Genomic DNA, 255026 nt, shown 5'->3' with positions numbered 1-255026 from the left:
GCCTCATTACTGCCTTGATAGATTTCTGAATTAGGAAACTGTCTTAATGGCAATTAATATTAGAAAATCCACCTTTCTCATCAAGCTAAAAACCATTTTCACGGCTTCCAAGCAATTCCTTAAAACGAAAGCCTTCTCTTCAAAAGTTAAAATGTGTCAAGAAAGAAGAAAGAAAGAAAGAAAGAAAGAAAGAAGAAAGAAAGAAAGAAAGAAAGAAAGAAAGAAAGAAAGAAAGAAAGAGAAAGAAAGAAAGAAAGAAAGAAAGAAAGAAAGAAAGAAAGAAAGAAAGAAAGGAAGGAAGGAAGGAAGGAAGGAAGGTTTTAATTTTTTAAAAGTTGTTCCAAATATAATAGAATTTGATTGATTTATAACAGCTACTATTTTTTAATGATTCTCAGTACATCCACATGTCTTTCACCAATCAAGTGAAATTTGTAAAACTAATTTAAATAAATAATGTGCTTGCTACTGATTGGTTGAGAGCCTGTGTCCAGAGTGGGTTTTTTTTTTTTTAAGTAAAAGAAACCAGAGAAAGTTTTTATGAATGTCATCTTAATTTATTTGTGTTACATATGATAGGGCATCCAGTGGCTAAAGTGGCTTGCAGCAGTGTAGTGTAAATAAAATGCACAGGCACGTTAACAAAAGAAAATGCCAAGACGCCCAAAACACAATATTTAATTCATAGCATTGAAACTATTGCCTAAATGGAATAGTCCAAACAAACAAACAAAAAAAGGTTTAAAAGCTACTACAAGCATCAAAACATCTGTCAGAACATGATAATAGAATGGTATAGAATAGAATTTTTTATTGGCCAAGTGTGATTGGACACACAAGGAATTTGTCTTGGTGCGTACGTTCTCAGTGTACATAAAAGAAAAGATTTGGACTGTCTTTACAGAAGATCAGAAAACTTGGGTCAAGTAAACCTCACTCCATAGGTTGTTCACACTATTGAGGTCCCTAGTGAAAAAACTGCCTCTGTCCCAACTGCCCCCTTCAACTGGGAGTTGAAGTCTACAAGTCTTAAAGTTGCCAAGGTTGGAGACCCCGGTCTAAATGATTGTCACACAAAGAGGGAGGGTAATTAGATTGTATTGGCTGAAGCAGCTGGGCCTAGAACAAGGGGGTTGAAACTCCAAGAAAAGAGATTCAGCAGGATCCAATCTGGGTCGGTCACCAGGACCAGAGGTACAGAGAAGTTCCCTAAAGATAGGCTCCAGCACGAGTCTGGCAACTCAGAAGAGAAAACCTCGGTTCCCAGTGACCGACCCAGATTGCAACTTCATCCTGGGACACGTATATTCGCCTTCATTTGAAGAAGATTCAGATTACTTCTAAAAAGGGGTCTTCCTGGCTGTATGAGCAGGCAGCCAGTAGAACAATGAAATGGTGCCACATGAAGTGGTGAGTTCTCCGCCACTGGAGATCTTCAGACAAGATAGTCATCTCAGACATGCTGTAGTAGATCCTGCAGTAAACAGATTTAAACTAGATGGCCTCTAAGGTTCTTTGTTCTGACATCTGCCCAGAGTTATTTTAAAAAATGATGGTCCTTCAAAGAGACATGTTGGGTCATTGTTTTCAACACCTTATATTCTGAGGAAGCCCCAGAACAAGATGCTAAGCCAGTGTGAGCCTTTCCAGGGAACCATAGGGCAGGGGTGTGTGCAGGTCATTCTGGGTGATGGGCTGGGCAAAGGTGGGCTGGGGGCTTTGCTAGTTACAATCTGACAGCCCATTATTGCTTACCAATTGAATCAACTTGGTGCTCATCGTGATCTATTAATCCCAATGAATGGGCAGACCCAGGGGTGCTATTCAGCAGGTTCTGACAGGTTCTGGAGAACCGGTAGCGGAAATTTTGAGTAGTTCGGAGAACCGGCAAATACCACCTCTGGCTGGCCCCAGAGTGGGGTGAGAATGGAGATTTTGCAATATCCTTCCCCCAGGAGTGGGGTGGGAATGGGGATTTTGCAATATCCTTCCTCCAGGAGTGGGGAGGGAATGGGGATTTTGCAGTATCCTTCCCCCAGGAGTGGGGTGGGAATGGGGATTTTGCAATATCCTTCCTCCAGGAGTGGGGAGGGAATGGGGATTTTGCAGTATCCTTCCTCCAGGAGTGGGGAGGGAATGGGGATTTTGCAATATCCTTCCCCCAGGAGTGGGGAGGGAATGGGGATTTTGCAGTATCCTTCCCCTGGAGTTGGGGGGGAATGGAGATTTTGCAATATCCTTCCCCCAGGAGTGGGGAGGGAATGGGGATTTTGCAGTATCCTTCCCTGGAGTGGGGTGGGAATGGAGATCTTGTAATATCCTTCCCCCAGGAGTGGGGAGGGAATGGGGATTTTGCATTATTATTCCCCTGCCATGCCCACCAAGCCCACCAAACCATGCCCACAGAACCGGTAGTAAAAAAAATTGAATTCCACCACTGGCCATTCTAAAATAAACCTCACCTCCACTAGAGAATAGCTCCGTGGTGCCTTTTGGGTATTATTTATTTTATCCAACTTGAGGACTGCAAGATGGATTTACAGATGATGTTATCCAAGATTGTCCTACTTCTTGCTTACTTACTGCTTATCTCCACCTCAAATTTGTTAGCTGCACACTGAAAACCTTGAAAGCATGGAACGTATTCTCATTCTCGGAACAGGACTGTTGCTTGTGTGTAAGAGAGAGAGACAAGACACCAGTTGCAATGTGCTTTGCAAGCATTGCAGAAACAGACAAAAATGCAGTTTTGATAGACATGGTTAGCTTTAATTATCCCATTATTCTCCCATTATTCTTGGTCTATTACGGATTTGTATTTGGGCACGAGGATAGAAATTCAATGAGCTGCATTGCTGAGCTTAGCAGATGAGTCTCGGCTGGCTGCAAAGCTTCAATTGCAATTACAACAGCTTGCAAGCTCTTGATCGTGCATCAGTCCATCATTTGCTTCTATTCACATCCAGGTGGGTTGGTTGTCCTCTTTTAATCGGCAGGTTGGTTCACCATCTGCTTTAGCACCGAACGCAGCTGGAGAACTTCCATTGATGTCCACAGGCCAAACTCTAGGCCGCCTTCCTCTATGACAGGTCTTCAAACTTGGCAGCTTTAAGACTTGTGGACTTCAACTCCCAGAATTCTCCAGCCAGCATAGCATAGCTGGCTGGAGAATTCTGGGAGTTGAAGTCCACAAGTCTTAAAGCTACCAAGTTTGAAGACCTCTGTTCTATGATCCTGATTCAACCTCAATTTTGGTTGAACGTAGGAAATGGTTAAAAAAAAAAAGTCATGACAGTGTGATCAAAGTCAAAAGAGATCATGATAGATAGAGTGATCAGTTGTCTTCATTTTTATGTAAATTGTGTGTTTACAGAAAAATAGGTGGAATGGTAGCCTATTTATATAGTAGGTGGAACGGTAAGGTAAAGGTTCTCCTCGCACATATGTGCTAGCCGTTCCCGACTCTAGGAGGTGGTGCTCATCTCCGTTTCAAAGCTGAAGAGCCAGCGCTGTCCGAAGACGTCTCCGTGGTCATGTGATCGGCATGACTGAACGCCAAAAGCGCACGGAACGCTGTTACCTTCCCACCAAAGGTGGCCCCTATTTTTCTACTTGCATTTTTTACGTGCTTTCGAATTGCTAGGTTGGCAGAAGCTGGGAAAAAGTAACGGGAGCTCACCCATTTCACAGCACTAGGGATTCGAACCGCTGAACTGCCGACCTTTCGAACCTTTTTTTCACTTCGTCAACCCTACCCTGCAGACGCCTCTGTTGAATGGTTCTCATGTCTTCCTAAACCATTCTTTCTCAACCTTAGCCATTTTAAGATATGTGGGCTTCAGTTGCCAGAATACGAATGCTGGCTGAGGAATTCTGGGATTTGAAGTCCACACATCTTAGAATGGCTAAAGTTTGGGAACACTGTTTTAAACCAAATCTCATTTTGGGGTTTAAGTTCCTGGGCCCAACCAACCCAGAAAGGAAAAGCAAACATCTGTTATGTTGTGACTAGAAATATTTGCCCTTCTGTATAAAATAGTTATTTTATATTATAAATTTATTTTATAAAATAGCAATAAAACATTGTGCACACGAAGTGACTGGCATTTAAGATACTGCTAAAAAATAACATTTATTTACATCATTCATGTAAATAAAAATGAGCAAAATGGTGACAGTTGGGGGCATAAATACCAACTAATAAAACACTTCCGCTGACCAATCTCCAATTCCACCATTAATACTCTACCTTCCTGATCTGCGAATACTTTCTTGGCCACCAAATGATGCTGCACATAAATCACCACTCTTCATTTTGCTTTTTTTTTTTAAATACACATTTCACCCCACTCCTGTGATTGTCTCTGAAGAAATGATGCCACATAATAGTAAGAATTAAAGTAAATAATTGGCTATTTGATGGGTAAAGCATATGGAACTGTATCATTCCAGGGTGAATATTAATTTAGCTTATTGGTTTGATCCCTATAGCTGCCCATCTAGCAACTCTGGGTAGCTAACAAAATATAAAAATAAATCGAAATACAGGTAATCCTCAATTTACAACCATTTGTGAAGCGATCGTTCAAAGTTACAACAGCACTGAAAAAGTGACTTGAACCAGTCACAACTGTGTTGCTAAAATTGAGAAGCAGTGCTCTAAAACCATCGATCCAACATGTCGTGGGGATTTACAACATTCTGGAAAACAAATATGCAGATTCAATGAAATGAACCATTGGACTGAAGCTACATCCCAACCACGAATTGATTCCTGGTTCCCCAAAATGTTTTAGTGATAGAGTCTCACATCCTGGGCAAAGTTTGGACTAGTTGTTCTCTAAAGTCCTTTCAATTTCTTATACTCTATGATTCCACAGAAATCGCATCTCACCATCAATGTTTGACTTTAAGGCAATCTTGAAAGAGTTTTTCTAGTGCTCTGACAAGCTAATGTTTGCCAATCCTCTCTGAGTAGCACAGGAATAAGAAATGGATCTCAGCATTGTTCCAAAAAAAGATGAAGAAAAAAGTCAAGTAATTTACGGCTCTATTTGTGCTTGGCAAACCCTTTTTCAACTTGCAAAGCATCCCTGGCCTGCTCTCGAGTTGCCATAGGCAAGGGGGATGGGAAACCGATGAAGCAACATGGCAGCTAAAGACAGGAGTGCATTCCAGACATATCTTTCTTAAGGCTGTCTCCCAGGGTTATCCACAGCGGCCAGAGGAGAATGATCTCTACAACCCGTGAAAATGCTCCGTTGGTGAATGTGATTGATGACACACCCTGGGGGACGGGGGAAACAGGGTCATGATTAGGGCCATACATTACGTGAGGTCAGAGTTGGCTTCATTTGGGAACGTGCCGACATGGAGCTCCTAATAAATGACTGGATTTCTTTTGAAGCTTGGCTCGAGGCTCATGATTTAATTAGGGCATCCGTTGAAACCCTGACACCCATAGCAGTGGTACATCTGCCTAGCTTATTTCGGCACTGAAGCTAAGCAGACAAGCCTGCCCATAGTAATTGAATGGAAGACCATCAAGAAAGCCAAATGTTATAGATCAGATTGGGAAACACTGAGGATGACAATAGCAAATTCCATTCATTCTTGTCCAAGAATGGATGGCCCAGAAGTCACCCAGAGTTGAAATGGACTCGGTTACTTTCCCCTTGTGCAATCGATCAAGCCACAAATTGTCAACCAGGTTTGAGAAGAGAAAGTTGGATATACAGGTAGTCCTTGATTTACATCCGTTCCTTTAACGACCGTTGAAAGTTACAACAGCACTGAAAAGTGGGACTTATGACTCATTTTTCACTCTTTTTTTATTATTATTATGAAATATAGTAATACAATTCAACGTTTTTCGGTTCCGTGGTGTTAATATATAAGTACATGTTATTTACATATTATTTACATAGTATTGCATGTTTGCTTAGCTCTAATTTAAAAGATATTACGAATAGTAGTGCACAATTCTTTATGATCATATAAACATATTATTTACTTGTTGCTTACTTAAATTGCATCCTTACTTAATTGCAATATAATAATGCAAGTAATAATACTCAACTCTTTATGATCATTATTAGTTAACCTTTATACTTCTCAAACTTCACTTTTTGTTTCTTTTCTCTATCCACTCATACCACAACTCCCACACATAATATTCCGTGTTCTCTCTTTCGTTAAGTTCTAATGTTAGCTTATTCATTTCAGCGCACTCTAGTATTTTCCTGATTACTTGTTCTTCGGGTGGTAGTTTTTTCTCTTTCCAATACCGATCATACGTTATTCTTGCCGCTGTCGTTATATGTATAATTAGATACTTCTTCTTTTTTTTTTTCGTATTCTGTTTTCAGGATTCCCAGGAGAAAGGTTTTTGGTTCAAAATCGATATTGTCTTCTATTATTTCTGTAATCCATTTCCAAATCATTTTCCAAAATTTTTTCACTTGGGGGCAGGTCCATCAACAATGGTAGAAGATGCCTTAGTGGTGGCCACATTTCCAACAATTGGGACTCATGTTGGGATAGATTTTGGCAATCCTGGCAGGGGCTAAGAGCCACCTATAAAGCATCTTATATTGATTTTCCTTATAAGCTACCGCCCTGGACCCATTTTTCACTCTTATGACCATTGCAACATCTCCATGGTCACATGATCAAAAATTAAGATGCTTGGCAACTGGTTCCTATTGATGACGGTTGCAGTTATCCTAGGGTGATGCGATCCTGCTTTGCGACCTTCTGATAAGCAAAGTCAATGGAGAATCCAGATTCACTTAACAACTTTGGCAAGAAAGGTCATAAAATGGGGCAAAACTCACTGAACAAAATAAAATTTGGGCTCAGTTATGGTCGTAAATCGAGGACTGCCTGTATTACGAATCCAGGTCATCAGATTAAGGATCCAGCGTGCATGTAGGCCGAGAAAATCCAGTTGTATATGCCACAGGTAAATTAATCATGGATGGGAAGCATACCTGCAAAAGGCAGCCTGTGTATTGTTAGTCCTATTGCTCAATCACCCCAATGCCTAAGTTCCACCCTCCAGAACATCCCCCAAGTTTCTTTCCTCCTCCTCCTCCCACCCCCCAAAACATAGGGACTGTTGTGCAAACAACTACCCCATTAAGACATTCTCAAGTCCAGGCAGTGGCAACTGTGTGATGTGTCCCAAAGTTTTAATCACATTATGGCTCCCCTGATCACATCAACATCTCCTGGTGGCTTCTCTGGGCCCCAAATGATACCAATCTTGTCCCAGAGTAGTTTTTGGGTTGGCCAATGTAGCCTACCAGACATTGGTACAAATTTCGGGTCTTAGCATTCTACTCCCCCCCTCTCCCCCCCCCCACACACACAGTGCTCAAATCATTATGTAAAGAATCTATTCAGGATACTACGAAAAAGAAACAACATATTTAATTATACATATGATAACAGCAGCACGAATACTATACGCGCAACACTGGAAGAGTAGTGATATACCAACATCAGATAAAGTAATCAATAAAATTATGGAATGTGCGGAATTAGATAGACTCACAAAGGAATTACAAAATAGGGAAGAACATGACTTTTACTTAGTATGGGAAAAGTGGTATAGTTGGTTGAAAGATAGGAAAGAGATGAAGCAATAGGAAGTAAACAAAATGACCAAATATAATATGATGGAAACAAAGAACAGACATAGGTCAACAAAGATCAATAGTAGATAGACAAAAGGGAATGACCAAATAAGGAAGAGTCAAAATACAAAGAGAAATGTATATTACAGTTGCGACAAACTGGACATGTATTGAAATGGGTGTTTATATGTTTTTATGTTTTGTACGTTTCATTGTTCTGTTTAGTTTGTACTTATAAATAAAAATTGGGGGGAAAAAAAGAATCTATTCATCCACTTCTGAATGTAAATTTAGACATGTCACCGAGAATTGCATTACTGTTGCTGGTGGGAAAACGGGATATAAATGAAACAAACAAAAAAAAAGGAATCGATTGTAAATTTGATCATGGCAGCTCGATTAGTGATGGCTAAATATTGGGGACGAAATTGGGATATTCAAAGAAGTGAGTGGTATAATGAGATTTGGAGTATGGCAACAAATGATAAATGAACAGCAGAAATTAAATTTTAAAAAGGGATGATCAAAGCAAACAATTATAATGAAATATGGTGGTTTTTTTTTTATAAAATCAGTGTTGGCGGAAGGCAAAGGGAATAAACCTATTCAAGAATATATGTTGTTTTGGAGGGGATAAGGGCACAATTGAAATATATTGTATATCTTTTAGTTGTTATAGAAGAAGAAATATAAGCGGGAAAAAGTGGTCTCTGGGGGTGGGGGTGCATGTAATATTTGTATTTTTTCCTCTCTCTCTCTCTCTCTCTCTCTCTCTCTCTCTCTCTTTGTATTTACATGTATATATACTATGTTTGTATTATTTGTATTTAAAATAAAAGAATATTTTTTAAAAAAGAATCTATTCATTCTATGGACAATCTCTTCTAAGAAATACAGGGGGAAAAATGACTCCCTTCCTCTATTCTACCTGCATATATAAACACCTCTCGCTCTTGAAAAAAAAAAAAAATAGTGCAACCCACAGTACTTAAAGACAGCCCCAGCAGGATAATGGACAAGCTGCTCTTGAAATATATATTCTATACCAAGGGTCTCCAACCTTGGGAACTTTTAAGACTTATGGACTTCAACTCCCAGAATTCCTCAGCCAGCAAAGCTGGCAAAGCTGGCTGAGGAATTCTGGGAGTTGAAGTCCACAAGTCTTAAAAGTTCCCAAGGTTGGAGACCCTTGGTATAGATTCTATACTATAGAATGTATACCTATTATTTCCACCTGGTGCAGAAGAAAACAAGTAGGTAAAAGGGAAGCCTCCAGATTTGGCCCAGATTTATATCCACAACTCCAGACAACCCCACAAGGGTTTCCTTGTGGTCCCCCATTCCTCTCCCAGCCTGAGGGGTTCCTTGTGGTCTACCATTCCTCTCCCAGCCTGAGGGTTTCCTTGTGGTCTCCCATTCCGCTCCCAGCCTGAGGGTTTCCTTGTGGTCTCCCATTGCTCTCCCAGTCTGAGGGTTTCCTTGTTGTCTCCCATTCCTCTCCCAGCCTGAGGGTTTCCTTGTTGTCTCCCATTCCTCTCCCAGTCTGAGGGTTTCCTTGTTGTCTCCCATTCCTCTCCCAGTCTGAGGGGTTCCTTGTGGTCTCCCATTCCTCTCCCAGCCTGAGGGTTTCCTTGTGGTCTCCCATTCCGCTCCCAGTCTGAGGGTTTCCTTGTGGTCTCCCATTGCTCTCCCAGTCTGAGGGTTTCCTTGTGGTCTCCCATTCCTCTCCCAGCCTGAGGGTTTCCTTGTTGTCTCCCATTCCTCTCCCAGCCTGAGGGTTTCCTTGTTGTCTCCCATTCCTCTCCCAGTCTGAGGGTTTCCTTGTTGTCTCCCATTCCTCTCCCAGTCTGAGGGGTTCCTTGTGGTCTCCCATTCCTCTCCCAGCCTGAGGGTTTCCTTGTGGTCTCCCATTCCGCTCCCAGTCTGAGGGTTTCCTTGTGGTCTCCCATTGCTCTCCCAGTCTGAGGGTTTCCTTGTTGTCTCCCATTCCTCTCCCAGCCTGAGGGTTTCCTTGTTGTCTCCCATTCCTCTCCCAGTCTGAGGGGTTCCTTGTGGTCTCCCATTCCGCTCCCAGCCTGAGGGTTTCCTTGTGGTCTCCCATTCCGCTCCCAGTCTGAGGGTTTCCTTGTGGTCTCCCATTGCTCTCCCAGTCTGAGGGTTTCCTTGTTGTCTCCCATTCCTCTCCCAGCCTGAGGGTTTCCTTGTGGTCTCCCATTCCTCTCCCAGCCTGAGGGTTTCCTTGTGGTCTCCCATCCCAGCCCTGATTGGGCTTTGATCCTGCTAAGCTTGCTTGAGCTAGGTGCTGTCACCTGAGCGGGAAGCTCAAGCTCACCTTTGGACCTCAGAGGAAGCTTTCCTTGGCAACCAAGCCCAGGAAGGCTGGTTGGTAATCCAGAGCAGCGTCTACCTACCGGGGCAAGGTGGGATCTCCAGGTGAAACAGGTGACCCTCACCTGGCCTGCCCTCAGCCTGTCCCGCCTCTCCCTCCACGCCAGCAGGGACTTCCCGCCACGCTCACCTGGCCAGGGTCCCTGCTTCCTCCTCCCACCCGGATGAACAGGTAAGACAGCGGACGGACGCGGCGCCTCACCTGGCCGGGGCGGCTTACCTGGTCTTGGGCGACGGGCAGATAAGGGAGGCTCGGCTTCGGGAAAGCGGCGGGGATCTGCGGGGGGAGCGCGGACAATGCCGGGGAGGGGCTTTCACGGCCTTTCTTGGGCTTTTGGGAAATGGGGAGGGGCTCCGTGCAAGATGGCGGGGGGGGTCGTTAAAGCCCCCCCTTCCCTGCCTAGGAAGGTGACTGGGCGGCGCAACCAAGAATGAAACCGAAGCGGAATCCGCAGGGCGCGGAGGGAGAAAGAAACTCGGGAGCGGCCAAGCTTTTGAGTCTCTCTGAGGCGATTGGGAATCTGCTGTGGTTAGCCTAAGAGTTCCTCTACGGGTAGTCCTCGACCTATAACTTTTTTCGTTTAGTGACCAAAGTTACAAGGGGCCTGAAGAAAAAAAAAAGTGACTTCTGGGTTGTTTTTTTTCCACAGCCGCTACACTTTTGCAGCATCCCCAAGGTGAGTTGATCAGGGTTTCAGAGGCAGTAAACAGATTAACAGAGTTTGAAGAGACCATGGTCATCTAGTCCAACCCCCTGCCCAAACAGGAGACCCTATACCTAGGATTGAATTCACAAACTCCTGGTTGTGAGGCAAGAGCTCCACCTCTAGGCCACCGGGTTCTTGGCAACTGACTCAGACTTATGACTGAGTTTGCTGTGTCCCGAGGTTAGGCGATCCACTTTTTGCGACCTTCTGACGAGCCAAGGCCGTGGGAAAGCCTGATTCGCTTAACAACCAGGTTGCCAACTTATCGACGATTCAACTCAACCGTTGTGGCAAGAAAGGTCGCGACATGGGGCAAACGTCTCGCTTAACAACAGAAATGTTGGGGCTCAATTGTAGCCGTATGTCGGGGTAGCGCATCTTTCCTGACCTAGCCTACTTTGCAAGGGTTACATTGTCCTCCAGATGTCCACATAAGCTACACACACACACACACACACACACACTTATACGTGATTGCCTGGCGATTTGCTAAGTCCTTTCCTTCTCTGTAGCCACTGTACTACAGAACCTGTAGTACAAAGGGCTGTGAAAATATTTACAGACCCCTCGCATCCTGGACATAAACTGTTTCAACTCCTACCCTCAAAACGACGCTATAGAGCACTGCACACCAGAACAACTAGACACAAGGACAGTTTTTCCCCCGAACGCCATCACTCTGCTAAACAAATAATTCCCTCAACACTGTCAAACTATTTACTAAGTCTTCATTACTATTACTATTAGTTTTCTCATCGTTCCTATCACCATCTCCTCCCACTTATAACTTTGTTGCTTGGATCCTTACGATTTATACTGATATTGTTTCCTGATTGCTTATTTGTACCCTATGACTATCATTCAGTGTTGTATCTTACGATTCTTGGCAAATATATTTTTTTTCTTTATGTACACTGAGAACATAGGAACTTTACCACCGGTTTGCAACGGGATTGTGCACGCTCGCTCGCTTCGCACGTGCCTTGCTTCTGTGCATGCGCAAATCACTGATGACGACATCCAGGGCAGTGGGCAGGGCCTCCTGCCAGTTTTACTACCAGTTCGTGCGAACCGGTATGAACCGGGGGCAACCCACCACTGATATGCACCAAGACAAATTCCTTGTGTGTCCAATCACACTTGGCCAATAAAGAATTCTATTCTATTCTATTCTATTCTATTCTATTCTATTCTATTCTATTCTATTCTATTCTATTCTATTCTATTCTATTCTATTCTATTCTATTCTATTCTACTACAGAACCTCTGTAGTTGGTTCTTCTCTGGTTTTGCAACTGATAGGGAAACATTCCCCCTCCCTTAAGGGGATTGTGGATCACGTGCTGGTTTCCCTATCCTTCTTCCCCCCACCCCGGGGTCAGAAAAGTCAAGATAATAGCCCCCCTTTTTATTTATGGAAATGCATACAAAACAGAACCCAGGATCTTCACATATTTTGGGATATTGTGGGGGGTTGCAAGTTGAGGTTTGAAAATATCTGAAGGCCCTCCAGTTAGTTGAAGGTTAAATTACACGTTTCTCCAGATTGGTTTGTAATTATTCTTTCTTTTTTTTAAAGGTACATTTTTTTTTGAAATTGTTTTAAAAACAATTTCAAACAAGAGTAAGGGTAAACAGTTAAAAACAAGAGTAAGAATTAACTCAAAGAGAATAAGAAGGAAAAGAAGAAGAAAGAAAGAAAAGAAAAGAGAAGGGGAAGTGTAAAAAGAAATGTATCCAATCTTGTTTACAGCAGTTATAGGAACAATTATAAATTTACCCCTTTCTCTAAAGTTACATTGTGACTCTATAATCGATCTTGTCTAATCATCAAAGCAATCAATTATAAATGCATTGATTTCCGTCTCATGCAAAAAGTCCATACAAAGAGTCCGTAAAGGTTTCCAATCCGCAATCAATGTCTGATTGTAGTTTGAACTACTGGCACACTCCCAAATCATGACATCGCATAAAAATTGGCTGCACTTAGGTCATGTGAAACCTAAAGACGTATTAAAAAAACATCAAAATGCAAACTCAGAGTCGGAATTCACATCAAGAAGCTGAATTGGAAAGCCAGCATTTATTATAAGAGCAAGCATGGGTTTATTCCACGTGCACAAGGATTCTTATCTGCTCTGAATGTACTTGCAAAAAGAGATTTTATCAGAATTATTACTAAGAAGAATGTACTGTTCTTTTAGGTTTTTTTTTTCTTATCTGGACTTAGTAACCCCTGAAGGGCACCAAAGAAGTACACAGGGTTTGGTGTGTTTTTTTTAAATGTTTTTCCTGCTTTCACTTTGAAGGACCATCTTGACTGTGTTTGTTTTATAATTTAAAATTAAATCTTGCAAAGGAATTCCTTTCACATAACTTACTGGGCAAAGATGAAGTTTGTGATGGAATCTAGGATTAAAAAACAGGCGTTTGTAAAAAAAAATAAAATAAAGCAGGGCAAGGAGTTAAGTCTACAAGTCTTAAAGTTGCCAAGGTTGGGAAACCCTGAAATAAAGAATAGAATAGAATAGAATAGAATAGAATAGAATAGAATAGAATAGAATAGAATAGAATAGAATAGAATAGAATAGAATAGAATAGAATAGAATAACAGAGTTGGAAGGGACCTTGGAGGTCTTCTAGTCCAACCTCCTGCTTAGGCAGGAAACACTACACCACTTCAGACAAATGGTTATGCAACATCTTCTTAAAAATGTCCAGTGTTGGAACATTCACAACTTCTGGAGGCAAGTTGTTCCACTGATTAATTGTTCTCACTGTCAGGAAATTTCTCCTTAGTTCTAGGTTGCTTCTCTCCTTGGTTAGTTTCCACCCATTGCTTCTTGTCCTGCCCTCAGGTGCTTTGGAGAATAGCTTGACTCTTTGTGGCAGCCCCTGAGATATTGGAAGACTGCTATCATGTCTCCCCTAGTCCTCTTCATTAAACTAGACATACTCAGTTCCTGCAACCGGTCTTCATATGTTTTAGCCTCCGGTCCCCTCATCATCTTTGTTGCTCTTCTCTGCACGCTTTCTAGAGTCTCCACATCTTTTTTTACATTGCGGCGACGATGTAAATAAAATAATAAAAATACCCCCCTCCTGATCAAGACACAGTTATCAAGAGGATCCTACTAAGGTTGTACAGGTAGTCCTCAATTTACAACAGTTCATTCAGTGACCGTTCAAAGTTAGAACAGTATTGAAAAAAGTGACTTACGACCGTTTTTCACACAATCGTTGTAGTATCCCCATGGTCAAATGATCAAAATTGATATGCTTGGGCAGTTGACTCATATTTATGACGGTGGCAGTGTCCCGGGGTCATGTGATCCCCTTTTGCGACTTTCTGACACACAAAGTTAATGGGGAAGCCAGATTCACTTAACAATCATGTGACTCAATTAACAACTGATGGAATGGGTCACTTAAAAGCTGTGGCAAGCAAGATAAAATGGAGCAAAAGTCACTTAAGAAATGTCTCACTTAATAACAGAGGTGGGTTTCACATAATTTTACCACTGGTTTGCCACGCACTGAAAATGTGCGTGCGTGCCATCTGTGCATGCGCCCGACCTTCCACGCATGCGCTTTGCTAGCAGGCGTGGTTTGCACGCATGCATGTGGCTTAGAAAACGTGGCTAAATAGGATGGCATAGCGCTGGGGCGGGTGGGCGAGTCGCCACTACTGGTTCAACCAAATCGGTCCGAACCGGCTGAATACCACCATTAGCAAAAGAAATTTTGGGCTCAATTTTGGTCATAACTCGAGGACTACCTGTATTGTAAGTACAATTAGCCTCCTCCTTGGATCCCATTGTAGCAGGGGTGAAATGCTACCAGTTCGGACCAGTTCGGCCGAACCGGTATTGATGGCAGCGGGTAGTTCGGAGAACTGGTAGCAACGGTAGCATGAGGCTCCGCCCACCCGCCCAGTCATCATTACTTCCTGGTTTTAACCAGGAAGTAACCTGTTTTTTACCCTCTGCACATGCGCAGAACGGTTTGCGCATGCGAAGAGAGTCTGCGCGTGCATGTGATGCATGTGTGCGCAAGCGGAGTGAGTGTGCGCATGCAGCGCATACACTTCTGAACCAGTAGGGAAGGTGAGTAGATTTCACCCCTGCACTGTAGGGATAAAGTTTGATTCGTGTGTTCTCCAGTCTTGGTTGATTGTTCCAATGTGGACAGGACGTTAAGATCTGATTGCACTAAACAATTTGCGTGTTTAGATTAGTGTTTTTCAAACTTGGCAACTTTAAAGTAAGTGGACTTCAACTCCCAGCATTCCCTAGATGAGCATACTCAGGGAACTGAAGTCAATACATCTTAAAGTTGCTAAGTTTGAAAAGCACTGATTTAGACAGATCCTTTATGGTGGTTAGATTTGATCTTATTTGTCATCCCTCTCAAAAATAAACTCCATCAGCATAGTTTACAATTAGATACATGGCACATATTAACCTAATTTCTTTCCACAAGGAACTGCTTAACTTATGATTTGTAACATTGAGTTTGGCTGACAACCAGAATTAATTTTGTCAAGTAAATCTGCTGTCAGATCTTTTGCAATGAATGAAAGTTAAGTATATCTAATTGTGGGAATAATTAAATCCGCAATTGTGCTGTCAGGTCTGTCTACCTTGTTATATCTTCCTGATGTGTTGCACATATACAGACACATAGCTCTAAATATTTCGTGTACTGTTCGCTAGAGCAATATTTCTCAACCTCGACAACTTTAAGACATACGGTAGACTTCTCCAGCAGGGGAATTCTGAGAACTGAAGTTCATTCATCTTAAAGTTACTGAAGGTGAGAAGGCTACACTAGAACTCCAGAAATGTGGAAAGTTGATGGAGTTTTGATTGGGGGGTGTTGTAGCTATACCTCCATCTCTCTCTTTCCATAGTTAATGTGAAATATATCAAGTTTCCTTCTCCACATATATCTACACCCATCTGCTGGATTCTTGCCATTTACAAGATCTCAAAACATAAAATTTTAAGGCTTGTTACGCTACAATTTCTTTCTGCCATATAGATAAAACATTCCCATCATAATGCAATTGTGAAAAATATCAACCAGTTCACCATGAAATATTGAGATGCATAATGTTAGTCTTTCATCTCCATGATACCTGTATTTTAGTAATCTTCTGGAGGTCTACCACTCATCTTCGGTTGTTTCTGCTGTTTTCTTTAGCTGTCCTTCCAAACCAGCTGTCAGTTGGCAATACAACCTAAAAGTTTTGAGGACAATCTTGACGTAGACACTGCTCGCTCTAAATTGTTTTTTCTTTTCCTTCTGGATAAACACACCATAATTTTTCCATGTCAGGGTGGCAATTAATCCCATTCTGCTTTTGGGTAATTGCACCTTGATTTAGAGAATGGATCGTGACCTTCCCTTGAAGTATACTTTAAGAAAATAAACCCGAAGATATATTTTCTAAGAAAAATTCATTTATTTGTTATAAAGAAAATAAAACATCTTACTGATCTAATTAGTTACATCTTGGCAAAGCTTTCCCGGCCACCTCTCCTGGCTGGAGAACAAAGGAAGATAGAAGAAAGTGATAGAATGTGGACATGCGCAGTTAGCTTAGAGATAAGAACTTGGCAAGCTACGATAAGTCTGAAAGTCCAAAAATAAGAGCTCCTCTGGTAAATACAAAAACGCAGTGACATTCCATCCCCTGTGTTTATCTTGAGGATAGCCAGCAATACACCTCAGGAGGAACCTGCTGCCCTTGGTGTCGCCCCTCTTCAAATTTGCCCCTTGAACTAAGCATCACACCATCTTTATCAGCTGAATTTGACCCTCACTGCTCTGTGGCCTCTGACTTTACGGATGCAAAAGTGAAGGTTTTATGGTTCCATACAAACCACTTCTGGATAGTGGACGTACCTGCATACGTAATGTTCTGTGAATTAACTTGCTTGTCAGGCCTGGAAGCCATCTTTTATGTTGGGCCTTCAAGCCTGCCACATTTTTCTACTGTGGGAAAATGGGAAGGAGGATTGTATGGAGTATGGGAGATATATACCTTGTTTCCCCCCAAATAAGACATTCCCTGATAATAAGCCCAATCGGGCTTTTGAGCGCATGGCAATAAGGCCAAGTGCTTATTTCAGGATTCAAAAAAATATAAGACAGGGTCTTATTTTCGGGGAAACACGGTAGTCATAATAACATTCCTTTCTCAAAGAGTCAAGGACATCTTGCCCTGGCACCTGGAGTTGGATGACTAGGAGGTGTTTCTAGTTTGGACGGTGGATGATTGGACCATGTGATGGACTTGTGGGTGCTGGGCAGGAACTTGAACTTTCACTTTGGTGGGGAAAACCTGGAAACATTCAGATTTGGGTTTTCCCAGATGTGCCAATATGATATCTCTAATAAAATGTAACTTTGAGAAACTCAAGCCTTGGAGTTTTCTTTCGTTAGGGTTGGGGTTAGGGTTAGGGTTAGGGTTAGGGGTGTTACTTGGAACCCTGACATCGCTAGTGAAACTGGAAAGATGCTTTATTCACAGATCATAGAATATTAGCAGCCACCAAGGTGCCACTTCTTTCTGTTCCTTTAAGCTGGATTTCTGAAAAACCAGAATTCCACAAGGAATCTCTTAGCACAACTGGAAAAGGAAAAAGCAGGGCATGATTCAAATAATGGCAAGAGACATTCTGAAATTTAGATACTCACTTTTGTCTGTATTTAGGTCTGATCGAGCATTATAGGAGCATCAGTCAAATACTAACCTGATAAACGGATTTTGTTCACCCGAAGGATGTCTGCAAGTGATTTTGAAAAGTTAGCAGAAATAGGTAAATATAGCAATATATCTATATATTTGGGGCCATCGAGTGGCAACTTCTGGGTGATTTGGAACATCAAAAAAAATAGTTTGATGGGATTGTGTATTATATTTGAATTAACAAACTCGGCAGTGACCATATTATCAAAAGCTATTTGGGCTGAAATTTAGTTTGATGGGCAGAGTGTATATGAAATATTGGTATGCACGTCCTGTGAATTTGTAGGAAATAATATTGCTCTCATCCTAAATTGTGGTGCAAATGGAATAATTACTTTAAACAGGAACTCCAGCAAGCTGGAGATGCCACCTTCTCAATTACTTTGGATGGCATTAGGGTGAATTTAGCATGCTGAATGGCCCATTATTTTGAAAAATTGCTGTTAGTGTGTAATGATGCAGACTTTTGACTTCTAAAAAAAGCGTTACTGAAAATTTAAAAAGACATGCATGAAAAAATGAGTGAAGGTGAATTCCAATGGTTTAATGGGAAAAACAATTGCTTGTGGTACCCCAAAACTATTGGTATCTTTGATCCAGATTTTATCCAACAAAATCCTGTTCATGTTCTTAACATATGAGTAATTCAGCCAAATAATTAAGAAGGGATTTTATATTTTCCTTCATAAATGATGGCCAAACCAGTCTTAAAACAAATTGAAGTAGATTTTCTTCAACCTTAGCTTTTCCATTAAAACTTTACTCAGCAGTTATAAAACGTATTCCGACTTCAATAAGAATTTAATCTTTCTCATTATTAAAAATATGCCATTCTGAATCTTTAAGCAGGGTATCATACCTTTAAGCTTTCCATACATTATATTTCTTATTTCTATTCAGGGGCATCTGGGAAGAGACTGTAAAAAAAAAAAAAAGGCAAAATGGATGCTCTGACTGTATGATTGAAGCCACCATATTGACTTTTTTGACCCTCCTGCAGAATCCCCTGTAGCTGCAATGTGATGTGTAACAAGGGAGATAGTTAAATAGCCCTGGAGCCAGAAAATAGTCTTTTTAATGTTTTCAGTACCCAAAATACTGTACTGGGGACCAAACCACATGAGATAGCTACCATATTTCACTTTTCTTGTCTGAGGGGGAAGGCCTGCTTTGGAGAACAAAAAAAGAGCAGGGCCTACAGGGGTGAAATACTACCGGTTCGGACCGGTTCGGGCAAACCGTAGTAAAAAATGCTACCGGTTCGGACAAACTGGTATTTCTGATGATCAGCTGGGTGACGATCAGCTGTGACATGTGATTTATATTAGATTTCCTGCTTTCCAGCTAATCTAAATCGCGTGGCACAGCGGATTTCCCCCTCCTCGCTGTTCTATTTACCTTTGCAGACTCGAAAGGCTTCAAAATGTTTTTAGCGCTGCGCGGGCGTGCCTCAGACAAAGCGCGCGCTCAGTAGCAGACTCACAAAACTGGTAGCAGACTTCAGAGGATTTCACCCCTGAGGGGCTAAAAAAACTAACAGTTTGGTCTGCAAGATGAGAAGCAAAATAAAAGAAAGCAACAGTCAAGAAAACTAAAAGAATCTACTGTGATGTCATCACGAGTCAAGGGAGTACAGGTAGTCCTCGATTTATGACCACCATTGAGCCCAAAATTTACGTTGCAAAGCAAGACATTTGTTAACTGGGTTTTGCCCTGTTTTACGACCTTTCTTGCCACAGCTGTTAAGTGAATCAATGCCGTTGTTAAGCTAGTAACATGGTTGTTAAAGGAATCTGGTTTCGCTCTTGGCTTTGCTTGTCAGAAAGTCACAAAAGGGGGGTCACGAGACCTGCCACCGTCATAAATATGAACCAGGTGCCAAGCATTTTAATTCTGATCCACTGACCATGGGGAGGCTGCAACATTCATAAAGTGTGAAACATGGTCATAAGTCGCTTTTTCAGTGCCGCTGTAACTTTGAACGGTCACTAAATGAACTGTCGTAAGTCGAGGACTACCTGTGTTGAGGGACTCTTCAGTGTTTGATGTGCGTCCTCTTTCCTATCTGAAAACGAGTCTTGTGTGGAGAGAAGAAAGAAGTTGAAAGGAAGCCTGGAATCCATCATGGATTGCTGACTTTTGCTTTTGGGAAAACTGATGTCCTGTCAGCCCTTTTAGGAAGGGGAATAGAGGTGGTATTCAGCCTGTTTGGACCGATTCAGACAAACCGGTAGCTCTGATGATCAGTTGGCCCCGCCCCCACCCCCCCGCTCTATCCTATCCTTTATTTCCTGCTTTGTAGTTCATTTCAATCACGCGGCACAGCTGATTCCCCCCCCCTCGCTGTTCTATTTACCATTGCTGACTTGGAAGGTAAGCAGCTGAGCTTCTAAATACTCCATTTTCAGCGCTGCGCACAAGCAGCTTAGGTGCGCTCACCGAACCAGTTGTTAAACCGGCAGCATCCCACCACTGAATGGGAGGATGTAATAATCCAGTCTGGCCATTTCTCGTTTGACCTCAAGGTGGTGCTGTAACAGTAAACCAGATATTATATATATTTATATTTTTTTCAAATTTTAACAGGAGAGGGAGTTGAAATTGTGATTATTTTCTCACTGGAAAAGACAGTGGAGTAATCTCATAATCTAAGCTAGTCAACAGCTATAAAGAAGTAGACAAGTATGCTAAAATATTTTACTTAATGGACAGCTGCAGATTATTGGATTAACAGTCATTTTTGTCTTGTTTCCCCCCAAAAAATGAGTTTCAATTTTGGTTTGTTTCAGAACTGCAGAAAGATGAAACTGAAAATACAGCAATGGGAGAAATCAGGAGCTTTTCTGCAGCGCAGTCAAGCCGAGAATTTGGAATAAGCCTCACTCATCCATACTACGATGTGGCTCGGCACGGCATTATTCATTCTGCAGGTACATTCGTTGCAAACATCACTGACTTTCTTGTAGGTTTTTATATCCCTTTCTTACACCTTATTTTTCCAGCTCAGTGAGGAATGGGAGGCAGGAATCAAATCGGCAACATGGCAGGTGTGGTACCACGATTGAAGCCATGCCCTTGGCATGGACCGACTATTTATTGTTGATTCGATTTAATATATTTGCATAATGCTTCCAATGCTGAAGCATCTTGATATGCTTTGTCATAAAAACAACTGTAAAATAAAACCCATTCTTTAAAAAGATGAGAGGATATTAGGGTGGGGGTGGGAAACCTGTTTTTCTAATATTCATACCAGGAAAGTTCAGGATGAATATGTGAGTTTTAACACGTACCCAAGAGATGTTACAATATTTGTTTCCTGAATTTCAATGAGAAGAAATTTGAAGACTTGTGGTTGCCAACTCACACATGTAGGAAGACTTCTTGGATCACCTCGGGTGACCAACCAGTTCAATCAAATGCCTGAGTTTTCATTTTAGTTTTAGAACTGGGCAGATCACATTTACCTGCCTAGCATCTAAAACCAAAATGAAAATTCAGGTCCTTGGCTGAAATCTGAAGAGAACTCAGTTACATATACCATGGGTCACCAACCTTTCGGACCTCAGGGACCACTAAATTCATAATTTTAAATCCCATGGACCACTAATATGATTTGCCTAATGACTGGTTGGGTGGGTGTGACTAGATGGTCATGTGACTGGGTGGGTGTGGTCAATTCAATGTCAGTCACGTTGAGGGACGCTTTGCCGGCCTCTACTTGCCCCTCCTCTCCCAGCCACTCCTCCCCTCCCCACCCAGGCTCCTTAGGGCCCCAACAGGAAGCAGTTGTTGGAGCTAAGCAGCCACCATGAGAAAGAGTTGGCGAAACAGCTCAGTTCAAATTGGATCTGGCCGAGAAGAAGGCTCAGCAGAAGCACCTCACTGAGGACTACGAGCATAGGCTTTCCAAGCAGAGGGAAGACCTGCGGGAGTGCAAGGTCAGGTACCGGTGCTTGGAGGCTCAGCGGGCTGAGATGGTCAGTCAGTTCCAGGCCATGATGCAGTCCCACTGGAATGAGGCCATGTGGCTCTTTGCCACCAGCAGCACTTCCTCCAGCCTTCACCCAAAGCCCCACAACAGGAGGCTGAAGCAGACCCCAAGTCGGAATTTCTGCCCCCCTCTGACCCATACAAGAAGACCCCAAAGTGGGAGACTCTCTGCAGCAACACCAACATTCATTGCACATATCCGGCCCAGAGGCCGTAGTTTGAGGATGCCTGATTTAGTGCAATATAAAAAATGCAAATAATTTTTCTGCGGACTACCAAAATTTTCTCGCTGACCACCAGTTGGTGACTGCTGACATATACCATAGTCGGCATGATCTTTGCAGTTGCATCCTTCATTTGAGGAATAAGGAACAAAGAACAGAACTAAATCGGCAGAAAATAAATGTCACATTCAAATCAATAGCACGGACTACCCTCCATAAAACAATTTTTCTCTTTAATTATATTTTATTGTGATAAAAGTTCAGAGTTTGAAGACCTGCAAATGTTTCCATATCTGCAGGTATCCAGACATCTCTTGGTTAAGGACTATTCAATGACACCTCCTGGCCATTGGTATAAAGATCTTTGTAACATGTTTTGATCGAAAGTTGACTGTGACACTTCCAGAACCATCAATATCCCCATTTTGTGTTGTGTTCAGTTGCCTGAACTGAGAAACAATTAGGGCTGCTTAGAGAAGTTGACTGAAGCCCATACATTCTCAAATTGCTTTGCTCCCAAAATGTGGAATCGAATAGTTGGTCACAATATTTTAGGGTCCAAAATATCAAGACTAGTGGCTGCAACGGCATAATCAAATCCCACCCTTTTTAATATTTTATCAAATAAAGGTAGTCCTTGACTTACGACTCGTCGCTTAGCCGCAATTGAAGCTCCGCCCGTTTATTATCTGTGTTTAGGTGGAACTTGCCTGCTTGCGACCATCGTCTTGACTTTTTTGGACCCCATACGCAAACATCCCTGCTAATAGCAAGCACTACGTTAATAACTACCAGGAGCCTTGGTAGTACAGTGGTTTAATGCACCCTGTTATTAACACAGCTGCCTGCAATTTCTGCAGGTTCGAATCTTACCAGGCTCAAGGTTGACTCAGCCTTCCATCCTTTCTAAGGTAGGTTAAATGAGGACCCAGTTTGTGGGGGCAATAAGCTGACTTTGTATAAATATACAAAAAGTATGAAGGCTATTGCTTAACGCATTGTAAGCCACCCTGAGTCTCTGGAGAAGGGCGGCATATAAATCAAATTAAAATAAATAAAAATAAATAAATAAGGTGTAAAGTTGACTTTGTGGGCTCTCTGTTTTGAACTCTGCAAAACTGAGGCTTTAAACCAACTTTTTTAATTTTGGCAACTTGAAGGTGGCTGGCTGGGGAATTCTGGGAGTTGTAGTCCACCCATCTTCAAAAAAGAGCCTTGGTAGTACAGTGGTCTAAGGCACCCTGTTATTAAGCTGGTTATTAAGACCAGCTGCCTGCAATTACTGCAGGTTCGAATCTCGCCAAGCCTCAAGGTTGACTCAGCCTTCCATCTTTTCTAAGGTAGGTAAATTGAGGACCCAGTTGTGGGGCAATAAGCTGACTTTGTATAAATATACAAAAGTATGAAGGCTATTGCTTAACGCATTGTAAGCCGCCCTGAGTCTCCGGAGAAGGGCAGCATATAAATCAAATAAAAATAAATAAATAAATAAAAAAAGTTGCTAAGGTTAAAAAACACTGCTGTAGACTTAAGACTCAGCCTTCCTGAGCAGAAAACTTGAACTTCTGATCACAATTTCACCCGATTTCACCTAACCCTTGTTGACTCTGCAGGTGATGATTCTTTGGGGAGAAAAGTGATCGCCTTCAGTTCATGCCGCCTGCCTCCTTCGCACCAGATCAACCACCGCCAGTTATTGGAGTAGGTCCATTTATTCTTTGCTTTCTGGTCCTCTCTACTTTTTTCTTGCTGCACAACTCCAGTGTGCAGTTGGGTTTCCTAAGGTGACTTCTCTCTTTTATTTTTATCTATGTGTCGGTATCAGCTTCAAGTCAGCCAGAAATCACAGTAACATAAGGATGTACAGAACACGTCCCATCTGCTTTGTTGTCTGCAAATTTTTATATTTTTGAAAATAATGGTAACCTCCCCTCCAATTCCTTCATTTTTTGTTTATAGATACTGTATTTTTTGGAGTATAAGATGCACCTTTCTCCCCCAAAAAAGAGGGTGAAAATCTAGGTGCATCTTATACTCCGAATGAAGCCCCAGCCAACTTCTCAAATGGAGGTTTCAGAGGCTGAAAAAAGCATCAGAAATGAAGCTTCAGAAAAGAAGCCCCCAAACAGAGCTTCAGAAAAAAAGCCCCCAAACAGCTTCAGAAAAGAAGCCTCCAAACAGAGCTTCAGGGGCTTTTTTTTTTTTTTTTTTGAAGCTCTGTTTAGGAGGCAGAAAAAAAAAAAAAAAGCAAGGCACAGCACTCACAACCAAGGAACCTGTTGCTAAAATTCACCTCTGGGAATAATTGATTGGGAGTATTCCGGAGGCTGATCCACCTGCCAATCAGCTTTTTTCTTATTTTCCTCCCCAAAAACTAAGGTGTGTCTTATACTCCGAAAAATACGGTAGTTTTCTGTATTGGACGGAATTTTGCACCATGTAACTGAATGGATGTGTTAATGTCAGTTCCCACAAAAGCCATTTTTAATGCCAGTTTCTTTGACGTTGTTCTTTGTTATATTTGCGTTTCAAGCACCAATGCCAATGATGTATGTTTTCTCTGAAAAGTTTCTCATGTACAGGTAGTCCTCGAGTTACGACCACAACTGAGCCCAAAATTTAATGTTGCGAAACTGTGAAACATTTATTAAGCGAGTTTGCCCCCATTTTACAACTTTTTTTGCCACAGTCGTTAAGTGAACCATTGCATTTGTTAAGTTAGTAACATGGTTGTTAAGTGAATCTGGATTCCCATTGACTTTGCTTGTCAATGGGTCGCCAAAGGGGGTCACATGACCTGAGACACTGCCGCCGTCATAAATATGAGTCGGTTGCCAAGCATCTGAATTTTGATCACGTGACCGCGGGGATGCTGCAACGGTCATACGTGTGAGAATCGGTCGTAAGTCATTTTTTTCAGCGCCGTTGTAACTTCGAACGCTTACGAAATGAACTGTTGGAAGTCGAGGACTACCTGTACATATTTTGTGGAGATTTTAGTCTGGAAGAAGAGAAATAGGAATAATCCAAATTATTGTAGGAGAAATTGTAAGAATTTGAGGGGTATCTCCCAACACTGGTTTTCCATTCTTACCACTGGTTTGTCCCCCACGTGCCTCCCGCGCATTCGCCCGGCCTTCCGTGCATGCACTTTGCTTGCTCGCGCACCTTCTGGGCATGCGCCCGGTCTCGAAAACGTACCTAAATAGGATGGCATAGAGACAGGGAGGGTGGACTGGCCCACTCACAATCTCCGCTACCGGTTCGCCAGAACTGGTACGAACCGGCTGAATACCACTTCTGGTATCTCCTAAGGAAAGTCAACATCTGCAAGAAGGGTCTTAGATGTGGTGTCGTAATAAAAGGCCCATTTGAACATGCACCCCATCTCCTCTCACACAGAGGTCTCTGAATTGAGTGTTCTCATATTCTCAAGAATGCCTTAAACTCTCCTCTGCTAAGAAGGTATCCAAGGCATTTGGCATTTACTAAAATTCACCTGTGGGAAAATGGTAAATATTCAGGATACTGATCAAGTCTCTTCCTTTCCTTTCTTAGATAAATTGTTTTTCTCCCATTATAAACCCAGAGTGCATCTATTAATGCTACATGTTGTTTTCTCCTCTTCCAAAATCCTCTTTTCTAGATATTTGAAGTACACGCTTGAACAGTATGTGGAAAGCGATTACACACTTGTCTACTTTCACTATGGATTAAACAGTCAAAACAAGCCATCTCTGAGCTGGTTGCAAAGTGCCTACAAAGAATTTGACCGGAAGTATGTTTTTTATTTTTTTGCAAATGGGGTGCCTTAATTGTAAAAGCACAGTTCAGCCAAACTGAAATATTTTAATTTTTACTGAGTATTGAACTTTATCCTTGCTGCCCTCCACATTGCTTAAGTCCAGGGGTGGGCTGCTGGGGATGCGCAGGAATTCAGGAGAACCTCTAGCTAAGATTCCGTACAGTTCGGAGAATCCCCAAATCCCATTCCTGGCTGCCATGCCAACTGGGGAATTCTGGGAATTGAACTCCACATATCTTCAAGTTGCTAAAGATTGAGAAACGTTGACGTAAGGCAGAGGTGGGTTTCAGCAGGTTCTGACCAGTTCTGGAGAACCGGTAGTAAAAATTTTGACTGGCCCCGCCCCCATCTAATCTCTGCCTCCCAAGTCCCAGCTGATCGGGAGGAAATGGGGATTTTGCAGTAACCTTCCCCTGCCATGCCTACCAAGCCACGCCCACCATGCCCTGCCCTGCCACGCCCACCAAGCCACACCAACAGAACCGGTAGTAAACACTTTTGAAACCCACCACTGATGTAAGGATATGATATAATAACTGCAGTAATATAAGTCATTATTTTAAACAAAGAGGCAAATTTCTTAACTAGCTTTAAGGTCTCGCCAATTGCTATCAAGCCGCAGAGCAGGATTTGTCTAGACTCTAGAACCATGATGGCGAACTATGGCATGCGTGCCGGAAGTGGCACCCAGAGCCATCTCTCCGTCGTCACCCGTTGCTCTTCCTGGTTTGTCTTCATGCATGCGGGAGCACCAGAAACTGAAAGAGCAGCTCCCTGGCGCGCATGCATGTGCCGGGAAGCTGAGGCTCCGGTTTCCGGTGCGTGCATGAGTGCCATCCAGCTGGTCTTCACATGTGCAAGCACGCCAGAAACCAGAAGACCAGGTGACCGGCATACATGTGCTTGCAGAAAACTGCAAGCTCAGCTTCCTGGCGCGCGCATGTGTGCTGGGGAACTGCTTCCAGTTTCTGGCGCTCCCGCATGCGCATGCCAGGGAGCTGCTCTTTCGGTTTCCGGTGCTCCCCCGTATGCGCACGCTCCTGTTTCGGCACTCGGTGCTGAAAAGTTTTGCCAACGCTGCTCTAGAACAATCTCCTTCCCCAAGCCAAAATGAACATGCACTTTGCAAAGCTCAGGCAAGATGGAGTTATAGGGTGGAACCTGCTGTCCCATAATTCAGCACACTTCAGCAACCAGACTAAACTTTTAAAAAATTGATGAGGATTCTATGCCAAGTCATTGTTGACTCTTAGTGACCATATAGATCAGGGGTCTCCAAATTTGGCAACTTTAAGACTTGTGGACTTCAACTCCCTGGGAGTTGAAGTCCACAAGTCTTAAAGTTGCCAAGTTTGGAGACCCCTGATATAGATAGATTTTCTTCAAAGTATCTATCCCTAACTGACCCTTCAGCTCTTTCAACAGTCACCACTGTAACTGTACCCATCCATCTTGTTCCTCTTCTTTTCTTTCCTTCCATCTTTTTTTTTTTTTAATTTGATTTATATGCCACCCTTCTCCGGAGACTCAGGGTGGCTTACAATGCGTTAAGCAATAGCCTTCATACTTTTGTATATTTATACAAAGTCAGCTTATTGCCCCCACAAACTGGGTCCTCCATTTACCTACCTTAGAAAGGATGGCTGAGTCAACCTGGAGCCTGGTGAGATTCGAACTTACAGTAATTGCAGACAGCTGGTGTTAATCACAATGCTATCAGTCTGCTGAGCCACCAGGTGCCATCTTCTGCCCACTAGGGCCTTCTCCAGATAAAAAGAGGAGGCAGCATTCACAGCAGGCTAGAAAAGGCAAAGTAGCAGATGTGCTTATCTCTATAGTGCAATGAGTAAAGGTTGAACCACATTCTGTTAAATTCCTCTCGGCTTCCAATACGGCGGTGGAGTTCAAATTCACCTTGAAGGCAGTAGAGCGATCGTGTTCATTCAGCACAGCTGAAGATACTGAATCCTCGGACCTGCCCAATGGGGACACCTAAAACAAGTAAAGTTTTTGAAGTTGCAGGTTTGGCCTTTGAGCCATCCCAAAGCATCCTGCTTTCTGCAAATAAGTGCAGGCCCCCCCAAAACCACATGGGGTTTTGGGGGACCTGCAGCCCAAAGATATGGGGTGAGTCTTCCAAGCAGATTTCTTTATTGTTCTACACCTATGGACAAAATGTTGCTGAACTGAAGCATCCTACTATCTACAAGAAGCATGTCCTCTGGGGACTATTAAGGAGGACAGTCTTCACCCTCTTTCTTCCACATAAACCAGAGAATGATGGCTGACTCAGGAATTCTGGGAGTTGAAGTCCACAAGTCATAAAAGGGCCATTGTTCCCCACCCCAGACATACACTGTTGAACTGAGATGCTTCATGCTCTTCAGGAATTCCCTCCCTCCCTCCCTTCCTTCCTTCCTTCTGGGAATCCAGACTACCTTCCATCACAATGAGAGGGGACGAAACAGCAACTGGAAGTCAAAATTCTAACTTCAATGCCATTACAGCTACACTGTGAAGTAATTCCCAGTTACTCATCAGACTTTGGTAGTGCCAGCCACCAGCAAGAACACAGCAAGTCATTTACCTGCAAGGATCCTGACTGGACTTGTCTACAAACACAGATACTGGAAAAAATAGAAATGTCATAGAAAAAACTGTTATACTTTGTTACTGCTGAACTGGCAATACAAACTTCTCATTGGTTTGTTGTTGATGTTAGTTGCAAAGTCATGTCCAACCCATCGCGACCCCATGGACAACGTTCCTCCAGGCCTTCCTGTCCTCTACCATCCTCTGGAGTCCATTTAAGCTCATGCCAACTGCTTCAGTGACTCCATCCAGCCACCTCGTTCTCTGCCGTCCTCTTCTTCTTTTGCCCTTAATCTTTCCCAGCATTAGGCTCTTCTCCAGTGAGTTCTTCCTTCTCATTAGGTGGCCAAAGTATTTGAGTTTCATCTTCAGGATCTGGCCTTCTAAAGAGCAGTCAGGGTTGATCTCCTCTAGGATTGACCGGTTTGATCGCCTTGCAGTCCAAGGGACTTGCAGGAGTCTTCTCCAGCACCATCGTTCAAAGGCCTCAGTTCTTTGGTGCTCAGCCTTTCTTACGGTCCAACTTTCACAGCAAGACATTGGTTTACAAGGACGTATTTTTGGGACATGGGGGAGGGAGTTGATATCTGCATACCACATTGCCAGCTGTCTTGCAGATTTTGAGTCACCTTTCAGAAGCAAGAATGCTTGGAGATCGATTAATTTGTGTCAAGATGGTTAGTTTTCTCTTCCAGGTCTCTTTAGGAATTCAAAGCAGAAACACATCTGAAACATAAACATTACATCAAATGGTGTGTATGATTGTATGTGTGTGATTTTGTGTGTGTGTGTGTGAGCTGCATTTATAAAGATCTTTTCTGCTCTTACTTTTTTTTCTCTTTCTCCATTTCAGGCCCTTTGCTCGTATCATTTGGAGAGATTTATTTTTCCCTCTGCCTTCATTATTCGCCCCAAACAATTTAGGTAGTGGTTTGTAATGTAATAGCTGTATAATTTTCACCGACTTGAATTCCACCTAAAACTGACCATTTCCTCTCTTTATTTCGCATTCAATTCCCTTTAAATTAGATGTACTTGGAAGGCAAATGCATAATATCCCAGTAATGAAAACGTTTGCTTTCATTTGCTTGCAGCTGCTTTTGGAAGCCCTCTAACCATTTAATTTTCTTTTCTGCAGATACAAGAAAAACCTGAAAGCGCTCTACATTGTACATCCCACCAACTTCATCAGGATAATTTGGAACGTTTTCAAACCTCTGATGAGGTACCGTCTGGATTCTTTTTAAAGCAGAAGGAAAGCTAAGTTCTTTCTCTTCCAACATTCTTCGGGGGAAACATCTGCATGATAGAAAACGAAGATTGAAATAGTTGGGGGCGTCAGTAATCTTTAAATGAGAGAGATGTGGTTTCCCTTCCAAGTTTCCAACTAAACCTGTTCACATTAGATTTTTTTCCCCCGTTTGGATGGCCTGAGCCTCGATAGATCACATCAATTTCATTTGCTCTTTACTTCCTGCAGGGGTGGGCTTCAAAAATTTTAGCAAGGGGATCTTTGCCTGGTTGCTGGGTGGGCATGGCCATGGTGGGCATGGCCTAGTTGGCCTCCTGCACCACGGTGTGTGTGTGTTTTTTCCCTCCCCAGGCTCCGGAGGCTTTCCTCGAGCCTCCAAGAGGGCGAAAACGGTCTCCCCAGGCTTTGGAGGCCCTCTGGAGGCCGGAAACAGGCTCGTTTCCGGCCTTCACAAACTTCCGCCCTCGCCGAGCTTCCATGCATGTCCTGCACTTACCTGCATTCAAAATGGGCCACATGGGGATTTCTGGGAGGGGAGACGCAGGGTGGGTGGGTGAGGCCAGCTAGGAGTGGGATTTGGGGTTCTCCGAACTGCACAGAGTCTTAGCTAGAGGTTCTCCTGAACCCCTGTGAACCCCCTGCAGCCACCCCTAGTTTCCTGGCAATCACTAATGGGATTATCCAACCAGAGCAGCCAGTTCTGGGTTTGTTTTTTTCAGTATGGTGGCTCTGAGGTTCTGTAGTGGCTACTGAGCTTCACCTGAAAAAAAAGTGTTGCAATTATGGAGGAAAAGAATACTAGCAAATGGGTTTAGGGCATTTGTGTTGCCACTATGAGGGCCACAAAGGGCATTGTTACGGCTGTTCTTCTGTAGCTTTTACATCAAGGGTTAAAATAAGGTGTTAGCCCTCAAGAATTCCCTTGGCTGGTTGTCCCACCAGGCATCTTTTACCTCCAATTCAGAAGAGTAGGAATGGCAGAAGAACCTCAAACATCTCAGATTCCTCCTATAATCGAAGCCACAATTTATGGTTGATGTCTGCAGAGCAATAGGACTAGAGGTCAAATCTTTGGTCGCCACGATTTTAAAAAGATGTGGAGTCTCTAGAAAGAGTGCAGAGAAGAGCAACCAAGATGATTAGGGGAGGACTGGAGGCTAAAACATATGAAGAACAGTTGCAGGAACTGGGTATGTCCAATGAAAAGAAGGACTAGGGGAGACATGATAGCAGTGTTCCAATATCTCAGGAGCTGCCACAAAGAAGAGGGAGTCAAGCTATTCTCCAAAGCCCCTGCGGGTAGGACAAGAAGCAATGGGTGGAAAGTAATCAAGGAGAGAAGCAACCTAGAACTAAGGAGAAATTTCTTGGCAGTTAGAACAATTAATCAGTGGAACAACTTGCCTCCAGAAGTTGCGAATGCTCCAACACTGGAAGTTTTTAAGAAGATGTTGGATAACCATTTGTCTGAAGTGGTGTAGGGTTTCCTGCCTGAGCAGGATGTTGGACTAGAAGACCTCCAAGGTCCCTTCGAACTCAACTATTCTATTCTAATCAGGCTTCTTTCTCCTTACTTTTGAGTAAATCCATGGGCATGAACTACTCACATCCAGGGACGCTGAAAAAGTCAATATTAACCATATTCAAGTCTCTATGTCATTTTTTAATTATCCTGTGAACCTTGTCCAACTTGTCCATCCTTAACTGGATATGCGTGTGAGATTTCTTAGGCATTAATGTATGGCAGAACCTAAAAGCACTTCCAAGATGAATAACAAATTATCTGCATCGAATTTGGTTGATTGGAGAGACATTTGTCTGGAATGATTTAGGGCCTCTTGATTGTGCAAGGGGTTGGACTAAAAGACCTTCAACGTCCCTTCCAACTCTGTTACTCTGATTAATGACACTTAGTAAGATCTCTAAGGATCAATTTGTTGGTAGAGAGAGCTAGTTGGTTAGAAATATGTACTGGATGGCCTACATAGAATTAAAAACATTGAAAATCAAGAATATGAATTCTACAAAGATGCTTCTTTCTAGCATAAACCTTCACTTTGGGTCAATTAATTCCCCCTCAAGAAAGAATGAATTTTATTTATTTCATGCTACCTACCAGTAGAGGGAGCTTGAATATACCAATTTTCTGCTCTACTCTTAAGTAATTATGAAATGCTTTTCTTCTTGATAAGCTTTTTGCAGAATCATTTCCAGAAAAGTCAAAAATGCTTAAAATCCATTTTAATTCCAGTGTATGGCTTTTCTGATATGCCTGATATTGTAGGGCAAAATCTGGCTGTGGTTTGTTTTAAATCAATTTTTTAAAGGTTACTTTGACTAGTAAAGTTAATGAGATTGTTCTGAAAACGGGCATGTTAACTTGAAACAAGTAGAAGCTTTGTTTGCACATTCCTGACCAAATATTTGGGCATAGCTACTTATTCCCTCGATTTTATTTCTGGAACTCATAACAGTACTTTTTAAGGAGGAAAGAAGACACATTTTCAAAGGACTTTAGTCTGAACACTATATATGGGCTTTCTAAGCAAAGTGTTCTATGCTTCCAATATTGCTTTTTTTCTCAGTCCTATTTCTCGTTTCCTTTTTCCCCTCATAGATTTATGAGGGGAAAATTAATGCATCCAAGCACTTTGATCTTCAGAGAGTTTTGATGATGAGCTGTATTACAACAGTTCCTTTAATAACTGTTCAAAGTTACAACAGCACTGAAAATAGTAACAGATATAACAGATTAACAGAGTTAGAAGGGATCTTATAGGTCATCTAGTCCAACCCCTCGCTCAAGCAGGAGATCCACCATTTCTGACAAATGGCAGTTCAATCTCTTCTTGAAAGTATCAAGTGGTGAAGCTCCCACAACTTCCTAAGGCAACTTCTGTTCCATTGGTTGATTGTTCTCACTGTCAGAAAGTTCCTCCTCATTTCTAGGTTGAATCTCTCCATGGTCAGTTTCCATCCATTATTCCTTGTCTGGCCTTCAGGTGCTTTGGAAAACAGCTTGACCCTCTTCCTCTCTGTGGCAGCCCCTCAAATATTGAAACACTACTATCATGCCTTCCCTGGTCCTTCTCTTCACTAGACTAGCCATGCCCAATTCATGTAACCGTTCTTCATAGGTTTTAGTCTCCAGTCCCCTAATCATCTTGGTTGCTCTTCTCTGCACTCTTTCTAGTATCTCAACATCTTTTTTATAGTGTGGTGACCAAAACTGGATGCAGTACTCCAGGTGTGGTCTTACTAGGGCTTTATAGAGTGGTATTAGTACCTCACTTGATCTTGATTGTATCCCTCTGTAGTGACTTACAACCGTTTTTCACAACTACAACCTTTGAATCATCCCCGTGATCATGTGATCAAACTTCAGATGCTTGGTAACTGGTTCATACTTATGACCGTTGCTGTGTCCCAAGGTCATGCGATCCCTTTTTACAACCTTCTGACAAGCAAAGTCAATGGGGAAGCCAGATTCACTTAACAACCGGGTTACTAACTTATCATTGCAGTGATTCACTTAACAACTGTGGCAAAAAAGGTCATTAAATTGGCAAAGCTCACTTAACAGATGTCTCACTTAGCAACAAAAATTTGGGGCTCAGTTGTGATTGTAAGTCAAGGGCTACCTGTATTAATAAGGAAAGGGAGAGAAAATTTAACATTTTCTCAAAGAAAGGGAAGTGTCAGGTATGCCTCATTTCAGTACTCAAGAAAGAAAAACCCCGACTCCATTTTCATAGAGAAAGGTACTTCTACTGAGTATGAACTGAATGCAATCAAAGAAAAGCAAGTCTTTTTACTTTTCCATATTTACTAGCCATTTCTTTAACAGGAAACTAATCTAAAACCCAAAATCAAAATTTCACTTTTTTTTCTGTTTCAAGCATAAAATCCAGTAGCAGTGTACAAGTAGAAATAAAACTAGATCTATTCTTTTAATTAAAGAGTTAATTTTGCCATCTTTGCTATCTTCATCATTTTTACCATCCATTCTAGGAATTGTTCTATCTTTCCATTTGTGTGTGTGTATAAAAGTGTTACTGCAGTCGACATATATAATAACAGGCACAGTTTTGAGTTTTTGACACGGCTATTTCTTCCCCATGGAAACCCCTGGCCCCAGCCGGGCTATCTAGTTGGGGCATCACTGCAGGGGTGAAATCCAGCAGGTTCTAATAGGTTCTGGAGAACCGGTAGCGGAAATTTTGAGTAGTTCGGAGAACTGGCAAATGCCACCTCTGACTCGCCCCAGAGTGGGGTGGGAATGGAGATTTTGCAATATCCTTCCCCCAGGAGTGGGCAGGGAATGGGGATTTTGCAGTATCCTTCCCCTGGAGTGTGGTGGGAATGGAGATTTTGCAATATAGAGCCTTGGTAGTACAGTGGTCTAAAGCACCCTGTTATTAAAAACAGCTGCCTGCAATTACTGCAGGTTCGAATCTCGCCAAGGCTCAAGGTTGACTCAGCCTTCCATCCTTTCTAAGGTAGGTAAATTGAGGACCCAGTTTGTGGGGGCAATAAGCTGACTTTGTATAAATATACAAAAGTATGAAGGCTATTGCTTAGCGCATTGTAAGCCGCCCTGAGTCTCCGGAGAAGGGTGGCATATAAATCAAATTAAAAATTAAAAATAAAAAATATCCTTCCCTTGCCATGAACACCAAGCCACGCCCACAGAGCCGGTAGGGAAAGAATTTGGATTTCACCCCTGCATTACTGTCAACCAAAAATCTTCTAACAGCACATGCATTTTCCCTACATTATTAAGATGAAGTTTTTGTCGAGTTCTTGAAAGAATATTTTCCAATCCATGCACTAGAAGACAATTCTGAAAGACAATTATTCTTATCAGACCTATCACAAGTATAGTGTGCATACATCTGATCATATGAAAATGGCTACGTTTGCCGCTTTACTTCTGGTTCTGTCTAATAATTAAATTGAGGTGTTCCTCCTGTTCCAGATTTTGATATTGATAGAAGTTCTTCTGTGTTTTCAGTCACAAATTTGGAAAAAAGGTGATCTATTTGAATTACTTAAGTGACTTGAGAGACCACCTGAAATACGAACACCTGAATATCCCTGAAGAAGTGATTCGGTAGGTGATTTTTCTTTTTACTTTAATATTTACAGATATTTTTATTTTCCTCAGATGCCTGCACAGATTTTGATACAACTGATTTAGATTAGCCCTAGCCAGTGGTGGGATTCAACCGGTGTAACAACCGGTTCGCGCCAAGCACATGCGTGCCAAACGCGCACTCCACACACACGCAGTGCGTTTCCAAATTGGTCTAAAACTGCAGCCCCAGTGAGTAAAACAGCTGAGGCGTGGCAATCCACTCTGCCGTGCCTCAGCTGGGCTTCAAAAAGAAAAAAGAAAGAAAAGAAAGGTCAGTATAGCAGGCCCACATGATAGTTGGAGCGAACCAGTTCGCTCTCAGTTAATCGTCGGAGCAACCAGCTCGCCCGAACCAATCTGAATAGGCTGAATCCCACCCCTGGCCCTTACCCTAACCCTCCTCCTTCTCTTCCTCTCTGCCTCCTCCTCTCCTCCTCCTCCTCCTCCTCTCTGCCTCCTCTTCCTTCTCTCTGCCTCCTCCTCCTCTCTGCCTCTGCCTCCTCCTCTCTGCCTCCTCTTCCTTCTCTCTGCCTCCTTCTCCTCTTCCTCTACCTCCTCCTCCTCTCTGCCTCCTCCTCCTCCTCTCTGCCTCCTCTTCCTTCTCTCTGCCTCCTCCTCCTCTTCCTCTCTACCTCCTCCTCCTCTCTGCCTCCTTCTCCTCTTCCTCTCTACCTCCTCCTCCTCTCTGCCTCCTCCTCCTCCTCTCTTCCTCCTCTTCCTTCTCTCTGCCCCCTCCTCCTCTTCCTCTCTACCTCCTCCTCCTTTCTGCCTCCTCCTCCTTCTCTCTGCCTCCTCCTCTTCCTCTCTACCTCCTCCTCCTCTCTGCCTCTGCCTCCTCCTCTCTGCCTCCTCCTCCTTCTCTCTGCCCCCTCCTCTCCTCCTCCTCTTCCTCTCTGCCTCCTACTCCTCTCTGCCTCTGCCTCCTCCTCCTTCTCTCTGCCTCCTCCTCCTCTTCCTCTCTACCTCCTCCTCCTCTCTGCCTCCTTCTCCTCTTCCTCTACCTCCTCCTCCTCTCTGCCTCCTCCTCCTCCTCTCTGCCTCCTCTTCCTTCTCTCTGCCTCCTCCTCCTCTTCCTCTCTACCTCCTCCTCCTCTCTGCCTCCTTCTCCTCTTCCTCTCTACCTCCTCCTCCTCTCTGCCTCCTCCTCCTCCTCTCTTCCTCCTCTTCCTTCTCTCTGCCTCCTCCTCCTCTTCCTCTCTACCTCCTCCTCCTTTCTGCCTCCTCCTCCTTCTCTGCCTCCTCTTCCTCTCTACCTCCTCCTCCTCTCTGCCTCTGCCTCCTCCTCTCTGCCTCCTCCTCCTTCTCTCTGCCCCCTCCTCTCCTCCTCCTCTTCCTCTCTGCCTCCTACTCCTCTCTGCCTCTGCCTCCTCCTCCTTCTCTCTGCCTCCTCCTCCTCTTCCTCTCTACCTCCTCCTCCTCTCTGCCTCCTTCTCCTCTTCCTCTACCTCCTCCTCCTCTCTGCCTCCTCCTCCTCCTCTCTGCCTCCTCTTCCTTCTCTCTGCCTCCTCCTCCTCTTCCTCTCTACCTCCTCCTCCTTTCTGCCTCCTCCTCCTTCTCTCTGCCTCCTCCTCTTCCTCTCTACCTCCTCCTCCTCTCTGCCTCTGCCTCCTCCTCTCTGCCTCCTCCTCCTTCTCTCTGCCCCCTCCTCTCCTCCTCCTCCTCCTCTCTGCCTCCTCCTTCTCCTCTCTTCACCATTTTCTCCTCCACCAAGAGTTTGGTTTGAATGATATAAGTGAACCAAACATTTTATCTCTTGAATATTGAGATTGTGTTTCCCCACCAGACACGATGAAAATCTTCGGATGAAACAGAAGAGCAAATCCCTTCCTCCAGCAAAACTTCCTCCACCACGGCCTCCTCTTCCAACGCAGCAGTTTGGAGTCAGCCTTCAGTAGTAAGCCCCCTGCTTTATTTGATCATGTCGCTGAATGGAACCTGACCCCTTCCAAAGTTTAACTGGTCCTCCTTGGTGGCATCTCAGGCAGGCTACGTGTCTTGCTGCCAGGACCGTCAGCTCCCCATCTGGGCTTGTAAAGGAATGCACATTGGGGATAAGGTCGGAGTGAACAAACTATTGGGGAGACTTGCAAATAATATTAGATAATCCTGGGGGGAAAGGGACTCCTGCAAAGGAGCTCACACTAACCCCATCTTGATTTTGCTTGGGATAAAATGGAGTACTGTAGAGAGAAGCTCTGCCGAGTTTTCTCTTCTTCTACCCAGCAATGATAGAAACATTCCAGCAATAGAATAGAATAGAATAGAATAGAATAGAATAGAATAGAATAGAATAGAATAGAATAGAATAGAATAGAACAGAACAGAACAGAACAGAACAGAACAGAACAGAACAGAACAGAACAGAACAGAACAGAATAGAATTCTTTATTGGCCAAGTGTGATTGGACACACAAGGAATTTGTCTTTGGTGTAAATGCTCTCAGTGTACCTAAGGAGAATAAAATACATTCATCAAGAATAAAAAGATACAACACTTAGTGATAGTCAAGGCTACTAATAAGCTATCAAATCATACTAGGAAAAAAATAAAAACAATATAAATTGAAAGATACATGCAACATGGTTATAGTAATAAGAGGGAAGAGATAGATACTAGTAAGGAAGATTAATAGTAGTGCAGACTTAGTAAATAGTTTGACAGTGTTGTGGGAATTATTTGTTTAGCAGAGTGATGGTGTTTAGGGAAAAAACTGTTCTTGTGTCTAGTTGTTCTGGTGTGCAGTGCTCTATAGTGTCGTTTTGAGGGTAGGAGTTGAAACAATTTATGTCCAGGATGTGAGGGGTCTGTAGATATTTTCACAGCCCTCTTTTTGACTCGTGCAATATACAGGTCCTCAATGGAAGGCAGGTTGGTAGCCATTGTTTTTTCTGCACTTCTAATTATCCTCTGAAGTCTGTGTCTGTCTTGTTGGGTTGCAGAGCCAAACCAGTCAGTTATGGAGGTGCAGATGACAGACTCAATCCCTGTTGTTGACCTGCCCTACTTCACAGGACAGGACACTGAAAAATCATGAGCTTGCCTTTTTTTTTTTTTCCCCCTGCCATTCCTTTATTTTAAAAAATCTGGGACTGAAAGAAAGAGAATCCAAAGAATGCATGAAGGGATTCCTTGTCACACTTAGAGAGCGGACCAGAGAGGCTTCTTTCTTGCACACCAGCAAGAAAGTGTGCAAGATTTACTAATACAAGCTGACACTTTCTGCCTGTCCAAGTTATTAATAGCTACCGATGGTGTCATTCCTCCTTCGCTTAAGACAAATGCAATGAGCCATAATGGTGAAAGAATGATCAGAGAAGGATTAAAGTCCCGTGTTTTCTATCTGAAGCCAATTCAAAAGCTTTCCTTATATTGGAGCTTCTAAGTATGATGTGAGAGTTCAACCACAGGGGTCATGGAACTAATCTTCAGTGGCCAGATTCATATTTCAGCCAAACTCAATTATGTCTCCCCGATATCACTTCATATCTGTTTAGATAGATTTTTAACTTGTTTTAACAAATAGCGGGATTCCCTCACCTCATTTTAACCTGATAATAACCTTGAGGATTTGATTTGGCTGGGAGAAAGAGAATGGCCCAAAGTCAGCCAGAGGCCTTCTGTCCTTCAAGATCAACAAAAATCCTATGAGTTGATGTTCAAGATGTTTTCTTGGCAGGAATATCATCATTATTTTTCTTGGGTTCATTTTAGATCCCAGCTTAGGTTAGGAAAGAGGGGACACGGTGGCTCAGTGGCTAAGACGCTGAGCTTGTCGATCGAAAGGTCGGCAGTTCAGAGGTTCGAATCCCTACTGCCGCGTAACAGGGTGAGCTTCCGTTACTTGTCCCAGCTTCTGCCAACCTAGCAGTTTGAAAGCACGTAAAAAATGCAAGTAGAAAAATAGGGACCACTTTGGTGGGAAGGTAACAGCATTCCGTGTTTAAAAGTAAAAAAAAAAAAAAAAAAGCCTCTGATGATCGCATGGCTCAGGTGGGCATGTGGGGGGCATGGATTTTTGCTACCGAACTACCCGCCACCATCACTACCAGATCGGGTGATCCGGTCCAAACCGGGAACATTTCACCTCTGGTTTAGTCATGCTGGCCACATGACCATGGAGACATCTTCGGACAGCGTTTGGCTTTGAAACAGAGATGAGCACCGCCCCCTAGAGTCAGGAATGACTAGCACATATGTGCAAGGGGAACCTTTACCTTTACTTTAGGTTAGGAAATTGGGATTTGGGGATAGTGTCCCTTGCACCATAGAGATTGCACGCTTCCTGATACTCTTTGGACTGTAGAAATCTTGTTAATAAAGAAATCCAAGAAGTCTAATCTGCTTGAATCTGCTTAGCCCAAGTTGTCCAAGTGCTGAGATAACCTTAAAGGAGATGAGTCATCAAGTGTGACATCTTCTGGATAAAAGCTGGATGGTCCCTTGGTCAGAAAGCCTTGAAAAGTGCTCACTGTCCTTCTGAAAGTCTATTGGTGCTCATGCTGACCACACCACTCCTGCTACTGTTAGTGGGACTTTCTGTGGACTTCTAAAGTACCAAAACCAAAGCCTTCTCAAATAACAGAATTTTCCGATTATGGACATGGAATTCTTTAAGACTGGTTAATTATCCTTTGTCATCTCACAGAACTCTCCTGGGTGAATTAAACTGGGCATTTAATTTTCAGAAAGTGAGGGAGACCTGTGGCTGTAACACACAACTTTCCACCTTTGAGTCTTCAGATAATCAATACCAGGAATGATGTTGGCTAGATGTGTATTCATGGTGACCCTTTCCCAGAACCTTGGCCTATGATAGTATGAACCCGGGCATGCCACGGTATTCCACAGCTGCACGAAGGAGGGAGGGAGGGAGGGAAGGGAAGGGAAGGGAAGGGAAGAGAAGGAAGAAGGAAGGGAAGGGAAGGGAAGGGAAGGGAAGGGAAGGGAAGGGAAGGAAGGAAGGAAGGAAGGAAGGAAGGAAGGAAGGAAGGAAGGAAGGAAGGAAGACAAAATTACCTAAGGAATCACCTTTTTCCAAGAATCTCTATCCATCCAATTTGATCCATCAGATTGGGCATGCTGCAGATCCCGTCATCCAAAGAGTATCCAATGGTGGGGGACCAGAAGATGGGCCTTTTCTGCAGTGGCCCCTAATTTGTGGAATATTCTCCTCTTGGAAATTAGAATGGCCCCCAACCCGGTTGGCTTAAAAAACTTGGCTGCATCCCTGGGCCTGGAGCTCTGAATATGTTAAGGACCCTGTTTCTTGGCTTTACTATTAATTGGTTAATTATCTCAGCTGCTGTATATATCATATTTTGGATACTTTTATTGTTTTAATTTTCTTTAATGTTTAATTGCTTTTATATTTTTAGAACTGTAAGCTGCCCAGAATCACTGGCTGAGACGGGTGGCTATAGAAATGGATGGATGGATGGATGGATGGATGGATGGATGGATGGATGGAACAAACAAACAAACAAACAAACAAATCATATTTCCTTGAACGAAGGTTCAAAAACTCTTTCTGTGAAGATACACATTTCATTTTTGCCCTGTTAAGGAATTCTTCTGAAGTTATGCTGAATGAGCTCCACAACTGATTTTCTTTTCACACTCGATGTTCCAAGTAACAACTTGCTATCAAATAATTTGTTTTTCTCTTTATGGGGGTATGTGTCAAAATCTACGAGATGGTAGGCACAGCATCAAAATCAATGCATTGTCTCCATTTTTTTTTTGAGACTCTTCTATTTTCTTTTCTTTTTAAATGAAAGTCAGGTTAACAGATTAGAAGCAAGGTAGCTTTGCCAATGCTGGGATTTTTGTTCAGGTCATGTTTCAACCTGTTTTCTTTTCTCCAACAGCCTCAGTGCTAAAAACAAAGGGGAATTAATACCACCTGTAATGAATCAAACAGTGGCTTACTTGAAAAAAAGAGGTAAGGATTCATTTCATAACTCCCTGTGGTTCCACACCTTAATGGAAGAGACAGATTCCTACAGACATACCATATTTTTCGGAGTATAAGACACTTTTTCCCCCCTAAAATAGGGTGAAAATTTGGGTGCGTCTTATACACTGAATGTAGCCCCGTCCACCCGCCGTCCACCCCGGAAAATGGGGCGCGCAGAGGCGGCAATAGGCTATGGCAATCCCTGCAGCCTGAAACAGTTGATCTTTGGGAGCTGCTTGTACTAATCAGGCTGTGCTGAAGCTGAAATGGGCTGTTTGCTGCAAGGAGGCAAATTGCTGGGAGGCAGAGCCAGATTTTTTTTTTCTTGTGCTAATCAGGCTGTGCTGAAAATGAAACAGGCTGTTTACTGTTGGCTGCAAGGAGGCAAATTGCTGGGAGGCAGAGGCAGATTTTTTTGCTCTTGTTTTCCTCCCCAAAAAAGGTAGGTGCGTCTTACAGTCCGGAGCGTCTTATATTCCGAAAAATTCACAGAAATGAATAATTTTCAAGAGACTATCCAAAATTAAGCAACTCGTTGAACGTTTGAGATAAATATAGGAAAATAATAAATCTAAACGTCTCCCCGCTTGCTTCCTCACTAAATGTATACTTTTATGATGAAGAAAACAGTAGGAAATTTAATCAGTGGAGAAAATTATTTTTTGGATTACAAGACTTTATTATGAAGGGGATAAAATTAAGGTCTCTTGAGACTTTTGTTACACCATGCTCTTCCACACTCAGTTGGTTCCCATATTCTCAGATAAGTAACACGTCAACAAAAGAATTTAAGAAACAAGGGAGGACAATGAAAAATCTTGTAATTTAGAATACTGAACATTTGCAGTATAACATGTACTCTATTAGTGAAATACAGTTCAAAACCTGAACAGATTTTTTTAAAAAAATTGAATGATTTATGAATGGATGCAAAATTTGAAGACAGTTATAGAAGTGAAATGTGGCAATTTGAACGGAAAAAGGATAATTAAGAGCCGTGGTGGCTTAGTGGTTAGAATGAAGTACTGCAGGCTACTTCAGCTGACTGCCTGTAGTTGGCAGTTTAATTTAACAAATTTAACAAATAAATTGAAGGTGTATTGAGTTCATCTCCCTGGAATTCCACACATCTTCAAGCTGCCAAGGTTGAGGAATTTTACACTAACCCATAAAGTGGTGACCAATATTTTTCTCACTCTTTGAAACCGACTACCAAATGTTTTTGTGAGCCCTTGGCTTCTTCCATGCACCCAGCATCACATACAACCAGGCCAGTGGTGAAATCCAATTTTTTTTTATGACCGGTTCTGTGGGTGTGGCTTGGTAGGCGTGGTGTGGCTTGGTGGGCGTGGCTTGGTGAACATGGCAGGGGAAGGTTACTGCAGAATCTCCATTCCCATCCCACTCCAGGAGAAGGATACTGCAAAATCTCCATTCCCACCCCACTCTGGGGCCAGGCAGAGATGGTATTTGCCGGTTCTCTGAACTATTCAAAATTTCCGCTACTGGTTCTCCAGAACCTGTCAGAACCTGCTGGATTTCACCCCTGAACCAGGCAAAGCAATAGACTCATTTTTCAGTTCTTTCCAGCTCATAAAACAGGAGATGCAAATTGGAGCTTAGATGTCTACTCATGCCTACTTTGCTTGAGTAAATGTCTCTGCATAAATGCTTTTGTTATGCAAGAAAAGTGGCCTGAGATGATCACACTTTGCCTGCAGAGACTTTATAAAACACTTGTTGTGGTCCACCAGCAGCCTGCGGACAGTGCTGCCGACTCTGGCAGCAGAGTCGGACAGTGAGGAGGCTGAGGAAGAACATGGGCCAGTCCTGGAGGCTGGGGAAGGCCCGGATGAGGGCTCTGCGTCGGAGGCAGAGATGGGGCCAGGGCCATCGGGGAGTGATGTGTGGACTCCGGAGCCTCCAGAGGCTGACAGCAGAGAGGCAGAGGAACAGGAGGACCCTGTTCCTAGTGCACACATGAGAAGAGCTGCCAGAAGACAAGAGTAGCTAAAGCAAAAAGGACGACTCGGGAGTAAGGCCAAGAGATGATTGGCCCCTCCCATAAGGCTTAAAAGACAAACAACGGCTCTTGGGCTCTTTGTCAGAAAACACTGTTGATAGATTTGTTTCTTGTCTTGCTGCATTTATTTCTTGTCAGCGTCTTCTGCTTCTGAACTTTTGCCAAGAAAAGCCTTTGGCAGGTTGCCTAATTAGACCAAGGTTGGTGATAAGGCTGAAGAATTGTGTTATGAAGAATTTGTTTTGAATTAGTTTGGATTACGCTGAGAATGAGTTAATTCTCAGCTGTTCTAATAAAGTCTGTTTGTTTTCGAACTGATTGCGTCTGATAATACCTACTTGGGCCTGGGTCACAACAACACTATATAATCACAACAATGCAGCGGAAATGGAGAAAAATTTACTTTTAGCTGATTTTTGATGGGAAAAAAATGAAACAATTTGCTAATTGGAACCAGTATTGGAAAAATGACACTTATATTCACAAGCATGCTGAGTATTTAATCTGGAAGGTCAAATGAACAATAGTGGCAAAAAGTAACTGATTTAATCCTTCCCTCTTCAAAGGGCTGAAAACGGAAGGGCTGTTTCGAAGATCAGCGGGCATCAAAAGTATTCAAGAGATTCAAAAACTTTACAATCAAGGTAAGTGGCCCTTTTATTAGCAAGAAGTAAAACCAAAAAACCAAAAAAAAAAAAAAAGCACCTGGCATGCAAACATAAGATTCATTTTCATTAGTTGTTTGATTAATCCTTTAAAAAGTGAAATGCCATATTAGATAAGTGAGGAATAAGGGCCAGTGGTGGGTTGCCCCTGGTTCGGACCGGTTCGCAAGAACCGGTAGTAAAACCAGCAGGAGGCTCCGCCCACTGACCCGGACGTCACCATAGGTGATCTGCGCATGCGCAGAAGCAGGCGTGATACAAACCGGTAGTAAAGGTAAGTAGAACCCACCCCTGGTAAGGGCATCTGTAAGTGGGTGGGAAGATGGTCAAACATTCAAAGTGAAAAATTTGTGCACACCTGAGCAGGTGCAGCTATTAGAGGCAACTCGCTCCGGCCAACTCACCATGGCCAATTTGCCACAGGACAACTCTCCACAGAACAATTCAACAATTCAATTTAATTATTTAAAATAGTTTTTAAAATTATTTTAATTTTTGTCACTCACATATCAATTTGTCCTTCCATTGGCATCCTTTCTTTAATGATTATATTCCACCACTTCTTCGATATTAGTGTTATTCTTATTCTGTGGCAAATTGTCCCACAGTGGGTTGGCTGTGGCGAGTTGGCCATGGTGAGTTGGGCACAGCGAGTTGACTGTGATGAGTTAGGCTCCGGCGAGCTGTCCCAGAGGAGGGGTTATAAAGTCAAGATGACATCTGCAAAGCATAAGGAAAAATGTTTCACCTTCTGAAAACTTATCCAGAGCATCAAAAATGCAATCAAGGCTCCCAATTTGGGCTTGTGAATATTTGGGGCTGGATTCAAACAAATAGGCTGAGACTGATTCCGGGCTTTATTATTTACTACTAATTAATTATTTGGATTAAATTATGATTTTATTGTACTTGTTTCTTAACTTGTGTTCGCTGCCCTGAGTCCTTTGGGAGAATGGTGGCATATAAATACATGTAATTAATAAATAAATAATAAATTACAAAGGGAAGACTGGCTGTATTTTTTGGAGTATAAGACACACTTCCCCCCCCCCTAAAAGAGGGTGAAAATTTGGGTGCGTCTTATACACCGAATGTAGCCATGCCCACAAGGCCAAAAATGTGAAGATGGTCTGTGGCAATCCCTGCAGCCTGAACAGCTGATTGAGGGTATTCCGGGAGGCCGATCCACCCACCAATCAGCTGCTCGGGCTGAATCAGGCTGCAATAATGTGCTGAAGCTGACCTGGCTGTTCGCTATTTGCTGCAAGGACGTGTCAGAGTTTGCAGCAGCAATCACATCCAGAAAGCACACACAAGTAACTGATTCAGCAGGATTCAATAACTTCTCTTTATATATAATATAACACATGAAGTAAATATACAATACCAAAAGCAGGTTTTCCGATGTAGTAGTAAATACAAGCAAAACACAAGCAGAGGAGAGGAGTTTCATTTTCAATTTTAGTTTCAGAGATCAGCATAGCACGCAGCTTTAGAACAGTTGAGCTAAACCACGCCCAGGCTTCTTGCTGTCTCCTTCCTTGTTGCTCACACAGCAAATACCGTTTCAGTTTCCAAACAGCCCTCAACTCTCTCACACACTGACAGGACGTTAGCCAGATGAATACCGATGGATGCTGGTAGGCAGAGGCAGATTTTTTTTTATTTTCCTCCCCAAAAACTAAGGTGCATCTTATACTCCAGAGTATCTTATACTCCGAAAAATATACGTAAATGCCACCTCAAGAACACAATTTCTGCCCTCTTGATTGAAACAGTCTCCCCTCCTTGATTTATTTACATTAGTCACTGATGAACACGGGTCTTTCGATCTCTCTTGTGCATGTTACTGGTCTCTCATAATAAAATAAAATATTAGATATATGATTTATTAAACCAGGGGTCTCCAAACTTGGCAACTTTAAGACTTGTGGACTTGAACTCCCAGAATTCCTCAGCTAGCAAAGCAATTCTGGGAGTTGAAGTCCACAAGTCTTAAAGTTGCCGAGTTTGAAGACCCCTGTATTAAACAAATGCCACCTTTTATTTTTATGAGGAAAAGATATCCTGAATGATTCCCCCCCCCCCCGTTAATTAATATATGAATAATGCAGTTCCCAAAAATATATACTAGCAAGATACTTTTCTTTTTAATTTAACCAGTTCAAATTGGTCCCCACTCCATGCTAAGCCTTTAATGGATTGGAGAGATGCCATCTTAACCTTAAATCAAGAAGGAAGGAGCTAGGACCAGCATTTAAAACAGTTTGAACAAATGAGTCGTGACCAGCTTATATTGATGGTTTCATAACAGCTAAGAAATGACAAATTGTGAATCCTGCATAGCTTGATTTTCTCTAAACAGCAATATCACCTCCTCTGCTTTTTGCTTTGTTTTTTTACTGCTTTTTTCCTGTAGATACGATGTCAAAAGAAATCATTTGTGAAAAGCACTGGAGTCATTTTATGAAATGTTTTTATAGTGCAAATATCTTGCTGCTAGATAATAACATTCCATTGTTACCACAAAAAGGGAAAAAAGAATATGCAGGATAAGATTACTCTATCTCTTATCTGATATAAAATCGAATTACTTTGAAAAAAAAATAAATACAGCTTTTTATAAACTTCACAAACTCTCTTATGAGGAAAAGATCTGCATTTGAGCCAGTTTAGAGCCAATGAAAATATGGAAATAATGTTCAAATTATAGCTGCAGCAAGAAGGGTCTTGAAGTTATGAAGTAGGTGGGTAGTTGGATAGGTAAGGAAAATGGAGTGCTGACCATCTCATTGCAGGGTGACTGTGGGAGACTTATAACATCAAAATAAGTAAGGTAGGTAGGTAGAAAGACAGACAGACAGACGATGATGGATAGATAGAAGATAGCTAGATGGATGGATGGATGGATGGATGGATGGATGATGGATAGATGGATAGATAGATAATGGATGGATAGATTAAATAGATGGATAGAAAGATAGATGATGGATAGATAGTGGATGGATGATAGATAGATGATGGATGGATGGATGGATGGATAGATTAGATAGATAGATGGATAGATAGGTAGATGATGGATAGATAGATAGTGGATGGATGATAGATAGATGATGGATGGATGGATGGATGGATGGATGGATGGATGGATAGATAGATAGATAGATAGATAGATAGGGATGGATGCATAGATGATAGATAGATAGATAGATAGATAGATAGATAGATAGATAGATAGATAGATAGATATGGATGGATGGATGGATGGATGGATGGATGGATGGATGGATGGATAGATAGATAGATAGATAGATAGATAGATAGATAGATAGATAATAGATTTATTTTGATGTTGACGGCTATATGTATATGTATGTTTATATGTATGAATGTATATGTATGTATGTTTGGGTGTATATATACACATGCACACACAAATGTGTAAAATCACAATAAAATCATAATAAAATACAAATTATAACTAAGATTAAAAGATGGAGAGGAAAAAACAGGGTGGGAGCTGCTGTTAGCTGACCTCCAGTGTAGTACTCCCCCGTTGGAACCCCAAACTAACTGGCAGAACCAAATCTTCAAGCTTTTGCAGAAGGTGGTCAGGAGAGTGGGAGCCAATCTCACCTCAGGGAGCAAGATATTCCAAAGGCCATGCTGAAATCCCTTGGTTGACAGAATCTGCAGCATGATTTCTCTATCGGTACTAGTGGGGTGGGCCTGTCCCATAGGGGGAAGACAAGTTTCTCAACCCGGATCCATGCCATGCAGGGCTTCATAAGTAATAAACAACACCTGGAATTGCATTCAGGAGCAAACCAGCAATGAATGCAACTCATGGAAGAGTGATGTAACATGGGCCACTCTAGAGATCCCAAAGATTGTCTGTGTTGCCGCACTCCGCGTCAGTTGAAGCTTCCAAAGGCTCTTCAAGGGTAGCCCCATGTTAAGTGCATTGCACTAGTCCAGTGATGGCTAATCTTTTCCAGACCAAGTGCCCAACGCGCATGCAGGCATGCGCCAAACCCCCAAAATGCAATAAACACGAGCCCCATGCATGCACCCCATGCATGCATGCATGCCCCGTACACACTCCACGCATGCATGCTCCCCTCCCCCTGTGCATGTGTGCGTGCCCCCCCACATGTGCCCCCCTCCCCATGCATGCACGGCAGAGACACGAAGACCATCTGGCCAGCAGGAGGCATGTTTGCATGCATGGCAGAACTGAACTGGGGAAACAGCTCGTGTACCCATAGAGAGGGTGCCATAGATTCACCCTCACAGCACTAGTGAGATGACCAGGGCTTGAATGACTGAGTGCAGGGACTCCTGACCCAGGAAAGGGTATGAAGGGTGTTTGAATTAAATCCTCTTATTTGCGTTTTCTTATATGTATTCTTTGGCATTTTCTGTTGCAGGAAAAACTGTTGATTTTGATGACTATGGAGATATTCACATCCCTGGAGTCATCCTGAAGGCTTTTCTCCGAGAACTTCCTGAACCTTTACTGACCTTCCCAATGTATGATCAGATCATTCAAATCACTGGTGAGTCACTTCCCACAAATATATGGCTTTGACTCATCTGTACTTTCTAGTGGTAACCACATATTTTCTGAATAGCAAAACATGGTGAAGCTAGACAGTTCTGAGATGTAGATCCCTGCAAAGGAGATGAATGTGTCGTGATGCACCTTCTCTAACTGTGTGGGCTGGAAACTTGCTTTCACCTAAATATCAGATTTTTCAGGGTATTTATTGCAAGCTTACATGTATTCCTCTGAGCCCCGCTGGACCTGTGCGAAGCCTACAAGATTTGATTGGCCAAGACACAGAGACATCTTTGGTCCTGCTTCTCTCTCACATCTTCTGGAATTTAAAAAAGGAAAGTCTGAAATTGGGTTGGTTCAAGGGTGGGCTGCTAGGGGTTCGCCCGAGTTCGAGAGAACCCGTAGCTAACGTTATGGCCGGTTCAAAGAATCTCCAAATCCCACCCCTGGCTGTTATGCAGCACTAGGGATTTGAACTTCTGAACTGCCGACCTTTCGATCAACAAGCTCAGCATCTTAGCCACTGAGCCACCGTGTCCCTTATCCTCATCTTCCCTACTGTTTCACCAAATATTACTGTGTTTCCCCGAAAATAAGACCCTGTCTTATATTTTTTTGAACCCTGAAATAAACGCTTCACCTTATTACTATGCGCTCAAAAGCCCAATTGGGCTTATTATTAGGGGATGTTTTATTTTGGGGGAAACAGGGTACATGGACATATTGTGGATGAATCAAACTCAACACAAGGGAGCATTTAGTTTTACTTCATTGAATTAGGAAGCAGGTTTCATCCAAACAGGCCACTTCAGGAGGAAGATTCAGCTAGAATGAAATGGTTGATCCCTTGTCTTTTCTCACAGGTGTGGAAAGTAGCTTGCGAGTGACCAGATGCAAAGAAATTGTACACCGACTTCCTGAGCACAATTATGTCGTGCTGAAGTTTCTGATGTGTTTTCTCCACATGGTTGGTACAAATTACTAAATCCCCAACTTTGTTGCTGGTTTTGAAGCTCTCTCTTAATTGATTCTTCTGGTACCAGATCCAAAGTGTGCCTGCAGGGTATGGTCGAAAAAGTCAAAATGGCTGACGCAATGGGGTAATTGACACTGCCTGGTTTTTTATGTTTATGATGAGGATCCCATCCTAGCAGCCATCAGGACTATTATTATTTTTTTTAACCATTACCTGCAGAAAATCTGGTACCCATAATGGTATGTAGGAATGACCTTTGGAAATAGGAAGAATAGCCACAGCCTAGACCAGGGCTGTCAAACTCGCAGCCTGCAGGCCAGATGCGTCATGCGCTGGCCACCCCCCCACCTGGGTTAGCAAAGAGGGGAAAACGGAGGTGGTATTCAGCAGGTTCTGACCAGTTCTGGAGAACCGGTAGCGGAAATTTTGAATAGCAAATACCACCTCTGACTGGCCCCGCCCCCATCTATTCTCTGCCTCCCGCGTCCCAGCTGATCTGCTGGATCTTCTTTTGTTGCCCTGCACAGGAGAACAAAGTTGGAAAGGAGGTTAGTTGGGTGGGGAGGGAATGGGGATTTTGCAGTATCCTTCCCCTGCCACGCCCACCAAGGCACGCCCACCAAGCCATGTCCACAGAACTGGTAGTAAAAATATTGAATCCCGCTACTATTCTCGATACCTCATGTGATGCCGCCATGATGACGTGAGTTTGATGCCCCTGGCCTAGAAAATAATCCAATAAACAAAATCTGAGTCCAAAGGAGGTGCAGAAAGAGGGTCTCAGAAGGGTCTCTCTCTAGTTTTGGGGAGAGGAAGGGAGGAAAATAAGGAAGGGGCAAGTTAAGATTCAGTTACTGAAAATTGGCCATAAAGCTTGGTGCTTCTTTGAATTACCTCAAAGGGCTGACAGTTCCAGATGAAACTTTTATTCTAAGTTGATCAATACTTTTGCCAATCCTTCCCAAAAACTAAGGTGCGTTTTATACTCCGGTGCGTTTTATAATCCGAAAAATACGGTATATATATTTTAACATTCAAAAAAGGGCTTAGATTTAAAAGAAGAGATCAACTTCACTCGTGCAATTATGGGCGTTATTTTGATTTTTTTTTTTTAATACTTTCTGCCCAGCACTTGTACCTTGCTAGATGTGTTGTATATGTTCTGAATTCTACGTCTTCCTTTCTCCAGGTGTCGCAGGAAACCATTTTCAACAAAATGACCAGTTCTAATCTTGCTTGTGTCTTTGGCTTGAATTTAATCTGGCCACCCAACAGCGCGCCATCCTTCAGCGCATTGGTGCCTATAAATCTTTTTGCTGAGTTGTTGATCGATTTCTATCCCATCATCTTCAGTTCACGAAAAGTGCCTGGTGAACGCTTGCCTTGAAAATCAAAAGACTGGGGACTGTAAGGAAACCCATCCTTTCCACGCTTTTCTATGCAAGGCAGCAGGACAAGAATTCCCATGTTACAAAGCAAGTGTCGGAGGAGGAAGAGAGCTGTGTGTTTATGGGAGCAAAAAAAGAAAATAAAAATCAGGAGTCTAGCAGCCCCTTTTCCAATTCATGCATTCTTATTAAACTGTAGCCACTTTCATGAATTCTGGGATTTTTTTTTGATTTTTTTTGCACTATCTACCACCCCATCGTTTGCTTAGCTCAGCATCAGTGCTCAAACAATTCTCTTCCTTGGGACCATCTTCCTTTGTAAGCCCTTTAAAAATGCATGAAATCACCAAGCCGTCTGTTTTTCAGGGACATTAATGCCTGAGCTGTGAGTAGTGATTGAATGATAAACCCAGAATCCTTGGGAATAAGATGGGGATTTGAAATGTGCATCTGTTATGTGTCTCTTACCCCCACACCCCGAGTGTTAGTGGCTGGTTGGACTGATTCTAGGCACGACGAACAGACAGTATTACAAAAGTTTTGAATTGCATTCAAAGAACATTCAGAAATGTAGTTTCTTGTGTTGCCCCTTTTGCTTCCAGACGGCTACACCTTAAGAGAATTCTGTTTTCTATGCAGCGCATGCCAGGAATTAAATGTGCTGTTAAATCAAGCCTCATGAATTATTCAGGAGAGTTTATAAGAAAATTTCTGGTGTGAGAAATATGTGTTTCAGATTTCCCCAACTCTTTTAACAGAAGTCCTGGAGATGTCTCCCGCAGTGACTTTGATAACAGTTTCTCTTTACAAATGATAATTGCACAATTCCAGCTTTTGTGAGGCAGGGGCCCCGGCGAACTCATCCCTGATTATCGAAGAGCAATTTTCAGGCCATTTCCATTGCAGAAAAGAAGGTGATTACCAAGGGGTAATCTGCAGAAACACACATACTGCAGTTGGACGCAGGACAATTAAAAAGAAGAAGAAGGGAATTGTAGCATGCAAAAATCAAAACTTTGCCTTTGAAAGCTGGTGACTGACAGCGCATAAATGGAAGTAAATATTGCAGTTAAGTTAAACCACGGGGGCTTTAAAAGGGTTGCAAGATTTGTCTGATTTTTTTTAGAAGCTTCCAGAAAGAATCGGCGGAATTGAATACTTTTACTGTGCCAGACTTGACAAGGAAAACGACAGAGTAGCTTTTTAAAACAGGTCCCTGCTGTTACAAAAAAAAAAAAAAAATAGAAATGAAGAATGGTCTTTCTTAAGACATTTATGTCCTATGAGCAATTTGGGTAGATAGTGGGCTATATTTTCATAAATTACTTAGTCCCTTTGTAAACAAAGATGTGTTGTTTACTGATTTTTTTTTCTCTCTGATACAAGAGTATTGTTGATTTTCTTGTGTGAGTTTTGAAGAGAAAACTAGAATCCGGGCTTATTGTGGTCAGGCTGGTGATTATCCACATTGTAAGAAGGGAGAAGGGGCCAAGTAAAAGCCCAAATCAAGGTCTGGATTTACGCGAGATTTGTAGGTGCTCCTTGGACAGAATGTTTATGTAGACCAGTGATGAAATCCTACCGGTTCGCACCAATTCAGGCGAACCGGTAGTGATAAAAGCTACCGATTCCTCCGAACCGGTATTTCCGATGATCAGCTGTGCCGCGCGATTTAAAATCGCTAGAAAGCAGGAAATCCTGCTTTCTAGTGAATCTAAATTACGCAGCACAGCTGTTCCCTCCTTCGCTGTTCTACTTACCTTCCCAAGCCTCCTTTTTCCATGCGCAGCGCACGTTTGGCCCATACTGTGCATGTGCACGCAGCGTGCATTTGGCACGCACTGTGCATGCGTTTGGCGAGCACTGCACACACAATGTGCATTTGGCATGCACAGTGCATGCGCCAGCAGCGAACCGGAGGCAAACCAGGAAAGATTTCACCACTGTAGACTAAGGAGATATACCAAATATATATTATAACTAAGAATATATACCAAAGCAGTGGTGGAATTCAATTTTTTTTACTACCGGTTCTGTGGGCATGGCTTGGTGGGCATGGTGTGGCTTGGTGGGTGTGGCAGGGGAAGAATACCGCAAAATCCCCATTCCCACCCCACTCCAGGGGGAAGGATATTGCAAAATCTCCATTCCCACCCCACTCTGGGGCCAGCCAGAGGTGGTATTTGCCAGTTCTCCATACTACTCAAAATTTCCACTACCGGTTCTCCAGAACCTGCTAAATAGCACACCTGCACCAAAGACAAATTCCTTGTGTGTCCAATCACACTTGGCCAATAAAGAATTCTATTCTATTCTATTCTAAAATGGGTTCTCCCAACAACAAATGATCCCGGACATGCAAACAAGTCTAATGAAAAGGGATGAAGAAGAGCAAACCATAGTTTTGGAATGGCTGTGTTACAGTCAAGACCTAAACCTGGTTGAAATGTTGAAGCAAGATCAGAAAGGAGCAGTTCAGGCTTCAAAACAGCCATTTGTCAGGGATGGGCAAAAGGTCGGATTAGAAGACCTCCAAGGTCACTTCAAGCTCTAGGATTCTATGAAATATTGCTGAGTCAAAGTAAATCTTCATTCCTCTGATGTGATTTATGTGTTACAGGAAGTAGCTGGTAGCTATAATTGCGACTAAAGTTGTTGCAACCAATAATCTAATAATAATTTAATGTGGCAGTGCTTTCCCTTTCTGGCACATTGCATGTTTGATGACTTTGAAAGGCATGTTGGATGTTGACAGGTGTTTATGGCAGCTTTAATAACATTTGGTCACAAAGATACACACACACAAAATCCAAGAATCTGAAAAGGCGTAAAGTACTTTTCACAAAACATCATCATGATGACATGGAATGAATCCAGACCTTCAAGCAAAACATGTGGTATCCATACAACCCTGGGAATATGTGAAGTAGAACAGTGCCAGTCAGGAGTATAAGAAATGGTTATTTTTTATACTCCTATTAAGATTATAGTATTTTAAGAAGGCATATGAGATAAAATGTTTAAAGTTGTAAAATGCTTAATTTTATGAAGGATTAAAGAGGATAAATGCCTAATTTAGAACTTTTATTAGGGAGCAATGTGGATTGAGGAAGGACTGGAAAAAATATAGAAATGGTTAATTAAAAATTTAAGGGATAGTTTCCTGAAGGTTTTGAAATTTATATTTTGAGGAATGAACTAAGAAGATCTTATTGATGTATTAAGAGGTTTTTTAAAATGTTTAATATAAGATTATATTATTTTAAAAGGTATAGGTGATAAAATGTTTAAAGTTTTAAAATGTTTAATTTAGAATTTTTAATGTTGAATAGTTAGAAATTGATAATTGGTTTATGAAGGAATAAAGAGGATAAATATTTAATTTAGAATCTTATTAGGGAGCAATGTTGAAGAAGAAAGGTGTTTGAGGGAGGAAAATGAAATTTATCAATGTTTGTTAATGCTTGTAATATTGTTAAAGTTATTGGATTACATACCAAGAAAAAGACTCTTATATTCAGGAAGAAAGAATTTAATCTAACTGATTTTGAGAATTTACAAAAGGGAGGGTGATGAATTTGCAAAAGAGGAGTTAAAGAGAGTGAGGGAGTTTTAAACTTTGTAGTAGGTTAGTATATTTTAGCTTTTGCTTGTTAAATGTTATACCCTGTTTTTGCTCTGGGAAGTCAGGGTGGGGTGGGTGGGGAGGGTTGGGTTGGGATAAAATTGTTGATAAATATGGGGAAAATGTTACAACAAATGAAATGATAATATCAGGAAAAAAGATGTATTCAGATGATACACTGATTGATTGATTATATATGTATATATATAATATATACATATATATGTATGCGTGTTTATAAAATAAAAACTTTTTAATAAAAAAAATGGTTGTCCTAGCTCAAATGAAAATCTGTAGTATTATTATTATTATTTTGGAAAAATCAAGGTGGCTTTGTCTGAACCAAAACCAGGAAGCAGATTTACTTTCCTGGCATAGTCTGTGATGAATAGGAGCAAGGAGGTAAGGTTCTTATTTTAGAACAAATATATTGACAGAGATAAAGATGCTAAATGAGGGGATAATAAACAAAACGTTTGAATCAATGGCATCTATTAAGCAGGATAATTTTAGCTTGGAGAGTTCAATTAATGTCAGCATTCAACAAATGCCATTGGAAAGATAGGGCTGATAATAATTAGACTACGGAAAACAGCCACTGCATTTCAGCTAAATCATTGTGGTTTAAGAATGTGAACAAACGAAGGCATGTATAAGGAATGGTTTTTCAATAATCTGATATGTTTAATTGTAATGACTAGGTCAACTATTTTTAAGTCAACACAAAATCAGTAGTTACCGTATTTTTCAGAGTATAAGATGCAACTTAGTTTTTCGGGAGGAAAATAAGAAAGAAGCTGATTGGCAGGTGGATCAGCCTCCCGGAATACCCCCAATCAGCTGTTCGCAGAGGTGAATTTTAGCAACAGGTTCCTTGATTGTGAGCTCTGTGCCTTGCTTTTTTTTTTTTTTTTTTTTGCTTTTTTTTCTGCCTCTGAAACTTCTGAAACTCCGTTTCAGAAAAAACTTTTTTTCCTGCCTCTGAAAGCCTCCGAAACAGAGCTTCAGAAAAAAAAGCCTCTGAAGCTCTGTTTGGGGGCTTCTTTTCTGAAACTCTGTTTGGAGGCTTCTTTTCTGAAGCTTCATTTCCGATGCTTTTTTCAGCCTCTGAAATCTCTGTTTGAGAAGCTGGGTGGCGCTACATTCAGAGAATAAGACGCACCCAGATTTTCACCCTCTTTTTTGGGAGAAAAAGGTACATCTTATACTCCGAAAAATATGGTAAGGTATTAAACTCTTAAGCAAAGAATAAAAGAGCATCTCTTTTGTAAACAATTTTAGCAATACTGAAATTTTAACAGATAAAAGGAGATTCGGTCTTTACCAAATCCATAGCTAACTCCAGTGGTGGAATTCAACCAGTGTAACAACCGGTTCGCTGAGCGCGTGCTGTGCGCGCACAAAGAGTCCATAAGAAAAGACCATTACAAGCAGTGTTAAAAGCACTAAAAACAGCTGAGGCACGGCAATCTGCTCTGCCGCCCCAATTAGCTGGGTTTCGAACAAACAAAATAAAGGTTGGTATAGCCCGGGGGAGGGGCAGGTGGGCCCAGCTGACGGTCAGAGTGAAACGGTTCGCTCTCAGCTGCTCGTCGGAGCAACCGACTTGCCCAAACTGTACCAAATAGGCTGAATCCCACCCCTGGCTATCTCTGGTGGTTTAGGTCCAGAAAAAAAAGAGGAAAATTGCCTCAACTGGCTGATTCCATGGGGGACTTTCTACTTGGCAACTAGCTCACCTTTATGGCCAGTTGGAGCATTCTGCAGTCATGTGACTGCAATTTACAACGTTTTAAGCTGGTTGCCAGCCTTTTCGGACAGTTTCTGGCAAAAAGCACCCATATAAATGCATGGCAATGACCGCAGAGTTCATTTAACAACTGTGATGTTTGCTTAACAACATTGCAGAAAGAGTTATAACATAAGGTCTGGTTGTGTGAGCATCTTGATTTACAACTGTCATGACTTACACCAGAAATTAAGACTACCTGTAGGCCTAATTAACAGTAGGGAAGATTGAGTGGGGAATTCTGGGAGTTGATGTCCAACATCTTAAAGTTGCCAAGGTTGAGGAACATTAACTTAGAAGATCAATGGGTTCTGATAGGAAGTAATTTAGTTGTTTACATTCTTGTAAAACTTTTAATCTTTGATAAAACTTTTTCAGATGACCCTGTAGTTTCTGGCAATCCAGTCCACTCTTGCTAGTCAATTGACCCCCAGAGCATAAGATCTGGCTTCAAGCAGACCCAGTTCTGTAAGGTTAAATTACTTTAGTCTCTAAACACACCCTGTGCAAAATGAACTTCTTACCAGAATGCGTCTATTCCTTCTAACTGTTCTAGAGACGCCCTGAAAAACAGGACTTCTCTAGACACTTCATCTCTATGGATTTATTTGACCATACCCATCAATGGCATAGAACCAGGGGTGGTCTGCTGGGGGTTTGGGAGAACTTCTAAGATTCTGTGCAGTTTGGAGAACCCCCAAATCCCACTCCTGGCTGGCCCCGCCCCCTCCCAGAAATCCCTATGCGGCCAGTTTTGGATGCAGGCAAGTGCAGGGCATGCGCGGAGGCTCATGGAGGGCAAAAAACAGGCATACTGGAAGTTTCGGAAGGCCTCCAGACGGCCTCCAGAGGCCATTTTCACCCTCCCGGAGGCTCAAGAAAAGCCTCCAGAGCCCGGGGAGCGCAAAAACACCCCCCCACACCATGGTGCAGGAGGCTGACTAGGCCACGCCCACCATGGCCACACCCACCCAGCAACCAGGCAGAGTTGCTAAAATTTTTGAAGCCCACCCCTGCATAAAACTAGCAAAAAGGGACGATCAATGATCCCTGATTGCAAGTTCTCTGCCAGGAGTGAGATTGTGAAAGTGGTAGGAAGGAGTGAGTAAAAAATGACAGCCTCTCTGCTTTGTAATGACTCGGAGAACTGAAAAAAATATATGTTGGAACCTGCAACACGTTCTATAAATTTTAGAGTCAAAAGGCTTGCAAAAATATTGGAATAATCCTGTTTTTCCTCAAAATGCTAACCTATCAAAATAGCTTTCTGGAGGTAAATCGTTGGGGGCAGGAGGTGATCTAATCCTATTACCTTCCAGGAGGCTCCAGAGAAAAATTGCGGTTCACTAGATAGTTCTGTCCCTAAAACAGGATGTTTTGTATATATCTCCTGAATAATAAACCAGGTTAATCAAAGTTATAATGAAATAAATCAAGATCATCTACTAAACAATTAACTAAAACACTGCCTTGCACGTTCTTATAACAGCTTATTTCCTACATTTAAAAAATACTTCATTGCATCTTTAAAAAAAAATAAACTCAAAGAGCACATTTTCCTCAATGATAACTTGAACATTATGTGACACATATTAAACCTCAGAATATATTATCTGTGATTTAGCAGAACTTGGATGTGCAAAAGTATAGGTCTATTTTGTCCAATATCAGCTTTGATGTTCTCCAATTCTGAGTAAAAATCTAAGTGAAAATCTGCAGAGATTAAAGTTTCCTTAAATAATACTGCAAGATAAAATGGCAAAAGAGATGAAGACAAAGATTGTAACTTCTTTATGATGGCATCGAAGCCTTCCTAAATTTTCACCGTGGTTGAGAAAATAGCCTGTTCTCAAAAAAAAAGTGTAAATAAACTAATTTGAATCATTTACACCAGAATTTCCCAGTACCTTCAAAGTCTTGGAGACTCCTTGATGCCCGCGTTGATGTAATCTTTAATCATCTTTATTTGGTTAAAAGTGGATTGCAGGAACAGTGAAATGGCATCTCTTCGAGTCTCTCTACAAACAGAGACTTCATTTTATAATCAGGATGATAAAGGAAGCTGATGAAAAGAAATAGCCCTCTTTCTGATGGGTTGCAGCTTCATTCAGAATAATGCCTTTCTTTGTCGCAGAGTTTGTTGCTTTTTCATTTTAGTTTGTTTTTCTCTGTAAAATTACTCACCTTTTCTGGCTTCAGCTCCTCACATAATGCTGTTCCTATTGGGGTTTTGGGGGGCAGGTTGTCCTGTTGGGTGGGGTAGAAGAGGACATCTAAAGTCAAATTTAGCAGAAGATCTCAGCCCCAGGTTTGCAATTCAAATAAATGCGATTTTATACAAGAGCAGGAGTCCACCATTCTTGGATGCTTCAATTTGTACAAATGGACTTGGGTAAATCATGCTAGGAATAAACCATAATATTTTTATGCGGGATTCGGTTATTTTCTTTTGCAAATCCTTTGTATGCATTAACTATATGTTAATAAATAGGAAGCATTTTAAGGTACATCACTCTCAATGCAACATATCAACATAACCAAAGTGTAATTTGACTCCTACCTCAAGGTCCTGACAGTTTAAGAAAAAAGAAAGGAAAATTTTGTGAACTAGAATTCTTCTGTGAATTTTTTTTAAATAGAAAAAAAATGACTTGTTTTAAATACAGATAAGCAAAAAGCTAACAAAATGGACAGCAATGGTCTTGAATGAAATAAAATAAGAAAAAACACGAACATCAGGAATGCTTTTCTCTTAGCATAATGTCCAAATTCTCCATAAATTTCAGAATGTTAGAATTCTCAACACCTTTTTGTGCGAGTTCACTTGACTTGTAAACAAGTTATTGGCCAACAAAGTGCAGAACAGATTGTAATCACTTTAACTTACTCTCATCTGATCCTTTTTATGCACCTCCAGCTTCTCACTTGGATGATTAGAGAAAATGCTGAAATGGGTGTCAACAACTGAAATTATTTCCAGTCAGGGCCTTTTCTTGAATGGGCACCACACTTTGACTATAAATTTCTTTAGGAGGGTTTTGGGGTTGGGTAAAAAGAGGGACAAGTGGCTCAGTGGCTAAGAGTCTGAGCTTGTCAATCGAAAGGTTGGCAGTTCAGTGGTTCGAATCCCTAGTGCTGCGTAACGGGGTGAGCTCCCGTTACTTGTCCAGGCTTTCTGCCAACCTAGCAGTTTGAAAGCACATAAAAAATGCAAGTAGAAAAATAGGAACCACCTTTGGTGGGAAGGTAATAGCGTTCCGTGTGCCTTTGGCATTTAGTCATGCCGGCCACATGACCACGGAGACGTCTTCAGACAACGCTGGCTCTTCGGCTTTGAAACGGAGATGAGCACCGCCCCCTAGAGTCGGGAACAACTAGCACATATGTGCGAGGGGAATCTTTACCTTTTAAAAGAAAACCCACTAAACAGGTTAACTCAGCCATGCTCACAATCCTGTGCAATCTAAATATGGCAGAAAATTCAGTATTTCGCCCACTGGGAACCTGGTGTTTAAGCATTTTGAAAAGTTTCAGTTCATCTGAGATTTATTGGAACATCTCAGAAAAAACTGTTTTTAATCTTCCTAATGTACAGCCCACTATATTTTTAAAACAAATTTTCCACATCATATCATAATGTTCGTGATGTTTTTTAATCACTTATTTAAAGAACCATTTTAACCATTTTGGAAATGTCCCAGGCTTGAGATATGTTTTTCTTTTAAGCCTGGAATATTTCTAAAAGTGTTGGAATAATGTCCAAATATTTCCAATAAAGTTGGAAAAGTGTTTGACCTAAAAATAGAGCATTTTGAATTTAAAAGATTTGATTTATGACAGAAAAAAACACATATATTTTTAATGTGCCAAAATCTTAACAAAGTCTAATTTTACTTTGCAATATTGAAGATTAAAGACATGTTATTTTTAAGACATATAGAGAGAACAGCAAAAATCAAATATTAAAGACAACTAAAAGGCATGATAGATTTTGTTTATTACATTTTTAAGTGCCTGGTTTATAAAGTTCATTTTTGAATGAATGGTAGTTCATCTGTTGTCACTTCCACTACCTGCAAATGTAGGAGAGTGCAAAGCAAAGTTCATTTAAGGACTGTTGGAGAGAAGATATTTTTGTCTTAAAGGCCTAAGGAGAAAAAGGAAGAGAACAGTGTAACAGAAACAATGACAAAATAATTCTTATTTAAATTATAAGAGAACACATGCAAGGTTGGAAAAATACAAGTACACCTCAGTGACCACACCAGTTTTAAATCTGTCAGTCAAGTTTAATTCATCTTAAAGAAGTAAACTACATTGGTATATTTAAGACAAACATTTTTTTTTCTATGCACACTATCCACGGGACAGTCCCTTTTCCAAAATAACTACTTTTTAAGAGTCCCAGAAAAGCACTTTTTCAGAAAGTTTTCCCAATTTAAAAAAAAAAAAAAACTTTCTATGCTTCCCCCCACCCTTTATTTTTCTTAAATTCATCTGAGAAGGAAAAAAAAAACATAAAATCCCCAAAACATTTACATTGCAAGCTATGTTCAAATGCATAAATTGATATATACCTAACCAATGTATCGCAACTGTGTTTTTTTTTTACTTAGTTCACTTTTTGTTCATCAATAAAAGAATATAAAAATCTTGTTCAACAGAGTGTTAAGTGTATTAAAATAGATTTGTATAGTACTGCACAGTTTCTCCCGGAGTTGTGAAAATGGATAAAAGGGCTTTGTGTGCTGCCTCCTGGGGGGTAGCAGCTTCCAATCCATCAAAAAAAAAACAAAATAGCTTTTTTTCGGCACCGTATGAGAGGCGAAGGTGAGAAGCCTCACCTGTGGCACGCAAAGACAGAGCCTGGTTTTTGACAGAGCTGAATTCAGGGCGCCATTGAGGAGGGGCAAGAACCATCTTTCTCACTGTCCTCAGCACTTATATTTTTGGCCATGTCTACGAGTCCATAGGCTGCCTTAAAAAAAAATTTAAACAGCCCCAATTCCTCTTGATAAAAAAAAGTAACCTTAACCAATGCTATTAAAATACTCTGCTACTTTCAATTTAATCTTTATTATATCCCTCAGAAAAAACTTTAAATTTCCCCTTCAACCCTTGAATTCTGAAATGGTGATCCTTTGGAAGCAAAGGAGAAACAGAGCTATAAAATGGAAAAAGCCACACTGACAAGAAACTCATTTGCCCATCAACAACTTCAGAGGTTAAGCCTCAAGGCGCTAGCATAGGCTATCTGACGACCTATACTGGGCCCAGTCTCAGCTTGGTTGCTTCAGGAAGACTAGCTAGTGAAAAGTCAAATGAAATATAGGCAATTTTCTAGCATCTTCTCGAGCTAAAGCTAATGTTTTACACGTGCTCAAATTTAACAAAATTATAAAAAGAACATTTTAAAAAAAAGTTTTCACAATCAGATACCCCCCCCCCCAAACTCCTGATATATCCAATAAAAGAAATGACCACTTGAGGCAGTTTATTTCCTGTCTTGTAAATTTTAGCAGATAGTTCTGCAAGTAAGGGGAGGTAAAAACAAAAAACCAACATTTTTCCACATTTCCTATTTTACAATAAAAATGCAGTACAAAAGAGTTAAGTTTTTTGGCATATCATTTGTACTGTTTGGATAAAATAAAAAGCAGCAATAATAAATATTATTTGCTTTCTTCTTTCAAAAAAAAAAAAAGGAGGGGTTCAAAATCAGCCATGTCTGTTGCAGGATGAGGTAAAAAAATTAAATCAAAATGGCAGCTATGAAGTGCAATCAATACGAAACAGATGAGCTCTGACTGCATCATCCTAGCTGCCATCTTGACTTTTTTGACCTTATCTATGGACAGTCCTGAAAGGAAACCCCCCCAAACTAAAAAGATCCAACTGATTAAAATATTTCTCACTAATATCATTGTTAAACCTTGAACAACAGCAGAATCCCCCCCAAAAAAACATCCCCAATGAGAAAAATACATCAATAGCAAAATAAGTTAAGAGGACCCGCTAAAATGAAGGGTTTTTACAGGCATTAATCTTTCAATACTTCAGAAACGCATATACAGAAGCCTCAGCATGAAAATACTTCAATATTTCACTAAAAATGGTAAATTTCATACATTTTTATTTAAATATCTGCAATTATAATACTGAAAAGAAAAAGATTTGATTTTGAAGGCTCTGAAAGTGTCCACAAATGTAACTCTTCTCTATAGCCCTGAATGAAAACGACACTTGATCCTTTTTAAAAAAAAAATCAGGAATCTATGCTAGTTTTTTTTTTTTTTTTTAAAGAAAAAGTCACCATTTCCCATTCTCGGTGCCTGTTTCTATCTATCTATCTGCGCTAGCACACTAATGGTTCACCTTTCATCCTATTTTTTTTTTCTTCCCAAAGGGCAGCTTCTTTGCACCTCTGCAAAGGAGGTGCAGCCCCCCAAAAAAGAGGCAGGCCCCTTCCGCCTCTCCAGGTCGCCCGTCTTCCATTGACCAGAGACGCGGCATCCTTTTCTGCATTAATTACATTAAGGCCAAATCAACCAAACGAAGAAGGGAAAGGGAGGATTGTAAGCACTGAGATTCCCAGCAATGAAAAAAAAAGGAGGAGGAAAAAATAATGACATCGAGCTGCCAAGGGTGGGGGGGGGGAACTCAATGGTGGGATAATTATTACTATTTTTTTCCCCCAGCACAACTTTTAGGACATGGAAGAAGACCAATGTCATTTTCTTGTTATCCCAGGGTTTTTATTTTTCTGGATGCATCTTTTCTCTCCTTATGCCTGCATGCTCTTAAAGCGTTCTTGTTGGCTGGATTGGTTCTCTTCTGAAGAAAAAAGTGTGTCTGTGTGGGGGGAAACCCACCAATCGGGGGCGGGGGGGAAGGGCGAGGGGAGCCCCTGTCAGTTGTTGCCCTGTGTCGACTGCAAGGGTTGGGGAGCAGCGGCAGCCGAGGCAGATGATGGTTTGGTCCAGGGGACAGTCAGCAGGGAGGAGGAGGAGGTGGTTGTTGTTGTCATGGTAACCTGAAGCATCTGCTCATTCTGTATCAGTCTAATGAGAGTTTTGAGGTGTTCCAGCGATGATTGAACCCCTTTCTGCTGGGCCAACAGGCTGTTTTTGAGCTCTAGGCATTTCTGTCAAATTAGAAATGGACAGAGTAAGAAACCATCCACAAGAAACAATCAAAATATCCCTCAGCAAAGAATAGAATAGAATAGAATAGAATAGAATAGAATAGAATAGAATAGAATAGAATAGAATAGAATAGAATAGAATAGAATAGAATAGAATAGAATAGAATAGAATTCTTTATTGGCCAAGTGTGATTGGGCACACAAGGAATTTGTCTTTGGTGTATATGCTCTCAGTGTACATAAGGAGAATAAAATACATTCATCGAGAATAAAAAATACAACACTTAATGATAGTCAAGGTTACTAATAAGCTATCAAATCGTACTAGGAAACAAATAAAAACAGTATAAATTGAAAGATACAAGCAACATGGTTATAGTAATAAGTGGGAAGAGATAGATACTAGGAAGGAAGAGAAGAATAATAGTAATGCAGTCTTAGTAAATTATTTGACAGTATTGTGGGAATTAGTTGTTAAGCAGAGTGATAGCATTCGGGAAAAAACTGTCGGGAAAAAATGGACGTCATGGAGGGCCTGCGACCAAGTTAGTTGCCCTGCGACATCCTTATGGCCAGAATATCAGTCAGGGCACTTAAAAACAGATTTCCCTTCCCTTTCCTATTTCTTCTTGGTGGCATACCTACATAACTTAATACAGAGATTGTTTTCCAAACCAGTTTCAATCTGAAGTAACGTACAGTTTATTAAGGTCACCTTTATCTAACCGTGACTGATTTCCTCATGAAAGAAAAAACAGGATAGAAATTCCACAAATAAATAAATGAGCACAGCCCACTCTGGTTATTGTTTGAATGGGAGAACTGGCGGGATTCTAAAAAGGGAAAGTAAAAAAAAAAAATCATGTATATTATTTTTATTTTTATTAAAGACATTCCTATTGCACTTGGAGGCTCACGGGGAATATACACAAAAGAAATCAGAAGGTCCATGATGACATATTAAAATACAAACCCAAACTAACATGTAACAAAGAAACCTGCACAAAAATAAAGCAATAAAATGGAAAAAGAAAAGTTTGTGCTACATGTAAATTCAGAGGACACCTCCTGGGAAATTTCAACCATTTCAGCCATTTCAGGAGGTCAGCAGGGAAGGGGCCAACTTGTCTCTACCAGAAATAGTTCCACAGCGCTGGCACAGAAAAGCAGCACCTTCTCACTTCAGCCACCACCAGCCTCAACGTCTCAAAAATGTGGGATTTGCAGCAGTTTTCTCCTGGTTAGTCTAGTACTGGTTGGAGTAGATGGTTCTGCAGGTATCTGGGTGCCAGTCTATAAAAAGCGTTATAGGTCAAAAACAGCACTTTAAATTATACCTGGAAACTGATCTGCAGCCAGTGTGGAGTCTACAAAACCAGTATTATATGCTTCCAGTGCCAGTAACTGAAAAGCACATGGATTTTGCACAAATGAAGTTTTTGAGTGGTCTTTAAAGGCAGCCTGAAGCAGTGCATGGTACCATTGTCTAACCAGGTGATAATGAGGGCATGGACGATTATAGTCAGATCCTACCGCCAGAGGTGGGTTTCAGCAGGTTCTGACCAGTTCTGGAGAACCGGTAGTAAAAATTCTGACTGGCCCCACCCCCATCTATTCTCTGCCTCCCAAGTCCCAGCTGATCGGGAGGAAATGGGGATTTTACAGTAACCTTTCCCTGGATTGGGGTGGGAATGGAGATTTTACAGTATCCTTTCCCTGGAATGGGGTGGGAATGGAGATTTTACGGTATCCTTCCCCTGCCATGCCCACCAAGCCATGCCACACCCACAGAACCGGTAGTAAAAAAAATTTGAAACCCACCACTGCCTACCACGTGTGCTCACATTTTCAATTCCGGGTGAACTGGATTTTACAAAGGCAACAGCCCACTCCTGCCCCTAGTCCTTCTTTTCGTTAAACTAGACATACCCAACTCCAGAACTGTTCTTTGTATATTTTAGCCTCCAGTTTCTTAATCATCTTTCTTGCTCTTCTCTGCACTCTTTCTAGACTCTCAAGATCTTTTTTACATTGTGGCGATCAAAATGCAGAAGGGCAGCTGCAACGGGACTCAACAGAGAATGCCATAAACTGCTCTTCGTGATTTAAAGGAACAGATACTTTTCCTTTAAGTACTTTTGTCTTGCAAAGTCTTGTTTTCTTAAAATTGCTCTTGAAGGAGCAATGTCTTTGGCTACCATCTTCTAGCTTGCCTGAAATTCGGAGGAACCTTCCCATTTGTCTCCCGCAAGCCTTGAGATAAGAAACAAGCTAGGAATTATACCTTCATTGCATTATTAAGAAAGCATTCTTTTTCCTCCAGCTGTCTGTGTTCTCCTCTTAATTCATTGCTCCTCTTTAATAGCTTCCTCTTCTCTTCTTCTTTGACTGAAAAAGACATAAACAGAAGCAATGAAGATAATGACACTTTCTACCAAACAGAGCAGTTAAGCAAATGCATCTCGAAAGAATTGGACAGATCCTTGGGGGCAACAACTATGGGTGATGCAGAAGAGGCAATGGCCTTCTCTACTTCAACATGATTTTTCTTGACTTGAGTCAAGCCCATTTCGCATGGCTGCCAGCTTTTCCTACCTGACATTAGCCAAAGACTACACGACTTCGCAACTAACAACAACAAAAAATCTCCAATGGGCCAGCCAGCCAAGATAGGAGTAGCCCCATCCTCCAAAATTGTCCCAGAGAAGGATGAGTGTTATTCTGGAGAAGGGATGAGGCTGGAGTTCTCTCAAATGAGAAATGGTTCTATTACCACAGGTAAAGAAGCTTAGCTAATTACTATATGGTGTCAATCAGCTCAGCTTTTCAATATGACTGGAAGCTAATTACTATTTAAGGCATGTCAAATTTTTGAACTTTCAATTTCCAAGCATGAGGGGTGCTCAAATATTGTGACCTGCCTTGGGGATTGTAAAGATATTTTGGTTACTTTAATATAATCTAGATGCGCTTGGTAAGTAACTGCATAAATATCATAACTTTTTTAACATTTTATTTGTGTCAATTTGCTCAGCTTTTCAATATGGCTGGAAGCCCAACAATAGGATAGGAACAAGAAAAATGTCAGATCTCAATCCAGTGCCCCCTTTGCATGCAGAAATGATCCAGACAATATATTCCCGATATATAAGAGTCTATATAAACAAGACTCTTAGATCCTTCAATGAACCCACATTTTTTCTCATACAATTCAGTGGCTGCAATGAGATCAACAAGAGAATGCAAGTTAGTCCTCACTTACCAGCTGCAATTGGGGCTGTCGGTAAGTGGCATGGTCATTAAATGAATCATCATAGTACCAAGCCGAAATCACAACTTTAGTTTTGCCGAGATTGTTAAATCACAAATCACCCACAGGCATTAAGTGCAGCATCACTTTTCTTATCAGAAGCCAGTTGTGAAGCTTGCAAATGATGATCACGTGATTTTGGGATGCTGCAACCATCAGAAACGCGTTTGCCATTTGCCAAGACCCTGAATCACAATCATGTGACTGCAGGGAAGCTGCAACAGTCCCATGTCCAAAGGCGGATTGTCAATCAACTTTTCAGCGTCATCCTAATTTTGAATGGTCAATAAATGGAGCAGTTGTGAAGCGAGGACTACATGCATAATGATCCATTCCATAGTCGGCAAAGAGATTTCCCAATTTCAGGCCACTGACCGATTGATCTATATACATGTATATGCTGTCACTTTTTAGGATTCCTACTACCGGGAAGGAGATATAGAAGTATAGCCAGCCGCACAAACAGGCTGAAGAACAGTTTTTATCCGTGGGCTGTCAGAGTCCTGAATGAGAAATAACATCATAACTACATAGTATGATGGACTGCAGAGCCGGCGCAATGTGTAACATGTTCACACTGGTGCAATAGGGCTGGATGTTTTGTTAAGATGATTTATTGGGTTTGGGATTTTCTGTCTTCACTGTGAGTTGTATTGTGTTGGGCACTGAGGGAGCTCAACCAATCTCATTGTACATATGTTGTGCACTGACAATAAAGATTTGATTTGAATTGAATTGAAGGACAACATCTAAAAAAGTCTAGAAAGTGCAAAAGACGTGAGAATTAAGGTAAAAATGAGCAAAAAAATGTTTCCAAATAAATAAGTTAGGAAGACATCTGAATTCATCCACTGTCTCGTCTGTCTCTCTCCAAATAGTTTTGTCTCCAGCGTAAATTGTGTTAAGAACAGCTGCTGGATAAAACTTCTAGTCTGACAATTCCTGTTACATTTAGATGGACACATGCCTTCGGAGAAGCTTGCAATCCACCCCTGGGGTGACTCCAATTTTCAAGCTGCTGACATTTGAGAAACACTATCTAATAATCAATCACTTCAGCACATACCTGTTTTATGAGTAACGTACGATTGCACCACAGCCAGAGTTCCGGACCAGGGGATATTGTCATCTTTCTTTAACACCTACAGGTTTCAGATAATAACAGCTTTCAGCAATTCAAGGACACTATATTTGTGAGCACCTCATCATCTCCTCCCCCTGAGTTTTCTTAATCAAAAGTTGATCATATAAGAAATACCCAACAGTTACACAAAACTGGCTCCAGTGGCTTGCAAAATAAGAATTAATGGGAGATCATATAGAAAAAAAATGTAAACACTCCCTTTTCCTCTTTTACTATGGAGAATAGGAAATTATCCTCTGTTTTATCCATCTAGCAAATATCTCCCCGAGCTACTGAAACTGGTTGCCAGCCACCATATATGCAGGGCTCAAACTGCATAAAGACACTGAGCGTGTCTGTGTTGACAATGAAATACTTTGTCGTTGTCATAACCACTAAAGGTATATTTTGCCTTGTCTCAAAAGAGAAAATTTGCTTCAAAAAATCTAGGAATGATAACCTCTCCTCAGATATCCCTGTGAGAAGCAGAGAGCATAAAAAAAAAAAGCTGGAATCTCTCCTGCAAATTTTATTTCCTACAGAGGTAGCCCCCGAGTTATGTCATGTGACCAACCCAATTTTACGACCTTTTGTGGCAGTTGTTAAAGCGAACAGCACAGTTGTTAGGAGAACCAATCGTTTACTATGGATGTGTTTTTGTCCCAAAATGGAAGCAATGCTGGTTTTTGGCAAAACTGTCATAAAACATAATCATATGATGTTGCAGGATGTTGCAAATAGCGATAAATGCAGCTCAGTTGCCGAATGCCCGAAGTGTGGTCATGTGACTATAGAGCGGGAAACTGCTGGAACTTCAAATCTGGATCATAAGAACCCCTGAAGTAGGGTCATTGGAACTTTGAATGGTCACTAAGCGATCGGTCGTAAGTGGAGGAGTACCTGAATTCTCCATGGGGAAAACTTAAATTTCTATAATTCAAGAAAGGTGTAAGAGAATATTTATTATTTATTTATTTGGTAAATTTATGCGGCCACTCACTTCATATATTTGTATATTGAATATAGTACAATATATATAATACTACTACACTTGGAGATATCCCGTGTCTTAAAATTGGTGAGGGATTCACAATTATATCTTTTAAGTTCCTGTTAAAGGTATTTAAGATCTAAGATTTCTCTGCAGGAATGCTGTGTTTTTATTATTTTTTTTCCATTTTTAAACTCAAATATATAATTTTCGAGTTTTGCTCTACCCTTTAAAATAATCTACCAATATATTAAATAAGCAAATGAATGAGGGAGATTATTTTTTTTTTCACTGCTTTGATTGTGGCAAATATTTTGCAGGTCTGTCTTGATTTATTTATTCTATTTAGGAACTGCCCATCTCTTGACAGAGTGTGAGATTATTATTTAATAATCATATCTGAAATGGCCATGGGAAGATTTGTCCAAAAAATCAAGACAGTGGATATAATGATGCAATTGAAGCGCCTTTTGATATGCATTTGAAAAGGATTCTGGTAAATACCAGGCTATGCAAATTGATATAATACGGATGTTTTCTTATAGAAGAGCAATCTAGAATTTTTTGGAAGAAGAGATATTTATCAGTTTTTCTATCACACACTACTTGTTTTTTACATGACAATAATTCTAGAGTAAATAAATCCTAAAAATAGGATTAAAAATAAAAATAGGATTTATTTCGTTAAAGAAAGAGCAGGCATCCTTCAGAAACAAATGTTTACGCCCATCCGTAGAAAGTGGAATAACGATTATTTATTTTACACAATATTGACAGAATGAACAAGATATGGAAAATATTTTTGCAAATTATAGCATGCAAAACATTTTAAATCTTCGTTGGTTCCAAGTGCAAACTTCCCGTTTTTGAGGCTGACTTTGTTGTTTTGAGCAAGTAGCAGCTGCCTTTTGCATTTTGGAATAGGATTTTCTGATCATATTGGCAGTCTGGTGGCTAAACAGCTCTGTTTTCCACTCCAAATACTCTGTTTCAACTCCAAATATTCTGTTTCAACTGGAGATATGAAACATCGGTTACTTCTTCACCAGCTGATTAAAGGTCAAGGTTCCCCTCGCACATATGTGCTAGTCGTTCCCGACTCTAGGGGGCGGTGCTCATCTCCGTTTCAAAGCCGAAGAGCCAGCGCTGTCCAAAGACGTCTCCGTGGTCATGTGGCCGGCATGACTAAACACCAAAGGCGCACGGAACGCTGTTACCTTCCTACCAAAGTGATCCTTATTTTTCTACTTGCCTTTTTTACGTGCTTTTGAACTGCTAGGTTGGCAGAAGCTGGGACAAGTAACGGGAGCTCACCCCGTTAAGCGGCACTAGGGATTTGAACTGCTGAACTGCCGACCTTTCAATCGACAAGCTCAGCGTCTTAAGTCACTGAGCCACCGCGTCCCCAGCTGATTAGGAATCTTATAAAGGGAGCATGGCTATTGAGGTCATAGTTTACCTTCAAATGAGAAAGTAAGTTTTTGTGGCAAAGATGAATCTATCATACAAGTCTATCTTATCAAAATTAAACAGAGTTCACCTCTCAGAGATCCTTTGTTTAGTACCTGCAGGGGCCAAATAGCTCACCTTTTCTTGGCACTTGGGACAGACCCATACTCCTTTCGGAACGGTCTTCAAGGGAGGATCCAAGCAGCTGAGGTGATAGGCCCTGGAGCATGTTCCACAAGGTTGTAAGTTGGCACCATGCTTGCACGCTGTACAGTATTCCTCATGGCTGACCTCATTCTGAAAGATGGCAAGGGTAAAGTTGAAGCAGTTCCTCAGAAGCAGAAATAAGCATCAGTAGACCGTCATATCCCTCAACATTTCACTAGCACACTTGTTTATTCATGAGGGGTCCTTGGTGCTCTCTGAGCTGGGTTGTTTTCTTGCAGATGTTTCTGCTAGCATTCATGATGTTACCTAGTTTGGGTAATGAAACATCTGGAAGAAAACAAACCAGCTCAGAGAGCACCAAGGACAGTGGTGAAATGCAGCCGGTTCTATCCGGTTCGAGCGAATTGGTAGCGCCGGTGGCGGGAGGCTCCGCCCACCCGCCCGGACGTCATCACGTCCATTTTTGACCCTCTACGCATGCGCAAAAGGCTCTGCGCAAGCATGGAGGAGGCACGCACGCTCACATTTGCGAACCGGTAGCGAAGGTAAGTGGGTTTCACCCCTGACCAAGGACCCCTCATGTCAACCCTGAGCTACAAATACTCTCTTTTATTAGTGCGTATTTATTCACAAGCTTTCCTCCTAGGATTACATCAAAGATCACTACCTAATTACCACTATGCTTTGCAACTAAATATGAATGTCTTGAGGCAGTGTTCATCATTCTGAGGAACAGGGAGTGAAAGCCACTGCAGGTAGTCCTCAACATACACCAGTTCGTTTAGCGACTGTTCGAAGTTACAACGGCACTGAAAAAAGTGACTTACGACCGTTTTTCACAGGTACGACCATTGCAGCATCCCCACGGTCATGTGATCAAAATTCAAAAGCTTGGCAACTGGTTCATATTTATGACCTTTGCAGTGTCCCAAGGTCACGTGATCGCCTTTTGCAACCTTTTGACCAACAAAGTCAATGGGGAAGCCAGATTCACTTAATGACTGTGGCAAGAAAGTTAGTAAAATGGGGCAAAACTCACTTAACGACAGAAATTTTTTTGGGGAGGTGTCAATTGTGGTCATAAGTCGAGGACTACCTGTATATTGAAGGTTCCCAGTAACATGGCTGCTTTAATGTTTCAAAGAAGTGTGCTTTGTCCATATCAACATACTCTGCAAATGCCTATGTCCCTCAGATGTTTTAATCAAGGAAGAAATCTGGTGGCCCTGATTGACAATGCAATGAAAATGCCAATTTAGCACACACACAACAGCTGTGAAAGATGGAAATTACACACTTGGAATTGTGATGAAAATTAATCAAACTAGAATTGCTTCTGTTGCATTGTCCTAATACGTATAGAATGCAATATTAATCTCAAAATGAGAACTTTAAAGGATTTTCTTTCTTCTTTCTTTTTTTAAAGATAATCATCTATCTTTGCTTCTCAGAATGATAAAGGAACTGAAAAACCATTTCAGAATGGAAAGTCTGCAGCATTACAGTTTGATTAAATTATTTATTATTATTGATTGATTGATTGATTGATTGATTGATTGATTGATTGATTGGATTTTTCAAGGTTGCCGGATTCTGAAAAGACACTGGGCAATTGCAGTATTTTAAATATATAATTTAAAAATACGGTTAAAAACCCACGTGCCCAAATCAAGCAGGAGAAGATACAAAAGTCTGCAAGCAACATCAAATTATTCAGAGTCTTGTATGAGCATAAAGATAATGGACAGTGTTGATCTTTCTTTTTCTTCTAATAGTCGTCCTGGGAAAAGGACTGAAGCTTCAAGGCCAACCAAACTGAATTAAACTCCTATTTCATAGATACACTTACAACAAAATATCAGAAGAAAAGTGTAATTGTAAGGCCGGGAATAGCAAATGCCTTCTTATTTATCTTTGCAAGCCACTAAAGGACCTTTTTGGAGATTGAAGCCTGAAATATAACTGCTGAAAAAATAACCCCAGTATCTCAAAATAGTGTGTCAAATTAAATTGTTTTGCTAATCTACTGGCAATGTTAATTACTACTAGGAGAATTAAAAGTGTATTCACTTTTGAATTCATATATTTTGCAGTTCAAAATAAATGTGGCTTACTAATTTGGCTTTTGGCTTTTATAGAAAGATAAACATAACCAGGGTGGGTTCTAAATTTTTTTTACTACCAATTCTGTAGGCGTGGCTTATTTTGTGGGTGTGGCTTGGAGGTCATGTGACTAGGTGGGCGTGGCTAGCTGGTCAGAGTCATTTCTGGAAGGTCCTCGCACTTACGACCAGTCCTCACACTTACGACCCGACTTATTTGTTTGCTTTTAACACTGATCAGCTGTAGGATGGCCCTTTGAAGCCCCGCGGCAAGAGTTTAAACAGTTTTTTCCCTCTAGTCATCAGCTGGGACTCAGGAGGCAGCAATAGATTGGGGGTGGGACCAAATAAAAGGTAAGAATAACGTGGGTGGGTGTTGGGGGGGGAGGGCGGGGGGGAGAACCGGTTCGGTGACATCATATCGTCACCGCTACTGGATCGGCCGAACCGGGCCGAACCGGGAAGAACCCACCACTGAACATAACGTTTTTATTACAGAAACGATTTCATGAATTTACTGTTTTGTTTTAGATTTAGGCAAATTGTGATTCATACTAAACCATCAGTTACATGGAATAGCCAAGTGAGACTGAATAAACCACCTCTGTCTTCCTGAAACGGTAAAACAACCTCTCACTATCCAGCTTCAGATGTTGTCCTTAACCATCTATGCTGGAGTAGTGACTAGATTCTGGCAAATCCAATATCTATGTGTTTCTCTATTTTGGCAACTTTAAGAAGCGTGAACTTCAACTCCCAGAATTCCCCAGAGGAGGAAGAGGAGGAATCCAATTTAATGTAGCCTCGGGTCCTGTCCATTTTATGAAGCTTTTCCCAGCTTATGATGCTGCGAAAAGCCCAGGTGCCTCTTGAGTCAATGGAAGGTGTGGATCATGGCAGTAAGGAAAGTATTTTGCAGGGCTCACATATAAATTACTCTTCGCAGGGAAACATGCTATGATTGAAACAGTCTGTAGTAATGGACAAAAACGTACCTTCCAACATGGATCCTCATTGGCTGGCATTGTGAGGAAGGGCAAACACAGGTTAGTAGAAGTGAGGTTAGATTTGCAGCTTAGTGGGTGGCAGCTAATCAACTCAACCTGCATTTTCTTCGATTTACATTTTTCCAACCATAACAGTGTTTTTATCCAATTTAGCAACTTTAAGATGTCTGGACTTCAACTTCCAGAATTCCTGAGTCGCCGTGAAAAAAACTGATATACAATCTCAATATATTCCCCATTTTTGTACGATTCCTGTTTTGGAACCATGGAAATTATACTCAGTGAACATCCATAAAAGTAACAGGTATAGGTTGATCAGCTAGGATTATGAAAGATAGCAATAGCACTTAGACTTATATACCGCTTCACAGTGCTTTACAGCCCTCTCTAAGCAGTTTACAAAGTCAGCCTATTGCCCCCAACAATCTGGGTCCTCATTTTACCCACCTTGGAAGGATGGAAAGCTGAGTCAACCTTGAACCAGTCAGAATCGAACTGCTGGCAGTAGGCAGAATTAGCCTACAATACTGCATTCTAACCACTGCACCACCAAGCTCACCACCAATTTTCTCAAAAAAATTAGTAGAAGAAATGAGAAATGTGGCAATATATAAAATAAGATATACATAATCCCCTGAACTACCACACGAAAAAGCACCCCATCCTGGAAGCATTTGTCCATGTTAGGCATAAGATTAGTTCCACTTGAATAACACCAAAGTTCCAAAACTGAAGGTAACAACAAAGAATTGAAGATTTGATGGTAATAAAAACAACAACTGTGCGTTTTATCTGTGATACAGTCTTGAGTGCAGAGTTTAGCAACTGCCTCATTTAGCAACAGTTCGAAGTTAGGATAGTGATGGAAAAAATAAATTTTGTGACCAATCCTCACATTTATTACTTTCACAGGTAAGCAAAGTTAAAGGGAAATTGTAAGCACAGTTTTTGGTTCACTTAATGACCACTTTGCTTAATAACCAAGTTGATCATCCCAATTGTGGTCACTAAGCAAGGATTACCTGTGCTAGGGTTCTGTTTTCTTTCTAAATTTTGAGAGTTTGTCCTTTTTTTCTCTTGCTAAAAAATTTCATAACTTTCTACTAGAAGCAAAAATTACAATTTCTAGTACAATTGCCGTACAGCTAGGTATTACTAATGGTATGATGATGTCTACAATACAAACATCCTAACAAGAAATTACAATACTTATTCAAACAATGTTATTAGAATAAAACAAAAACTACCAGTTTTTCCAAAAACATTTGTAAGATCACTAACTTTTGCTATAATTTTACACATTTAGGGATCAAGTTTCAGATATACAGCAACGCAGCTATATTCCCGAGTAAAATTTTTTAAAAGCACTTCAAATCTATTTTCTCTTGTTCCAAGTTTGAAATTTCTGCCAGATTTCAATCTCTCTGAAATCTAATGGCACATGGGTTACAAGCAGAAGAGACTAGAATGTACAAGAACTATTTTATTCATGTGTTTGAAGTGCTGATCTTCCATTCAGTAACTTGAAGAGCTTACCTCTTGTGGAGAGGAAAAAAGGATTGTTCAAATAATTTGATGCAAGGCGTTTCCGCTGAAAAAGAAACAAAAGTCCACATATTTATATGAACGACAGCTCTTGCATCTATTTCTGAAAAATCCAAGTAGAGTTTTCTTCTAAAAGAAGTTAACCCAAAACTTAAATGCATAGTACGTTAGTATGTGTACGTTTGTGAAAAAAACATGAATGTTTGCAGTTTTATTGTATTCTTTTTAGATTTAGTCAATTAGTTTGAATCAATGTGTGAGCAATATTCCTCTGTTGTGGTTGTGCAGTGACAGTAAATGGGTCAAATTTCTTTTGGGAATGACTCATGGCCCCCCAGGGGATTTATTCTCGATAAGGAAATGCTGTAGGACAGGGGTGTCAAAGTGGCGGTCTGTGGGCTGGATGCGTCGGGTGCAGGCCACCCCCACTCCAGCTCCACAAAGGGAAAAACATCACAATACATCACGTGATGGCAACGTGAGGTGGTGTGTTTGACACCTGTGCTGTAGGACCTTCAGTTGAGAATATCAATATCCACAGGATGTGTTGTGGCCCGTCAGCGGCCTGTGAAGATTGTAGCGGATTCTGACAGCAAGGAGGCTGGTGTGGTGCTGCACCAGCAGCCTGTGCAGCTGGCACTCGAGTCAGACAATGAGGAGGCTGGAGAAGATATGGTGCCAGAGGCAGGGATTCAGTCAGGGCCTTCAGAACCTCCAGAAGCTCCTTTAAGTGAAGAGGACGAAGAGGAGGAGCCTCTTCTTGATGCATGGGCGCGCAGAGTGGCCAAAAGGCAAGAGTGGCTCCTCAGGAGGAGGTCTCCTCGAGAGTAAAGCTTGGGGCTAATTGGCCACTCCCTTAGCCTATTTAAGGAGGAACGCCGACTGAAGCAATTTGTAGGGAACAACTTTAATTCACTCTACTTCGCGTTTGGATTCTCTGAAAATTGCTTCTGGGCTTTCTGCCAACCTTAGTAAGATTGTGATTACTTTATCTTTGGTTTCTTGTAAGCTGTTAAGAAAGTTTATTAACAGCCTTTGTTTTGAAAAAGACTGAGTTATTTTAGTAAATTAAGTTTTGTACCAACTTTGTGTGTGCTGTGTTCTTTGGGGTCCGTAGCTGGGGCAGAACAGGATGGAAACCGGTGAAGAGACAAAATAGTCCATACACAAAAGGGGTGGGACTAGTACCATGACATTATGTTTGCCATCTTGCCCATTCTGGCACTTCCCCAGAGATACTTTGATAGAAAACGTCTCCAAATTTCATTCTCTCAAGAGTCAGGGTCCCAGATTTTGGACACATTCTTTAAGTTAGCCCTTTGAGGCACCTTGGTTCAAAAACTGTTGCCCTATAAGTGGATCATTTCGCCCAGCTAAAGATCATGGCAATGAGTTTTAGTAGTATATAGATTCCTGTAATTGTTTTTATCCTAATCAAGAACATTGCTTCCCTTTCAATAAAATGTTGTACTTTTTTTTTAAAAAAAATCTTTTTTGTTCTATTAGTTGACAAATTTAGCCTGACTTTAAATTTATTCATGGCCTAATTGCTTGTGTTTTAATTGCAGGAACTGAAATGAAATCTGATGAATCTAAAACCATAAGTTTATTTTAATTGGTTTCCTGTTTTAGGAATGACCCCATTGTATAAATCTTTTAAATAATGTAGTCCTTTCATTTTCCTAATAGTGGGTACTGTCTAATTTTACCTTCATTATAAAAGGGATGATGAAATAAAAGAGCTAAAGGACGATGGAGGTGGAGTTGATATAGAAGCCCATTTTTTTCAAATGTTGAAATTTTGAAGAAATAGACTTTGAACGTGTTACAGGTCTTTATGAATGTTTTTGCCCTCATTTTTGCTACTGGCATACTTCTAGATTCTTTGCTTAACCAAAGTATTAACTCTTTTGACTTTATCAAGCCAAAATATTTTTAATCGTAGCCAGAGAGTTAATGTTTTCAATTTCAAGGTCTCCTTCAATAGTGTTTTTATAGAGAATCTTTTAATTTATTCTTGCTTTTTTTCTATTCATTTATTACTTATTTTACAAATTTTTGATGCCCATCTTATGGTCCAGAGACTCTTCCTAATCATTTCTTGACATTATTTTTCAGATGTATTTACTCAGTGTTTGTTTGGAAGAGATATAGGAACAAAAGAAGTAGAGACACTTTTACTTCTTTCATTTACTTAATTGAGGAATTAATTAATGCTTTATGTTCAGTTGAAATAATTTGCCATTTCGCGCAGGTCTCTCTGAATGGGTGTTGGATCACTGATATTAACAGTCTGGTCCAGTAACTTTTTCCAATTATAGAGCAAGAACAGGGAAAAAAGCAATTTCAAATTAAGCAATTAGCTATTAAGAATTGCCTTCGAGATCAAATTGTAAGTTAAATGGCCACAAAATGCCTGGAATGTCAGTATTTCTTTATCAGTATTGCTCATAAAGAAATAAATCAAAGATACTAACTGAGTAAATGCTAAAGAGCTGACTCGAGTTTTATTTAAAGCCACTTCTGAAAGCCAAAAGCATTTCCTCATGAGGAGTTTTGTAGATCTCTCTCCTGGGGGGTTAGTGAGGGGGACATTTATGTCCCGTTTCTTTCCTTCTTTGCCTTAAATTAGTCAAAAAGATAGGGCCAGCTTTATTCTTCTGTTTATTCGTCTGTTTATTAAACACACATAAATTGTTGATTCAGTTTGAAAAGAACTGAAGACGTTTCTTGAATGAGAAGGGAAATGTCTTCAAGGAAAAACAGACCAGTTGACTTTTGAAAAAGCACCTTTGGGAAACCCAGTCATTGTTTTCAGACGCTTGCTCCTGGGGAAGAAAAGTATGGCAAATCTAGACAGCATACTAAAAAGCAGAGACATCACCCTGCCAACAAAAGTGCTTATAGTCAAGGCTATGGTTTTCCCAGTTCAATGTACGGCTGTGAAAGTTGGACCATAAGAAAGGCTGAGCGCCAAAGAATGGAGGCCTTTGAACTATGGTGCTGGAGAAGTCTCCTGCGAGTCCCTTGGACTGCAAGGCGATCCAACCGGTCAGTCCTAGTGGAGATCAACCCTGACTGCTCTTTAGAAGGCCAGATCCTGAAGAGGAAACTCAAATACTTTGGCCACCTAATGAGAAGGAAGGACACCCTGGAGAAGAACCTAATGCTGGGAAAGATTGAGGGCAAAAGAAGAACGGGACGGCAGAGAACAAGGTGGCTAGATGGAGTCACTGAAGCAGTCGGCGTGAGCTTAAATGGACTCTGGGGGATGGTAAAGGACAGAAAGGCCTGGAGGAACTTTGTCCATGGGGTCACGATGGGTCGGACATGACTTCATAACTAACAACAACAATGATACGATTTAGAAGCCAGTGATAGAATGATACACAAAGCAAAGCTTCTTAGCAAAGGAAGTTTAATAAATAAATCTAACCCTGAAAATTGTCCGCAATTTTAGACATAATACATTCAGAGAAAAAGAACAATTCAAAACAACTTTCTTCCTACTTCTTATCACTTTTCCTTTGTGTCAAATTTGCTACTACTGTACTGAGATAAGTTTCCTGAACTGGAAGTGTTTTAAGTTAAAGAACGGAATTGCGAGGGCCAGCATAGCTGGCAATAGAGTTGGACAGTGAGGAGTTGGGGAGGAACTTGGACCAGTCCTGGGGGCTGGGGAAAGCTCGGGCGAGGGGTCTGCATCAGAGGCAGAAATAGGGCCAAGGCCATCTGTTAGTTATGTGCAGCCTCTGGAGTCTGACATCAGCGAGGCAGAGGTACATCGGGAGCCTGTTCCCAGTGTGCGCATGCGCAGAGCTGCCAGACGGCAAGAACAATTAAGAAAACAGCGTCGACTTGGGAGTAAGGCTTGGAGATGATTGGCCCCTCCCATAAGTCATAAAAGAAGAGTGAACGGGACATGAGCTTTTGTAGGAAGCAATTAGTTCATCAGGCCGATTCAAGATTTGCAAGTGACTCTGTGCCAAGTTTGGCCTTGCCCTGCATCTGGAAATTAGCTCTCTGGCAGCGTTCCACCTGAAAAAGGTGGGTGTTGCTAACCTTCCTCTGAAAGACTGTTTATCAAGCCTTGCAGACTGTAAATGAAAATAATTTACAGTCGTATAAATAAAAGAGGTTTTGTGGGACTAAATTTGTGCTGTTTAATTTCTAAGGAAGCCTAGGTCAGAACAGGAATAAGCAAATAAGTTTGTTTCCACATTTAAATATCATCAATTCTTTCTCCAACATTGTACCAGACCTGTGAGCAGAGAATATGCAAATGATGCATTTCCAAATCTCTACTTTTTTTTGAAAAACAAAACCATCCCCGTTTCCACATACCTAAGCAAGCAGGTAAGTATCACCTATCATAAAGGCGATACCTTCACCTCTCATGAAGACCAGCTGGTGTTAAACTCAGATCTCGACCAGCAGTATAAAAGCAAAACCAAAACATAAACTTGGTGATGCTTGGCCATGCTTTTGGTTCAAATTCGAAAAACAAAAGTCAAAAAACAAATTCGGACCATCAGTCAGAAATATTCAGGTCCAGTCCATAAACCAGATTTAAGATTCATTGAATTCTTTTTGGTCTGGAAAATGCCCAGTCTTAAAGGAAGCTGGACCAGGGAAGAAAAAAGATCCTTCAAAGCTACAATCCTGACTAGAGTCAACATTTTGAGTCAGAAATTACCAAGGAAAATAAAACCTCCTTCAGCATGTTCAGCAGTCTCCAGTGGGATTAGAGCTCTGGGAGACGAGGGAATAGTCATCTCGCTCAAACTGTGGTTGGCACCTTTGAAAGGAGACTAAGCTCACATAATTCTTTTACTAATTACTTTGGGAAATTGCTTGTTAACTGCTTTTTAGCTATTAGGAATCTTTGGATTGACAAGTGTGAAAACACAAGGACAGTTTCCTTCAATCCTTCACGAAAATAAGCTTTTAAATACAGGTTTAAAGACTTTTTCTTATGGAATAAACACCAACAGGATGATTAAAACTTTGTGTTTATAAAATTATAACTGGACTAAGGGTCCAGGTAAATTTGAAATAAGATTTTGGAATTAAACATAAGAATTCTTCTCATAACCACCTTCCTATGTTGGATTTACAAAAGAAGTTTTTAAAAAAAAAAAGAAAAAAGCTTTGAAGCTTTTTGTCAGTAGGAAAAATGGGGAAAAAATGAAAAGAAATAAAGTTTTAGAATATTATTTTAAGGCACTAAATATCAATATTGTTAAAAGTAAAAGGATTAGGGTTAAAGCTGGTTTATTTGAACAGGTCTAAAATAAATAATGTTGTTATCTCTAACAATCCTTAATGGACTTTTGCTAATGAGGACTGAAAAGACAAGGTTCTTAAGAATTTATAAATATGAGGTGATGCTACTAAAATTGTTTATACTTGCTGTGATGAAATAGGAAATACACACATACACACACACACATTCATTATATGTATACTATAGAATTAATCACATATCATCGTTAATATAGCCTTCTTTTCTTTTTTTCTTTTTCTTTTCTATGCCTTCTATATTTTCTTTTTAAATTTTTTTGTTTGTATCAGTTGTTTTTTTATTGTAGCGATAAACCTTGTGTCTGATTGGCCATAATACCACTGCTTCGGATTAGTTAGTATTTTTTAAAAATCCTTACTACATTCTTATTGATTTCATTAATAATATTTATCATCTTTTTGTCATTTTTTTCAATTGGTATTAGTGTTAGTTCTTGAAGCATTAACCCGTTATATGATTTTCTTTGCATTTGTTTCCATTCTTATTGATTTCAGTAACCCTGGTGGTTAGTAAGGCTCAACAGAGACTTCATTTCCTCGGTCCACAATAGAAAGTATCCTTACTTACTGTATAATAGTACGGTATGCTGGTTCAACAGCCACGGATAGAAAGGCACTATAGAGAGTGATTAATTCGGCACAAAAAATCATTGGTTGCCATCTAACACCACTGGATGACATCATCAGTTCTCGCTGTTTCAGCAGAGTATAGAAGATACTTAGGGACGATTCACATCCTGGTCAGTGTCTTTTCTCACTTTTATCATCGGGCAGAAGACACAGAAGTATAGCCAAACAGGTTTAAACAGGTTTAAAAACAGCTTTTATCCATGGGCTGTCAGACTCCTACATACAACTACAATCACTCCATGCATACATGGAAACATATGACTGGTTTCTCCCTAATTACTTGTATAAGGACCATTTTCTATATTATTCATGTTGTTTTGTATTTTGTTATGGATTGTGCCAGTAGAGGCTAAATCAATTTCGTTGTATATAGGTACAATGACAAGAAAGGTTGTTGTTATTATTATTATTATATACTTTATTCATTAAACATGAAACTCAGTCAACTGAACATTCAAAAATGCATCACAAATACCATTGACTAGTGCTAATGGTTGATATGGGTTGTATTATTATTATTATTATTATTACCATTATTATTACCATTATTATTACCATTATTATTACCATTAGTTAATCTTTAGTGAGATTCACAGCCTTTGAGGCTGGTTAATAGCTCAGCAGCTCGAGTCCTAACCAAGGACCTAGGAACTGTTAAGGTATCGTCGGAGGATGTAAGCTGTTCCGAGTAAAGTGGTTTTTTGTAGAGTCAAAATGTTCAAGTCCGGTAAATTGAGAATTTCTAAATAGCGGGGTAGCCCTTTGGGTATTGCTCCAAGGGCTCCAATTACAATAGGGACAACGCACGATTTCTTTTTCCACAGTCGCTCAACTTCAATTTGCAAGTCCCGGTACTTTGTGATTTTTTTCTTGCTGTTTATCTTCAATCCGTGCATCACCAGGTATTGCAATGTCAATGAACCACACTTTTTTCTTTTCAACTATTGTTATGTCAGGTGTATTGTGGATCAAGTGCCTGTCAGTCTGAATCCTGAAGTCCCACAAGATCTTGAGTTTCTCATTCTCTAAAACTTTCTCAACCTGATGTTCCCGGGGGTATTATTATTATTATTATTATTATTATTATTATTATTATTATTATTATTATTATTATTATTATTATTTACTTTATTCATTAAACATGAAACTCAATCAACTGAACATTCAAAAATGCATCACAAATACCATTGACTGGTGCTAATGGTTGATATGGGTTGCATCATCATCATCATCATCATCATCATCATCATTATATTATTATTATTATTATTATTATTATTATTGTTGTTGTTATTATTATTATTATTGAAAGAATAATGTATTCTTTACCCTTTTTTAAAGATTATGTAATTGTATATTTTGTAAAAATCATAAAATTGAGTACAAAGCATTTAACAACCGCCTTGCTTAGCAATTGATGTGTTTCCCGAAAAATAAGACCGGGTCTTATATTAATTATTTGGATTAAATTATGATTTTATTGTACTTGTTTCTTAACTTGTGTTCGCTGCCCTGAGTCCTTCGGGAGAATGGCGGTATATAAATACATGTAATAAATAAATAAATAAATAAATAAATAAATAAATAAATAAATAAATAAATAAATAAATAAATAAATAAATAAATAACTTTTGCTCCAAAAGACGCATTAGGGCTTATTTTCTGGTTAGGTCTTATTTTGGGGAAAATACGGTACTAAATGCATCCATCTGGCTGACAATCTTAACTGGGGCTTATTTTGGGGGTAGGACTTATATTACAAGCATCCTGAAAAATCATACTAGGACTTATTTTCCGGTTGGGTTTTATTTTTGGGGAAACAGGGTATTTTGCTCCCAACTGTGGTCATAAATCAAGGATATTGAAAAAATAACACTCATGTGATCCCAGGTACAATCTTGACTTTCTCACTTTCCTTTGACTTATAATACCTTTAAACTTGTATAAGCCAGAAATCAAAGCAAAAGTGAAAATGTTTAAATATTGGGTTACCTCAGTTTCCAAGAGTCCACTGTAAGCTGGATTGGCGGTACTTCTTCTTTTTCTTTCCTGACGTTTGCTCTGGATTTCTATAATCAATTTCAAAAGGGTTATTTTCCTGCACGTAAACTAAAATATTTAGATGAAACCTATTTGATCAGATGATTTTTCTTACTTAGCTGACCTTCTGATTAGACCTTATCTTCTATTACTCACATCTGGTTGACTGAATCATTCTGATTACCTTGGCCTTTGGATTTCTGAAGTCGGGGCTGATCCCAGCAATGTGAAATTTATTTTCCTAGCAACACAAAAGCTTCGAAACCCACAATATTTGGGTCATACTAATCTGATATTGCAAGCCTTGCAATGTATTTTGCTCACAATCTAGGGCCAATTTCTCCAAAGGTATGTCCATTGCAGAAAGAAGGAAGGAAATGTCATGAACAGAAAAAACTAGAACTCAATACATTTAATTCATTTCTAACCTTATTTAGAAAAAGAGGGAAAATCCAGATAGCGATCTTGAATTTTTAATCCTAATAAGCTTTTTAATTATGCATGGCAGAGTCGTTACCTTTAACATGTTTGCATAGCCTATTTCTAAAGATGCAAAAAGAAATCTGATTTCATTATAAAATGTTGGTTATTTGTGGTAATGACTTGCATAATCAGTTTACTCATCTTATAATGACTCAGTAGGGTTCATGTTTTAAGAGCTGCTAACAGGAGCTGTGCTGCATTTTTCAAGTTCTTTCCCTTGAGACCTAACTCCAATAATACAATAAAACACTTCAGATTAAGGTTTCCAACCTCCTTTTATAAAATAATCTTGTTATTATATTGAAATACATTGCTTTTAAAAACACAATAATTTTTTTTCTAGCACGATAAGCCTTCTTACCTTCCAAGTATTCAGTCGTAACCAGGCCTAACGCTACCATAAAGGCAATTTTCTAGAGAAGAAATAAAGCAATTAAAAAAGTTATTTCTGTATCTTTTGATACTTATTTCTAATAACTGAAAGTAAAAGTTGAAATTGTTGTTGTGTATAAAGTGGATACTAATGGAACATGAGCTACAGATTCAATGTCTTTGCCTATGTGAGATATCACACAGAGATTTTCTATTGCCCCAGAGCAGGAGTCAGCAACCTTTAATTTTAGTTCACACAAAGAACAGGGAGTTGGACTCTATGGTCCAAAATGTCCCTTCCAACTCTGTGACTACTCTTAGAATTTCTCTAATTCTCTCAAATTTGGAATTAGTGAGGAAAAAGAAAGGTTGAAAAGATTAAAGCTCCATGACATCCATGTTAGTGAGACAAAAATAGGATTCAGAAATATCCAATGTACTCCACTATTGTAAATGTAAAATGCAGCTCTAAGGGGACAATGCAAATTAAATAAGTAAACACTTATTTGTTTCTTTTTTTTCAACCATTGTATCATGTTGCAAAGTATAGTGGATTATTTGCTCTTCTATGGTATTATTCAGTTGGAGTTATGCAGAACCTACCGCATTTTATCTACTTTTTAACTTTTCTTTTAAAAGACCAGCATAAATATGGAAGGGTTTTTTGTTTCATGATGTAGTAAAAATATCAATAAATGCCTTAAGAAATCAGCAGCGTATCTCTCTTTGAATAATTTGGTAAGGGTGATACACACACACACACATGTATACATATATATATATCTAAAAATCATGTTTAATTATATGTTCTCATCGTTAATATGCGTTTATACTAATTATACAGTTAGGTCCAATTACACTAATTGCATAAATGCATGTTAATCAACTAAAGCTTATTCAAGGAACAAAATAAATTAACCCAAAGCTTATTTATCAATGCCAAGACAATAATATATAACTGTTTCTTTAGCACACCCATAAAAATTGAGAAGCAAGAAGCAAACCTCAACTTTATATCCCAGGTATCAACATGCGAAAACTAAAACGAGGACTCCTGCTAAATCAACAAATCCATAAACAGAAAGCAAGTAAAACTGGGTTTTGGTGTCCTATTTTTTAACATTAGGATTAGGCTACAGCACCCCACATTAGTGTGAGGTCAGAGACTCCTTACATTTACGATAAGTGAGTGATAGAGTGATGAAATTTGACAAAGAATACAATGTTGGAGGTCAGATAGTTTAATGTGAGTGAAGAAATGGAAGAAAGAGAGATTGGAAATACAAGGAAATTGCTTAATTATGCTACAAATCCAGAGAATGTTTTAACCTGAGCCCTGTGTCATTAATTTAGCCTGGCTATATTTGTTTGTTTTCTTTATTGATTTTCTATCAAATACATTTCTTAGTGCTTATTGAACATTGGATTGTCTGGGTATTTAATTTGCTTAATCATAAAAATTTACATTCTTAAACTCTACCCCTTTTTTCCAACCATTGATAAAATAGATTCCATGTTTGATAGTATTCTACATCTTCTTTCTGTTTAATTTTCAATGTCAATCTATCCAGTGGTGGGATTCAAATAATTTAACAACCAGCTGGGTAGGCGTGGCTTGATGGTCATGTGACCATATGGGTGTAGCCAACTCAACGTCACTCACGTCGATGGGCGCTTTGCCTTAGCTGTTACAATGTAATAAGGATTAACCAGAGAGGCAGTTTCTCTAAGCAGGGCAATAAAGATTAGGCTAGAAACAACACCAGAATGTTTCCTTCCTGCCTTCCTTACAGGATTAGCCCTATAAAGTGGAAAAAAACAAAATAAGTTTTCTTCCAACAACCGGTTCTCCAAACTGCTTAGAAAGTTAACAACCGGTTCTCCTGAATAGGTGCAAACTGGCTGAATCCCACCACTGAATCTCTCCATTTCTGCACAATCTAGTATCTTCCTGATTCTCTCTTCATCTCACGGTATATCTTCATTTTTCCAGTACTGTGTGAATATAATCCTCGCTGCTGTTAAGACATGGCTATATTTGTTTAAAGTCTTATATAGTATGACTCAATATTGGGCAATCAACAGAGATAGTCTGCAACTTATGACTGGCTACAAACAAAGTTACGATGGGACCACACAAAAGCTACTTACGACCCATTTTTGAAATTATGACACCTACACCCCCTGCAGTCACATGATCCTATTTTGGCCATTTGGCAACTAGCTCACATTTGCAGTATCCCACAGTCATGTAACCATGATTTATGACTTTTTGCCAATTTCCAGCATTTATAACTGTTTGCAGCATTCCATATTCACAAGTCCACAATTTACAACTTTTGTGCTAGAAACCGGGGCTTACTTCCAGTTTCCACTAAAAATGCCCATTGCAGGCAACGGGTTTGCTTAATGACAATAGCATTCACTTAACAACCACTGCAAAAAATCAGCCAAAATGTTGGAGATGTGATTGTTTAGATGCTACATATTATCATGTTCGGTGGACTTGTAGGAAAGTTAAGGCTTTTTGGATAAAAATTTGGTGGGTCATGCAGAATGTTTTGAAGAAAAAAATTCAATTTTCTCCACAATTGTTTTTATTGGGTATAGTTAAGGGTTTTACATTGGGTGAAACAAAATTGATATTGTATATGATAACAGCAGCGAGATTGTTGATAGGTAAATACTGGAAGAATGAAGCTTTGCCCACTATCGAAGAATGGATTTTGAAGATGGCCAGTTTTGCAGAGATGGAGAAGATTTCAGCATATTTAAAAGACTGTTCACAAGAGACTTATGAATGGGAATGGAAAAAGTGGATAGATTATGTTCAGAACAAATATCAAACTAGGAAGTATCAAATAGCTTTTATTTGAAAATGTTATATTAAGATAGAAATATTTTAATGTAATGAAGATGAAAAATTATAAGGGGGAGGGAGGGGTTCAAGTTTTATACAAGTTTTATACAAAGGAGGGTTTTTTTTTTTTTTTACCTGATATGAGTATATTGTGCGGAAGTCCGGGGGGAGGGGAGGGTTAGGGTGGGTTAGGGAGGTTGGGAAGTTTGGGGTGGGTTGAGGGGGGGGAAAAAGGGGTGAAAATGTAATTGTAAAACTTTTGCAATAAAAAAAAAAAAAAAAAACAACCACTGCAAAAAATGTCATAAAATCAGGCACAATTGCACGATGATCCACATAACAAATGGCACAATTTGCAACCATAATTCTGGGTTCAATTATGTTTATATGTTAAGGACAATCTGTATATGGATGTGAACAGAGTACAGGCAGGAGACTTCGGTACCTCCAGGAGGATATTAAATGAAGTCAATTAACATGGGTCTTGCCATGGGGTAGGATTTTCCTGTTTGTTGTAAATAAGCTCTTCCCAAGTCAGCATTTCTAGCTCAGGGCTGTCAAACTCCCGGCCCGCGGGCCGGATGCATCACATGCTGGCTACGCCCATGCCCGGTTTAGCAAAGGGGGGGAAAGTCCCGATATGTCATGTGACGATGTGAGTTTGACACCCCTGATCTAGCTAGTTGGCCTAGCAACACTTTATTTGAGATACCACACTTGCTTAAGATTCTTTCTTTCTTTCTTTCTTTCTTTCTTTCTTTCTTTCTTTCTTTCTTTCTTTCTTTCTTTCTTTCTTTCTCTTTCTTTTGTTCTTTCTTTCCTTCTTTCTCTCTCTCTCTCTCTCCCTCCCTTCCCCCCCCTCTCTCTCCCTGTTACCCATAGCAATTATATTATATGGCTTTTCTCGGTGTTCTTTTGAGGCTTCTACTGTCAAAATTAATTGTGGAAACCTGATTTATCTAGAGCAGACTCCTTGAAAAATTGGTTCAATTCCTTATACCTTACAGGGGCTTGTTTTTATGGCTATGAAAAATCTGGAAAATTATTAAAATTACAAAATCAGCAAACTCATCATATAACAAGAGCATGTAAAGTATTGAAAATCAGTTTAGCTATTACAATAGAAATCATTTCAAATCTGTCTATTTCCATAATATGTATACATGTTGTATTTATGGCACAGCATACATATTGTATTGTTTCAAATTATGCATTTGAAGTGACCCCAATAACAAAATAATTAATAGCAATAATAGTAATGGGTGCATAGGTTACTAATGGTAATAGGTTAGTATCAGTGTGTTGGCTCAAAGAGTATAATTTGTAAGAGGGGAGATCCTTCATTAAAATCTGACTTCTGCTATAAACCTACCAGGGAACCTGATAAATTACAGTTTCTGAATCTTCTCTTCTGTAATACACAGATAACACTAACCTTTCTCTCAATACCACTCTAAGAAATCCTGGGTAAAAATAAATGAATTTCCACAAAGTTCAGTGTGAATGTTAAGTGGCATTATTAATAAAATAATGCCAAAAACTGTGTAATGCTTCGTGCACTGCACATCTTTTTTATTTTCAAATAGGAAATAAGGTGAAGCTGTTGATTTGATAGATGGATAGATGAATAGATGGACAGATATAGATTATTGATTGATTAGTCTTACAATCATATCAAAAATTAAAAACAAAGGTTAAAATACAAGGCCTGTTTCCAAGATAAAATAGGTAAATGAAAATGCAATAATAAAATACACATGTGCTTAACACAAATAGTCAATATTCAGATAAATATATCACTTTTATTTGATAGCCCATTCAATATAATGGATTCTTAGCCAAACTGCCTTGTCTTTAAATTTAGCAGTTCTGCTAAATTTGTATACATTAGAGTCCTGTAGAAAACAGGAGAGTTGCAGTTCACTTTTTCAGTGGGCTGTTCTTTCAAGTAGAGACTTTAGATATCTAAACAACCAGTCATGATATTTTAACAAAAGGGTCTGTGAAGGTTCCAACAGATGCCCATATTTGGCCATGAAATCCAATAACTCAAATCCTATTCTAGAATAAGTAAAGGTAAAGGTTCCCCTCGCACATATGTGCTAGTCATTCCTGACTCTAGGGGGGCAGTGCTCATCTCTGTTTCAAAGCCGAAGAGCCAGCGCTGTCCGAAGACGTCTCTGTGGTCATTTGGCCAGCATGACTAAATGCCAAAGGTTCACGGAACGCTGTTACCTTCCCACCAAAGGTGGTCCCTATTTTTCTACTTGCATTTTTTACGTGCTTTCGAACTGCTAGGAAGCTGGGACAAGTAACGGGAGCTCACCCCATTACGCAGCACTAGGGATTCGAACCACTGAACTGCCGACCTTTCGATTGACAAGCATACCGTCTTAACCACTGAGCCACTGCATCCCTCTTATTCTAGAATAGGCCTCTCTTAAGAATGGTATCAAACTCACCAAGGTATTTCTCCACTTGGAAAGTGGTTGTGTTCTTAGACAACCAGTTTAAAGATCTATTTTGCCAATAACTTCATATCTATTTGAACGCTGGTATCTAGGACTTTCTGTTTAAACATTTCCTTTGCCTAGAAATGGCTGGGCATGGAATGGATGTCTGTTTTTGCTCTGATCATGGGACTGATGAGTTCTTGTCAGCTCCCAGGATCATTCTTAAAAAACGGGTTTGAACTTGGTCACAGGAAGTAGAACAGATTTAATAGAATAGAAGCAAAGCTAAAAATATTCTATGTGGAAAAATCTTACAGTGAAAAAAAAAATGCCTAAGCCAAATACTTTTTCAAAAGCAGCGATTAAACTCAAGCAGCTACATTGTGCCAAAAAGGAGGAAAGAATATAGGATTTTGTATAATCAAGATCAGAATGTATTAATAAGGAAGATCATGGTAGCAGAGAGAAGCTACTTTGAAAAGCTGAAAAAATAGTTCTCAGCTAATGACAGGGTGAATTTGATTTAAATCGTGTTGATTTAAATCATGATTGAAATCACTAGTAAAAAGGCTTGATTTAAATCAACTCGATTTAAATCATAATTTTTAAAGAGCAATAGTCATCTCTGTCCTGCAGCAACTCCTTCTCTGACCCACTGTTGACTCACCAACAGTCCCAATGTTGCAGAATATACAGCCTCATGTTACATAACTAAGCTCCATTTCATGCTGAATAAACTAAATGATTAACATATCTTAAGTAGAAAACTATCTTTAGATATATTTTTTACTCCAGAAGCATTTTATTAAAATAAATTTGATTTAAAAAAATCTGATTAAAATTTTTTAAAATCTTTTTTATTATTATTATTATTTTTAAAAAATCATCGATTTTATCCACCCTGGCTAATGAACTAGCAAATGTGTGGAGAAGCCTGAAGAATATCATTGGCTGCAACAGACCTCCCTCCCTTACTGAAGAGAATCGGCAACTGGTAGATGACCTGAATATGTTCTACTGTAGGTTTGAGAGGAGAACACTGCAATTCATCGCTATCTTCCCCACCTCACATGGACCAGCAGTAGCCAAATCTCCTACACCTATCTCCAACTCTCCAGGCCCCCCAGCTCTGGTGATCTTAGAATAAAGTGTGTGAGGTTTATTTCATAGACAAAAGATCACAGAAGCACCAGGCCCAGACAGAGTAACTCCTGCCTGCTTAAAAGCCTGTGTTGACCATCTTCACCCGCATTTTAAATAAATCATTTGAGACGTATTATGTCACTTCTTGCTCCAAATGCTCTACTATCATCCCAGTTCCCAAGAAACCCTCCATCAAGGAGCTGAATGACTACAGACCAGTTGCTCTGACATCCGTAGTTATAAAAACTGTCAAAAGGATAGTGCTGGCCCACCAGAAAATCATCATGGATCTGCTATTAGACCCCTAGACTAATCTATTTGCCTACCAAGCAAATAGATTGGCAGATGACGCTGCCAATATGGCATTACACTATATCAATGGCAACCACCTTGCCTTCCATAGAAGACCTGTATATTACGCAACTCAGAAGGAAGGTTGAGAAAATATCTACAGACCCCTCACATCCTGGACATAAACTGTTTCAACTCCTACCCTCAGGACAATGTTATAGGGCACTGCATGCCAAAACAGCTAGACACAGAGACAGTTTTTTTCCTCATGCCATTACACTGCTGAACACCTCACAGTACTGAATTATGACTGCATATATTTGCCAATGTTGTATGACGGTAGCAGTATTATTATCCTTCCCATCTTCTTTAATACCCCATCCTATTGGTATCATCATTATGATTATTATTATTCTGTTGCTTTGTATGTACACTGAGAGTTTTTGCTCTCACACAAATTCCTTGTGTGTCAAATCACACTTGACCAAATAAACTATTCTATGCTATGCTATGCTATGCTATGCTATGCTATGCTATGCTATGCTATGCTATGCTATGCTATGCTATGCTATGCTATGCTATGCCATGCTATGCCATGCCATCCCAGAGTAATGATGGTAGGGGGGGGGGAATTTGTGCTATTTCCTATACTTTTTTAGAATTTTTAGAATTAGTATCATTTTACAATTCACATGTAACCCATCTTCATAAAAAAATGAATATTTCTAAGAACTAGGGGTATAATTTTAAGATTATCTCTCAAATATTGTCACTCTAGGAATTTTGAGACACTTGGCGGGTGAAAGTGAATGAATGAACAACTGTGTCTCTTAGTTAGATGAATTTTAGATAATGCTCTGGTTAAAATGCAGCTCTGTGGAACATCTTGAAAAATCACCTACGTAGCTCAACCCAGCATGCTATAGTCTAATTTTAAAACCAAATATAAGTTCCATTCAGCTATATTAGGAATGTAAACATTAGCTTTGCACATGGAATAAAAAAGGCATTTATTCAAAATTAAGTTCTGCTATCCTCAGATCTCTGATCAAAATTATTCTAGCAGATATGAGGAAAGTAGTTTATATAGAAGTTTAATTCTTAAGACAACCTTCCTTTATATTATCCATTTCAACTTTGTGCAGAATACAAGCGAACATCAATTTTCAACAGATTCTACCTGAAAAAATGGGAAAGGAGCTGTGTTATTTATCACAGCGCTACGTTTTCACAATAACCATTCTGTGTAGAGCTGAAGCAAGCAGATGTTGGCCTATTTAACTTGTTATGGTGTGAATGCTTCCTGATGAATTCTTCCTGGCACAATTATTTATTGGACTTTGGAGAAGCAAGAACAAATTGACACCCTCGTTGTTTCATTAAGAGACTAGCATAGTACAGAAACAACGTAAACTGGATGGAAGGTTAAAGGAGAAGAGTTTTTCTCAGAAGATGAAAAAAAAGGTGGGGAAAATAGTGGAGAACATTAAAAAAAAGTAATACCCAACTTTATGGCTAGACAAGAGGCAGACTACATTTGCCTTGACTATATTTTGTGGTTATATTCTCCAGCAAACTGTCACTAGCAAAAGTTGTAAATAAAACAGAACTATCTGATTATATCTATTTCAATCTTTGATCTATTTTATATTTGGATTATTAAGAGTCTTTATGTGAAAATAATAATAACTTTATTGTCATTGTACATGTATGCACAGTATACCCGTACAACAAAATTCACTTAACACTCAAAGACCAGGCCCAACACACATAACAATCCCCAAACACACTCCCACCCACCACAAATTCCCCACCTCTGAACTACCCAAACATCCACACAACAGACCAAGTAATGCTGTCCAACAGCTCACTGATGGTGGCCCTTTAGTTCATTGTTGAGTGCAATTATAGCTCTGGGATAAAAACTATTTAGGAAACGTGTGGTCCGAGTTTTAATTGTTCTGTATCTTCTTCCAGAAGGCAACAGTCCAAATAGATTGTAAGCAGGATGGGAAGACTCTCTGAGAAAGTTATGCAACTTCCTCAAACAGCGAGATTCGAAGATGTTGTCCAGGGCTGGTAGCGGGAACCCGATGATATTCTGGGCAGTTTTAATGTTCTCTGTAGAGCATTTTTGTCCGCTACAGAGCTGCTCCCATACCATGCAAGAATGCTGTATGTCAGGACACTCTCAATGGTGCTGCGATAGTAGGACAGAAGTAGATGCTGAGATAGATTTATCTTCCTGAGCATTCTCAGGAAGTACAGCCTCTTCTGTGCCTTCTTCGCAAGCATGTTAACATTCATAGTCCATGAGAAGTCCTTCGAGATATAAATGCCCAGAAATTTAAAACTACCAACTCTCTCCACCTCCTCACCATTTATGTACAATGGTAAATGTACATCTCTCTTCCTCCTGAAGTCAATTATAAGTTCTTTAGTTTTTTTTGGTGTTAAGTGTACGATTATTTTCTTTATACCACAATGTCAGCCCTTGTACTTCCTTTCTATAAGCAGACTCATTGTTCTTATTAATGAGCCCCACCACTGTTGTGTCATCTGCAAATTTAATAATTGCATTGGTGTTATAATAATAAATAAAATAACTGAAATTGAAATGGGCTGGTCACACAGCAAAAAGGATTAATGGCAGGTGAACCAAGGCAGTGGTAGAATGGATCCCACTTGATCAAAAGCATCCACGAAGGAGACTTAAAACAAGATGGATCAACGACATCAGCAAGTATTGTGGGCCCAATTGTCAAAAGAAAGCTCAGGACCATATAGGTTGGAAACATGCAGAAGAGGCCTTCATCCTGCAGTGGATAAGACAATGGCTGAAATGATGATGATGATGATGATGATGATGATGATGATGATGATGATGATGATGATGATGATGTACACAACAAGCATATATTATGTTTTTCAAAATAATAAAGTGGTCTTTTTACCTCTGGATTTTCATCTTTTTTCTTTTTGGTAGCAGGTCCCTGAGTTGACTCTTCAGCAGGTTTCTTTATCTCCACTTTATTTTCTGTCTGAGTTTGAACTTTAGGTTGAATGATGATGACCTGAAAAATCAAGAGACAGGTGAAAATAAGACGTGAACATAATCATTATGCGCATAGCTAAAGGAAAGGAAGGTATTTCCCAATGTTGACAATTTCCAGATGTGAAACCTTCAACTCACAGAATTCCCTAGCCAGAATTAAAGTTATTAATTCTTGGCTAGGGGAACTGCAAAGCCTTTAAGCCAAGGCCTATTCTGTCAATACAACATGTAAAAACTCGTAAGTTGTAATAAGATTTTAATGTCAGGTCAGCATCCTATAAAAGTATCCCTTGAGTTGAGCTGACAATTTCATTTATGTAGGCTTTGTTTGCTTTTTGACAACAACAGGAAAGTGGCTTCCCACTGACTTCTCTGAAGATATTTTTGGGCTTTCCAATCTAGCCTGCAATTCTGGGATTGCCCGGTTATCACCTAAGTATTGCCAAGGGTTGAATTGTTGAGCTTTTCAAGGTCAGAGATGGGCTACAGCAGGGGTCCTCAAACTTTTTAAACAAGGGGCCAATTCACGGTAACTCAGACTGTTGGGGGGCCTGGACCTGCTGGGTGGTCATGTGACTGGGTGGATGTGGCTAGGTGGTCATGTGACTAGGTGGGTGTGGACAATTTAGCAGTCCATTAAACAATACACACAAATTAAACTTCAATTTGTTATGCTCCTGGGGATGGAAAGGAGGTTAGTGAAGGGATGTAGCTGCCTTGGGGGGGGGGAGGTGAGAGACGTGTGTGTGTGTGTGTGTGTGTGTGTGTGTGTCCCTCTCTCTCTCTCTGGAGGCTAAAAATAGCCCTGTTTTTGGCCTCCCAGGGCCTCCACGCATCCTGTTTTTGGCCTCCTCGGCAGGGGTGAAATCCAGCAGGTTCTGGAGAACCGGTAGGGAAAATTTTGAGTAGTTTGGAGAACCGGCAAATACCACCTCTGCCTGGCCCCAGAGTGGAGTGGGAATGGAGATTTTGCAATATCCTTCCCCCAACAGTGGGGAGGGAATGGGGATTTTGCAGTATCCTTTCCCCTGGAGTAGGGTGGGAATGGAGATTTTGCAGTATACTTCCCCTGCCACGCCCACCAAACCCCACCAGGCCCACCAAGCCACACCCACATAACCGGTAGTAAAAAAATTTGGATTTCACCACTGCTCCTCGGCCTCCAGAAGGCAGGTGGTGCCTGCCTTCTCGCCTGCCCCATCCGCCACCCCCAAATTGCCTCCCTAAAGGGGGCAGGTGGCTAAGCAAGGGGCAGGAGCCCTGCCATGTCCAGCGAGGGGGAGGGAGAAGAGACGGCAAGGGGAGCCACGTCTCGCTCCACGTGTTTTACTTCTCCCCCGCCCCACCTGCCACCCCTCTCAATAAAGAGACGGCGTGGAAGGGAAGCAGCCAGGCTGCTGTTGCCATTGGGGTGGGATGTGTTGGGCCACTAGGCCGGCATGAAGAACAGGAAGGGGAGGGCATGTCCCTCCCTTCCCCCCCTCCAGCCTCGCCTCCTCAACTCATTTTGGTTGCGTGGCAAGCAACCAGAGGAAATGGCGGGACCAGCTGCGCACGCATGTAAGTAGTTGGTGGTGGGGGCTTTATTTTGTGGGGGTGGCTTATATTATCGCATGCACTGAAAAGCCTGATTGGGCTTATTATCTGGACATGTCTTATTTTCGGGGAAACACGGTATCAGGAATCAATAAAGGACTAGATGAGAGTGAACTACAAAAGAAATTGAGGAAAGAGCTGCTCTAAGAGCATCTAAGAGATGAACTAAGAGACCATCCAAGGAGCCCTGGATATGATGGAGATATCTCTTCTGTTGGGAGTCACATTCCCCATTGAAAATAATAATAATAATAATAATAATAATAATAATAATAATAATAATAATAATAACAACAACAACAACAAAAACAATAACAATAACAATAACAATAATTTTATTTGTATACCGCCCTTCTCCCGGAGGACTCAGGGCGGTGTACAGCCTATTAATAGCACAAAGACAAACATCAATTAAAAATAATTAAAATTATTAAATAGTTTCGGCTCAAATTTAAAACCCCCCAAATTTAAAACACCAAATTTAAAATCATTATTTATTATTTATTTATTTTTATTTTTTAATTTATATGCCGCCCTTCTCCGGAGACTCAGGGCGGCTTACAATGCGTTAAGCAATAGCCTTCATACTTTTGTATATTTATACAAAGTCAGCTTATTGCCCCCACAAACTGGGTCCTCAATTTACCTACCTTAGAAAGGATGGAAGGCTGAGTCAACCTTGAGCCTTGGCAAGATTCGAACCTGCAGTAATTGCAGGCATCTGGTCTTAATAACCAGCTTAATAACAGGGTGCCTTAAACCACTGCACTACCAAGGCTCTTACATTGATAGCCCGGCCTGGTGGAACAGCAGGGTCTTGAGGGCACAGCGAAATACACGGAGGTATTGACATTCCCTTTGGATTCTTAACAGTTACATCAGCTCTGTTCTTTGCATCTGTTTCCTGTTAATTTTAAGGGCCAATTTTGCTTTGATAGCATCTTGATCTGATTACCATTATGGCCTCTTAACTGGTTTGCAATGAAAGACGTTCCTGGACACTCGGCCCCCATCTGAATACCACACCTGAAAGCCAATAATGAGTATGCCAATTCTGCGAAAGCTCTCTTGCTTAGCTTGCAAGCCAGTTTACCCTTAACCTCTCATGCGGTCCCGGTTCTGGGATATATGAATGAATCCTTTCACGGCTGCCAAGTGAGGTCAAGTGATAAGATTTGGTTATGAATCCCATTTACAAGATTCTCACTTTATTCATCAGGGCAATCACTGTACTAAGGAGAAAACTCAGATCGGACGCCCTGATATTGTCTTAACTTTGTAAGCCATTTGCAATGTCTGCAGTTCCCTAATGAAACGTACCTTGCTGTCAGCACTGATGAGAAGTGGTTGTACTTTAATGCTGTCATTAACCACCGAGACAGCAGCGCTGGTGTTGATGGGCATTGCATTATTGGGAGATGTTGAGATAATGGCATATGCTACCCCAGCACTATTCAGGGATGAGGAGATGGCTGCCGTCTCTGTGACACTTTGTGATTGGTTGCTGGACGTCTGTACATGGCTAACAGTATTATTGGCAGTGGGGAGGGCAGGAGTTGGGTTCTTGATGCTGACCACCGTTGCCTTCTGAAACGTTGGAGGTTGCTTGGAAGGTTGATCTCTGCATGGAGAAATTGGGAGGCTGTCTGGGATCAGAGTCTTTGGCCTAACCTGCAGGAAAGAAGGAGGGGAAAAAAAAAAAACCTTTTCTACATAACTCCGGAGGAAACCATTTCAATCATCCTCTTTTAACGACTCCATAATCCCTTGCGGGGTGGAGTCTGGGCAACTGAATGGAGCTGAGTGTTTATTGGCCGGATGCCCTTCCTGTTGCCAATGCAGAGGTTTTTTTTTTCAGCAGATATATTCTCAGTGTGTCCAGACAGAGAAATATCAGCCTCTACCTAGGATCGAACTCACAGCCTCCTGATTATGAGGCGAGAGCTCCATCTCTAAGTCACCGCACCACAGGAGGAAGCCATTTCAATGCCATTTAACAAAAAAGTAGACCTGGGGCTTTTTTTTGAAATCATTTTTTTTCAACAGTTTGCTGAAATGCAGATTTCCAACCTTATTCTCAGTTCTGCTGGCGTGAAAGCAGCATCTCACAAAGGCAAAGCGGGATAGAGTTTAGGAAGCCTTTTCTCTTAGACCAGGTGTCCCCAAACCCCAGTCCATCGACTGGCATTGGTCCAGGGTCTGCCAAGAACCGGTCCTCGCAAGCAAGCGAAGCGCCACCTGTGCACATGCGGAACCACGAAACCCCGCCCCCACCCGGTCTGCAGAAAAACTGCTCTCTACAGAACGGGTACGTGGCACCAGGGGTGAAATGCTCCCGGTTTGGACCAGATCGCCCAATCCGGTAGCGATAGCGGCAGGTGGTTCGGAGAACCGGTAGCAAAAATCCCTACGCCCCCCATCCCACCATGCCCAGCTGAGCCACACGATCATCAGAGGCTTTTTTTTTTTTTTTACTTTTAAAAGCATTTTTTCTACAACCTCTTCCAACAAAGAAATGCTTTTAAAAGAAATTTAAAAAAAAAGCCTCTGATGATCGCGCGGCTCAGCTGGGATCCTCAGAGGCTTTTCAAAGCATTTTTTTCTGCAACCTCTTGGCCGAAGAGGTGGTTAAAAAAATGCTTTGAAAAGTCTCTGACGATCCCAGCTGAGTTGCCTGATCGGCAGAGGCTTTTCAAAGCATTTTTTAAAAAGCCTCTCTGATGATCCCAGCTGAGTTGCCTGATTGGCAGAGGCTTTTCAAAGCATTAGAAAAAATGCTTTGAAAAGTTAAAAAAAAAAGTTGGCCACGCCCACCCAGTCACATTACCCCACCACCACCAGTAACAAATTTTACATTTCACCTCTGCGTGGCACCCAAAAGGTTTGGGTTCGTTGTCTTAGACTCTGTTCTGACCTAGGCTCCCTTAACAAGCAGGAGGCAGGAATTATTGGCAAAACCTCTTTTATTTACACAACTGAATTACGTTCATTCACAGTCAGCAAGGTTTGTCCAAAGTTTTTCAAAGGAATATTTCTCAACACACCTTATCTCGTTTGGCAAGGTGCCACGTAACTTGTTTCCAACTGCAGTGCAAGGCAAAACTTGGAACAGTCTCTCTCAGAGTCACGGAACGAATGAATTGTTTCCTGCAAAAGTCCCCTCCCTGTTCGCTCCTCTTTTATTTCCTATGGGAGAGGCCAATAACCTCCAAGGTGTAGCTTTACTCCCAAGTCGTTTTCTGAGTTGTTCTCGTCTTCTGGCAGCTCTGTACATGCGCACACTGGAAACGGGCTCCAGCTGTTCCTCTGCCTCACTGCTGTCTATCTCCCTCTCTGCCTCCGACGCAGAGCCCTCGTCCGAGCTTTCCCCAGCCCCCAGGACTGGCCCACGTTCCTCCCCAACCTCCTCACTGTCCGACGCTGCTGCCAGCTCTGCTGGCCACAATAGACTTTTTCTCTACTGTAAGTTCTACATCAAACCCTGAAACAACAAGCTCTACAGGAAAGAGGAGGTTGCTATAGATAGCATCATGGTTTAAAGGTTCTAGATTTGCTCATTCAACTCAAAAAGTCCAAGATGCAAGTGAAATTCCTCCGTGTGTGTGTGTGTGTGTGTGTGTGTGTGTGTGTGTGTGTGTGTATGTGCATGTCTGTGTGTGCATCACATATAACACATGGGCAGAATTTTGGTCACAACCTCCTGGCAGTCATCTTGACCTTTTTTTAAACCATATTACTCTGTAGATATCTCTGCCCGCAGCTACGCAATCATGAATCTACAACAGCGGAGAAGCACTATCCGGAGTACATAAATGAATTAACACATCAGTCCTTCCCACCTTCCACCTGCTGCTTTCCACCTCAACTAACATTAAAACGAATGAGCAAAAACCCAAGACCTCTTCCAAATTGTCCGTGTGAAAAGCTTAGTCAACATCTGACTCACTCACAAAATGCTAAAGCCGCACCCACTTTTTGGAGTTCTGACCCACAAGCATTTTCTTTTCATTTCAAAACGTGTGAAGTTATAACTTTGGTGTAAATGTTAAAAGTAAAAAAACTGGCTTCTGCTGATTTCATGAATAAAGATGCGTAGTTTCTTGGCAGTGTCATGGGTTATGACACTGCCAAGCACTTAGCACTTAGAGTTATATACCGCTTGGTAGTGCTTTTACGGCCCTCTCTAAGCGGTTTACAGAGTCAGCATATTGCCTCCAACAATCTGGGTCCTCATTTTACCCACTTCAGAAGGATGGAAGGCCGAGTCAACCTTGAGCTGGTGAGATTCTATCTGCTGAACTGCAGCTAGCAGTCAGCTGAAGTAGCCTGCAATACTGCACTCTAACCACTGCGCCACCACCTTAACGTCATAGATTATATATTACAAACAGGCAAAAAAAGGGGATCAGTTACTTGATTAGCTGATGCCACTCATTATCTGCTGCTGCACTCCACACACCGGCACATTTTGATGCCTTTTAGCTGGGAACAAGTTACTTATCCCTAAGAAAATATTGGGAAGAAATTATTCTGGATAGCCTGGAAAGTTTACTTAAAAGACAATAAGGTTATCGCACTGATCCTTATAAAAACCTGTATATAGCAGAGCGTGCCCAACTCTTTCACCTATCTCTGAGTTAGAAGGGCAGCTGCATTCCTCAAAGGAGCCTATTAAATTTGCCTTTCAGCAAAGCAGTGAGCCTGAATGCAATGATTAGGCAGCTGAGGGCTCACAGTTCAAAAAGCACCCAAGGTTGTAGGCCATGAATAGCAAAAACTATTGTGAAAAGCGTTCATCAGTAGGAACATCTTCTAGGTGCAAATGAAATTTATTGAAGGAGCCAGTCCCACCAGGGGACAGAAGTTAGTTTAATCTATGAAGCATCTGGGGTGCAATTCCTGTTCTAACTGCAGATGAACTAGACGTGCTAGAGCAGCGATCATCAACTAGTGGTCCATGGTGGTCTACGAGAAAATTTTGGTGGTCTGCAGAAAAACTATTTGCATTTTTTATATTGCACTAAATCAGGGGTCCTCAAACTACGGCCCCTGGGCCAGATACATGCAATGAACGTTTGTATTGCTGCAGAGAGTCTCCCCCTTCGGGGTCTTTTCGTGTGGGTCAGAGGGGGACAGAAATTCCGACTTGGGGTCTGCTTCAGCCTCCTGGTATGGGGCTTTGGGTGAAGGCTGGAGGGAAGTGCTGCTGGTGGCAAAGAGCCGGAGGGCCTTGTTCCAGTGGGACTGCTTCATGGCCTGGCACTGGCTGACCATCTCAACCCGCTGAGCCTCCAGGCACCAGTACCTGGCCTTGCATTCCCGCAGATCTTCCCTCTGCTTGGAAAGCCTATGCTTGTAGTCCCAGTGAGGTCCTTCTCGGCCAAATCCAATTTGAACTGAGCCAGCTGTTTTGCCAACTCTTTCTCGTGGTGGCTGCTTAGCTCCAACAAATCCTTCTTGTTGGGGCCCTAAGGAGCTGGGCGGGGAGGCAAGGAGTGGCTGGGAGGGGAGGGGCGAGGAGAGGAGAGGCCGACGAGGTGCCCCTTGACGCGAGTGACATTGAGTTGGCCATGCCCACCCAGTCACATGCCCACCTAGTCACGCCCACCCAGCCTGTCATTATGCAGATCATATTAGTGGTCTGCGGGATTTAAAATTATGAATTTAGTGGTCCCTGAGGTCCAGAAGGTTGGTGACCCCTGTGCTAGAGAAGTCACAGAGCCACTTCTAATGGTAGTGAAAATGGGATACAACACAAAATGCCTTCTGGAAGATTCACTATTTTTATCAACACATAAATGGCAGATGGTGGATCTGCCATTCACAAGCTGGCAAGAGGCAAGTGTGGTGCCCTATTAGATTGGGACCAGATACACCTGAATTTAAATCCACCCTCAGCCGGAAACTCACTGTATTTTCTACAACGTTGTAGGAAACATTGGAGGAAGGAGCGCTAAGTACACCATCTTGAATTCCTTACTCAAGTAGGATATACTGTAAATCAAATTAATTAATCATCTTCCTAGGTAATAACAAGGATTCAACATCTAATCTCCCATATGTTGATAAAAATAGTGAATCTATCAACAAACAAGATAGACATATGAGAGACAATTAAAAGTTTTGTCTGAAAGTCTTCCTCCGTGATGAAGAAATATCCTGAACGTGAAGGTGAAGATGATTTTTTAAAAAAATTTCTGCGCCTACAATTATTGTATGGAAAGCTTGGTTCCAAGTTGAGGCCAAGAACAAAATGGATGTTATCATTCTGATCTTTTGCACCTAATTCATAGCGTAGTCAGTCTTTGTGCTAACTAATCTCCTCCTCTAATAGGAAGAAATTGTAGGAAGTCATCAATAGAATGCCAAGTGTGTCACTTGAAAAATGTCAAGCCAAACCATCACCTTTGTTTGTTCCATATTTGACAAGCATGTTTGCTGTAGGAAATATTATTTAGCCTAGCTACCCTTAGACTATATAGAACAAGGTGAAGATTTTATGAATGGTGATGAGATTCATCAACCGAAGTCAAGTTTTCCACTTCATTTCTTTAAAGCAGCTAACAGACAAGAAGACGATCCAAAAGAGAGAGAGAAAAATGGTTTTGTAAAGAAAAATAATCATCTAAGAATGCTCCAAAGAGCCTTCTGTCACATTCAAGAAGAGATTTTCCAACTAAGACGGTCTGCAGGTAACTACAATGCTTACTGTGGATGTAATTAAGTCAACAATACGCTGTATACTCAAGATCCTACACAAATGATTTATTGTGCCACACAGTTAAATTCAGTTTCTTCCAATCCACTTCGTCTCAGCACTGTTTGTTTCCCAATAATTGGATACTGAAAATAACTGTCTATGCTGTTGCCTTCCAGGATGCAAAAGTAGATTTTAGCTACTGCAGCTTGAAGAAAAGAGGCAAAGTCAAGCAAAAGGGTTGCCCCGTTCGCACACACATCAGTACAGATTCCGGCAGTTCTAGCTGCAGGGTATGACAATGTGACACAGCTCATATGGCAATACTTGTGTCTTGATTTCTTAATAGAGAGGAAGAATACTACAGAAAGGATGTCTCTGTCCAGCTGTTGAAACAATTGGAATTGGCTCCAGTCAGCTCAGCCAATGGTGAATCATCTAGAACCCTGTTTTCCTGAAAATAAGATTTATCCCAAAAATAAGCCCTAGCATGTTTTATGTGTGGCCTAATATAAGCCCTACCCCCTAAAATAAGCCCTACTAAAGAGTCTGCACAACCGTCCGCCCGTCTGCCCATTTCATCTGGTTGCTCGCGGTGCCACAGCCATGAGGTAAGGCGGGGTGGTGGTGGAACTGCCCCATGCGCCCTGCACTGGCTTACTTCAGGGCCATCCTCGCCCCGACACCTGTCTTGTGGCAACAGCACCAACAGCCATGTGTAGCAGGAACCCACATGGCCACCAGCCCACTTCTTCTACTTGCTCACAGCTGCAACAGAGCAGGAAGCCAAGTGATGTGTTGGTGCCGCAGCCACGGGGCGAGGCAGGTGTCGGGGTGTGGGTGGCCTGTCTGCGGGGACCCTGAAGTAAGCCGATGCAGGGCACGTAGGGCAGTTTCCCTGCCTCACGGTGGCGGCGCTGGTGAGCCACATGGCCTCCTGCCCCGCCTCCCATGAGCAAGCAGAAGAAGTGGGCCTCCCATACATGGAAAAAAATAAGACCTCCACCCAAAAAAATAAGCTCTAGTGTTTATTTTGGGGCCCCAAAAGAAAATAAGCCAGGTCTTATTTTCGGGAAAACACGGGTAGTCAGTATTATTTGGAGGAATTCATGCCCTTATGACCAAATCTGTACCTGCCTATCCTGCAAATCAGTTTTCCTAATGAAGCTCATTTCTCTTGCAATCTCTTTCCTCCTTAGGCCTCAACACCACCCCACGCCTTGTCACTTCCCCCAGGTCTCATTTTAATGCTTGTGAAGCTTTGGGGCTCACGCCTCACAGCAGTGTTTCTCAACCTTGCTGGCTGGGGAATTCTGGGAGTTGAAGTCCACACATCTGAAAATTGCCAGAGTTCAAAAACACTTCATTAGCGTATGTACACAGCAAAGGTGGTATAGTATAATAGTTCAGATGTTGGACAAGGAATGGGGAGACACAGGATCTAGGCCCTTTTAGCATCTAGGCCAGCTGCTTTCTCTCACCTGACCTATCTCTTAAGACTGTGGAACAAGAAGATGGGGGAGCATTATCTATGCTACCTTCAGTTCAGATGCAAAAGTCAGAATATACACATAAGTAAAAGAACAAAGCCCTCATCCCTTAACTATCTTCCCTACTGTCCAAAAGTGGACTGAAACTTCTCTGGAAGCCAAGCCTGCTTTATTTCCTGTTTGATTGTAAAATTTGTTCTCTAAAGCATCATTTATACATTGCAGTTCTCTGCAGTAATAATCTGAGATCAAAATACTGAGGGCTGAACTAAAACCCAGTACTTTTATAATCTAGCACTACAAGAAATGCAAAAAACATTCAAAGGTAGTCATTCATCCATTGCTTTCTTTCCTCTGAATTCAAAATCCCATTACAGGAAGTCCTTGACAACAGAGCCCAAAATTTCTGTTGTTAAGTGAGCGGTTTGTTAAGTGAAATTGGCCCCATTTTATGACCTTTCTTGCCAGAGTTGTTAAGTGAATCCCTACAGTTGTTAAATTAGTGGTACAGTTGTTAAGAGAATGTAGCTTCCCCATTGACTTTGATTGACAGAAGCTTGCAAAAGGGGATATGACCCCGGCACACTGCAACTGTCATAAATGTGAGTCAGTTGCTAATTGTCTGAATTTTTGACCATGGGGATGCTGCAATGGTCGTAAGCATGAAAAATGGTTATAAGTCATTTTTTCAGTGCCGTTTTAACTTTGGTCACTAAATGAAACTGTTGTATTTCGAGGATTACCTTTACTAATGATAAAATAATTCAATTTACATTAATGTATGTTATTAGCAAAACAGAATGAATGCTATAATTAGGCTAATTTAAATACATTTGACATTGTTGCATTAATGTATATATGCAGATAAAATTTCACACTGCGTTGTACAAAAATCTTATAATAGTAATTCTATTGCATATGTAAACTGGTAGCTGAGGTTAACCCTGGGTCTTTGCTGCCCCCTTGTGAAAATTCAGCTCGGCTGCACATTCTACCTACATCTTAAGTTTCCACCTGTTTTCAAACCATTTCAAAATAATTTATTTTTACATATAACAAATAAAGTGTCACTGTGTGCACAATGTAAGTTTTTTTTAAAAAAATCAAATAGTTGCCCTACCCCAGAGGCCAAGAAAAATTAGCATAAGGAGCTGTTTTCGTACTGAACTGTTTTAATCCTCACATTTCTGACATTGTGTCAATTAACTTTAACTAACAGTGTTAAAATATACAATTAAAGGATTAGAGATTTTATTTAAAAGGACCCCAACAATATATTCTGCAAACATATATTAAATGATGATAAAAGTATAAAGAGGAGGTTATGCACTCAATTCTAAAATAGAACCAAGTAGTACCAATAAAAGGAACGCTCGGTGGCTCAGTGGCTAAGATGCTGAGCTTGTCGATCAGAAGGTCGGCAGTTCAGCAGTTCGAATCCCTAGTGCCGCGTAACGGGGTCAGCTCCCGTTACTTGTCCCAGCTTCTGCCAACCTAGCAGTTCGAAAGCACGTAAAAAATGTAAGTAGAAAAGTAGGGACCACCTTTGGTGGGAAGGTAACAACGTTCCGTGCACCTTTGGCGTTGAGTCATGCTGGCCACACGACCACGGAGATGTCTTCAGACAGCACTGGCTCTTCGGCTTTGAAACGGAGATGAGCACCACCCCCTAGAGTTGGGAACGACTAGCACATATGTGCGGGGGGAACCTTTACCTTTACCAAAGAATCATGTAGACGTGATGAAATTTATGCCCTCTGCTTCTTGAATACTTATGCACAGGAAATTTAATCAGATGGCTGTCTGAAATACAGAATATTATGAGAAAAGAAAGCTGATACTCTTATCAACATTTCATTTCCAGAAATGATTTTATCATAGTCCCCAATGGAAATCTTTTGAGGTTCCACTGTGTGAAAATTTGGAAGCGTTCATTTAAAAAGTGCATAAGGAAAACAGTAAATCTCAGCCACTCTCTTTTAATAAATTGTACGTTCAGTGGTGATGCAAAGTTACAGTCTTGCTCCTTCATTCTTGTCCTTGAAAACATTCTTCTTCATTTAAAAAAAAGCATAAAATCCACAACTGGATTGTGATTTCCACTTACTATCTGAACAAACAGCTGCTCGATAAGTTTGAATAAGTCTTCTGCAAAATTATGGTTGCTGCAGAGGATAGACAAACCCAAGAGACTGTGGGAAGAGACAGTCAAAGTTCATAAGCCATCTTATTCACATAACTACAGTTTAGTATTCCATGCAGTAAAATCCTTTAGAGTTCTAACTTCTTCGGCACTCATTCTTCCTACTCATCCGAACTTTGCATTGTCATTTTTAACAAAATGACTATTTCAAAAGCGCATTCACCCTGCAGGTCTGCCATATTTTCCATGCTCATTTTTTAACATACTTCTTCCTATCACTCTTCATTGCCCGTCACTGTACACTTATCTTAACCGTCTGGTTGAATAACACAGAATTTTGATTTGTAAAGTCTATCATTAATGATAAAGGAATGTCCTCTTCTACACAGCTACCCAAAAAAATGCATAATCATTTCTTTCTCGACCCCACGGTCCAGAGGTGAGTTTCAGCAGGTTCTGACCAGTTCTGAAGAACTGGTAGCGGAAATTTTGAGTAGTTCGGAGAACCAGTAAATACCGCCTCTGACTGACCCCGCCCCCCATCTATTCTCTGTCTCCTGAGTCCCAGCTGATCGGGAGGAAATGGGGATTTTGCAGTAACCTTCCCCTGGAGTAGGGAGGGAATGGGAATTTTGTAGTATCCTTCCCCTGCCATGCCCACCAAGCCACACCACGCCTACCAAGCCACACCCACAGAACCGGTAGTAAAAAACTTTGAATCCCACCACTGCCACAGTCACATGATTAAAATTTGGGTGCTTGACCAACCGGGATGTATTTACAACAATTGCAGTATCCCTGGATCGTATCATCACCATTTGAAACGTTCCTGGCTACTTCCGATAAGCCAAGTCAATGGGGGAAGATGGGTTTGCTTAATAACGGCAGGATTCACTTAACAAATGTGGCAAAAAATGTCATAAAATCGGACACAACTCACTTAACAGCCACCCTGCTTAGAAACAGAAGTTCTGGTTCCAACTGTAGTTCTAACTTGAGGACTCCTGCATTTCTAAATGTGAAACACCTCCCCTTCCCCCGATTCTCTTTCTTCATGGACACCCTGAATAATTGACAAAAATCTCTACTGCAAAGATAGATCAACTGAAATGGAAAGTCGTTTACTTACACAACTTCATTCATATGGCAATTTTAGCACACCGTAATTTAGCAAAAGACATTGCCCATTTACTGTATGTTAGTCTAAGGCAGTGCTGAAATGTAAAATTTGTTACTACTGGTTCTGTGGGCGTGGCTTGGTGTTGGTGGGGGTAATGTGACTGGGTGGGCATGGCCAACTTTTTTTTTTTTTAACTTTTCAAAGCATTTTTTTCTACAACCTCTTCAGGTAAGAGGTTGTAAAAAAATGCTTTGAAAAGCCTCTGACGATCAGGCAACTCAGCTGGGATCGTCAGAGGCTTTTCAAAACATTTTTTTTACCACCTCTTCGCCGAAGAGGTTGCAGAAAAAAATGCTTTGAAAAGCCTCTGACGATCCCAGCTGAGCCGCGTGATCATCAGAGGCTTTTTTTTTTTTACTTTTAAAAGTATTTTTTTGGCCGAAGAGGTTGTAGAAAAAATGCTTTTAAAAGTTAAAAAAAAAGCCTCTGATGATTGCACAGTTCAGCTGGGCATGGGGGGGGGGGCACAGGAATTTTTGCTACCGGTTCTCCGAACCACCCGCCACCATCGCTACCGGATTGGGCGATCCGGTCCGAACTGGGAGCATTTCACCCCTGGTTTAAGGTGGGAAAAAATCTCAAACTGCTTGAAGGAATTGTTGTATTTGATCACCCAAAGGTGGAGAATCAGGGTAAACGCAATGTAATAATGATCACATAAGCCAAATTATACGAACTGCAATTAACTCCTTTCCAAACTCCATGCTCTAATTGAAAGGATTTCTTTCTGTCCTTCAAATTCCAGACAAGGAATAATGGATGGAAACTGAACAAGGAGAGATTCAACCTGGAAATAAGGAGAAATCTTCTGACAGTGAGAACAATCAACTGATGGAACAGAAGCTGCTTTCAGAAGTTGTGGGAGCTTCATCGCTGGAAGCTTTTAAGAAGAGACTGGACTGTCATCTGTCAGAAATTTATTTATTTATTTATTTATTTATTTATTTATTTATTTATTTATTTATTTATTTATTTATTTATTTATTAAATTTATATACCACCCTATTCCTGAGGGACTCAGGGCGGTGAACAGCGAACGATAAAAATACATGTAATACAAACGTTAAAAAAAAAAAACCAATTAAAATATACTAAACACTCTGGTCCTAGCTAATTCAAGACACCCCAGTTTAAAATAAAATCAAAAGCAATATAAAGGGAAAGTTAGGCCAGGCCGGCCTGCTGAAACAGGAATGTTTTGAGGGCATGGCGGAAAGTGCGCAGATCCGGGATCTTCTGTATCTCTGGGGGGAGCTCGTTCCAGATGGTGGGTGCCCTCACAGAAAAGGCTCTCCCCCTGGGGGCTGCCAGTCGACACTGTTTGGCTGACAGCACCCTGAGAAGCCCCTCTCTATGGGAGCGTACTGGGCGGTGAGAGGCTATTGGAATAGAAATGGCGTAGGATCTCCTGCTTGGGCAGAGGATTGGACTAGAAGACTGGTTAGATTAGAAGGTCACTTCCAACTCTGTTAATCTGTTAAATGCAATAACCTTTGACCTGTAGCTCTTTTCACATCAAGGAAGAAGACTAATCTCAAAAATATTCAGTCCCAGACAGTGCTTCAACAGATAGCTTGGCTAGTCCAATAACAGAGAGGGGAAAGTTTTCCAGAGTGGTACTGCATTACCGTATTTTTCTATATGGACTATAAGATGCACCGGACTATAAAACGCACCAAGATTTTGAAGAGGAAAACAAGAAAACAAAGTTTTTGCCCTCCCCAGGAGCATTCTGCAGGCTTCCCAAACCCTCTGCGAGTTCCATTTTTGTGAAAAACGGCCAAAAATGTGACCCGTGGGGGAGGGGGGGGGGTTGGGAGGCTAAAAATAGCTGTATTCGGTGTATAAGACGCACCAACATTTTCACCCTCTTTTAGGGGGGAAAAAGTGTGTCTTATACTCTGAAAAATACGGTACATCATAACAACATTTACAAGGAAGGAAGGGAAGAGAAACAGAAGCTTCCTTGAAAGAGATTTAATATTAGAGGTGATCAGAGCCTTTTTTAAAAAATGTAGTATTTATAACTAGCAATTCAGATAGTCCTTGATTACAGCTTATCTTTTTTGTATATTTTTTTGAAAGCCAATAAAATCAAAGTAATTAACTTTCCTACCTGAGGTAGCACTGCTGGTCTTTGTCCTGCCAACCTCAGCAAGGAACTGACCTGAGGAACTTTAATCGGCACTGAAGTAATGGCGCCCAAAGCCTGCCAGGAAAATTAAAAGGAAAAAAAAGTATTTATTATTCAATTTATCAACATCATTGGTTCAGGGCTCAAGACTTTGCATAACCCAGAGAGAAACATAAAAACCGGGCCACGATAAGACAAGTTGTCACCTGTAAAACCCCTATCCAACACGTTAATCCTTTCAGGGTCCAATCCAGAGGTGAAATCCAGCAGGTTCTGACAGGTTCTGGAGAACCGGTAGCGGAAATTTTGAGTATTTCGGAGAACCGGCAAACGCCATCTCTGGCTGGGCCCAGAGTGGGGTGGTAATGGAGATTTTGCAATATCCTTCCCCCAGGAGTGGGGAGGGAATGGGGATTTTGCAGTATCCTTCCCCTGCCACGCTCACCAAGCCACACCACGCCCACCAAGCCACGCCCACAGAACCGGTATTTTTAAAAAATTGAATTTCACCACTGATCCAATCAGATAAACAACCAATATTGAGAAGCTAAAATCAGAGTGAAGAAATATTTCCAAAAAAAACCCACCACCATTTCCTTCTCAATCGCCTTTCCTTCTTAGTCCCACTTTTCTTTCCCCTAATAAACCTAGTTTATTTCATCAGCTAATGAGTTCTGGAGAACAGAAAAATACTTAAGAAAAACAAAAAGTGCCAAGAATTTTTAAAAATAAAAAGAGAAAAAGAACAACTCAGCCAAACAGTTTCTTTGTGTAGCTAAATTCATTTCTCTTGGTACCCGAGGTGCAGGAAAGGATGTTTTCCAATGAAGTTATCATTAGTTCTGTCACCTACATCCTCAGAAAATGCCATCAATTTATTTCCCTTAAGAAGTCTGCTATTACCTCTGAGGAGAATGGAGACAAATTATGGTATTCTTCACTTATTAAATTTTAGTGCTAAACAATATGTACTTAAAGTTTACCAGCCTCTTAATATTAAAACTTGGCTGTTTAATATTCAACAAGGGAGGGTATTAAAAAAATACCCTCAGATCATCTCTGATGTTTATTTCTATTATTTTCTGTATGCCTTTCTAATACGTGACTTCTATCTGGATTTTGCTGATGAGCTGTCCAGCGGATTCTGCACACAGCCATCTTAAAATTGTACGTGTTGATTATTATTTTTTTTTAAAAAAATGTTTATTTTATTTATCAGTCCGCTGAGGATGGTAGAAAAAACCCAGGTGAGTAATAACCAGGAGATAACATAATAATATGAAAAAACCCAATGTATATTGCTCATTTATTTATGATTTCCATCCAGCCAAACATTTTAAATACTATTGATTTCAGCTGGAATGAGTTAAGCATATGCAGATGATATCAACGCAGCTCACAAGGGCAAAAAAACTGGCTATTTACGATGTAGCTCTCAGCATGACTAAAAAGGGGAATAAAAGCACTCTTCAGACCCTCCTCATCATGGGAATTGCTACCATTTCAGGTGGAGGGCGAGAAAGATAGTGCTCCATTTAGAGAAATTTAATGTAGAGAAAAGTAAGATTTTACACTTAGACAAGAAAAACCAAATGTGCAAGTACAGATTAGGTGGTACCTGGCTCAATATAGCAGTAACGGTGAGAGGGATCTTGGGAGTCCTAGTGGAAAATCACTTACTTATTTACTTATTTAACTTTATTTATAAAATTTATTGGCTGCCCATTTTACCATAAGGTAGCTCTGGGCAGCTTACAGTCAAAGTATATGTATACATTAAAACATAAATAAATGAAAATCTAGAATTAAAAACCAAGGACATGTAGGGAAGGTAGGGGTAGAATGAGGGAGGTAGGATCTGTTGTTACTTGGTCAACCCCCTCCATTGTATCATTCCTCCCATTGGAAGGAATATGACCCAGAAGTGTGCAGCCGCCACCAAAAAAACCAATGCAATCCTTGTTCCATAAACAGAAGGATAGAATCAAGAAGTACCACCTTCTATAACCTTTGTAAGACCATACCTGGAATACTATATCGAGTTTTGGTCACCACATAATAAAAGAAGAGGTTGAGACTTTGGAAAGAGTGTAGAGAAGAGCGACAAAGATGATTAAGAACCTGGAGACTAAAACCTCCAGGTTCAACTGGAGCCAGAACAATTGCAGGAATTGAGAATGGCTTGTCTGGTGAAAAGGACTAGGGATGACACGATAGTGTGGTTCCAATATTTGAGGGGGAAAGGGGGAGTGATTGGCCCAAAGTCACCTGGCTGGCCTTCATAGGTAAGGTGGCACTTCAACTTTAAGACTCATGTGAGATAAAGCGAAGCATATATGGAGTTGTGCACAACTGTAACACCCATCCTACGTTTTAAAATCTCAATGTGAAGGCTAGTTCTATTTTTCATCACCAGATTTTACATACTGTGTAGGTCCATTTAATCTACAATCAACAATCTATAATTGGCAGCCATTTCTATTTACTATCCTGGAAATTTACCTCTGCTGTTAGATCTTGTTTTATCATGTTATTCATGCTATCGTATTTTTATTATTAGCTGAATAAAAAAAATACAATAGTATGAATAGCTTTTCTGCCTGGAAAAGCAATTTACTATTAAACAATGGGGTGTAAATTTAGAAATAAAAAGTTTAATGGAGTATGAAGAATAAGTAATAAATCTTTGCCAGTAGTATCTGGTAGAAGACATAGGAAAATTGTTATAGTAAAGAACTGTGGAAGGAAAGAAGAGAAGGGGGGAAAAATGCATCTTGAGCCTCTGTCAAATGCCCACCCTGGCCACGCCCACTCTGGCCACGCCCATTCCAGCCACTACCACCACCTGGCTCTCCGAGGCCAAACACAACCCTGATGCGGCCCTCAATGAAATCGAGTTTGACACCCTTACTCTAATGCATTATGCACAGGGCTAATCTTGAATGTATTCCAAGTGTCTCAAGTAGTACAGATTTTGGATACAGGAATTCCGTCTGCCTTATCCAGGTGAAGGATAAACTGTGTGTAACCAGTTCAAAATACTACTTTTCTATGCAATGGACAATGAGGACTAGCTCTGCTATTAAAAATTTCCCTTCGGGCATGGTTTCTGCCTTATCAAACTAAGTTCAGCCCAACATCTTGCTAGAATCAAGATAAGCCCTTCCAATTTTTCTATTCCTTGTAGCATTGTGATTATTTTTGGAAAGCTTCACACAGAAATTTGGCTACCGCTAATTCTACCAATAAAAACTCTCAAATATATTTGTCTTAACAACTAAATGAAGAGCAAAAAAGCAAGTTTCTAGCTTACATATTAGCAAGAATTTAAGGAGCTTTATGTCATATCTGCTCAGTTGGAAGTTGACAAGGACAGAAGATAGAGCACTGAAGGACACAGGGGCTTAGACCATCAAAGCTATGGTAAAACTGAATTTCTTTGTGAATTCCCAGCTCAGTCTAAGCAGAATGGCCTAGTATCTGTCCTTTTTTTGTATTTTTATGAGAACAGGCTCATAAATAAACTGGGAGTAACACTCATTCACTATACAGGTAGTTCTTGAATTACAACAACAATTGAGCCTAGAATTAAGGTCATGAGTCATGCCGGTCATTAAGCAGATTATCACATGACCGTGACCGATTTACAACCCATTTCGCGGTTGTTGTGTAAGTGGCAGTCATAAATGCCACGGTGGTTAAGCAATCGCTGTGGCTCTTAAGCGAACCCATCATCTGCACGTGAGCGTCTTTTGCCGGACACAAAAAGTAAACACCCTTTCTGACAAAAAAAAATGTCATAAATCATGTTCATGTGATCACAAGACGCTGAAAATAGTCATAAATGCTGGCCAATTGTTGAGCACTCAAGATCCAAGCACATGATCACAGTGTATTTGTGTGTGTGTGTGTGTGTGTGTGTGTGCGCGCGCGCGCGCGTAGATCAGACCTTCAAATCCAGGTCTGAAGCAGGAGTGGGTTCTACTTACCTTTACTACTGGTTCACAACGGGAGCGCGCATGCGCGCTTGCTTTGCTCACACTTCTGCTTAGATCACCAAATATGACGTCAGGGCGGGTGGGCGGAGCCTCCTGCCACTTTTACTACCGGTTCTCAAGAACCGGACACAACCAGGAGCAACCCACCACTGGTTTGAAGTATCTTTTGGGGGCGTAAACTAAGTAACTCTGAACTGTTGCTAAGTGGCCGGTCATAACTTGAGGATTACTTGCATTTCTATAAGCACCTGTCTAAGCTTTCACCCAGCCAGATTTGAATGATGCAGGTTATTTCTCCATCCAACTGCATTGGCATTCTTTTCCTGGTTTCCTGTTCTGACTTTGCCTTCTATTTCTGGGAATAAGACATCTTTTTTCCTGCTCTTTTCCTTTTGTTAAGAGAGAGTAAACCCAGTGCTTGTTCTTATGAACCTTTAATTAACAATCGAAAAAGACATTTTTTCTGACAATGCCTGACCTTTAAGTGCTTTGCATGAATTTATGGATACCAGCAGAAACAATAATTTTAAAAGGTTATTTTATAACTGCAGAATAGTTTATAGTAGCACTTTTGTCGAGATAAATTAGTTTCTTATTACTACATTTATGATGTTAAGCTTTTTAATAAAAAAAAAAGGACTGTAAGAGTCAAACTTACTTCGTAAGAGCCTTGATAGTACAGTGGTCTAAGCACCCTGTTATTAACACAGCTGCCTGCAATTACTGCTGGTTCGAATCTCTCCAAGGCTCAAGGTTGACTCAGCCTTCCATCCTTTCTAAGGTAGGTAAATTGAGGACCCAGTTTGTGGGGGCAATAAGCTGACTTTGTATAAATATACAAAAGTATGAAGGCTATTGCTTAACGCATTGTAAGCCGCCCTGAGTCTCCGGAGAAGGGCGGCATATAAATCAAATTAAAAAAACAAAACAAAAACGCTAAACTCAAATCTGTTGTATGGCTGCAGACTCCATGCAGTGCCCCCCCACACACACCCCCGGCACACCCCTACAATACCGTTCTGTACTTCGGAGGAAAATGCTGGTATATGATTATGTCACTCTTCTATCTGTATGCTCACAACAGCCTCAGATGAGAGTTTGTATAAAGAAAAAAGAAAACAACCAGAATGGACACCAAAACTATTTTATAAAATAATAATGACAATCGGAAGTGAAAAAGAACAGCATTAATCCCCACTCATCCAAAACTGGCAATATCACTTATTCAACAGCCTAATAACCAGGGGTGGGCTTCAAAAACTTTAGCAAGGGGTTCCCTGCCCGGTTGCTGGGTGGGCGTGGCCTAGTTGGCCTCCTGCACCATGGCAGGAGGAGGGCATTTTTGCCCTCCCCAGGCTCCAAAGGCTTTCTTTGAGCCTCAGGGAGGGCCAAAAACGGCCTTCGCAGGCTCCGGAGGCCAGAAACGGGCCTGTTTCTGGCCCTCCTGAACTTCCGGTAGGCCCGTTTTTCACCCTCCCCAAGCCTCCGTGCGCACCCTGCACTTACCTGCATCCAAAACAGGCCGCAAGGGGACTCCTGGGAGGGGCAAGGAAGGTTGGGCGGGGCCAGCCAGGAGTGGGATTTGGCGGTTCTCCGAACTGCACAGAATCTTAGCTAGAGATTCTCCCAAATCCCTGTGAACCCCCAGCAATCCACCCCTGCTGATAACATAATAATTCAATAATGACAACTTTTACAGACTGAAGCTCTACAATAGCAAATGCCACTAAATTGAAGAAGGTCTGTACATTTTTAAAGAGAAATTATTTGCGGAATACTGTAATTCCACACACACACTATGAGCCTTTCAACAAAATAATACTTAACCAAGATAAACAGAGAAAGATATCAGTTAAATATATATTATTGCTACAACCTGATATATGAAAAGCAGGTTCCCAGAGCAAGACAAAATTATCTTAAGACTTCCGAATAGTTCAATCAAAATTTGAGAAATCAGCGTTAAATGCAGAGTTTACAATAGGAAAAAAATTATCCATTGCATCTCTAAATAAATACATTTCCTTCCTTCTCAAAATTAAGCAAAAGCTAGCTAAAAAACCTTCAGGCCCCTGAATAAAGTTACATAAGTTACATAAGACAGGACTTGCCTCTTTCACTCCTAAAATGTAGCCGCCCTGAGTCTTCGGAGAGGAGCGGCATATAAATTTAATTAATTAAAATTAAAATTAAATTAAATTAAAATGTTACTTGACCCATTAATTCCTAATTTCGTAAAGTTACATGAAATATATTTGCAAAACTTTCCTCTGAGTTGGTTTATTAAACATTTTTTTTTGTCTGTAGTATTTTTAGACAACCTTTTTTTGCAGTAAAAGTTTGCTGTTATTGCAGACACCCACCTCTCCTAACATAAAAGCCAGCTCTGTTTTCTGTTGCATATAAGACGCTAAAGCTATTTTAAAGAATTTTTCCCCCCCTGTTCCACGCTCAATATTGGCAACTGAATGGATTTTTAATGTAGTAGAAAGAGGAGAACAGATTGCTATAGCAACTGCGAAGATGAAAATTCTTAACTTGAATGGACATTCAGAAAAGTAATTGCAGGGTGCCGTGTGTGTGTGTGAGTGCATTTATTTACAAAGGATGTTGCAAGGCAACCTTGAATTTGCTCTTAAAAACTTAAGGAACATGAACTCAAAGCTTTCTTCTCGATAAACATTGTACCCGCTATTTTTGTATACATGGTGGAAAAGCTGAGAAAAGAAAGGAAGAAAAACCATCTTTTATGTAGAAACCCACATTTCCAGTACACGTTTTTTTTTTTTTTTTTTGCAAAACACTCGATGAATATTACATTCTACTCTAAAACACCTTTGAGGTAAGCTCAGTCAATTGTGGATTTTATTTCGTTTGCTTGCCTTAAAGAAGGTGTTACTTGACCCTATTCCAAAAACAAATCCGACAGACATGTTCTTAAAAACAAGTTAAGGGGTTTTAAAATAATTTGCCACATCTGCCAGTGATGATCGAACTTCTATTTAAAAAGAAACAAACAAAACAAATACAATGTGCTATTTAAATCTCTTCAGGCATAATATAAATTTTCTGTGCTGTTCATTAAAAACCTTGATCCAAAACCTTGATCCAAAGCTTTTCATGAAAGACAACTGAAATATTGCTTACAGTGCTAGAATCAAACGCAGTTTTTAGATTAAAAAAAAAAATAGAAATAGCAGCTATTGCTTAATTTTGGCAGAGTTCCCCATAAACTCTAATTGCTTATTTATTTATTTTTGGGGCTCAGTTTGAATATTTGTAAGGCAAAACTATTAACTACCTTTCTAGTGTCCTTCTGCAAGGCTCTAAAAAATGTACTCTTTCCTTGGTCAGGTGCGTTCATTCCTTCAATTGTGGCTATTATTATTGTTCCTCTGTTGATCTCATGTTCCAAAGTTGTTACATAAATCGCCCAGGGTAATCTTATGCACCGATCAGTCAGCAAACAAATGAACGAACGAACGAACGAATGAATGAATGAATGAATGAATGAATGAATGAATAAATAAATAAATGAGATGATCCTCACAGACAACATAATTTTCTCCCATTCATGACTGTTTTGTATACATTAAAAGTCATGCATACCTCATCAAGCCTCACACTCATGTGAAATGTTCTCCTTTCGTCAGCAGAATTATGACTTCTATAAGCATCCTGATAGACGTGGAATTAAACACCAAGTTTTTTTATCTAGAAACCCTAGTACAAAAAAAAGAAAAGTATGGCACAGTGCCTAGAATAGCAGACTGAAAAAGCAAACCTGAGCATTTTAATGGAATTTATTTAATTTATTTGATTTATGCACTGCCCAGTTCTGAAATAACTGTATTGCATGCAGTAGAAAATAAGCAGGAATAAAATGCTTATGCTGTGTATACCAAACATATTCTATTTCAGACATTTCTAGCACGATGTACTACCTGGAGATGAGGATCAGGCTAGGAGATATTTTTGGGGATAACACTATAGACCTCATAAACTATATAAAGATCCTTAAGAATGTTCTCTATGCTCTCAGTGAACATGATTTTTTCCAAGAATTTAGTTTGGAGCGAAGGGAGGGGAGGGGAGAGACAGAGAGAGGGAGAGAAAAGGAGAGGGGAGGAGAAGAGGAAGAGGAAGGAGAGGGAGAGGGGAAGAGAGGAGAGGAAGAGGGGAGAGGGAAGAAAGTGAGGAGAGGGGGGAGAAGAGAGGAGAGGCGGGCAAGGGGAGGGGAGGGGAGGAAGAGAGGAGAGGGGAGGAGAGGAGAGGAGAGGAAGAGAGGATAGGAGGAGAGGGGAGGGGAGGAAGTGAGGAGAGGAGAGGAGAGGAAGAGAGGAGAGGAGAGAGGAGAGGAGAGGAGGAGAGGGGAGGAGAGGAGAGGAGAGGAGAGGAAGAGAGGATAGGAGGAGAGGGGAGGGGAGGAAGTGAGGAGAGGAGAGGAGAGGAAGAGAGGAGAGGAGAGAGGAGAGGAGAGGAGAGGAGAGGAGAGGAACACTCCAAACTAATATAATGAACAAACCTCTTTCTAATCCAGTCTTTCTCAACCAGGGTTTTGCTGAACCTAGGTTTACACCAGCAGTCACCTGGATTTCTGCGAGAGATTGTGACTGAAAAATAAACTAATTAACATTATTTTCCATGCTGTGTGCGGTGCTAGCTGTAGATGTAATAATTTTTACTCAGGGATTCCCCGAAACCTCAAAATTATTTCAAGGGTCTCTCTAGGATAGAAAGGTTGAGAAATGCTGCAAACAACCAAATTATCTTTACCAGATTAAGGAGTCCATCTATTCTGTCAGGCATGCGGCTGGAGCAACAGGAGTGTGTGCAAAGTATTTAGAACGAGAACGAATTTAAAATCAGTTGTTTCGATCTGCCCAGTGTTTTCAAGGTTGCTGTGGCCTTTTGGAAAGGTTTCAAAGCCAAACACCTCTGTTTCAATTCAGCTGTGATGTTACCAAAGCAAACTCCCGCCCTGGTGTAGGTTTTTCTTAGCAACCGTGGAATCTGGACTCTGCCTCCTTAGCAACTCTATTAAGTGGAATGCTGGCTTGATGTAGCGGGGTTGAGATTGACAAGTGCTTACTTTTTACTTTAATACAGGGATTTATGATACAGAATCAACAACGGTGTACGGCTACCTATTAAGCAGATTAAATTCCTTAACTCTGCCAACTACTTTCCTTTGTTTGTTCTTACGGAATGAGTTGTGTGATCTTTCCATTTCAACAGCCATATTATTTCCATTCCATTATTTTAAATCTCTCCCTCTGCTTGGAGAGTTTTGCTCTTGGAATATTAAAATGTGGATGTCTGGGACAAACTAAACAGTACAACAACGTATTGACACTGGCCAGATTGAAGTATTTTGAATTTCCTATAACTTTGTTTGCACAAACCAACTGACACAACTGTGCTTAAAGAAAAAAAATAACTAAAACTTCAGAGCTGTTCAATATTGAACAATTCATTTCGGAAGCATTTTTCTGAGAAAACCCATCTGTTTGTTTGGAGGATTGTCCGTGCATTTCCAGAAGTGAGCAGCTATGTAGGAATCATCTCTAGAATTCTTGGATTATTTTCACAAGTATATATTTCTTTCAATTAGAAGAGAGTTTATTATGCGCTGTTGAAATAGCTTCTCATCCGGAATGTGCATCAGGAATAACTAGTTAACCGGATAGAACCTGGCAGGCCTTGTAAACTGACACTCATTTTGGAATATTACAAGGAAACTCTTAATTTCTTACTTGCGATTTTTAAACTGATAGGAAATCCAAGAATTCACATCTGAGAGTGAAAAGATGAAGGCTTTGGGCCTTCCTTCCCCTTCTGCCATTTCTGAATCCAATTCAAAGAGTGAAACCATGAGAAAGGATGACGTAAGGAATTAAAACATGGGAGACGGGTGAACCATTTCTTCTGCAGTTTTTCACCCTATTCTCATTTCATTTCATAGGATTTTTGTTTTTTAAAAAAAGAATTCCCATCAAATTTGGGGAAAATTGTTAAAACACTATGAAATACTCAGGTGGGAAATGAGGGGTTCATGAACTGATTTTTTTAAAAGGCATCTTTAATTACCATCTTTTCTTCTGAACTGTGTGGCCTCTCTAACTTCTCCATTTCAACTGATCCTTTTAGAAGATTTTTTTTTTTAATTTGATTTATATGCCGCCCTTCTCCGGAGACTCAGGGCGGCTTACAATGATTTGTACAAGATTTCACCAATTATCAATCTGACACCTTATTATTCCTTATAATAAATACTTTGTTCCTAGGAATCCAAAGGATCTGCAATTGCAACGATCCAGCCAAGATTCTGAAGCATTTGTGAAAGATGAAAATGAAATCCCAGACCGGAAAATTAATGTTTCTTTCCAAGAATATCCCTTGTGGTGAGTTGCTTTAAACATTGCAGTTTTTAAAACAGCGTTTCTCAATCTTGATAACATTAAGATGAGTGGACTTCAACTCCCAGAATTCCCCAGACAACATTTCTAGCTTTAAAATCTTTGAAGGTACACTGGAGTTAATAAGGGGCAACTGTAGGTGTAGAGGTATCCTCAGGGGTGAAATGCTACCGGTTCACACTGGTTTGGGCGAACCGGTAGCGGCGACGGCGCATGGTTTGGAGAACCGGTAGCGGCGGCAGTGTAAGGTTCCGCCCACCCATCCGGATGTTATTACTTCCTAGTTTTAACCAGGAAGTAATCTGTTTTTGACCCTCTGCGCATGCGCAGAAGGCTTTGCGCATGCACAGAGGGTCCAAAATTGCATGTGATGCATGCACGTAGAACGTGCATTTCCAAACCGGTAGGGAAGGTAAGTAGATTTCACCCCTGAGTATCCTCATGTTATGGTCACAACAGTTAAGATGGTGGCTGCAATGCTGCAACTGAGCTCTGCCTGGTTTTGGAATATACAAATCAATATAATGGATTTCAACATAAATCTATATAAACATAAATCAATGTGAATCAAACCTCGCTCGTTTTTGCATGTGAGTACTACTCTCGACAATGCACTTGTTCTAATATCCTCTGATCTGAAAATCTGCTCTTATTCCCAAGCTTTTGAATTTCATTAGGGAGTTTATTTATTATTATTTTATTTATTTATTTTATTATTCATATTTCTATGCCGCTCACTCTCCGAGGACTCTGGGCGGCTTACACCAAAGACAGTATACTAAATAGCATATTGCCCCCAACAATCTGGGTCCTCATTTTACCCACCTCGGAAGGATGGAAGGCTGAGTCAACCTTGAGCCGGTGAGATTTGATCCACTGATCTGCTGAACTAGCAGTCAGCTGAAGTTAGCTGATATAGTTAATTCTCACTACTATAAATTTAATGAATTGATAATAGATAACGTAACTTGCATTGTATAATCAGAACATGCAGGTAGAGGAATGAAAACATCATGAAAGTATTCTTCACTTGTTATACAGGTTTAAAAGTGTACTGAATCTCTCATTTGAGGCCACAAATAAATTATGGCATATCAAGTGCACTGAAATTAGTAAACCACTTCTTCCCAAAGGGTTGATAACATGTCCTACAGAAAAAGGACATCTTGGTACATCTTGGTACATCAGCTTTTTCAACTTTTCCAGAAGGGGAGGCCACAAAATTTGAGGGCCCAGATCATTAGATGCCCTTCAAAGATCTCAACATTCCTTCAATTAAGTAGTGTCATTCATCGGGGGCCAATTTCCAGAAGAACTGGTAGTAGGTTTTGATGAACATAACTTTATTTCTCAATCTTGATTCATAACTTGAGAGTCCTTCTTGATTCTCAACTCCTGCTCAAACTTTTTGCTGTGGCAAGAAAGATTTTTGCCCAAGTCCATGTGATACAACAGTTAGGACTTTTCTTCGAGCTGGAGGCTGTAGTCTCTGACTTATCTTTTTTTTTTTTAATTTTAAAAACAAAACTTTATTCAATATAAAAAGATAAAAAATTGTACAAAACGTTCTTAACTCCAAAAAAGAAAATACAATTCTAAATTACATATATACTAAAACTAACAAACAGGATTATCTATCTATAATATTTAAACATGTGAATATATATATACATTAACCTTAATTTCTTAATGACGGTGTATATTTGTTACCTTTAATTTCTTACTGTATTTGACTTTAGTTTTTTTTCCATCGATTAATCCATTCATACCATCTATCCCATATTTGGAAATACTGTGAGTCTTCCTTATCGTTTAATTTTAAAGTTAATCTATCCATTTCTGCACATATAAATATCTTTTGAATTAAGAAATAAAATACATCACATTACATATAATTACGGCGGCTAGATTAACCCTAGTCCAATCCTGGAAATTAGAACAGTTGCCAACAGAACAACAAATAACTCTGACTTATCTTCAAGGCCAGTCCCACACAGAGCACATTGCAGTAGTCCAAATCAGAGACTGGCTCACTCATTTGGACTGCTGCACTATGTTTTACATGAGGTTGATCTTGAAGGTGACTCAGCAGTCACAACTGATCCAGAATGCAGCAGCTTGAATAGTGACGGATATTTTATGATATACCTATGGAACACCGCTGCTTCAAGAGCTGTACTGGTTACCAGTTTGAAGCAGGTATAATATAAGATGCTAGCTTGCACTTCGAAAGTCCTTTCATGGTTCAGAAATGGGACGTTTTCAAACCAACTTCTCCCAATTGCCCATCTGATGGGATCAGGTGGAAGTGGCTTACTCTGAATCTCTTCACTCAATGCTATCACCTTGGCCTTGGAAGCACGGTTTCCAATCATTTCCATTCTTCTCGGGAACAGCTTCTCCCAGGGATCACTGTGGGTGCCAAAACTGTGGCGCCATTAAAACTTGGCTTTTTCAGCAGTTTGTAGTGGCAGAAATATTATTCAAACCCTTCTCTCTGTATTAAACAAACCCTAATCTGGGACTTGTTTAATACAGTGTTAACATACTGATCACTGGAATTAAACAGTAGATTATTGAATATGATTTTTTTTTCATTTTGCTTTTTAAATCTTATTTGCAAAAATAAGGGTATGTAAAGCACGATATAGCAGTATAAATTGGTGTGTGAGAGTCAGTTTGGTGCAGTAGTTAAGACTAGTGGTGGGTTTCAAAAATTTTTACTACCAGTTTTGTGGGTGTGGCTTGGTGGGTGTGGCATGGTGGGCGTGGCAGGGGAAGGATACCATAAAATCTCTATTATATATATAATTTTTATTAATATATTCTATACACTAATACACAAATAAAATATACAATCCTGCCACCATGGTATAATATGATTACATTGTCCATAAGTATAAAATCATTCCTTTATACATACATATTTGCCATCATATATATACATCATCATATGTCTATTCTATCCCACCTTTTCTGGACCCAATCGTACCATACTTTCCAACTGTTATAAAATTCTGAATCTTTTTTACCATTGATCAATCTAGTTAGTCTATCTGATTCCGCACACTCATTAATTTTATATATTATTTTCAAATCTGTCGGTAAGTATTGATTTTTCCACCCCTGCGCATACGCTAATCTTGCTGCAGTGATAATGTGAATCAACAAGAACCATATATCTGATTTAACATTCAAAGGTTTTGCCCCCAATAGGAAAATCTCAGGTCTTAATTCCAAATTAATCTGTGTAATTTCCAAAATCCATTGCCGTATTTTTTTCCCAATATTTCACCGCCTGCGGGCAGGTCCACCATTGGTGAAAATAGGTTCCATTGCTGTAACCGCACTTCCAACAGCAGGCAGATGTCCCGGGAAACATTTTAGCTAATCTCGCCGGGGGAAGATGCCACCGGTAGATCATTTTATATATGTTTTCTTTATATGAGGAGGCCATGGTTAATTTCATATTTTTCAACCAAATCTGTTCCCATTGCTGGAAGTCAAGGGGATATCCAAAATTTCGCCCCCATGCTATCATACAATCCTTCACTACATCCTGTCCTATCTGCAGAGACAATAAATATGCATAACATTTAGATAATATCCCTTTCCCTCCTTCTAATAAGATCTTATCCAATTCTTGTCTTTTATGGTAGATTCCTTCACTATGTAAATCTTTTTTATACCTGGAGTGCACTTGCGAATAAGACCACCAGTCTATCTTATATCCTTGAAGAGTTAATAATTCTCGTGACTTTGGATTACCCTGAACATCCAAGAAACCTTCATACGTCAAGGTTTTCTCCCCTTTATACAATGTCGGGTAAACCTGAGCTTCCTGCGCCGAAATCCAACATGGAACTTTTGTATATACTCTTCTTCTAACCTTTTCCCAAGTGTACCCAAGCGTCCTACGTAAATAGTGATCATCAAAGTGTCTAGGATGGCCGGATGCCGTAAAATCTCCATTCCCACTCTACTCCAAGGGAAGGATACTATAAAATCTCCATTTCCTCCCAATCAGCTGGGACTCGGGAGGCAGAGAATAGATGGAAGTGGGGCCAGTCAGAATTTTTACTACTGGTTCTCCGAACTACTCAAAATTTCTGCTACCGGTTCTCCTGAACTGGTCAGAACCTGCTGAAACCCACCTCTGGTTAAGACACCAGGCTAGAAACCAGAAGACTGTGAATTCTAGTCCACCTTAGACACAAAGCCAGTCATTCTCTCTTAGACCTAGAAAATGACAAACTACTTCCAAACTTTTGCCAAGAAAACCGCAGCAGGTGATCCAGGCAGTCTCCAGGAATCAAAACTTAATTGAAGGCACACAAAAAAGAAAGAAACTGAAGTGGCACATAAGGGCAATAACTAGCTCAATTAATTTCATACGCTTACACTTATTTATCTGTGGGCCTGACAATAAAAGGGTTAAGTCAGTCTTCATGAAAGAAACTGGATTTGAGAAGGAACAGATAACAAGTTTAGGAAATGAATTTCTGTTAACAGGTACACAATTTCAGTTTCTTTCAACACACAATAGGGAGGGCTGGGAGCTTTGATAATTTTCTTTCTTCACAGAGAAATAGTGGAGACACATTCTTTCACACACACAATTCTCAAACTCTAGGACAGTGATGGCTAACCTTTTTGTCGTTGTGTGCTAAAAGTGCACACGCACACTGGCACCCATAATGCAATGCGTGGGGAGCCCTGCGCATGCACGCACACAACCCATGCTCCCCGCGCATGCGTCCCACACCACACATGCGTGCGTCTCCTGCACATATGCCCCGCCGCCCCGCCCTCCGTTTTGGGCCTGGAAAGACTCCTGCACCAACCTTTCCGTTCACGGCAAAGGTTGGTGCAACCCTGGGGCAGCTCGCCTCCCCACTGGCGGCTTCTCCTTCTCCTGGCTGCTCTAGCATCCCAACCGGAACTGACAGTGAGACAGCCACCGCTGCTTGGGGCGAGGGGCGGTGGTGGTGAGGACGGGTGGGCCAGGGTTTCCCTTCCTTCCCACCCTGCTGCCCCGTGCGCCTGAGCCAGCTGGTCGCTCCTGCCCTTCCCCCTGCAGCTGCCGCTAGTGCTGCTCTTCTGGGACAGCAGGAGGAATGCCGGAGACAACACACCGGCCGGGAAACGGCCGCGCTTCTTCATAAAAGTGGAGAGGGGCTACGCGGGCGCCAGCCAGCTCTTCTGGGGTGCCTGAGCCGGCCAGGTGCTCTGAACCGCCTGGGGCCACACAATAAGCCGCTTGGGCAGGGAGGGAGGGAGGGAAGCCCCAGCCCGCCCGTCCTGGCCAACAGCTCTGCTTCCCTAGGAAGCGACCGCCGGGATTTCCTCTCCACATCTATTTGCACGCGCACCCGTTGCTCTTGCCATTGCTGGTTTTCACGCGTGCATGCGTGCCAGAAACCAGAAGACCAGGTGGCTGACGTGTATGCGCGCCCTGGAAACAGGAAGATCATCTTCCTGGAGCGCACATGTGCAATGGGCGGCTGCTCTTCCGGTTTCCGGAATGCCTGTGCGCATGAAAACCAGCTGGCTGGTGAGCCGGAACCTGGGTGACGGTTCTGTGTGCCATTTCCGGCACGTGTGCCATAGGTTCACCATCACAGCTCTAGGATATGTTTCAGCTTTATAGCAATGAAGCCAAGTTGGTTAAATTCAAACACTACTTCTTTTGAGAAGAAGGCTTCTGACTATGTCCAGTTTTTAATGGACATTAAGACAAAAAAAAAATAGGGGGATTTCTCAGAAAGGGAAGAAGCAGTGATCATTATTAGAAGTACAGAATTATAGATAAATAATATTATTATAATAGTAGTGTTTATCTATAGTATTATAATAGCAATAGCACTTAAAACTGAGTCTTCGGAGAGGGACAGCATACAAATTGAATTAATAAATAATAATACAAATTGAATTAATAAATTTGCTTTACAGTGCTTTACAGCCCTCTCTAAACGGTTTACAGAGTCAGCATATTGCCCCCAACAATTTGGATCCTCATTAACTTAAGTATTAACTTTCATTTTGGGAGGAAACAAACATTTTGACATCTGTGGCCCCTCAAATATTTTAGCATTTATAGAGAGCTGAATTCATATTCTCTATCCTGTAAATTTATTTCTCAGATAGAGCAAGGAGGATGCACAGTTGTATAATTGACAGACGAGCATGGAATAGAATAGAATAGAATAGAATAGAATAGAATAGAATAGAATAGAATAGAATAGAATAGAATAGAATAGAATAGAATAGAATAGAATAGAATAACAGAGTAGGAAGGGACCTTGGAGGTCTTCTAGTCCAACCCCCTGCTTAGGCAGGAAACCCTACCCTACTTCAGACAAATGGTTATCCAACATCTTCGTAAAAACTTCCAGTTTTGGAGCATTCACAACTTCTGGAGGTAAATTGTTCCACATATTAATTGTTCTGTCAGGAAATTTCTCCTTAGTTCTAGGTTGCTTCTCTCCTTGATTAGTTTCCACCCATTGCTTCTTGTTCTACCCCGCAGATGCTTTGGAGAATAGCTTGACTCCCTCTTCTTTGTGGCAGCCCCTGAGATATTGGAACATTCCTATCATGTCTCCCCTAGTTCTTCTCTTCATTAAACTAGACATGCCCAGTTCCTGCAACCGTTCTTCGTATGTTTTAGTCTCCAATCCCCTAATCATCTTTGTTGCTCTTCTCTGCACTCTTTCTAGAGTCTCCACATCTTTTTTACATCGTGGCGACCAAAACTGGATGCAGCATTCCAAGTGTGGCCTTACCAAGGCATTATAAAGTGGTATTAACACTTCCATGTGATCTTGATCCCTGGCTCCCTGGCCCATGCCTTCCTTGTAGCCCTGTACTGGCTGTGCAGCAAGGAACATGGGGCTGAGCGCTTAGCAACAGAGGAATAGAGTAGAGTAGAGTAGAGTAGAGTAGAGTAGAGTAGAGTAGAGTAGAATAGAATAGAATAGAATAGAATAGAATAGAATAGAATAGAATAGAATAGAATAGAATAGAATAGAATAGAATAGAATAGAATAGAATTCTTTATTGTCCAAGTGTGATTGGACACACAAGGAATTTGTCTCGGTGCATATGCTCTCGGTGGATATAAAAGAAAAAATACATTCGTCAAGAATCAAGATACATTCAACAAGAATCAAGTATTTGCCCGATGTAACCCTGCCAAACCATGACATACCCCGCATGTCATGGAGTTGTACAGAAAAACAAGATAACAGAAGTTAGATCACTGGTAGAAGCAAATGACAGAGGCAATTCCAATTCTTAGCAAAGCAAAACAGCAAGTCAAACCTACTGACTCTACTATTATGTCCCACTAATTCTACCTATTCTATGATGATGATGGTGGTGGTGGTGGTGGTGGTGGTGATTATGTCCTTTCAATAGAAAACAGGGCATGGATTCTACCTGTCTGTCTACTTCCCCAAACATAACCAGGCATGCACATGAAAAACATTTATGTTTGAAATAATAGAAAATACTTGTAGCTCGGGTTTTAAATTTTGGCAGTGGTTAGAATGTTCAAAGCATTCACAAACTAAATTGAAACAAGCTTGGAGAGCAAACCACTGCCAAAACCTTTTATGTATTACTTTAATTGCCTGCCATGGGTTCAAACGACGGATCTATTTCATTTTGTACAATATTGACATGTTGCATACAGTATTTTGGGGAAGGAGAAGAACCTACAAGAAACCCTAATCACCAGAAACTCTAATCACCAAACATCTCACCCGATGGGGAAACTTTATCAAAGCTTATATTTGTCCCTTGAAACTTGGCTTAAACATTTCAATGACTAAAGACAGTTTTGGCTTGTCCAACTGTGTCAAGCCTCCATCTGCCTTTGACCCCAAATCAAACTGCAGATTCCTCAGTGATTCTGAATCACCCCCAGTTCCAACTGAAATCCAACGTTGTCAGGGGACTTCAATGCGGTCATCACCTTGACCGCTCCCATTGCCCCTAAGTAAAAATGGATCAATGCTTTCAAACGTGTCCTTGCATTAAATCACACACTAACAACACACCAATATTAAAACCAGGAGAAGAAACCCATCTGAAGTTCTCCCATTCATACTAGTCAACCGCCTCATTGGAAAGCTCTTCCTAATAAATACTTTTTTTTTTTTTTGCTTTAATTTATATGCTGCCCTTCTCCGGAGACTTAGGGCGGCTTACAATGCGTTAAGCAGTAGCCTTCATACTTTTGTATATTTATACAAAGTCAGTTTATTGCCCCCACAATCTGGGTCCTCATTTCACCTACCTTTGAAAGGATGGAAGGCTGAGTCAACCTTGAGCCTGGTGAGATTTGAACTTGCAGTAATTGCAAGCAGCAGATGTTAATAACAGTGCTTAGTCCACTGTACTACAGGCTCTTACTATACTTGTCTTATATAGGATGAACACCCTTGGAATGGTGTGGGAATAAGAATGGATTTCCAGAGGGAAAAAAATTGCAGGCACAGGAACCAGAAGCAACACTCAGGTGACCTTGAGGACACAGATAAACCTCCAAGGGCTTCAAGGACCCTCTAAAAGGATGCAAATGACCAGCTGTCTGCAAGGAATATAAATCATTCCATTTCCCCATCATCCTGTCAGAGCTGAAGAAGCTTCTTGGATGAGAAGCGAAAGGTCTTCAAAAGAAAAAAAAACAAGAAAGTCCAATTGCCTCCTGAAAAAGCACCTTTGGGACAACCATGACCTAGAAGATGACTGAGAATCTCTACAGACTTACCTTATATAGAGTAACAGATTTTTTTTAGGGGGGAAACAAGCTGGGCAAGATAACCCTGCAATTGTCAATCTTTGGATTCTGGATTGGAAAGCCGACGCTGCTTGTCATAAACCATCCTGGGCAGTGGTGAAATCCAATTTTTTTTACTACCGGATCTGTGAGCGTGGTGTGGCACGGTGGGCATGGCAGGGGAAGGATATTGCAAAATCTCCATTCCTACCCCACTCCAGGGGAAGGATATTGCAAAATCTCCATTCCCACCCCACTCTAGAAGGATACTGCAAAATCCCCATTCCCACCCCACTCTAGGAGGATACTGCAGAATCCCCATTCCCACCCCACTCTAGGGGAAGGATACTGCAAAATCCCCATTCCCACCCCACTCTAGGATACTGCAAAATCTCCATTCCCACCCCACTCTAGAAGGATACTGCAAAAACCCCATTCCCACCCCACTCTAGGGGAAGGATACTGCAAAATCCCCATTCCCACCCCACTCTAGAAGGATACTGCAAAATCCCCATTCCCACCCCACTCTAGGAGAAGGATACTGCAAAATCCCCATTCCCACCCCACTCTAGGGGAAGGATACTGCAAAATCCCCATTCCCACCTCACTCTAGAAGGATACTGCAAAATCCCCATTCCCTCCCCACTCCTGGGGGAAGGATACTGCAGAATCTCCATTCCCACCCCACTCTAGAAGGATACTGCAAAATCCCCATTCCCACCCCACTCTAGGAGGATACTGCAAAATCCCCATTCCCACCCCACTCTAGGAGGATACTGCAAAATCCCCATTCCCACCCCACTCTAGGGGAAGGATACTGTCAAAATCCCCATTCCCACCTCACTCTAGAAGGATACTGCAAAATCCCCATTCCCTCCCCACTCCTGGGGGGAAGGATACTGCAAAATCTCCATTCCCACTCCACTCTGGGGCCAGTGAGATGTGGTATTTGCCTATTCTCCAAACTCCTCAAAATTTCTGCTACCGGTTCTTCAGAACCTGCTGGATTACACCCCGATCCTGGACAGATGGACCAGAGGATAACAGTAACCAGTAACAAAGAATTGGAAGGGACCTTGGAGGTCATCTAGTCCAACCCCCTGCCTAGGAGACCTGTACTAGGGATTCGAACCGCCTAACTGCCGACCTTTCTTTCTGACGGACAAGCTCAGTGTCATAGCCACTGAGCCACCTAGTCAGGTGTAAGTCAAAGCCGTACCAAACATGCAAACGGGACTCCAAACCGCCTCTCATTTTTGACTCCCTAGCAGGATTTGTGTGTCCCCCCGACCCCCCCCCCCCCCAGCTTTATTTGCCTATGCCGGCAAAGCGCCTTACCGGACCGGGCTCTTGCGCGAACCCAGGCTCCAGAAGAGGTTTCCCGAGACTCCACGGCGAAGCTCGGGGCGGACGGTCAGCCGGCCACGCCGCCTTCGGCCATCCGGGGAGACGGAGGCAGCAGCCGCTTTTGGGGCGGCCTGAAGGCTGCTCACCTGGGCGCCCGCTCCAGTCTCGCTCCGCAGGTGGCGGGGGGTTGCAACAGCTGCAACAGCTCAGGCGGCCCGGGGGGCTGCGTGGTCACCATGGCGACCGGGGCCGGGGTCGAGGGGCCGCGAGGATCCGGGCTCGCCCAACCGAGAAAGGTGAGAAGAACGGCGCGGCGGCGAGCCCCGCTTGGGCGCCTGGAGACCTCCCTTCCGTAGGCGCGGCGCCTCCGCTCAGCTGCAGCCCCGCACGGCGCCCGACCCGCGCCGACCCTTGCAAAGGGTTCCTCCCGCTCGGAGATGCCCATTTGGGGCGCCCGGCGTGGCGCTATGAGGGGGAGAAAAGTCCGAGCGCCTGCGCACATCGCTGGCCGGTCGCCGGCTGACCGGGGGGCGGGGGGGAGGGGGGAGAGAGAGAGAAGCTTTGGGATGGGGGGAGGGGGCGTTTCGCAAAGCAGGTTGGGATGGGGGGGGCTGGACTGGCGGGATGAAGGGCTCCCCCACCCACTCAGCTCGGAAAGCGGGCTGCGCGTCGGCTGCTCCCCTTTTCCCTTGCGCGCTTTGGCCGCAGAGCCTCGGGAGTGCTGCGGAGAAAGGGACCTCCCTCTTCCCCCCCCACACACCCATACACCACACCGCCTTCTGCCGCTGAGTCCGCTGCAGCTTTGGGGGTCTCTCTCGTAGCCTGGAACCAACCAAGAAAAGTGGGTGGGGGGTGGGGTGGGGAGAGGAAGGTGAAGAGGACCCAAATGTGCTTTTTTTCAATTGGCAGCTGGACTTTTCTTTTTTTTTTATTCTTTGAAGACGTTTCGCTTCTCATCCAAGAAGCTTCTTCAGCTCTGACTGGATGGTGGGGAATGGAAGGATTCCCCACCATCCAGCCCCCACCATCTAGATAGATAGATAGGTAGGTAGGTAGGTAGGTAGGTAGGTAGGTAGATAGATAGATAGATAGATAGATAGATAGATAGATAGATAGATAGATAGATAGATGTGGTGGGTGGGTAGGTAGGTAGGTAAGGGAGGGAGGTGCTGCTAAAGAAATTTAAAGGCGCATATTTGACCATATACACACAAACACAAAACTGGAGAGAGAGAGAGAGAGAGAGGTGCTGCTAAAGAAATTTAAAGGAGTATATTTGACCATATACACAAACACAAAACTGGAGAGAGAGAGACATACAGACAGACAGACAGACAGACAGATAGATAGATGGTAGGTAGGTAGGTAGGTAGGTAGGTAGATGATAGAGAGAGAGATAAGGGTGGTAGGTAGATAGATAGATGATGGATGGATGGATAGATAGATAAGGGTGGTAGGTAGGTAGGTAGATGATAGATAGATAGATAGATAGATAGATAGATAGATAGATAGATGATAAGGGTGGTAGGTACGTAAATAGGTAGATGATAGGTAGATAGATGATAGGGTAGGTAGGTAGGTAGATAGATAGATGATAGATAGATAGATAGATAGATAGATAGATAGATAGATAGATAATAGATAGATAGATGATAGGTAGGTAGGTAGATAGATGATAGATTAGGTAGGTAGGTAGATAGATGATAGAGATAGATAGATGATAGAGAGAGAGAGAGAGATTAGGTAGGTAGGTAGGTAAGTAGATAGATAGATAGATAGATAGATAGAGATCTATCTATCTCCAGTTTTTTTTGTGTGTGTATATGGTCAAATATACTCCCTTAAATTTCTTTAGCAGCACCTAGTGAGTCCAGATTCCTGGGACAGGAAAGCCTAAAGCCCATCTTGGCAAGTGATACTGGAAGAGAATGCTGCAGGACCTAGTCTGGTTCGAAACATCTGGAGGAAACTTTAACCAGAACTCAACTGAATCTAAAAAACGCCAGAAAGTGTCCTGCTTGTGCTGTCACCTCATTCTGGGGTTTTAACTCACCTCAGCTTTTTATCGAAGCTTTGCAGTTCAATGTTCTGCTGAACTTGACCAGAAATGAACAGCGTTGATGGCAGTGTGTTTCAGCCATCCACAGATGTAAGATAGAGATAAGCCACATTTACACACCATTCAGAAGATAAAAAAAAACCCCGCTAAGAATTAAACAAAAAGACCAGGACACATTCTCTCCAGCAGCACTCAGATAAACAGAGATTAGCACCAGCCAAACAATCAAACAGAAAATTATAATCATGGAACTATCAAGGAGAAGATTCCACCCTCACCAACCCTAGCAGGACAAGCTACTGTGTATAAACAAGGAGCAAACCCAAGACTCACTAGCACTGATGATGTCATCTACTTGGGTAATAAAATGTCTTCAAGCACACCACCAAGCTCAGAGCGCACCAAGAACTCCAAGTTCAACCTTGAGTGACTGATATTCTTTTCTATGAGGTTCTAGAACTGCAACCACAATTTACAAAAACAGAAGGACAGCTCTTCCTGCAAGCTACAGGGACCACTTCTAACATGATATTCACAAAAGAAAAGCTATAATATGTGTATCAACATTTTTATTTAGCACAGGAATGGACAGCAAGTAAATGACCTTGATTAAATCTCAAAAAAGCTAAGTGGGATCAGTCTGGCGAACATCTGGATGGGAGATCACCAGTCAATTTTTTTTTTAAATTTGATTTATATGCCACCCTTCTCCGGAGACTCAGGGCAGCTTACAATGTGCTCAGCAATAGCCTTCATCCTTTTGTATATGTATACAAAGTCAGCTTATTGCCCCCACAACTGGGTCCTCAATTTACCTACCTTAGAAAGGATGGAAGGCTGAATCAACCTTGAGCCTTGGCGAGATTTGAACCTGCAGTAATTGCAGGCAGCTGGTCTTAATAACCAGCTTAATAACAGGGTGCCTTAGACACTGTACTACCAAGGCTATTTCAGGGCTGTAGGCTAAATTGGAAAGTCGAAAAAACCACCCCATTGGAAGTCAATGACCATTTTTGGTATAGTTGCCAAGAAAACTACATGGATGTATATACCTAGTCACTAGTATAGAATAGAATAGAATTTTTTATTGGCCAAGTGTGATTGGACACACAAGGAATTTGTCTTGGTGCATATGCTCTCAGTGTACATAAAAGATATGTTCATCAAGAATCATAAGGTACAACACTTAATGATAGTCATAGGGTACAAATAAGCAATCAGGAAACAATATCAATATAAATCGTAAGGATACAAGCAACAAAGTTACAGTCATACAGTCATAAGTGGAAGGAGATGGGTGGTGGGAACGATGAGAAGATTAATAGTAGACTTAGTGAATAGTTTGACAGTGTTGAGTTTTGAGGGTAGGAGTTGAAACAGTTTATGTCCAGGATGTGAGGAGTCTGTAGATATTTTCACAGCCCTCTTTTTGATCCGTGCAGTATACAGGTCCTCAATGGAAGGCAGGTTGGTAGCCATTGTTTTTTCTGCAGTTCTAATTATAAGGAGGGTAATCGGAAAAATAGCAGGATTAGGATTTCCTTCTTTGAGAGATGAAATAACTCATTTAGCTATTTGTTTTTAAAACAAGATATTGTTAAGAGAACAAAATTTAGTATGAATTCCAGGTTTTACACTCAAATGGAGGTGTATCGGTTGAACCTTGTGGCTGAATGACAAATGTATTTAATAGTACATCAAATTATTGCGGTTGTGACTCCAGAGGCCCTGTATTTACCAATTCATTTAGCCATCTCTATACAAAAAACATTGCCAGGAATAACCCATCATTAAGTATAATTCAGTCAAATTCAAAGCATTTTAAAATCATGTTCCTTCGTAATGGTTTTACTTTGGCTAAATTCACTAAGATAAGGTCACTAAAATAATTTATTTTAAAAAGACTTGGAATGTGATATGCTTGAAGATATTCTCCTATTATTGTACTTTATATGTACTCACTCAGTTACAGCCAAAACAATTGGATTCCTCCATCTTTTTCTCATATACATTTAAAACAACCTTCCTATTTATGGTGTGTATTTTTAATGTACTTCTGAACTTTATACCCTGTTTCCCCCAAAATAAGACATCCCCTGATAATAAGACCAATTGGGCTTTTGAGCGCATGGCAATAAGGCCAAGCGCTTATTTCAGGGTTCAAAAAAATATAAGATAGGGTCTTATTTGGGGGGAAACACAGTACTTTGCAAGTTACTCTAGGCATGTTATCTTTCATAGAAAAAAAATAATACAATCATAATTTAGTATATGATCTTAATCTTAGGACATGTTCAAATCTTTGGGAAAAACACAATAGGGAAAAACTTAGGTTTTTAGTATAAAGAAATGGCAATATTAAACAATTTATTTTTAAAGTATTAATGTATAGGTAGAATTCAACCTTAAGACTTGTAGCTTTTAAAATTTGGTTTTTAAAGCTCTTTTTATCTTATATTACTTTGAACATTTATATATGTTATGATAGGTTGTTAAATATCTTTTGTTAATAAAACTATTTGTTCTGGTTTGGTTTAATGAGGAGAAATTATGGGCATAAAGTCACTTTTTATTTATCAAAAATGATACTTTGAAGGTGTCTTACTACTTTGAAGTAGTTAATGAGCAATTTTCAAAGGAGGTTAGTGAGGGAAGATGGCAGATTGAAGACAGCTCTGCAAAAAAGAGCACGTCCACATTTGTGGACATTTAGAAATTGCTGATTAGATCTACCATTCATGTACAGTTAATGACTTATGTTTGGCCAAACGACAAAGCCAAGAAAGTGGCTTCATTCTGGCAATTTAAAGTTTGAATTAGACACGGAAGAAGAGGATCAGTTCTGTTAGGATATGATTTGAGCCTAACAAGTTGTCCAGGCAATATGTGTTCTGTGACTTTAATATGAATATGTATTGTGTGACTTTAAAGTTTTCCTGCTGATTCATTGTGATGCTGAGTCATGCTGTAATTAGATAATTACTAGTTGTAAACGTATTTAAGAAAGATACTGTAACGTATTCAGTTGATAATAAGCTACCATTGTGTGAGGAGTTGCTACCATTGTGCTATCATCATTGGATGGATCTGCTACCATCGTGGTTTGTGAACCAGAGTGAGTTTATTATTCTAACCAACTACTGTTTGTGTGGTAAGAAGATTTTTGTATCACTGGACTGATTTAACTGGCAAAGACTTGGATTGATTTAAAAGACTATGAGATTGTTTTTTCACTATAAAGTAAACTTTTGATAAACCAGTTTGCACATCTCTTATTCATTGCTCTCAGCAACGTTTCTCTGTGTTCTATACTCTGCTGGTTGGTAACACAACAAAAATATCCTTAACAAGTTCCTATGATCCTCTTTGGATAAAAGAGAGAGAAGTGAGATTACCCAAGCTGTTTCTTCATTATGGTTGCTCCTCTCAAAGAGAATGAAAGGCAATTTCTGGAGATGGAGGGGCAGAATCAAGAGATAGGAGACAGGAGAATTCACCAGAATTTGAGTTTCCCTTCCAGAAAATTTTATAGACAATATCCATGGCTTGCATGATTTTTATTTTTGTAGTATGGACAGATCATGGCAAACGTTGGAAATATGATCAACCTACTTCATCAAAAGGAATTATGGTAAATTTCCTCAAAAGGTCTTGGACTATATCCTGCAAAGAAAGAGTATACTTACTATTCCTCAGCATACAAAGCCTATTCAAGAATAGTTATGTGACGGATTTCCAACTCATTATCAATTAATTTTAGATACATGGAGGTTGCAGCTCCTTCATATATAAATTATAACCCATTTATTATAAAAATTAAATAGAAGAAGCTCTAAACTGAAGAGGTGGGGATGTTATGGACTTTTAACATTACAAGAGGATATTGAATTGCCGGCAGAAATTACAAGACCTCTTTCAAATGAACTTATTTATTTATTTTATTCAATTTATATCCCGCCCTTCTCCTAGTGGACTCAATCTCTGATGACTTTTTATTTACAAAATAAAAATGAGATTCCAACAAAACATTTATGAAAAGATTTGTTTATCTCTCTGGCATTCAAGAAAGAAAACTCTGGAGAAACAGGTGGTATTTGGGACTTAGAAAAAAAACAAAGCTATTTCTAATCTGTGAGATTTAATCGAAGTAAATAACCTTCTAAAATGGTTAAACGTTAAATTTTGGCAAACAGAAATATTTTGAAAAAATAGTGAGTTAGACAATTGCTGGTTTACCAGTTGTAACAGGACCATGATAAAAGCACTATTACTATTATTATTTTCTAGATGTATTCTACAGTTAGGGGACTGATGGAGCAATTCAAGATTGCTTAGTAAATAGACATCTGATCCAGAAGAGACTGAATACTATTTACAAAATATATGGACCAAAACAGGAAATGCTTAACAGACCATAACAGAAGATGAAACCAAAGAAATAACTTAAAAAGCAAAAACCCAAACTTTGTCTAGTTTAGCATCCTGCAGTATACAGGTAGTCCTTAATTTACAACCATTCATTTAATGACCATTGAAAGTTACAACGGCACTGAAAAAAAGTGACTTGCAACCATTTTTCACACTTAATGTCCATTGCAGCATTCTCATGGTCACATGGTTAAAATTCAGACACTTGGCAACTGGTTCATATTTATGACAGTTGCAATATCCTGGGGTTATGTGATCACCTTTTGTGACCTTCTGATAAGCAAAGTCAATGGCGAAGCCAGATATAGAATAGAACAGAACTGAACAGAATAGAACAGTTGGAAGGGACCTTGGAGGTCTTCTAGTCCAACCCCCTGCTTAGGCAGGAAACCCTACACCACTTCAGACAAATGGTTGTCAAACATCTGCTTAAAAACTTCCAGTACTGGAGCATTCACAACTTCTGGAGGCAAGTTGTTCCACTGGTTAATTGTCCTCACTGTCAGGAAACTTCTCCTTAGTTCTAGGTTGCTTCTCTTCTTGATTAGTTTCCATCCATTGCTTCTTGTCCTGCCCTCAGGTGCTTTGGAGAATAGCTTGACTCTTTGTGGCAGCCCCTGAGATATTGGAAGACTGCTATCATGTCTCCCCTAGTCCTTCTTTTCATTAAACTGGACATACCCAGTTCGTGCAACCATTCTTCATATGTTTTAGCCTCCAGTCCCCTAATCATCTTTGTTGCTCTTCTCTGCACTCTTTCTAGAGTCTCCTCATCTTTTTTACATCGTGGTGACCAAAACTGGATGCAGTATTCCAGTTATACGGCCTTACCAAGGCAGTATAAAGTAGTATTAACCAATTTAGTAAATTTAGTAATTTAGTAAATTTAGTAATATAGTAATAATTTAGTAAACAATCACATTACTAGCATAATCAGTGTAGTGATTCACTGAACAAGCGTGGCAAGAAAGGTGATAAATACGGGCAAAACTCACTTAACAACTGTCTTACTTAACAACGGAGATTTTGGGCTCTGGCTCCCAGTGGTCTTCCGGGTGCGCTTCAAGGTTTTGGTTATCACCTTTAGAGCACTCCATGGTTTAGGACCTGGTTATTTACGGGACCGCCTGCTACCACCAATAGCCTCCCACCGGCCGGTACGTTCTCATAGAGAGGGGCTCCTCCGGGTGCCGTTGGCCAAACAATGTCAACTGGCGGCCCCCAGGGGGAGAGCCTTCTCTGTGGGGGCACCTACTATCTGGAATGAGCTCCCCCCAGAGATACGGAGGATCCCAGATCTGCGCACCTTCTGTCGCGCTCTCAAGACTTTTTTATTCCATCAAGCCGGCCTGGCCTAAATCTTTTCCCTAAAATGTAAATTTTAATTTGTTTTTAAAATTATTGGGTGTTTTTAATTTGTCTCGGCCAAATTGTTTAATTCGGTTTTATTCTGTTTTTAAATTTTGTATTTATGTGTTTTATTTTGTGGCTGTTCATCGCCCTGAGTCCTTCGGGAGTAGGGCGGTATACAAATCCAATAAATGAAATGAAATTGTGGTTTTAAGTTGAGGACTGTACCGCAAGACTTTTAAAGAAATGTTGGTTAAACCAACCCAGACAACAATATCAAAACTCTTTTTGTCGTGGAGAGAAGCTTTTATTTCCTTGAAGTATACAAAGAAAGCCTTTTTGTCTAGAATTGTTCAAATCTATTTCCTTATCGATTGTAGACTACAAGATTTTTATAGCCTTTACTTACAAAGAGAATCAATGGTTTTCTAACCAAATTAATGCATACTGACCAGATGGATTTGTCCCAAAGAGATTACATAATAGATAATAACAGATTTGTTTTGAAAATTATTAAACAAATCAGAAGAAGGCAATTATATTTGTTTTGATGCGAACAAAGATCTCGATAATTTGGAATGGTCTTTCATGCTTACACTCTAACATAGTGGCTCTAACTTTTTAACATAGATACAAAATATTTATAAAGAACAAGAAATAAAGATCATGAACACGGGGTAATTTAGCATCAAAATGTACCATGAGGAATGTGACAAGACCACGTTGCAATCTCATCCCTTATTCTTATTGGCCTTTGAGCCATTGGCAAATAAGCTGCATCAATAAAATAAATTTTACAGAACCAGTGATGTTGGAAACATGGGAAAAAATATGGGTTCAGAATGTTAAATTTACACAGTCGCAGAACTTGAGGGAAAACTTTTACAAAATGTTTTATAGGTGGCATTTAGATCCTAAGAAATTGTCATGCATGTATCCTAATGTTCAACCGAAATGTTGGAGATGTGATTGCTTAGATGCTACATATTATCATATATGGTGGACATGCAAGAAGGCAAAGGCTTTTTGGATAAAAATTTGGTGGGTTATGCAAAATGTTTTAAAGAAAAAAATTCAATTTTCTCCTCAATTGTTTTTACTGGGTATAGTTAAGGGTTTTTCAGTGGGTGAAACAAAATTGATATTGTATATGGTAACAGCAGCGAGATTGTTGATAGGTCAGTATTGGAAAAATGAAGCTATGCCCACTATTGAAGAATGGACTTTGAAGATGGCTAATTTTGCAGAGATGGCGAAGATTTCAGCATACTTAAAAGATCGGACACAAGAGACTTATGTATGGGAGTGGAATAAGTGGATAGATTATGTGCATAATAAATATCAAACTAGGAAATATCAGATAGCTTTTAACTGAATGTATTATACAGGAATAGAATAACTGAATTTTGTGAAGATTTGAATAATATATAGGGGCTGGAGGGTTTATAAAATGTGACTTTGATTTGGATTATATCTTGTGGAAGTCCCAGGGGGAGGAGAGGGTTAGGGGGGTTTAGGGAGGGCTAGGGGGGTTAGGGAGGGTTAGGGGAGGGAATTGGGGTGAAAATGTATTTGTAAAACTTTTTCAATAAAAAAAATAAAAAAAAATAAAAAAAATAAATTTTCAAAAATTAAATTAGCAACACGAGATACTGACTTGAAATTATATGCCATGATAGCATACTTATGATATTTACATACTTACATACATACATACTTACATACATAATTATGCAGCCTAAGGATTTTCTAGAATTGACAATGCCGTACATATAACAGTATAGTTTGCTATTGAAATGTCAAATCAATAAACCAAAATGTTGACAGAGAATTTAACTGAAGAAGAAAAATAATTGTATCAAATAATGGGGTTCAATATTATTGCTGAAAAGGTTAAATACCTGTTTATTTGACAAAAAATATTAAAGACGTATTTAAAAATAACTATTGACCAATCTGGAAAAAATATAACAGCAAACACATTAAGTTGAAGAGAATTAAAACTGACTTGGTAAGGAAGAATTGCAGAAATGAACACTCTTCCAAAGCTTATCTTTTATGCCAATTGATTCCAATAAAAATTGAAAACAAGGCACTCTTATGATTGGCAGAGAGAAGTAACCAATTTTGTAAGGTCTAATAAAAAAAATGTGGATTAAATTTAAGATACTACAGGATTTGAAAGAATGAGATGGTCTGATAGTCCCAAACTTTAAACTTTATTATCAAGCTAACTAATGTGATTATATCACATTATGGCTGATTTATCTCTACTTAGGAAACAGGATGTTTTTTAAAAATGCTCAGTAAAAACAAAAAAGGGAAAAAGCATGATACAGGTAGTCTTCGAATTGCAACAGTTCATTTAGTGACTGGTCAAAATTAAAACGGCACTGAAAAAAGTGACTTATGATCGTTTTTCACACTTACGACCTTTGTAGTAGCCCCGTGATCATGTGATCAAAATTCAGATGCTTGGCAACTGACTCATACTTACGACCGTTGCTGTGTCCCAAGGTCACATGATCACCTTTTGCAACCTTTTGACAAGCAAAATAAATGGGGATACCAGATGCATTTAACAATCTTGTTACTAACTTATCAACTGCGGTGATTCACTTACCAACTCTGGCAAGAAAGGTTGGAAAATAGGACAAAACTCACTTCACCAATGTTTCACTTAACCACAGAAATGTTGGCTGTACCTGTACTTAATTATTGTACCTGTACTTAATTATAAAAGTTTCGTAAGAAAACAGATTTAAGTCGTGATTTTCCTGACATTTCTTTATGAACCACTTAGACCCGTGATGGCGAACCTATGACACGCATGCCACAGGTGGCACACGGAGCCATATCGGTGGGCACGCGAGCGTTGCCATAGTTCAGCTCCGGCGTGCGCAAGCTGATTTTCAGGCCTTTCGGACACACCGGAAGTCGGGAAACTGGCTGTTTCCGGCCTCCGGAGGGCCTCCAGGGGGTTGGGGAAGGCCCATTTTTCACTCTCACCAGGCTCCTAGAAAGGCTCTGGAGCCTGGGGAGGGCGAAAAACGGGCCTACTGGGCCCACTGTGCCATTGCGTGCCAAAAGCGGGAGAGCATGAAGGGGGGGCTTGCGCACGCATGCACGGGGATTACACACGTATGTGTGGGGGGCAGGGCCCATTGAATTATGGGCGTGGGCACACGCGCGCACGGCCCCCCCACTCCCCCCACTTTTTGACAGCAAAAAAGTTTGCCAACACTGACTTAGACTTTAAGCTTTCACTGTTTCCAAGTCTTATTCACCAATAACTATATTTGGCTCCCTGTTTTGTTTTTATTTTTGCTTCAGACTCAGCTGAAATTTTAAACTACCTGGTTGTATCACTTGTTTACTAAAGAATTTTTCTGGCTATGTCTTAAGCACATAAGGAAGAGAAATAATAAAACAGGTAATCACATATGGGATGCAATTGTCAGTACACAAAAAGTCATTTATTTTCCAGGTGGCTTCAAAAGAAATTGGTTCTTTGGGATTATGGCCATTCAAGACATACAGCAACAGATGGATAGAAGAAGTTTGTGTATCTCGATCCAATTCTCAGTTAATCCAGCAAAGAAATTTCATGTAGTATCCAAACTACTATACTGGTAGTTCTTGACTTGTGACCACAATTGGGACCAGAATTTTTGTTTTGTTAAGCAAGATAGTTGTTAAGCAAATTTCTCAATGTGTTTGCTTGTTGAATAGGAATATCACAAATAGTGATCAGAGGACTGATCACCAGGATGCTACGAACATTGTAAACACATGCGGGTCTTGCCAAGTGTCCAAATTTTGATGGTGTTGACCATGGAGATGTTACAATCATCATAAGTGCAAGGCCCCGTCATTTAACGCACTTTTTTCAGTGCCGTTGTAACTCCAAATTATTGCTAAATCAATGGCTGTAAGTCAAGGACTATCTGTATATGATTCTTGACAAATGTATCTTTTCTTTTATGTACACTAAGAGCATGTGCACCAAGACAAATTCCTTGTGTGTCCAATCACACTTGGCCAATAAAAATTCTAGTCTATTCTATAGACTGTAAATTAGTGTATGCACACGTGTCTGTAGCCACAATATCAAATGCTCGAATATATATTTTTTGCTAACCAGTGTGCAGCATTTATTTGCTCCTATCCTTATCCCAAGTGCTGCGTGCACTTTGGAAGAAAAATACAGGTAGTCCTCGATTTACAACAATTCGTTTAGTGACCGTTGGAAGTTACAACGGCACTGCAAAAAAAGTGACTTTCACACTGATGACCATTGAAGCATCCCCATGGTCACGTGATTTACATCCTGATTGCTTGACAACTGACTCACATTTACGACGGTTGCAGTGTCCCAAGGTCACGTGACTCCCCTTTGGTGACCTTCTGACGAGCAAGGTCAATGGGGAAGCCAGATTCGCTTCACAATTGCGTTAATCATTTAACAATCGCAACGATCCACTTAACAAATGTGGCAAGAAAAGTCATAAAATGGAGCAAAACTCACTTAATAAATTTCTCACTTAACATCATAAATTTTGAGCTCAGTTGTGGTCGTAAGGTAAGGGCTACCTGTAGTTAGGAGGGCCATGGACGCTTGTGGTGGGAGCTCAAAAGATTCTAAATCTAGGCATCATTTTTAGTACAAGTAGTGAAAAACCAGGGGTGAAATGCTACTGGTTCGCTCCGGTTTGGGCGAACCGGTAGTGATAAAAACTACCAGTTCAGGCAAACTAGTAGTAGAAAAAAGGTTAAAAAAAAGTTTTTAAAAAGTAAAAAAAAAAAAAAAAAGGTTGAACCTGTAGTTACAAAAGCTATCGGTTCCTCCAAACTGGTACTTCCAACGATCAGCTGTGCCGCATGGTTTAGCTTTGCTAGAAAGCAGGAAATCCTGCTTTCTAGCAAAGCTAAATCGCACGGAACGGCTGATTCCCCCCCCTTGCTGTTCTACTTACCTTCCCAAGCTTCCTTTTGGCATGTACTATGCATGTGCATGCAGCACTCGTTTGGTGTGCATGCACGCGCACATCACGCACTTGGCACACAGCGTGCATGCACGATCAGCAAACCGGTAGCAAACCGGTTTAGATTTCACCACTGTGAAAAACCCTAAGGCCTAAACAACTGGATTTGGCTCGACTTCAACATTTTCTTGTTAAAACAAAACAAAGAAAGCAAGCATTGATCAAACATAGCAGAACATCTTTCCTAATTAGATTCTCTTGCCAGGAAAAAAAAACCTACTTTGGTCTTCTTCTTTAATGAACTTCTTTCTTCTTCACTTTATACCCAATGGAAAGGCTGATAAAAGGGTGTTGGCAGAAACAATGCAGATTATGAAATGACAGGTGGGATACAAAAAAAAAAAAACCCTCCTCAAACGAGAGCTACATCTGCCCTGTTTTATTTCCGCCAAATTTAATTAGAAGGAAAATTCTCAATTTTAAGAGAAGGGAAATCTCCCATTTCAGGAAACAGTAGAACCTATTCCCCGGTTTATTGCATTATATTTAAATAACCAGTAATGGGGTTTGACAAAGCTTGCTTTGGTTCCAGAATTTGAAAACCTAAAGTCATAAAAGGAGACCTCTATATTAGTGGTGGGTTTCGACCGGTTCGGCCAAGGCGGTAGCGGTGATGATATTACATCACCGAACTGGTTCTTTTTGTTCAGGAGCTCTCGCCACTGCGTTATTCTTACCTTTTATTTGGTCCCGCCCCCAATCTATTCGCTGCCTCCCGAGCCCCAGCCGATCGGCTAGAAGGAAAAAAAGTGTTTAAACTCTTGCCACAGGGCTTCAAAGGGCCGCCCTACAGCTGATCAGTGTTAAAAGGCAGTGTGGTGGTAGACTGGTGCCTCCAAAAAGCAAATGAATAGACCAGTGCCTCCAAAAACAAATAAATAGACCAGTGCCTGGTAGACCGGTACCTCCAAAAAACAAATTGGTAGACCGGTGCCTCCAAAAACAAACGAGTAGACCGGTACAGCTCTGCAAGCAGTTAAAAGCCTGGTAGACCAGTACGTCTGCTAAATCCTAAAGAATTGTCATATGACCATCAAACCACGTCCATAAAATAAGCCACGGCCACAGAACCGGTAATAAAAAAATTTAGAACCCACCCCTGCTCTCTCTCTCTCTCTCTCTCTCTCTCTCTCTCTCTCTCTCTCTCTCTCTATATATATATATATATATATATATATATATATATATATATATATATATATATATATATATATATATATATAAAATACTCCTAAGCACCTGAAAGCAGCTTTTCCTCTGAAACCCACAATCTGCGTAAAACCACAGTTTTTTGAATCGGCATCTTTCAGTAACAGCACAACTATCATTTTCATGGCAGGATGCCATAGACAAGGTGGAGTTGTGGGAATAAGTATGCTAGTCACACACTAATCTTCATCAATGTGCTGGAAAAGAAACTGCTCATTTGTGATTTCCAGCTTTTTACACGGGTGGAGTTCTGTCCATAAATATAAAACTATGAAAAGAAAAGCCAACTTTTTTTTCTCCCTTTTCATCAAATTAGCTTTACTGTTACTTGCGTAATTAAAATGCAAATGGCACGCCATCTCAAAGGTCGCTACTACTAAAAATAATTTAACAAGGATGGGGGGGGGGTGGGAGAGACCACTTTCCCTAAAAGGAAAGCAAATCTGAACCATGAATGGTGAATTAAATAAAAAACCATACCATGATATTTATTAAACATTATCACCTGTCATTTAAAAATATCGGGGAATGGGTTTTTTTTTAAAAAAAAAAACAAATTTCAAGAATGGTGCTATACAATTACAGATTAAGTATTTGTAATATTTAAAGACAGACCAAGAAAAGTTTCTCTTCTGCTTGTAAGTGGAAGTGAAGGGGAGGGGTAGATAGGCAAAAAGACATCACAATTTGGCCCTATTTCCAAACCACGCATACTGAGTTATGACCCTGACTCCTGAGCCTGTCCTAACAGAGGAAGAGGACTCAGAAGGTGATAGGGAGGAACTGACAAGGCCTCCCTCTTCAGGACCCTCCTTTCTGGCAATGCCTCAGGTTCCATCCGAAGGCCAGGAGGAACAGCCTGGGATGTGCCAGGAGGAAGGCATATCGGAGCACCAATTGATAGAGAGCGAGGATGATGAATCCTGGCTTGATCCCAGGCAGCGTCAGAGGGAGAAGCATGCGTAGCAACAGAAGAGGCGTGGGAGGGCCAGAGATTGAGCTGAGTCACAGAGCTACGCCCCACCAAGAATAAAAGTGGGTGGGATTGCTCTTCAGGCTTTGTGACGGACAAAGTTAAACCCTGAAAGTCACATCGTGATCTCTGAAATTCGGCTTGGATATATTTTGGACTGAACATTGACTAAACTCTTGTCTCGTGGATAATTTGTTGCTCCTGGAACGGACTGAAGATAAGTCCTCTTCTGCTTTATGGGAGTGAAAACAGTCTTGGCAGGCATTCGGCAGTTTGCTGCTAAAACCTTGGTCTGCCAAGAATTCTAATCTGTTTACTTAATAAAATATTGGCAGGCATGCTTGGTATTACGTTTGTCTGTGTGAGGAAGGGGGACAGAACAGATGAATTGGGAAGACACCAGAAAGAAATCAATTGACCCACACAACTAATGCCAAGGGAATTAAATTTTCCCCAAAACAGACATCAGGCACAAAGTTAACCCATCCATCGATGGGACTATGGTTACACCTAAGCTTAAATTTAACTTCTTCCCCTACTTAGTCCTCCACAAAGCAGAGCTTAAGAGAAAGAAGAGATGAAAATGTTGATCTCTCCATTACAAAATTCACTATTGAGACTTGGCAACCCAAATTCCACTTTCCAAACATAGAAGAGCTGCAGGGGCCAAGGCAGGCTTACTCCTGCTATCTTAGCTATATATATGTATTGTACAAAGTTAGCACCCACCCCACTCCTAGAAGAATGAACTATTTTGGGAAATATTAAAAAAGGCAAAATATTGTATTTCCCCAAAGGAGAAATATGCTCTTGGAAAGCAGCTCCCACCTTTCTTAATAGCCCTAGCAGACTGGGCCAGCCTATTTACAAGACAAAAGACCTTCAGCTCCAGGGTGATGGGATTAAGACATGGCCCTTCAGGACATAGTAGGACCATTTAGCAGAAGACACTGCATTGCAATCTCCTATGGACATTGCATCACCCAGCAAACTTCAACCAAACCTGGGAGCTTGGACAAACATGTCCCCATAGGAATCTGACAACAGCCAATAGAATACATGTTCTTGCACAGGAACAGGAAGCTCAAGTTCAAAGCCCAAGAGAAGGTATAAAAGCTCCTCACTCTCAATTCCATGTGTTCAGCTGCACCAGAGAACCAGGTTCTTTGCTTCATCAATAAACCATCTTTCCAATCAGCTTCCATGTTTCCAGTGTCTTTCTCCCAGCTTGGAACTGAACCAGATGGATATTTCTCCCAACAATAAGGAAGGGGCACATGCTACTAGGCAGCGTCGCCAGCACTCTCCAAAGACAAGGGTTCCAGGGACATTAGAGCAGAGGTGGGTTTCAGCACGTTCTGACCAGTTCTGGAGAACCGGTAGTGGAAATTTTGAGTAGTTTGGAGAACCGGTAGTAAAAATTCTGACTGGTCCCGCCCCCATCTATTCTCTGCCTCCCGAGTCCCAGCTGATTGGGAGGAAATGGGGATTTTGCAGTATCCTTCCCCTGGATTGGTGAGGGAATGGAGATTTTACAGTATCCTTTCCCTGGAATGGGGTGAGAATGGAGATTTTACAGTATCCTTTCCCTGGAGTGGGGTGGGAATGGAGGTTTTACAGTATCTTTCCCCTGCCATGCCCACCAAGCCACGCCCACCATGCCATGCCACACCCACAGGACCGGTAGTAAAAAAATTTGAAACCCATCACTGCATTAGAGGTTTCCACCCCAAAAATATGTGGCAGCTTTCTTGCCAAAATCAACAGGAAAATGATTTAATAGGGTCAAACTACCAGTACTTGCAGGACTGGGCCTCTCCATCTCTTTGCAACTATGGAAGCCTATGTTCAAACAGTCATCAGCCACTGATTGTTGACTATCAGCTGCTTCTCTTTGGTCCAAAGTTGGCAGACGTTACCCAGATGCCAGGCATGTCACAGCTGGATTATATTCTAATAGAGGAGAAGCTCTAGGTCAGGGTTGGACTGTGGAATCCTTGGTAATCTCCGAGCTGGGTTGTTTGCTGGCAGACCTTTTATTACCCAACTAGGCAACAAATGTCACACTCAACTGATGATGTTACCGAGTTGTAGTGGTGGGCTGCTGCCAGTTCAGACCGGTTCGGGCTAACCGGTAGTTGTGACCGGCGGATGGGCTCTTCCACCCACCCTGGCGCTACCCCGTCATGTTTTTGAAGCTGCGCGAATGTGTGGAAGGCCAGGCATTACAACCAGCAGCAGCCCACCTCTGCCTAGTTGGGTGATGAAGCAAGCAAACAATCCAGCTGAGAGAGCACCGAGAATCCCACCAATTATATATATATTTTATTGAGTGTGCTAGAATGGAGCTAATTTAAAGCACCCGTTTCCCCCTCAGTCAAATGTCGACTGCTGGCTGTCTTATTCCCACAGCTGTTTCAGTCTCACATTTCTTTCTTCTGATTTAACATCCCTTCTGCTTTGCATCCTTTCTGTGATTGAGGCTGAATAGAAATAGGTTGTTTTGACCTTACAGGCATTCCTGCCCTGGGGAAACACAACTCCTCACTTATCTTCCATCATACTGGTTTGAAGTGTAGGGTGAAGGATGCTGGTCTTCTGAGGGAATAATGTATAGCAGGGGTGTCAAACTCGCGTCTTCACAGCGTCGTCACGTGAAGTATTGTAACTTTTTTCTCCTTTGCTAAACCAGGCGTTGGCATGGCCAGCGTGTGACGCGTCTGGCCCGTGGGCCAGTAATTTGACACCCCTGATGTATTGTTTCAGTAACAGTAACAGTAACAAAGTTGGAAGGGACCTTGGAGGTCATCTAGTCCAACCCCCTGCTCACGCAGGAAACCTATACTAGTCTTCTGTCCCAGCTACGGACCCCAAAGAACGCAGCACACACAAAGTCTGTACAAACCTTAGTTTACTAAATTAAATCAGTCTTTTTCAAATAATGGCTGTTAAACTTTCTTAACAGCCTACAAGAATCCAAAGAATAATCGTAATCTTACTATGGTTGGCAGAAAGCCCAGAAGCAATTTGCAGGAACCTGATAAGAAAACTAAGATCAGGACGCGAAGGAGAGTGAACAAAGTGGTTCCCTGCAAATTGCCTCAGTCGTCGTCCTTCCTTAAATAGGCTAAGGGAGTGGCCAATTAGCCCCAAGCCTTACTCTCGAGGAGACCTCCTCCTAAGGAGCCACTCCTGCCTTTTGGCAGCTCTGCGTGCCCGTGCATTGAGAAGAGGCTCCTCCTCTTCTTCCTCTTCACTTATAGGAGCTTCTGGAGGTTCTGAAGGCCCTGGCTGAATCCCTGCCTCTGGTACCACATCTTCTCCAGCCTCCTCATTGTCCGACTTGAGTGCCAGCTGCACAGGCTGCTGGCGCAGCACCACACCAGCCTCCTCGCTGTCTGAATCGGCTACTAGCTGCACAGGCCGCTGACGGGCCACAACAACTAGGGATTCGAACCACCAAACTGCCAACCTTTCTGATCGACACCTAGCCAGGTTAGCCAGGTTCAATGAAGCCCTTGTTTATCCTGGCTTATCAGACCCACAGTATCTAAAACACAACTCCAACAGGCTTTATATACTGATGAATTAAATATATTTTTAAAAAATATTTTAAAAGTGCACATTTAAATATAAATGTACTTCATATCTTCTGTTAATTCAGAGTGATATTCCTCTGATCAAGATTCTGATGTGAAAACAAAGAATCTGAAATTCTGCTGATCTTTTGCGGAGTAAAATCCGCCCCTGTTTTGTTACTTCCTATGTAGCCAGTTCTAAAAATATTGTGCACAGCTCAAGACTGAATGGAAGGATTGATTAATAATTCAATATTTTCCGATCTCTGAATAGCCATTTCTTCAGCATCGGGGACTTGACCTCTGTTAATTTACCTTCCGCTCATTCTCAGTAAACGTATTTTAACTAATTCGGAGCTTTAATCTACATGTACAACTTCAGTTCAAGTGTTTGAACCTTTCATAGTCAAATCTTATTTCTCATACGGCCCAGAATTCTTTCAACATATTAAGATTTACACGTAAATCAATTGTTATCACAGTCATAGACAAGTCTGGAGATTTTTTACATAAAAAAAACCAGAATAGAATAACAGAATAACAGAGTTGGCTAGGACCTTGGAAGTCTTCTAGTTCAACCCTCTTTTCAAGCAGAAGACCCCAGACAAATGCTGTCCAATCTCTTCTTAAATCTTATAGGCATCTGTAGAAAATTCTAAAACCTGCTTATTCACTGTTTGAGATACAATATCACTGTATTTTAAAAAAAGAAAGCTTAGCTTTTCCAGTGAATATGATCACAGGAATAACGTAACCTCTTTCTTTCTTTTTTGTCTTGTCTTTATTCTTTACAAAGATCTTAGTTTGGAACCCAAAGAATAAGAGCTGAAGAAAACCTATTAGATACAAACTAAAAAGTCATGCATTTAGTGTTTAGGAATTGGGCAAATAAAACAATTTTTAAAAACCCTACATATATGTCTGAGCGAGCCACCAATTATCAGCACTACTGTATACAATACCTAACTTGTGTGCACTTTATCTCCCAGAATTGTCCAGTCATGATGGCTGGGAAATTCTGGGAGTTGAAATTGCTCATCTTAAAGTTACTCAGGTTTAAACACTGCCGTACAGAGATCAGAGAAGTTGGATTCAACACTGCCAAGTTGATGATTTTGACTATATCCTATGGACACCCCAAGGTCAGGGGTGAAATCCAGCAGGTTGTGACAGGTTCTGGAGAACCAATAGTGGAAATTTTGAGTAGTTCAGAGAACCGGCAAATGCCACCTCTGGCTGGCCCCAGAGTGGGGTTGGAATGGAGATTTTGCGATATCCTTCCCTCAGAAGTGGGGAGGGAATGGGGATTTTGCAGTATGCTTCCCCTGGAGTGGGGTGGGAATGGAGATTTTGCACTATCCTTCCCCTGCCACGCCACGCCACGCCCACCAAGCCACACCCACAGAACTGGTAGTAAAAAATTGAATTTCACCACTGCCCAAGGCAGTTAGGTTGGTAACTCTAGGGAAAGACTGGAATATGTTTTCTTGCAAAGCAAAACTAAAAAAAAAAAAAAGCTTCAATTTACATATGAAATAGCCCCTCATTATTTTCTATAATTTGCTGTATCCTCGTCCATCCTCTCAACTTTTCTGCATATGTGAGGTTTCTTTTAAGCTGATACGTTTTAAAATAAATCTAATAAAATAATAGTTTGTGCCCCGTTCAAAATATGGGCATGTCTCTAATTTAACTTTTTGTAAATGCCAAAAGGACATTGTGCTGAAAATTCACAAAGCATACAGAGACTCAGGAAGTGCCACTGAATCCGTTAAATATTTTACTGGGGAATGTTACCGTTTCATTTATCCAGCCGCAAAGCAGACTTTGTACTTTTGCAAGGTACATCTTGTCAAACTTTGATAAATTAGATCCATGCGGCACAATTTATTTATTTTATTCTATTTATTTATTTTTCAAACTTCTATACCGCCCTTCTCCTTTCGGACTCAGGGCGGTGAACAGCCAAGATAAAAAACATTTATACATAAAGTTAAAAATAAATTTAAAATAATTAAATAAATTTGGCCCGTAATTTAAAACTTATCAATTTAAAATCCGTATCAAATTTTAAAACCAACCATAAAATCAGGACAGTCCGGCTAACTGAAAAAAATAGGTTTTTAGGGCCCGACGAAAAGTCCGGAGGTCGGAGATCACTCGTATCTCTGGGGTTAGATTGTTCCAAAGGGTAGATGCCACCACAATGGCTCTGAGCCCCACCTTTCTTAAAATCCTCTGTTTCTCTGAAGGCACAAATGCATTGCCTTCTTTTTCCTCCTCAGTGTGCATTCCGCTGAGGTTTATATTTTAATGTTTCCCAACCAAAAGTGAACTTGGGTTTATATCTCTAAGTGTGCAACCTTTTAAACTGAGACCTTCAAAAAGCAACATTCTCTGCTCCGTGGAATTAATGCACACATAGTAATTTATGAAACCTAATTTCAAGTGCCTCCCCTTATAACACCCTGAGACCTGTTCGAAAATAAACAGACTTTGACTATTCCACATTTTCTCTACCCTTCCACGCTGAAGTTGCAAATGCATTTCCCTCTTAGCTACAAAGGGAAGAAGGGCTGTCAGTATAAAAAGCCAAGCCGAAAGGAAGATATGAAGATTTTAAACCCATGATCTTTTACTCTGTATTTAGTCTTTTGTAATTTTAGTCTTTATAACAGTTTTTATAGCTCTATTTTTTTTATTATTATTATATTGTAAGCTGCCCAGAGTCATCTCAGTCAGCAAGATGGGCGCTATACAAATTTAATCAATAAAAATATAATACATTTTGAAATGGAATATAGGTAGTCCTCATTTAACAACCAGATTCTTAGTAAATATTCAAATTTATGATGGACCCCCAGTACTTGTGGTGCTTATGACCTACCTTCCAGAATTCTGCAGGTACCACACACAACCCTGTAGCCACATGACCACATGATGGCCAATTGATAGCTGCCTTGCCTTTATGGCTAGACATAATTTCTGCCTTTTTTTTTTCTCTTTTTTTTGCCTGATAGCGGATTTTTTTGATCAGTTTTTGGCAAAAAACGTCCATAGGAATGCATTGACTCACTTAATAACTGCAACAAAAAAGGTCATAAAACCAGGTCGGTCACGTGGGTGCCTGTTGTGGCCTATCATCGGCCTGTGCAGCTAGTAGCTGATTCCGACAGCAAGGAGGCTGGTGTGGTGCTGCGCTAGCAGCCTGTGCAGCTGGCACTCAAGTCGGACAATGAGGAGGCTGGAGAAGATATGGTGCTGGAGGCAGGGATTCAGCCAGGACCTTCAGAACCTCCAGAAGCTCCCATAAGTGAAGAGGAAGAAGAGGAGGGCGCGCAGAGCTGCCAAAAGGCAGGAGTGGTTCCTCAGGAGGAGGTCTCCTCGAGAGTAAGGCTTGGGGCTAATTGGCCACTCCCTCAGCCTATTCAAGGAAGGACGATGACTGAGGCAATTTGCAGGGAACAACTTCGTTCACTCTCCTTCGCGTCTGGATCTTAGTTCTCTGCAAATTGCTTCTGGGCTTTCTGCCAACCATAGTAAGATTACGATTATTTATTCTTTGGAATAAGAATTCCAAAGTTAATTAACTTTCTTAAGAAAGTTAATTAACAACCTTTATTTGAAAAAGACTGATTTAATTTAGTAAACTAAGGTTTCTACAGACTTTGTGTGTGCTGCGTTCTTTGGGGTCCGTAGCTGGGGCAGAACAGTGCCTTAGCTTTCAACCCTCATGATTTATGATGGAAATTCCAGACTCTAATACAGTCATAAGTCGAGGACTACCTGTAACCAGGTATTGAATAGATGTTGGGCTTCGAAAAAGAGAAGCTTCTCAGTATATTTTAAAAGGAAACGGGAAGTTTAATGGAATAGAATGGAATGAAAAATGTTGGGAAACTGATTCTTTTTTTTTTCATTATAGCCAATTTACAAGACTCTTGGAATCAAGAACTGCAAACTTCAGCTCTTTTCAATCAATGGACTCACACACATGAAGTTTATATTCTGTGACTTAAATTTGAAATTAATCCATCATAACATTGTTTTTCATATCTGCTGGACACCATGTAGGTTACCGAGTTTCTCAAATTTGGGAACTTTAAGATAGCTAGACTTCTGGGAGTAGAAATCAAGTTTGAGAAACATTGATCTAGAAAATTTCAAAAAAGATTATTTTACGTAATTATTTGTGTTGCAACTGTGAGAACTTTGAGGGCCCTTTAACTCATGTTACCATCATATTCTTTGTGCCTCTTTTAGAATAATGTTGTATAAATACATTGATGGTATTGTGGAGAAATCTCTGGTTTTTAAAGACATATATCTTGAACTGAATATTAGTGACTATTTGGAATTTTACATGTTCAGAGAACAAAGATTGGTTTTTCACACTCTAATAAGTAGAAAAAAGAATAATTCTCAAGAAATAGAAAAATGCTATAATCCCAGATATAGAAAGATCGGATTTTAGAGATGGGTTACTTAAGAATTTTTGAGGAGATTATATGTTTGCTTAATCAGAAAATGTCACATCATATTTCCCTTTGGAAAAAAATCTTGGAAAGGCTTGTTCAATATTAAAAGCTTAGTTATTGTTTAAGATTTACAAGAGAAGGTGAACTAGAGATATAATATTTTTGTTGCTTTTTAATGTATTTTTCTATATTATAATGTTTTTCTTTTCTTTGGTTTTTGTGTCTGGTAAATTGTTCATTTTTTATTTTACTTCGTGTTATTTTTTGTTCATTTGTTTGAACATGGATTAATAAAAACCTCTGGGGGAAAAAAGGCATATAACCTTTTGTGCAGCTTTCCCCCTATAATTTCACAAGCTTTCTTTTCAATAATTCACTGGAGCAGAAAGAAAAATTGAGTATACTCTACCATGCCAAATGATATACACAATCCAGTTTTGCGATGCATGCTACTTGGCTTGTATTGGCAAATGACACAATCGCACCATTTTTTTCCCTCTATTAGCGTACATCTGCATAAAGTCAGTCTCATTTTCAATGTTCCATTTCCATTTTCAAATTTTTTCGTTCGTGTGTAGCTGCATAACAACCATGCTCCGGGATGGAGCATATAATTGAGTGGCTTAGTAAATTCTGGAGTTATTGAAGATCTTTTAGTTTAGAGGAAGTCCCTTATGGACTTTCTTGCTGAAAATAAGGGGGGGAAATGAAGTGATGATTTATGAATTTGATGATTAGAAAGGGTAAATAATGGAAGCAGGAAACTTTGATGTGAGGGTTTAAAGAAGAGACTGGATAGTTACTTGTCTGAAATGGTATAGGGCAATGATGGCTAACCTTTTTGCCGTCACGTGCCAAAAGCGGAAGGAGCATGGGGGGCTTGTGCGCGCAGGTGCCCAAACCCGTAATTCAATGCCCGCCGCACGCATGCGCGCATGACCCCCCCCCCCGCACCCCATTTTGGGTCTAGCAGGCCTCCCTGAAGCCTCCGGAGGTCAGAAATGGCCCATTTCCCAACTTCCGGTAGGACCAGAAGGCCCATTATTTACCCTCTCTGGGCTCCAGAGGCTTTCCTGGAGCCTGGGGAGGGCAAAAACAGCCTTCCCCACCTTCTGGAGGCCAAAAACACCCTTCCAGAGCCCCCATGCGAGCCCTGGCATCCAAAACGGGCCATGTGGCGACTCTGGGGAGGGGAGGGGTGGAGTAGGCGGGGCCAGCCAAAAATCAGCTGACCAGCACGCGCATGCACGCTGGAGCTGAGCTAGGGCAACGGCTCGTGTGCCCACAAATATGGCTCCGCGTGCCACCTGTGGCATGTGTGCCATAGGTTCGCCATCACGGGTATAGGGTATCCTGCTTGAGCAGGGGGTTGGACTAGAAGACCTCCAAGGTCCCTTCCAGCTCTATTCTGATTGATTGATTGATTGATTGATTGATTGATTTAACCTTAAAGAGAGAGGGTAAAATATACATGTACTTATAACTGCTGTTAAGAAGATCAGAAGCCACTTTTTATTATTTCTTCATTCTTTTTTCCTCCTTTTCTCTAGCTTTTTCTTTATTTCTTTTCCCTTTCCCTTTCTTTTCTCTCTTTCACTTAAAATTAGTAATATTTTTACTCTTTGGAAAACTAATAAAGTTAGATAATACACACACACAAACAAACACACAATGACCCTTTAGAGAGAGAACGTTGACTGAACCTAAATAGGCTTTCTATCACTATTAGATTTACTGGAATATAATTTATAATGCAGCTGAATGGCTCACAGGTTTTTTTTTTTTAAAAAAATATCCAATTTAATGAATTAGTCACAATATGATCTACATAGTACTTAAGCTTTTGGGTTACTTGTCAGCTGCAGTTGACTGCAGAATGCATTCTGCACATCGCTACGTTTTTCTTTTACTTCTGAAATTGCATCGTATGTCTGAAATGTTTCTCAATTTCCTCAAATTTTAAAAGGCCCCAGAGGAAATAGGTTATTAGAGATGAATTATGAATTAAGAACACATGATGGATATCAAATTTACATAACTCAAGCAAAGCAATGAGGAAGCCGCTATTACAAATTCGGTGGTTTCTGCTCTAGAGGTTTAATATATAGAAAACATACACCTTTATGAAAACATAGGACAAATTTCTGTTTAGTTTGACATCCAGCTAGGCTTTTCTTAATCTCCTTAACAAGGTATACGACTTTCTCAAGATAAGAGTTTAGCACAGATCTCTTGTTTTCCTGGGAATTAATCCTTCCTAAAAGAGAAAAATAGAACTGTTTTGCTGCAGTGGTTAAAGCACCAGTCTAGAGACTGGGAGAATGTGGGCTATTTATTGTAGACTATAAACCAGCTGGGGAACTTTGGGCTAGACAGGTCTTGGCGAACCTTTTTGCCAAAATGGGAGCGTGCGGAGTGGGGGGGGGGCGTGCATGCGCACCGAGGAGCTGCTCTTTCGGTTTCCGGCACTCCCGCACTCATGAAGACCAGCTGACCAACTGACCACATGCACGCCATAACCCAGAAGAGCAACGGGCGATGGCTGACGTGCCCAGAGAGATGGCTCTGCGTGCCACTTCCGGCATGCGTGCCATAGGTTCCCCATCAGGGCGCTAGTCCCTCCCTCTTGGCCCTAGAAGAAGAAGACAAGGGCAAAGCACTTTTGAAAAAGAGCGCATGGAACAAAAAACTGTATGGAGTGGCCCAGGCTGTCACCAGAAGTCAATACTGATTTCCATAAACGTTAAAAGCTCTGCTGCTCTATCAAATTTAAGACTTCTGGCATCTCTTTTAAAGTTTAAAAGAGAGGGGTTTCTAATCAACATTCCCAGCAGATAAAGGAGATTAAACACTGGCATCCAATTTGCTTTTTTTAACATTCTGATCTTTTTTTTTTTAAATTTGATTTATATGCCGCCCTTCTCCGGAGACTCAGGGCGGTTTACAGTGCGTTAAGCAATAGCCTTCATACTTTTGTATATTTTATACAAAGTCAGTTTATTGCTCCTACAAACTGGGTCCTCATTTAACCTACCTTAGAAAGGATGGAAGGCTGAGTCAACCTTGAGCCTGGCAAGATTCGAACTTACTTTAATTGCAGACAGCTGGTGTTAAATTACAGTGCTTTTAGTCTGCAGAGCTATCCAGGCTCCTAAAATCAGCTTATTTTATCTTCCTTTTTTTTTTCTTTCTTCTATTTCCTTCTGCTCCATTTTTTCATATCTCCTGAAAAAAACTGAGAAATTTGTGTCTTTCTTCTGTGCAATGTGGCAAAATTCATTTGAGGAAAATATATACCCTCCGCATTGCACAGTTCGCATTTCAAATACAAGTGGTCCTCGGCTTACAACAGTTCGTTTAGTGACCATTTGGAGTAACAATGGCACTGAAAAAAGTAGTTTATGAGCATCTTTCACACTTTGCAACATCCCCATGGTCACGTGATTTACACTTGGATGCTTGGCATCTGGTTCCTATTTACGACCGTAATTTAGCAACTGCAGTGATTCACTTAAGAAATGTGTCAAGGAAAGTCGTAAAATGGGACAAAACTCACTTAACAAATTTCTCTCACTTAGCAACAAGTTCTGGGCTCGATTGTGGTCGTAAGTTGAGAAGTACCTTTATTTACAAGTCTGCCTTATTTTTTCTTTCTTTCTTTCTCTTATTGTGCTTAATCATTTCTGGGGGGAAAACGTGAATATCTTTGCTATTAATTCAAGGAAGAAGAAATTTTAGATAGGGCTGTTGATGGATGCAATTAAATCATGGGAATTGCTCTCCAGCACCAGATCTTTTGCTGAGGTTCAGCTTTTTCTCCCATGCCAGTGTTAGAGAGAGAGGGTGGAAAATGGAACAACAGCAAAAATTCCAGCTATTTATTCCTGGCGGGGGAAAGTGTATCTCTGTTCTGATCTAGGCTTCCTCAAAAAGCACGAAGCAAAATCCTGGTCCCGACAAAACCCCCTTTTATTAAACAAACAGTGAATTCCTCTCATTCACCTTCAGCAAAGTCTTTCAAGGGAGAATTTACAGGCCCAGATCTTATCCGGCTTGGAGAGCTACCAGGCCGATATCTTCAAAACTTGGCAAAGGGTCTCGGAGAGTCACAAACCAATTAGGCAAACTAATTGTCTCCTGCAAACTCCACTCTCCTTTCGCTCCTTTTTTATTCCCTCTGGAGGGGCCATTCATCATCCACCTGTGGCCTTACTCCCAAGTCGACCCTTGTTCTTTAGCTGTTCCCTTCATCTGGCAACTCTGCACATGCGCACATTGGGAACAGGCTCCAGCTGTTCGTCTGCCTCACTTATGTCTGCCTCTGAAGGCAGCTGATAACTGGCATCTGGCCCTGGCCCCCTCTCTACCTCCGACGCAGAGCCCTCATCAGAGCCTTCCCCAGACTCCAGGACTGGGCCATGTTCCTCCCCAATTTCCTCACTGTCCGAATCTGCTGCCAGCTCTGCTGGCTGCTGGCGGGCCACAACAATCTCCTATTCTCCCCCCCCACCCGCTTTCCTCTTAAGGTCTGACAGAAAGTGAAACTTGTATCACAAGCTGATTTCAATACAGTAGTCCTCAACTTACAACCATTCATTAGCAACCATTTGAAAGTTACAACAGGACTAAAGAGGGACTTACAACCACTCCTCTCACTTATTACCGTAGCAGCATCCCCACGTCAAATGCCCCAAATTTTGTCATTTGGTGTATGTATGAAGATTGCAGCGTCCCAAAGTCGTGTGACAATCTTTTATGACCTTCCCAGTTGGTCTTCAACAAACAAGGTCAATGGGTAAATCCATATTCGCTTAATGATCACATGATTCATTTTAACGGTAGTGATTCACTTGGCAACTGTGGCAAAACAGATCGTAAAAATCGGATGGTAATTCACTTAACAGCTATCTTGCTTAGCAATATAATTGTGGTCGTAAGTCGAAGACTATCTGTATTCAATCATAGTCCCTAGGAAGTGTCATCTAAATCAAGGGTCCCAAATCCCTGGTACCAGAGGTAGTATTCAGGCAGTTTGTAGCGGTTCATGCAAACCGGTAGTGGAGATCGCTGGTGGGCCTGCCCATCTATACTGTCCTATTTAGGGACGTTTTCGAGGCTGGGCACATGCGCGGAAGGTGCACAAGTGAGCAAAATGCATGTTTAGACGGCCGGGCGCATGCGGGGAAGACACGCACGTGCATAGCAAACTAGTGGTAAGAATGTTGGCAACCCATCACTGCCCTGTACATGGCCCACTACCGGGCCTTGAGCCATTCAGAACCGGGCCATGGTGGTGGGCCAGCCTCTCACGCAGAACCATACCCTCCCCACCCCGGCTGGTCCTCAAAGCTGGAAAGTTTGGGGAACTCTGAACCCAAATGATCGTTTGAACAATGCCAGTTCCATGATCAAGTGAAAGAAAATCTTCTCGGGGATGAGACATTGAAACCAATTCAGTCTTCCTTTCTGATGATGCATTTTTGCAAAAGCGCTTGTAGCTCCTAAGGTTGCATTCTCAGAACATAAGATTATAAATTTAAAGTGAACTCAGCAGAACAATGATATCGGAGGTGCCAAAGAGAAACGATCAGTATTAGGTGGGGTGGAGGAAAACACTTCTTTTAGGAATGAACAAAGGAGGTGACTAATGAACCTGAAGTGCCAGAAAGCTTTGCTATTGAGGTCCAGACCACAAAGAAGGAGGTGGAGTAGGTAATGTTGTCCATGTCAATGGCACCAAATGTGTGTAGAATGCCAAAGCAGTAAAAAACAAAAAACAAAAAAAAAAGGATGGCTCCCAATTTACAGCAACAATGCGAATGTGAAGACAAAGCTAAGCGGTATGCAAGGACATAAGCGATTCTCTTTCCAGAGCCGTAATAGAGAGGCACACTCTGAAGACAGATAAAACATCTAAAAATAAAACAACAACCCCGGAATTCATTCTGAGGTTTTGATGTGGAGCTGAATGAACCATTAATCAAGGCCATCATCATGGAAGGGATGGATAGGCGGGAGAAGGGCCTTCTGGTATTTTTCTTCCTTTTTATCTATTATCTTAGGAAGCTCTTGGAGGGAACAATGGGAGAAACCATGCAAGGACGTAGCCCTATCTTGAAAATGATGGGTTTATTTTTATTTATTTATTTTTCAAAAAAACCCACAGGGTAAAACAAAAGGTGGAAAAGGTTGTTTCAAAGCGTTTGGTGTCCATATTTTATTTTACTATACCCTTTTCACTCAGTTTGGATTAGTCCGCTTGTTTCAAATCTCTCATCTTAAGTCAGCCTGGCCAACATGGCGGCTAGCCATCCTGAGCATAGAAGGGTAAGGAAATGTCAGCATTAGCACCATATATTTTTATAGGGGGTATAGGTACTTTGGTTCCCAATTCTGAAAGCTATTTTCTTTTCAAATCAGTATTGCCTTTTTCATCGCAAATATTTTGCTTTTAGACCTGATCTCGGGGGAACCGCTTCAGCTTAAGTCTACTACCTTGGAGCATGTAAAATTGACTTGATTGATTAAAGGTAAAGGTAAAGGTTCCCCTTGCACATATGTGCTAGTCGTTCCCGACTCTAGGGGGCGGTGCTCATCTCTGTTTCAAAGGGCTGTCCGAAGACGTCTCCGTGGTCATGTGGCCAGCATGACTAAATCCCAAAGGTGCACAGAACACTGTTACCTTCCCATCAAAGGTGGTCCCTATTTTTCTACTTGCATTTTTTATGTGCTTTAGAACTGCTAGGTTGGCAGAAGCTGGGACAAGTAACAGGAGCTCACCCCGTTACGCAGCACTAGGGATTCGAACCACTGAACTGCCGACCTTTCGATCGACAAGCTCAACGTCTTAGCCACTGAGCCACTGTGCCCTGATTGATACAGTGATACACTGTGACTTGATTGATTATGTGCTATCAAATCCCTGTCAACCCTTACTGACCACAGAGATAGATTTCCTCCAGGAGGATCTGTTCCTAACCTGGTTGTTTCCTGTATCACATTGCCACTCTAGGATTCATCTCTATTATCTTACTTCCACTACATGAAACACTGGTCCTTCAGCTCTCTCAATGGTGCACCTATATCCACTGCAATTTAATTCATCCCCCTTGTTGTTGATAATCCTCTTTCGTCTTCTCTTTCCTCCCACCTAGTATGCAAAAACCTTTCTGGATCGGGACGCCTTGCGCACGGTCACTCATGCCCTAGTTACCTCCCGTATGGACTACTATAATGCTCTCTACATGGGGCTCCCCTTGAAAAGCACCCAGAGGCTCCAACTGGTCCAGAACGTAGCCGCGCGGGTGATTATGGGCGCAGCTCGTTACGCCCATGTAACACCTCTCCTACGCGAGCTGCAGTGGCTCCCGGTGGTCTTCCGGGTGTGATTCAAGGTGTTAGTTATCACCTTTAAAGCGCTCCATGGCTTAGGACCTGGGTACCTACGAGACCATCTTTTGCCACCAATAGTCTCCCACCGACCAGTTCGTTCTCACAGGGAGGGACTACTCAGGGTACCATCAGTCAAATTATGTTGACTGGCGACTCCCAGGGGGAGGGCCTTCTCTGTGAGGGCTCCAACCCTTTGGAATGAACTGCCCCCTGAGATGCGAAATATCCCTGATCTCCGTGCTTTCCGCCGTGCCCTCAAGACCCTGATGTTCCAACAAGCGGGGCTAAACATATGAACATGTGAATGATTTTTTAAATGTTATCTAATTCTGGGTTTTATTTAATTGACCAAACTAAGTAATAATTTTAATTAGCAATTTTATGATGTTTGTGTGTCTATATTTTTCTTGACTGTACACCGCCTTGAGTCCTACAGAGAAAGGCGGTATAGAAATATAATAAATAAATAAATAAATAAATAAATAAATAAATAAATAAATAAATAAATAAATAAATAAATACCTAGGTGAAAATGTGAATAAAGAACAGTCTACTTCCACCAGCAATTAATTTTGCTAAGGGCAGCATGGAGAATCAGGGCAAACCACTAATGTCCTATTTTTATTTTTTTTTAATTTGATTTATATGCCGCCCTTCTCCGAAGACTCAGGGCGGCTTACAATGTGCTCAGCAATAGCCTTCATCCTTTTGTATATTTATACAAAGTCAGCTTATTGCCCCCACAAACTGGGTCCTCATTTCACCTACCTTAGAAAGGATGGAAGGCTGAGTCAACCTTGAGCCTTGGCGAGATTCGAACCCTGCAGTAATTGCAGGCAGCTGGTCTTAATAACCAGCTTAATAACAGGGTGCCTTAAACCCCTGTACTACCAAGGCTCTTAAGCCTCTATTGAGGCTCGTGCCACCATAGGCGCCCCTGACACGCATAACATCGAGCTGGCCATGCCCACCCTAACAACACCCCCCCCCCGAGGTCCGACACAACTCTGATGCGGCCCTCAATGAAATCGAGTTTGACACCCCTGCACTAAACTAAGCCTACTCTCACATTACTTAATGTGAAAAAAAGGAACAGCTGGTTTCTACTTCCTGTCATTTCTATTGATATTAGAATGTGGAGTCCTTAGTAGTCTCTGTGCTTGGCTTTGTGTTTTCTTGCAGACACATCATTACTTGGCTAGCAGTGGTGATATTCAGCCAATTCTATCCGGTTCGGGTGAAGCGGTAGCGGCAGCTGCAGGAGGCTCCGCCCACCCACCCGGACGTCATCACATCCTGTTGTTTACGCTCTGCGCATGCATGCTCACATTTGCGAACCGGTAGTGAAGGTAAGTGAATACCATCCCTGCTTGCTAGGTAACATCTTCAATGCTAGAAGGCTTCTATTCCTGATGATTTTACCTAGCCAGGTAATTTTTTATTTTTTTTTTAATTTGATTTATATGCCGCCCTTCTCCGGAGACTCAGGGCGACTTACAGTGCGTTAAGCAATAGCCTTCATACTTTTGTATATTTATACAAAGTCAGCTTATTGCCCCCACAAACTGGGTCCTCATTTAACCTACCTTAGAAAGGATGGAAGGCTGAGTCGACCTTGAGCCTTGGAGAGATTCGAACCAGCAGTAAATTGCAGGCAGCTGTGTTAATAACAGGGTGCTTTAAACCACTGTAGTACCAAGGCTCTTATATTAGGTAATGCAGTGTCCAAGCTCTAAGCTCAGAAAGCACTAAAGTCTCCACCTTCAATCCTGATCTACAGATATTCTCTTCTATTAAGAGTATCAGAAATGGGTGGACAGTTCCTGGCCAACTTTGTGTGGAGATGGAAGGATTGGATCTAACTAATAGTGGAAGACACCATGGAATTCCAGGTTGGTAGGTTAGATTAGGAGGTAGAGGGGAAAAAAACCATCCCCAAAGAAAATGGTAAATTCTATTAAATGTATTAAACATTAATAAAGTTTATCAATATGTCCACGAAGTCACCAGATGACAACTGACTTTTTTTTACTGATATTACTACCGGTAGAAATAAATCCTCTAAGAGAAAAACGTTTGGGAAAATGAATTGTGGACTCAACCCCTTTTTTCTGAATCTGGATTAAAATTCAGGAAGTAGACCATTCTACCACATAATGTGTGTGTGTGTTTGTGTGTGTGTGTGTGTGTGTGTGTGTGTGTGTGTGTGTGTTTCAAAAATGTGAATGTGAAATGTGAAAAACGCTTTTCTTCACTTGATTCAAAAAGAATTGCATTTTTAAAGCAGCTTCTAAAGCAGTTTTCCATTCCCCGCTGATTTACACATGAAGAATTCTATCATTACTCTCATTTGCTATATTGGAAAAAAAGGATAGAAAGGCACTGATTTTAATAATAAAAAAAAAAGGATAAACTCCTCTGGTGCTACATTACGAACTGCCTCTTTTACTGATTCCATGGCTGAGATTCATTTTCATCTGTAGAAATCTCTTCTCCCTTCCAGTTCTGTGCTCCAGTTCCACACTGGAGGTCTTTAAGAAGAGAATGGACAGCTACTTGTCTGAAACAGTATAGAGCCGTGATGGCGAACCTATGGCACACGTGCCACAGGTGGCACACGGAGCCATATCAGTGGGCACGCGAGCTCAGCTCCAGCGCATATGTGTGCTCCGGCCAGCTGATTTTCGGGCCTTCCGGCCTGACCAGAAGTCAGGAAACAGGTTGTTTCCGGCCTCTGGAGGGCCTCCGGGGGGGCGGTGGGGAAGGCCGTTTTTGCCCTCCCCAGGCTCTTAGAAAGCCTCTGGAGCCTGGGGAGGGCGAAAAAACGGGCCTACCGGGCCCACTGTGCCATCATGTGCCAAAAGCGGGGGGAGTGCGGGTGGATCACGCGCGCATACATGGGGGGGCAGGGCGCATAGAATTATGGGTGTGGGCATGCACGTGCGTGACCCCCCCCATCCTCCCCCCGCTTTTGGCACATGATGGCAAAAAGGTTAGCCATCACTGGTATAGAGTCTCCTGCTTGAGCAGGGGGTTGGACTAAAAGACCTCTAAGGTCCCTTCCAGCTTCTGTTTTGTTCTATCCTAGTCTATCCTTGTCTATCCTAGTTTATCCTAGTCTAGTCCAGCCCAGTCTATTCTAGTCCATTCCATTCCATCCCACATTGTAATATCTGTTTCTGTTAATAAATTTTCTCCTGGAGTTGATTCCACAATTTAAACAGATAGGGACTTAAATAGGCTACTTTAAATAAGTGTGCATAGTTTTGCTACTTTGATGCTTTTCGTATTTTAAACTAGGGATTGTCTCTAATTCTATTTACCTCTAATGTCAAACCAGGAGGATTAGACGGCATGTATTTCAAATATACCAGCTACACGCTCAGCTTGATGCTCTGGGGGCTTCCTCCGTTGCTTGGTATAAGATTAACTCATTACATTAACTAATGGTGTGTACATAAAAACCTCTTCACAGTTACACAAAATCTATATCCAATGAACATGTAACCCTAGCAAAGAGTCAGGCGGGAGAAACATCCCTCCCTCCCTCCCTCCAGCACTAAATTAAGGATTCAGGGGGAAAGGCATCCATTCTCTCAGCAGATTGATTTGGCAAAATCTCTCTGGTTTCTCTGAAAAGTTGATCACTAGGACCATTTGACAGGAGAGAAACGCCTGAACAGAATCGCAGAAGAGAAGAATTGGCAGCAGGAAAGGTCAAAAGAGTCACAACGGGGACGGGGACTGTGCCTGCATGATAAAGTCTTCGCCCGTTTAGTGTGGCCTCCATCTTGAGGTGTTTTTTTTTTTTTAATTTCCCGCCTCTGACTGGAAGGGACTTTGGGAACACTGAATGCTAGCCCAGTGCAGGAAACCTGAAGGAATAGCAATAGCCAGAGGTGGGCTGCTACGGGTTCGCCCAGGTTCAGGAGAACCTATAGCTAAAGTTATGGCTGATTCGGAGAATCTCCAAATCCCACCCCACCCTGCCCTTCCCACCTTGTCCATCCCAGGAGTCTCCACGCAGCCCATTTTGGATGTGAGGTAAGTGCAGGGCCTGCACAGAGGCTCAGAGACGGGGGAAAACGAACCCCCCCCCCGAAGCTCCGGAGGGCCTCCGGAGCCCGGGGAGGCAGTTTTCGCCCTCCCAGAGGCTCAAGGAAAGCCTCCAGAGCCTGGGGAAGGCAAGAACGGCTCCCCGCCGTGGTGTAGGAGGCTGACTAGGCCACGCCCACCATGGCCACACCCACCCAGCAACCAGGCAGAGAACCCATTGCTGAAAATTTTGAAGCCCACCCCTGGCAACAGCACTTAGACTTATATACTACTTTACAGTGCTTTACAGCCCTCTCTAAGCAGATTTAGCATATTGCCCCCAACAATTTGGGTCCTCATTAACTTAAGTATTAACTTTCATTTAGGGAGGAAACAAACAATCTGGATCCTCATTTTACCGACCTCGGAAGAATGGAAGGCTGAGCCAACCTTGAGCTGGTGAGACTCGAACTGCCAAATTGCAGTCAGCCGGCAGTCAGCAGAAGTAGCCTGCAGTACTGCACTCTAACCACTGCACCACCTTGGCTCATAGGAATGAGTGGCGATTGCAGGAAACGCATCATAACAAAGAATATTTTAGCGAACCATTATGCATCAGATCCATTCTGAAGAACTGTTGTGTGATTCCTGACTGCATTGCGTCAACATAATGATTTCCACTCACATGAGCACTTCCCATAGAAAGCCAGCTCCAAATAATTGCAAACTCGATATTCTGTCCAAAGCCTAGAATTTTTTTCCCAACTTGGTACTATACACATAGTACTGTTATACACACAGTCATCAACTTATAATAGTTCATTTAGTCACCATTCAAAGTTACAACAGCACTGGAAAAAATGACTTATGATCATTTTTCACACTTATGACCACTGCAGCATCCCCATGGCCGCGTGATCAAAACTCAGATGCTTGGCAATTAGTTCATATTATGATTAGTTCATATTTATGAAAATTGCAGTATCCCAGGGTCATACGATCACTTTTTGGGACCTTGTCCCAAAGGTGCTTTTTCAAAAGTCAACTGGACTTTTTGGTTTTCTTTGAAGACATTTCACTTCCATAAACTTTTGGGACCTTCTGTCAAGCATAGTCAATGGGGAATCCAGATTCACTTAGCAACCATGTTACTAACTGAACAAATGCGATGATTCACTTAACCACCGCGGCAAGGAAATTCATAAAATAGAGCAAACTCACTTAAACAAATGTTTCATTTAGCCACATAAATTTTGGACTCAATTGTGGTCGTAACTTGAGAACTACCTGTAATTCACTTCTTTTTTTTCTTTAGCAAAGGCTGTTTTCAACTATTCAAACAACCTGGAAAGAACAAGAAGAGGGCACCACAAACTTTTGCTCAATCGTGGTCAACGAGACTTTGTTAAGAACTTTACCAGTTACAATATGAAGAACCTGAGAAAACCTCCTGGAGATGCCCTCTGCTGCTCACTCACAGAACGTGGTGGGATAAAAAACAGTTACAGTCCTAGAAAGATTCCTCTCCCTTATGAATTCTTTAGCAATAGCACTTAGACTTATATACCACTTCACAGTGCTTTACAGCCCTCTCTAAGTGGTTCACAGAGTCAGCCTATGGCACCCAACAATCTGGGTCCTCATTTTACCCACCTCGGAAGGATGGAAGGCTGAGTCAACCTTGAGCCAGTGGAAGGATTCATTCATGCCTTAACTTATATACCATTATTTTCCAAAGAAACAAAGTGCAAAGACACTGTATAAATATCTATCCTTAGTGTTCACACACAAGGACACAATCTGCAGGAAGGTAGGCCCAACCTTAGGTAGGCCTAAGATGCTGAGCTTGTCGATCGAAAGGTCGGCAGTTCAGCGGTTTGAATCCCTAGTGCCGCGTAATAAGGTGAGCTCCTGTTACTTGTCCCAGCTTCTGCCGACCTAGCAGTTCAAAAGCATGTAAAAAATGCAAGTAGAAAAATAGGGACCACCTTTGGTGGGAAGGGAACAGTGTTCCGTGCGCCTTTGGCGTTTAGTCATGCTGGCCACATGACCACGGAGACGTCTTCGGACAGCACTGGCTCTTCGGCTTTGAAACGGAGATGAGAACTACTCCCTAGAGTCAGGAACAACTAGCACATATGTGCAAGGGGAACCTTTACCTTTACCTAAAAGTAACTAGAGCATGCTTCACTGGTTACTCTGTTAGAAAAATAAGAAAAGGCAGCCCTGACATACTATCTTTAATCCAGTGTTTCTCAACTTTGGTAACTTTAAACTCTCTGGACTTCCAAGCTCCAGAAGGCAACCAGCCCCCCCCCCCCACCCATGCAATGTTCAAAGGCAGTGGAAGTCAGCTTGCACCTTGGGCTAATTCCTTTGCTTTCAATAGCTATTGCTGATCCACATTAGCACGTATAAGAAAACCTTCCCAATTCACAAGTAATTATTTAAGAGGAAACAACCCTTTCCCTTCCATGAATGAACGGGATATAATTCAGGCTACCGGATCATTTACATATTGCAGAAGCCGCTGTTTTTGTCAAAATGGCAAAGCAGCATTGTAGTGTTGCAACGGTGGTGATGCAATCTTTGACACTTTTGTGTCAAAAGGGGCAGGGCTGGCATCACAAATGCTGCTTTCATCATTTGCACTCTTCCATGGATGCCATTCTTGGGTCAACGTTTGCAAGATGGCAGGTGTTTCTCCCACATTTTGGAAAAGGAACAGCACTTTTTGTTTTTAAACTAACGTGTAACGTGTGTGTGTGTGTGTGTGTGTGTATGTACGTATATGTATATATATGCGTATACATTCCAAGCATACATATCTATATATCTATATCTATAACATCTCTCTCTATCTACCTACCATCCATCCATCCATCCATCCATCTATCCATCCATCCATCCATCTATCCATTGATCTATTATCTATCTACCATCTACCATCTATCTAGCTAGTTATTTATCTATCTATCTATCATCTATCTATCTATCTATCTATCTATCTATCTATCTACTATTTATCTATCTATCTATCTATCTATCTATCTATCTATACCTATCCATCAATCTATCTATCATCTATCTACCATCTATCTATCTATCTATCTATCTATCTATCTATCTATCTATCTACCTACCTACCTACCTACCTACCTACTATTTATCTATCTATCTATCTATCTACTATCCATCAATCTATCTATCATCTATCTACTATCTATCTATCTATCTATCTATCTATCTATCTATCTATCTATCTACTATCTATCTATCTATCTACTATTTATTTATCTATCTATCTACTATCTATCTATCTATCTATCTATCTATCTATCTATCTATCTATATCTACCTATCCATCAATCTATCTATCATCTATCTACCATCTATCTATCTGTCTGTCTGTCTGTCTATCTATCTATCTATCTATCTATCTATCTATCTATCTATCTATCTATCTACCATCTACCATCTACCATCTATCTATCTAGCTATTTATCTAGCTATCTATCATCCATCTATCTATCTATCTATCTATCTATCTATCTATCTATCTATCTATATCTACCTATCCATCAATCTATCTATCATCTATCTACCATTTATCATCTATCTATCTATCTATCTATCTATCTATCTATCTATCTATCTATCCCATTCCAGCTTCCATTCTTGGCTACTGCCACCACGTGAATTTCCAAAGGCATTTGGTGAAAAGAGTTATCGCTGTGCCGCAGCTATAAAAGTAGAACTTAGTAATCAATGTGTTAATTAAAAGGCCTCACCTTGAGTGGTTTCAAAAAGAAGGAAACAACTCAAGGCCATTTTTTTGTTTTGTTTTCTTGAGTCTAACGGTCCTTTCCTTTAGATGTTGCAGAGAATGAAAGTGAATGAAAGAATCCATATAGCACATCAATAGCATATTCTTCCTAACACAATGTGTGCATTAATTATTGGCGATAACTATTAAATATCTGCATATTTCAGATACAAATCCACATCCATTTGCTTTGGTTTCTAGCTAAAGGTTACCGTGCCCTAATGTTCGTTTATAGCATGCCACAAAAGTATTTGAAAATCAGAGCATTTATATATTGAATGAAATGTGCAGACCATAAATTCTAACCCTTGTTTACATCTTTTGCATGCAACTCATGTTTAGAAAGGGGCAAAGTTAACAAATGCAGATGCTATCTTGATTTTCTTTGTATCTCCCACCCTTCCCAAGATGCCTCTGGAAGAATATTATTCAGAACTTTTAAGATAAGGATGTTTTGTTTTTGTTTTAATTCAAATTATCCAAATGGCAGACTAAACACGCATTGTTTAGTAAAACCATGCATTGCTGCACTGTGTAAAATATGTAAGACAAAATAAGAAAAATAAAAGCAATAACAAAGAGTGAAAATGGTAGTATAAACTTTTACAAAATATCACATTGGAATTAACAGACGGTTAAAAGATCTGGGGCAAATTTAGTGCCTTTATCTGGAATTTTTTTAAAAAAATCATTAAAATAGCACCAGTTTGGTTGGTGTCCCTAAATCAGCAAATTACACTCAGGTAATTTAAATCTATACTCCAAAACGTCATTTTACTCCAAGATACTTCATCATGAAGTATGAAATAAATGTCCACTGAGTTCAGAATCACACTCCCCTGAAAACCTGTTTGAGAAACCTTTCGGAAGGGGAATGACAATAATTCACAGCCATATGAATTAAAGAAGTTTGCCAGGACTAAGATTGTGCTGTATACTTTCTAAGGAAGCCTAAGTCAGAACCCCTTGAAGACTATTTTCCCAGGCATGGCGGTCAGGGGAACAACTGAGCCTGTGCGGCTGGCAAACAGTGTTTTGGGAAGCCATTTTGTGTTAATTGGTTAGATATAATTGTTTTATATTTATGTTCTATTTACTGTATATTGAATTTTTAACTGTCTAGAATCACATTCGTGAGGTGGGTGGCCAAATAAATCAATTTAAATGTATCAATAAATAAATCTAACTGTAGACTGATCACTCTTTAGACCTGTCCCCATTTGAAATCACAAATCAATATCTCTAATGATGTGTCAGTTACAACCGTTGAAAGAAAAGTCATTGTAAAGTGATATACAGACAAAGCGCTTATTCAAATATAAAAAAAATCCACAAATATTTATCATGAAATGGCTTTTTTAAAAGGCTCACTGTAATTCAGAGGTGGGTTTCAGCAGGTTCTGACCAGTTCTGGAGAACTGGTAGCAGAAATTTTGAGTAGTTCAGAGAACCGGTAAATACCACCTCTGACTGGCCCCGTCCCCATCTATTAGAATAGAATAGAATAGAATAGAATGGAAGGGAAGGGAAGGGAAGGGAAGGGAAGGGAAGGGAAGGGAAGGGAAGGGAGAGAAGAGAAGAGAAGAGAAGAGAAGAGAAGAGAAGAGAAGAGTTGGAAGGGACCTTGGAGGTCTTCTAGTCCAACCCCCTGCCCAGGCAGGAAACCCTACACCATTTCAGACAAATGGTTATCCAACATCTTCTTAAAAATTTCCAGTATTGGAGCATTCACAACTTCTGCAGGCAAGTTGTTCCACTTATTAATTGTTCTAACTGTCAGAAAATTTCTCCTTAGTTCTAAGTTGCTTCTCTCCTTGATTAGTTTCCACCCATTGCTTCTTGTTCTACCCTCAGGTGCTTTAAAGAATAGTTTGACTCCTTCTTCTTTGTGGCAACCACTGAGATATTGGAACACTGCTATCATGTGTTCTCTGCCTCCCGAGTCCCAGCTGATTGGGAGGAAATGGGGATTTTGCAGTAACCTTCCCCTGGAGTGGGGAGGGAATGGAGATTTTACAGTATCCTTCCCCTGGAATGGGGTGGGAATGGAGATTTTACAGTATCCTTCCCCTGCCATGCCCCCAAGCTACACCCACCAAGCCATGCCACACCCACCAAGCCACACTCACAGAACCGGTAGTAAAAAAATTTGAAACCCACCACTGCTGTAATTACTGTTAAATTACTGTCAACATTTTAACTGCCACTCAATGCAGGCTCTCTCATATTCCTCTAAAGAGAAAGAGCCTGGGGTCCCTGCAGGAAAGAGATAAATATTTATTTATTTGTCATATTTATATGGCTGCCCATCTCATGATCATATAACTCTGGGCGGCATATCACAAGGTTAATATACAAATTCATATTAACATTAACATTAAACCAGTGGTAGTATTCAGCCGGTTCTATCCGGTTTGGGCAAACTGGTAGCAGCGGCTGCGGGAAGCTCATCACGTCCCGTTTTTGATGCTTTTGATGGAGGTGACACATGCTCACATTTGCAAACCGGCAGCAAAGGTAAGTAAATACCACTGCCCTGCATTAAACACTTTGAATTATAAAAGGCAGAAAACAAAAACAAATTTTAAAAAGATTGGGCGAAGAGCAGATGTTGATGTCAAGATGGTGGCCGCAATAGCAATAGCAACAGCACTTAGACTTATATACCGCTTCACAGTGCTTTACAGCTCTCTCTAAGTGGTTTACAGCAGGGGTGGGTTCTAACCGGCTTTACTACCGGTTCTCTTTGTGCACGCGTTTTGTGCGCAATTGCCTCTTCTGTCGCGCGCTTTGCACGCGATCGCCATGCGCATGCTCGATTTGCTCGCCTGCGCACCAAACTTGTGCTTTGCGCAGGCGCATTGCGAATCTGCCCAGTTTAGGTGTGGCAATCCGCTCTGCCACACCTCTCAGCTGGGCGAAAAAAGAAAAAATATAAGGTCGGCATAACGCCGGGGCAGGCGGGAGGGCCCAGCTCCCGAAGACAGAGAACCGGTTCGGTGATGTCATATCGTCACCGCTACCAGCTCTCGCGAACCAGGCCGAACCGGGAGGAACCCACCACTGGTTTACAGAGAAAAACATATTGCTCCCAACAATCTGGGTCCTCATTTTACCGACCTCGGAAGGATGGAAAGCTGAGTCAACATTGAGCCTGGTGAGATTCGAATTGCCAAATTGCAGGTAACTGGCAGTTAGTAGAAGTAGCCTGCAGTACTGCATTTTAACCACTGCACCACTGCAGCTCTTATCACTCAATGGCCTGCCCATTTTTAGATGCAAGGTGTAATCAAGGGTATCTATCTTGGAAGGTTTAGTGGTGGGGGGAAGCATGTCTCCAAATTCCAGCAGAAGAGAATAGAGGTCTCCATCTTCTACTTATGAGTGCCCAGAGACATGTTGGCCATTGTGGACCAAGATGGGAAAATTTCCCAAGTCACTCTTCCTCGATACGTAACAGAAAAAAACTTTCTTCTAAGATGGCTGAAATATGAAGTCCATGCTGCAGGCAACCTGCAAAACATCCCAATATAATTACAATATTTGGTACCTTTACACCCTAATTATGGTCCCAAATTCACAAATGGAGGCATCACTTAAGCCGTAAAACCACTGTAAAATCTCCTCTGATAACTACTTTGCATCAGTCCGTGAGGCTGATTAATTCTCTATTGCCACTAATGCCGAATCCTTAGAAGGGTCTCGTTTTAAATATTTCATGTGGCTGGTGGTATCAGAGGGGAATGTGAGAGTAAAGCTTTTCTGGAATTTCATTGGGGAGGGGGGGAATCCCATTATCAATTGGTTAAACTCTGCCCTCTCTACTAGTTCCCCATTTGTCTTACGCCTCTCTCAGGGGTGGGGCTGCTGGGGGTTCGCAGGGGTTCGGGAGAACCTCTAGCTAAGATTCTGTGCAGTTCAGAGAATCCCCAAATCCCACTCCTGGCTGGCCCCGACCACCCTGCCCCACCCCTCCCAGGAGTCCCCATGCAGCCCGTTTTGGATGCAGGTAAGTGCAGGGCGCACGTGGAGGCTCGGGGAGGGCAAAAAACGGGCCTACCGGAAGTTCGGGAAACGGGCCCATTTCCGGCCTCCAGAGCCTGGGGAGGCCGTTTTTGCCCTCCGGCAAATGCCTCCGGAACCCAGGGAGGGCAATAACACCCCCTCCCCCTGCAGGAGGCCGACTAAGCCACACCCAGCACCCAGCAACCAGGCAGAGAATCCCTTGCTAAAATTTTTGAAGCCCATCCCTGGTCTCCCTAGTGGTAAACCAGAAACCAGGGTTTTTGTTTTTATTTTTAACCTTTTGTGCAGCGTATTAGTGATAATAAAACACCTCTTGCATTAGGAGAGCAGGTTCTTCACTCCGTGTCTTCACAGACATTAATCAAAGGGCCTGTCCATGACAGATGTCATGGGTCCTTAGACAGATGTAGGGTTTTTGATACTAACCTTTAATATACGACGTATCTTGCTGTTTCTATATCTGGTGCTTAACTAAACTTACAAGAAGAACATTTATCAAAGAGTGCATGTAGTAGAGCAACAAAGAGACTAAGCTATGAACCATGAAGTTCCAGTGCAACTCCAGCTTCTGCTCTTAACTCACTTGGTGGCATGGGGCAACCTGCCATGTCAAACCTCATCCCTATCCCCATCTGTAATCCAGAAATAATAATGTTCTTCCTACATGTCTGTTGAAAGAGTCACTAGAAAGCAAGATCTCTGGGAAGTGTTTCAAAATGCATCATATTATTTTTTATTTTATTTTTCTTTTTATTGATTTTCTATTAAATACATTTCTTAGTGCTTAATAAAGATTAATAATATTAATAATATATTTATAATAAATATTGTGTTGTCTGGGTATTTAATTTGCTTAATAATATAAATTACATTCTTAATTTCCACCCCTTTTTTTTCCAACCCATTGGTAAAATAAATTCCATTTTTGATAATATTCTACATCTCTTTTCTGTTTAATTTTCACTGTCAATCTATCCATTTCTGCACAATCTAAGTATCTTCTTGACTATTTCTTCATCTCGTGGTATATCTTCATTATTCCAATAATGTGCGAAAATAATCCTCGCTGCTGTTAAGCCATGTAATATTAAATACATACTTTTCTCATCAGGTTTTTCTGATATTATACCTAATAAAAACAATTCAGGTTTAAAATCTACATATATGTTTTAGCCTCCAGTCCCTTCATCATCATTTCCTACATTTCATTTATGCTTCTCTAGGTGTTTTAAACTTATATAAAGGTAAAATCAGTGTTTTTAAAAAAGAAAATTTGAAACTTGTATGAACAAAACAATTTTTAGTTTTTCTGAAATTATGCCATCCAAGTTATCATGTCACCAATATTTGTTCTTAAGATAACCATTGCTAGTAAACTAATATAAAGAAGAGAACACGTCTGAACTGTCACATTACAATAGTTCTCAATTTATTTGAGCCTGGAATTAGAGCCAAAAATCATGATAGATGACTTAAGACCTGGTGTTAACCGGGCTACCACAGGACTATATCTGATTTTACAATCTTTTTTGAGTCAGTTGTTAAGTGAATGCTGTGTTTGTTAAATGAACCCATTTTCACCAATGGGCATTTTTTGCCATAAACCATGAGAAAACACTGAAAATATCGAAAATTGTGGTCACATGATCACAGGATGCTGTAAATGAGATTACTAAGTGCCCAAAATGCAATCACAGGCCTACATTACGATAGCGTGCGCGGCCATCGTAACTTCAAAAATAGGTCGGAAATAACTCGGGGGACGTCTGTTGTAATTTCAAACAGTTGCTAAGTGGCCAGTCATTAAACAAGGATTACCTGTAATTAGAAATGCTTCTTGGAGGACACCTCTTTCTTTGAGTCTCCTTTAATTCAAGTTGGACTCTTAGGAATTTCATGGATCCATTCCAGAGGTGGGTTTCAGCAGGTTCTGACCAGTTCTGGAGAACCGGTAGTGGAAATTTTGAGTAGTTCGGAGAACCAGTAAATACCACTTCTGACTGGCCCCGCCCCCATCTATTCTCTGCCTCCCAAGTCCCAGCTGATCGGGAGGGAATGGGGATTTTGCAGTAACCTTCCCCTGGAATAGGGAGGGAATGGAGATTTTACAGTATCCTTCCCCTGGAGTGAGGAGGGAATGGAGATTTTGCAGTATTCTTCCCCTGGAGTAGCAAGGGAATGGAGATTTTACAGTATCCTTCCCCTGTAGTGGGGAGGGAATGGAGATTTTACAGTATCCTTCCCCTGCCATGCCCACCAAACCACGCCCACCAAGCCATGCCATGCCCACCAAGCCACACCCACAGAACTGGTTGTAAAAAATTTTGAATCCCACCACCAATCCATTCACATATATTTTGGGGCAATAGTTTGTCAGTGATTGTCCATGGTCCTAGATTTCCCATTCTACCCTACAGTTACCGTTTCAGAGGTGCACATTTATAGACCAGTCTTTAGCCTTCTAGGATTAGTTAACTTTAGAAAAATACTATTTTCACCCATTTCAAAGTGATGCTAACAAGGGTTTAAGACTACCTTAGCTCGATGATGTGACTGCTGCTTTGACCTGTGCAACCTCTGGGCAACTTCTAAGGTGATCTCTATATCTATCTATAATGACTCTATCATTATAGAGATTTACTTGATACAGATTGAAGAGAATATTTATAGCTTAGAGTTGAACTGTGGAGACCCCACAGTTTTATTTTGAGTCTGTCTTTAAATGTAGCCCAGAAACAGAAATTGTTTGCCAATTTCCTTCTGATTGACACACTGATTACAGTTGCAATAGCCTGCCATGCATGGGCTTGGAGGTCATGTCTTGTCTGTACCTTCTAGTAATTCTTTGGTATCTACTCCCTACTGAGTTTAAGCTCTTTGATGGGGCATTGTTGTCCTACGCTATTTTTTTTAATATCGTGTTTTATTGTAAGCCACTGATAGACTTCAGTAATCCATGGTATAATAGCAACAAATTAACGGAATGATAAAATCATCAGAGTAGAAATAAATGTCAGTGCACTCATCTCAATGAATATTTGTCATCGTATTATGCAAATAGACAGAGAGAGCATACACTGAATAGTAGTATTAGAGTACAGTATTTCCAGAGGCACAAAAATTCTGAATTTTTATTATACTCGGTATCAAAGACATCCCGATTACCTGCAAAAAATTGAAAATGTATATCTCACTTGTAGATTAAGAAATAAGAGGATACTTCAAAGCAAACATTCCCAACCCAGATGCCCACAGAATTCACTGCAATGGCCATACTGACTGGGGAATTCTGGAAATTCACATAGAGCAGGGGTGTAAACTCAAGGCCTGCGGCAGGGGTGGGTTCTACTTTTACTACCGGTTCGCAACGGGGCCGTGCACGCTTCTGCACATGCACAGAAGCTTCCTGATGATGTTGGGGTCGGTGGGCGGAGCCTCCCGCCGGTTTTACTATCAGTTCTATAGAACCGGTCTGAATTGGGGGCAACCCACCACTGACCCGCAGGCTGCATCCGGCCCACAATGTGGTCGGATCTAGCCCGTGGGGTCGTCCTGGAAAATTTAAGGGGCTGGCCTGCGTTGCTTCGGCCCAGTCTACCCAATGTAGCTTCGGCCCGGTCTACCCAGTGCAAAGAGGGAACATCAGACCAGAGTAGCTTCAGCCCGGTCTACCCAATGAGAAGAGGAAACATGCCAGCAGTTTGGGGAGTGACGTCAAACGGGCCACACCTACCCAGTCAGCCATGCCCAGTGAGTGGTGTCAAGCTGGCCACGCCTACCCAGTCAGCCACGCCCAGTAAGTGGTGTCAAGATGGCCACACCCACCCAGTCAGCCACGCCCAGCCGGCCCCCCTGAGGTCAACCACAGCTCTGATGCGGCCCTCGATGAAATTGAGTTTGACACCGCTGACATAGAGGGAGGCAAATGGGATAAGAGATGCCATGTTTATCATGACATCATGCAGACAACTTGCACTATAATATCCACAGTGACATCTGGGCAGGGTGGGTTGTTCCCGGTTCGCACCGGTTCGCAAGAACCGGTAGTAAACATTTGTAATAGTTTGGAGAACCGGTAATAACATTGGCTGGCCACGCCCCCGAACTGGTCCCCGGCCCAGTCGCCGCTCGCTTACCCTGCCCACCTCATCAGAGGCCTTTCTTTTTTTTACTTTTAAAAGCATTTTTTCTACAACCTCTTCGGCCGAAAAAATGCTTTTAAAAGTTAAAAAAAAAGCCTCTGATGATCGTGCGGCTCAGCTGGGATCATCAGTGGCTTTTAAAAGCATTTTTCTACAACCTCTTCAGCCGAAGCGGTTGTAGAACAAAAAATGCCTTTAAAAGCCTCTGTCGATCCCAGCTGAGTTGCCTGATCGTCAGAGGCTTTTAAAAGCATTTTTTTCTGAAACCTCTTAAGGTTGTAGAAAAAAATGCTTTTAAAAGTTAAAAAAAAAAGTTGGCCACACCCACAGAGTCACATTACTCCCCACACCAAGCCACGCCCACAAAATAAGCCACACCCACAGAACCGGTAGTAAAAAAAATTAGAACCCACCCCTGCATCTTTGATGTCACTCTGGCTTGTAATAGAGACCTATTCCTGCAATGAATGCTGTGGCTGGCTGAAACAATGGTACTGAAACAGTCCTTCTACTGCACGAACTTAACCAAGCACCCATCCTAATCTAAAGGGGAAATATAACCAGGTAGATTCAGAGGCTGTCAATCCCATCAATCTCGTCATCTAACACAAGAAGGATGACAAGCATGGCTATGAAAGAAAACAATCTGATTTCCTGGGAAGGTTCTCCCACTTGTGTTTACTAACACAGGAAGTCCACTTGAAATGAAATGTGCATTGAAACTCTGGCATGATTTTAGCCAAGGCACCCAAACAACATAAATAATAAAGTTATTATGCCTCAATAACTGTCTGGTTTGGCACAGCAACCAAACAGGTACAGATTTCAACAGATAGTTAGGACTGCAGAAAAAACAACCGCAACCAGTCTGCCTTCCATTGAGGACCTGTATACTGCACGAAGCAGAAAGAGGGCTGAGAAAATATCTACAGACCCCTCACATCCTGGGCATAAACTGGTTCAACTTCTCCCCTCAGGTTGAAGCCACTACAGCATTGCATGCCCAAACAATCAGACATAAAAATAGTTTTTTTCCCCATGACATCACTCTGCTGAACACTAACCGTATTTTTCGGCGTATAAGACGCACCGGAGTATAAGATGCACCTACCCTTTTTTGGTGAGGAAAAGAAGAAAAAGAAATCTGCCTCTGCCTCTGAGCAATTTTGCCTCGTTGCAGCAAACAGCAAACAGCCTGCTTTACTTTCATTTTCGTTTTCAGCATAGCTTGATTAGCACAAGTGGGGAAAAAATCTGCTCCAGCAATTTACCTCTTTGCAGCAAGCAGCAGAGCCCTGAGCAAAACAGCTGAGAGCAAATCAGCTGAGAGTCGGGAGGCCGATCCAATCAACTTGTGCTAATTAGGCTTGCTGAAGCTGAAAAGAACTGTTTTTTCTTGCTATTTGCTTGCAAGGAGGTAACTTCTGGGAGGCAGAGGCCAAAGGGTGGGGGCCAGTGGGTGGGCAGGGCTACATTCGGTGTATAAGACACACCTAAATTTTCACCCCCTTTTAGGTGGGAAAGAGGTGTGTCTTATATTCTGAAAAATATGGTAATTCCCACAGGATTGTCTCCTTTCTCATCTTTTCTCATCTTTCCTACTATCTTCTCCTATTGGTTTCTTATGACTGATCAATTGTTTTGTAATTTATGATTAATGATTGTAACCAGTGGTGGGTTGCTCCTGGTTCAGTCCGGTTCTATAGAACCGGTAGTAAAAACGGCGGGAAGCTCCGCCCACCCGCCACGACGTCAACATGTGTGCACTCCTGTTGCGAACCAGTAGTAAAGTAAGTGGAACCCACCCCTGATTGTAACTATGATTATTATCTATTATTTGCTCTTTATATGTACACCGTGAGCTTGTGCACTGGAGACAAATTACTTGTGTGTCTGATCACATTTACAGAATTCTATTCTATTCTATTCTATTCTATTCTATTCTATTCTATTCTATTCTATTCTATTCTATTCTATATTCTAATCTAAATTCTTATTCTATTCTGTTGTGTTCTGTTCTATTCTATTCTATTCTCTAATATAAATTCTTATTCTATTCTGCTCTGTTCTGTTCTATGCTATGCTACCCCATGCCATGTCATGCCATTCTATTCTACTCTATTCTACTATTCTTTTACCCTCTCCTCTCCTCTCCTCTCCTCTCCTCTCCTCTCCTCTCCTCTCCTCTAATAAATGATAGGACTTTGAGGGAGAGATTCATTTTCCAGTAGCTACTAATGTCCGAAGCCTATTTTAAAATAACTGCATGACTGGTATGCGGAAGAGGATCAACGTCCAATGGCCTTGTCATTCTTCTTCCAAACCCAGCCAGTACTGTACAATCAGATTAGCAAAATATAGCACCCTTGAATGTACAGACTTTGCTAAGTTATATATTCAACCTTGTATAATAGTCTGCTGGATGAATTATTAAGCTGGAACGCATTGTTAAGAAGCTGTCCCTTACTTAAATAAATTTTGCCAGCGATGCATAGTGGCACATAAAAATGGTAATCAACTTTTTGAGGGTTGATTACGTTAATAGAAAGGATGACAACCAGAGTGGAGGCCCCAAGTCACAGCTGATTAGCTACCATGTAGACTTGCTTCCAGAAGGCGCTGGAACAAAAGGATATTGTCAGTGTATATTATGTGTCTGAGGCAGACACAAGGATGTTCACCAAATGTCCAGATGGTGTCCATGAAGGTATGACTCAAGTGCCACCTATTTCTTATGTCTGTCACAATGCTGTAAGAAACAGGTGGACTTTCAATCGTTCTAGCATGGCCACCATCTTGATATTTTGACCAAACCCTGTGGACCGGAGGTGGGTTTTAGCAGGCTCTGACCAGTTCTGGAGAACCGGTAGAGGAAATTCTGAGTAGTTCGGAGAACTGGTAGTAAAAATTCTGACTGGCCCCGCTCCCATCTATTCTCTGCCTCCCGAGTCCCAGCTGAGTGGGAGGAAATGGGGATTTTGCAGTAACCTTCCTCTGGAGTGGGATGGGAATGGAGATTTTACAATATCCTTCCCCTGCCATGCCCACCAAGCCACGCCCACAGAACCGGTAGTAAAAAAATTTTGAAACCCACCACTGCTGTGGACAGACCAACAGTTTATCCGGTCAAACAGAATCATCTCAGTTCCATAACCCTTCAGATATTTCTTCTGACTGAAAATCAGCAGTACAAGTAGTCCTCAACTTACGACAACTGAGCCCGAAATTTCTATGGTTCTTAACTGAGACATTTGTTAAGTGAGTTTTGCCCTTTCTTGTCACAGTTGTTAATTGAATCATGGCAGTTGATAAGTTAGTAACCGGTTGGTTAAGTGAATTGACTTTGCTTATTGGAAGGTCACAAAAGGGGATCCCATAACCTGAGGAAACAGCAACGGTCATAAATATGAACCAGCTGCCAAGCATCTGAATTTGGATCACGAGATCACTGGGATGCTGCAAAGGTCATAACTGTGAAAAACGGTCATAAGTCACTCTTCGCAGTGCTGTTGTAACTTTGAATGGTCACTAAACAAACTGTCGTAAGTTGAGAACTACCTGTATTTTCCATATAAAGAGTGATCTCCACTATGGAGGCTATTTTCTTCTTTTCAACATTTTTAAATATCTGTGAATGTAAGAAATGGGAATTTAATAAAAGAAAATGTTCTAATTACAAGTTCATTGTCTGCTGGCGGCACCCTTGGAATTTTAAAAATACTCCACTGGTTCCTTTGGATAGATAATAGTTTATTTATATATGATTGATGCCACTCAGTGTACACGGCAATTTAAATTCCATTCAACTTCTCTTTCATTCTCCATGGAAATACTCTTTCTTTCTTTGTGGTTATGAAACAGGAAGGAGCACGGAGCGTCTCTGAGCTTTATTTGTATTCATCCCTTTCATAAAAGAGATAGCGAGCATTTCAAAAAAAATAATATTTCTTTTTCTTTGTTCCCAGAAGTAAATACCGCATCTGGCCAACTTTTTTAAAAAAAGAGTATGAAATGGCTAATTTTGTAATTAGGCAACAGGGTTTATCAATCATCGAAGTATGATGTAAAGTCTTGGAAAAGATCAAGCTTGATGTTAATACAGAATTGGGGGGACTAAAACTGAAGAAATTGATAGTATACGTACACAGCAGAAGTCTAACCAACTCTCTTATATACGTATATCACAAAGCCTGGCTAGCTAAGACACTTATCTGTTTCTGTATAACTATGAAAACCTCAGTCCCAGAAATAATAATCTACTTCTGTCCTACTATCGCAGTACCATTTAGAGTGTCCTGACATATGGCATTCTTGCATGGTATGGGAGCAGCTCTGTAGCGGACAAAAAACCTCTATGGAGAATCATTAAAACTGCCTAGAACCGTGATGGCAAACCTATGGCACGCGTGCCACAGGTGGCACACGGAGCCATGTCTCCTGGCACACCAGTTCAGCTCCGGCGCTAGGAATCTCTGGAGGCTGGGGACAGCAAAGAAATCATTTCCTGTCCAACCGGAAGTTGGGAAATGGGCCATTTCGGGCCTCTGGAGGGCCTCCGAGAGGGTGGGGAAGGCTGTTTTCGCCCTCCCCAGATGCATAGAGAGGATCTGGAGCCAGGTGAGAAAGAAAAATGGGCCTACTGGGCCATCATGTGCCAGGAGTGGGGGGGAGGGGGGTCACGCTCACATCCACGGAGCAGGACCCATAGAATTATGGCTGTGGGCACATGGTGCACGAACCTCCCCCCCCCCCTTCCTGGCACACAATGGCAAAAAGGTTAGCCATCACTGGCCTAGAATATCATTCGATTCTAGCTACCAGTCCTGGATGACATCTTCGAATCTCGCTGTTTGAGGAAGTTGCATAACATTCTCAGAGACTCTTCCCATCCTGCTTACAATCTATTTGGACTGTTGCCTTCTGGCAGAAGATACAGAACATTAAAACTCGGACCACATGTTTTCTGAATAGTTTTTATCCCAGAGATATAATTGCACTCAACGATGAACTAAAGGGCCACCATCGGTGAGCTGATGGACAGCATTACTTGGTCTGTTGTGTGGATGTTTGGATGGTTTTAGGGGTGGGGAATTGTGGTGGGTGGGAGTGTGTTTGGGGATTGTTATGCGTGTTGGACCTAGTCTTTGGGTGTTAAGTGAATTTTGTTGTATGGGTATATTGTGTATACACGTACAATGACAATAAAGTTATTATTAATAAACGGCAAGGAAGGGTACAGGTGTGTAGAGCAGTGGAGGTATTCAGCTGGTTTTATCTGGTTCAGGCAAACTGGTAGCGGCAGCTGCGGGAGGCTCCGCCCACCTGCCCGGACATCATCATGTCCCATTTTTGACGCTCTGCGCATGCGTGGAGGTGGCGCATGTGAGCGAAGCCAGCGTGCGAGTGCTCACATTTGCAAACCGGTAGCGAAGGTAAATGAATACCACCCCTGGTGTACAGGGAGGGGTAGCAATATGATGGAAGACAATGGAAATTGTAGCCCAGCACATCAGACTGAGTAGAACTGCCAAGCTTACTTTCCAGCTGAGTACCATTTCTATCAGAACTATTGCAAGAAAAAAAAGATGCAAAGTATTTCAGAGGAGTTTATTATGTTCCCTTCAGGGGTGGGTTCTACTTACCTTTACTACCGGTTCGCATCTGCATGCGCAGGTCACCTCTGATGACATCCGGGTCAGTGGGCGGAGCCTCCTGCCTTTTTTTACTACCGGTTCTTGTGAACCGGTTCGAACCGGGGGCAACCCACCACTTGTCCCCTTCCTTTGCAAAGGTGAGCATTCAGCACTATGAAGTCTCTTTAATCAGCCCTTTACAGTAGGGGAGCCAGATACTTGTAAGGGCTGTTGCTGGATCAGACAGGGCAGTTTCCTTACAGCCACACCCTGCAAAGAGCAAATCACCGTCCCCTGTAAATCTGTTACTTTTAGAACTGCATCTGCCTGTGGCAATTGGGAGAAGGACGTCCATCTGCGCTTTGCAAATCCCTTTGCAAGCTTCCACGCGGGGAGGGGGCCGACGGCTCCCTTGGTGGCCCCCTGACCACCATTTATGCAACTTGCCAGCTGTTCCTTTCACCGGCTTTCTCTCTCCCAGGTTATTATCCTCCAGGAGGGGAGTCCAAACGGGAAACAGAGAGAGGATAAAAGATCGGAAAAAATTGGGGAGGTTGTGGAACGGCGGGGCCGGTGGGGGGGGGGAGGGTTTCTTTCCTGGGTAATTTGGTTTTTCAAGAAATGGACTGTCGGAGGAATCAGGTCGTCGGAGAAAAGATACAGCAGAATGAACTTTGAGAAGAATGGATGTGCCAACCTGGGTTTTTTTTTTCCCCCTTTGCATAATTCTAGAAAAGTGTGCATGTTTAGCAGCCTTTACAACACCCAGTTTCTGATCTGGAGTTAAAAGGAGAAAAGCTAAAAGGAAACTTAGATCCACACAGTCAGCCAGCAGGATTTCCATAATGAACATAGGCAAAGTAATGCCCTTAATTACATTAACATTAAAGTATTCTGCTCGAAGTAGAAGGCTGGTAGGAAATAAAAGAACCCCGTTCCTTTCAATAGACAGAGGAGGCATAATTTCTCTTTGAAGCAGAAATCCTTCACTTACCATGAACTTCATCAAGGCTTCCGCTGTGGAAAAGTCCATATATGGAATCGGAATGCTTGTACTTTCAGCTTCAGCCAAAAAAAAAAACAAAAAAAGGGGGGGGGACTTGAATTGGTTTTTCTTTTCTCTAATAATAGTTTCTGTTCAAAAGCCACAGTCACCTGACAAACTCTTGTCTAGGGTTGTCCTGGGGTGTGACAGCCACCATAGTGACTTTTTGCTTTAGCTGCTCCTGCCTTCTGGCAGCTCTTCTCATATGTGCACTAGGAACAGGCTCTTCCTGTTCCTCTGCCTCTCTACTGTCAGCTTCTGGAGGCTCTGAAATCCGCACATCACTCCCCGATGGCCCTGGCCCCATCTCTGCCTCTGACGCAGAGCCCTCATCCGGGCCTTCCCCAGCCTCCAGGACTGGCCCACGTTCTTCCTCGGCCTCATCACTGTCCGACTCCGCTGCCAGCTCTGCAGGCTGCTGGCGGACCACAACAACTTCATCCTTCTTCTCCAGGACTAACACAAGGTCCACAGCAATTGCTGTTTAGCAGTAGAGAACAGCAAAATCTAATACCCTGCACAGCCAGCCATCCTACTTCATGCCCCAGACCCAAGAATAACCAAACCAGAGAAAGGCAACAGGCCTCATTCATTCCTGGTTTCAGGGTATAATTCTGGAGAAAAACAGAACTCCATTCTCCTTGAATCATTTAAAGAAATCCTTCCTCCCTCGGGGCTGAGTTTCTTCTTTCAGCTCTTTTCTTTAAATAATAGTTGGGGGCTTACATGCACTTCTTGAGCCAAAAAGAAAAATTAATTTAGTATAGTTTTTCTCAACTTTGAGGACTTTAAGATGAATGGACTTCAACTCCCAGAATTCCCCTGGCAGCAAATCCAGGTTGGTCCATTTCTCTCTCTCTCTCTTTCTCTCTCACACACTAGAGGTGGGTTGCAGCAGGTTCTGACCAGTTCTGGAGAACTGGTAGCAGAAATTTTGAGTTGTTCGGAGAACCGGTAGTAAAAATTCTGACTGGCCCCGCCCCCATCTATTCTCTGCCTCCCGAGTCCCAGCTGATCAGGAGGAAATGCGGATTTTGCAGTAACCTTCCCCTGGAGTGGGGAGGGAATGGAGATTTTACAGTATCCTTCCCCTGCCACGCCCACCAAGTCATGCCACGCCCACCAAGTCACACCCACAGAACCGGTAGCAAAAAAATTTGAAACCCACCACTGTCACGCACATGTGATAATTATGCTGGTGCCAGGACTCAGGCAGGCCTCTAAACATATAGACATCTGCAAGAAGACAGCTGTTATCATGTTTTGTATTGGATATCTATAAAACTGTAATTTTATTAACTTAACCAACTGTGGCAAGAAAGTTGGCAAAATGGGGCAAAGTTCACTTAACAAGTGATTCACTTAACAACATAAATTTTGGGCTCAATTGTGGTCGTACGTTGAGGGCTACCTGTACTTCCTATTGGCTATTGCACAAAATAAACAGAAAATGTCAAGACAGCAATCCAGGCAGAGGTGGGCTGCTGGGGGTTTGCGGGGGTTCGAGAGAACCTCTGGCTAAGATTCTGTGCAGTTCGGAGAACTCCCAAATCCCACTCCTGGCTGGCATCGCCCAAACCACCTAGCCCCTCCCAGGAGTCCCCACGTGGTCCATTTTGGATTCAGGTAAGTGCAGGGCACATGTGGAGGCTCAGGGAGGGCAAAAAACAGGCCTACCGGAAGTTCAGGAAGGCCTCCGGAGCCTGGGTAGGCCATTTTCGCTCTCCCGGAGGCTCGAGAAAAGCCTCCGGAGCCTGGGGAGGGCAAAAAGCCCCCCCCCCCCGCCACCGTGGTCTACTAGGTCTACTAGGTTGACTAGGCCACACCCACAATGGCCACACCCACCCAGCAACCGGGCAGAGAACCCCTTGCTAAAACTTTTGAAGCTCACCCCTGAATCCAGGTCTAAACAATCTCACAACAGGCTGTAGTGGCAATTGCACACAATTTTGTGATATCTCCAGAAGTCATTGCTGACTTATCTCCTAAGGGAAAGGATAAAGTGGTTATCATTTTGAAGTTCACAACGATTGCGTAGAAATGGCATAATTAAATCCTTAGGCTCAGGTAAGTAAAAAAGGAAAGTGGAGAAGGATGCGGCCAGCAGTTTGAATGTGCCATCCTGCAAGGGCAAATATATTCTGTCAACATGATAATATTGAGTTTGGTTTCTATCGTAAAAGCTGTTCTGCATTTGAAGCAGGAGGTGGTTGGAATGCTGTCATAAAGATAAGCCCCTGCAGTAAAATACTCTATAGTGACTGCTAAACATATTTTTTTCCAATAAAGTGCTACCTGCGTTAGACACCCTTCCTTTGAAAACTGTAGATGTTTTATTTTTCAAAAAGAGCAATGAATATTGATTGTACTGTCTGTTCCTTTTTCCCCGTTCAGGATGCAATTCTTAATTTGCAAAATTGAAAAGCATTTGTGTGGATCGCAGCAAAAAAATCTCACCTAGCGCTAAGCAGTGGGGATTTTTCAACACTTTGTCAGCAACACAGATTTTTAACTGCATAAGCTTATATACTTTTTTAAATGTCTTTTTTTTTTTTTACTGTGTAAGCTAACTATGCTTTTATTAGTACAGGTGCAATGAGGATTGCCGATAATGGATTTTAGTAAGAAATAATTATAACACTTCTGTGAAGTTTCCGAAAGGTGCCCTAATTAATTCATGAGCCATGAGCCGAACTTCAAAAGAAATACAGTCATTTATTAGGAGCACCATTTCGGCAATATTCGGATGCAGTTAGAACTAATCCCACGTAGATTTACGTTCTCCTATGACCCTGTCTCTCCCCTCCTCTCTGGCCATGTCATAAATCACATTCTCCAATTAACCACTTTGGCTGGCTGTGAAATCCAACACCCTCCTTCTGATTGCGGTCAGGAAGAACGTATGGAATGCACTTCAGTTAGGGAAATCAATCAGCTCTATCAGTTCTCCCTCCCTCCTGCTCATGGCAACTTGAAAGCTTTGCAAGTTGACACCTTCCCCATAGAGGGCCTGGCTTTTGCTTTCAGGAACTCGGATATATTAATAGCTGTTTGTTTTTAATTTAGGAATAACTTCTTAGTAAGCCGTAATTCTCCTAGTCGGAAGGTAAAATCTTGACTCCTGCTGATTTCATGGACATGGCTAGATATTTTTTTTCTTGGCAGCAACAAAGAAATATTTCCTCATTGTCTTCTTCCAGGGTGCTTTTTTTAACTTCCTACTCCCATGATGGCAAACCTATGGCACACGTGCCATAGCTGGCACGCGAGCCGTTGCCCAGCTCAGCTCCACTGCGCGTGCATGTGCAGGGCTTTGCGCATCCATGTGTGGGAGTCGGGGTCACACGCACATGTGCGGGGGAGCATGGGTAGTGTGGGCCCACCCCACAGCCCCTTTTTGGGATGAGGAGGCTGCAGGGAGGCCTACTAGGCCCAAAATGGGGCGTGCAGCGTTCCCCCCAATAGCCCATTTTTGGGCCGAGGAGGCTGCAGGGAGGCCCACTAGGCCCAAAACGGGGCATGCGGCACTCCCCCCACATGGCCCATTTTTGGAGGCTGCAGGGAGGCCTACTAGGCCCAAAATGGGGTGTGCGGCGCTCCCCCCACATGGCCCATTTTTGGAGGCTGCAGGGAGGCCTACTAGGCCCAAAACGGGAGGGTGGAGGTCGCACATGTATGTGCTGGGGTGTGTGGGGGGGTTGCATGCGCATGTCTGGGGGGTCGTCGGGGTCATGTGCTCGTGCATGGAGGCGCACATTGCATTATGGGTGTCGGCACGTGTGCGCGCTGTCTCACACGCGCGTGCATGCTTTCGGCACACAAAGAGAAAAAGGTTAGCCATCACTGTCCTAGTCTTCTGTACAGACGATCTTTCCAGACAGGCATCCAACTGCAAACTAGGGCGTAGCTTGCTTAATTTTGTAGATCACCTACAAGAGCTATGGGACTTGTCCAGGCTCTGTAGAAGCATACCATATAGAGCGATGATTTTTAACCATGGCAACTTTAAGAGGGATGGGTCTTGACTCCCAGAATTCTGGGAGTTAATATCCACGTATCTAAAAGTTGCCAGAGTTGAAAGACACTAGTCTAAAGGAAATTTGGGAGTGGTGAACAATTCTTATATTTGTAGAAAGAGACAACACAAAATACAGCATTAATGTAGGTGTACTTTGTACTCCAAGAATATAAACTTTGATTCTTTAAATCTCAACTCTTTCCGTGGAAGTATAACCTTGGTAATGTTCCTCCCTTGATAATTCTTTGAAAATACTGACTTTCTCGCAGGTACCATAGTTATAATCTATATATTTGCAGCCTCTTGAGGGTTCATACTCTCAAACCTGCATATTAACAATTTAATATATCGCTGCATTTCAGGGCTAGCAACTCTGCATTCCAGGATGGGCTAAGAAGCAATTCCACATTTCAAAATACGGGTAGTATCTATCTGGGCATGAAGATCATCAAAGGCAGTGGTTCTCAACCTTCCTAATGCCGCGACCCTTTAATACAGTTCCTCATGTTGTGGTGACCCCCAACCATAAAATTATTCCTAAAACCATCAAAAATATGTGTTTTCCGATGGTCTTAGGCGACCCCTGTGAAAAGGTCGTTCGACCCCCAAAGGGGTCGCGACCCACAGGTTGAGAACCACTGATCTAAGGAGGCCCTCTTCCAAGTCCCCTCATCAAACAAGGAGATGTGAGTCTCTTCAAGAGAAAAAAAAAACTTTTCAGTGGTAGCACACACACCTCTTGGATCCATCCGGTTCACTGAGCACGTGCATGCACAGTTTCCATAAAATTGAACTTCCGTGCTGCAAACAAGGAAAAGACAAGGAAAACAGCTGAGGGGGGCCAATTCAATCTGCCGCCCCGATCAGCTGGGCTTCAGAAACAGAAATAAAGGTCTGTATAACCCAGGGGCAGGCGGGCGGGCCCACTTTCATAGCAACAAAGAACCGGTTTGCTCTTGGCAGGAAGTGGAAACTGCCAGTTCAGACAAACCGGTCTGAACCGGTAGAATCCCAACACTGCTTTTCATAGAACTCCTGGTACAAGAGGTTTAAGTGGTGCCCATTTTGGCACAATTTCTATTTTTCTACGCTGATTAATTGGATTTTAATTGTCTTTTAATTCATAATGTTTTTGATTATGACTTGTCTTGCCGTTTGCCTAGTTTACATACGTTCTCATTTTGCATTTAGCTGGTTTTTATTGTATACGTTGTTAATCGAATTGTATTTTTAGAGTGTGCCATTGTACATAAACCACCAGAGAGCTTCAGCTATCGGGCGGCTTAAAAATGGCAACGTATGAATAAATTAAAGAGTTGATGATTTGATGTCTGCCCAGAATGGGATGAGACCAAGGCATTCTTTCTTTTATCTGTTTACTTTTATGCATTGCAAAACAATTATTCTGTCAATTGTAAATATCTGTTGCCTTGTTGCATCCATATCTCGAAGTTCTGCTTTTAGCATGCAGTTCTTTATTCCAATTGCAAAAGACCAATGACTCACTGTAAGTCTAGCAGTTTTTCACTAAGAAAATAATTGTCTGGATTCCCTCTAGTTTTTGGTTTTCTTTTTGAGCAAGTTTTTTCCCCATCACAAGACATACAACAATAGAAGAGGCAGCCAAGGCCTGGTCTAGGCAGGAAAATTCAAGTTGAAAATAATATAGTACCCAGGGCCATCCAGCATTTGGAAGGTGGGGGCAATAAAATCAAGATAGTGTCTTGATTCATGCAACTGTTTTTAGGTGCAGCATAAAACAAAAAAACAATTACAAAAACCAGACAGTTTGCGTCTGGGTGTTTTATCCTTGGGGTGGACAAGCTTCTGCCTTAATGCATTTTTTTAGTTTAAAGTGCGTATGTATATTGTGTTGGTTGAAAATCTTCCTGAGCTTTTCAGATATTCTTGCAACCTGTGGAATGACAATGTTGCTTTGTTCGTTGTTCTCTTTTTGTCTTTTATGGAGGAGCTCCTGCTCCTTTTTGGATTTGATGAAGGCCCAGTTGTGATAGCCGCAAGTTCTGAGGGCTTCCTTGACGTGTTTTAGTTCTTTTTCTTTTCTACCTTTGCTGGTAGGCAGACTTAAACCCCAGTGGTGTAGGGTTCTGAACACTCCCATTTTGTGTTCCGGTACGTGGTGAGAATCAAAATGTAAATATTGATCTGTGTGTGAAGGTTTTCTGTAAACTTCACTGTTAAGGCTTCTGTCTTCTTTAATGTGTACTGCACAGTCCAGGAAGGCCAGAATATTTTCAATCAATCAATCAATCAGTCAGTCAGTGAGTGAGTCAGTCAGTCAGTCAGTCAGAATAGAGCTAGAAGAGACCTTGGAGGTCTTCTAGTCCAACCCCCTGTCCAAGCAGGAGACCCTTATACCATTTCAGACAAGTGACTCTCCGGTCTCTTCTTTAAAACCTCCAGTGATGAAGCACCCACAATGTCAGACCTGGAAGCCATCTTTTACATTTGGGCCTTCAGGCCTGCCACATTTTCTACTGTGGGAAAGTGGGGGGGGGGATTGTATAGAGTATGGGCGATATGTAGTCAAAATAACATTCCTTTCTCAGAGAGTCAAGGACGCCTTGCCCTGGCACCTGGAGTCGGATGACTGGGAGGTGACTCCAGTTTGGACGGTGGATGATTGGACCATGTGATGGACATGTGGGTGCTGGGCAGGGACTTGAACTTTCACTTGGGTGGGGAAAACCTGGAAACTTTAAGATTCAGGTTTTCCCAGATGTGCCAATATGACATCTTCAATAAAAAGGAACTTTGAGGAACCTCAAGTCTCGGAGTCTTCTTTCGTTGGGAGTGTTACTTGGAACCCCAACACACAACTTCTGATGGCAAGCTTAATCATTTACCTTAATCCTTTTACTCAACTGTTGAGACTGAGCACCAAGGTCTTGAGTTTTCTTAACATTTTCCCATAACATTTTAACTTAACATTTCCCTTAACATCTTCCCAAGTGAACTGAATGTTATCTGTCCACACACTTGATGTGTTTGGTGAAGGCTTCCAATTCCTGTGTTTTGATCTTGACTCAAGTATCATCCACATACCTACTACCAGCGAGTGGGTGGAATTCCTGTGAAGGTGTTTAGGGCTTTGGTTTCTACCTCTTCCACGTAGAGATCGGCCACCATGGGGGACATAGGTGAACCCATGTCATAGCCATGTTTTTGTCTGTAGAAACCTTCATTGTATTTAAAATAGGTAGTGGTCAGGCAGAGGTCCAGCCAGGTATATATGTGGTCTGGGCTGAGATTGGTTCTGTCACCTAATATGCAGTCTTGCAGCAGTCATTTCTTCACTACTGCAACAACTTCAGTTGCTGGAATGCAGGTGAAGAAGAGTGAAGTCACATCATAAGAAATCATAGTCCATCCGGATGCAGTTTTAGTTTTGAAACCTTGCTGGAAAAGTCCTGTGAATTGTTGATGTGATGAGTGATGTTGCCAACCAGAGGTTCTAATAAGGTGGTTAGATGTTTTGCAAAGTTGTAGGTCAGGGGCGTCAAACTCCATTTCATGGAGGGCCGCTTCAGGGTTGTGCTTGATCTCGGAGGGCCAGGGTGGGCATGGCCAGCTCGACGTCACTCATGTCGGGGGCACCTGTGGTAGCCCGAGTGCTCTGCCAGCGTAAACGGACTTCCCGAGCTCCATTTTCAGCTACGACGGCTTCCTGCAACCCTCTGCCAGTGAAAATGGAGCTCAGGAGGGCCTCAGGCCTGTCGTTCACTGTTTCCAGGTTGGCCCTATAGGCCAAATCTAAGCATCCCATGGACTGGATCCGGCCTATGGCCCCTGTTGTAGGTGATGGAGTTGATGTTGCTGACAATTGCTGAGTCAAGTTCTGCTTTGTGGATTTTGGGGCATCCATCTATGCATGGAGTAGCTTCCCCAGGGTAAAGGCAGTAGTATTGTGGCTTCTCAGTGGCATTGTCCTTCAGTAGTTGTTGCAGAAAATTAATGACCCTTTTCTTAAAATTGCTGGTAGGATCTCTCTTCAGAATCTGATATGTAGCAGTGTCCTTCAGAAGTGTGTACATCTTGGCATTGTGGTCATCTGTGTTCAGGATAACTGTTTGGGTCTCTTTTTATTTACAACACAGTCCTTTCAGCAGTTCCAAGAAGCTGCTTCCACACCCATTTGCACTATTCAGGTGACCCTGAGAACACGGATAAATCTCCAAGTGGCCTCAACAACTCTCAGAAAGAGTGCTAATGATCGAAGACTGCAAGGCATATAAATCCTTTCATCCTCCACTATCCGGTCAGAACTGAAGAAGCTTCTTGGATGAGAAGCAAAACATATTCAAGGAAAAATAAAGTCCTGTTGCCTTTTGAAAAAAGCACCTTTGGGATTGCAGTCTGAGATGAGTGAAAGGAAAACCTGTGTACAAGTATTACAAATTCTCTTGAAAACTTGAATATGAATATTTATTTATTTATTAGTTCAATTTATATGCGGCATATAAATCGAACTAATAAATACTATGAATATAGCTAATTTTAAAATAAAATTACTGTATTTTTCGGAGTATAAGACGCATCTTTTTCCCTCAAAAAAGAGGGTGAAAATCTGGGTGCATCTTATACTCCGAATGTAGCCCCACCCAGCTTCTCAAACAGGTTTCAGAGGCTGAAAAAAGCATCAGAAATGAAGCTTCAGAAAAGAAGCCCCCAAACAGAGCTTCAGAGGCTTTTTTTCTTGAAACTCTGTTTCGGAGGCTTTCAGAGGCAGGAAAAAAACAGAGTTTCAGAGGCATGGAAAAAAAGCAAAAAAAAAAAGCAATGCACAGAGCTCACAACCATGGAACCTGTTGCTAAAATTCACCTCTGGGAACAGCTGATTTGGGAGTATTCCAGAGGCCGATGCACCTGCCAATCAGCTTTTTTCTTATTTTCCTCCCCAAAAACTAAGGTTCGTATTATATTCCAGTGCGTCTTATACTCTGAAAAATACGGTACCTACATGTGATTTTGCACCCTAAGTAGAACTTCAAGGATGCGCCTAGTAACATCAGAATTGCGTGTAACATGAACTTTAGTTTTGCAATGGTTGCAACACCAGCTCCTAGTTAAGAAATGTTGGGGGAGGGCAGTTTTTAAGATTAGGGATATTAAAAAATGTCGGCTACAGTTCATCTTTGTAACCATAACATTAGAAGATGTTAAAAAAATAATGTCTAGAAATGATATAATAATAATGAGCCATGATGGCACAGTGATTAGACTGCAGTATTGCAGGCTAACTCTACCCACTGCCACCAGTTCGATTTTCATCGGCTCAAGGTTGACCCAGCCTCAGTTTTCTGAGGTCAGTAAAACAAGGATCCAGATTGTTGGTGGCAATAGGCTGACTCTGTAAACTGCTTAGAGAGAGCTGTAAAGCACTATAAAGTGTATATAAGTCTTAAGTGCTATTGCTATTGTTATGCGCTATATGTGCTTATTGCTGAAGTTGTAAGACCCAAGTTTTAGCAGAGATCTGTTATATACTTGATCAATAGATAAAGAAGACATGAAATATATCCTTAACAATTACCAGCTATAAATCACAATGAGGTGAAGAAATGTACATTTTTTTAAAAAAAGAAATACTGACTCTTATTTGTCATGGTTTCTATTGACCACAGCAATTTTACATTCTCTGTATTCCCAAAGCTGACTTAAAAATCCGATCATTAGATTTATGTCAGAAAAACCACAAAATTAGGAAGCCATAGATATAAAGGAGTTTTCTGTTTAACAGCACACTTTTTTTTTTTTTTAATTTGATTTATATGCTGCCCTTCTCCGGAGACTCAGGGCGGCTTACAATGTGCTCAGCAATAGCATTCATCCTTTTGTATATTTATACAAAGTCAGCTTATTGCCCCCACAACTGGGTCCTCAATTTACCTACCTTAGAAAGGATGGAAGGCTGAGTCAACCTTGAGCCTTGGCGAGATTCGAACCTGCAGTAATTGCAGGCAGCTGGTCTTAATAACCAGCTTAATAACAGGGTGCCTTAGACCACTGAACTACCAAGGCTCTTGATTCCTTCTCTTTCTAGATGTCCGTTATAATATCTAGATATTACTTATTGTATTTTTTTTATTTTCTTCATCTACTTCCTTTTATCTATATGCACAAACACACACACATTAAGGTGTGTGTATGTGGGATGCAGTGGCTCAGTGGCTAAGACGCGGAGCTTGTCCATCGAAAGGTCGGCAGTTCAGCGGTTCGAATCCCTAGTGCCGCGTAACAGGGTGAGCTCCCGTTACTTGTTCCAGCTTCTTAGCAGTTCGAAAGCACGTAAAAAATGCAAGTAGAAAAAATAGAGACCACCTTTGCTGGGAAGGTAACAGCGTTCTGTGTGCTTTTGGCATTTAGTCATGCCGGCCAAATGGCCACAGAGACATCTTTGGACAGCGCTGGCTCTTCGGCTTTGAAACGGAGATGAGAACCGCCCCCTAGAGTCGGGAACGACTAGCACATATGTGCGAGGGGAACCTTTACCTTTATGTGTGTATACACACACACATTACTTAATGTGTGTATATATATGTACATAGAGAGAGAAAGTGAGATATGCATACAGTATTAAGTAACAATACAATGGCAATCTCAATATTAAGTAACTAGTTCAAAAGTGAAATTATTATCATATAACTAATACTTTGATGTTAATTTCAGTGATTCTTTTTTATCTTATACTCAATTTATACTCTGGATGAAAAGTTAAATAATCATGCTTGTAACACAGACATCCTAAACAGCAACTGATATTACTGTAATATATTTTTAAAATTTTTCTCTTTTTGTAGAATGTTAATAATTTTAATCATATTATATGAACATCACTGCATTGAAATCTGTATTAAAATAATACAATGTATCATGATTTAAAACATTGCAATAAAAAGAAGAAGACTTCTGAGGATAGTACAATTTACGTGTTTAAATTTATATTCAAATCTTTAAATGTAATCACTGCAATATACAGTACATCTTTATATCATACACAGCAAATTGGCAATTTCTCTATTAAGCAGGATTAGTTTCCAGCCAACAAGAGACAGAATTTATTTTGCCAAGAGAAGAGAACATGAAAGTGCATAATTTGATTGTCATGCAACTAAATGCTTTAGCTTGTTTTCCCATTCCGAGACTAAATTATGTAAAAGTGTGGGAAAGGATATTTTTTTAAAAGCACAGAAAAACTAAATTCCTGTTGTGTCAGACAAAACTGCAATGAAGAAGCAACAGCAGGGGTTTTTTTTCCCCTTGTTTCCTAGTTTCTCATTTTTTTAATTATGCAACTAAAAACCTCCAAATTATATAATATTGATAGAGTGAGAAAAGACATTTTGAAAAAGCCAAGTTCCCAAATTCCCTTTTACGGGGCAAAAATCTGCACAAAATAGCTTTGCCACAACAGTTTTATAGAGGGAGAGCTTTCTATGTCAGTGTATCAGATCAGGTTGGACAATTTTTTTGCCTGAAAACCAGAAATTTCAAGGCTGCCGAACCGAAATACAAGGCAATGAAATAACAATTAACAAAAATGAGTCCGTGTGGGGTGTCACAGACAATGTTGACAAGATGGAATTACAAGGATGTGATATCCAAGCTCTATCTGTGGCCCACATAAAAAGAGTTTTTATCAAGTCTTATTGTCACCGTCTCGGTGGCAGTGGTGGGTTCCTCCCGGTTCGGCCCGGTTCTCCCGAGCCGGTAGCGATGATGATATGACATCACCGAACCGGTTCTGCCCCCGCCCCCCTGCCCCCCCCCACATTATTCTTACCTTTTATTTGGCCCCACCCCCAATCTATTGCTGCCTCTTGAGTCCCAACTGATGGCTAGAGGGGAAAAAACTGTTTAAATTCTTGCCACGGGGCTTCAAAGGGCTGCCTACAGCTGATCCATGTTAAAAGAAAACAAATGGGTAGACCGGTGCCTGCAAAAATACATGAGTAGATCAGTGCCTGCAAAAATAAATGGGTACACCAGTGCCTGCAGAAAATAAATGGGTAGATCTGTAGAGCTCTGCAAGCAGTTAAAAGCCTGGTAGACCAGTACCTCTGCTAAATCCTAAATAATTGTCACATGACCATCAAGCCACACCCACAAAATAAGTCACGCCCACAGAACTGGTAGTAAAAAATTTTAGAACCCACCCCTGCTCTAAAGCAAGGGGTAACTTCTTCCATGTTGCCACCAAGAACATTAGAGTAGAGTAGAGTAGAGTAGAGTAGAGTAGAGTAGAGTAGAGTAGAGTAGAGTAGAGTAGAGTAGAGTAGAATAGAACAGAACAGAACAGAACAGAACAGAACAGAACAGAATCTGGAAGGGACCTTGGAGGTCTTCTAGTCCAGCCCCCTGCTCAAGCAGGAGAACCTATACTATTTCAGATAAGTGGCTGTCTAGTTTCTTCTTAAGAACCTCCAGTGATGGAGCACCCACAATTTCTGAAGGCAAGCTATTCCATTACCGTGTTTCCCGGAAAATAAGACCCTGTCTTATATTTTTTTGAACCCTGAAATAAGCACTTGGCATTATGGCCATGTGCTCAACAGCCCAATTGGCCTTTTATGAGGGGATGTCTTATTTTGAGGTAAACAGGGTACATAGATTTGTCCATGAAGTGTACATGCAGCCAATCTTGGCTGTTCTCAAACAACAACAGGGCTAGAATTGGCTAATACTTGGATAAGAGACAAGTATGATATCTCAGGCTGAACTAGGAAGTTTAAAATCTTTCCGGTATGGAAAACCACTTTTTTTTTTTATCATTGAGAAGAAAACATATGGAGTAGTCCAGAAGTTCAACCTTAATCTTGAAGTGGGTCTTTTTCGTCTTACAAAATTATTTTACTCAACTTAATATTAACACGTCGACTGGAACTAAGGCGAAGAATGCAGTGTTTCTCAGCCTTAGCAACTAAGGTGTGGCTTTCAGCTGCCAGAATCCCCCAGCCAGCAAAACTGCACATCTATTGTCAGATCGCAATTTGCAAGTTATTGGAACAGAATAGAATAATAGAGTTGGAAGGGACCTTGGAGGTCTTCTAGTCCAACCCCCTGCTTAGGCAGGAAACCCTACACCACTTCAGACACATGGTTATCCAACATCTTCTTAAAAACCTCCAGTGTTGGGGCATTCACAACTTCTGGAGGCAAGTTGTTCCACTGATTAATTGTTCTGTAACTTGCTTCTCTCCTTGATTAGTTTCCACCCATCGCTTCTTGTCCTGCCTTCAGGTGCTTTGGAGAATAGCTTGACTCCCTCATCTTTGTGGCAGTTCCTGAGATATTGGAACACTGCTATCATGTCTCCCCTAGTCCTTCTCTTTATGAAACTACAATACTAAATTTTTTATTTTATTTGTTTCCCGCTTTTATTGTTTTCACTATTAACTCAAGGAGGTGAACAATGCCTTCCTCCTCCTATTTTCCTCATAACAACCCTGTGAGGTGAGTTGAGCTGTGAGAGAGTGGACTGGCTCAAAGTCAGCTAGATGGCTTTCATGTCTAAGATAGGACCTGAACTTTCTAGAATGGTGCCTTAACCATTAGACCAAACTGCTCTCTATTGCAATCTGGGGTGCTATTCAGCAGGTTCTGACAGGTTCTGGAGAACCGGTAGTGGAACTTTTGAGTACTTCGGAGAACCGGCAAATACCACTTCTGGCTGACCCCAGAGTGGGGTGGGAATGGAGATTTTGCAATATCCTTCCCCCAGGAGTGGGGAGGGAATGGGGATTTTGTAGTATCCTTTCCCCAGGAGTGGGGAGGGAATGGGGATTTTGCAATATCCTTCACCCGTGGGGAGGGAATGGGGATTTTGCAGTATCTTTCCCCCAGGAGTGGGGAGGGAATGGAGATTTTGCAGTATCCTTCCCCCAGGAGTGGGGTGGGAATGGGGATTTTGCAGTATCCTTCCCCTGGAGTGGGGTGGGAATGGGGATTTTGCAGTATCTTCCCCTGGAGAGGGGTGGGAATGGGGATTTTGCAGTATCCTTCCCCCAGGAGTGGGGAGGGAATGGGGATTTTGCAATATCTTTCCCCCAGGAATGGGGATTTTGCAGTATCCTTCCCCTGCCGCACCCACCAAGCCACACCCACCAAGCCAAGGCCGCAGAACTGGTAGTAAAAAAATTTGAATTCCACCACTGATTGCAACCGTATAAACATTGCCTTTAAGGAAGAAAAAGAAACAAAAGATTGAGATGTACATAGAACAAACAAGGGTTTCATTAAGCAGTTGTGGCTGCTAATGTGTACTTTTTTTGGCACACACCCACACACCAGCTTACTCCCACAACACTGCCTTCTTTGGTGCTTTGTTTTACAATGTTTTTCGCTTCTTTAAGAAAAAGAAGAAATACACAAGGAATAAAAATATTTGTTTGTCTACTGCAAACTATTACTACTTAAGCCAAAAGGAGGTATGATTTTCACTCTGGCTTAGTGCAGCTGTGATTTCAAAATCATGGCAAACGCTTTAGCGTCATATGCCAGCTCAACCACTGCAATTTGTTCAACAAACCATGATGAAAACAAATAATGGCCTGTGCTCCCCCATCATGCTAACTCTTTGTTAACAGCTTATTCTAATTTACTTGGATCTCTGCACGGCACAAGCCATAAACCAGCCGTGCCAGATGCGCTTGCACAGCCCACCAATGTCAGCCCGTGAGTAATTTACTTTAATTTACCCACGTTGTAAGCCATTGCTAGTCCTTTGGACAGATCCGGAGCCACTCTTATTTATGCTGAAACCAAGGGGAGAAATTAGGATGGTCTAACCGCAGAGCTCTCCAAAAGAATTAAGGAAAACCATGGAGATAAATCTATCAACGGCAGTCAACCCAGTAGAGATAAATTGCAGCTCCATCAGACCATGCTAAGCAGGATGGGAAGGACATCATTTTCATGTCCTGTTTATGAGGAACCAGAGGGCTCCTTGGTCGAAAACCTGCAGCGCTCAACATATCGTTAGGCATAAATTTCCTGCGACACCCACCAGATGGGCCAAAGATGTTGGAGAGTCCTGATTTCCCACTTCTATTCGCGATCCTAGTTATGAAAAATTGAAGCCGAGTTACCTGGACCCTCTGGTTCGCTCTATTAAGTTGTTGTAAGCAGCAAAGCTGATTTATTGCTGCCCCGGATAGAAAAGGTGTGAAAACAAAAAAGGAAGGTGCAGCCGTTGACTAGTGGAGACCAATGCAAACAATTACCTTGAAATTGAATCAAGTGGAAGGAGTGCATTAATGTCACCCACCGTTGACTGCACAACGCAAGGCCGAACGTTACTTCAACAGCTGCTGCCAACGGCTTTATATGAAGTTGTGGTCCACCCGACACAGAAGCTGGAGATGAAGTGAATTCCCTTATTCTGTCAAGTGCGTATTTTTCTCATTATTCAACGCTTAACAGGGGACGACAGCCAAAATTAAATAGCCAGTCGTCTTCTGGGCCATTATGGCTCCTGCATGATTGCTTCAAATTAAATCTAGCCGTCAATGAAATAGTCAATATTTAATTTACTCATTGCAGGTGGCCATGTAACGTCGGTTATGGTATGGTTTCATGGCGGAGATACTAGTATTTGTCACTTTTTTTAAGGCACTGGATAAAAGGAAAAAAAGGCCTTGGACTTTGAGGGGTGTGTGCGAAACATTTTTTTTTAAAAAAAAAATCACTTTTGCATTACTTGTTGGAAAATGCAGAGGGTTGCAGAACTCACTACGTTGCTTGGTGCGCGCCAGTGGTGGGTTTCTCCTGGTTTGGCCCGGTTCGGCCAAGCCGATAGCGGTGACGATATGACGTCACCGAACCGGTTCTGCCCCCCCGCCCCCTCCTCCCACCCCCCCAGGTTATTCTTACCTTTTATTTGGCCCCACCCCCAATCTATTGCTGCCTCCTGAGTCCCAGCTGATGGCTAGAGGGAAAAAAACTGTTTAAACTCTTGCCATGGGACTTCAAAGGGCCGCCCTACAGCTGATCAGTGTTAAAAGAAAATAAATGAGTAGACCGGTGCCTGCAAAAATAAATGGGTAGACCCAGTGGTGGGATTCTACTTCCGTAGAACCGGTTGTTAAGTAGTTAAGTAGTTAAGCAGTTCGGAGAACTGGTTGTTAAAAGAAATCTCCTTTTGTTTTTTTCCACTTTACAGGGTTAATCCTGTAAGGATTAATTACAACATTTGATGTTGTTTCCTAGCCTAATCTTTATTACAGAAACTGCCTCTCTGGCAGTATGCCTAGACTTACTGTCACTTACAGTTCCAGAGGCTATTTTTCTGCTTGACTTTCTTAAAGGGGAAGTGTAGTTTTAAGCTTTTTACACCGCTGTTGGTAGGAAATACTGCCCTGTTGGAGTTCTTCCAGCCAGGGTGCAATCATCAGCACTTTGAAGAAATAATTGAATACTTTTGTGCATATGGACTACTCAGAGGGCTGAAAAAGTTATTTTTGACTGGTCCTCGCACTTTTGACCAGTCCTCAAACTTACGACTGTCCTCACATTTTATTTTTTTTGTCCTATATTGTCACCATGGTGAAGAGAAGCAGTTGTGAAATGAGTGACATGGTTGTTAAGAATGCTGCACGGGCATAAATGTGAGGATGGTCATAAGTGTGAGGACCAGTCAAAAGTGTGAGGACCTGTCAGAAATGACTTTTTTCAGCCCTCTGAGTAGTCCCTATACACATAGCCATGGCCACCCAGTCACATGACCAGCTAGCCACGCCCACCCAGTCACATGACCTCCAAGCTGCACCCACAAAATAAGCCACACCCACAGAACCGGTAGTAAAAAATTTTAGAACCCACCCCTGGTGTGCGCTGGCTGATTGATGCAGTGGTGGGATCCTACCGGCTTAACAACCCATTCAGTGATCGCGTGCTCTGCGCATGCCGCACACACATGCACAGTTTTACGAAAACTTACCTTCCGCGTTACTGCTGGGGAGTAACACAGCTGAGGCACAGCAATCTGCTCTGCAGCGCGAATCAACTGAGAAGATATAGGTCAGTAAAGTGCAGGGGTGGGCGGGCAGGCCCAGCTGATCATTGGAGCTACTGGTTCACCTGAATCGGTCTGAACCAGTACAATCCAACCCCTGGATCTATGCAGCACGAAGGAGGAAGGCAAGAGAAATTGAAAGTAGCCTCATTTCCTTCTGATGCAACTAACCGTTGAATCTCTGCGAGGGTAAGATTTACGCTTTAAGTTTTACGTTGGATGGAAATAGACTTTTTTCCCTCTGTGTACCCCCCCAAAAAAACCAACCCTGCATGTATATGTGCATCTGGAACTGATCTTCAATTGATTACAACAAGAATGAGAAATAAAATGCCACTGTACGTGACACCTCAATTGCATTTGTTTCCCATCTTCTGCTGTTAGAATTCTTCATTCTTGATTAGCCAAGTGTGAAAAAAAAAAAAGGAATTTGTCTCCAGTGCATAGGCTCTCAGTGTACATACAAGCAACAAGTGATAAATCATGATTGTAATCATAAAGTACAGTCCTCATTAGATACAACATTTAGTGATAGTCATAGGACAGGGGTCAGCAACCTGCGGCTCTGGAGCCGCATGTGGCTCTTTCACCCCTCTGCTGCGGCTCCCTGTCACTCAAAATATGAGTCGCAATCGCCAATGTGCGATACCCGCTGGCACGCGATTTATTGAGCTTTTCAACCCCTGATAGGCCAACCATGGATAAATCCAAGAAAAGAAAAGTTTCAGAAGAAAACAGAATGTTTAATTCAACTACATATGGTAGTTTTGTGGCCGCTCAAGAAATAGTCAGGCACGGGAAGGATTTTGTGGCTCCTGGTGTTTTTTTTTTCTGTGGGAAACTGGTCCAAATGGCTCTTTGAGTGTTTAAGGTTGCAGACCCCTGTCATAGGATAGGAATAAAAGCAATCAACAGAAATCATAAGATACAAAGAACAAAGTTATAAGATAAGAAGCTAAGGAAATAGGTAATAGGAAAGATGAGAAGGATAATAGTAATAGTAATACAGCCCTATTAGGTGGTTTGACATCCCAGGGCATAAGATAGTGTTGTGGGAATTAGTTGTTTTGCAGAGTGACGTCATCGGGGTGGGAACTCTACCGGTTTGGACCGGTTCGGGTGAACCAGTAGCTCTGATGATCAGTTGGGAGCGAACCGGTTCACTCCGATGATCAGGTTGGTCTGCCCGCCCACCCCTGTGCTTTACTTACCTTTATCTTCTCAGCTGATTGACATGGCAGAGCGGATTGCCGCACCTCAGTTGTGTTACTCCCAAGTAACACAGAAGGTTAGTATTTGTAAGGCTGTGTACGCGTGCATAGCACACATTAGGCGCGCGAAGCATGCAATCACCGAACTTGTTGTTAAACCGGCAGCATCCCACCACTGGACAGCATGGGGGAAAAAAACCCGTCCTTGTGTCTAGTTGTTTTTCCATGCAATGCCAAAATCTTCTGCTATTCTGGTGTAAAACAAGTATTTAGAAAGCCTCAACATCTCACAAAGAAGCTCAGCTTTTTCCAAGACGAATATCTCTCTGCTCTTTTGACCTCTTGAATGTAATTAAAGAAAAGAAAATACCATTACTCACAGTGGGGGAAAAGTTCCATTGGAAAGTGTATCAGTAATGTTCATTATTAACCTTCTGACTACTTAAGAACTGATCAAGAACAGGTAGACATTTTAACACCCTTTGAATGTTAATGTTAAAAGCTGCTTTCTTCCTTTCCAAAGGCTGTGTTGAGAATTTTGATTGGCCCAGTTGCTAAACTACTAGCACAGACATAAGTAAAAGGCTTGGTATGGGTTCTAGGGGAGGAATGACAAAACACGGAGAATGTCAATAGAAATTTGGCTTTGCAACAGTGGTGGGTTCCTTCCGGTTCAGCCCGGTTCGGCCGAGCCAGTAGCAGTGACGATATGATGTCACCGAACCGGTTCTCTTTGTTCAGGAGCTGGGCCCTCCCACGCCCCATCCCCCTCACCCCCGCATTATTCTTACCTTTTATTTGGCCCCGCCCCCAATCTATTCGCTGCCTCCCGAGTCCCAGCTGATTGGCTAGAAGGAAAAATCTGTTTAAACTCTTCAAAGGGCCGCCCTACAGCTGATCAGTGTTAAAAGGCAGTGTGGTGGTAGACCAGTGTGCTCGAAAAACAAATGGGTAGACCAGCACCTCCAAAAACAAATGGGTAGACTGGTACAGCTCTGCAAGCAGTTAAAAGCCTGGTAGACCAGTACCTCTGCTAAATCCTAAAGAATTGTCACATGACCATTAAACCACGCCCACAAAATAAGCCACGCCCACAGAACCAGTAGTAAAAAAATTTAGAACCCACCCCTGCTTTGCATGTTGGAAATTTAATAGGAAAAACTTGATACATTCAGCTGGACCTCAATAATACACCTTGTGCTTATAATTCTCATTGGTTACTGCTCAGTATTTCAAAGTTCAAACTGTTCAAAGTTTTAGAACTTTGAACAGTTCATTTAGTGACCGTTCAAAGTTACAACGGCACTGAAAAAAGTGACTTATGACCATTTTTCACACTTAACAACTGTTGCAGCATCCCCTTGGTATTGTTCTGCCCCAGCTACGGACCCCAAAGAACGCAGCACACACAAAGTCTGTACAAACCTTAGTTTACTAAAATAAAATCAGGGTTTTTTTTTCAAACAAAGGCTGTTAATTAACTTTCTTAACAGCCTGCAAGAATCGAAAGAATAAATAATCTTAAACTTATTATGGTTGGCAGGAAGCCCAGAAGCAATTTGCAGAGAACTAAGGTCAAGGCACGAAGGAGAGTGAACGGTTGTTCCCTGCAAATTGCTTCAGTCGGCGTTCCTCCTTAAATAGGCTAAGGGAGTGGCCAATTAGCCCCAAGCCTTACTCTTGAGGAGACCTCCACCTGAGGAGCCACTCCTGCCTTTTGACAGCTCTGCGCGCCCGTGCATCGAGAAGAGGCTCCTCCTTTTCATCCTCTTCACTTAAGGGAGCTTCTGGAGGTTCTGAAGGCCCTGGCTGAATCCCTGCCTCTGGCACCACATCTTCTCCAGCCTCCTCATTGTCTGACTCAAGTGCCAGCTGCACAGGCTGCTGTTGCAGCACCACACCAGCCTCCTCGCTGTCCGAATCAGCCACCAGCCGCACAGGCCGCGTACGGGCCACAACAGGTATCCATGATCAAAATTCAGGTGCTTTGCAACTGGTTCATATTTACGATTCATATTCATGCATTTATGCAGATGCTTTGCAACTGGTTCATATTTATGACGGTTGCAATGTCCCAGAGTCACGTGGTCAGCTTTTACAACCTTCTGACAAGTAAAGTCTATGGGGGAAGCCGGGTTCACTTAACAACCATGTTACTAACTTGACAACCTCAGTGATTCACTTAACAACTGTGGCAAGACAGGTCTTAAAATGGGGCAAAACTCACTTAAAAATAGTTTGTTAGCAACATAAATTTGGGCTCAATTGCGGTCATAAGTCAAGGACTACCTGTAGACAGTTCTGAGAAGGTTGTTTGTTCTGATCCAAGTTTGCCCACAAAACTTGAATGTGCAATGGCATCTTAAAAAACAAAGACTGTCAAATAGTTGAATCTCGATTCTTGCCTTTCACACAGAAGCTGAGATCCCAAATATTTATTTTTATTTATATCCCTGCCATCAAAAAATGTGTATAGTCAAGGCTATGGTTTTCCCAGCTGCAATGTCTGGCTGTGAAAGTCGGATCATAAGGAAGGCTGAGCACCAAAGAATGGAGGCCTTTGAACTCTGGTGCTGGAGAAGACTTGGACTGCAAGGCGATCAAATCGGCGATCAAATCGGTCAGTCCTAGAGGAGATCAACCCTGACTGTTTTTTAGAAGGCCAGATCCTGAAGATGAAACTCAAATACTTTGGTCACCTAATGAGAAAGAAGGACTCCCTGGAGAAGAGCCTAATGCTGGGAAAGACTGAGGGTAAAAGAAGAATGGGACGACAGAGAACGAGGTGGCTGGATGGAGTCACTGAAGCAGTAGGCATGAGCTTAAATGGACTCCAGAGGATGGTAGAGAGCAGGAAGGCCTGGAGGAACGTTGTCCATGGGGTCAGGATGGGTTGGAAACAACTTCACAACTAACAACAATTTCTATCCCATCTTTATTTTTTTATAAATACAGGAGAGGTTCAAGCATTTCCACTTTCTTCTTAACACCTGCTGAGATCACCATACCTACAAGGAAAGACCAAGCATTGCTTTGCATTGGTACATCATCTTCTAGTTCGCTGTTTCTCAAACTTAGCTCCTTTAAGAAGCGTAAATTTCAGTTTCCGAATTCCACAGCCCACATGAATGGGCTTCAATTCCCAGAATTCCCCAGTCAGCATGGCTTGCTGGGGAATTCTGGAAGTTGAAGTCCATACATCTTCAAGTGGCCAAAGTTGAGAAACATCCAGCTAGCTCCTTTGCCTTACAGTATTATAATGATAACTTGCCTCTCCTGGTGTACAGGAGGAATGAGGTTGGTTCGTACTCTGGGCCTGTATCAGTGGTGAAATCCAATTTTTTTTACTACCGGTTCTGTGGGCGTGGCTTGGTGGGCGTGGTGTGGCTTGGTAAGTGTGGCTTGGTGGGCATGGCAGGGGAAGGATACTGCAAAATCCCCATTCCCTCCCCACTCCTGGGGGAAAGATACTGCAAAATCCCATTCCCTCCCCACTCCTGGTGAAGGATACTGCAAAATCCCCATTCCCTCCCCACTTCTGGTGAAGGATATTGCAAAATCCCATTCCCTCCCCACTCCTGGGGGAAGTATATTGCAAAATCTCCATTCCCACCCCACTCCAGGGGAAGGATACTGCAAAATCTCCATTCCCTCCCCACTCCTGGGGGAAGGATACTGCAAAATCTCCATTCCCACCCCACTCCTGGTGAAGGATACTGCAAAATCCCCATTCCCTCCCCACTCCTGGGGGAAGGATATTGCAAAATCCCATTCCCTCCCCACTCCTGGTGAAGGATACTGCAAAATCCCTATTCTCTCCCCACTCCTGGGAGAAGGATATTGCAAAATCTCCATTCCCACCCCACTCTGGGGCCGGCCAGAGGTGGTTTTTGCCAGTTCTCCAAACTCCTCAAAATTTCCGCTACCGGTTCTCCAGAACCTGTCAGAACCTTCTGGATTTCACCCCTGGCCTGTATGTCCTTCAACATAAGCCTCCTTCAATAAGCAGTCAGGATTGATTATGTAAGACTGGCAGCCAAGGATGGTGGAGAAAAAAAGAGAGGAGAAAAAGACATGCACATAAATAACTTTTCAGTCAGAAAGAAACTTCGCATGGTTGGAACACTTCATAATCTACTGATATTTCTTTATTCGAAGATAGAAAGATTACTCCTATGTATGTTAAAATAATGTAAAGATTATTATATTATATTATATTATATTATATTATATTATATTATATTATATTATATTATATTATATTATATTATATTATATTATATTATATTATATTATTATTAATAATCCAATCATTTGGATTCAGTTCCAGTGGAAGAAAATGCTGTATGATCAGTGACGAACATAATGAAAGCACTCATTTCATTCACAACTACTTTAATTTGATGGGATCTATAAAATGTGGCGGTAAGGAAAATGACAACCATAGAAATCTTTTTATCAATGATTAAGGAGGAAGATTTTTTTCTAATAACTTTTTAAAAAAATACCCTGTGAGTTACGGCAAAAAAATGCCTTCTTAGAAGATGAGATAAATCCCCCACCCCCCACCTTCTGTGCCCCATTTGAGAAAATGCTTCTATGCCTCATGAATCCCATGCGTCATAAAACAAATACTATTTTGCACCAAAGCTTTACTCTAGACCAGAAGTGTCAAACACAATTTCACTGAGGGCCACATCAGGGTTGTGCTTGACCTTGGGGTGGTGGGCGTGGGGGTTAGGGTGGGCATGGCCAGCTTGACATCACTCGTGTCAGGGGCGCATGTGGTAGCCCGAGCGCTCTGCCAGCGAAAATGGGCTCCCGAGCTCCGTTTTCAGATGCCACGGCCTCCTGCAACCCTCTGCCAGTGAAAACGGAGCTCAGTAGAGCTGCACGTGGCCCTCACGAGCTCCATTTTCGCTGGCAGAAGCACCCTGGGCCGATCCTTTGCTGTTTCCAGGGCGGCCCTGCAGGCCAGATTTAAACACCCCGCAGGCCGGATCCAGACCCCAGGCCTTGAGTTTGACACCCCTGCTCTAGACTATGGGGCTGCAAACTTGGCAACTTTAACACTAGTGGATTTCAATATCACTGGTTGGGAAATTCTAGGAGTTGAAGTCCACAAGTCTTAAAGTTGCCAAATTTGGAGACCCCCTACTCTAGAACAAAAACACACAACAGGAAAGCTTGGCCAGAGTTTCAGAGGACTGCCAAAAGTTCTTACCATATCAGACATTGGAAATGATTAGACGTGTAACAAATGCTATCATATTATTTTAAAATCCTATACCCGTATTTGCTGTAGAGGTTGACACACCAATACATTACTCAATTAAGATTTAAAGTGAGAGTGCACAGGAACAATTCTTATTCAATCAGAAGACTATCTTAGGTACTACTCAGTGTTTTCTTTCTACAGTTCTCCAAAGCAGATGGGGGGGGGCAGTTTGAGCCAACCTATTGTCACACACATTTTCAGAGACAGTTCCCAACACAGTTTAATAATTCCACCTTCCAATTTGATAACCCTGTTTGTAACAGTAACAGTAACAGAGTTGGAAGGGACCTTGGAGGTCATCTAATCCACCCCCTGCTCATGCAGGAGACCTGTACTAGGGATTCGAACCGCCAAACTGCCGACCTTTCTGATTGACAAGCTCAGTGTTTTAGCCCCTGAGCCACCTAGTTATCCTGCCATGTATCCCATTGAGGATCAGGGATCTTCTTTCTGGATAAACAAGTATAGGATTGCATTTGAAAATATCAAGAGCTATGGTGGCGCAGTGTTTAGAATTCAATATTGCAGCCTAATTCTGCCCACTGCCAGGAGTTCGATCTTGACCTGCTCAAGGGGGACTCAACCTTCCATCCTTCTGAGGTCGGTAAAATGAGGACCCAGCTTGTTGGGGGCAATATGGTGACTCTGTAAACCGCTTAGAAAGGGCTGTAAAAGCACTGTGAAGCAGAATATAAGTCTAAATGCTATTGCTATTGCTATTAGGATGACAATTCATATTCTAAGATAGATGTCCTCTCTTTTACAAACAATAATTCTTAATATAATTTACACTGCTTCACTTAACAATAGTATCAGAAATAGATCCCAGTTATTATTCCGCTGAAATGTATTGGCTACAGAAACCGATTAACAAGTGATTTCTTTTTTGATCCAAAGGAAACATTTTACAAACAAGTTATTTAAGCTACCCTACCAAGAAGGATGTCCTGGGGAGGGAAGAAGGAAAGGAGGGATTTTTGCTCATAACTGAGTGAATAAGCTAGTATTAAAGATCAGCAACTGATTTTCTTTCAAATTTAGCCAGACTGAGGGTGAGAAATGGAGTTCTTTTTAAAAGAAAAATGTTCCCAGTATTCTACTGCTGATGTCGTACTATTGTTGGAGTGGGGACATTTTCACTGGTATGGAGATATTCCATAATCCCTGGATTGCAGTGAATTAAATGTGGTTTATTTTTTTTTTAATAATGCCTGTGTAGGGATTGCATTGTTAATCTTCATATTATATTGCTTTGTATTGGATTAAGCACATATTCCTAAACAGCTTTTTGGTTTCCCCCTCCTCCCGGATTTTTCCTGGCTATCACCATGTTATCTGGAAACTGGTAGTATGTTTCCCTGCTATTTTTGAGGCAGGAATCACATTAAGATCGTAGTAAGTCCTAAAACTGGCATAATATCATCTTTAGATGAGAATGAACGTTCTGCAGAATCCAGGGGAAATAACGCCAGCAGTACCCATTTACACGAGCAGCTTCTTCACTCCAAAATATTAAGATTAAGCACACCCACCCACAAGTTGCCAGCACATTGTTGAGACCTGTGGGGGAAAAAACACCCCAAAAGGATTGGTGAGAACTAATTGTTTGAGATCCAAATTGGATGTTATCATATTGGAGGTAGAGTATCTGTAGGCTAGCTCAAACACTTACATTTTTGAGAAGATTAATAATACACGATTTAACTTGCAAACAGCACAAGGTGTTAGTTATCACCTTTAAAGCGCTCCATGCCTTACAACCTGGGTACCTACGAGACCGTCTTTTGCCACTAATGGCCTCCCACCGACCAGTTCGTTCTCACAGGGAGGGACTACTCAGGATACCCTCAGTCAAATTATGCCGACTGGCGACTCCCAGGGGGAGGGCCTTCTCTGTGAGGGCTCCAACCCTTTGGAATGAACTGCCCCCGGAGATACGGAATATCCCTGCTTTCCGCCGTGCCCTCAAAACCCTGATGTTCCAACAAGCGGGGCTAAACATATGAACATGTGAATGTTTTTAAAATATTATCTACTTTTAGGTTCTATTTAACTGGGCCAAACTATGTTATAATAATAATTTTAATTAGCAATTTTATGATGTTTGTGTATCTATATTTTTCTCGACTGTACACCGCCTTGAGTCCTACGGGAGAAAGGCGGTATAGAAATATAATAAATAAATAAATAAATAAATAAATAAATAAATAAATAAATAAATAAATAAAGTGAAGTTTTTGTAGAATCTGGAAGGGACCTTGGAAGTTTTCTAGTCCAGCTCTCTGCCCAAGGCAGAAGTCCTCAATTACCCCAAATTTGCAAAGTACTTGGTGCAGCAATTTTCACAACAGAGTGACTGGGAAAACAAATGATACAAAACCCTAGATTCATAGGTTGATGTCCGACATTGCCAATGTTCTGAATAAGAAATCTGTTTTCACTTGCCAGGTTTCAAGAACTATTGATTTAATGCTATTTTCCATTCTTTAAAAAAAAAAAAAAAAGGAAACTAGGCTGTTACAAAGCAAAACACCGATCTCCAGGACTATATGCATTTCCATACAATCTCTGGATGCCTCATAGGTAGTAAATGGATGCAGCCCTGTGCTTTCTTTAGAAGGATGCTCATTGCCAAAAGTCAGCCAAGGTAATAGAGGAACAGAAAAGTTGGCTCATGTCACATCAAGGAGAGAAAACTTCTAATAGTTTTTTTTTTTAATTGCCCCATTCCTAAGTGCTAGAAATGTGCTTTCATCACATTTATTCTGAAAATAAATACATAAATATAAGTACGTACAGTCTGTTTTTAATATTGAAACAATTGTTTCATGATATATTATAACAAGTTGGACTAAGCACAACCACAGTTGTGATATAATACCAAGGGACACCAAGGGCAGGAAGTGTCAGAATATTCATGACCGGGAAGACATGGTAACAAGGTCAGCCAATGAATAGGCATTGCAACTGGATTAGCCAATGAGGGCTGTTTAGATACAGAAACTTAAGTAAGAAGTCAGGGCGTGGTTAAACTCTGCGCTCAGCTCTAAAACAAAACTAGTCTGCAACTCTGCTTGTGTTTTGCTTGTAACTGCTATGTTAGAAGAATCTGCTATTGGTATTGTACATTTATCTTCATGTGTTATTATGTATATAAAGAAGTTAATGAATCCTGATGCATCAGTCTGCCTATGGGTGCTTATTGGATTTGATTTTTGCAACAAACTCTGATAGGAAGTAAATTAAACAGTCAACCAAAGAGTGATCTTGAATGAACATCTTGATGTCCTACCTGACAGGTTCTGGAGAACCAGTAGCGGAAATTTTGAACAGTTCGGAGAACCGGCAAATACCACCTCTGGCTGTCCCCAGAGTGGGGTGGGAATGGAGATTTTGCAATATCCTTCCCCTGGAGTGGGGTGGAAATGGAGATTTTGCAGTATCCTTCCCCTGCCACGCCCACCAAGACACGCCCACAGAACCAGTGGTAAGAAAAAAGTGGATTTCACCGCTGCCCGAAATGATAACATTAAGAAGAAAAGGAAATTGCTCTATAGAAAATGCATTTGTTCTGGCTTCTAATCCAAAGTGGAGTCTAAGAAATACCTGGAAAAAACTGTATTTTTTTTGCAGATACTCCTGTTGACTGAGTGCATATAAAATGTGTGTCCAATAAGTTAAGGGTATCCAGTGGTGGGATTCAAGTAATTTAACAACCGGTTTTCTGCCCCAATGATTTCTTCCAACAACCACTTTGCCAAACTGCTCAGAAAGTTAACAACCGGTTCTCCCGAAGTGGTGCGAACTGGTTGAATCCCACCACTGAGGGTATCCATGCAGAAGTTTTGCTTTCTGATAGTACTTTGGGGGTAAAATCATCTGCATCTTCTCATTGGAAAATGTTTCAATAACTGGTTTCAGAAGATGACAGGAAGTTGAAAATCCATCTAGTGCCACCTTCTGTCTCTGTTCCACATGTAATGTTCAGTGTTAATGATGAGGATTATGTTGTCCTGAAGCAAAAACGCTTTAAAAAAGGGATGGATCAGCAGGGCAGTTAAACGCCAGATCGAGACATTTTAAAAGGCACCCCATGTGCACGCCTTTTCAAACCCATTCAAATGAACTAATTTTGCATTCCCAGTTGGCCAGCTGCAACCTTGATCCATCAAATTACCGAATTCTATAAAAAAAATAAAAAAATAAAAAAAAGAGGTCATCATCAAATTGCTGTCAATGTTATGGCTTGCTGTCAGCGCCTGTTAAGTGTCATGCTCTGTAATAAAAGAAGTGGGGAGGGGGGAAAATATATATATACCCTGGAATCTGCTTTGTAGATAAGATTGATGCAGGATCATGCTAGAGTTCTTTGACGAAGGTCATTCCCATGATGTTTATTCATCAGTTCAGAAAGACTTGCTCTGGGAATCCCATCAAGGAGGAGAAATGCATCCCAGGTCTTTCTCCGGCCAATTTTATGCGATTCTGCAGTTGCTCCTCTGGGACCCCGCCGAGTGACCCGAGCGAGATGGTGCGAGCTGTATTTCAGAGCTGGCAGCATCTGGAAAAGGGGGATGGGGGGGGGGAACGGACGGTTGAGATGGCTCCCTTTGTTTTTCGAGTGGCGTGGCTGCCGTTTCAGAATTTAAATAAGAGCTGAAGGACAAAAGCACACCCTGTGTCTTCATGGCCACGAAGCCAGGCCGGGGGCCCTGCACAGGATGGAGGGGAAAAAAGCATTTGGGTAGAAGAACTACTACCGAGGCATAGAAACGAACCGCAAAACATTCACGAGAAGTTTTTGAATGTTCCGTGGCTTTTGTAAAAAAAAACAAAACCACAGTGAAGATCGGAGGACGGGGTGTCTCAAAAAAAAGGCAAGATGGTAATTGTGACCAGGCAGTTGAAACCTTGCCCTCTTTTTATGTGTGACCTTCCTGACCTCATCCGCAGACCCCAGACTAAACAACAGTTTCCAAAGTGAAGAGAATGCCCATTTCTCACAGCGGACTGCATTCAACAACGATAACACTAGTTTCCTTATGTGTTTCAGTCAAAGTGATGTCCTGATTAGATCTGATAACTTTCATTCTCGTCCGGTTGCTGGAAAACCAGTTTTTTGAAAACTTTTTTTTTTTTTAAATACCATGAAAGTTCTACCTGGAATACTGAATTATTGTGGCCTTCCCCTATAGATGATCCCGAGTCCCCGTAGAATTTGACAAGCAAGGAAGCAAGAATTTGGTGTTGGAGATGGATCCTGTAGAACAGCGCCCCCCAATCTTTTGGGTACCTGGGACCGGATCGATGGAGAGACGTTTTTCCGTGGACCAGAAGGGGCGTGGTTTTGCGTGCTGCCTGCATCCCGGGGATGGGACTTAGTTTGTTTGCGTGGACCGGTTGCTCATATGCTGTGGACCGGTGCCGGTCCACGAATCGGGGGTTGGGACCCCTGTTGTAGATCTTGGGTTAAAAAAGGGACTGAAACAACCTGGTATGGCCAACTCTCTTCATTTTCCCTGCTCGCTGATTCAGTTGAGTAACTGGTCCATCTGGATCATCATTTAGCTCCAATACTGGAGTAAGACACCAGCAAGTAATCCACAGTGACAGACTTACGAGACAATGGGAAACCATTGCGTTAGGAGTGCAGATTTTCTGCCCAGTGCTGGGAGTGGCAGTACTTCGTCTTCCTTACTGACATGGTTTGGGCTAAGAGCAGAACTTTCAAGGACTAAGCACAGTTAGATATAATCTTTATTGAAACTGGATCTGTGCAGATGATCAGCTACCAACCAGAATAGAGCTGAAAGGGACCCACTACCGAAGAATATAGTCATATGATTGGCTGGGTGAAGAGAGTTTAAATCCTAGTTCTCTTTCAGAGAGACTTTGTTGGATTTTTTTTCTCAGATTGGAAGGTGAAGGACATCAGTACCATGTTAACATAGCGATCTGGCTTGGTTAGCAGCTCTTTCCTTCCTACCTTCCTACCTTCAGCTCTCTCCATCTGCAATAGTTGGCTGTGCAGCCTTCATCTGACAAGGCCCAATGCAATCCAGATGTTCACATTAAATAATAACTGTTGTGCGCATTTCAGGCAAATCCAGAAAGATTTGAACTTCTGAAAATAATAGCACCTGGGCATTAATTTTTTGTGGACAATGGAAAGTTTAAAAAGAAAAGGAGTATGAGATGGACACCCATGTAATTTGTTTAAACAAACATGGTGTAGGATATTTCCCATGCTGGAATTCACTCTATTCCACCAAGTCCTGGTAGATGTTCTAAGGCCGCCTTCATCCTCTATTTCTTCTCCTCCTCTAGGTGATGGAGCAAACCTTGGCTTTGTTCTCGATTCCAGCATGCCACCCAATTAGTCTGCTTGAAATACCCACCAGTCTCTGCAGGTTTGTTCCCAGAGTGCCAAAATTTCTGCAGTCACCATCTACCTGTGGTTGCATTCGTACGAGGGAAGTTTTCCTTGGGACGTGCTTTCTCTACTCTGACTGCTGCTGTTGGGTTTTCATTATCTGCCTTGAATACTCCACTTGTTGCTTCCTTGATTACTTCCTGTTCAAACAAAGCTTGAACAGAAAAGATGGAGATGGCCTTCTTCGAAAACTACAGAAAGGAAGGACTTCTTCTTCTTCTTTCTTCTTTATCCTGATTCATATTTATGACTGTTGCAATGTCCCATTATCAACTTTTGCGACTGACTGACAAGCAAAGTCAATGCAGAAGCCAGATTTACTTAACATCTGGGTTACTAAACTTATCAACTGCAGTGATTCACTTAACAACTGTGGCAAGAAAGGTTGTAAAATTGGGGCAAAACTCACTTAATGAATGTCTCACTTAACAACAGAAATGTTGGGCTCAATTGTGGTTGTACGTCGAGGACTACCTGTGGTATAAACTACCCATTTCTATAATAACAAACCTATGTAATCAGTAAAACCCAAAATCAAAGTTTCATTTTTTTCCCCCACCTCAAGCACAAAGTTCAGAAGCGGTTTCCAAGTAGAAACCAAAGTAATTGTGATTTTTTTCCCCTTTAATCAAAGCAGTCAGTTTAGCCATCTCTGCTAACTCCATCAAATTTTCAACCATGGTGGACTACATCATTTCAAATATCAGTTCTTTGGGGCATCCATGGGTAGAAAAAAATTAAAGACGGCATTGGCGGCTATGCAATACAAATCACACCCGTTTTCTATGTCTGTTAATCCCACCGTTTCTTTTTTAGCATTGGGGTTTTAGGTTATTTCACAAGCATTTTTACCTTTCATAGTTGGCATTTTATGGTACACATGTTTGCTTATCATTTCTTGCATTCTGTAACAGCACACAGGGGGTCTGCAGAGTGTGGTCAAATATGTCCGTATGATGCCAGGATGAGAAAGAATTGCCAAGAAAGGCTGAACTTTGATCACATTATTGTAGCTACCATTTTAACTTATTTTTTAATCGTACCTTGTAGACACCCAATTTTCTCATTTAAGTGAACTGTCAATGATGGATCTCCAGTGATGGTGGTAAGAAAGGCAGCAGGTATCTTCTGAAATCAGTGATTCTCCATTTTCCCACAAAACAACCCTACTAACTTGCTTCTAAGATGGCACCTGGCATTGTCATCGCACCTTACTTTTTGGTTGGGACTGAAATCTACTAATCAATTATTGGAGGTACCACCAGGGGTGGGCTTCAAAAATTTTAGCAAGGGGTTTTCTGCCCGGTTGCTGGATGGGCATGGCCATAGTGGGTGTGGCCTAGTCGGCCTCCTGCACCACAGTGAGGGGAGGCATTTTTGCCCTTCCCGAACTCCAGAGGCTTTCCTTGAGCATCCGGGAGGGCAAAAACTGCCTCCCCGGGCTCTGGAGGCCCTCTGGAGGCCTTCCTGAACTTCTGGTAGGCCCATTTTCCGCCCTCCCCGAGCCTCCGCGTGCACCCTGCACTTATCTGCATCCAAAACAGGCTGCGTGGGGACTCCTGGGAGGGGCTGGACTGGGTGAGCGGGGCCACCCAGGAGTGGGATTTGGGGGTTCTCTGAACTGCACAGAATCTTAGCTAGAGATTCTCCTGAACCCCTGTGAACCCCCAGCAGCCCACCCCTGGGTATCACCATGTTAGACTACCAGTCATACCAGGGGTGAAATGCTCCCGGTTTGGACCGGCTCGGGCGAGTAGGTAGCAATGGCGGCGGGCAGTTTGGAGAACCGGTAGCAAAAATCCCTGCCCCCGCCCCCCCCATGTCCACTGAGCAGCGCGATCATCAGAGCCTTTTTTTTTCTTTTAAATGGCTCTGACGATCTAAGCTCTGACAATCCCAGCTGAGTTGCCTGCTAACCGGTAGCAAAAATCCCTCTCCCCCCTCCCCCCCCAGCCTCCAACTTGCTTACCTTAGCTGCTGGTCGCAACGCCTGCCTTGCTTCGCTTGATGTAATACCTGCAATCCATTGCATCAGCAAGCAACTGAATCTCCCTGCCTGCAATCAAGCTCATCAGTGAGCAGCTCTATCTGCCTGCCTGCCTTCCTGCTTGCCTTGTACCTTCTATTGCAGGAGTTTCCAACCTTGGCAACTTTAAGACTGGCTGAGGAATTCTGGGAGTTGAAGTCCACAAGTCTTAAAGTTGCCAAGGTTGGAGACCCCTGTTCTATTGGGTAAGTTTTTTTCCCCTTTGGGAGATTTAAAAAAAATAGTTAATTGAGGTTTTTCTTAGTTGTTCTTTTTTTAAACCTAGCCATTTAAAGTTTAGGAAGTTTTAAATTTAGCTGCTTTTATATAAAAATAAAAATAAAGTAAAATAAAATAATATTTGTGCAGCTTTCTGAGATTTAGTGTGTTTCTATAGTGTTTCACTCTAACTACACAAACACACAAAATCTCAGAAAGCTGTATGTGGAATTTTGTGTGTGTAAAGTGTAAAAGTTGGTTTTGGGGCTTTTTGTGGCTGTGTGAGGTTCCTGCTTGTTGCAGGGGCCATTTTGGGTGTAGCACAGCTGCTTTTACATTATGGGTGAGCCAGTTGTGTTGTGTTGTGTTGTGTTGTGTTGTGTTGTGTTGTGTTGTGTTGTGTTGTGTGTGTGTAAAGTGTGAAAGCTGTTTTTTGGGGGCTTTTTGTGGCTGTGTGAGGTTCCTGCTTGTTGCAGGGGCCATTTTGGGTCTAACACACAGCTGCTTTGACATTGTGGGTGAGCCAGTTGTGTTGTGTTGTGTTTTGTAGGTTAAAAAAGGGCAAAGAAGTGACATTGACTTGGCCACGCCCACCCAGTCACCTTACCACCAAGCCCCGCCCACTAATTAAGCCACGCCCACAGAACCGGTAGCAAAAAAAATTAGATTTTACCTCTGAGTCATACTATGACCACTTGGTTTCCAGTTGCTATCTTGACTTTTTTTTTATTTCCATGAGGACATGAATGTAAATTGTTTGGTTTTTTTTTCCTTTAAGCAAGTTTTGAAAGAACTCTTATCTCCACTCTGGACCCAGTTTGGATATCTAGAGCAGTGTTTCTCTTCTCTGTCTGCTGGCTGGAGAATTCTGGGAATTCTGGGAGTTGAAGTCCACACATTGCCAAGATTGAGAAACATTGATAGAGGGATTTCTCATCATTGTCAGCCTGAATAACCATGGCTGAAAGATTGGCTGTATATATATTTTTTTTATCTCTCTCCCATTTCCTTTTGCTTTCTTTCCTAAAGAAAAATGACCGAAAGCTGAGATTCTTTTGCCATGATTGCCAAATAAAAATATATGCTCCTATGGATTTTAGATTTTTTTTAAAAAAAATTGCCCTTGGCCTACACAGCTTCTGACTTCTTTCTGCTCCCCTGTATTTCCTACACCATCAACTAAACTGAATTTAATTAGCTGTATCGCCTGACAAAGCACTCGGCGCAGACATCGGTGCCCTAATGTTCATGATTGTGCATTGAAGAGCCCACTTGACATGTATGCATTTGCTCCTGGTGGGATTTATAGTTGATTGAATCATGCTGAAGGTGAAAACAACAAGCAATTCCGGGACATGGGCTCACATATTAGAATTAAGTTCAAAGGCACCTCCTCAATCTGTCCCAAGGTCAAAGAAGAAGCTAATAAATAAAAAAAAAAAAACAAAAAAAAAACCGAAGAGCAATCCAGTCATATCCACAAATGCAGGAGGCGGCATTGGTCAGGCAAATACTGTGTTTCCCCAAAAATAAGACCCAACCGGAAAATAAGCCCTATTTTAATAACCCCTAAGCATGATTTTTTCAGGATGCTCGGAATATAAACCCTACCCCCCAAAATAAGCCCTAGTTAAAATTATCAGCCAGACACATGCAGTTAGTACCGTATTTCCCCCAAAATAAGCCCTAATGAGTCTTTTGGAGCAAAAATTAATATAAGGCCTGGTCTTATTTTCGGGGAAATATGGAAAAAATGGTTTTTTAGCCTTCTCAGCTAAGATCAACCATCCATCCTAAGCATGCTGGTTTATTTGAAGTTTGATGCCATTACTTCTGAATGTTGAGGATCCCAACTTCACGGCTGTTACTCGGCTTTATTACTTTTGTTAATAAAAGTAATAAAACCCACCCACCTACCGCATACCTGACAAAACTAAGATGCTTATCTGAGACACATAAAAAGAAATGGGGCTTCAAAATCTGCACACACCCTGGTTTGTTTTATTTTTCACTGGGCCTATAACTTCTAATAATAACAGTTACTGTTGTTATTTTATTACATCTCCCAAAGCTAAACCTTAACACCACTTTATAATGCCTTGGTAAGGCCACACTTGGAATACTGCATTCAGTTTTGGTCGCCACAATGTAAAAAAGATGTGGAGACTCTAGAATTGTGATGGCTCAGATAACGGTAAGATCCCACAGAGTCGGTCTCCTCCGGGTCCCGTCAGCTAAACAATGTCGGCTGGCAGGCCCACGGGGGGAGGGCCTTCTTTGTGGCTGCCCCAGCTCTCTGGAACCAATTACCTCCTGAGGTCCAGACTGCCCCCACCCTATTGGCCTTCCGCAAAGCGGTGAACACCTGGCTCTTCCGGCAGGCCTGGGGCTGTTGATCTCGTTATAATGAACTTGCGAGACCTGGCCACGAATTGGAGTAGTGCATGTGTTTTAACGTTGTTAAAGTTTTTAATGTTTTAATGTTTTTCTTTTTAACGTTTTTTATGGGATTGTTCGCATTGTTTTATTCTTTGTTGTAAGCCGCCCAGCGTCCCTTGGGAGTTGGGCGGCATAGAAATGCGACTAAATAAATAAATAAATAAATAAATAAATAAATAAATAAATAAATAAATAAATAGCGAACCTATGGCACGCGTGCCAGAGATGGCATGCAGCGCCCTCTCTGTGGGCACACGAGCCGTCGCCCCAGTGCAGCTCTGCCATGCATGCGCGCTTGCCTCCAGCTGGTCTTTGGGTCTCCGTGATGCGCGGGGTGGGGCACATGTGGGGGGGGCGCACCACATGTGCAGGGAGCACTTGCGGGGCCCCACAGGCACATTGCATTTAGGGGGTTCGGCAAGCATGCACACATTCGTTCATGCACGCACGCGCTTTGGGCATTCAGTCCGGAAAAGGTTAGCCACCACTGCTCTAGAAAGAGTGCAGAAAAGAGCAAGGAAGATGATGAGGGGACTGGAGGCTAAAACATATGAAGAACGGTTGCAGGAACTGGGTATGTCTAGTTTAATGAAAAGAAGGACTAGGGGAGACATGATAGCAGTGTTCCAATATCTCAGGGGCTGCCACAAACAAGAAGGAGTCAAGCTATTCCCCAAAGCACCTCAGGGCAGGACAAGAAGCAATGGGTGGAAACTAATCAAGGAGAGAAGCAACCTAGAACTAAGGAGAAATTTCCTGACAGTTAGAACAATTAATCAGTGGAAAACTTGCCACCAGAAGTTGTAAATGCTCCGACACTGGAAGTTTTTAAGAAGATATTGGATAACAATTTGTCTGAAGTGGTGTAGGGTTTCCTGCCTAGGCAGGGGGTTGGACTAGAAGACCTTCAAGGTCCCTTCCAACTCTGTCATTCTATTCTATTCTATTCTATTCTATTCTATTCTATTCTATTCTATTCTATTCTATTCTATTCTACTCTACTCTACTCTACTCTACTCTACTCTACTCTACTCTATTCTTGCTTTCCAAACTTTACAGGAAAAAAAAATGACATTCAGCCACGTTTTAAAAAAAAAATAAACAAACTTGCTCTGCGCTTCTCAAAATGTGGACTGAGATTCAGATGTCAAATTGACTTTACGCTAACTTAAATTTTGCAAATTGGATTTCTTCATCGTTTCTGATGCCTTTTTGAGCCTGTATACACTCTTTAAAAATGCATGATTTAGAATGCAGTGGATACACAGATTCCTACTTTAGAATAAAATGCCTATCAAATGTAGAACTTGGGGTTTTTTTAAAAAAAAATCCATGTTTTATGGAAAGAGAACTGATCCATGCACAATATACAAAGCTGATAAGCACCAAAAACAGATCTATTGATCCATTTCTGAACTGATGTAAAATTTAGCTGTCCTGCCTGCCCTCCTCCAGACTGACCCTATTCTGAGATAAATTCTGACCATAATTCTCCAGCTGGCCAAAGAAAAGGGGAATCATTTTCCCCATCCTCTTTTCACACTTAGCAGCATCTTTCCCATTATTTTGTTCCTCCAAAGCAGATTTTCAGTGTCATAGTAAAGGGGAAAATTGCTTCTCCTAGCAGAGGTAAGCTTTAATTCATCTGAATTAAAAGGTAAGCTTAAAAAACTGAAAAACAAAGTGTGAAGCACAGAACACATTTCCCCTGAAAGAAAAAATTGATCCATTCATGTGACATCGTATCATTTTCACACTTGCAACCAATCAAATGGCTAATATTTTTTTAAAAAAACAAAGGCTGATCCCAGTCACAAAGAGCATTACTTTCCATCCTCCTTTAATGCACGGTGGGCTTCTTCGAAACACATCATTTGATTTCTGAAATCATGCAATTTGCACACTACTGCTGAAGGCGATGAGAAATCTGCAGGGTACCAATTTATGCAAAGCTGTTCTAAATTAAGTGCTTTGATACAACACCTTAGAGCAGGAGTTTCCAAATTTGTGGACCATCTGACATTTTTTTTTAGAGCACGTACAAGAGCTGGAGAGGAAAACTAGGAGTTTTGAGAACAGAGAAAATATGTCCCCTCCACACTCCAGTGTCAGAATGGGCTACACTCAGTCCAGGATAAATAAAATTTATTTATGGGTTATAGAAACAGAGCAGGATTTCTAGACTTGGTTAGGAGCACCCGACTTCCATTGTCCCCTGATATCTGCAATGATCTCCATCCAAGCCTTGCCCTTGCTTCCACTACAAAGCCCATGTGCACCTGCATCCCCAAATGAAAAGGGGTTGATTACTCTGCCTACCAGAACCGTGGTGGCACAGTGGTTAGAATGCAGTACTGCAGACTAATATATTGCTCAATCCAGGAGTTTGATTCTGACCGGCTCAAGGTTGACTCAGCCTTCCATCCTTCCGAGGTCGGTAAAACGAGGACCCAGATTGTTGGGGGGGGGGCAATATGTTGACTCTGTAAACCGCTTAGAGAAGGCTATAAAGCACTGTGAAGCGGTATACAAGTCTAAGTGCTATTGTTACAGTATAATTCCTACTAAATGTGCTGGAGATGCACTAAGAGCCTTGGTAGTACAGGAGTTTAAGGCACCCTGTTATTAAGCTTATTAAGACCAGCTGCCTGCAATTACTGCAGGGTTCGAATCTCGCCAAGGCTCAAGGTTGACTCAGCCTTCCATCCTTTCTAAGGTAGGTGAAATGAGGACCCAGTTTGTGGGGGCAATAAGCTGACTTTGTATAAATATAAAAAAGGATGAAGGCTATTGCTGAGCACATTGTAAGCCGCCCTGAGTCTTCGGAGAAGGGCGGCATATAAAATCAAATTAATAATAATAATAATAATAATAATAATAATAATAACAACAACAACAACAACAACAACAAGAGCCTTGGTAGTACAAGGGTTTAAGGCACCCTGTTATTAAGCTGCTTAAGACCAGCTGCCTGCAATTACTGCAGGGTTCGAATCTCGCCAAGGCTCAAGGTTGACTCAGCCTTCCATCCTTTCTAAGGTAGGTGAAATGAGGACCCAGTTTGTGGGGGCAATAAGCTGACTTTGTATAAATATACAAAAGGATGAAGGCTATTGCTGAGCACATTGTAAGCCGCCCTGAGTCTTCGGAGAAGGGCGGCATATAAATCAAATTAAAAAAAAAAATGGCTTCCGTGGAGCTCTTGCCTCTTCACACAAGAAGTGCTCCAAGGTGTGGTTATTCCTACAATACCTACCGGCTAAGGAAACTAGGTATGTCTAGCCTAGTGAAAAGGCGGCTTAGGGGAGACATGATAGCTGTCTTCCATTATGCGACAAGCTGCCGCAAGTAAGAGGGGATCAATTTATTCCCCAAAGCACCTAGGGCAGGAGTCGGGGTGAAATGCTATCAGTTCGAAGCGGTTCAGCCGAACCGGTAACGATGGTGGCGGGTGGTTTGGAGAAACCGGTAGTGATGGCAGCGTGAGGCTCCGCCCACCTGCCCGGTTGTCGTTACTTCCTGGTTCTAACCAGGAAATAACCTGTTTTTTACCCTCTGCGCATGCGCAGAACTTCCGAACCGGTAGGGAAGGTAAGTAGATTTCACCCTTGGGCAGGACAAGAAGAAATGGGTGGAAACTCATCAGAAGAAGATCCAACCTGGAACTGAGGAGAAACTTCCTGACAATTAATTAATGGAAGAGCTTGCCTCCTGGAGTTGTGGGTGCTCTACCCTGTTTACCCGAAAATAAGACATCCCCTGATAATAAGCCCAATCGGGCTTTTGAGCGCATGCACTAAAATAAGCCTCCCTCGAAAATAAGCCCTCCCTGAAAATATTTAAACGCAGAGCTGGAAATCAGGTAAGATGGCAAGAGGAGCCCCAATTTGCTCCACGTGCCCCAAAATAATAAGACCTCCCCAAAAATAAGGCCAAGCACTTATTTCAGGTTTCAAAAAATATAAGACAGGGTCTTATTTTCGGGGAAACACAGTATCACTGGAGGTTTTCAAGAAAATATTGGATATTCATTTGTCTGGGACTTCTGCCATGGGTGGGAGGTTAGACTGGAAGGCCTCCAAAGTCCCTTCCAGTCCTATCATTCGATGATTCTAGGTTACTTCCCACCATCTTTTCTACCCTCCCAGGATATGCGTCAACCCCAGCTTCATTTTGTCTTCTTCTTCTTTTTCTTCTAGATGGGGGTCTTATGTACAAACCCAACTCTAGATCACCCCCTAGCTTTGCAGACGATGCCTTTGGAGCCAAATCTGGAATTCAAGTGTATTTTGGAAATCAGGGTGAGTTTGGATGCTGGCACCAAAGGAGCTTCTACAGGTGTTCTGCCCCAGCTCCGGATTTCTGAGGATATTGACACACACCAACGGTCCTTATAAAATTTATTATGTAGCAAGAATAAACCAAAGTCTGGCAAAGGTTGGCAACCAGCCCAAAAAACAAAATACGATAAGACTTTTCCAAAAATGCTCTGATGATAATTACAAGTTGTTTCCATCAACTTACTAACCGCGTGTTACTTAAATAGGCTAAGGGAGTGGCCAATTATCCTCAAGCCTTACTCTCGAGGAGACCGCCTCCTGAGTAGCCACTCCTGCCTTTTGGCAGCCCTGCGTGCTCGAGCATTGAGGAGAGGCTCCTCCACTTCGCTCTCTCCACTTGAAGGAGCCTCTGGAGGTTCTGAAGGCCCTGGCTGAGTCTCTGCCTCTGACACCACATCCTCTTCAGCCTCCTTGCTGTCCGACACGCGCGCCGGCTGCGCAGGTTGCTGGCGCGACCCCACAACAGCCTCCTCGTCATCGGGATCAGCCACGATCCGCACAGGCCGCTGGCGGGCCACAACAACAGGCAAGTCAGAAAGGTCAAAGTGACTATCACAACCACACAATTGCAATGGCCATAGTAATTTTTTTTATCACCTTCATCCCTTGTCAGAAGTCCTGGGTGGTGTTTACCTTGCAGGAGCTTCCTTTTTAATTTTGATTAAAATCAATGGCTTACATTTTGATTAAAACTAAAACTCACACTTAAATTCACCCTTAAGTCTTTAAATTCATTAAACTTCCGCTTAAGTCGTGCATCTGTGGGGGTGGGGCACATGCGGATGCGCAAAGGAGCAGGGCACATGCGGGGAAACAAGCGTGGGGGGACGCATGCACGGGGCTCACACGTGCATTGCATTCTGGGGGTTTGGGGGAACACATGTGCACTCACACAAAGGCGTGCACACTTTGGGCACGCAGTCCGGAAAAGGTTAGCCATCACTGCTACAGTAGAAATGAAACAAAATGTCAAAAAGATATATTTATGTAGTTACTCACCACGCTCATCTAAATAGTGGTGAAATCCAAATATTTTTACTACCGGTTCTGTGGGCGTGGTTTGGTCGGTATGGCAGGGGAAGGATACTGCAAAATCTCCATTACTGTCTCACTCTGGGGCCAACCAGAGATGGTATTTGCCGGTTCTTCCAACTACTCAAAATTTCTGCTACCTGTTCTCCAGAACCTGTCAGACCCTGCTGGATTTCACCCCTGCATCTAAATTATATTAAAGTAACCAAAATATCTTTACAATCCCCAAGGCATGTCACAATCTTTGAGCACTCCTCATGTTTGGAAATTGAAAGTTGAAAAATTTGACACGCCCGACTAGAAATGTTGTCTATAACTACCAAATTGCAAATATTGAAATTTGGGGATCCTCATAATTCTGGTAATTCCTCCGTTGCCCAATCTGCCTATCAGGTGGACGCAGACTTTCGATATCTCTCTCCCAAACTCATCAGCGTCCATTTCTGTCAAACTCCTACTACATTTGTCACACAAGGAGCCACATACAGCTGTTGTGACTCTGGCCCCGGAGGCTGATTTATCTTCGCATGCTGAGTCGGAGGATGATATAGAGGAAGCTGGCACAAGCTATGTGCTGGAGGGGCCGTCTTCACTGGTGAGTCAGCAAGAACTGACAGTTACTGACGTGCTTCTGGACCCCAGCCAAATTGAGGAGGAAACAGAGGCCAGTAACGAGGAGAGGGAGCCCCTATTGGATGCAAGAGAGAGACATAGGAGACGTCATAGAGAACAGCTACTGCCACGTCCCAAGAGGTGTGGTCAGGAGATGTAGGGCCACACCCTACAAAGTATAAAAGGGGTGTGGCTGGGCCGGAAAGGTGTGGTGAACAATTTGTTGGAGTTTTGGATGCAGTGGAGTTTAAAACTGCTAGTTTTGAGTTTTGAAAAGGAGCCTGCATTCCTGCATTAGCCTGCTGGCTGTCTGCCAAGTTCTCTGGAACATTGCCTGGTAATTACTGAACTGATACACCTTTGAAACATTGCGGGTAACTACTGAACTGATATACTTTTGAAAGAGAACTGTTTATTAAAGGGCCAGCTTCAATCTCTCTAGCCTGCGTTTGTTACTGCTGGGCTATTGGAGCTTCTGCAAGGCCACTCGTGGGAGGGGACAGAACAACAGCAAAAAAAAAAAAAAAAAAATTCAAATGTTGCTTACTTTGATTTGGCCAGAAAATCTTTTTTTTTTTTTTTTAAATGAGTTTTCATTCCCCACCCACCCGCAAATAGCTTGAAGTTGGACAGTCGTTTAACTTCTCTTCCCCATCAGGTCTCATTCTCTGTCCCAGAGCTGTCAGACAGTGGAAAGTTAAGACTGTATGTGAATTTTCTCACCAGATGCCTGTCAAGCAAAAAAAAAAATCTAACACCTTAAAATATAATGCAGAATTGTCTTGCAGCGCAAGCCTCGGCAGCATTGTAATTTAATGTGTTGATCGATTTTTCTGCCCAGTCCATACATACGTGAAGGTTTTTATTTGTGGGAAAGAGACAATGGGCTAAATTCTTCCTGATTTTGTCGTAATCTATACCGTGGTTGAAATTTCAGATGCTGTTGATGGCAATGTGGGGGAAGGTTAGAGAAATATGAAGTGTGAAAGAACACAACCAAATGAAAACACCTTATGTAAAACATTAACAGCTCCAGTCCAAAGCATCATGACACACTGTCCTTCCTGGATGTCACAAAAGAAGTCAGACTGGGCATGTGTTTTTTTGTTGTTGTTGTTTTGTTTTCCCAGCAGGAACAATTTACAGGCTGGCAGCTCCGCTTCTCACATTAATGAGGGCCCTGGCACAAAACTTCTGAACTGCCTTCCATGTGCAACATTTTCTTTGTTGGTTTATTTACTGAGTGGCCCACATTTGTAACTGCTACCCCGGTGTATGCTGAAAACAATGCATGGCATTTGTAAAAAATAAAAAATAAAAAATCAAATATCAGCAAAGAAACACACACAAAAATGGCAAATCCATCAAACATACCAAAAAGCAAATCAAAACAAGTGAGAAGTTAATTAGAAAAGGGTGCCGCCAGAGGAACCGAAAGGGAAGGGAGGTAAAACAAAATTCAAAATGGAGGCTTTCACCTTTGATCCTTTTTAATATTCTTTTTAAAAAAGAAAACACACACACACACACAGCAGGGCTTTGATTGCCTGGTTGTGGTCACTCATCTCGATTTTGTTGACATACACACATCCAGGGATGGGCTTAAAATTTTTTAGTAAGGGGTTCTCTGCCTGGTTGCTGGGTGGGCGTTGCCTAGTCGGCCTCCTGCACCACAGAGGGAGGGCATTTTTGCCCTCCCCGGGTTCTAGAGGCTTTCCTCGAACCTCTGGGAGAGCAAAAATGGCTTCCCCAGCTCCGGAAGCCCTCTGGAGGCTGGAAATGGGCCTGTTTTTCACCCTCCCTGAGCCTCCACGCGCGCCCTGCAGTTACCTGCATCCAAAACGGGCCACATGGGGACTCCTGGGAGGGAAGGGGTGGGCGGGGTGAGGTGGGGCCAGCTAGGAGTGGGATTTGGGGGTTCTCCAAACTGCACAGAATCTTAGCTAGAGGTTCTCCCGAACCCCTGCAAACCTCCAGCAGCCCACCCCTGCACACATCCCATGGAAACCCCTGCAAGCCACCATAGAGAAGAATTTCACATCGTGCCATATCCTATCTGTTTTACTCTGCATACCCTGTTTTCCCCAAAATAAGACATTCCCTGATAATATGCCCAATCGGGCTTTTGAGCGCATGGCAATAAGGCCAAGCGCTTATTTCAGGGTTCAAAAAGATATAAGACAGGGTCTTATTTTCGGGGAAACACGGTAGTATAAACAAGAATGCATTTCTTTTCAAAAAGAATTATATATGCAGGTTGTCCTCAACTTATACAATTGAGCCTAACATTTCTTGTGTTGAGCAAGGCAGTTGTTAAGTAGGTTTTTGCCCTGTTTTACAACTTTTCTTGTCAAGTTCAGAGGTGAATCACACTTACGGTCATGAGGGCTCATCATAAGTCACATTTTCAGTACCATTAGAACTTTGAACAGTCGCTAAATAAATGTTGTAAATTGAGGACTAGCTGTACTTCCCAGACTATTGCATGGAAGACATAGGACAGGTAGTCCTCAACTTACGATCACAATTGAGCCCCAAAATTTCTGTTGCTCAGTGAAACATTGGTTAAGTGAGTTTTGCCCCATTTTACGACTTTCCTTGCCACATTTGTTAAGTGAATCACTGCAATTGTTAAGTTAGTAACACGGTTGTTAGGTGAATCTGGCTTCCCCGTGGCTTTTGCTTGTCAGAAGGTTGCAAAAAATGACCCCCCATTTGAGTCAATATGAGTCAATTGCCAAGCATCTGAATTTTGATCATATGACCACGGAGACGCTGCAACAGTCGTAAGTATGAAAAATGGTCCTAAGTCTCTTTTTTTCCAGTGCTGTTGTAACTTTGAATGGTCACTAAATGAAGTGTTGTAAATTGAGGACTACCTGTAAACTTGTTTATGCCCAGGGACCTTGCTAAAACGAAAATCAACTATTTTATGCATAGTCTTGATCAGAATTTAGATCATGGGTATCAAACTCGCCGCATCACACTGCCATCCCCTAACATTTCGTGACTTTTTTTCCCTTCGCGGAAGTGGGGTGGGCGTGGCCTGCATGTGACGCATCCGGCCCGCAGGCCGCCACTTAGACACCTCTGCTTTAGATGCATAGCATCCATCCTGGAAGGACAAACGGGGAAGCAACATTGCCTGCATCATAATATCATTACGCAAATGATCTGAATCAGGGGTGAAATCCAGCAGATTCTGACAGGTTCTGGAGAACCCATAGCGGAAATTTTGAGCAGTTCGGAAAACCAATAGCGGAAATTTTGAGTAGTTTGGAGAACCAGCAAATACCACCTCCGGGTGGCCCCGGAGTGGAGTGGGAATGGAGATTTTGCAATATCCTTCCCCCAGGAGTGGGGAGGGAATGGGGATTTTGCATGCCCACCAAGCCATGCCCACCAAGCCATGCCACGCCCACCAAGCCACGCCCACAGAACCGGTTTGAATTATGTAATTGTTATCAGTACTAGTACCATGTGATGGTAATTATGTGATGATTTGTATGTCTTGATTGGTGACATCATAATACAAATGACACCATTATGACTTCTGCCAGGTAGGCTGGGTTTGGTTACCTTGAAAGATGAGCAGCCGTGATAAGTTGCAACTGAAACACCAATTAGGAACTGTGTGCTGCTCAAAAGTAATAAGCCTATTATTTTGAGCCATTGTTGTTATAACAGCTATTCATAAATGATCGCTCAACTACATTAATTAGAAGTTCAAGACTACAGGGAGGTGTGCAATAAGGACTTAAAATGTCTGATTACAGGAATCTTAATGTAAAACCAGTTAGGCAATTAGATGGCATATTCATATAGATTTAAAACTATTATTAACTCTCCCCAGCATTTTAATTTTGCATCTATTGGAAAACTAATCATCGTTTGGAGGAGATGTGGGCTTAGCACCTGGTTAGAAATGTGGTGTTTGCGAGACAACCTGTGATGTGGTTATATGTTACAGCAGCTTTTGGATATAATTACTGTATTTTTCGAAGTATAAGACGCTCCGGACTATAAGATGCACCTACCTTTTTTGGGGAGGAAAACAAGAAAAAAAATCTGCCTCCCAGCAATTTGCCTCCTTGCAGCAAACAGCCTGTTTCATTTTCATTTTCAGTACAGCCTGATTAGTACAAGAAAAAAAAAATCTGCCTCTGCCTCCTAGCAATTTGCCTCCTTGCAGCAAACAGCCAAAACCGAAAATGGGGCGCGGGGAGGCAGCAATAGGCAATGGCAATCCCTGCAGCCTGAAACAGCTGATGGTCGGGAGGCTGATCCAACCAACAATCAGCTGCTTGTGCTAATCTGAAACTGAAACAGGTTGTTTGCTGCAAAGAGGCAAATTGCTGGGAGGCTGTTCTGTCCCCGTCTCACACACGCAACCCCACAGACAGACAACAGCTACAGAACTCAGCCGACAACAGTTTTATCTGGTATCAGAATTGGCAGCAACCCAGTGGCTGGCTGCCAAGTATTCTTTACTCATGGGGGGGGGGTTCTCCCTTCATCCGGGAACAAAGCCAATACATAATAATCAACAAAGTCCAGTAAATACAAAGAAGGTCGTCCGATATCCGGTTTTTGCTTGTCACAGAGCTGAACCGGCCACCACACCCTCTTTTATACCCTGTGGGGTGTGGTCCAGTGACTCAGCCTAATCCCGGGCACGCCTCTTCTTCTGTTGCGTGCGCTTATCTCTGCGACGCTGCCAAGGATCCAGCCAAGACTCATCTCCCTCATTACTATCCACCTGTGGCTGCGTGGATGTGCTTGGCCCCGGGCCTATCTCTTGACCTTAGGCGGATACTGAAGGCATTGCCAGAGAGGAGAGTCCTGGAGAGGGAGGCCTTGCCAACTCCTCTCCTTCACTCTCGGAGTCCTCTCCTGCCGATAACACAGGTTCAGGTAACGGAGCCACAACAGAGGCAGAGGCCAAAAGGTGGGGGACGGCAGGTGGGTGGGGCTACATTCAGATGCATCCAAATTTTCACCCTCTTTTAGGGGGAAAAAGTGTGTCTTATACTCCGAAAAATACAATAAATATCTCATATTTAGTTTTGTTTTGGAAGAGTCACTGGAATTTGTAAATGCTCAAGTTTTTGTTAATTACTCTTATATATAAGAGTCCCCCCCTCCTTTTGTTCAATTCCTAGAGATTCCCTTTTCTTGCAGGGTTTTCTTTTCTTTCCAGAGGAGGTTTGCCGTTGTCTCCGGCAAACCGGAGTGGGGGGGCGGTATGCAGGGATTTTTGCTACCGGTTCTCCGAACCACCCGCCACCATCGCTACCATCGGGCGATCCGGTCTGAACTGGGAGCATTTCACCCCTGGGTCATACGTGTGAAAAATAATCGTAAGTCATTTTTTTCACTGCCGTTGTAACTTTGAACGGTCAGTAAACAAACTGTTGTAAGTCAAGGACTACCTGTAGCCAAAACATGCAATCCTCTACTGATTTAGAACTTTGCAACTTCTATTATGAAAATATCTGCAGAGCAAAAGATAATTAACATTAACATTTACTGTTAAAGACAGGAGCCCACTCACATTTCTGTCCATGTTGCTTCTCCATGGGCAGAGAACTGATTTTTCTCATTTTTATTTTTTATTTTTTGCTTGGGGCAGTCAATATGTGCTGCCCACTGCTTGGAATTAAAAAGGCATCTGTCATGCTTCTAAAATTTAAAGCCTGCCTTGCCTTCAAAGTTCCTTGCAAAATTCAAGTTTTGTGTTTCTCGAGTCAATTTCAGCTTGGCAGCGTATCAACATTTTTAGTGAAATAAATCAGGTGTTCTCAAAAGTTTGTGGTACCATCCATGACCCATTAAAATGATAAAGATTCCTGAACACCCAGGAATAACTAATATATTAATAATACTAATATAAAATAAATCGCAGTAACAATTTTAACATACAAGTAATCCTCGATTTACGACCACAATTTGGGACCAGAGTTTCTGTTGCTAAAGCAAACCTGTTGGCAAGTAAGTCATGCCCAATTTAAAGACCATTTTTGCCACGGTTGTTAAGCAAATCGTTGCAGTTGTTAAATAAATCATGCGGTCGTTAAGTGAATCCAGCTTCCCTATGGACTTTGCTTGTCAGAAGCTGATTGGGAAGGTTGCAAAGGATGATCACATGCCGATCGCCAAGTGCCCAAATTGATCCCATGTCCACGGGACGGCTGTGAGTCGTAAGTGTGAGGACCGGTCGTAACTTCCTTTTTAAAACGCTGTTGTAACTTTGAAAGGTCACTAAGTGGATCATTGTAAGTCAAGGACGACCCATAGTAATGAATTTTAGCTGATGTATCAAATATAAGAACACCAGAGCCTCGCAATTTTATAAAAGGTTTCATTCCAAATCATACCAATAAAATCATTGCGTTTCATTGAAAGAAAACGACACAAAACACGGGAAGGATGAGCTGGTTTAGAGTTTTGCACATTTTTGAAATCTGAAATTTTATTCTGAGGCAGCCCCTGTCACATCTCATTTTACATTTATCCTGGCTCAAGCATTTCTTTTTTCTGTGGCAGCCACTGCAGAAAATGTTCTTGGCTTGTTTAGGTCCAGCAGGAACATTTGGTGGCAATGATCCCCGGGGGCAGGACAAAAAGGACAGAACGGGGAGGTCAAATATCTGCCTGGATTTTTGGATGTGTTGCATGAGTGGCAGCTGCCACCTTGGCTTTTTGACCATACCAGGTGGACATCCTTGGATATCCCGGCTCCTTTATGCATCTTTTATATTTCCCTGAGTTTCACACACTCCCGCTCTCTCAGATTTGCTCATAGCCTCCAAAGTGCTATAAGTTGAGATGTATTCTATATATTTTTCTATGCATCTGCCATATTTGCTTTAAAAATCATTAAAAGGACTCCTCCACTCAGGGGTGGGCTGCTGGGTGTTCCGAGGGGTTCGGGAGAACCTGTAGCTAAGATTCTGTGCAGTTCGGGGAACCCCCAAATCTCACTCCTGGCTGGCCCCGCCCACCCCACCCTGCCCCTTCCAGGAGTCCCCACATGGCCCGTTTTGGATGCATGTAAGTGCAGGGCACGTGTGGAGGATCGGGAAAGGCGAAAAATGGGCCTACCGGAAGTTCGGGAAGGTCTTTCCGGCCTCCAGAGGGCCTCCGGAGCCTGGGGAGGCCGTTTTCGCCCTCCTGGAGGCTCGAGGAAAGCCTCCGGAGCCCAGGGAGGGCAAAAATGCCCTCCCCCTGCTGTGGTGCAGGAGGCCGACTAGGCCACGCCCACCATGGCCACGCCCACCTAGCAACCGGGCAGAGAACCCCTTGCTAAAATTTTTGAAGCCCACCTCTGCCTCCACTTCTTTCTTTGCACTTCGATCATAACGGAGAAATAATCCTTCAACCAAGGAACGAACTGGAGAAAAATGATGAATGGGTAATATCTATTTATAAGTAGTATTAAAAAAATAAAAATAAGCCAAATCTCCTTCAAATTAAGATGACCTCTTAGTGACTTTTATGGATGCCTCCATGCAGTTTTCTTGGCAACAATACGAAAGTGGGTTGTTAGGGCCATTTTCTGGATTTCTTCTTCTTCTCTGTTTAGCTTCAGCCCTGGTGATGCTTGTATTCCCATCCAAGTCCTAACTAGACTTAGAAGACCTCCAAGGTCCCTTCCAGTTCATTCATTCTATTCTAGCCTAGATCAGCCAGGCTTTAATGCAAGAGTGTTACAAATTAATGGAAAATAAGTATATTGGTGACTATTAACCATAAGAGTCTAAAAGCTGAGAAGGCACCTGAGATTCCCTTGGTCCAAAACCTGCTGGCATTTTATAACAACTTGAAAACCTGGATGTTCCATCAAGATGAGCTGGGATCATCAAAGGCTTTTAAAAGAAAACCTCTTCAGCCAAAAAAATGCTTTTAAAAGTTAAAAAAAAAAGCCTCTGATGATCGCGCGGCTCAGCTGGGATCATCAAAGGCTTTTAAAAGGAAAAAAACCCTTTTTTTCTTTTAAATGCCTCTGATGATCCAAGCTGAGTTGCCCGATCGGCAGAGACTTTTTTTCCTTTAAATGCCTCTGCCGATCAGGCAACTCAGCTGGGATTGTCAGAGCCTTTTGAAAGCATTTTTTTACAACCTCTTCTCCGAAAGAAAAAAACTTGGCCATGCCCACCCAGTCACATTACCCCCCCCCCCATCAAGCCACGCCCCCAGAACCGGTAGTAACAAATTTTAGATTTCACCACTGTCCTGTAGTTTTTCTTCTTAGTGTGATTGTGGTTATAGTCGCTGGATTAACTGGTCCTCAGATGCCAGGATGTTGTTGTTGTGACCTAGGCTCACTTAGTCATTACAGGACACAATTAGTCTCAAACAAAACTATTTTATTATAACAGCTGAGAATTACTTCATTCCCAGCTTAATCCAAATTAATTCCAAAATAAATCCTTCAGAAAAAGTCCTTCAGGCTTATCACAAACTCTTTATCTTCTTTGGCACCCTGCCAAAGACCTTTCTTGGCAAAGCCCCACGAAGTTCAAAAACAAGAGATGCCGACTGGAAAACAGATTTAACAACGTTGCTTTCCTGCAAAGAGCCCAAGAGCCTTTGCTGCTCCTTTAAGCCTTATGGGAGGGGCCAATCATCTCCTGGCCTTACTCCCAAGTTGTCCTTTTTGTTTTAGCTGCTCTTGCCTTCTGGCAGCTCTGCGCATGCGTGCACTAGGAACAGGCCCCTCTGTTGTCCGACTCTGGAGGCTCTGGAGTCCACACATCACTCCCAAATGGCCCTGGCCCCATCTCTGCCTCCGACGCAGAGCCCTCATCCGGGCCTTCCCCAGACTCCAGGACTGGCCCATGGTCCTCCCCAGCCTCCTCACTGTCTGACTCCGCTGCCAGCTCCGTGGGCTGCTGGCGGACCACAACAGTTGTTATTGTTCTTATCGCCATTACTCTTTGGCTTTTTCTCTTTTGTTGTCTTGGTTTTTGAATTCTATATTTGCCATCCAAACTGACACTTGTAAGATGGGCAGCTGTATACAGTAGATTAACATTGGGAGGATGGGAGATCATGGAGAATGGAAGCCTTGATCCGACCATTACTGCTGAAACCTCGATAGTGGATCTTCATTCAATTTTATCCTAGTTCAGTTCTGTCTCTACCACGTTGTAGACTGGCTGTAAACTAGGGGCATATTCCAGTCCAATATTTAATTTTTAAAAATAAAAAAAAAATTAAAAATTTCTTTCAGAAATGATTCTATCCCTTTTCCGGGGATATACAGATTTTATTTGTAAAAATAAAAAGCAGAAAGCAGGAATCATGTGGAATCTGAATCGCTTTGAACTTCGAAAGAAATCCTGTTATTTTGGTTCAAATACTGAAACAATCTAGGGGTAGAAGCAAGTATTGGAGCTCTTCTATTATGCAGACATTTTTTAATCCTCTGGATTCTCTCACAGTCATATAAACAATCAAAGGGGAACAGCAGGAATCAAAAGACCTGTATAGAACTTCGTTGTATCATTGGGCACAGAAACATTATCATGGAATTTAAAATCATCATCATGTTTCCAATCAATACAGTCCTGAGCTTTCTTTTGCCAATTGGGCCCGCAATAATTGCTGATCTCATTGATCCATCTTGTTCTAGGTCTCGTTCGTAGACGCTTTTGATCAAGTGGGATCCATTCTATGACTGCCTTGGTCTACCTGCCCTCAGTTCTTCTTGCTATGTGACTAGCCCATTTCCATTTCAATTCTTTAAACTTTTTATTTAAAAATTTTATTTAGAATTTAAAATATATTTGCCAATCCCCATTTCTTCTAAAGAGAGATCCTTCAACATGTATCAGGTAGTTTTCCACTGAGGTGATCTTCAGGTAGCCATCTTCTCCAGATATTTAACCTAAATGGTCTCCATGCAAGTCATTTCTATATGTATAATGTCCCATCTTTCTTTTTTTCAGTCTCTTCTTCTTTTCCATCTAAGATTACTGACGAGTGCGCTTAGAATTCTGTTCCTTTTGAACACGATGAGAGGCACGGAAGCAGTACAACTTTGCTGATGTGGCATTCCACATTTGTGTGATTCCGTCATATAAATATCTTCTCTTTTCATTTTGGAACAAAAGCTCTCCAAAAAAGCTTAGTCATGCTAACTAATCCTCAGCTCCTTCATTAATCCCACCGAAATCAGTCTTGACTGCTTGATTAGAAACTGGGGGAAGGTGCCTGAAGTATAAATAGATCCAAATCGACAATGTTTCAAAACAGATGAGAAGAACCAGGGTTACCAATGGACAGGAATCTACAGTTGGAAAAGAGTTTGATTTGGTCAACGGTAGAAAGCCACTGAAGAAGAGAGAAGCCAGAAAGACTGCAGGAAACGCAGGGATACCAAATGCAAACAAACCCATTGGCTTTGATAATGAATAAATCACACAAGGCAGGAATGCCTGTGCCTTGTGATTGTAATAGGACTGCAGGTAGTCCTCGACTTACAACAGCTCATTTAGTGACCATTCAAAGTTACAGTTTTTCACACTTACAACCATTGCCGCAGAATCGAAAATCAGACGCTTGGCAACTGGCTCACATTTATGACGGTGGCAGTGTTCCCAGAGTCACATGATCCCCTTTTTGTGACCTTCCGGCAGGCAAAGTCAATGGGGAAGCCGGGATTCACTTAACAACCGGGTGACTAACTTAATAACGGCAGTGATTCGCTTTGACAACGTTGGCAAGCAAAGTCGTAAAATGGGGCAAGATTCACGTAACAAATGCTTCACATAGCCCAGGGGTCAGCAACCTGCGGCTCTGGAGCCTCATGTGTCTCATTCACCCCTCTGCTGCGGCTCCCTGTCACTCACAATATGCGTCACAACCGCCAATGTGCGACATCCGCAGTCACACGATTTATTGAGCTTTTCAACCCCCGGAAGGCCAACCATGGATAAATCCAATTCAGAAGAAAACAGAATGTTTAATTCAACTACGTATGTTAGTTTTGTGGCTGCTCAAGAAATAGTCAGGCACAGGGAGGATTTTGTGGCTCCCGGTGTTTTCTTTTCTGTGGGAAATGGATCCAATGGCTCTTTGAGTGTTTAAGGTTGCAGACCCCTGACATCGCCACAGAAATTTTGGGAAATCCGTGGTGGCCGTACGTTGAGGACTACCCCAACAGTATTCAGAAGATGAGGAAGAAGAACGAGCGACTACAAGGGCCTTAAACTCTCTTCCCGTTCAGAAGTGCAGCCAACCCTCTGCTGATTTTTAATCCAGCGAGGAGGAGGCGCTTGTCTTTGAGATTGCAAATGCTGTTTTCATCAACTAACCAGGCAGAGCACATACAAATGAACCAATCAGGGATTTCCAAGTGAGCTATCCGAGTTAGGAAGCTGTTCTGCATATTTTAGTGGACTCACTAACAGAGCACAGAATGGAGGAGGGGTTGTGGGGGGTATCGTGGTGATGGTGGAGAGGCTGGGTATAGTAGAAACGGGAGAGAATAAATTATTGTGTGTGATCCATCTGCAAACTGCTTCTCTTGCATTGCTATGTAATAAAATGTGTTGCTAAGATACAAGCTGCTAAAGAAGTTCATTAAAGGACACTTTAACACAAAGCTGCCAGACCTTTTTTCTTTTTCTTTTTCTAGATAATCTAATTGTCATCAGAAGGGAGATTACAATTCTCCTCTCCTTTCTGATTACAATTGGATTATCTAAATAGACCTGGCACTTCATTCAAGCCTCCTCGTCAAACGATGTTAATAAACCTAACATTGGTAAATAAGTCATTGTACACATCGTGTCCGCGTATGTGTATATTTGTGTGCTGCACACACCCACACAAGTACATGCATAGAAATCCAAAATGAAGAGGCACAAAGGTAGTGGAGAAAGGGGGGAAATGAGCCACGAAGAAAACTCAAACTTCATGGATAAGAGTTTGCCTGAAAAAAAAATCTTTTCTTCAAAAGTCTTTTGCCTGAAAAGCAGCGGTAGATTTCATACTGGCTCTCTTAAACTTGGAAATGAAAGTCAGCCGTATTTATTTATTTATTTTTCATAATGGGCCAGTTTTCCCTTGGACAAATTTTTGGGGTGAAATCCTGAACATCTATTGCCCATCTGCAAAACTCACTCTTAATGTATTATGCTACAGCCTATTTGAATACAATTATCTATTAGCCAAAGGTATGCTAAGCGGATGTAGTTTTCAGTGGCCAATGCAATCATTAGCCTCTTTCGAGACTGTAAACTAAACGAAAGTGGGAGATCTTGAACAATAACATAAAGGCATTAACTATTTTTGAAAATAATGTGTGTGTGTGTTTATGTGTATGATTTATGTTCTCTCTCAGGGATCAATCAATCAATCAGAATAGAGTTGGAAGGGACCTTGGAGGTCTTCTATCCAACCCCCTGCTTAAGCAGGAGACCCTATCCCATTTCAGATAAGTGACTTTCTAGTCTCTTCTTAAAAACCTCCAGTGATGAAGCACCTACAACTTCTGGTGGCAAGCTGTTCCACTGGTTAATTGTTCTCACTTTCAGGAAGTTTATCCTCAACTCCAGGTTGCTTCTCTCCTTGATTAGTTTCCATCCATTGTTTCTTGCTTGCCTTCAGGTGCTTTAGGAGAATAGGCTGACCCAATCTTCTTTTTGTGGCAGCCCCTCAAATACTGGAGCACTGCTAGCCCTTCTTCTCTCTAGACTAGCCATACCCAAATCCTGCAACCGTTCTTCATATGTTTAAGTCTCCAGGCCTTTACTCATCTTAGTTGTTCTTCTTTGCACTTTTTCCCAAGTCTCAACATCTTTTTGGTGATGTGTTGACCAAAACTGAATGCAGTATTCCAGGTGTGGCCTTACTAAGGCTTTATAAAGCGGTACTAATACTTCAAGTGATTTTGATTCTATGCCTTTGTTCATACAACCAAGGATTGTATTAGCTTTTTTTGGCTGCTGCCGCACATTACTAACTCTTGTTTATGTGATCGTCAATAAATATATAAAAGACAAGAATTGCTGGAAGTGTGGTAAGGAGGTTGGCACCTTCTATCATATGTGGTGGACCTGTTCAATGACAAAAAGGTTTTGGTCTAGAATTCAAATTTGGTTACGGGAAATAATTGATGAGGAATTAGATCTATCCCCTGAAATATTTCTCTTGGGAATAATTAGGAATGGACTTACTAAAGATAAAATCCAACTTATAATTCATATTACAACAGAGGCCAGATTAGTCTACGCGAAATTTTGGAAAGATAAAACCATACCACCAGAGGAAATTTTAATAAATAAAATTTTAGAGTGCACAGAAATGTCAAAACTAACGAATGAGCTAGATAACGACGAGAAATCATATAGTATGGGGAAAGTGGTACGAATGGTTAAATAATAGGACAAAATTATGATGTTAGGGTATACTTATCTTTTGCAATTTAAATGTGAAATTTACCTGATGTATATCTTGTAAATATGTACAAACACTGCACTTCTGATTTTAGTAGAGATTTGATGTTTTTAATTACAAAATTAATAAAGTATATTTAAAAAAAAAAAAGACAAGAATCCATGGATGGATGCTGTGATTTAACTGGACTAAAGCGGAGCTTGGCAGTAGGGTAATCACCAAAACGGACCTTCAGAGGGCCCTGTTTGATTTTCTTTATATATTTCTAAACCATATCCTTCTGTCCAGAAAGTCTTGGAAGGCAAAAAGGATAGGAGGATAAGAAATGGCACAGCGAAAGCAGTATTGCAATGGCGCTAAATCAGAATAAAGTATGCATAACAGTAGAAACTAGGAAACAAATTATGCAAACTAACAAAAATCATGCAAATGGATCGTTTTGCATATTCCACCGGTAACAGAATTCAATTTAGAAAGGAATTAAATTTAAAGAGGAATTGGGATTACCTGAGTACAGAATTTTACCCAGTGCCTGGCAGGAGATAAGAGGTGGCTTATCTGAGAAATGGGGTCCGTTAACTGTCATGTTGCAATTAATTCTCCGTATTGCAGTCAGCAATAAACACGATACATTTTTCATTAGACTTGCAGATTCATTTACATAAGTATATTAACTTTTGAAAAATAATTTGTGTATTTATACCACAGACACTTGTGCATACAGACACACATTTGCATAAGCACAGGTGCAGAAAGTGAGTGGCTGGGATCAGTTGCCATTCCAAAGCAGCCATCCTTCCTCACCCATTTTTGTAAAGAAAATTTCAGTCTATCAAAGTCCTCTTTAAGCAATCACGGTTCATTCAAAGAGCTCGGGAAATTTTTTAAAATGACATCCAACACAGCTTTTAAGGGCTGGAAAATATTACGCTATTTTTTTTTTCCTCTGGCTCCGGTGACACAAAATGCAAGTGGACATCTTTTAAAAAAAAATAAATAAAAATTTGGACAATACATGTTTCTCGAGAGCTGCATTGCCTACACAAATAAATCCTCTTTGACATTGCACTGAAGTGAAAGCTACCCCACAAAATAAAAGTATTCTGTCTCGTACAAAGAGTTTAAACCGCTGTTCAATTTAAATAGCTTTGGAAAGAAAAGCTTTTGTAGCCCAATTACACGGACTGGTTGATTCAGTGTCTGATGAATATGACGTCCAATTGCTCCTCTTACAGCTGCTACATTTAACCTCCTTGGTGTAAATTTACTCCCCAATGAAAAAGATCTTAACTTTCACATAGTCACAGATCTCAGACTTACTGAGTCTACGGAGAGTTTCTCCTGTTTTACTTTTTAGCAAATTAAGTCTTCCTTAATTTTCCATCCTAACCTTGAAGTTGCATATTTAATTTTTCTAGGGCTTAAAATTGCATTTTTTTCCTACTGGGTTTCCTTTGTTAGATGAAGCATAAGAACAGCAGACTCTATGCAAAAGCATAACAGTTATTAGGTTTCAAAATCTGCTTCTTTATTGGGTAGCGGAATGTAGCTAGAATTTGGTTGCCTCAGCATTTTCATATGGAAATTCTAGCATTTCCATCCTGGAAACTGCTAGTACATAACAATATTGACCGAGAAGAAAGGAAAGGAAAGGAAAGGAAAGGAAAGGAAAGGAAAGGAAAGGAAAGGGAAGGGAAGGGAAGGGAAGGGAAGGGAAGGAAAGGAAAGGAAAGGAAAGGAAAGGAAAGGAAAGGAAAGGAAAGGAAAGGAAAGAAGGAAAGGAAAAGAAAGGAAAGGAAAGGAAAGGAAAGGAAAGGAAAGGAAAGGAAAGGAAAGGAAAGGAAAGGAAAGGAAAGGAAAGGAAGGATGGGGGAGGAGAGGAGAGAAAAGAGAAGGGAAGGGAAGAGGAGAGGAGAGAGGAGAGGGAGAGGGAGAAGGAGAAGGAGAAGGAGAAGGAGAAGGAGAAGGAGAAGGAGAAGGAGAAGGAGAAGGAGAAGGAGAAGGAGAAGGAGAAGGAGAAGGAGAAGGAGAAGGAGAAGGAGAAGGAGAAGACTTTCTAAACTGAGCCCTAAAAAAAAAGAGAGCAAACAACAGGCAAATATATATGACAGCAATGGCACATTCAATTTTTCTCCCCCTCTTCAGCTTCAGGACCCTGAAATGAAAAGCTTCTATTCAACAGAAAGTAAGCATTGGTCTTAATCTCCTTCTGAAGCTACATATGGACATCTAGTTAGGTGTTAAAATCCTGGAGAGGAGAAGCCCCTTATCTTACTGATGCTCAGCTTTATAAATCAAAGTCTCGTATGCAAGGAAATTTTTGTCTACTTATGAGAGGGTAAAAGAATAATCACGATGAAAATCACCAAGTCACTGTCAAAGCCCGGCCTCTCTGTATTATGCCATGAGGCCATCTTGACTTTTTAAAACTCCTGCTCAGTATTTCAGCACAAAAGCAACAGCTTGACTTTTGCTTCACAATTAAAAAAAATAAATAATAATGCCTGGGTGGGGCACTTAAATTAAGAAAGAGTAGGGTCACATTGGAGGAAGGGCTGAAGCTCTTGTGAATGATTTTTTTTGTGTGTGTGTGTTGTTGTTTTTTTGTTGTAAACATAAAATAAATGTTTTAAATTAAATAAATAAAAGCCCAAATTTTACCCACTTTTAAGACAAACCCTTATGGTCACAGATGTTTGCAATGTATGATGATAATAATAATAATAATAAAGTCAAGATAGCAGCAGCTACAATGGTGCAGTAGAAACTCTGCATGTTTTTTGGGAGTTGGCTGAAATGGCAAAATTGACTACTTTGATTAAAAGAAAAGAATATAAGTACTTTGGTTTCCACATGGAGACTGCTGCTGAACCTCGTGCTTGAAATGGAAAAGAATGAAAGTTTGATTTCGGGTTTTACTGATTAGATTGATATCGATCTTTATAGAAACGGCTTGTTCATATTATTATGAAAAAAACAAAAAGTTGTGATTTGATGTTCATGCCTTGTTTTACTGCAACGGAGAGAGTCGGAAGTCAATGTTTCTTTTTCTTTCTTTTTTTCCCTATCTTTCCTCGCTTCTCTTCCTCCTCTTCCTCCCCACCCTTTTTCTATTTACTTTTGTATTTACTTATTCTATCTTATAAGTCAATAAAAATGTTAAACTGAAAAAGAGCCTTGGTAGTACAGTGGTCTAAGGCACCCTGTTATTAAGCTGGTTATTAAGACCAGCTGCCTGCAATTACTGCAGGTTCGAATCTCGCCAGGCTCAAGGTTGACTCAGCCTTCCATCCTTTCTAAGGTAGGTAAATTGAGGACCCAGTTGTGGGGGCAATAAGCTGACTTTGTATAAATATACAAAAGGATGAAGGCTATTGCTGAGCACATTGTAAGCCGCCCTGAGTCTCCGGAGAAGGGCGGCATATAAATCAAATTTAAAAAAAAGAAAAGAAACTGCATATTTTGCAGTATCCTTCCCCTGAAGTGGGGTGGGAATGGAGATTTTGCAGTATCCTTCCCATGGAGTAGGGTGGAAATGGGGATTTTGCAGTATCCTTCCCCGCCACACCCACCAAACCACGCCACGCCCACCAAGCCACACCCACAGAACCGGTAGTAAAAAAATTTGAAACCCACCACTGGTATGAATACCCTCCACTCTCAACTCCATGTGGTCAGCTGCACCAGAACCACAAATATTTCCTTCTGTTCATCAATAAATGGTCCTTCTTTCCAATCAGCCTCCAGCCTCCATTTTGTCTCCAGTGCCTTTCCCCCAGCTTGGAAACTGAACCAGACTGATATTTCTTCCAACAAAACAAAATGGTTTTGCTGATTATGATAAGCTTAACCCTGTTTCCATCACAGGCCACGCTTGGACAACCATTTTAGCTTCATCTCATCCAATCTTCTTAGCTTCCAGAGACTAGTTGGTGAAGTTTCTCAGCTAGCCACCCTCAGGGGTGGGAATGGAGATTTTACAGTATCCTTCCCCTGCCATGGCCACCAAGCCACGGCCACCAAGCCACGCCATGCCCACCAAGTCACACCCACAGAACCGGTAGTAAAAAAAATTTGAAACCCACCACTGCTCTAGTCATTGGACTGAAGAAATTCAAAGTTCATTCAAATCAATTATCCTGTTCTGACAGCAGATTTTTGAAGTGGTCCAAAATATCACAGCAAACACTTTAAAATAAGTTACAAAAAAATGCTGCATTCACTTTTCTGGAATTTCCAAGTGCTGCATTACAACAGACACTTTAAGATAAAGAGCTTTCCTTGTCATTTATGGAAGAAATACTGGATATGCACATATTCACATACATAGACACATATGAACACATACTTATAGACCTTGGTACAACAACTGGGCCTAAAAGGGAACTATTCTAGGATTTCAGAGAAAAATATTTCTTTTCACCTCAACCGATCTCAACATTCTCAGGGTGTGCTTTCCATTTTAGTGTAAATATAATCTTATGATTCACAACAAGCTGCTGAGGATGAAAACTGAAACGAATATCCCACTGAAAATATAAAAAGATGATGGAAGAACTTCATTCCGTGAAAATGTGTGGGTGAGTGGGTGTTATTTAACCGAAGCTTAAAAGTTTCTTGAGCTTTGTAACCGTTTAAAATGCACAATTCCCAAGGGTAGCTGCGTACAAATTGCAAAGTTACCTCAAAAAGAAGCGAGGCTTACGCTGCCTTTGACTCTTAAAAAGGTTTACTTGCGGGGAAAATCTGCTTCTGACCGAAATTTAAACATTAACTTGCTTATTCTGTGAATAGCAAGCAATTTAAGGAACAGGAATAGCTTTTAGGAGGACGAGTCAAAGCTCTTGTCTTTCCACCGCTCTTTGAAATGTTGAAATTTCTTTCACAGACATTATTTGAACAATACATGCAATCTTGCTATAAAATTGCTCCTTGCTATGACCTGCATATTCCAGGAAGTGGAGTTATTCCTCCCTTGCACCAGACCAGTATTTTTTAACTTGGCAACCTTAAGATGTGTGGACTTCAACTCCCAGAATTCCCCAGGCATCCATGCAAATATTTGCCAGCATCAGTCCAGATATGCCACCGTCAATGTCAAAACCAGCCATTATAGTTGATTTTTGTATAGATAGTAAATAATAGCTAAGAAACGAAGAGAACACACTTGAGTGACAAAGAATGACAAAGAATAGAATAGAATAGAATAGAATAGAATAGAATAGAATAGAATAGAATAGAATAGAATAGAATAGAATAGAATAGAATAGAATAGAATAGGAGTGGAGTGGAGTGGAGTGGAGTGGAGTGGAGTGGAGTGGAGTGGACACTTGAATGACAGAATAGAATAGAATAGAATAGAATAGAATAGAATAGAATAGAATAGAATAGAATAGGAGTGGAGTGGAGTGGAGTGGAGTGGAGTGGAGTGGAGTGGAGTGGAGTGGAGTGGAGTGGAGTAGAGTAGAGTAGAGTAGAGTAGAGTAGAATAGACTAGGATAGGATAGGATAGGATAGGATAGGATAAGATAGGATAAGATAAGATAAGATAAGATAAGATAAGATAAGATAAGATAAGATAAGATAAGATAGGATAGGATAAGATAGGATAGGATAAGATAGGATAAGATAGGATAGAATAGAATAGAATTTTTTATTGGCCAAGTGTGATTGGACACACAAGGAATTTGTCTTGGTGCATATCCTCTCAGTGTACATAAAAGAAAAGATATAGATTATGCCATTTAGTGAACGTACTTTTAATGTTCTGTTCTGGGATAGGCTTGTCTGAATCCCCAGTTCACCAGCAAATCAAACACAGCAAGAATTCCACTGGCTTCCCCATAACTGAGTTTACCAGGCAATATTAATTGTCAGGTTAGAATTTAATTGTACAATCACATATTTGACAAAGGAGCAAGGATAGCTGAGCGAGGCTTGGAAAACATACAGAAAACATGAAACTGAGCACATCAGATGTGCGGTAAAAGAATCATTCTACATTTTAGGAAAGGGATTTTATTTACCAACACAAGCTTGTTTGACAACAGTAGAGATAAAAATGTTACAGCTGCTAGGCTGGCAGTGTGGTTTCAAGATATCAAGCAATTGGAACGACAAACGAGCCGGCACAACATTCTGTTTGGTTAAAGAGGCAATGCCTATATTAATATTATCTGTTGTGGTCCACCAGCAGCCTGCGGAGCTGGCAGCGGAGTCAGACAGTGAGGAGGCTGGGGAGGACAATGGGCCAGTCCTGGAATCTGGGGAAGGCCCGGACGAGGGCTCTGCGTTGGAGGCAGATAGCAGAGAGGCAGAGGAACAGGAGGAGCTTGTTCCTAGTGCATGCATGCAAAGAGCTGCCAGAAGGCAAGAGCAGCTAAAGCAAAAAGGACAACTCGGGAGTAAGGCCAGGAGAGGACTGGCCCCTCCCAGAAGGTTTAAAAGAGCAGCAATGTTTCTTGGGATCTTTGTAGGAAAGCAACGTTGCTACATTTGTTTCTTGTCCGCATCTCTTGCTTCTGAACTTTTGCCAAGAAAAGCCTTTGGCAGGATGCCAAAGTAGACAAAGGTTGGTGATAAGGCCGAAGGACTGTTTACGAAGAATTTGTTTTGGACTTAATTTGGACTAAGCTGAGAATGAAGTAATTCTCAGCTGTTCTAATAAAATATGTTTCTTTAGGACTGATTGTGTCTGGTAATAACTACTTGGGCCTAGATCACAACATTATCAACTGATACCACATTTCATCAAAGTTTTAAAGAGGCATGCTCCAGAGAGATCAAAAAAGTCAAGATGAAGGCTCCTGGCAGCATGACAATCCACCTCAGCTCTCCAAAAGGATTTCAAGCTCAGGAGACAAAGGGAAAGATCTGGAGCAGTGTTCCTCAACCTTGGCCACCTGAAGACATGCGGATTTCAACAAAATTTGGCAAGTTAAAGTCCACATATCTTCAGGTGGCCAAGGTTGAGAAGCACTGCTCTAGAGAGAGATCAACAGCTGGGGGATGGATAATCCTCTGATTCTGCCCTTTGGCTATTATATTATTTCAGTTTGTCATATTTCACTGTTTCAAAATCTATCAGACAGAAAGCTCGTCATAGGCCATTCTCGAACAGTAATATTGAAACTACCCAAGGCTTTTAAAAAGTCTATAAAAGTAAAACATTTAAAACCCTCTTAACTACAGAACCTAATAATGGTCCGATTTCTGCAATAGATGCACATTTTCAATAGATGCCCTCCTTCGAAATATTTCATAACTGTCCCTGGAGACCAGTCACTCTTTTTTTTTTATTTTTCATAATAAAGTCCATTTGACAAATCAGATTGAAATCCCGGAGGCAAAAAAAAATAAAAGTGAACGCCTAGTTTCTAATAACAACTGTACAGTGTAGGATTAAGCGATCTTGCACTAGTAAGCAAGCTTGTACCAGACGGTCAAAAAAATCAAGATGGCAGCCATACTTTTATGATTACACAGCAAAAAACAGGCAGAACGTCAATGGCACCATTGACTCTTTCGACTACACCAGGGGTTAACAACCTGCGGCTCTGGAGCCGCATGTGGCTCTTTCACCCCTCTGCTGCGGCTCCCTGGCACTCAAAATATGCATCACAACCACCAATGTGCAATACCCCCCGGCATGTGATTTATTGAGCTTTTCAACTCCCAGTAGGCCAACCAAGGATAAATCCAAGAAAAAAAAAGTTTCAGAAGAAAGCAGAACGTTTAATTCAACTACGTATTCTAGTTCTGTGGCCGCTCAAGAAATAGTCAAGCACGGGAAGGGTTTTTGTGGCTCCCGGTGTTTTCTTTTCTGTGGGAAACGGGTCCAAATGGCTCTTTGAGTGTTTAAGGTTGCAGATCCCTGGACTATACCTTCTATTAACTGTGGCATAGTTATCTTCAGGGTTGGTATTCACTTACTTTCCCTACCGGTTTGCAAATGTGAGCATGTTCCCGTCCGTGCATGTGCCCGGCCTTCCCTGCATGTACTATGCTGGCGTGTGTGCCTTCTGCACATGCGCCCGGCCTCAAAAACATGCCTAAATAGGATGGCATAGAGCCGGGGCAGGTGGTCAGGCCCACTGGAAATTTCCGCTACCGGTTCAGGTGAACCGGCCCGAACCGGCTGAATACCACCTCCAGTTATCGTTCTGATAAGTAATTTTACATCAATTCTACAGGAATAGCAATAGCACTTATATATCGCTTCACAATGCTTTTACAGCCCTCTCTAAGCGGTTTACAGAGTCAGCCTATTGCCCCCAACAATCTGGCTGCTCATTTTATCCACCTCGGAAGGATGGAAGGCTGAGTCAACCTTGAGCCAGTGGAAGGATTCATTCATGCCTTAACTTATATACCATTATTTTCCAAAGAAACGAAGTGCAAAGACACTGTATAAATATCTATCCTCAGTGTTCACACACAAGGAAGGTAGGCCCAACATTGCAATTCAACTCCACCTCTTTTGTGTACATTGGGTGTGCATTGTAGGGCATGGACAAAAGGACAGGGCTTCCATCGGAATGCTCCACCATCATTTTACAGATTTTGGATCCTCCCTCGCAGCTGATATCCCAGAAAGGAAGCAAACGAGGACTCTGTCATTACGAGCATATAATAATAACAATCGATCGAAGATTACAAAATACAACACAAAAATACAAACATACAAATAAAAATATAAATACAAATATAAAATACAAATCCAAAGGCCTGCAAAATAAAAATAGAATGTCTGTGCAAAGATGAGAAAGGCAAAAAAACAAAATGTCTGGAGGGTGGATGCGGCAATACCTGGAAACAGCAGAAGGGAAGAGAAAGGACTGGAGAAGATAACAAAAACCAAAAAGACCTGCAAATAGAAATAGACTGACTGAGGTAAAAGAAAGGCAATACCAATACATGTAGTCCTCGACTTACGACCACAATTGAACCTAAAATTTCTGTTACTAAGTGAGACATTTGTTGAGTGAGTTTTGCCCCATTTTATGGCTTTTCTTGCCATGGCTGTTAAGTGAATTGCTGCAATTCTTAATTTAGTAACATGGTTGTTAAGTGAATCTGGCTTCCCCATTGACTTTGCTCATCAGAAGGTCCCAAAAGGTGATCACATGACCCCAGGACACTGCAACTGTCATAAATAGAAGTCCGTTGCCAAGCATCAGGTGACCATGGGAATGCTGCAATGGTTATAAGTGTGAAAAATAGTCATAAATCACTTTTTTTGGTAACTTTGAACGGTCACTAAATGAACTGTTGTAAATCAAGGACTACCTGAAGTAATAGGTGCCTTGGGTGCAATCCCAAAACCCCATTTGCACACCATTGGCATTGGCAAAATCACCATCAATCAATTGCAAAGGCAGCTTTCCTCGAAATAGCTTACATCCTACAATGATATCTTTAACATCATCAAACATGCACATCTGCCTATTCCATGTCCCTTGGGAAGGACTTGATAAGTGGATAAAAATGCCAAATCCAGTCTGAGCTCTGACTGACTGTGCAACAAACCATAATAATAGGTAACACACAAAGTACAAAAACCTGCAAGTAGAAATAGAACGACATGGCAAAAGTAAACAAAGATAGTACCGATAATAATAAGCATTTTGAGTACAGTCCCAAAATAAATGAAGCAGTGCTTGAATACCATTGCATTGACAAAATCACCATCAATCAATTGCAAAAGGCAGCTTTACTTGGAGCAGCTTACATCCTGTGACAAAGCCATGAAACCACATCTGCCTATCCCAGGTCGTTGGGAAGGACTGGATAAGTGAATAAAAATGGCAAATCCAGTTTTTAAACATCTGACTGACTATACAACCAACCATAATAATAATTGGTTAAACAACCAAAAAGTGATTCTGATCAGCTGAATTTGCCAAGAGTTGAAAGGGGTAAAGATGGAACCAACTGTGGAGGAAGGGAAGTATGGCCTGAATGAAAACATTAAGAAAACCCAAGAACCTTTGCTGAAGGCAAAGTCAATCCAGGAAAGCTCTTGAAAGCAACAAAGGTGAAGAATCCAGAAAAGAAATAACTGAAAATTGATTTGCTAACTAGAAGAACAAGACAGTGGATGGTCAAAACTTTGAAGGATATACCGTGTTCCCCCGAAAATAAGACCGTCTTATATTTTTTTGAACCCCGAAATAAGCGCTTGGCCTTATTTGCGGGGAGGTCTTATTATCTTGGGGCATGTGGAGCAAAATGGGAGTCCTCTTGCTGTCTTACCTGATTTCCAGCTCTGCATTTAAATATTTTTGGGGAGGGCTTATTTTCAGGGGGAGGCTTATTTTACCACATGCACTCAAAAGCCTGACTGGGCTTATTATCAGGGGATGTCTTATTTTTGGGGAAACAGGGTAGAAAGAAAAGTTGATTAAAAACCACACAGAGTTTGTTAAGATCAGGAGTATTAAAGAAAGAAACTGAAGGCTTTATTTTAGCAGTTCAAGAAGAAGCTTTGCCAACTAATTGCATGGAGGAAAAAATTCAGTGTTTAACAAACAATAGCAAATCATACCTTTCTAGTAAAAAAAGATGAAACAATATATTTCATCAGTGATTGCAGCAAAATTTCACAAACTGACTATTGAGCAGCATCATGAGTTGTCAGAATTATTCATCAGAAACTTTGCCAGAGGTTTGGATCTGAATGTAGTAAAAACTACTGGGACCATCAAATTGAGAAGGTTTGGGAAACTGAGTGAGTTAAGATCTTATGGGAACTAAAGATCCAAACAGACAGGCCTCTTGTTCATAATATGCCAGATATAACAGTTATTGAAAAGAAGAAAGTCTGGTTCATTGATTTAGCTATCTTAGGAGATGCTAGGCTTGAGGAAAAACAATTGGGAAAAATTATGAAATACTGGAACTTGTGGATTGAAATTGAGCACTTATGAAAAAAGAAATCCATTGTTATACCAATCATAATTGATACCTAACGGAATTCCTTGATATTTGAAAATATTGAATTTATTAGATCTGAACACCCTAATTTTATGAAAAACCTACCTTGCTAGAACTGCCTATATTCTTTGATACTATCTTAATAATTCTTAGGTCCTTGATTAGGACTTGACTTATTAAATTATCACCAGACTGTGAATCTAAATGTAGATTACCCACACATTATCATTCCCACCCCCCATGGATAGCCACAACACACCATTGTTGTGAGGGAGGAGATAATGAAAAATTAGTCATTCATAATTAGGAACAAAATAATTGAAAAAGTAGTCAAAAATGAGCAGGTTAAAATATTACTTTTGGATTTCCAAAAGAAACTGATAAAATCTTGGCTCGTAACACACAAGATTTAATTGTCCAGAGTCCCCTTGAACTGCAAGATGGGCGGCGGCATATAAATTTAATAAATAATAACTGTGGTTGAAAAGAAGAAAGTGAAGATATCTGATGTCGAAATACCAGGAGATAGTAGAATAGAAGACAGCAAATGGAGACGATCACAAAATACTGTGTTTCCACGAAGATAAGACCGGGTCTTATATTAATTTTTGTTCCAAAAGATGCATTAGGGCTTACTTTATAGTTAGGTCTTATTTTTGGGGAAATATGGTACTAAATGCATCCATCTGGCTGACAATCTTAATTGGGGCTTATTTTGAGGGTAGGCCTTATATTACGAGCATCCTGAAAAATCATGCTAGGACTTATTTTCCAGTTGGGTCTCAAGATCTGAAAATAGAAGCCGAAAGCTTGACATATATTGGCCAAGATGGTACCAAGGATTATTTGCACACTGGGTGCCATACTGAAAAATCTTGGACGGCACTTAAAAAATCTGTGCATTGACAAAATTTCCATCTGTCAAATGCAAAAGGCCGCACTGCTTAGGTTTCCACATATACCACGCTGAAACAATATCACATCCTATGTCGTTGGGAAGAATGTGATGCATATTAAGGCCTATACCAGCTAAAGAACTGGCAGCTGTGACTTCACATTGTTGTGAACAGATAATAATAAAATATGCTTTTGATGTATCAGAAGCAAATATGGCAGTTGCACATTTAAGCAAAAATTATTATAAATAGATGCTTAGCTGCCAAAATATATTCAGCTCTGCACCATAAGATGGAAGAGTTATCACTGTCTCAGCTGGGTTCTCAGAAAACAAGGGAGAAAGGCATGAAGACAGGTGGGAGTTTCAAGAGGTGACTTCTAGATCCTATGTAGACATATTTCAAAGGAATGAGCCTCCTGGCTAGGTAGGTAAGAAAAATACACGACATGTCTCACAAACTTTACTTTCAAAACAGCAATAATCAGGCAGTTACAGGTAGTTCAATACATTTCATACACTTGAACCTTCGAAAGGTCATCCCAAATTACTGGTAGGTTGGAATAAAGAGGACAATCTGAAGATTTTTAATTTGGGGGAAAGTGAGAATTAGAGAAAATTGCCTATAATTTATAAAAAAAAAATAATAATGTGGAGAAATGTTAGAACCTAGGGTTACCCAAGGAAGTCAGATGGTGGGTCATTCAGAAGACAGAGGGGAAAAAAAAACATTGAAATCTCTTGATCCATTTTGAGGCTTTTAAAAAAAATTGATATAAATTCTTGGCGAAGGAATTACTACGGTCATGATGTTTTTTGAAGCATTGAGCATTCAGAGTTCAGAGTTTCTCAACCTCAGTAACTTAAAGATGGGTGGACTTCAACTCCCAGAATTCCCCAGCCGGCATGAGTGGCGGGAGAATTCTGGGAGTTGCAGTCCTCATATCTTGACATTGCTGAGGTTGAGAAATTTTACGCTAGGTATGCGCGGACAGTCCAGTGGAATAAGGTAAAGGCACCTAATTTCCTGCAGAACTTTGCAAGAGTTAGACATTTTATTTTTGCTTATTTTATTTTTTTTAAAAAAATTCTATGCCACTCCCCCAGATTATCAAGAGGCCATTTCTGATGTTTTCTTAAAAAAAAATATTTGGAAAAACAATGTCAGGGAGATTGGAGCAAATAAAAGCAATTTCAACCTCCTTGGGTTTCAGAATGCCTCCAGAACATTTCCATATTCACAATCTTCACTCATTCAACACATTCATTCAACACCAGCACAGAGCTCAGATGAAGCATCCTCTTTCAGGAAGACCATAGATGGAAAGATGCTTTTTTATCTTTCCTCAAAGAAAAATAACAATCGTCTCAACATCTTCAGCCTTAAAACTGATAGTCCCTGTCCCTGGAATAGGGTTGTTTCCTGACTTGGAAATGTGAAAATACTCAAGACTTATCTAGTCTTTCACCTCTGGCGATAAAGCAGGCAGAGGCTAATACCCCACACTTTTAAACCTGAGTAGTGGTTGTTTGTTCCATAATTGTTCACTGAGTATCTGCCTGTAATGTGCATGGCAGAGAGCCATAATTTACTGTTTAGTCCAGGAAGTGTTTCACCATGCTAAAAATGTCCATTCCACTTTCAGAGCTTGCATCAAGTTCTCTTTTCCAGCTATGAGTTCTTTGCTTTATCTAAATTCCAGCACAGCGTGTAAAAATTGCTTCTTTTTGACTATCGGCATCACAAAAAAAAAAAAATGTAAATTGCCTTGAAACCTTCGCAATCATACAGAGAAGCGCAATCCAATATATGTGTCCTGTTTAAGGAAGCCAAACTCGTTCCTTATCAAACGGGGAAAAAAAACATTAACATGCATTGTTTGCAGTATAAGGCTGTTGCCTTGTTTTAAATAAATCCTTGGCTCAGTGCAGAATCAATACAACACGTTGTTTCATCCTGCTAGAAAGAGAACTAATAGCTCTAAGCTACAGTCTTGTTTTCTACCATTCCCTCCACCCACCCACCCCCAATAAAAGAAACTATCCGGTTTGATTAAATATCTTTGTTTATCTTTGTGCTCTGCTGACAGGGGTCTCCTCTCCCCACCCCCACCCCTCCAAAATGGCATCAAAGCAATCAAAATGGTAATGCTTAGCATGAATGGGCCACACCAGCCCCTCCTCCTCCTCTTCTCCTCCTCCCCTCCCCCGCGTTAAAACTCTGCAGACTTTTTCTCCATGTTAGGAAGAAACCAACACCCCCTTTGTCACAAAATGGAAGCTTCCACTACAAACTGAGAGCGGTGGCAAATTCTGGGCGAGGATCAATCAGGGTTGCGGGGAGAGGGGGAGGAGGAGGAGGAGGAGAATAGTGGAAATGCTGAGATTTCTAATCCCGGGAACTGAAAGCATTCATCCTGCAGGGAAACGCTTCCAAACACTTCCGCATGCTTTCCAGCTAAGAGGGAGGAATACAGACACATACCCTTGCCATCACATAAAAACCAATGCACGTCTTTTTTAACACAGATAAAGATCTAGGATTCGTAAGATTCATCCTACGAAACATACGACCTATCGATTTCTCTCCCGCCCCCCCCCCCTTTTTTCCTTTCCTTTCCCTTTCAACGATCTCTCCCCTCTCCCCTTGGGAAGGCGAGCATGGCACGAAAGTCGATCCCGGATTTTTTTTTTAATTTTTTAATATATATATATATATATATTCATTCCCTCCCTCCCTCCCACCCTCCCCGCTTCTCTTCCCTCCACCCCACCCCACCCCCCAATTTTTTTCCTCCCCGGAAAGGAAGAAAAAGAAAAGACGAGGCGCTGTTCCAAGTTTTGGTGCTGAAACCGTCGGCAGCATTCCGAAGGAATCGCGGCATCGATTCCGCCAGAGGACGAGGAAGGAGGGAGGGATGGATGGGGGGGGTCGGAGAGGGGGGGGAGATCTGGGCAAGAGGGGAGACAGCCCCGGGGAAAGTTGTCTTGTCGAGGCGGGGAGGGGTGGGATGGGATGGGGAGGGGAGGGGCGGGGGAATGCATAATCCGGCAGATCGCAGGCTCGTCGGTTTAAGCCGCCGCTGTCGGTTTCTGCACGGGCAGGCTCGAGAGTGGCGGAAGGCGGAAGGGGGAAGGGGGAAGGGAAAGGAAAGGAAGGGAAGGGGGCTGAGGAGTGCGGCGGCGGCGGGGGGGGGGGAAGCGGGCTGCTGGCGGAGCCGCGGAGCGTTCCTGGGCATCTGTTCGTGGTGCTGAAAACCCCAAGCCATCCGAGCTCCGGGGGCCCCCCCTCCGTAAGATGCGAGCAAGTCATCCCCGCCGACCAACTTTCTTTTCAGCTGGGAAAGCCGCGGGGGAAGGTGGCGGGCAAGGGGGATCGGGGTGGGGGGGGCGTGGGTGGCGGGGGGGGGGGAAGAAGTAGCAGCCTCCGAGCCAGTCATTGCATATCAGGGTCATTCACCGCAATAGCAGGAGACGTGCTGACAAAGATCACACACACGGGCGCGCGCGCGCGCATAACACACACACACACACACACAGAGACATCCACATCCACACACACACTCAGGCATGCACACAAAGAAAGTTTGTTTGAAGAAGGGTGGGGAAGAGCAAACCAGGTTTGCTTTGGGCATCGCTTCACTTTCCTGCTCAGATTTGCCTAACTAGGTGCAGGGAGGGGGGGGAAGGAGGTTCAAGCAAATGCACCCTCAGAAAGCCAATGCATCAGATCATCAAGGGGAAGAAAGAAAGGGGGGGGAAACAGCAAGTGTATGGACGGACCGTTGGGGCGGGAGAGAGAAATATACACAGCGCATACCAACAAAATAAACATTTCCGACCTAATCCGGATCTGCAGAGGTTCCAAGGGGGCTGGTCTCAGCCTCCCGATTCCCAACTCTGAGTTATTCCACGTTGGAAGGAAGTCAACACAAACTAATCCAAGACCCAAGAATTTTCCATATTCCTAAAACATGTCGACCAACTCAAAATGGACGCCTGTGTGTGAGTGAGTGTGTGTGAGAGTGAGAGAGAGAGTGTGTGTGTGTATGAGAGCGAGAGTGAGTGTTAAAATAAAACGGTTCCAACCACAGCTTCCTTCTTTTTCTCTTATCATGAATAATCCATATAAAGGCATTTCAAGGCAAAGCAAAGCAAAATAAATCCCGACCTTTTAAATCGTTTCTCACTTTAGCCAACCTAAAGTTAAAACACACAAACACTCCGAGAAACAAATCAAGAAACAAAAACAAAACAAAACAAAACAATAATAATAATAATAAACACCCGAGTGTTTTATTCACATGGAGGTATTTCTCAGCCAACAACGCGGACTTTTCAGATGTTTAGAAAGTGGTACTATTAATAGCAGGAGGAAAAAGAAGAAAAGAAGGGAAGCCAGGAAGAGAGAGAAAAAAAAAAAAAACAGAAGAAGCTCAGTGCAGAGAAACAGAACCGAATTGATTCGTTCTTACTTGTTTTTCATTAAGAGCTGCTATTCTCGATTGCCTCTCTTGGATTTGTTTCTTAAGATCCCCGTTCTGTAAAAATGGCAATAAAATGCAGATTAAAAACCAAGTGCAAACTAAAGCTAGTTAAAAGTAAACTTGTGTCTAGGAATGGCTCCCAGCGAAAGAGCAAGGAAAAAAAAACCAAGGCACAATGAAGAGAGAGAGAGAGAGAGAGAGAGATGGAGATAAAGTAACAAAGATCAGCCCGGACTTCAAAGGGATCTCTCCTATTGATAAAGTTTCTCCTCCTGAGGTCAGAGCACTTATTGCAACACAGCTAAAATCCGGTGGAACCGGGAACTCTTCTTTTTATCATTTTTTTTTAAAAAAAGGAAGAAAAAAAAATACAGCCATCTGCATTTACCTGTGGATTTTGCTTCATCTGTGCAACTAGTTTCTGTTTAAAGAGGGGGGAAAGTACCCCGAAAAAGAATGAATTAAAAGTCTTAGGGGTGTAATGGATTTTTTTTTATAAAAAAAAAAAAATGTGCGTGTGTGTTCTTGTGTGTGTGTGTGTGTGTAGGACGGGAAGGGAGGGGTGTGGAACAAAGAGGCAAGTAAACACAGCGAGTCAGTTTCAAGCAAAGCTCATAAATATTCAAGTCTCGTCCTAATCTCTCCAACACACACACACACACACACGGACGGACGGACGTCTACACATACACATTCACACGCGCGCGCGCACACACACACACACACGTACAAGGATCAACCGCAAGGGTGACTCCGGATCGAAGCCACGCAGATTCCCACGCCGAAAGTCAGCCAAACAATCCGTAAAAGTACTTCGCCGAAGTGCTCCGGGCGGCGAGTCGAGAGAGGAGAGAAGCGGGAGGGTCTCTTCCCCGCCCCGCCATGCCTTTCCCTTCGCTTCAGGAGCCGGACTCTGCCCTCCTCCACCCTCCGATCGATTCAACCTGCGGCGGGGATCCAGAGCTCCCCGGGAAAGCGGCAGGGCCGGAGGATCCTGCCCTTGCCCTGGGCTGCCTTCTGGCGCCCAAAGGATCGGGGATGCTCCAGTCCCCGCTTGGCTCGTTCTTGTTTTTTTTACCTGCTGGCGGCCCTGGATTTCCACTTTTAACGCCTCTTGCAAACCGGGCATCTCCATCCTTTGCAAGTTGAGAGGCACTTTTTTTTTATTAAAAAAAATGTATTTATTTATTTAATTTTTTTTTTGGGTCCTCCCCCTCTCGAAGCCTGAGGAAGTTTGGGGAGGGAGCTTGCTCTCTCTCTCTCTCTCTCTCTCTCTCTCTCTCTCTCTCTTCCCCCCCCCCTCCCCAAACGTCTCCCTTCCCCGAGGTTGGCTCAAACCCGCGCGTGGACACTTTCTCTTTCTTTCTTCCCCCCCCCCCAACCACTATAACACCACCCCAAAAATCCCAATTTTTCCCCCCCTTCTTCTTGTTTGCCAAAACAAGGGGGAGAAAAAAAAATAGCCACCCCCAACAATCCAAAGAAACGGCAACTCAGCAGCCAAGAGCAAGTTCTTTTGCCTCTTGGCGAGGGGGGCACAGACAAATCACTCACTTTCCGCCAAAGTGGGTGGGAGGGGGGTGTAAGTCCCGGGCCGGCCGCCCTCACACCCCTTTCCCGGCTCCGCCACCCACCTATCCCCCCTTGGCCAAGGATCCCGGGAGGGTTTCTCCCCCACCACCCCGGCCCTCCTCCGCCCGAGCCCCCCGGTGGCAGACCCAGAAGACTAAACGGCAGGGACTATATTTTTCTCCGAGTGCGCGCCTTGATTTCACTTTGCCCTCAGGAAAGAAAAAAAAGTTGTGCCGCGGCTGTCGATGCTAATTTGGAAGTTCCCGGATGGAGCCAGGCGGGGGGCGGAGGGGGGAGAGAGGGGGGGGAGGAAGAGGAGGAAAAGAGAGAGAGAATGTGTGTGTGAGAAGCTGCTCTTCGGATGGAGCATGCGCGATAGGCGGTCTTAAGGGAAGGCAGCGCGAGAGAACAACGGGGCTAGGAGGAGATGGACGGCGGCGGTTTGGAGCTTGCAAAGGGGCGAAGGCTCGGGAAAGCGGGGAGAGCCCCCATCGGGCGCCGCCAGCAGCAGCTTCCTGAGATGCTTCGGGGCCTGTCCGGAGCAGAGCGGCTGAAATCGTCCCTCTTTGAAAAGCATCTAGACGAGAGGAAGCCGAGATCCCACCCGCTCCTTGCTTTTTTTCCCCCTTACCCCATTCTGCGCACAAGGACTCTTCAAAGCAAAACAAATGAGGGGGGTGGGATGTCGTTTGGGGGTGGGGAGAGGGCTCGCCCGGGGTCAGAAGGATTCAAGGGGGCAACCTGCACGCCAAAAAGAAAAAAGAGGCAGGGTTTTCATTCTAAGGTTGAGGTTGCCATCTTGACTCTTTTCACACACACACACACACACACACACACACACACACACACACACACTGCCCTCTGTGCAATCTTGCTGGCAACTCTTGAGCCAATGGACTGAGTTTTCAGCAGGGCTCAGACGTCCCATCTCATTTCTCTCTCTTTTTCTCATTCACTCTCTTCCCCTCTCTCTCTCATTCATTCTCTTTCCCTCTCTCGCTCACTCTCTCCCCCCTCCCTCTCTTTCTCTCTCTTTCTCTCTCTCATTCACTCCCCCCCTCACACACACTCATTCACTCTCTTTCCCTCTCTTGCTCACTCTCCCCCTCCCTCCCTCTCTTTCTCAATCTCT

At 41.7% G+C, this 255026-nt stretch overlaps 2 protein-coding genes across 2 annotated transcripts; one reads left to right on the top strand and one right to left on the bottom strand.

The window, feature by feature from the left end:
- The first annotated feature begins 17525 nt into the window (after positions 1-17525).
- On the top strand, positions 17526-50064 carry ARHGAP8 (Rho GTPase activating protein 8). The gene is made up of 12 exons (XM_070946745.1): positions 17526-17562; positions 20282-20422; positions 23323-23410; positions 25356-25487; positions 29245-29331; positions 34373-34471; positions 36279-36389; positions 40364-40437; positions 43042-43119; positions 47571-47699; positions 48565-48668; positions 49867-50064. Exons 1-12 carry the CDS (start codon positions 17526-17528, stop codon positions 50062-50064), a joined length of 1278 nt encoding a protein of 425 aa, XP_070802846.1.
- A 12325-nt stretch (positions 50065-62389) lies between these two features.
- Positions 62390-253457, bottom strand: PHF21B (PHD finger protein 21B). Its single transcript, XM_070947479.1, has 13 exons — positions 253401-253457; positions 252311-252376; positions 108172-108264; positions 95866-96216; positions 92849-92968; positions 83137-83188; positions 82245-82321; positions 74310-74364; positions 72762-72784; positions 69635-69793; positions 67000-67075; positions 64908-65011; positions 62390-62623 (listed from the first exon to the last, which is right to left on the bottom strand). Exons 1-13 carry the CDS (start codon positions 253455-253457, stop codon positions 62390-62392), a joined length of 1467 nt encoding a protein of 488 aa, XP_070803580.1.
- Between the last annotated feature and the right edge of the window lie 1569 nt (positions 253458-255026).

Source organism: Pituophis catenifer, unplaced genomic scaffold (assembly GCF_029215685.1).
Source record: "Pituophis catenifer annectens isolate HBS135680 unplaced genomic scaffold, rPitCat1.0.hap2 SCAF_7, whole genome shotgun sequence".
NCBI classification, from domain to species: domain Eukaryota; kingdom Metazoa; phylum Chordata; class Lepidosauria; order Squamata; family Colubridae; genus Pituophis; species Pituophis catenifer.
The sequence above is the reverse complement of the archived record's forward strand: the minus strand, read 5'-3'. Positions and strand labels throughout refer to the sequence as shown.

Bases quoted from the DNA above. Each gene is read 5' to 3' on its own strand.
- PHF21B (XM_070947479.1), bottom strand. From the start codon at position 253,457: ATGGAGATGCCCGGTTTGCAAGAGGCGTTAAAAGTGGAAATCCAGGGC. The intron at 92,969-95,865 runs GTACGTTTCATT...TTGATTTTTCAG, and splicing joins TCATCAGTGCTGACAGCAAG to GTCATCATCATTCAACCTAA. The intron at 69,794-72,761 runs GTACGTTTTTGT...GCCATCTTTCAG, and splicing joins ATGAGGATCCATGTTGGAAG to AATGAGGTCAGCCATGAGGA.
- ARHGAP8 (XM_070946745.1), top strand. From the start codon at position 17,526: ATGTCTGCAAGTGATTTTGAAAAGTTAGCAGAAATAG. The intron at 20,423-23,322 runs GTACATTCGTTG...TTGACTCTGCAG, and splicing joins CGGCATTATTCATTCTGCAG to GTGATGATTCTTTGGGGAGA. The intron at 29,332-34,372 runs GTACCGTCTGGA...CTGTGTTTTCAG, and splicing joins GTTTTCAAACCTCTGATGAG to TCACAAATTTGGAAAAAAGG.